Source organism: Thermobia domestica, chromosome 15 (assembly GCF_964235325.1).
Source record: "Thermobia domestica chromosome 15, izTheDome1.hap1.1, whole genome shotgun sequence".
Lineage (NCBI taxonomy): Eukaryota > Metazoa > Arthropoda > Insecta > Zygentoma > Lepismatidae > Thermobia > Thermobia domestica.
Window position 1 is genome coordinate 80,211,594 of NC_137468.1, and position 288,358 is coordinate 80,499,951.

Consider the following 288,358-nt stretch of genomic DNA (forward strand, 5'->3'; position numbering starts at 1 on the left):
TCTTTATACTAAAGAATACAATAATTAAGGCAAGTGAATGATGATGAGAGAATTTGTAGAATGAAATGTGTGAGGAAACGAGAGTACCCTGAGAAAACCCACGAACATGATGTTGCCCACACAAACTTATTTGCACGGGGATTGAACCAGGGACCCCAAGCACCAGAGATAAGTGCTTTAGCACTGAGCCGCTGTGGCCCTCTGTTGTGATATTTTAAAAAAACTGTCAAACTATCAATTTCTGTATGACTGTCAATAGCATTTGACCAATTCTTGCCGAATTGAAAATTATCTATAAATCATATGTTGCTCCCACTATTGAGTATTGTTCTCCTCTCTGGTCTATGTCCTGCCCTACTCATTTAAAAAATTAAATTCCGTAATCAATTTCTTTTTAGCCATTGTATCCTACCGAGTACCTCACCTCTGAACACTTCCAAAAAATAACGTTTTAAAATTCCTCAATATCAAACCTCCCTTAGTGAGAAACAAAATTTCTGACCTGATATTTTTGCAAAAAATCGTAAATGGCCACATATCATATAAACAGTTGTTAAGTCAGATCAATTTTTGCGTACCCACTAGAACAACACGGTCTAGTGATCTCTTTTACACTCGAGCGGTGAGAGTTAATATTGTCCAAAGGTCCCTTATAAACAAAATTATCAGTACCTATAATTAGTTACCAGAAACCGTAGACGTTTTTTCAAGTGACTATACTTTCAGATCATCTATAAATAAGCTATTTTTGTAATGTCGCTGTTGTCTTGTACCATCTTGACCTCAAATTGTTATTAAATTGTTATCAAATTGTTAAAATATTTCAGAGTAAAGTGGCCTAGTGCTGTATCTGAAACCTGATATAAATAAATAAATAAATGATGCCACGCTATTTACAAAAACGAAAAAAGAAAAAGAAAGAAAGAAAAGAAAAGAAAAGGGAAAGGTAAGGTTAGCGCAACCAGCAACAATGTTTCTTCGGTGTCTTCCCACTTGCGACAGTCCTATTAGCGACAGGAACTGTTAACTGTCCTATGAGCGACCGATTCGATCTGTTAACTGCCCTATGAGTCACCGATTCGTTCATACTAAGATAATGGAAGAAGATAAGGTTCACTCTTCTTTAACTTGTTAGGTTCTAAATTACATTAGTATAAAACAAAATGTACTATGAAAAATGTCGCTCTACCTTAATTTAGTACGTGAGAATACTCCCATTACATTAACAATCTTTTATACGTTTTTCCTAGTATTATATTTTTGAATTAATTTCTATGAATACATTAACTCTATCAAGGGGAAAACTAACAAAATATTTAGAGTAGCTCCGCCTTTGTCTATGATTCTAATATAATTAAAAATTTCATGTTAAAATTATACGGAGCATAAGTTTAGATTGAATATGTTTATGGCATAAGAAAGAAATTAAAAAGAAGTAGGGGCGCCCGAAGAAAATTTTCTAGGGATGGGCATCTCCATGGTTGCTGTATCACGTCGGTATATCTGGAATTTAATCATACGTTACGTATACATTTTTGTGAGCCAGGGAGGCGACCCCTGCCTTCCCATCGGGCGCCCATGGAAAAAAGGTGTTCACCATTTGAGGATATCAAAGAAATCTAAAATACACGATGTGTTCGAAGAAATTATTACACAAGTTACAAACCTCTCGCAAGACTTAACAGTTCGTCTAGTTATAAGGGATTATTTCAGATTGCTACACGACAAGCTTTTATGTATAAGTTAACAAGGGAGGAAGACAAATTAATTAGTTTACGTTTTAGAAGCTTACAATAGGGGGGTGAGGTAGTTGAAAGAGTTTGTTTACCTTTTGGGTTGTTTAGAGTGAACTGCATTGTAATTGGTGGGATTGGTTGAGAATAGCCAATCAGATGTAAGGGATCTCAAAAGCTGTCTTTTATCATCGACATTTTTTTTTCATTTTATTCATAGAGTATTAGAAAGTCTAAAAGGTAGATAGTTGGCGTAATTGTTACACGTTTAAGTTTTTCAAAATAAAATATATTACTGTGCTTAGTGAGTAATTAGATTTGAATCAAATTAAGTACAGAAAACAGAGCTTTTGAAGAAAGGGGATATTACAACTGGATTTCCAATAATTACATAGAAATATACTTTTCATGGAAATATCTCTGTTGCCTCTTTAAGTTATTTGATATGTTTTATGTCAAATCTAACTCAAAATTAAAATAAGTTTTATTTGCACTCGCAGTAGAGGAAAAATACGTTGACGAACAGTATCATTGGCACGTACATATTTCATACCAAGATTGTTCGGGCGCTAATAACGCCAGAGGTAAACATATTTTACGAGATGGAATCATATAATCTTCCATCATCTCAATGTAAATGAATAGGTCGCTCATAGGACAGATAACAGTTCCTGTCGCTAATAGGACTGTCGCTTCTGGGACTAATACGTTTCTTCCAGGCATACTTCCAGGAACTTGGTCCCCTCCGGCCGAACACAAATAAACCTGATCCCAATAAAAAAGATAAATCACATTTCACTCTTGTGCAGGGCACTCCTTCACCAACTAATGCAAATATCTTTTTTTTTATCCCACGCTTCCCTGAAAAAAATATTCGAAGAAAGCATCACCAGCATTAAAGCTATAGCTACCTAGAAAGTAAGTTTAAATAGTAGTAATCCTGGCCTTGAACAAAGTACTATCCGATATTTCCTTGATAACACGGAGCAAATAATTAAGTTTGAATATCGAAATTCGATTACGATTCTTGACATTTTGACAATGTGCTGCTTGTTATTTTAAGTACTTTCTCAACTTTACAAGAATTTATAGCGAAATAGGTTCAGAAACTAACTATTTTTTCACGCGATCCTGATATTACTCGTAACAAAAGAATTAATAAACCACGAGATATAATGTTTCTTTCTTCGTATATTATTCCAAACCTCAGTTTGTGCAAATATTTAAATCTAATAATAATCCTATTTCACCATTAATGCTTACATACTAAGTCAAATAGCAAATCGTTGTACAGCTTTTTTTTTTTTTTTGTGTGTGGTTGCTTCCCAGCCGTAAAAGTTCTGGTTCAATTCGAGGTACCTGTCATGTTGAATATTTTTCAACATTATATTATATCTCATCATGATGGGGTTATGTTTACGAACACTTACCTGAAAAGTACAATAGATGTAAGCCCAAAAGAGATCATAACTAAGACCAGAATTGAAAATTATACCCATTTACAGGAAATACACTCATAAATTTATATTAACTTACTAAAGCATTTCTCAATCTCAGTGTTGGGAGTACTATCAAACCTTCCTAGATAAATGTCAACTTAAGGTATATTGCCATAAAATATTATGTAACACTCAATACTTGTCGTTTAAATAATTTATTTCACAAACAACTCAATCGTTTTACTATGTTTGTAAGCAGTATATGCATCATTATTAGGAGAATTGACATAATTGACGCAATCTGCTACTTAATAGTGTATATTTTTCATAGACACTACATATTGAACATAGTAGAAACTCACTTTCAAGACTGCTTCGTGTGGATGTTTCCATATTGCAGGCTATTAATTAAACATTTATTTATGAAATATGAGGCGTTTTTCAGAAATTCGAAACAAATTCTCCCTCAAGAGTAAACTACCCGTTGTGGATCTCTTCAGGAAAAATTAGTTATGTCATATTGTCCGGTATTAATAAACCATTTATTTATCAATTACGAACAAAATTAACTGACTCGTGTTTGCGAAAATATCTCGAAAAAACTCACAGGCAAGAGTAAACCAACCTTTTTGTATTTTTACCACAGAAATAACTTATGCCTGATAATAAAAGTGGTAATGAAATATTGATGTACGAGCAGAATCGTTAGAGTCATTTTCGATAATATCGCGTTTGTCTTTTTATTTTCATCTATCAGTGAACTTCCTTTATTTTGGGCGGTAGGAAGAAACTTCGAAAACCTTCCCTTGGAAATCTGATAAAAGTATTAAGTTTAGAAACGTATCACTCGAATTTAAAGAAAATTATCCGATGTTGAGTTTGCCCTTACTGCTATTCAATTGATTTGTATGTATATATGGAAACCCTCAAGTTCGGGTGGATTTTACCCTCATGTCACATACCCGACAGCAAGAACGAAGAAAAAAGTCATTAAGCGAACATTTTTTTTAATACAGTAAATTACTAAAGACTACATTTAAAGAAAACATGAAAATAAACAGTGATAAATTGGCAATAATCGAAAACCAGAGTAGAACTGAATTTAACCTGACCCCGCATGCTAACACCGGGTGGCGGTAATTTTGTCACCGGAAAATTCGTCACGGTAATTTCGTAACCGGTAATTTTGTCACCAAAATATTACCATATAGGTAATTTCGTTACCGAAAATAAAGTCACGATAATTTCATCACCAGTGTCTTTTAGAACATAATACAAGTACAATGAATGAACTAGAAAAAAATTTTTTTGAAATTGTTTTCTTTAATCTTCAATTGAAACTGCAGCATAATCAAAATAGATTATTATTATTATTATTAAATAAAGAGTTACATATTTTAGATATCGTATTTGAGACAAGACATAAAAGTTTCCAGTAATTCTATCACAGAAATATTGTCATATAGGAAATTTTGTCACGGTTATTTCTTCACCTTTGTTGAATTAAATAGAGACAAAGCAAACGATCAAACAGCTTACGTTATTTTAATAAAACTTAGAAAACAATTCAGTTGGTGTTGAACTCTGCAAAATTGAAGTTTCTGGTACTCGACGCAAGAACAAGCACCAGTAGAAGAAAATAATGTCTCTTGAGCAAATGTTAAAAGCACAGGCAACATGGGGCACTAATGGATTCACTATTCACTATTTACAAATATTAAATTTCTCGAATATCAAAATTTCAGAACAGAAAATAGCAAACAAATATGGGAAGATACGCCAATCTGTTAATTTTCCCGCAGAATAGACGAAAATTTTCATCGTTCTAGTACCGTTCTCTGAGCCCAACTCTTGGACCTTCCAAGTTAACAGAGTCATTTGAAAAGAGTGGCCTTTTTTTTTTTTTTTTTTTTTAGGAGCTATTAAAAGAATTATATTATATTTCAACTCTGAGTAAACATTGGCAAATTGTTATTGGATATATGTTAAGAGAATAAATTTCTATAAAGGAAAAAAACGTATAAATATTTCTGGATGTTTCCTTTAAATATAGCCTTATGAAGCTATTAAAAAGTGAAACATGGATGGTGAACGCCAACTTTTCAATTAAAAAAAAAAAGTGTATGTTATTTGAGGTGAGACTTCCTTTACTAGGTATACGCCCTAATGTAGACCAAGACACAAAATTCATATGAAGAACTGTTTCGTGCGGTGGTGCAACAGTGCAGTGAATTTAGTGAATATCCGGACCTGTAACTAAGGTAATGGATTTTAATATATCGTAAATCCTGGCTGTAAATGCAGCTTTTGGAGATTCAACTCGTTTATAGCGTTACTTTTTTCACCTGACTCAGTCAACATGGAGGAAGGTCCGAGAGCTTGGACTCTTAGAACGGTACAAGAGCAATGAAAATTTTCGTCTATTTTGCGAGAAAATAAACAGATTTGCATTTCTTCCAATAGCAGATGTGCATCGATTAATACAAGTGAATTCGGAGGAAGAGCTGGAACTTCTGGACTATTTTGATAGCACTTACGTGTCAAACACGTATCGCCGTGTTAAAGCTCGGGGTTCGCGTAATGTGTCCCGTCTATATCCCCCAGACAATTGGAATGTTCACCAAGCTACCTTTAACAGCAATTCTAGGATAAATAATATTTGTGAATTGTGGAACTAGAAGTTTCATCTAGTAGGAATGCCCCATGCAACTATTTGGAAGCTTATTCATGAAATTCAACAAGTTGAAGCAACGGTTTCAGCTGTGCTTCATCAAGATGCTGTAGGCAATCACCTAAACAGCAAACTAGAAGAGTGTTTCAGATTTTTCAAAACGGCTCTAGTCTTTGTGCTTAACGTATAACACTGAAACTAAATGTTTGAAAAAAAAAATTCTTGTTGTTTCCTATAATGTTATGAATAGTAGAAAATGAACATGTAAACCATTTATTGCATTAATACAAGTTATATTTTGTTTGCTAATTTTCTGTTCTGAAATTTTAATATTGCCGAAACTTGTATAATTTGTAAATAGTGATATATAAATCCATTACTGGTCCATTTTGCCTGTGCTTTTAACATTTGCTGAAACTGACATTATGTTATTTTACTGCTGTTTGTTCTTGCTTCGAGTATCCGAAACTGATTTTCCAGAGTCGAACACCAACTGAATTGTTTTCCAACTTTGATTAAGATAATCGCAGCTGTTTCGGTCGTTTACTTTGTCTCTACTTAGTTCAACAAAGGTGAAAAAATGACCATGACAAAATTTCCTGCATGCTAATATTTTGGTGACAAAATTACAAGTGACGAAACTACTATGTCGAAATTTCCGGTCACGAAATAACCTGCATGCTAATATTTTGGTGACAAAATTACCGGTGACGAAAATTCCGGTGATGAAATTACCTAAGTCCGCTATCACCCAACCTTTCAATAAATAAATATTTAAATATTTTTTAACAACTAGATAAAAACTAAATGGCAAGATAAACTTTGAAATAAAAAAAGGAAGGTGGAAGCAGCCGGGAGGATCCCTTCAACTTACAAAAGCCAATGTAGCAAGGATCAAACTATTTCTAAAGAATGGGGCTGAAGATAGTTGTATAAGTCTTGTTTTTCCTTTCTGGTCTATTTTTGAGCTGTGGATAAGGTAGTAAAAATTGGCATCCCGTGAGGGGATAATTTATTCTATTTGTTACTACTATATTCTTCGTTAATTTTGTAAGAAAGAAAAAAAAAAACGAAAGCTGCAACCATTAATAAATCATATTTAATTTAAATTGAATTTATCATTCAGTAGACCACCTTTTAACGACCAAAGTCAACAGTCTAAAACATTGTATAACAATAAAATCAATCAATTATTCAACTATCGGAACACTCCTTTACTCCCTTATTCTTTGTAAACTGCAGTTCCAAACAATAGGCTTATTTCGGAAGGTAAGAGGAAACCACACATCTAGCTCGTTCAGATTGTATTAAATCATCATTGTGTCTGTTTAGAAATTTAAATGTTTACAATCTACATCGTAAAAAATTGAATATAACTTTTTCCCTGCCCTGTGTCCTCCTCCTTCGAAGTACGATTTATATAAATATTTAGTGATATTTAGTGACCTTTCTTTAAAGAGATGCAAATCATGACAGAGCCTTCCATGTATATCTATAGCTGTCTCATGTATATTAAAGAAAACTTGGAAAATATCAATACCCAAAATAAAATTCATTGCTATAACACAAGACACGGAGACGACCTCGATACACCATATTTCAGGTTAAGTAAAACACAAAAGAGTTATAAATACACTGCGATGAAGATGTATAATCTTCTACCTACAGAAATTCGTGGTATGTGTAATAGAAACTTTGAGAAACACTGTAAATCTTGGCTCGTTGAAACAGCTGTGTATAGCGTTTTAGAATTTAAGAATGAATTAAAAAATAAAAAGTGACTAGTTACGTACCTATATATTCAATGTATATATTTTGTATACTCTCTTGACGTTATCTATTGCAACAAATGTTGTTTAACGACAATAAAAATATTCTATTCTATTCTATTCAGATCATCAAGTACAATGGTCTAAGATTGTACCAAAAATAGGCCAAATGGATTGAGCTGCTTGGACGTAATATAGATAAATGTGAATTTTTAATCTTCTTCGGCCTGGCTCCCTGTCTGTTTCTTCTATGCTTTCTTTTTATTTTTTTTTTACTTAACAACACAATGTTTATAGCACCTGCACTTAAAACCATGGCCTTAGATAGATTCATCTTGTTCAAGCAACTTGAGTAAACTGGAAAATGACCATGTGCTCAAACAACAGGCAAGAGGAAGAGCGAAAAATGACAGCTTCTTTTTCTTCTTTTACGCGCCTATTTTTACGCTAGGTGGGCCAACTTACGGACCGAAATGTACGACATCATTTTACGGACCTAAAATACGCGCTGAAAATACGCTAGTGTATGTTGACCTTTATATTCTTGGGGTGGTTAATTGAATACAGAAAACTACTCTTTATCTGTTACGGTATGGCGAACAACGTTAAAAACGGGAAATGGTTGATTTCTGCCACTTCCGGTTTGAAGAGAGGATTAAAAGAGAAAATGGTACCTATTCTTAAAACACTAAATCGATTCCGATAAACCGCTTCTCGTTATGTCTTATCGTTTGTACTCTATGTAGATCAATACTGAAATAAAAGTGTTTCGGTATAGTACATTGAGTTCTTATCCTCCCCTAACAGTATTATTTCGTATGATTGTGAATACAAATCTTTATGTTAACTGTTTCTATCAGGAACTATGGTCTCCATAAATTGCTGCCAGACACTTCGTGAAATTATTTTATATCTGGTGGTAATTATACAAATCTCTTTGATACTAAGGTGACCGGTTACCATATGCGTAAGTCCACATATCAAAGAAAGTCAGAAAGTGGCAACCAGATTATAAATAAGTAACTCATGCATTCAGGAACGTCAATGAAACAATTATTATAATCTTTGGCTCTACCGACCTAAATATTATGAATTATTTTGTATTCGGCTAGTGGAAATTTATAAGTAGCTAATTCATAGAAGATTTAATCATTTATTTTAATGAGATTGAACATTCCTGTAGGTAGGGATGTTTGCATACATTTTGCGTATCAATACCTCTCTTTAATCATGCCCTTCACAAGATTAATCTTGTTCATTCCAAAATATTACTTAATAATTGACTCTTTTTATAGTAGGAGCCAGAGTAATTCTTCTACGTGGAAATTTTTCCCAGCTAACTTGCTTCTCCGAAAACAAATTCCACTGCAAATCTCGGTGTTTACAAAAATTAATATCATGTTCATAAACTTGGCAAGCGAACCCCTCGAGTTCGTCAAGTGTTTCATCAGTGATATCTCACTTGTTCCTAGAGGTATCATTGCCTGGAAGATTTCTTCTCTGGCATTAATAAGGGGCTTTAAATAGGAATACGTTCCCTTTCTATTGAAAATTCCAACTGAATGGCAACCTGAAAGAGGGTGAAAAGCTGCTAGTGCAGCTATTTTCATGGTATCTAATGATATAAAAATGTCAGAGATTGAAGCAGTCATTATTGAGTTGGGTACAAAAAAAAAAAAAAAAAACGCTGGCAGCTTTGGGTAACTTCTCACAGCAAGTACTAGTAGTACATTAGTGCCTTCTAAAAAAAGAAAAAAAGTATGCTGCTAAGACATTGCAAGTTACAGTGAGTAGCAACAACATTCCTTTTCTTCAAACAAAGAAATTCATCAAAATTCCAGATGAATAATTTTTTCGATCAGATGATTAGTCATTTCGTCTTTAGTTTTGGTGTGGGAAAGCAATCTTTCCATAATCACGTTGGAAATGAGAATGTTATCCATGACTTTATACTGAGTTGGAATATTACCCTCTATCCTCTTTACTTTCTAATTGTCGATGATGAGGTCATATTCCTAATATTGTGTTAAATTTTCGAAGAAAATGCATCTGTCAGGTTCTGCCAAATCTGTAATATGTCTTTTGATTTATGCAGAGCTTGAAAGTCTGCCTTGTCATTAACTATAACAACCGAAAAAGTATTTCTAGCAGCTGAATTCATCATGGATATCAACTTCACAAGTTGACTATCGGTTGTTGATGTAAGTGGCCTAGATGAGTGTGCCTTAAATTTTTTTATGAGCTTATTCTTTTGCTGACAAAGGAGCATGGGTTCCGTCTTCGGAGAACAATGACCGTGGTACAGAAGAAAATTTTACATCTCGAGCAACTTTCCTATATCCAGCTGACACTGAGATGGGCCTATATTTATAATAAGCATACAAGCGAAGAGTGACCTATCTGCACTCAACTCTTTAACGCTTCCTTTCAGACTTAGTTTTCAGTTTATTCTTTCGAGTTAAACACAAATGTACGATTTATTCTTCTTAACAGGTTCCCATAAGTTGTTTGTACCACTTTCGGAGATAAATCTGTCTGCTTTAAACTCGTTCTACTATTCAACGCCAAGATTGTGACCCCGAGATACATATTTTTTTACACCATGAAAAGTGCTTTTGTTGCAATGCTTATATGTTGAGAGCCTTCGCGCGAAAATGGTCTCCAATGCGTTCAAGTTCCGCATGTAATTTCTATATTGCAATGTTCTCCCTGTACGCTATATTTGGTGAATCGTATCGAAAATTTGATAGTGGCTCTTGTTCTGATGGAATTCTCGAAATTTTTGATATTGTTACAGGTATGCGATCTAGTATTATTGTAGTTAAAGAAGCACCACTCAAGCATATTGCAGGATTATTGTAATACCTACAAGTCCTACCCTTACTTCCAGAGCTCTATTTTGATGTTCTCAAGTTTCGGTCTGCTCCAAGAACACTGTACATCGAACACTATTTCCGTACAACCCAGTTTCCTTTGTTAAACTCCCTCCATTATAAAGGATCTGAAACTCTAAGTGCTCATTTGAGCAAGAGAGGAGAAAAGGTGCTTGGCTGAATAGTTATGAAAGTTCAATGCAGAAAAATACGAAAGCATTGCTTCCATCGCTGCATTGTGTTCTATCCAATTACTGCAGAGAATTGATTTTATAAAATTCAGCAAATATCCCATTGTCATATACTCACGAAGCATATGAAATGTTGGGTTTGATTTCTTAACAAAATCAAATTCTTCTATTTTGACTTTCAGCTTGTACTCTTCAATAATACGGATGAGTTTTTCAATGTGATTTTTTTGTGATTTATTTTGTTCCATGTCATCTAACTTTTGCAAAACTATTCTACTTTGATAAAATATTGTGTATACTTTGTTTGAAACTTTTCCACAATACCAGTGCTTCGGATTAAAATCAATTTATGAATGAAAGGTTTATTTATCTCCCTAATGTAAACTGGAATACCCACTCCCCGATTTTAAAGTAAGTTAAATGTTAACATTTATTGGGGGGGGGGGGAGGAGGAAGGATTTTGATACAATATTGTGCATATTTTTTAAAGTTTCACAAACACTTTTTCAATTGAGTTTACAAGCAATCGAGGACTGACAGAGTGAAACCTCCACCTATCTGGTTTCTAAAATGTGCTTCGCGATAGGTTTCGTAAAAATATTCCATTTTGATAGAATATGGAATAGATATCCATATTATTGAGACTTACACACAATCTGAACTATTTGGAGTTGAAGCCAGTGAAGGATAAGGATTCACTCGCTCCCGATCCCTCCTGATAACATATGTTAAGAAAATCAGTAGATTTTAGTATAATATGCCTAAAGTTCCCCCCCCCTCCCTAAGGTTCCCAATTCCCACTCTACTGCTCGGAGTTAGAATACGTCAATAAGGCCTGCCATACACTATAGGATAGATTCTAGGAAATCTCCTATGATTTTTTTAGAGTCAAAATCTCAACGTGCATGGCATCAGATCGCATGTCATTTCCTGTGTTCTGAACGATCCTATGAGATTTCTCTTGTTTAGAGCACGCTCTATTTCGGAAAGAAAATTCGTAAGATTTCGATTTAAGCGACATCAGGTGAGACAAAGTGAAAACAAATTTTTGTTTTCTCCATACTTGTCCACAATCCGCAGTGATTAAGAGGGAATCATGATCATGTTAACACTATTCCCACATTACCAATTGCTTTTCAACTGCGCCGCACTGCACTATAGATCAACATCTTGCAACGTCATTCGGTCAGACAAGAAAAATCTTCAAGTGTATGGTACAAAAGAGTAGGATTTAATACAGTCATAATATTTTTTCTAAGATATTTCCTAGGATTTATCTCATTGAGTATAGCAGGCCTAATATGGAAGTGAATCTCTCTTCAATTTCAAACAAAATATGTACCGTGGAAACTTCCCTATTTTTGTTATACTCATGCAGTTTGTGGTTGAAATTAGTAAAAGAAGAAGAATCGCTTGCTTCTGGAATCAACAAGATCACTAAGTGATAATTAAGGAAATTATTAAACAGACTACAACACCATATTTCCCATAATACGAAATCCGATATGGAAAATATTATGTTTTAGTCTGTTGCAATATTTTTTTTTTTTAGTTAGACCTATCAATTAAACAATCTACCGTCTTCCTTTAATCTTATTGGATCAAAAGATCCCATATATTTCAGGCAAAAAATTTCTTGTAGGCCTTATATCTGAAGAACTACATATAGTGTAGCCAAACAAAAACTTAGTATGATGTGCTTATTCCGCAAAAAAAAAAAAAAAAAAAAAAAAAAAAAAAAGAAAACTGGATTTAGGGTACGTTCAAAAATTTTGTGGCCCCTGATCCAAAAAATCCAATATATTTCATTCAATCAAAAAATTTTGTACACATTATATCTGGAGAACTACATATAGCGTAGCCAAACCGAAATTATCACTTAACTCAGTATGATGTGCTTATTCCGTATAAAATATGAAAACTCGATTTAGGGTCCGTTCAAAAATTCTGTGGCCCCTGATCCAAAAAAAAATCTAATATATTCATTCAAACAAAAAATTTTGTACACCTTATATCTAGAGAACTACATATAGTGTAGCCAAACCGAAATTATCACTTAATTCAGTATGATGCGCTTATTCCGTAAAAAATATGAAAACTCAATTTAGGGTCCGTTCAAAAATTGTGTGGCCCCTGATCCAAAAAAATCCAATATATTTCATTCAATCAAAAAATTTTCTGTACGCCTTATAAGTTATCTGGAGAACTACATATACACAGAGAAAAATCCGTTCTCCGGACAGCGGTATATTATACAATTATACGGTATCCTCTTGCTTACTATAGAAATCAGTACGGAGCATACGTTATCCGTATGCTACATAGGCACTGCCCTTAGGTGTTACATCATGCCGTTGCAGGATGTCTGACATCTAACAGTTTTCCGTATATCACATGCATATACTTATGTTACCTTTGTCAGCTATATGTTATATACGTCTATTTGTATGTGAGATCCTGACTGCCTACATTGCTTCATACGGAAAGTACGTATAGATGGAACACTTATACAGAAAGTATTAGGGGAAGGTCGTCTGGTATCGGACACTGTAGCTTTTTTCAGTTTGTCATTCTGAAAAATAGCTTTATCAAATTACTTAATGCACAAAATGATACCTTGGTATCTTACACACAACGTGTTAAAGGTGATTTGAAAGATAAAAACTAATAATATATATTTTTGTAAAAAAAAATCAAAGGTAATACAAATTAGCATTCTTAAAAAGTGGAGGGTGGTATCGGACAAACATAAAACTATAGAGAATTGGTCTTTTGAGGTAATTTAATAACAGAGCAAATTGCAAATATTAGCTGTTTACTTACAGGAGTTCTTACACAAAAAATAGAGTTTTATTATGCTTTGAAATACAGCCTAAAATAAGAATAAAAAAGAGATTTTAATATTCTTAGTCTCATCAAGAGTTGTTATTTTTTATTCTGACACAAATCACAATGATAAAACAGACTGCCTTCAAAATTTTCACATTGTTCATGGACCAAGTCTACACATATTGCGCTGTATCCAATCATCAAAAGACTCCCCGCAGATTATAATGTTTAGTTTTTCAGCAAGTTTGTAAACTAGTTTTAAAAAATTATGGTATTCTTAGTGGCATTAGACTAGTTAACTATACTAAACCTTTACATGATTGTATAGTATTTCTTCTTGGTCATGTTCTACTAAATGTGTCTTTGTTATCCGAGCAGCGAGGCTTAGCTGTTACCTCTTTCCCTTCCGACAGTTTTCGACACGATCTCCTAATGTACTCTAAGGAATACCATATCTAGCACTAGCCGCACGTGCTTCTTTGGAAATAACTTTGTCCATGACCAACTTTATACTTTCTTCATCGCAATTGCCACGTATTTTCCCCATGGTTTTCTGAAAAAGTTAGAAGCCAATAAAAAGCGTCAAGTTTACTTACCAGTGTTTTGTCCGATACCACCCGATTCCCTTTTTTCCGATACCAGACGAACGACTTGCAACTTATGAATGGCTATCTACCAGCTTGTAACAACACGAAGGCAACTATACGCCTAAATTATAATATACACACCCTAATAAATGCTATGATTGCAATAATATATCAATACATTTACTTTGTGACAAGTTGCAGGCACACAAATCTATCTCCATGCACCTGATTACTCGCAAAAATTCAAAAACTTTGAAGCACGAGATACACCGTTCATCGCACAAATCCACTATGGCGTGGGCTTGGCTAGTTCATTTCGATCAATTCACTGTATGCTTGACATGTGCCGTCTTAAGCAGGAAATAACGAAAATTGCTTTTGTCCGATACCACCCGCTGTCCGATACCAGACGACTTTCCCCTATAAAACATGCGTTTTCAGTTATACGTCTGCTGTACGTTAAGTCCAAAAACTACAGGAATTACGCATGAAACCTATCTTTTTAAGTACGCCACCTACATTTTTTTCTCAGTGTAGTGTAGCCAAACCGAAACTATCACCTAACTCATTATATGCTAATTTCGCAAAAGATACGAAAACTTGATTTAGGACCCGTTCAAAAATTTTGTGGCCCCTGATCCAATAACTAATTATTGGCCAAGATCACAATCTGTTGATGCATTTTTTGGACATTTCCTAAAATTCTTGGCCAAGATCGCAATCTTTTGATCCATTTTTTGGATCATTCCTAAAATTTTTGTTTTTCATTTGTTTATACATTTATGTAGACTTCTTCCAAAAGATAATTTCCCAACATTTCCTACTTGTTTCGGATGATTAAATCACAATAAGACAACCCAAACTGCTAGTTGGAGGTATTCGTATTATTTTGATATCAAGCACAGGTTTTGTAGTTTTGTACACGTAAATTCACTTTCCGACTGTTTATATGAAAGAAGTAACTCATTCATCATCTCTTAGGCCATGAGTACAGATACTATAAGTAGAAAGATGAAATTTGAAGAAATAACTCGTTTTGTTATGAAAGCAAGAAATGAGGAAAGATTTCTTTAAATACATGTACTAAAAAGTTTTTTTTTTTTTTTTTTTTTTTTGCCAAGTGTATATCACGAATCCGTGAAGTTAGGAAGATTAAACTCGGCGTAGATATAAACTTGCCATTAAAAATAACTAAACACGTTTATCAGCTTTCTTGAAAATTTCCCTCATAGATGGGGAAAGCAAGACAATTTCTACAGTACTAAAATTTCCCACTCTGTACAGTGGCGGATCTAGAAGGTAAAAACTGGAGGGGGAGCAGCCAGAACCCAGACTATGATACGTATGTCAGAAGTGTACTATAAACTTTAATAGACTTAAATTATTTTTGCCACTCAAAAAACTGGGGAGTCTAGCCCCCCGACCAAGCCTAGAAACGCCACTGACTATTTATTCAGAAACTATTGAAAGTAAGGATTCGCTTAAGTTGGCGTGAAATTCCATGTGAAAAATATTAAGTAAAAATAATGGAGTAGTGCTTCAGTGTTGTTCCAAAATTCCACTTTTAAGGGAGGAGAAGGACCGAATTTCTATATTAGTAGTGGGAAAAAATTCCCATTACTAATTCACTAATTCCCACTAATTCCCACTACTAATTCCCACTACTATATATATATATATATATATATATATATATATATATATATATATATATATATATATATGGGATACGTCTTTCTTTTAAGGTGAGAAATATTTATAATTAATTTCTTTTTCTTGACATTAAAATTAACGTTCTTTATCTCACCATCACGCACCAATTACTGAACCGTCCGAAATGAATTTTTGGCCTAGATAATATCCTAGAGCCCAGTTTTTATCAAGTTACTTTCATTATAATGAGTACTCCAAGATCAGAGGAGTAACTAAAGCCTCGATATAGAAGTATAATATTGATTAATATAGTAGTACCGTATGTAAGAAAGAAAAGAAGGTTAAAGGTTTGCGGCAAACATATCACAAAAATCATTCATTTGTTCAAAATTCTCCCCCTTTGTTTCATATTTGGTAATTCTACGTTGATGGTCTACTAAACCGTTTAGTCATGTATGGCTTCATGCTAACATTGCTGAAATATGTCAGTTCCCGTGCAAGATTTAGCTTTCCTTGTCTGTATAATATGTTCAAAAAACGCATCACTTTCGTAGCACAGATTTGAAATTTGGATCTCGGTTCATTTGTTTCTTATCCTCCAAAAGTAAAGTAATTTTCAGAACCAAGATGCCATTGTATGTTGTCACTCATATTACCATAATTTGACAATCATTTTTATTAACGTTTCGAATTGTTTGCGCTTCTCTATGACCGAATTTAAATAGTCACTCTGAGGCCCTATCCACGGGTGTCTAGGGGACCACCTCCACTAAATTTTTATTAGGCCCCCTAAAATTTTCACAATAAGCTTGCAAATGAACTATAATATGGTTGGATCGGACTCGCCTACTTTTTGGGCTGGCTACCGACCTGGTTAGTCTGTGGCGATTTGTGTGAAAAGAAATCGTGTTTAGGCTTCCTATTATCTCAGGCATGAAACTAGACGAATGCACAGATATATTTCCTATGACGTATGTACTACAAAGTGCTAAACACAAGCATTTTAAAACGTATTTTTGAACACAATTAGTACTTAGGTTGATCTTGTTTTTTATTAATTCACTTCGATTGAAATGCATGTTCTACGGGGAGAAGACAGTTAAAAATTTTCGCAATAAACATTACAATAAGAAGCAACTTGAGAAGTCTTACAATTTTCCAGACAAAATAGAAACACAAAAGTTCGTGAGAAAAAATCAATATAATTCGTTGATGCTCCGTATATTAGTATTTGTAAACATTTAGGTTATATTAATTGTTTATTCTTTTCCCCTACCACCCCACTTATTTCATCTTCAAAATATCTAACAAAATATATTTACAGTCTTCACCACAGAATAAACATGGCAATTCGCCTATTCATATAATACATGTAATAGTCAAAAGATGTCACCACCTTACACCTTTAAGGAAACGGAACATTGAAATGTTTCTTGAATTGGGGAACAGATGGCACTAAACGTCTGACTAAAGCTGTGAATATATTGTCCAGCAAAATAGCCGAGAAAATATGACTTATGCATCTTGCATATTGCAATTTACAATCTTTCCCGGCGATTATTATATTTTATATTTTAATAGTTAACAATAAATAAAAGAATGTTGAGTATGCATACGTATATAATACAAGACGTACTGTTTTGATTGACGTTACTTTTGTTAATGTCGATTGTCTATGAATTTGTTCAAAACAAAAAAAAAGTAACAGTGTCAAGTGTATATCCCGTAAAGGACTATTGTTTCAAAGATGTTATATTTGTCTCGATTGATTTTGAAACCGGAAATGATGTTGATTTTAATAGAGAGCTACGGACAGGGATCGAAATGTATCCTCGGGAACCTTAATTGATAGGAGAAAACTATTTCTCGCTGTATATTAGTTTTTCTTCTACGGTTATCACCATAAAATTTGGAAGTGGAAGTCAGTTCCGGCTTTAATAGAAAGATTACATTAGAGATGGAATATATTCTTTGGATACTTCATCGATTGTAGAAAACCACTTTTCGCTATCTATTACCGTTTTGGTTCTATAGTGATCAACGTAAACGCTGGAAATTGCTTTTTTTTTTTTTTTTACCACTTCTCATTTTGGTGCCAAATCTATCGACGAACTTCTTTTGGCCGTCCACATCCTGGCCAGGCCCGGACTGGCCCAGGTGGCTAGGCATCGATCGCCGCCCAGACAGGGGCCAAATGAAAATTTTAAAAAAGGGAGGAGTTCAGAAGGAAGAGAAAGAAATGGAGGACACGTATGCGAAAAATAAATTGTTGTGAACAGTCACGGCGGAAATTTGCATGCAACAAGCCCCGAGCGTTTCATTAAAATTTTGTTGCGAGAGCCATGCCAGCTTCAGAGTCATGTCAGTGCAAGTAAAAATAATAGTGAAATTTAACACTCTTCCTATCGCGGAATATAAAAGGGAGTCCAAAGTATAGTGACCTGACAATAGAATTCTTGGACCAGAAAAAAATAACAATTTGAAACTCAACAGAAAGAGATCTGAGATCACTTGCAAGATTTATATGATTTTATATATACATATATATATATATATATATATATATATATATATATATATATATAATATCATGACATCGAACCGTCGCCTCTGTAACAAGATCCCATGGTTTTGCAATTGTTGAGTCATCATCAGTTTTTGTTTTCAGCTTTCAATAGTTGCCAATTTTATCATCAATAAGCCGAGCCGCGGTCAATTATTTAAAGTATGTGTTACTGTGGGATAGTGTATTTCCTTATCGTGTCGTTTCGAAAATTATCTCGGAAATGGGAGTCAGTATTATTGTAACGAGTGGATTATAAATTCGGACTTCTTGAATCTACAGCACTGATAAGTGAAAAATTATTAAATTCTTTGTACCTAGGTGTTTCTTTTAAATAAAACTGTATCTGCTGTTGAATCCAGTATCTGTCGTTGTATATTCATATACTACAATTGCAAATACAGTAAGAACTGGATACACATAAATTTGGAATAAAATAACTTAAATCAAAATGAAAATACATTACACCAATTTCTGGTAGCAATATTAAGATTTACTATTGATAATTTCTTTCCTGATCTTTTATCACGTTGCAACCATAGGAAATAATTCCTTTACGACCATCGTGTAGGCCTATATATGCACATGATTTGCGTAAGTACACATAATCTGGGTACTTGACATAGTTCGTGGACCACAAATGCTTACTGATATAAATTTCCTTATGAGAAGATTTTGTCATGCTTGTTCCGGAAGATATTTCGGGCTACGTGCAATGGGTGTTCCTTTGAAGCTTATTTTACCCCTTGTTCACAAATACCGAAACCGTCAGTGCTAACTTTAAATTAATTTGTCCGAAGTTCTTTATTAACAAATTACAAATTTCAGCAATTTCAGCAAATGAAAAAAATAAAAGTGTGCTAATTATTACTGTAAATATTATTCTCATAAATATTGTCACATAACATATACCTTGATTTTATATTATCATCTTTATAGTATAATGTACGATGTGGCTACTAAAGAATAATGTGCTTTATCTAAGATGATGGTATGCTTTTATCGTGGGAAAACAGTGGGCAGTTGGGGTAATGGTGGTTGGGAGGATTGAGAATTCGGAGCCAACACAATATGTCAGCCGTCGGGGCCAACTAGTAGCCAGTCCGGCCCTGATCCTGGCTAAATTTGGTGGTGATCCATCGAGTAGTTCTTGAGTTTTTCGGCCTCCTGGACGGACGAGCATACGGACAGAGTAAATGTATAAAAGGAGATTTGGTAAATCAAGTAATCGTATTGTAACTACTGTACAATTGTTAGATACGGTACTCTTAAAAGGGGAGTTGTTAAATGAGTCAATGTTAAATAATCTATTACCACAACATGAGAAAGCTAGGAATCTACTATCTACGTTCCATAAATGTAAAGTTTTGCCTTAGAGCGAACTCACTACTGCAAAACATAAAACACATTGATAATTGCCGATTGTTTTATTATACGATTTTCGTATCCCTGATAGAGTGATTCAATTACCAAAAGAGATCATATCAAACAAACAAGAATACACATTAACTAGAGTAGAAATTCATCCATCAAGAGAACATACATGGGAGTCCAGAGCATAACATCTAACATCTTATTTGTACAGATTCATAGCGCGGGCGTCGTTGGTGGAGGGGGAAGGGGTCGGGGGCGCGTCCTTCCAGATTTTAGTCAAAAGTATTTAAAGCAACTAAGACAACTTTGTATATATAACTTTTGTCGGAAAGAGTATTTTTATTTTGATTCATCCGACCTCCAGGTTTAAAAGCTAATGACACCAGTGCCCATAGTGACCTAAAATCCTAATCAGAATATGTGCAACTTTCTTTGGCACTTTGAGCTAAGTACAAATATTCTGTAACACTTTGTGCCAGTTTCAATTCCCAACAACAATTATATTTTTCCGGTCACTTCTAATGGAAACGAAGTTATTCTAGTAGTCCATCTAATGCATAAGGGGTAATTTGGATAAGGGCATATCTACCTATTTCCGGTAAAATGAGATATACATATTTTCTGCAAGTTTGAGCATGCCCGTATGTGTCTAGGTGGTGTTAAGGTAATATCTCTGCTCCGTAGCGAACGCCTGTCTCCAAAAATAGTGTGTGAATACGTTGGTTAATTGGATAAGGGCGTTTGGTTTTCTGCTCTCCTGAAAAATTCAAGAATTGCTAGTTACGCCTTTATCCAAATTTACCCCTATTAAGGTAGCCCGACCCACAAGTACAGACATATTATTAAAAACAAATATATCAAGCAGGGGTGGCATTTGGGAGAGCAAGGGGCATTTACCCAGGCCCTGAGTTTGAAAATACATTTATTTTAATCAATTGTAAGGCATTTACTAATATATCTGAAACTATATTATCTATATATATATTCTATATCTATATCTATATCTATATCTATATCTATATCTATCTATCTATCTATCTATCTATCTATCTATATATATATATATATATATATATATATATATATATATATATATATATATATATATATATATATATCTGAAACTCATATGTCGATGAAGAACCTTGCCTCCTCTCTCTTCGAAGCAAAACCTGAAATGAATGAGTTTAAAGGAGCGCTAACATCTAATAGATGGTAGCACGTTTCTCCTATCTTTCTTATGTATTTTGTATGGGGCGAAAGTTTCATTATTGGAAGCGCGCTTCCCCATTTTTCCAATGTATTTTGTATGTCGTGACATTATTCAAAATAAGTCAACCAAATTCAAGATATCAATTTATATAACTTTACTCGAATACAAATTCAATCACTAATCAGAAAATAATAGATGCATGCAGGGCCGTCGCGTGGGTTGTAAGCGCCCGGGGCGAGAATTCCCAGGCACCCCCCTCAGCGTTTTATGAAAAACAACTAGAGTTTATCCTGTACTCCTAGATTTAAATATGGAATGTAAGATCATAATGTAAGATAAAAGAAGTTGGTATTATGTCAATTTTTAAAATTGAATGGCTTTTGTTGTTAAAATATAAAAGTTAATGAAAACATAATTTTGAATTATTGAAATCGAGTGCTACTCTTGTTTATTTTGAACTTGATACACATCAACATAATAATAGCATAGAATATACAAATAACGATATACTATTAAATTCCAAGATAGAAAAAAAACTCTTCTTACAGTGAGTTGGAGAGAGTTTCAGTTGAATTATCCTAGCCTTACCGGTAATTTTCAAGTTCAATACTCTATCGGGAGTCCCTCAAGGATCTAATCTAGGTCCCCTGTTGTTTCTTCTTGTTATTAATGATATTCCTCTGTGTATTAAAACTTCTCAAGTTCTTTTCGCAGACAATCTCAAATTATACTCCAAAGTAAGTTTAATTGATGACTGCGTGAAATTTCAACAGGATTTAGAGAGAGTTCAAATGTGGTGTTATAAGAATAAATTAGTCCTGACTGTGCCAAAGATTAAATGTGTATCTTTCACTAGGAAAGAAAATCCAATTATCTTTACCTATACAATAAGCGTAATAAGTGGCACTTCCTTGTCTATCTCAAATACTTTCAAAGATCTTGGAGTTATATTTGGTAGCAAGTTAGCCTTTGCTCAATACGTTGACGCAATAACGAGTGGTGTCTTCCTGTTTCGCCTTTTCCTGTTTTGCCTTACACAAGTTTTCCAGCTTTTTCTGCCCCCTGGCATCTTTACCAACATAACAAGATCAAACTTTGATTTAAGGCGTAACAGGAATTCCTGTTTTGCCTTTTCCTGTTTCGCCTTACAGTTTGAAGGGAAATTTCATATATACGGGTATTTTAAGGGGATAATTCATTCAACAAAATTATTAAAACGAAAATGTTCTTAAAGTTACAAAAGGCGGGTTATGATTGGTATACACAGTATACGAAGCTGCAGCTATTGATTCAGCGAGATTAGTTTCAAGGAAGGATGTTACTAACAACATGAAAAATCAAACACAGCTGAACTTCACCGAGTGCAGTACAAAATCCAAGGGAAAAAATCATATGGGCATCCTAATAATATGTTACTTTGACAGTTAAATAATATCATAGTTACTTTTCACAGTTCCTGGATTTTGTCGCCACCCCGTGTTCACCTCACAAAATTGTTATGAATGTATATTATCTTAAGCTTACAGAAGACAGGCCGTAATTGGTCCAACCACTATAGAAAGCTTCATAATGTTATATGCAGCTGTTAAGGTCCTGTAATTAATGCACAACCACGAATAAACAACTAAAAAGCATATAAAGAAAATGCGTGCACTCTAGTAATTTTTAACAATAGTTACAACAGTTTTATTTTCGATTTCTTCTTTTTTAAATATTCACAATATTGAAGTTTCTCAACTTACACTTTTACGTATTTGAGGAAAGAAAATCTGTTCCATTACTAGTAAAATTAACCTAATACAAAGATATTTGTTATTTTCCCAATTTTTTTTCAATTGTTTAGGAAAGAAACCGAAAGAAAACTGTTTTTTACCAACGGGTGCAACATTTCCGGAAATTTGAAACGCTCTAAAAATGGATAAAAAAAAATCAATGGTTGTGGTCGCAGATTTTGTACTACACCTTTCTCTCAGTACAAGAAGAAGATTTAATCAATCCTAGCTGGTGTAGCCAATTTTGAAACGACCTGTTTTGGCTCTCGTTTCTATGGAAATGGATCTTTGGCTTAAAGGAGCCAATTTTGTAACAGTCTTTCCCAGGAATGAGAAAATCTCAAAAACAAATCGAAAATCCTAGATGGTATTGCCAATTTTGAAACGTCCTATTTTAGGGCCATAAAATAAATGAAAACATACCAAGCAAAATCTTAGATTGGATTGAGAAAGAAAAAAAAATAAATTCAACGTATTTTAGATTTAGTAGCTTGACTGACTTAAAACAATATTAAAAATCAAAATGAAAATTTATAATGATTTCTAATTCACACGCGGAACAAGAATTTAACATTTATCACAGGTTCTTGCTGTAGCGGTAGACCCTCAATGAGATTTTAGTCGATGTGCAATCTAGCACATGTTCGACACAAACTTAAAACGCACCTTAATACTATCAAATAATCTAGATGTTTAATATGAATTTCTGGAATGGAATTATAAATTCAAAAATGGAGATTATCATTTATTGATTCGAAGAAAGAAGATTAAAAGAAAGAAAAAAAATCGAATTACAATTTGCAAAGGTTATGGATTTCAGAATCTATTAGCTTTTAAATATCTTAACTTTGTATTGTTTCAGTTTTCACATTTTATGACTACATAGATTTCAGTAACCACGTTAGTATTGTAACAAAATTTACATATTCATAGCTTTCCAGTACAAGGAAGAAAAGGAAAAAAAACTATAAACAGATACATGATACATTACATTATTAATAGCGTCTTCTGGCAGGTCAAACATCTCAACATAAGTTAATATTTTAGATCAAACATATCAATATAAGTTACTATATTTTAGTGAGACAATATTCATGCGATGTTTGGCTACTACTATTTCATATTATTAGGCATTGATCCATTTATGATTCATTTAAACTCAGGAGAGTACAAATTAATAATTAGAAATAATATAGCATAAAATGTTCCTTGCACGTGCCCATACGTCTACTACATCATCATTCCACTTTGGGAATCGTTTCATAACTCAAACATGTGTAGCATATTATAATACTGGCTCCTATGCCATGGGTCACATTTTACAAACACTACATTGATTATCTCTATTAATGAATATGTACTATATACAAATGAAGATGAAATAAATACAAAAAAAATGTTTAGTACCCTCCTTATCATACTATTAGTATTTCATTTAATTATATGGATCAATTGATACATCACATTACTCAGAAGAGACAAAACGACAAGTTATTTCACCATACCGAAGCTAACCTAAACTTTCGAATTAAGTCATTGAATTAAGCCAGTAAAATTTTCGTACTGGAAGCTAATTCTATAGTCGTACTAATGCATAATAGAAATTTTGATAATAATATTAGCGGATTAGCGATAATATTACGATAAGACTAGTAGATGCGTAACGCAACAAAAAGCACTATTCACACATGATTGTCATATTACTTGAGTACCAATGAAGTAAAATTTTAGCAATTAATATCGTCCAATATTCCAGAGTTTAAAACGCAACTGGTACCATGTATTAGGGTAGTTCAGTTCGGAATAATTCCCACTAAAGGAAGAAGGTAAACTTTAACGTTACCTGTTATGAGTTGTGTAGCAAGTCCAGACTGTCCTAGATCCTACCTCTCCGTGCAAACGCAGGGGCCGGCTCCAGAATGCCTCTGCCAACAACACAACAAACCTACCAGATTCTTCCACGTTTATGGCGAAGAGATCATGGTAATAATGACGCTTCGTCGTTCCAAATCAGGTTATCAATAATTTAGATAGGACTTCAGGAAATTTCTTTTGTCTAATTTATCATAGGTTAGTCCAAATAAGAAATTTTATACACGTTGGTCCTAAACTGCCAATTTAGGCTTTCAAATTTCGAGTTTTCCTGAAGTTCCTACGGCGTCATTAATCTCACTTCCACACGTTATGGCAGAGCGTCATGCATTACCTGGCAACTACATAACCCAGGCTACACCGTATTTCTCTTATTATAATAACTAACATTTTATCATAATTAATTTCCTAAATGTTAAAACTCAATGAAGTATTTATATATATAATATATTTAACTACACAAATGATTACTCAAGCTAAAAATAAAGTATTTATGTATATTACCTAGTTTCTCCGTTCCATCAAGTGTTGATGATCCAATAGACGCCCCCCACCTCTTCAGAGCGTAAAAGCTGTACGTGCCATGTTTATTTTTCTACCCAGCATGGAACGCGCAAGCAATAAATAAACATCGATTATCGATGGTTGATTATGTAATCATCACAAAATACAAACATACCAACGACCGACTCAACTTACTAACATCACGGGGTAAGATTTAGAGAATAAAGAATCTTTCTGTTATTATGGCAATATAAACACGTAATAGACTTTACTTAGAACATTTAGAATGATTTTATACGATGTCAACAATCCTTTGTGTTTGATATTAGTTATATGTGAATGTAGTGTACAGTTGTAGAATAACCCTGCGGTGACTTGTATTAATAGAAAACAATTCAATAACTAACGTTAATCACTAACACGTAAAAACAAATAAAACATGTATTTGAACTAATGGCAAGACTATACTAAATGGGGTCCACTTAACAAAACAACGGTAAAACAATAACAATGTAAAGTACCGGTAAAACAGTAACAATGTAAAGTACCGGTAAAAGGGTACGTTACAAATTTTATAACACTAATAACAATAGCCTACAGAAATACTTTAAAATACAAAGGAAAAGAAAAAAAGTTGAAACTACTTTAATTGCATTGCCCATATATAAAAATTCATTATAAATTTTTGTTACTATAATGAGTCTGTACAATATATTTAGTGTGTCTTATTAAAATGTTCATTTTCTTAAGGTAACAGTATGGAGGCTGTGATTGGTTCAGTCAGTATTTGGAAGGCAATCATTTAACGAGATTAGTTTCAGGAGAGAATATTACTAGGAACATAAACAATCAGAGGGAGGGAGTTTACTTCACGAAACTATCATTAAAATGTACACTTCGTAAAATTACAAAAGGCGGATTCTGATTGGTCCGATCAGAATGGAAAGCCAATCATTTATCGAAATTTGTTTCAACAGAGATCTATTATAATACGGCCTATATGTCAATTTTTCTTGGTTTCTTGTTGACTTTGACAGTGTCTAGTAGTGGTTATGAGAAGTCTCACGACTGATAGATGGCGTTATGTCTGTGTCATTTGTAAGCAGTAAACGGGGTGGAAAGCTCCTCTCTTACGATAATTATTTGTATCGCATTAACTATAAACGAAACACGAAGACTTACTGGAAATGCAACGAGGGTTGTAAAGCCACTGTAGTGTTACTTGAAGATGAAGTAGAAACTGTGTCTGGTATGCATAATCATGAACCTCAAACTGCACATATCGAAGCGAGGACAGTAGTGGACAAGATGAAGAAAAGGTCTGCTGAGGAACCAATAACACCCATCACAAAAATATATAGGTATGTTCTGATATTTTTATATATTAATTGTATGAAAAATGGAATAATTACAGTGCACATTCTATTCATGAGTGCCATTAGAGGGGCACGGGTGGGACATGTCCCACCAATAATTTTCTATGTCACGTCTAAAAGTGTCAACTGATGGTATTTTACCGGTAGGGCCAGAAATATTACTGCGGGTTTTGACCATCTTTCTCAAAAACGACTCAGGCGATTTTGTCCATATTTCATAAACTATTATTTGATAAATTACTCTAAAATATGGCATAAGTTACTCACATTGAAAATATACTCCCTAAGGGGTTTGTTTACTTCCGGACTAAATTTTCTTCAAATGAAGTTATCCACAAATACATTATTTTATTCTTATTTCCCAAATAAATGTTTAATATATCCAGCCTAACACGATTTACTTTAAGAAATTGTAGCGAGAAAGTTTAGTGCTGTGTTCCGTACCCTTTAATTTCAGACCATATCGTTCTTAGAGTGTTGCTTTTCCTCGTATTACCATCAAATATTTTCAACGTCTTTTTCTATTTGGGGGGTCTAGGAGAGATATCGCCCAACCCTTCTGGGTTCATCCCTGTGCACTTGCTTTTGCATGCTTATGAATTACATTTTTTTTTTTACTGCAAGAGTTACAACAAATAATTAAATTTCTTCTATCAAATTGAATCGAATCAAACCATAGTGTGCGATAAAAAAAAAACTTGTGCATGTGAAATGAAGCATGCCCTATCTAATATTTAAAAGCTGACAACGCAAGTGGTTCTATTTAACGTATGCAAACCGCTTCTTAATTTATATTATACAAATGATTGTATTTTATCTGATTTATTTATTTATTAACTTTGCGTTACAGAGAAGAACTTGCTCAGGGAAATTTGGACATAGATACTGCTTCCGTTTTCCCAACTGTTGATGGTGTAAAGGCTGGTCTGTACAACATGAGGGCTTCAGCTCGTCCAGCATTGCCGCAAACAATGAGCGAAGTAAATTTGGAAGGAGTTTGGAGCAAGACTGTGGATGGAAGGCAACTTCTAATGGTTGATGAGGGATTTGGACACAATCGTATTTTGGTAAGCATTCAACTGAAATACAAGAGCTTGAAGAAGTAATATGTGTTGGAGAGATATTACATTATTGCTAACTTGTTAATAATGGGGTACTTTTTTGAGGTATGCGACATTTAAAATTTAAAGAACAACCTTCAGTATAATTTTAAGCTTTAATCAAATTACAGCATTGTTTTTTTTTTTTAAATCAGAGACTACGTCAACAAGAAAAATAATTTGTAAAATGTTGCAGCCATTTGAATGTTTTTTTTAAATTTAAATTTATCTTCTAATGTTTTCATACGGGGAAATTTCCATCACATATTTTTATTTTTTTATGTATTTAAATATGATCGCACACTCTCGAACCAATGAATATTTTATATTGTTTAGACCATACTATAAGACAAGTAAGTCTATATACCGTTTTCTTTCTTTTCTTTCTTTCTATTCTGAAAAACTCAGACTCAGTTTTCAAGGAACTGCACTGTTTTCACATTGGGGATTAAGTAACTCAAGTTATTATTATTATTATTATTATTATTATTATTATTATTATTATTATTATTATTATTATTATTATTATTATTATTATTACGGTTTCAGCCATTTGGAAATTATTTTAAAAAATATCAGTTTCTCAACTGTGAATTACTATCCGTGACTTAGCTTTTTTTTTCAGTGTGATTCCACCCTCCCAGATAATGCATTTTGTTTTTCAGAATATACTATGACGCAAATAATGAATGTCGAAATTCCTGTTGGTATTGGATTTTACTGTCGGTTTGGTATCTTCGATTTTAACAATTATTATTGGCACCATAGTTATCTACAAAAAAGTTCGTTATTCAGGGAGTGAATCATCAGCCTGAAAAAGATCAGTAAGTTACGGATAGTCTTCCATAGAACAGTTTCCGAACGACTGAAACATTAAAAAAAAAAAAAAAAAAAAAAAAAAAAAAAAAAAAGTAGTTAAGTTACAGAACATCCAATATGAAAAGAGTGTAGTTTCTTGAAATATCAAATTTTGATTTTTAGACGGATAGGACCATTTTAGCACTCCAGTGAACTACTGAACTGAAATAAAAATGGCGCCATCTTGAATTTCGAATATTATCTACATCATCAAGTGGTCTACTAAACGGCCAGGAATACATAAATAAGCGTGTATAGATGCTGAGGAATCAATTTTAAAAAACGTATTTGAACAGTTAACTCCATGGGCCTCATTAAAAAAGTGTGCTTTGTTTCTCAATTTTCTTCATACTAATGTGGCAAAAAGAAAGAACGAAAATGACATCTTGAATTCTTAACATTAGCTATTTGACTCAGAGTGGTGTAAACGGCATAAAATTCATTGGTTTGGGAGTGTGCAATCATATCAAAAAAATTATGTAGGTGATGGGGAAATCTCCTATAAAACAGGATTAGAAGACTGAATTTAAATCAATAATATTCAAATGGCTGCAACATTTTTAAAAGATCATTATTCTTGTTGCGTTACAGGACCCCTGATAAGAAAATGCTATAATTTGATAACTTAAAAGTTGATTTTCGCAATTGGGGCGCCTTGTCAATACTCTTTAATGATTTTTGTGAAACTTGTGAATACTGTTTCAGAAGTTATCAGCAACTACTGCAAGTGTGGTGGCAAACAAAACATTGTTTAAATATTTAAAATAATTTAGATGCTGTTTATTTGATTATGAAAAGTTTATTGTATTTCGTTGGTAGGAAAGCTCTTAACTGTTGAGTACTGAATTACATTATCTTACGTGATATTAAGAGAATTGTAGTAAGTTGAATGCCTTGTTTGCATTGCAGGTGTTTGGTACAGTGGAGAACCTTGAGATGTTGTGTCGCTGTGATAAAATAACAATGGACGGGACATTCAAGATCGTTCCTAGGCTATTTTCTCAACTGTATACTTTACATGGAAAGCATCTTGGACAGTCGTTCCCGCTTATATTCTGTTTGCTTCCCAGTAAAGAAGAGGCTGTTTATGTTAGACTATTGCAAATCCTGAAGGAGCAAGCTCAGAAGAATGCTTTACAGCTGTTTCCCAATGCAACCATCAGAGTCTGTTTCTTCCATTTTGCTCAAGCTTTGTGGAGGAAAGTACAAACTTTGGGTTTATCGACCGTGTATCGGAAGAATTCTGAGCTGAGGAAACGGATTCGAAAAGCAGCAGCGCTACTACTAGTGCCAATTTCTCAGTTAGACGTTGTGTTTCTGCAGCTACAAGAGGATGCTATGAACCTTCCAAAGGAACAAGAGTTTCTCGATTACCTGGTGGACACTTGGTTAGATGATAATAATGCTGTCTTCCCGCCGTAAGTGCAAGTATTTAAGTTCTTCTAGTTGATTTTAATTAGATTTTAGATATTTTGTCACCTATTGTTCATTTGAATTGTATATGAAGAAGTAGTTATATGGTTTTTGATTATATTTATGGTTATACTTAATTGTTATTTGCTGAATCTTTAGATTTTCTTACGGAGTATAACACGCTTGAATAACACTTTAGAAATTTCTTGATCTGCCAATTGATTTTTGGTGCAGAGTAGAATAAAACAGGACTTTATTATTTCATTCATTCATTCATTTTATTATATTTCCCTATTTATGTCCGTTTTTATTTTTGCAGCATATTATGGAACCACTTCGATAATGACGAGGAACGGACAACAAACCATGCAGAAGGATGGAACTCCAAGCTGCAGAGGGCTGAGTCAAGGGACCATCTGGACATATTTTCTTTTGTAAATCTTCTGAAACAAGAACAACGTGAAAATGAGTCGCAAATGCGTCTACTTGAAGTTGGGAATGTTACGAAGAAGAAGCTTAAATGGAAGCGTTTGAATAGGAAGATTCAAGTATTAAAGACAAGGCTACAAAAAGGTGAAATTGATACCATATCATATGTAAATGCAATGTCACATTATGTTCATTTAGAATCATAAGCTTTCAGGTGTTTGGACATTTGTGATAATAATGTGCAGTGTAAATTAGATTTATTTATATATATCATTCTGAAAATATACTGAGTATCTTCTAGTTTGCTTTCTTCGTTTGTAGAAATTCCCAACGTGAGCAGAAAATTCCCCTTTGAGAAATTTTGCTCGTGTTGCACCATACATTAAGGCGAAACAGGAATTCCTGTTTCGCCTTAAGATAAGATGTTTATCAACATATTTTCTAATACGGCTTAAGGATGTAAGGCGAAACAGGAAAAGGCGAAACAGGGAGGAATCATAACGAGTAGTGCATATATAAACAGTTTAATTTATAAGATGGATAGGATTTCTACAAAAAATCAACATTTATAGGATTATATTTTTCGTATATGAGGTCAAAATTAGAATACTGTTGTACTGTTTGGAAACCAAATGTCACTAAATACTCTGATGCAATAGAAAATATACAGTTTAATTTTTTTTAAATGATTGCATACAAGAAAACCGTCCTATGAAGTCCCATATGAAGACTAAGTAACAAATTTGTTTTCAGACATTAGAAAAAAGCAGATGGGTGTTTGAGCCGTTGTTCTTACACAAATTATTAAACGGTAAAATTGACTGTCCAAAATGTTTCAGAAGTATTATTACGTGTCCCAATAGATAAGACTAGAACAGCAAACACTGGGATATTCTATTGTAGATACGGAAGAACTAACATATTACGTAAGTCTTCTCTCTGGAAAATGTGTGCTTCATTTAACGAAATGATCAGATTTTATGTAGTAGATGTATTTAGTACAGGGTTGATATGTTTAAAACAAAATGTTTAAAACAAGTGTTTAAAACATGTTTAAAACGAGGGCTGTTGTTTTATTCAGTTTGTTTTAAACGTTTTAAACAAATTGTTTTAAACGTGTTTTTTTTCGATGCTGGTTGGACATGTTTAAAACAACTAAAATATCAGATTGAAGAAGCTAATTTAATTTTCTAACAAACAACCCATCCTCCGCAGGGTTTGTGCATGGAGTAAATCACAAGTTATATTCTTATTATAACAGCAATTACTGAACGAAATTCTGCACATCAGTGTGCTTATAACTAAACCAACAGAAGTTCAAGTGAAGTATTTGAACATTTCATGAGATATACACCATTGAAAAGCTTATAGACCACAACTTCCAACGAGACAATATGCGTCAAATTCCCGCCGTATTCGTAGAAAAAGAACAGACATAAAAAATCATTAAAAATATGAAAATATTGACTTTGCGGGGCCCTGGCAACCCTTGCAGTTACCTGCGCTGACAAAATGATGCTAATGTGTAGGCCACATACTCGTGACAATAATATAAGAAATGGTAGCCATTGCTGCCATTGCGTAATGAATTCGTTTTATGTAGGAAATATTTTTTAAAAAAAATATGCGCAGAAAAACATTCATTGAATTAGACATTCTCTCCCCTCCCCCACTATAGTACCACGTCCATATGCAAATCATTTTTGCTGCACACATCATGTATACGAACAAGAATTATGCTTCTAGACCACTTCAGTGAAATATATCTTGTGTTATACGGGACCGTCCCGAAAATAAATGTAAATTAACCAAATTTGACCCCCTCTTCCTCTATAAACAACAAGTACACATACAGGTTACTATCATGTAGGGGACTACTTCATTGCTTCACATACCAATTTTTATGGATGTACCACACAGAGGGGAAGAATACCCGCCAAAACCTGATGAAAAAAAATTGATGAAAAAAAAATTCATCCTCCCTCTCTCGGCCGTACATACGTACCCCGTATATACATAAAATGCAAGTGACGGAAAGCTTTATCTCTCAAAAATACTTTGGTACCAAATCACCTTTCTAGCTTAATTAAGGACTGAGCTATTGATGTTTGTTGTAAAAATAAATGTAATTTACGTCAAAAAACTGAAACTCCAAAAACTGGCTAACTTTGTCCCCTCCCTGCTCCCCATAATAAGCAAGAAGTACAAATCAGGGTTGGCAAAAACCATGGTTTTTATTGAAAAACCAAAAAAAAAACGTTTTTTTTGTTTAAACCAGGTTCTTTTGGTTTAAATAATTTGCTCTATATATTCATATCATATATGGACAGAAATAAGTTTGTTTCGCCTTGATGTTATTATGCAACTACCGGGTTATGCTGGAAGGGATCACATAAGCTTAAAGCGGAATAAAAATCGTTTCTCGAGTTACATCCGAGAGAAATTGTCCTCCATTTGAACTCGGAACCAGGACTAATTGGCCACAAATGCGATACGTCTGCCGACTCACTCACGAAGGAATCCTGATAAAAATACGTTGTACTGATCTTTACATGCTTCTTAATATAACTGTCAAGAGTCATTTCAGAAGGACAAAAAGATAAACAGTTGCACAAGTGAAAGCATTATACAGAATTACATATGGACAATTTCAAAGTACTACGGAGTACAGAAGAACTAATTTAGTTCGAGTTAGTTAACAGCAACTTTTATTGGTCCAAATTAAAGAAATACAACGACTTAATTTGCATATTAGTAAGAAAAGTGAATAAAGATACGAATTATTTGAGTCCACTTTGGCTCAGACTCATTTATACATAAATAAATACCAAAGAGACTTCTCATTTCACTAAATGTCTCTCGTGGGGTCTGACCCCCCTCCCCCCACACAAAAAGTACGGCATTTCGATGTATTTTATCAATAGTAAACATTAAAACGAAACAATAATTAGAATTTTTCTTTGATTGCAATTAAATAAAAACAATAATAACAACTACAAAAAATCACAAAACAAACATTTGCAGTATAATCTTTTTGAGTAATGAATGGGGAATTTAGGTCTGAATATAATACGAATAATATACGGGAGTGAAACGTGATAACCCACAAACGTGTGTTCATCAAGATTTTACAAACACTTACACTTTTAGGAACATTTTTCGTTTTTTGGTTTAAACCAGCCAACCCTGGTACAAAAACACGATATTACCATGTAGTAACCTACTTCATTGCTTCATGTAACAATTTTTATGAATCTATCCCCCAAGAGGGGGAACGGCCCCCAAAAAACTGTTGAAAACAAAAAAAAAAAAAAACACGATATTTACCCTCCTCCCACATACATAAAATGCACACCAGGAAAGTTGCATCTTTGAGGAATAAATTAGTACCAAAACCATCTTCCAGCCTTAATTTGAGGTTTAAGACTGAGCCATTGAGGTTTAAAGCCCTGACACAGCAGTTGCGTCAATGGGCGTTTAAAGATTAAGAATGCAGACGACCAGTAGAATATAACACAAAGAAACTAAACTACATATTCTGTGAACGGAGATCGGGAAAATCCCGATTTTTTCTCCGGAATTGAACATTTGGGCGGATCGAGATTAGGAAGTTCCCGAAATTTGATATAGCGGTTGAATATAGATGGCAAGCAGTACCTAAGAGTGTAAAAATGTAATATATATGCTTATGTAGATTATTGTTTTAAACAAAATAAACGTTTTAAACATGTTTTTTTCTTGTTTAAAACAAAGTACTTTGTTTTAAACGTTAAAAACGTTTTAAACAAAAAAAACATGTTTTAAACATAAAAAACGTTTTTTATGATTTTTTAAAAAAAAACATGTTTTTTTTCAACCCTGATTTAGTATGTCCGAAAACAAATCCAAAATAATTATCAGGCAATAACTTCTGCATAATTAAACGACATATATTTGTGTATGTATAATAATGTATGTTAGATAATTATATACACGACAATAACTGGCCATTAAACCTGTTGTGTTGTCCTTATGAAATAAATAAATAATTTTTACTTAGCAGTAGCTTTATCATTATTAAAATGTGTGACTAACATTAATTTTCTAAAAAAAAAAAAAAATCATTTACCAACATAATCTGAATTCCTTAACTTTTGTTGATTTGTCGTTCCGGCGCCCTCCCTGGTCGCGGCGCCCGGGGTGATTGCCCCGGTCGCACCGCCCACGCGACGGCCATGGGTGCATTTTTTAAAATTTTCTTTTTTTCTTTGTTGGGGGCATGATTGGAAGCACACTTTCCCTATTCTTCCAATGCATTTTGTATGGGGTGACATTATTCAAAATAAGTCAATCAAATTCAAGAGATCAATACCATTCAAACTTTGCCCTAATACAAATTAAATCACTAATCAGATAATGATAGGTACAGTTTTTAGATTTTTATTTCTTTTCTTTGTTGCAAAAATTTTATTTTTGGAAGCACATTTCTGAAGAGTAAAATTAACTGCATTCTACATAAAATAAAATAAAATAATATAATTAAAAAATACACAAATTATTCCCTGATTAACGATTCAAAATGTTTTGGGGGCAAAGATTAGATTAATTTGAAAATCGTCTCACCATACAATATACATTGTAAATATAGCTACGTACAATGTTTCTATCTATTGGCGATAGGCGAGTCTTTACCTCACTTTGGAAAGCCTCATTATTGGTCTAAACTAGTGCTGTTAACATTATTCGATTTATTTCTTCTGGTGTTCAAATATTTGTTTCAATATTCGAATAACGAATTTTGTTCGAATATTCGAAAAATCCATTATGCGAATTTTAACATTAGTCAAAACTAACGGGGATAGTTAAGCGGTTTTGACGGGCGCCTCCCGGAGGATAACCCTGTTCCCCAGACATGATGTATTTTAATGTAAGTCAAGAAATATAAAATTATCTTTTTCGGAGCACAAAAACTAGATGCCTTCTAAAAAAGTATCTGCCCCTCCGCTTCGCTGCCCTTCCCCCCTACGAAAAAAGTAAATCTTTTGTCGTCAGTGATCTGAGGTGTTCAGTTGGTGGTCGTAATATGGTTGCTATCTTGCCAAAGCAAAATATAGTCACGGAAAAGAAATGTACCCCCGGCATGAAATGAACATAGGCTGTACACCTCAATCTTGATTGAGTAATCTCACATTTCTCATGAGTAAATTCTATTTGCACAGACTAACAAACTCAACAACCCTCATCAAACGTATGGACACATTTTCAGAGATTATTTTGTGCCCTGTATATATTCGTATTATTATTATTATTATTATTATTATTAATAATAATAATAATAATAATAATAATAATAATAAGAATAAGAATAAGAAGAAGAAGAAGAAGAAGAAATTGAGAAACTCCATGGTATAAAAATGGTTGAAAGTCTTTGCACTTTTCTATCGAGCGGGATATTGGGTAAGAAGGAACGGTATCATGAAGGACGTGCTAGAGGGTATGGTGGCAGGAAAGAGAGGAAGAGGACTAAAATTGATGGACAATATCAAAATAAGAAACTCGTACGTGTAGACGAAGAGGTTAGCAGAAGACCGTGGAGCATGGAAGCTTCTCAGTTGTGGCAAGTGACCTGCCAATAATGGCAGAATACCTATGATGATGATGATGATGAATCCTTGACCAGGAAGGTGGAGTACGAAGAAGTAATAGACAAGTTTGCGAAGGCAAAGTACAAGGAAAAAATTGAGTTTTTGAAAACGTTATACAGTACTAAAAGACTAGAAATAAATTCTATGCGTATTGCATATAAATTATGTTTAGAGTTCTAATATGCGGAAATGCGAAAATAATTAAAATATTACAAAATTTGTAAGGATGTTATAACGATATCTTGTACTTTCTGTGAAATTTTAAATACCTTTCCTTACATTTCTGGGTATTGTGTGATTTTAAAATGTGCACTAACCAGTTAGAAGAAGAAGAAGAAAAATATGAAAAAGATATAGAATAAAAAATTGATTTTAAGATTATTATTGACATGTAAAGATGATGAGTTGATCAGTTTTTGTTCAAGTTGTTACGTGCAATAATAAACGATAATATTTTAAAAAAAAACGTGTACCGGTAATGTTACCGAACCTAATTACATAAAAAACAGAAACCGTGGTAAGACAGACAAGTACAGATTCGCTAGGAGATACGACATCTCGCCACCAGTAAAACGAATGAGAACTGAACCTAATTTTACCGGTAAGATAACCGAACCTAACCTTACAAGTAACAGTAATAGTAATCGCGTAACCGAACCTAATCTTGGTAGCAACAGTTATAGTAATCGTACACTTAAGAAGCATGTACTTATTAGATCTAATTTCGTTCGAATTGGATTTCGTAGAAATTTCATAGATGGTATAAATTCTCAAAGTAAGAAACAAAGAACTGTAGATGTAAATAACGCGGAAGATTGTATTCCGATTTATGACTTTCAATGCAATTTAAACGAGTTCATTGGTCATGTAACTTAAGCTAATGTGTGGCGTCCGAAACAATATATTCAATTGATTTTTGTTTTACTTCACTGTGAGTGTGATTATGATTTCGTTTATTGTTTGCATTTTTATATAAATTCTGTACACTCATGATTACGATAAGATCTTGTCTTTTGTTCAGAGTGTAACTTTAATTTTTGTTCTGATATTAATTGTCATGTTTTATCTTGCATATTATTGATATATATTTTTTTGAAAACATATGTACTTGATCCTTTTTCGTTCAAAGAACAACCACATGAATATCATAAACACATCTTTTTCAAAACCTTCTTCATTATGCCAAAGTAAATGATTATTAACTTGTAACAACATTTTAATGGACCCGAAAAGGCCTTAAAATTAAATAACTTGTAAATCAAATTTTGTATGTGCCTTATCGTCATTGAAATGTATAAATAAATGAAGTCAATGATAAAATTTAAAATAAATATGATAATAATATTGTTATAAAAATAAGTATTTTATATATATATATATATATATATATATATATATATATATGAATTGTAATTTTCATATATACGAGGTGCATTCGAAAACTCGAGTGATTAATATGTATTACCTAACGATCCAGGATTCTTTTCTTTGAATTGTAAACCCAATAAAACAAAGTCCCATAGTTCGGGCGACATGATATAACGATATCTTGTATTTTCTGTGAAATTTTAAATATCTTTCCTTATATTTCCGGGCAATGTGTGATTTTAAAATGTGCACTAACCAGTTAGAAGAGGAAGAAAAATATGAAAAAGAAATAGAATTAAAAAAAATGATTCTCAGATTATTATTGACATGTTGTAAAGATGATGAGTTGATCAGTTTTTGTTTAAGGTTGGAGTAAAGGGACGAGTTTTACCGATAGATGTCACTACAGTCTTCGTTTTTCTCTCATGTATTTTTTACCTTTCACAAAAGATCACGATTTCTCTTACAAATTTTTAGAGAAGAAACTCCATAACCTATCGAAGACAACAATTCGTGTCGATTTTTTTTAGAATTTTCTTCATTGTTGAAACAGTTATATTGTTAAAGATTTGGATATTTATTTCAACAATCAAGCCATTTAAACAATTATGAAAATTTTAAATAAAAAATCGGCACGGATTGTTACCTTCGATAGGTTATGAAGTTCCTTCTCCAAAATTCTGAAGTCTCTAGGTTGAAATTTGTAAGAGAAATCGTGAATTTTCGTGAAAGGTAATAAATACATGAGAGAGATACGAAAACTGTAGTGACACCTATCGGCAACACTTGTCCCTTTAAACCGACCTTAAGTTGTTACGTGCAATAATAAACGATAATATCTAGATGCAGTGTGTAAATTGCTTTATGATGGTTTTTCGTAGCCTTGTAGTCGCTATATAAATGTATATGAACTGTGGGATTTCGACGCAGGATCGTCGTTATAATGTCAATTGCCACTTATAGAAACTAAAAGACCAGGAAGGGAAGCATAGAAGTTTGTCAGGAGCTTGTATGCCTCTAGTTATGCTCCTGTGTATAGAATGCATATTTTGTATTAATTGTTTGACTGAAAGCACCTAACACCCAAATATTGCTATGGGGGTTCAAACAAGAAAAAATGTGAAGGTCTTAAATTGAGATTATAGAATGGATGCATTTAAAACCACCAAACGACTCTAAAACCTACTTCTCGGATACTGCTTTCAGCACTCCATTACTTAAATATTTTAGCCCGTAACATATTTTACGGACAGTTACCAGCTTATAGCTTAAGGTAAGGTTCTTAAGATATTTAATATTTACAGTATTTACTGCTTCGATGTTTTAGCTTTCTTCTCCATCGTTGTAACTAACTAATTGGAGTTCTTTTTTTTTTTTTTTTTTTTAATCCTGGAACATTCATACATCTGTCTGTTTTACGATTCCTATATGCTGGTAATCTTCAGAAAATAGTAGAAAGTTCGACATCTTAGTCCACCATAATAATAATAATAACAACAATGGGTTTACCCATTTCGTCGTCCACCATCTTGAATAACAAATAACATGATTGTCATCTTAACAAACAGTGCCGCCAGTTGATTAATAAGAATGTTTGTAAATACCGCATATTAAAATAAAGATAGAAACCTTTGAAACGTTGCGGTAACCCACTGGTAGAGCGCTTATCTCTGGTGTATATTGCTCCTGGTTGTCCCGCTCGTTCCAAGTTATCCTTGTGGTGGACAAATAGCGTCTGTGTGTAAGATTTCTCAAGGGAGTCCCATTTCTTCTCACTTTCTTCATTGCACCATTTCATTGATAATCATCATAATCACAATCCACTGAAGGTAATTCCGGTTTTACCATGGACATCCGGGCAGTTAATACATTTGGCTTATTTCAATAGTAAATTATCTTCATTCCGATGAAGATATATTTAAAATAAGCCAACTGCAAAAAAAAAAAAAAAAAAAAAAAAAAAAAAAAAAAAAAAAACTTCAAAGGAGAACTTTTCTTCAAACTTAATTGAACTAATAACATTTATAATGAAATTTAAACCGTGTAGTTAAAGTGAAAACAGATAGTGCTTTAATTTTATTCAGTAATTTCTATTTATTTTAATTTTTACTTATTTTTTTTCCATATTAATTTCTACTTATTTTATATTTTTGAATGTTAGTATTTTGACTGATATTGACTCATCTGTTGCACAATATTATTTTTCATTCAGGAATTAAGATAAATAAAATCTGGCAAATGAATACCTTCTTGTATAATCTATAGAAACTTTATTATATCAACCAACACGTCGATGTCCAATTACAGTATTGAACTCCATTCATCTTGACTCTGAAAATGACTACATCTATAATAATTAATACTGATATGATGAAAGTGGTTAAGAAAAAAGAGAAGCAGGAGAAAGACACAAATGAAGAAAAGGAAGGAGTAGTGTATGAAGTAAAGTGTAAAAGTTGTAATATGATATACATTGGAGAAATAGGGAAAAACTTTAAAGAAAGAGTAAAACAACATAAGAAAGATGTGCGGCTTAAAAAAAAGAGAATAACGCTATATAAATTTACAAACATGTTAAAGAAGAAATGGAGCATGACATAGATTGGGAAGAAGCATAAGGTTTAGAAAAAAGAGAATAGAACAATAATAAGAAAATGGAGGGAAGAGCGGAGGATTAAGAAAGGAAGAGGTGAAAAATTATTGAACTGTACAAATGGACTTCAAATACATGAATTATGGGATATATTGTTATAAAGAATTGAAGGATAAAAGTCAGGGATATGAGAAACTATTAAGAGAAGCAATAGAAATAAAATTATATGATAGAACATTGAATAGAGAGAAATTTTAAATTAACTTATATTTAGTCGAGTCAAAATACGGTTTGACCTGGGCAAAATTGCAACCTTTAGTTTTACACCTGTATTTTGTTTAGGTACCTCACCTGATAAAAATATCCAAAATCCGACAAAATCAGACCACGGGAACACCCCCCAAAAACGGTTTTCAAAATGGCGGACCATAGTTTTTCGAAAATATCGTAGACCTTTACGTTGACGGCTCTAGTAGCCTTCTTAATTGACACAGAGACATGAATGATACCTCGTTGGAACGCTCATAGACCACAAATTGCAACGAAGTGACTTACCCATCATGCCCAACCCGTAGAAGAAGAAGAAGAAGAAAGTCGATTTTTGTTTTTTAATTAATATTTCTTGGACCCTGGCAACACTGTACGTCCTCATACGCCGGCAGAAAAATTCCTACGCGTAGACCAGACATTGGTAACAACAATATAAAAAATGAAGGACGTAGGCTCAACAGTAAGGGAGATAAAAATTCGGAACCGCGGACAAAGGAGGGTCACTCTGTATATTTTTTTACTGTGGTCTAACTTCTGTTTCTTAGATCTAGCATCCTCCCTAATTGTCACAGAGACATGAAGCATACCGCGTTGGAAAGCTTATGTAACTCCCTTGCCAACGACGTATCGTTTGTGCCCTCTGTGCCCAACTTGTAGAAAAAGAAGAAAAAGAAACATTGAAAAAATTGGGAAAATCTATACTTTTACCTTTCTTGGGCTCTGGACAACCCTAATAATCGTTCTACGCATGAAAAAATCTTGTTTCTTTCTTTAAATCAAAGGTCGCTTTAATATAAGTACTATACATAAAACAAAAATATTCTTAAGCAAAAGAATGGGAATAACGAAAGACTTTGGGAGGCAAATTACACATCTACATCGTCATTGCATCCGCTAACACTGTCCTCACCATATTCATTTAAACAGTATAAACATTCAGTTTCTTGGTATACACCACAAGCAATAGCAAATAGAAGGTCATACCATAATACAGTATACAAGACAATTCGTTTTACAGAAACATAACACCTATATATAAAGCAAAAATATTCTAAAGCAAAAGAATGGGAAGACGAAATACTTTAGGAGGCAAATTACACATCTACATCGTCATCGCCTACGCTAACACTGTCCTCACCATATTCATTTAAACAGTTAAAACATTCAGTTTCTTGGCACACACCACAAGCAATAGTACATGGAAGGGCATGCTTTCTGCAAGTACAATACGTTCTTGTACACCCGGTAGCACAGTTGCAATGAACAATGGTGAGCAAATTTTATACCCATCAAACATATTTACGTTGATGTGCCATATTTACGAACCGTATACTCAGCAAATGATGCAGCGATATTGTCGTACTTACTGCCTTTACACCATGGTAGTCTATGTAACAGAGATCCTCTGTCTAAGACATACAGAATATTGTCTGGCTCCGTTTCCTCAAACTGTGCGGTCTGCTGCTTGCTGAACTCTAGTATCGCAAGGGCCAGTGGGGCTTTGTCTGCCTTACGCATCATGCTGGGTGACTCAAATAAAGCTGGTGGGTAGGCACATAATTCATGCGCTAAGGTCTCCTCTAAAGATGTGCTGCCTCCATTAGCGACAACTCACAGTTTTTGAAACAAAAGATTCGAATCGACGGAGATACCGCTGCTGATTTTAACACTACTCGGGGATGCTAGAGTTTTGACTTTATCTGCACGTTTCCACTTCACAGTGAACAGGTCTTTGCCAGATAGTTTCTCCGCAAGCTCTTCTCCAACTGAAAATAAATTGTGGACTTGACCGAGGAATCCGCTGTGACGCCAGTGGCAATGTTTCTCAACGATTTGTCTCCGTCAAATGGTGAAATGGGCTGCAGTCCTGCAAGAATGCGACGTGTGTTACTGATATCACGTGACACTCTTGACGTTTAGGCTTCTTTATGTTGTTCGCTAGTGACATTGCTGTGTGAATAAGAGTTTGCATTGTCAGATTGTACTCGGAGCATGCTGGCATTGAGAGCACCCACAAAGATCGTTGCATCTCCGACATTCCACTCCCAAGGGTTAGACCTCCAGTGGATTTTAGCGATCTCATCAGAACCTACTCTATGACTAGATCAGAGGACAACCCAGCCCAATAACGGTTGCTTCTTCTAATAACTCCGAACCCATTTTGAAAGCTTTCGTGAACTGTTGGATTAACCGATGGCAGCGTTAACATTGTTTGCAGGTACAAGCACGTCGACTTCAAATAATTGAAGTGTCCTGCTGCAGCGAATTGGAAATGCACTCTGCTATAGCATCAAGGAGATCCTCCTAGCTTCCTGTTCGGTCTGCTGCCACAAGTTTCCTTGCTGTAGTCAACATGCGCTTTATATTTGCTGGCAAGATTATTCAGGTACACTGAAGTGGAATAGATTCATGACATATCAGATGGATGGAGGTCAATAATCGGTAAGCAGAGAACTGTGGATTTCCCTGAATGATGAAGAGATGGATTTGCGTGAATGGCCTGCATCATTCCTGACCACTTTGGTGTGTGTCACGGAAAGTGCCAGGAAAATTTCCATAAAATATCCAGGGAGCTTTCGTTCGGTGGTGCTGTTACCAGTTCACAGTTGACCTTTTCAAGAATAGCCCTGGCTTCAGTGTATGCGTGAATGGGAACACTGGCAAGGAACTTCACATCAGCATCAGAGACGGGCTTCCGAAGAATGGTTAGACTGGTAGTAGTGGATGTACTAATGGCCGCCAACATTTTCATACCATGGAATGTGCTTAAACCACTCAACGTTTGGAGATTATGGTCTACATTATCCGCTGCAAAGAGGAGAGTTTGGTCTGCTGACATTTCGATCACACGATTACCAAATGTATTTGCAGCACAGCGTTCAAACCGCTGCACTTCCGCGTATGAAGAGCAAAATCCCAGGTGATGCAGCGTGTCAATCAGATGTTTCGATCGATAGTGGTGGTGCAGCTGCAAAGCAACATCTAACTGCAGAGGGGTTAATATAGCTCTTGGTCTGGCTGCTTGCATCAAACACTGGCCAATCGATGCTATTTTGGTTTCATTGTCCTTTCCGGCAAAAAGTGTGGCACAGAATTGTTTAAGGCTAGGTGGAATGTACTGAAGGGATTCCTGAATGGTCAAGTCGCTGGGTGAAGGATATGTGTCACTTCCAGTTTGTAGTTTGGATTTTATGTCGCTTTTGATCAGTCGAGCTGCGGTTTCTATTATTCTATTTTTTCCTTTTCTTCATCATACTCTCGTGGTAAATCACGATATGCCCGTAGAACTGCCGAATGTGATTGGCAGTTTCTCGAAGTGTAATGAAGTCGTATTTTCTACTGTCACTAGAAATTATAATTTTTTCACCGAAGTACTCGATTAGTTGACGCTTCATGTGCCGTCTGTCATATGCAATGTGGTCAGTCCCTATAAAAAATGTGCCCATTTTTGTAACAGCTTCTCCCACAGTTAGTTGCTCATCATCGTGCTCTTCCAAATAAGAGATGCGCTGAGATGCTCGGATTCTCTCATCATTTGTAGGTCGGCCAGCCCGGATTTTTTTTTTTTTTTTTTTTACGCTGACTGATTGTCGGTGCAATATTGTTGAGGAATTGCTTTACCTGTTCGAAAGTTGATACTACATGATCTGTGATAGACACAATCTCCTGCATGAAGATCAGATGAGAAGTATTAAATTCGACCTCGGACAGTTTGTGACCCGGTATCGTTTCGTTCATTGCAACACTTTAAAATGCTGTGTGGCATGCTTGTGTTTTCACTCGCACATTTTCTGATTTCAACACGTGAGGTTACCAAATAAGACAGACGTTCCGCAAAACAGGCAGTCACTGTTGCTGTTGAAGGACTCATCCGACGAGCGAGTAACTCGTTTTTGAATCGGCGATGACGTTTTTCTTTTTAGGGCAATCGCAATATCTTTTTTATCAATGTAACGTTTGCGACAAGAGACATGAACCACCGTACTTGTAGCGGCGAGAATGTTACTACCGCGAACCTTACTGGCATTGTTCACTCCTTCAGCTCCCTTTTCTTGAAGTGTGATGAGGTTACCGTCAGGATCTAGGCTTCTGCAGATGATACACAAACGTGTAAGGGAATCAGTCATGGTTCTTCAGTGCCTAGGCTTCATGCAAGACTCTGATATGTAGAAAAGCTTATGGAACCCCATTTCCAACGACGTATCGTTTGTGCACCCTATACCCAACGATTATCAGGGTTGCCAGAGCCCAAAAAAGGTAAAAGTATAGATTTTCCCAATTTTTTCAATGTTTCTTCTTCTTCTTTTTCTACAGGTTGGGCACAGAGGGCACAAACGATACGTCGTTGGCAAGGGAGTTACATAAGCTTTCCAACGTGGTATGCTTCATGTCTCTGTGACAATTAGGGAGGATGCTAGATCTAAGAAACAGAAGTTAGACCACAGTAAAAAAATATACAGAGTGACCCTCCTTTGTCCGCGGTTCCGAATTTTTATCTCCCTTACTGTTGAACCTACGTTCTTCATTTTTTATATTATTGTTACCAATGTCTGGTCTACGCGTGGGAATTTTTCTGCCGGCGTATGAGGACGTACAGTGTTGCCAGGGTCCAAGAAATATCAATTAAAAACAAAAAAATCGATTTTCTTCTTCTTCTTCTTCTACGGGTTGGGCATGATGGGTAAAAAAGTCACTTCGTTGGAATTTGTGGTTTATGAGCGTTCCAACAAGGTATCATTCACGCCTTTGTGTCAATTAAGAAGGCTACTAGAGCCGCCAACGTAAAAGTCTACGATTTTTTCAAAAAACCATGGTCCGCCATTTTGAAACCGTTTTTGGGGGTGTTACCGTGGTCCGATTTTGTCGGATTTTGAATATGTTATTCAGTAGTAATTCCTGAATCGACAACTGTTTATAAAGCTTGTGTTGCAATTTTGCCCAGGTTGAGGGTAAAATTGTTGTAGATTTCCTGGATTAATTAAGAATAATTCATTAAAATAATAATAATAGGAGAGAAAAGTGAAAATAATAATGATTAAGAAAACAGTTATATTAAAAATGTAAAAGGAAACAATAATTTATAACAATGCCTGATTGTTTCAAATTAAAATCTAAAACGTAACAATTAGAATTATAAAATAATAATAATTTAATGTTAGCAAGATATCTCTTCCAAGTAACGCATGATGAAGATAACGTTAAGTTATTGAAACTAGCTAAAACTCGACTCGACTCGAAACTCGATTCGAATTGGACTTGAGTTTCGAGTCGAGTCAAAGGTAATTTTCTCAAGTCGAGTTCCGAGTCGAGTCACTGTTTTTCACTGTTCTCTTCACTGTTCTCTTTACTTTTACTTTCGAGCGACTATGGTGATTGTGAAAAAATATGAAATTCGTGATTTTTAAAGGATTTACACTTTTCATGGCCTTCACCGAATACCGAATAAGTTAATTTTTCGATGTCTGTTCGGTCATTCGTTCTGATGTACACTCGCCTAGAGAGCCATACCGTTCAACGTAGGGATGGTACCGAGACCGAGACTAGTCTCGGTCTCGTCTCGGTCTCGTCTCGAATTATCGAGACGAGACCGAGACCGAGACGGGCTTTTATATATCGAGACGAGACCGAGACCGAGACGGATTTTATATAACCGAGACGAGACCGAGACAGGCCTCTATAAATCGAGACGAGACCGAGACGAGACTTAGGTCAGTCTCGAAAGTCTCGGTCTCGTCTCGAATATTGAAAAAATTAAAATTGTCTTCACTCAAAATTTCTTTCGTCGCAGTGTTAGATAATATGGGAACGGTTGACTGATGTACAGGCCTGTATTTAGGGGGTGCCTATCAGGCTCAAGCCCCTCCCGAAATAAATTTGTGACTATTTTTCGCACTGCACGTACAGCACAAATGTTTCTTACCCGTTTCTCAAACCTCTCCCGAAACAAAATCCACTGCTGATGTAGCCTTCTCTGTCCGTCTGTCTGTCTGTCTCTCTCTCTATCTATCTATCTATATCTATCTATCTATCTATCTATCTATCTATCTATATATATATATATATATATATATATATATATATATATATATATATATATCAACAACGTTTGGGAGGTGATTCCTGACACCAAGATAAGACAAAAAGTATAGACCAACCTGGGTGCACAAATGCTTACTTTTGGAATTATAGGCTGCCGGAAACATGAAAAAATGAACTTTAATGGTCCCTAGCTCCAATACTATAGGATCTACGGTAGTCGGATCAAGACTTTACTTAGGAACTATTATGTGACCTATCCAGAAATACATGTTTCAGAATCCTGCGGTACTCACGCAACAATTTTCAAAAAAAGGAGTTTGGCTAAGGGTATATAATTTTAAGTACTCACCAACTACCTCTGTAAAAGCAGTTGCAGAAGTACCGCAAGATACTGATACATGGATATTTGGATAGAGCACATACTAGTTCTTAGTTGAAGTCTTGACCCGACTACGGTAGATCCCATAGTATTGGAGCTATGCTGTAGCATAGCTAGAATGTTTTTCAAGGGGGCCAGTGAAGGGACCACGAAAATTTTGAGGGGGACATCTTCAATGAATGGAAAAACTTGATTCATATACTCACAAAACTTGTAAGGTTCAATCACAAGCTAAAATGTACTGAATAATTTAAAAATCATTGAATATGCATATCTTATTCTATCCATTAGGCCTATCCTATCCAAAAGCACTATTTAAAAAAAAAAGGCAGAAATACGATAACTACTTATTTTTTAGTAGTCGTTAAGAAAATCAAAGCGAACTAGGAAACAAGTCTGTTTATCATATTTATACAGTGGAACATTACTTCTGAAAGTTGAATGGAAACTGTAAACAACAAGCTGTTCGCAGAACATGCCGCGACATCCTTTGTGAGTAAACCTAGTGCTCGTGATTGCTGCCGAACATGAGCAAGGGTTAGGTGACTACTCCACTTAGACGTGACGGCGGAGGTTGACTGCTATAATAGAATTGGACATAAGGCGAAGCTCAAGGTTATAGGCAGTAGTCATCTCAAATTTTACCAGTTCGAAACATTCCTTCTTGCACACATGAGACCAGTTTGCCTGATGGAATGATGGAAGTGAATAAATATCACAAGTTCCAGATTTGTTTTAATACCGCATAATAATATAAATAGTTATTTATATTATTATGTAGATAAACTGTAATAATAATAATAATAATAATAATAATAATAATAATAATTATTATTATTATTATTATTATTATTATTATTATTATTAGTAGTAGTAGTAGTAGTAGTAGTAGTAGTAGTAGTAGTAGTAGTAGTAGTAGTAGTAGTAGTAGTAGTAGTAATAGTAGTAGTAGTAGTAGTAGTAGTAGTAGTACCAAATTATTTAATGATTACTATGCATTTGTTCTATGTCACCATAGTCAATGAGAATTAACAACTTACTGTACGAATTGTAATAGGTAATGTACGAACACTTCTTTCGTCCAACGCAAGTGTAATGGTTTACTAAAGTGTATGCTATTTGTAAGTAAGTGTCTCATATTTTAGTATAAATTTCAGCATTGAAGCAAATGAGAATGCCGACTGATTTTGCTTTTCTTTCTGGCTCTTTGTCGAAAACAAAAGAGATAAGTACGTCAATAAGATACAAGGGTTAAAAGGTAGTTCAGGTGGTGAGATCAATGCATGCATCCTACAGATTTCGGTGAATTAGATCTTGCTGTACTACGAACATAAACTAGTAGAGCTATTTTACTCGAAACGCAGAGCAGTGGTTCAGTGGTAGAGCGTCCACCTTTGGTCCGATCACAGCTCGCGTCAAATGAACTTTGTGGTGGACAAACACCGCGTGCGTGGGTTTTCTTGGGGTTCTCCCGTTTCCTCTCACTTTCTTCATTCCACCATTTCATTCATCTTTCGTCGTCACCGTCACCATTAGCCTAGTTGGCATATCCGTGGGACGTAATTCTTGATTTCATTTCATTTCGGAACGCACACTATTGCAACATACGGTATTCTGCAGTTGATAACTCTGTTGTGGAGAGATGTTTTGGTAGTAGTTTCACTTGTGGCTACGACTCACTTAGCGTTTGTAAACCTGTAGCTATATCACTGTGTGGGAGGCACTAGGGGGCCAAGATTTTGAGCAAGGGGGCCTGGCCTCCCTGACCTTCCCTTGGCTCCGCCACTGGAGCTGTGGAACATTAAAATTCATTTTTTTCATGTTTTTGGCAGCGTGTAACTCCGAAAGGAAGCATTTTGTCTTATCTTGGTGTCAGGAATCACCTCCCAATCGTCGGTGTTATTATATATATATATATATATATATATATATATATATATATATATATATATACAGGCGTCAATTGTAATACTGGGTGCAACACCCTTATTTCATGTGGCTACGTACGTCAGTAAGTGAGAGCATCAATTACTCCTGTGAGAACAGTAAGCATCACTCTCACTTACTGACTATGTCGCCATAGAAATGAGGGTGTTTCACCCAATATTAAGACTGACACCACTGTCTTGTCATAGTGTTCCCAACAAAAAGCATATTATCCTCATTTTATCCCAAAATCTGGACTTGGGTTTTTTCTTCAGTGTATATGCAATTATTCAAAGACTTACAGTTAGTAATACGCATTGTGTTGATTTTTGGGTTAACTTGTTTTAGTTTAACGTCCCACGGTTATGCTAGGGCGGCTAAAGGAGACGTGGAGCTACTGATTATAGTGGAACCACTTTGGTCGTTCAACTGTACCCACACCGGGAATCGAACTTGGAACCACGCGAATTGTAGTTAAGCGTGCTGGTTACGGCTCTGCTGTAGTCTGCTTACGTCTCTGCGTGACATCATTGAAATGAGAGCAAAACATAAATTAAATTAAATAAAAATAAATAAATATACTTCACATAAACTACTGCGAAGAGTAGTACGAAGAGTAAAACAAGATATTTGAAAAAGGAAACAAATTATTGCTTTGTCCTACTTAGATGAGTAACAATAACTCTATGGATTCCCAAAGCTGATTTCGTCGCCACCGAGGGTCGACATTTTCCCTAGCGTACAAAGAGATAGATCTGCAGTATTCATGACAATTTATTTAAATTATAGCACTAAATTCTTCAATTTCTTACGTATTATCCTTTCCATATTTCTCAGAGTAGAAATTTTGTAAGCCTGACTGGGTTTTTCGACGCTCTTATAGGTGAGGACCCCGGGACACTGTCTCAGTTGCTCCTGCCTAGTTACGGCTATGCATAGTAATGCATTACGACCTTACGATCTCGTATAAGAAACAGAATGTACTTAAATTGAGACGCGAACTATGCGAAATATCGGACTTTGAATCTAACTTGTTTGTTGATTTCAACCCAAGACCACACATAACAAAGGTGGGTGTCTTAGCTCCCACTACAAGGTTCAGGAAGTCCGTGTTATAAAGTGTAAATTAAATACGTATATATGAAACGCTAATAAAGCATTTGATCAATTAGAAACAAAATATATTGTAGTAATAATTTACCCTATTTGTTAAGATCATGAAAGTTATATTCTGTTTTTGAAATGACAGTCAAAGCAGAATGTATTGGACAATAAATGAGGTATTGTAAAATTTCAATTTCGGTCCGATTTAATACTTTCGAGCTGCTATGTGTTGTGTTATCCGTTAGGAGGTATTGATCAATTCTGATTCAAAGGAAGAAAATAAACTACTGTATAGTACTGGAGTTAATTTAATAGAGTTTAATTGTATAGGCAGTAGTGAGGCTATTTGAGACAAAGTCTATTGCTAGAAAGTGAAGTATGGGTTACTATTAGGGTTTTATTCCAGATATGATATACCAACAGACAATGGCGGCGGTTAGGGGGCAAAGGGGGGCAGTTGCCCCCCACTTTTTTGAAATTACCCATTAATGTATATAGTTTCATTTGGAAATATAAAGTTTTGTATGTATTATTGGTTCATAGAATAAAAATGGTGCCATAAAATATTTGTCGTTCCATGAGTACGTATTGGTTGTCTTCCCGTGGAATTAAGAAAGCTACAGGAATTGCGTTTGAACTGCTACTAAAAATGGACCAAAAATTAACCTATTGGAGCGCCACAATTAGAGCGTACAGTAGAGCGTCGATTATCCGAAGTAATTGGGGGACATGGGTGTTCGGAAACTGGTTTGTTCGGATAATCGAACTGTACTGTACTGTACTGCACTGTACTGGACTGTACTTCTACAGCCAGTGCCAAACCGACAGAAGTGTGCTGATTGTTGAAACACAGCGACTGGCGGCTTGGCCGGTCAGCAGCGCCTTATGAAAGCCCCATTAGAAGCAATGTTCCGCCAGCGGTGGCTCAGTGCGGCGACTACTGTGGGAAACTTGGTTTGGAAGTGAGGGGGATGATGGACGGTAGGGTGGGAGAGTAACAGGTGCGAGCGAGTACACAGTTCGGTTAAGCGGTCGTTCGGTTGACCGACGTTCGGATAATCGACGCTCTACTGTTCTTTAATTTCTTCTTGCAAGTTCTCGATATGTTAGTCAGCTGCTCTGGAACTAATTGAGATAACATTTCGCAAGAAAAGAAGTCCTTCACAAGTTATTCTTTAATTGCACAAAAATCGACAGTTCCTAAAATGTATTTTCTTCTTTCTAATAATAAGGAATATTTTGATTTGATTTTTTTAGTTTAACATCCTGTTCAGCAGCGAAGTTATGTGAGATGTGGACTTAATTATCAACGTGGAGTCCGAACCACGTGAGCTCCCCCGGGGAATCGAACCCGGGTCTCCCACGTCAAAGGCGTTTACGCTAACCGCTTAGCCACGGAGGAGCTCAGTAAGGAATATTAATTTTGCAGTATAATATAGGAGTTTAGGGGTGTGCATATACAGATTTGTATATACAATTCAATTTATTAAATTTAGCATAATTCTAGATTTTAGGATTATTTTGTATAACTGAAAAGTGGAGTCACTAAGTATTGCTGAGTTTTGATATATTCCAAGAAAGTGAAAACTGTACTTAATGGCAGCGAACATGTTTCGGGAAGGTGCAAAAGTATTTCTTTAAATGTCGTAGCATATGCTTGTAGTATTCACTGTCATTCTAAGAGTAATAACATATATAATAGCATGCGTGGAATTAAAAATAAGTTGTTCATTAATTTCCAGTTTCAATATAACTTTTGCAAAACAAGCCCCATTATTCATTACTATGATTATTTGATTAATATTATCCTTTCTGTTTATTTGTTTTGCAAATTTATTAAATATGCCTCTAATCTGATCACACAATTTTCCACACAGATATTCATGAGCAAGGAATCAAATCTCTTCTTACACCTTCGTTGTTTAAGAGTACAAAGAGCTAGTGTCTACTTGCGTTTCTCTTGTCAATTTACTTAATAAAATATGACATACGATATACGGTATTTTAACTGAAAAAGATAGTATCCTATTAGTTATACAACCTTTCGTTAAACAAAGTGTTAAAAGTAACCAGGAAAACTAACATTGATATCAAATATTCAGATCATGTCTTCCCCCCCCCCCACACACACACTTTTAACGTCCAACCTCCGCCACTGCCCACAGATGACTGAACCTGGAACACACGCATGGAAAGCATTAGCGCTAGCAAATTAGCTATGAAGAGGTACAGCATACCATAATAGTAAAGAATGAAAGCAAAAAATAAGAAGCGGAAACGACAGACTGTACGATAATAATACTTTCACAATTTTAATTTCACACTATTTATTTCGAGACTTTCGAGACGAGACCGAGATTTGGTCCTCGAGACCGAGACCGAGATCGAGACAAGCATCTATTGACCGAGACGAGACCGAGACCGAGACGGCGATTTTTGACTCGAGACGAGACCGAGACCGAGACTGCTATTTATCAACCGAGACGAGACCGAGACTGTACAAAGTCTCGTCTCGTCTCGTCTCGATACCATCCCTAGTTCAACGTATCTGCACCAAATTGCAAACATGACTTTTTAAATGAGATTCTCCTGGGAGATTTTCGAATTTTCTTCCTAACAACAAAAATGAAGAGCTCAATTCCAAAAGAGCCTAAGTCAAAAAAGTAGGTTTTTCAGGAGACGATATTTTGTGTGCGTTTCCATCATTCAATTTCCGTAAAAGAAAAGTAATCTATGTAAAAGAAACTTGTAATTGCCTACGTTTCGTAAGATAACATATATAGCAAGAGTTTTATAAGTGTTTGTAGGCATGAGTCAGAAAATAACTTCTGAGAATACAGTTGACTAAGGATATTTTGGAAAACAGGCGCAGTTTTCTTTTGCCTACAATTAATTTGATTTATGCAGTTTTGGCATGAAACCCTGTTTAATATATGAAGATGCTGAAAAGGAACTTAATAGAACCAATATCTCAAATTGACAAAAATTGACTTAGGCTCTTTTGGAATCCACTTCTTCAAATGTTTGCTGAAATGTAAAACCGAAAAATTGCTATTTCCTCGGAAACGGCTCTAACAATATGTCCGTGAACCTGGCCCCACCCACATCAGCACTAATTTTAAAACATACGTCAAAAATTAGTGCCCAATTAGTGCTGACGACCTGTACTGTTAAAAAAAATTGTGCCGTTACACAGACTTCAAAAAACAAAAAAGATTCTGGGTGGGGCTAGGTTCACGCTACCCCACTCACTCAACCGATTGAGATGACACCTATACCAAAAGTTAGTGTTAAATTAGTGCTGTCGATACCGCATAAAAAGAAAATTAGTGCCATTATCAGAAGGCCATAATATATTGGAAAATGTTCAATGGCGGCATCATCAAAGAAAACAAAAGATCCCTCATTTTATGATAAGATATATAGCGCTAACCTTCTTTCTATGCAGTATCGACAGCACTAATTTAGCACTAATTTTTGGCATAGTTTTCAAAATTAGTGCTGTTACACAAACGTAAAAAAACCAAGAATATGTGGGTGGGGCTAGCGTGAACCTGGCCCCACCCACTCAACCGATTGAGATGAAACCTATGCACAATGTTAGTGTTAAATTAGTGCTGTTGATACCGCATAAAAAGAAAATTAGTGCCATTATCAGTAGGCCAAATATATTCGAAAATCTAATATGGCGGCATCATCAAAGAAAACAATCGATCCTCATTTTTATCATACCACATAGCACTAATTTTATTTCTATGCGGTATCGTTAGCTCTAATTTAATACTAATTTTTGTCATAGTTTTCAAAATTAGTGCTGTTACACAAACGCCAAAAAACCAAGAATATGTGGGTGGGGCTAGCGCGAACCTGGCCCCACCCACTCAACCGATTGAGATGAAACCTATGCACAATGTTAGTGTTGAATTAGTGCTGTCGATACCGCATAAAAAGAAAATTAGTGCCATTATCAGTAGGCCAAATATATTCGAAAATCTAATATGGCGGCATCATCAAAGAAAATAATCGATCCTCATTTTTATCATACTATACATAGCACGAATTTTCTTTCTATGCGGTATCGTTAGCACTAATTTAGCACTAATTTTTAGCATAGTTTTCAAAATTAGTGCTGTTACACAAACGTCAAAAAACCAAGAATATGTGGGTGGGGCTAGCGTGAACCTGGCCCCACCCACTCAACCGATTGAAATGAAACCAATGCACAATGTTAGTGTTAAATTAGTGCTGTCGATACCGCATAAAAAGAAAATTAGTGCCATTATCAGTAGGCCAAATATATTTGAAGATCTAATATGGCGGCATCATCAAAGAAAACAATCGATCCTCATTTTTATCATACTATACATAGCACTAATTTTATTTCTATGCGGTATCGTTAGCACTAATTTTTGGCATAGTTTTCAATATTAGTGCTGTTACACAAACGTCAAAAAACCAAGAATATGTGGGTGGGGCTAGCGTGAACCTGGCCCCACCCACTCCACCGATTGAGATGAAACCTATGCACAATGTTAGTGTTAAATTAGTGCTGTCGATACCGCATAAAAAGAAAATTAGTGCCATTATCAGTAGGCCAAATATATTCGAAAATCTAATATGGCGGCATCATCAAAGAAAACAATCGATCCTCATTTTTATCATACTATACATAGCACTAATTTTCTTTCTATGCGGTATCGTCAGCACTAACGTAGCACTAATTTTTGGCATAATTTTCAAAATTAGTGCTGTTTCACAAACGACAAAAACGGCACTAATATTTTCGTTAATTCTGCCAAGTTAACGCTGTTTTCAAAGGTTTAGTATTTACTTGTTTTACCTACATTAATAAATCAGGAACTGTAGGTTTTTGTTCATTAAGAAGCACTAGCGATGCACTAACAATTGCGCTAGAATGGGTTATCAGTGCTTTTTATTTTGGTGGAAATTTAACGCAATGAAAACTTCCCAATGAATTTCCTATGGAGTTTCGTGACATGTAATTAGCCTTATCTACATCAATAATTAAGCATTTACGAAACTATGTGTGTTTTCTAGAAGCACAAACGATGCATGAACGAATGAAACTTACTTTCTGTTAGTGCTTAAAATGGGAGCCAAATTCACGCCGGTCCCAAATGTTTTTCTACTTGTAGAGCCTACACTAATGGAGCGCTAACATTAGTTGTCGGTGCACTAGGAAACACTAACGAATGACACTAAGTTTTTCATTAGTATTTGAAATTTCAGGTGCAGCGTCAAATTGGCGCCACAAAGGGTTTTTATTTGTAGCTCCTATAGTAATAAAGCATTAACGATAGGCGTTAATGCACTAAGAATCATTAACGATGCACTAGCGATTGACACTAAATTTATCGTTAGTGCGTGATGTGGCGGTTATGTTCAGGGACGTCGTTAGTTCTTCTTAATGAAGGTGTTAGAAGGAAAATACTTTCGTGGGACAATTTCTCGTTGCTACAGATACTTCAACCACTAACGGAAAAATTAGAACCATTCCTTAGCGCATCGTTAGTGCTTCTTAATGCACCAACACGTAACGTTAGTGCTTCATTAGTATAGGTGCAACAAGGAAAATACTTTGGGAAATAGTATGAACTTAGGCCCTACTATAAGCACTTATGAAAAAATTAGTGCGATTCGTTAATGCATCGTTAGTGCTTCTAGAAAAGTTTCGTTAGTGTTTATAAGAAATTTATGAGGAATTTCTCAGTATATCAAAGTTCCACCACATTTAAAAGCACTCATGACCTCTTCTAGTGCAATCGTTAGTGCAGTGTTAGTGCTTGTTAGTGTACCAACCCCTAACGTTAGTGCTTCATTAGTGTAGGTGCTAAAACTAAAATATATTTGGAAGTTGGCTTGAACTTTCCCCACTTCAAGAACTAACGAGAAAGTTAGTGCCATTCATTAGTTCTAGAAAACACTAACAGCTTATATACAATTTGATATTTCTGTAGTTTGTCCCCACCGAAAGCCTTGAAGAAATACCAAAATATGGTAGCAATGACGTTAGTGCTTAGTGCGTTTAAGTATTCTAACAATGCACAAACGATTTGTCATTAAGCCCATGTTTCTACGTCAATTTGTATAGATTTGGATATTTCTGAAGTTGCCCTCACCAAAAATCTTGAATAAATCCCAATATGTGGTAGCACTAACGTTATTGCTTAGTGCGTTTAAGTGCACTTTCCATTAACTAACGATGTGCGACGTTTGGTATAATTTGGGAGAGGTGGGGGACCAACTTCAAGCACGTCTATACATAGTAATATTTTTATTTCTATGCGACGTGTTTGAAGTTGTCCTCTCCCTACATCTACCAAATTACAACAAACGTCGTACATTGTTAGTGCATCGTTAGTACACGTTAGTGCAATCACAATTTACGAGATATTGAAGATTTTTTGTAGGAGCTAACTTCATATGTAGTTATTCTCCCCACTAAAGATGGATTAGTGATTGCCGTTAACCCCATGTTTCTACGTCCATTTGTACGGATTTTGATATTTCTGAAGGAGCCCCATCACCAAAAGTATTCAATAAATCACAAAATATGATGGCACTAACGTTAGTGCTTAGTGCGTTTAACTGCACTAACGATGCACTAACGACTGCCGTTAACTCCATGTTTCTACATAAATTTGTATGGAATCTGTTATTTCTGAAGTTCGCCCCTCACCAAAAATCTTCAATTACTCGTAAACTCAGATAGCACTACTCTTTGTGCTTAGTGCGTTTAAGTGCACTAACAATGCACTAACAATGTGTGACATTTGGTGTAATTTGGAAGAGATGGGAGCCAACTACAAGCACGTTTATACATAGCACTAATATTCTTTCTATGCGACGTGTCTGAAGTTTGGCTCCCACCTTCCAAATTACAACAAACGTCGCAATTGTTAATGCATCATTATCCACTCAACGCACTAAGCACTAACGTTAATGATATCAGAGTTTACGAGTTATTGAAGATTTTTGGTGGGGGCCAACTTCAAAAATATCAAATTCCATATAAATTGACGTAGAAATTTGGGGTTAATGGCAATCCTTAGTGCATCGTTAGTGCGCGTAAACGCATTAAGCACTAACGTTAGTGGTATCAGAGTTTACGAGTTATTGGAGATTTTTGGTTGGGGGCCAACTCCAGAAATATCCATATCTATACAAGTTGATGTAGAAACATGGGGTTAACGCCAATCGTTATAGCATTGTTAGTGCATTTAAACGTACTAAGCATTAACGTTAGCGCTACCGTATATTGTGATTTATTGAAGATTTTTATTGAAGTTCTAACTTCAGAAACATCAAATTCCATACAAGCTGTTAGTGTTTAATGGAAGCACTATCGATATACTAATGAATATCACTAATTTTTTCGGGGGGGAGTTCAAGTAAACCTCGAAAGATATTTTACTTTTAGCACCTACACGAATGAAGCACTAGCGTTAGTGGTCGCTGCACTAAGAAGTACTAATGATGCACTTACGATTACACTAGAGGAGATCATTAGTGCTTTTTAATTTGGCGGAAATTTGACGCAATGAAAAATTCAACATACATTTCTTATCTGTGTTTCCTGACATGTAATTGGACATAAATACACTGACAGTGAAGCACTAACGAAATTGTTAGTGTTTCATACAACCACTAAAGATGCACTAAGGAATGGTACTAATATTTTCGTTAGTACTTGAAGTGGGGGCGCCAAGTTCACTCACGGCCTATACTAACGAAACACTAACATTAGGTGTTGGTGCACAAAGAAGAACTAAAAATGCATTAACTATTTCCTTGGAAGAGATTATTAGTGCATATGAATTTGGCGGGAATCTATGCAATGAAAAATTCACCATACATTTCTTATGTGAATTTCGTGACATGTAATTGGCCATAACGAAACTAATAGTCCAACATTATTGCAAGTGTTAGTTTTTTGAAGCACTAACAATGTATTAACGAATGCCTCATTTTTTAGTTAGTACTTGAAGTGGAACAACTAACTTCACACTAACGTTCAAACCTATTTTATTTGTAGCACCTATACTAATAAAGCATTAACTTCAGTTGTTGGTGCACTACGAAGCACTAACGAATCACTAACAATTGCTCTATTAGAGGTAATTAGTGCCTTCGAATGTGATAGGATTTGGATCAATAAAATATCCCCATGTATTTCATATGGGAGATTCATGACATATAACTCACCATCTCCAGATAAGCAATAAAGGAAACATTAGAGCGGTTTTAGCAGTTTGTGTAATAGCACAGATTTTGTAAACTATGCCAAAAATAAGTGCTGACGATACAGCATAGAAATACAATTAGTGCTATGTATAGTATGATAAAAATGAAGATCGATTATTTTCTTTGATGATGCCGCCATATTAGATTTTCGAATATATTTGGCCTACCGATAATGGCACTAATTTTCTTTTTATGCGGTATCGACAGCACTAATTTAACACTAACATTGTGCATAGGTTTCATCTCAATCGGTTGAGTGGGTGGGGCCAAGTTCACGCTAGCCCCACCCACATATTCTTGGTTTTTTGACGTTTGTGTAAAAGCACTAATTTTGAGAACTATGCCAAAAATTAGTGCTAAATTAGTGCTAACGATACCGCATAGAAATAAAATTAGTGCTATGTATAGTATGATAAAAATGAGGATCGATTGTTTTCTTTGATGATGCCGCCATATTAGATTTTCGAATATATTTGGCCTACTGATAATGGCACTAATTTTCTTTTTATGCGGTATCGACAGCACTAATTTAACACTAACATTGTGCATAGGTTTCATCTCAATCGGTGGAGTGGGTGGGGCCAGGTTCACGCTAGCCCCACCCACATATTCTTGGTTTTTTGACGTTTGTATAACAGCACTAATTTTGAAAACTATGCCAAAAATTAGTGCTAAATTAGTGCTGTCGATACTGCATAGAAAGAAGGTTAGTGCTATATATCTTATCATAAAAATGAGGATCGATTATTTTCTTTGATGATGCCGCCACATTAGATTTTCGAATATATTTGGCCTAATGATAATTGCACTAATTTTCTTTTTATGCGGTATCGACAGCACTAATTTAACACTAACATTGTGCATAGGTTTCATCTCAATCGGTTGAGTGGGTGGGGCCAGGTTCACGGTAGCCCCACCCACATATACTTGGTTTTTTCACGTTTGTGTAACAGTACTAATTTTGAAAACTATGCTAAAAATTAGTGCTAAATTAGTGCTAACGATACCGCATAGAAAGAAAATTCGTGCTATGTATAGTATGATAAAAATGAGGATCGTTTTTTTCTTTGATGATGCCGCCATATTAGATTTTCGAATATATTTGGCCTACTGATAATGGCACTAATTTTCTTTTTATGCGGTATCGACAGCAGTAATTTAACACTAACATTGAGCATAGGTTTCATCTCAATCGGTTGAGTAGGTGGGGCCAGGTTCACGCTAGCCCCACCCACATATTCTTGGTTTTTTGACGTTTGTGTAACAGCACTAATTTTGAAAACTATGACAAAAATTAGTGCTAAATTAGTGCTAACGGTACCGCATAGAAATAAAATTCGTGGTATGTATAGTATGATAAAAATGAGGATCGATTGTTTTCTTTGATGATGCCGCCATATTAGATTTTCGAATATATTTGTCCTACTGATAATGGCACTAATGTTCTTTTTATGCGGTATCGACAGCACTAATTTAACACTAACATTGTGCATTGGTTTCATCTCAATCGGTTGAGTGGGTGGGGCCAGGTTCACGCTAGCCCCACCCACATATTCTTGGTTTTTTGACGTTTGTGTAACACCACTAATGTTGAAAACTATGCCAAAAATTAGTGCTAAATTAGTGCTGTCGATACTGCATAGAAAGAAGGTTAGTGCTATATATCTTATCATAAAAATGAGGGATCTTTTGTTTTCTTTGATGATGCCGCCATTGAACATTTTCCAATATATTTTGGCCTTCTGATAATAGCACTAATTTTCTTTATATGCGGTATCGACAGCACTAATTTAACACTAACATTGTGCATAGGTTTCATCTCAATCGGTTGAGTGGGTGGGGCCAGGTTCACGCTAGCCCCACCCACATATTCTTGGTTTTTTGACGGTTGTGTAACAGCACTAATTTTGAAAACTATGCCAAAAATTAGTGCTGAGTTAGTGCTATCGATACTGCATAGAAAGAAGGTTAGTGCTATATATCTTATCATAAAAATGGGGGATCTTTTGTTTTCTTTGATGATGCCGCCATTGAACATTTTCCAATATGTTTTGGCCTTCTGATAATAGCACTAATTTTCTTTTTATGCGGTATCGACAGCACTAATTTAACACTAACTTTTGGTATAGGTTTCATCTCAATCGGTTGAGTGGGTGGGGCTAGCGTGAACCTAGCCCCACCCAGATTCTTTTTTGTTTTTTGAAGTCTGTGTAACGGCACAAATTTTTTTTAACATTACAGGTCGTCAGCACTAATTGGGCACTAATTTTTGGCATATGTTTTAAAATTAGTGCCGATGTGGGTGGGGCCAGGTTCACGGACATTCTAACAATTTTATTTTCCATAAGTCAATATTTTATTAAAATCTTATAATATAACCGTTTGAGAAAAATCCGAAAGTGGTACTTTACCTTTGGGATGATGTTTTTGTTGAACGATTTTCTTGGAAACGATTCAGGCAATGTTATTCATAATTCATAAATAAATGTTTACTTAACAAACCTACAATACAACATAAATAACTTTCCATTTAGAAATCCAAAAGGGGTAGTTTATTCTTGAGGGTGAGGTTTTCCCGGATGATTTCATAAAGAACGACTCGGGAAATTTTGATCATACGATAAATAAATGTTTTATTAACAAACCCACAATTATGGTATAATTTATTTTTCACTAAAAAGTTTGCAAGGGTTAGTTTTTACTCTTAGGGTGAGTTTTTCACAGATGATTTTCTCAAATATGGCTCAGGATATTTTGTTCATATTTAATAAATAAATAAATAAATGTACTCTTAATAAATTTAAATATGACAAATCATTTATCAACTTTTTTTAAAAAAATCATCAGGAGTAATTTCCTTGTGTGGATGAGTTTTCTTCGATACAATTGTCTTCTGAAATTACAATTTTGTTCATATTCCCTTAGTAAATGTTTCCATAATAAGTACTGCATCGTATGATTTAATTTTTTTTAAAAAAAAGTGAAAGCGAGAAAATTTAGTGTGGTGGTCCGTATCTGTTATATAAAGGCAAAGTGAAATAAATGAACTTCCTGAAACATTTTTTTTTTTTTTATGAATAGTTTATTCACACATTTCATACAATCTGTGAATCTAATTTTGTACAGCGTCAGAACCAATGTTTCAGCTGTAAATGTTATTAAAATAATTATATGTATGTAGTCTATGCAAGGAGAGTCATTAATGCTTTTACATTTTGAAACAAGTCTTTCGGTTCGATTTTAGAATATAAAAGTTCGGTTCCCTGGAAAATGTGATGCTCCCTCCCAGGGAAAACTTTTTGGGTACACGCCTGGATACAGTAATACAAAGATGGATATTATACCCAATTAGAATATTATCGAATACTTCAACTTAATGTGAGAAAAAAAACGAGGGACACAAGATGATGATGCTAAGGGAGCCAGAAATATTTTCCTGAATTCCTGCTTTATTAATATCACATGTCTTTGTAGTGTAATGATGGAAGTCCGCGCAGTTTATACTGTAAATGCACTATGTGTTTCTAAAGTTCTCGAAATCCAGAGCTCCTTCGTGGCTAAGCGGTTAGCGTACGCACCTTTGGCGTGAGAGACCTGGGTTCGATTCCCGGCAGGAGTTTATATGGTTTGGATTCCATGTAAAACTGTAGGTCCACGTCTCATATAGCCTCGCTGGTAAAAGGAAGCTAAATTAAACAATCAAATCTTGCATAAGGATGAGCATTTAGAGAAGATATTGAAAATATTTACGAACAACTGATAGGCACATGTTAACACGACGACACATATTGGAGGCCATTTTGTGTTGTGTTGTGACTGGAATGTCGCTTACTGCACTGGTTGTATTCTTCTGCAGGTAGTGGATTGTACTTGGATTGCTTGTGTATACTATGCTCTTAAGATAGTCCTACAAATAAAAGTCTAGCGGACTTAAGTCTGGCGAGCAAGGCGCCCACAAGATTTTAGATATTAATTGACCCCGAAGAAATGTCTGAGCATCTCCATTGATTCACTGGATATATGTCTCGTTGCTCCATCTTTTTGAAGCCAACAGCAACGTTCGTCTTTCTCAAGCAACGTTACAAATTAAGTAATGATGTCACTATACTTCTGAATCAACAAACATGTTTTTAAAAAAATGATTCACAATTCTTCTCCTTGAAATTGCTAACCATTAGTGGCGTATTTAAGGGGGGTTTCGGGCTTAAGCCCCCTTTCCCCCGAAATAGTATTTACTAAATAAAAGTAAATGAAATATCTTGCACAATTTTCACATTTCCAGGAACAAAGTTAGCCAAGCCCCTCCCGAAACAAAATCGTAAATACGCCACTGCTAACCATACTCCCATTTTCTCAGAATGAATTGGAACTTCATACAGTGCATGAGGATTTTCTGTACCCCATATTCGAGTATTCTGACTATTCACGTATCGACATAAAAGGGAAAAGAAATCGTTCAGTTTAACATCCTACAAATACGGGCTAATTGAGAAGAATGATTAAGGCAAGTGAATTATGATTGAACATTTGGTAGAATGAGAATGTGGGAAGAAACGGGACTACTCCGAGAAAACCAGACACAATGTTGTCTACCATAAATTTACTTGGCCGGGGGTCGAACGAGGGACCCAAGCACCAGAGGTAAACGTTCTACCACCGAGCCACTGTATCCCCAAAACATAAATGGAACCAACCCAAATCACTGAAAAGTGTTTTGTCCAGTTTGTTGATCACATTGTACTGCGTGAATCTGTTGAAGCACTGACAATAATTTATTCATTTCTGGAAATCCAATTAGCGCAGTTCTTGAACTAACTCTATATGCTCGGAAATTCAGGCATTTTGCAGCCCAATGACAACATGACAAAAATTTTCCTACCTCTTGTGAAAACCTCTTTACAGACTTCCTAGCGGAGTTCTGCTTTTTTTTTTTTTTTAACCAAGATCCACAAGAAAGTTTTGTATCAAAATTGATGGTCGTTTGCTGCTAGCTTACCTGCATCGTTTCCTGTTTCGTGAAACCATAAAATTAAACCATACACTATAGTTTTCGCAGGTGAAGGAGCGTTGGAATATTCTTTATGAAAGATCTCTATACAGGATCCGTATCAGTGGCACACAGAGAAAATTCATCAAGAGGTTGCTCACACACAAGCATTATATATATATATATAGTGGCGGATCCAAGGGGGCTATAGGGGCTACAGCCCCCTTGACGCTCAGGTATACACTGAGTTTCAATCCTGTTTTGCACTGATACAACGGCAAAATATGGTTTAGCCCTTCCCTTTATCATATGATGGATCCGCCCATATATATATATATATATATATATATATATATATATATATATATATATATATATATATATATATATATATATATATATATATATATATATATATATATATATATATATATATGGATTGAAAAATCCGGAGTGCCAGGTCACCATGGCAACTAGGAATACGAATCTGGCGCCTAGCTAATTTAAAACCAAGCCATGTACGCCTATCTATCAAATTGGTCACCAGGTTGGAATTTTCGATCGCCAGGTCGCCATTGGTGACTGAATATCTCAGTTTGGCGATAGACATTTGCCTAAATTATATCTTGCAACCAAACTCTATTATCTTGTTGCTAGATTCGGACTTCAGGTTTCGTCGCTTGCCAGTAATATAAAGCAAAGCAGTATATAGAAATGATTAATACCGGTCTGAAAAGATCAGAAATGTGGTGTTCAAAGCGAATAACTGATTATGTACAGGGCCAAATGATGATGTACGGTAACTACGCCATCTATTAAGATTAAATTGATACTAACTAACTAACTAACTCTATGGCCTATGGAACCCGGAGGTTCAATGCCGCGTTCACAAAAGCTCTCCACTGACTTCTATCCTTAGCTAACTGCATCCAGTTTCTACTTTGTATTCCAATCTCTGCGAGATCCATCTTAATATTCTCCTCCCATCTGCGCCTAGGTCTTCCTAATGGTCGTTTTCCGATTGGTCTTCCAGTCACGACTTTGAAAGCGTTTCTACTTTCTTCCATTCTAGCTACATGACCCGCCCACCTAAGCCTCCTAGACTTGACGACCCTAACAATGTTGGGTAAACCATATAAATTATGTAGTTCCTCGTTATGAAGTTTCCGCCATTCCCCATTCCCGTTCCTCTTGGGTCCGAATATTCGTCTCAGGATCTTGTTCTCAAATACTTTCAGTCTATGTTCTTCCTTCAGAGTAAGTGACCATGTTTCGCAGCCATACAGAACAACAGGCATAATTATCGTTTTGTATATTTTAAGCTTCAAATTCCTCGACAGAATTCGCGACGACAAGAGATTTTGAACCGAATAGTAACACAAATTCCCTGCTTTTAGTCGACATTTAATTTCTTCGTGAATATGATGTTTCTCTGTTAATATTGATCCTAGATATTTGAAACTATCCACTTTATCAAAAGTATTATTTAATATTTTAACGCATCCATAATTTGCTGTATTCCGATCCCGACGCACTTCCATGTATCTAGTTTTCTCTGCATTTACTTCTAAACCCATGTCCCTGCAGGCGTTTAATAAGATCTCTGCATTTCTTTCTATTCTCCTATCATCCCCTATTAAATTTACATCATCAGCATATGCCATAACCTGGTGAATACCGTTCAACTCTAGGCCCTGGTTGCTATCTTTGATTTTCCTTATAGCGTATTCCAGAACGAAGTTAAATAATAATGGCGACAACGCATCTCCTTGTTTCAGGCCATTTTCGACGTGAAAGCTCGTGGACAAAAATTTTCCTACCCGTACTTTACTTTGGGATTCATTTAAACATATCTTAATTAATCTAATTAGCTTTCTCGGTATTCCAAGTTCTGTAAGAACGTTGTATAATGTTTCTCTCCTAACCGAGTCGTACGCCTTTCTAAAATCAATAAATAGTTGATGTACCGGGGTATTGTATTCCCACTTTTTTTCGAGTATTTGGCGAATGGTAAATATTTGGTCGATAGTTGATCGATTTCGTCTAAATCCGCACTGATAATCTCCAATAATTTCATCTGCGTATGGGGTCAGTCTTGCTAACAGAATATTTGAAAGGATTTTATAGGATGTTGACAGAAGAGAAATACCTCGATAATTATTACAGTCAGTTTTGTCGCCCTTCTTGTGAATTGGAACAATGATTGATTCTTTCCACTCTTGTGGCAATTCTTCCTTGTTCCAGATAAGGAGAATGAGTTTGTGAATCTTGTTCCACAATTTTTCGCCTCCAGCTAAAATTAACTCAGCCGAAATTTCATCTACACCCGAGATTTGTTTTTCTTTAGTTTCTTTATAGCGGTTTCCACTTCTATTCGGTTGGGTTCTGGAATATACGGTTCTGCGGTGTGTATCACCTTTTCTTCACGCACAGTAGTTTTTGGTTGCGTGTTAAGCAAATCGTCAAAGAAATCTTTCCATCTATTTAAGATGCTATCCGTATCAGTGAGAACTGTACCGTCAGATTTCTTTAATATATAAGCACGAGGTTGATAGCCTTTCTTAAATTCGTTGATTCCCTTATACATGTCCCGGATGTTTTTATTTTTACTATTATCTTCAAGTTCCTTAATTTTAGCTTTCAGAAAGTCGCGTTTCTTTGTTCTAAAAGTTTTGGAAGTTTCCCGCCTGATATCTGCGAAATTTTGTGTAGTTATTTCATTCGGATTTTGTAGCCAGCGTGATTTTGCCTGTTTTCTCTTCTCTGCTAGTTTAATGCATTCCTGGTCGAACCATGGTTTGTTCCTACGTATTTCCGCGTGTCCCAATTTTTCTTTTGCTGAAATTTTAGTGCTATCTCTAATTTCAATCCAGGTATCCTCAACACTAGTGCACTCCGAATCTTCTAAAGCCGAGAATCTATTCGAAACTTCAATCTGGTATTTCTCTCTTACCTGGCTCTCTTCTAATTTCTTTAAATTGAATCTCTCCGTTTTCGGACAATGAATATTACCTTTATTCAACGATAACCTCTCTCGTATTATCGCTGCTACCAGGTAGTGGTCAGTGTCACAATCAGCCCCTCTAAACGACCGGACATCAATTATGCTAGATTGCCTTCTTCTATCTACTAAAACGTGATCAATTTGTGTGTTTTTCCGTCTGGTGATGTCCAAGTGTATTTATGAACGTCGCGATGTGGGAATTTTGTACTCTTCACGATTAGGTTTTTGGATGTTGCAAAGTTCACGAGTCTAACACCGTTGTCATTACTTTCCTTATGCAGACTTTCGTTCCCTATAATCGGTTTGAAAATATCCTCTCGTCCTACCTTCGCATTGAAATCCCCTAATAGAATTTTCATGTGGTATCGCGGGAGTTGGTCAAATATCCGTTCCACTTCTTCGTAAAAACTGTCTTTTATATCGTCATCCTTATCTTCAGTTGGGGCATGTACATTTAAAACAATAATATCACACCACCGTCCCTTAAGAGTAATAAAAGAAAGTCTATCAGTAACAAATTCAATCCGTTTAATTGCTGGTAATATACGTTTATGAACGAAAAACCCTGTTCCTAACTGGTGATTTTTATTTCCTTCCCCGTAAAAGAACGTAAAATTTCCGGAATTCTCAGATCGATTTCCTTCCCACCTAACTTCCTGAACTCCTACTACGTCCATCCTGTATTTCTCTAACTCACTCGTTACGGATTTTAACGCGCCTGCCCTATAAAGACTCCTAATATTCCATGTTCCAAATCTCATGTCCATTTTCTTTTGCTGAGGTCGTGCCAAGTTATCAGTCCTTGTCCGAGGCTTTTGTGAATATTTCTGAACAAGTTCTTTTTTTTTTTTTTTTACAGGATGAGGTTGTTAGCCCTACCCAAACCCCCAAGCTGGAGGACCACTCCTAGTCGGCTGTCCGCGACTGCTTATTCAGTATATTCGCAGCTAACCTCTATATCTAGAGGCCTTCTCCTCGATCCGCAACCTGAGGACGCGCCATGCCGTGGTGACAGGAACCCACGTTACACGGTTAAATTGATACTGGGGGATGTATTAATCAAGTATTTTTTTTCATTATGACACTTCAGGGTGATTCAGAAAGTAATGCCTCTAAGCCCACTACTTGAACAATAGGTCTAGTACTGCAAACATTCTGAACTGTTTATCACTAATGCATTGGTATTTAAGTTATAGAATATCACTTGTTTCACCTTCCTATCTCTTCTCGTTTCAGAGTAATGAAATAATCCATGGCATCCAGTGGTAACGTCCGGTTGAAACAGCGCGCTGTCATTGAATTTCTGACTGTGGAAGGTTGTGCACCGAGAAACATTCATCGCCGGCGACGAGTCGTGGATACACTATTACGACCCGGAAACGAAGAATCACTTGATGAAGTATCGCCACAACTGAAGCCACACTCTGAAGTATCAAAGTTGTCCTATCTACTGACAAAGTACTGTTGACATTTTGCCTCCTCCTGCCTATAGTCCGGATCTTGCGCACTGCGACTTTTAGCTCTTCCCAAAACTTAAAGATCATCTTAAGGGCTAATGCTATAGTTGTGACACGTAAGTGCAAGCAGCAGTTCAGCAATGATACCAGCATTTGTAGCTGACATTGCAATCTTTCCACTGATACCTTTATCGGTGCTATCTACGAGGGCCGGCTGATAAGTTCACGGCCCGACTCCCGAATGTACTACCCTGATATAATTGATGTCATGTGAAATGTTGATCTTTTATATGTTTAAGTATCAAATTTCACGATTCTACCATGAAGTTTTTTATTTTACAGGTAATTGAATGAACCATGGCGGAGCCAGATGTCAAATTCACCAAAGAGAAGTTATGAGGTGTAATGAAGTTTTTCTTCCTGCAACAGAAGTCGCCCAAGAAAATCTATGGTTGCATGCTAAACACATTGGATGGACAGTGCCCTTCATACTCTACTGTGAGAAATGGTGTGCGAACTTCAAGCGTGGTGAATTTTCAACAGATGATGGTGACAGGTGTGGCAGGCCAGTGTCAGTGTCAACTCCGGAAAAAAGTGGACCAAATTCATGACCTGATTTTGAGCAACAGACGAATTTCGCTTCAGGAGATAGCTGACAAAGTGCACATATCCAAAGAACGTGTTGGGTCAATAATCCATGATCAGTTGGACATGCGCAAGCTTTCTGCGAAATGGATTTCGAAATTTTTGAACGCGGATCAGAAACGCGAACGTGTGAGATCATCGCGGGTAATTTTACTGTATTTTACGAACTCCAAGGACGATTTTTTAATCGGCTAGTTACTCAGGATGAAACGTGGTTGCATTACTTTGATCCGGAAACCAAATAGCAGCCATACGAGTGGCGCCACTCAGGATCTCCAAGGCCCAAAAAAATCAAAGCACAAAAGTCCGCAGGGAAGGTGCTTGCCTCAATATTCTGGGATAAGGATTGTGTTTTGCTCTCAGACTACCTTCCAAAGGGCCAAACCATAACTGCAGAGTATTACTGCAGTCTGTTGGCTAAGGTAAAGGACGCTATTAAAGAAAAGCGCCGGGGAAAGTTGACACGAGGTGTCTTGTTCTTGCAGGACAATGCTCCCGTCCACAAGGCTGGAAGAACAATTGATTTTCTGAGGGACCTAGGGTTTCAGTGCATTGACCACTCACCTTACTCGCCAGATCTTGATTATTGTCTGTTTCCAAAACTCAAAACAGAACTGAAAGGACAGAAATTTCAGTGATGAAGAGGTGATAACAGCTACGGAACAGTTTTTTTTTTTTTGCATACCTTGAGAAATCTTTTTTTTTAGAGGGGTTGGAGAAGTTGCAGCATCGAAGCGCCAAGTATGTTGACCTTCGAGGGGACTATGTTGAATAGCCTCACACTTTCATGCCTGCAGCTCAAGTCCTTCTGGGTCGGGCCGAGAACTTATCAGCCCACCCTCATATCAAACGCAAATAAAGGTATCACTTTGGAGGCACTACTTTCTGAATCACCCTCGTATCAGGTATGGTTAATGAGATATAGCCAAAACTTATGATTTAACTGTTAAACTTTAACTTAAATATAAAATTGTCCAAATACAAGACATGTATATCGATCGATCAATAGGTCACATCAATCTCAACAAAATAACATGTTGGAGAGTGAATTGTCATGGGCGTAATAAAAGTTGTTTTCGAGAAAAACGAATTTCTTTAACGTTAAAAAATGTAGACCTATGTCATTCATTACCAATGTGGTGCAGTTGATGAATTTATATTCAGCTGGAATAGATTACCTACAGGGTGGTCCGGAAGTGGGCGTGCTCCCCCCTTTAGTTTCAACAGTATAGTGTTAGTTATGGTATTGTGCTGCCAAAATGTCTTGAGCCGTGGCAAAAATGCGAACTAAAGCTCACACCCCCACACACCCACGCGTTGAGTCAATAAGGGTTCAGCTGTTGCTAAGCGAGAGAAAGCGAGTGGAATTCCTACAGCCGATAGCAGCGCTTGCAACGGAAGACTAGGGATCAAGTCAATGTGGCATATCTTTAGTATGTCTGTACACAGTTACCTTGAAGTCTTAAGAGTCATAAACATCTGTATGATCAACATCCATGTCGTAACACAGCTGAATTCTGCGCCAAGTCCTTGCAGATGTTTTGAGGAGATACTCCGGAGTCACGAGGGTGAAGGCGTGTTCCATAGCTGCTCGTAATTCCTGAGTTGTGTAATATCGAGTGTTTCTTACTTGTTGGTTTTGAAACCCCAGAGAGCATTGTCTGGTGTCGTCAGATCGGGACTTCTTGGAGGCCAGGCAAAGGGAGTTGGTGAAGATGCACAACCTCTTCCAATCCAGCGGCCAGGAAACGTCTGCGAGAACTTGGCGCAGAATTCAGCTGTGTTACGACATGGATGTGATCATACCAATGTTTATGACTCTTAAGACTTCAAGGTAACTGTGTACAGACATTCTACCATAACTAATACTATAGTGTTGAAATAAAAAGGAGGTACGCCCACTTCCGGACCACACTGTATTTCTTTGTGTACGGTATATAAACTGTTAAGTAGCTATTGTTTGATTTCTCGGAACAGTGAGATATACAGTGACTCAAAAAAGTATTCGTTCAATCCCAGGTTTTGTATAATTTCAATGGTACTATTCACATCAAGGATATAAATTGGGTGATAAAATTACGTCTGTAACAAAAAATAAAAACAAAATAATTCTAAAATTGTAGGTGGAAAAAGTATATTAATACAGTTTTCTATTCAAGAAAATAATAGTAATAACATTACTTTTCAATGAATTAATACGTTCTAGGATTCCTTTTAGCAGGTATAATTGCCTGAAGTCTTGTGTGAATGGTAACGACTAAGTTCGATGTATTTTCAGGTGAAATATTGTCACATTCTTCCAATAAACCATTTTACAGAACTGCAATGTTTCAAAACCCTGTATCTTGTTTTTTGGTCAAAAACTTCCCATAAATGCTCTACAGGATTGATGTCTGGTCACTACGTGTGTGTATAGAACTTATTTGGGTACATTATTATTATCCACATTCTAGTATTATATGTGATATATTTTGGATCCTTATCGTGCAAAAGTACGAAATCATTGTTGGGAACATTTATGCAGTTTTTTTCCCCCGAAGATTGCTATTTAAAATGTTGATCTAGTTCCTTTGGTTCATCGTTCTTTCTACAAAACACAAATTCCAGACACCAACAGCATTCATTGACCGCCAAACAAGCATAGATCATCCAGCATGTTTCACTATGGGAGTACGATTTTTGGAATCGATCTCGAAAGTTCTCTAAATTCTTCGCAATTTTTCTCCCATTTGACCCAAACAAGTTGTACTTAATTCTCGTCGATGAAAATAGCTTTGTTTCAAATGCCGAAGGGCTTATTTGCGCCCTACAGAGAGAATTCTAGGCGCTTCTTGCGATTACTGTTGATCCTGCAAGTTTTGTTTCTTAAAATACGGCAATATATTATGCTGTTTTCAACGCATTCCTCACTGTAGCCAATGATACCTTTACTCTTCGTTCCTGTAGCTGTAGTTCATTTGCAATCTGAGGGGCACTTATCGTTGGATTAATTTTAATAGTATGCACTATTATGTGCTTGTATCTATTTGATAGTTCTTCACATTCGTTTTTAATTGACTTCGTACCGCTGAATGTATCTAATATCAACTGCACCATTGAGGGAAGTCGTTCCATGATTTTAGATATCTTAGACACTGATTTAATCTAATTGTGAACCCTTATATATATATATATATATATATATATATATATATTGATGTTTGTGGTGAACGGAGACCGAGAAATAGGTTGATACATACTTCTGTCATCACACTAACATTGGCAGTTATCTTTACTACGAACAAAACTAGATGTACGAATACTTTTTCGACGGGAGTAAGACGTAAAATCAACAAACTACACTGAATAGCTGGCGCAACTGACGAACTAATGGTACCAGACAGTGTAGACGTAAATCATAGGGTTCATATATGTAACATATATAACCTTAATTTACTCGTTAAGCAATCGTGAACAGGCATTAATTCTTTTTAAAAAATAGTAACTTTGTGAATACATTTCGAATCACTGTATATTACTTGTGATAACAACGAAATAAAAATAGGAAAAATATTTCATAAATAAATGATAACTATATACGTATATTTTTCATACAAAATACGCTTTATTTATCAGAAAAAAAGTGACAAAATCTCATAATGTGTAGACAATAGAGTACTTACAAATCACCGGGGCGCTTGGCTACAATTTGTTTTGTTTTTTTAATTTTATTTTTAAAGTAAGATATTTCATATTATTTTTTTAAAACTAAAATTTGCAAGACATTGAGATGTATATAACTTAATGTTTACGCATTAACCAATACAAATGATGATGACAGCTTACATATGGTGTGTAACAATTCTCTCAAAGAATACCGAAAAAAATATCACATGCATAATATACATACTAACATGTGTATATGTGTGTATATATACGTGTATTTATATATACTACAATTGACCTTACAAAACATAAAGCAGGGAGAAACTCATTCATACATTGTTTCACTTATTTTTAATAAGGCACGTATGTGTTATAATCTAACACCATTATAATCAAACCATTTCCTGTTTAAAGATGTTATTTATTGACACACAATGTATGTGTGTGTGTCCATTTTTCTGTTTAAAAAAACTTACTGATGCAAGTTGTTTTATTTTTTTATTTAGTTATAATTTTAAATTTTTTTACCCGGTGTACGTACAAGTAATAATGTGACATGAAAGAAAAAGAAAGTCGAGTGCTATTTTTCTAATAGAAAGATAGAAACTTAACATCTACAGATAATATCGTCACACCCTGCCTAATGAATTAAACAGCTATATACAAAATAATACTTGTTTTTTATTTATTATTATTATCCAAAAATTTCTAAAACAAGTTCCACCCTAAAGACTGACTTTCCTATTTGAAATTTCAGAGGTTAAAAAAAATGTTTAGAAAAATATATAGGTTATTTGTTTTCACATTTTTTTTTACATACAATTGCGTAAGCATAGTGCTATTTGTCTAGAAAAAAACTATACTCAGAATTCTTTTATATGAATAGTTATGTATAAAAAGATTTTAAGGCACATTTCTGTATTTTTTCCTAATACAAAGAGTTTCAAGAGGCCTAATCACTGCGAAATTAAAATACAGCTAATTTTACAGTAATTGTGTGATATCTTCAAATAGATAAAAGATAATCGAAATGTGGAACAAGAGCTCGCTAGACAATATTATTTTGCATGAGCTACCGTTATCACGAGTCACTTAGTAGCTTTCCGTTTTCAGCCATTTAGAAACACGAAAATAAGTGCCGATTTTCTAAATGGCTGGAAATCGATAGCAGATGAGTTGTGATAACGGTATAACATGTAAAATAATATTGTCTAGCGAGCTCTTGTTCCAGTTTTTGATTATGTTTTACCTATTTGAAGATATCAAATAATTACTGTAAAATTAACTGTATTTTAATTTCGTCGTGTTGAGGTGTCTCAAGGTTTCAAAATTTGTTCGACACCTTGCACTTTTCTTTAGAAGAGATTTTTTTCAATGTATATCAATTACAATTTATTTTAAACTATTGTAATATGTGAAATAAGCAAGTGAATTTTGTTTCACATTGTTTCCAAACTGTGAGCTTCCAAAAATGATAAGAGGTGGGGTATAGCCTATTCTTGGGTTGCTGAATTCCAACTATTTTCCCTAATTATGTAAGAATACGTATATTGGTTTTCAAGAATGTTAAATTTTCGATGACCAAAATCAATTTATAATGTATTTTTATGTGTAACGTTTTTGACTTCAGAACATAGTATTATTCGAGTCAAATATATTGTAGCTATCCAGAAAGCCACTCACGTTTCGCAGGGTACTGCTAGGGGTAGGAACAAACGCCACTATTTTATGCAGAAACTTCTGCCCATTTAGTACACATCCAACTATGGACATGTACAGTTCGTATTGCTCCTGCTCTATTCATAACATGAGAGGTCCGATTGGAAATCCCGCCAGTTGTGAAGACAGTTAAACGATCTTTGTTGGCAAGAAACAATACGCAGATTGACATTCGTCGTACATTACATTACTTACTAATATTTGTGACTGGGACCTAGGTCTGCATCTTTGAGACAAAATCTCAATTAATGTTGGGAAAGAAAGCAGAAGATACATACTGGAATATTGTGAGGGTCTCGAACAAATTTCTACTTTTTTCTGCAGTTCTACAGCAAAAAATTTTGAGGGCCAGCAGCTAAAATTAAACATATAATAACAATAATAAAAATCGACTAAGTTACCCTACAAATAGTTTTTCCTCTTTCTTGTACCAATATTCTAATATACTAAAAAAAATACTCCTTGTCTATATAATGTAGTGTACTATACTTTTTTTGGACGGTCAAATAACAACTACGTCGAAGATAAAGTCTTTTAATATTTTTTCCCGAAAGCAATAAGAAACAAGGGTGGTTCACCAAATCGAAGAAAAATCACATTTCATGCATTCTGAAACAAAATACATTATCATCAAAATATACAATAGTAAGGAACTATATTAATACTATTATACTACAAATGAAGGAAGATGACATTGAGAAAACAATTAACAAATAAAATTGATGCATACACATAAAATGACTTTGGTTTCAGTCCATATTTTTTTAGTTGAGAGTTTTTTTGTTATTATTATTATCAATAATAATAATAATATTACCTGATGTGTACTTAAGGCGCTTTATTCGTGAAATACAAAAAAGAGCATAATATTTAACATTATTATTATTATTATACATATAATACTGTTCTATCTAGGTATTTTAAAAAATTAGTTTAACCAGCGTGATTATTACTATTGTTATTATTATGAACAGATTACTTTTCACTTTAAAATTATGAATTGAAATATATTTATTTTCTTCGGCATTAATTTTTATCGATTTTTCGTGTCATTTTAGTTTACTTACAATACCTTGTATAGCACATTTTTCAGAATTCAGAAGTAGTGAAAAATATACTCATTTTTCCACATATACGATAACTAATTTACAACCAAGTGCAAAGTTCAATGACATTTTCGAAGACCACATGAATTGTGCAGGATAAATTAAAGGCTACAGCTGTTGCAATGATTCTTACAGTAATTAAATTTTTATCAAAACATTACATAGCTTTACAAATACCATGTTATTTGCTTTAAAATTGTAATATTAACATTTCATAGTAAACCAAATTCCTGATAGTAACGTGGAAAACTTCTATTATTTGTAACTTTAATGAATACTTATTTTGTTCAAAATTACATTCCACAGTTCTACAATAATGTTTTCTTACAAATACAAGTATTACTTCACTTCTTTACACGTGTCACATAGTTCTTCAGTACTAAGTCTATTATTATTATATTAATTCCATCTAAAATAGGAAAAGTCAAATATGAACTTCGCCTGATATTGGTATACTTGGCATAATATTGCAAGTTTACTTTGCAAAATATTGCAAACACGTATCCAACAAATAAATCTATTTCAATTCATAGTTTAAAAGAATAAAATAAAAATACCATTATTAATAACATTTTTAAAAAATCTTCGTTCGAATAACGTTAGGTAATTTATACTTTGACAGTATGAGATAAATTTGCACTTTGATTTAAGTACAAATGCAAACAAAAGTTTATTTTCCTTGAGACCAACTAGTTCTGAACCTTCATGCATAGTAGCATAAATAAAGATTTAACTAAATATTTTGTCTTGTTATGTTATATAATCCTAACAGCACATCAGATTTACATACAAAAAACTAGGATTATTGAAACGAAGATATCAAGTTGAACTAAATTTTTAGACAGCGCAAGAAATATCACTTTTACAAAGGATAATGAGAAAGTGAGATTTGTAATTTACTTTATAGAAACTATTATCAAACAACTTTATTCATGTAGAATTTTCTTTTACCTTATCCAAACATAAAAATATATGTTAGGGTGATGTAAACTATACACAAAAAGACGTCTTAAATACAGATTTATTTTCTTTAATATCAAGTTTCTGGATATCAGTGTTACTTAACATTAACTTTATAATGTATACAAGTCGTTAATACATACTTGCAAACAAAAAAGTAATAATAATAATAATAATAATAATCAAAGAAACAAATACTATACATGTTGAATAATTTACATTATATACTACTGCAGTAATGATATTTCGATTTAACTTTTTTCTTTTAATAACGTACTTTTTTTTTTACAAGTTTTACACGTTTATGGGAAAATGTTTGTCTCGATCATAAAGATCTTTTTTAAAAGTTGTTAAAAAACAATTCGGACAAAACAAATAAACAAAGACTAATTTAATTAAGGATTTTGATAGCTTGGAGAGAATTATGTTGGAATGCGATGTCATTAACATTCTTTCTTCGACTATTATTTTAAATGTGCTGTTGGAAAAGTGACAACACATTCCACATTAGACATCAAAATGACATCAAAGTACAGTAAGTTCATCATATAATATTGTGTTATATTCTACAAATTGTAAACTGGCTTTAAAACAAAAGTAATGATTTTGTTATGGAGTGGTATTATATAGGCTAATAAATCAATCAACACGGCCAGAGATTTATATCAATCCCGAAAATTTCTAGTCCCTGTCGAATTTTGGCGAATTCGAACAAACACATGCTAATGAACATGTGATTCGCCGGAATATAGTATCGTACACATCTGTACAAAAATTTTCACAACTGTAGTGAATAAGCTCAGTTTTCATGTTAATTTTTCGACTAAATTTAGCGTTGATTCCATATTTAAATTAAGCATATTTATTAACATCCACTAAAAATTTCAGTTAATTTATACATCATTAACAAAATGTAAAGTAGAAACTAAAAACTATACGACAGTGAACTTACGAGTTTGCATGCAATATAAACTGTTACATGAAAAAGATGTAAACCGTAATCATTAGCTTTTAGAACAACTACGTTGGTTATACATCAGACCGTGCTAAAAAATACTCACTATCCTCTTCTTCCCAATTCTCTCCAAGCTAACAATCATAGATGGAATATTGTTTGTATAAGTCAGTGTATAACAAACATATCTCCACTATTATTTGCTTTTTTGTTTTTCGTTAGAAGGTATTGTTTTTAGTATTTACGTAAAAGCTTGATTTCATAGTTAGTTTAGGCTTCAAGTCACAAACTTGACGTTATTATTTTCATTTTATTTATTTATTTTTTTTAAAATTATTATTATGCATGAGATACTTGTCCTAAACTATTTCAACAGCTAGCATACCATCCATAACTGGAGAACGGTTGTGCTCGGCCGGGTGAAACGAACCCGGAGTGGCTAAAGGTGACAGCGGGCAAAGCATTAGTAGCTGGTGATCGTGGGAGAGAACCGCTCCAGACTTCCTCGGTGCTTGAAGCGGTAGCTGCAGCCATGGGCTGAGTGCTGTAATTGTTCATATTTGTAGAGTTGTGTGTTCCTGGTGACGATAGGGACGTGGTTGTAACACTCGGCATCTGAAATGAAAGGAAATTATTTTATTTATAAATGAGTTAAATGATTTGTTAAAAAAAAAAAAAGCTATACTTCTTCCTGTTTCTGAAACTTCATGCTCTGGAAATATTGTACTCGATGTGAACATATCGCTATTGTAACAGAAAATCCATGCAAATGTTGGGAACCTTCTACAAATTTACAGAAATTTACATATTACAGGGCCTTGACTTCTTTTGTAGAGAAATACTGTTAACCTATTATAGTCAATGGGCTATCCTGCACATCTTTCCAAGCTAGAAACTGTTCAACTTGTTTTTATCTATTGTTTGTCACAATGTTCCAGAGTTATGTTCCAGAAAATCCATGCAAATGTTGGGAACCTTCTACAAATTTACAGAAATTTACATATTACAGGGCTTTGACTTCTTTTGTAGTGAAATACTGTTAACCTATTATAGTCAATGGGCTATCCTGCACATCTTTCCAAGCTAGAAACTGTTCTCAACTTGTTTTTATCTATTGTTTGTCACAATGTTCCAGAGTTATGTAGATGAAGTAACGAAACTATCATGAAAAGAATATAGCGTCGTACAGAATTTGTCGAAAACAATCTGATATTTTGTTTCTACTGTGCATAAAATAGTCACTGGAAAATTACATTCTCACTGTCTGTTTGTCACTTAATTTCAGAGTATGTATTCAAACAACACGAAATACGATTCTATTCCATGTTCCGAAATCTAGATTTGCAATACTCCCTAGGACGCTTATGTAACGGGTCCTATTGGATTCAACAGATCTCACATAGATATCTTCAACCCTGATAACTAATTTTCCAGTTCGCATTACGCAAAATAAAGTTGCAAATATTGTTGTGCAAATAACTGTTATTGCTTCTTTTAAATTCCGTTGTTATTTTTTGTTATTACTGTTAAAACATTTTCATCTTGAAATTGATTTATATTCACTGTGACTGTTTTTACGTATTTCAGTGTAAAAAAATGGGCAACATGATGTATATGAATGAATAAAATTGGAAAGGATTCCTCTATCTGGATATTTACGAAATCAGGCACCACTGGAATTGTCGTATCTTATAAACTACCAAGCGAATGAAAATACTAAATTTTACCTGTATTGACCACTTTTGTAAAAAAAAAAAAAAAATGGAATGAAAATACTTGGATTTGTAAATATGATGTACCAGTAAACAGAACCTTCGCATATTTCGGAATAAAATTCAATATTTCTAATAGATTTTTCTGTACCTTGTGGATAAAATTTATGGTTTTAGGTATTTATTATTATTATTATTATTATTATTATTATTATTATTATTATTATTATTATTATTATTATTATTATTATTATTATAGAAGGAAAGTACTCTGTTAAGGATATTTTTCTCTCCATGACTTTAACACAAACGCACATACACAAAGCACATATCTACCTTAAATAAGTTCGGGATCATTCACGATATTTGTTTACTAATATGCAAATGATATTTTTGATGTTCTATTACTACAAAATGTTGTATATGGAGGAGTTGGTTTACTCTAAAATGTCATATAAACAGCATCTGAAATGAATTACATAAATTTAGTAAGTCTTCATCTGAAAGACAACTCATTCATATAAGAAATGGAAGCGCAACAAATTATGAAGTGATATAGGCCTACAAAGTTTAATTTTTATATATTTAATTTACAGGAACTTCGGGTAATAATACCGGTAATTATTATAAATAACGCTAGGCGAACAACTGTACTTATTTGTGTCCTCCTTGTTGGTCTAGTTGCTATCGCGGGTTCCTTTGGTTCACGTGGCCCTTAGTCCGATTCCTGGTGGGGCATGTGGTTTACTTGATGTACTAGTAAATGTCGTTTGTTTGTTTTATTGGACCACGGAAATAAATAATAAGTAAAGTTTACTGCCATGTTACTTTTTCATATACAGTAGTTTTGTTCGCTTCATTTTAGGTAGTTAAAAATGCATATTTTTTCGTTATTTTTAATTTTGAAAAATTCGAACCTTTTTTCGAGTCCCCCTTGAACTTCGAATTAAAAGCAGCCTGATGTATATGAATTAATAGCATTGTCAAGAGTTTTCGTATCGTGTATACATTTGAGCACCCTATAATTATGATGTCAAACTAGGAACTTTGGTTTATAAGAAAAGATTTGGAAAAGGTTATTAATGTGTTTAACGGTCATTAATCTATTATTAAGCTATTATTAACAGTTATTAACCTATATATTATTAACGGTTATTAAGCTATTATTAACTGTTATTAACCTATATATTATTAACGGTTATTAATCTATTATTAACGGCTATTAATCTATCTATTACTAACGATCGTTAATCTTTCTATTAACGGTTATTAATCTAGCATTTTATAGATACTACCTGTCTTACTTCCTACAATTTTGATATTCTTCATTGTACCCACATAGCACACGACGTCCTTAGGGCGTCCCATTTTGATCCCAATTATCCCATATAATTCCCGGGATTATCAGAACAATTAATTGACTTCACATAGACGTCCTAAGGAATTTCCACGTAGGAGGTTCACGGGACATCCCAGATCGGACAGGAGATCCCAGGAAAATCCCACGCCGGACCTATCTAGAACCACATTATCCCACGATTTACCAGTGGATATCCCCTTTGAGGTCCCGTTGAATATTCCGTTTACCGGGATACTAGCGGACATTTGGATATCCCACGGAGGTCCTATGGATGTCCCGGAAGTAAAATTGGATAATCCCGGGATGTTCCGTGTGCTATATGGGTATTTAAGCTATTTACTAAAATCCAAAAATAGCTGGTGAGCCTAACGAAGAATCTTCAAATAGCAATTGCTAGTTACAACTGGCTAATAATAGTAATAGGCTACATAATTGAAACCTAAATAATGGAATATACAACAAGTATAGTAGCTAGACAGTGATAACTATGTTCGCGAATTCAAAACGTTTGCGACACTAAAGGAAATGAAAGAATTGCTCTCCGAAAAAAGTAAAAAAAAAAAAAAAAGTGAATTTTGTCAAGGATAGGCTATTCTTGGAGGGAGAAGAAACCCGTGACCTGATAGTCCCTTCTAAATTCCCACGTAGTCACATCTATTTATTTATTATCAACACAACAGGCCATTGCCCAATTACAGCATTGACAATTACATAATTACGTATTCGTAACTCTTGAAAACGGCATTTCTAAATTTCTTAGGCGACATATCGCTTATATCCGATTCAGTGTTATTTACAGGCATTCTATTATACAAAGCTGTTGATCTCCAGATTGGTGACTTCATCAATATATTAGTTTTTGATTTTTTTATTTTTTATTTATTTATTTATTTATTTATTTTATTTTACAGTAATAGAGACCAGTGTTTTTACGTGATTTTAATGAAGGAACATGGATATACAATGGAGAGTCAAGATAGTCCAAAATAATTTGAGTTATTTTCTGAATGAATAATAAATCAATCATATGATGTCTTTGTTCTAGTGTTAGAAGACGAAAGTTCTCAAGGATGGTTTTACAGCTGTCGTAAGTAGGATAAATGTGTTTCTTTGTAGGTTAGACATTTCAAAAATTTTGTCTGCATTCTTTCTAATTGCTTACGATTTTTTTAAAAAAAAAAATTGAGACGGATTCCAAACAGTAGACGTACTCCAACTTCGAATGAACATATGCAGCTTCTAAAATGTTGAACAGTTCTTAAATTCTGTTTCCTGTTCTAATTACGAATATTAATAGCTTGAATGCTTCGCTTGTTATATTTGCAATGTGACTGTCAAAAGTTAACTTGGCATTAAACGTAACACCAAGATCTAAATATCGTAAACTTTCCACTAGTGTAAAATTCAATACAAAATGGTAATTAGTATAACTATAAAGACAAGATGATATCGTTTATCAGTTTTATAATAAATACCTACACAATTAACATCTGAATTTTAAAAATATACAACAAATGTTTGTAGACAGAGATAACTATATTCGCGAATTCAAAACGTTTGTAAGACTAGAGGAAATGCAAGAATAGCTCTTCAAAAACAATGGGGGAAGAAAGAAAACAAAAAGTGAATTTTGTCAACGATAGGTTATTGTTGGAGGGAGAAGGAACACATGACTTGATAGTCCCTCCTAAATTCCCACATGGTAACATCTAAGTACCAGGAAACTTTTACACTAATGTAAAATTCTACACAAACTGGTGGTTAGTATAACTACAAGTATAAGATGATACCGTTTATCAGCTTAATAATAAAATATCTACACAATTATATAACATTTAAATTTCGGAAATATACAACAAATGTAGCTATAGACAGCGATAACTAGATTTATATTCGAGAATTTAAAACGTTTATAACACTAAAGGAAATGCTCTTAAAAAAAAAAGTGAATTTGTCAACAATAAGGTATTCTTGGAAGGTGAAAGAACACGTGACCTGATAATACCTCCTAAATTTATACCTGGTCACATTTAAATATCGGAAACTCTTAGACTAGTGTAAAATTCTATACAAGCTGATGATTAGTACAACTACAAAGACAAGATAATATAATAGCTTAATAATAAAATATCTACACAAGTAACATCTGATTTTTGGAAATATACAACAAATGTTGCTAAGACAGCGATAACTATATTCGCCAATTCAAAACGTTTGTAACACTAGAGGAAATGTAAGAATTCCTCTCCGATTATTAAAAAAAAAAAAATCAACTGCATTCTCAATATAGAGTAATAAAAACCTTCCAATGTGACCATATAACTCACGGCAGACCCACTTATCGTTTTATAAGTTTTGTTCCAGAGCTCTTGTAAATAAAAGTGGGCACAACCATCAATTAGTTTCTTTTTTCAAAGGACAAAATTAACCAATAGCACTTTGGCTTAAGCTCGCAAAAATAACAATGGTGCGTTTATAATTTGAGCAGACATTACATTTTACCTTGCAAGGCGCCCCTTTACCATGGTTAAGTCCTATTGTTTCACAGGGTGCAATATCAGTAATAAAAATGAAGAATAAATTAAAAGAGAGAGTACGAAGGGATTTTTTTGAAAAAAAATAGAAAAAGAAAGAAAGCGCAAGGGATTTTTTTCTTTAATATTGTTTCGCTGCTGAGTTTTTTTGATTGCCGAAATCACAGGATGCGATTCGACAATGAGAGGTAGATGGTTTTAATGGCAATTCCATGGCATTACAGCAATTAAGGTACAGCATGCAAGAACTTAGTCATCTAGGATTGGCTGATTAGCAATCAGGGCGGCAACTGTGGAGGCTGCAAATCTGTAGTGTTTGTCACGTTCCAAGCGTTTGACGACTCATTACAACGCTGAAAGTTCGCGTTCTTTTGCCAAAGTATACACACACACACATTTACTCATATACAAAACACACATATATATATGTACGAGTATATGTGAGTGTGTGAAAGCTCAAAAAGTGGGGGAGACAAAAAAAAGCCATTTCAAACACATATTTCCTACCATGAGGCAGTCGTCAAGTAAAGAAGACATCTATATACAAGTAGACCCATACATAAAAGTGAAATACGCGGTTAAGGTAACTGAATTTGGTAAGGGTCAGACGTCATTACAATGCAAATATTTAGAAATTTAAACATGTAATTAACTAAAGGTTTTGCGCTTGGATTTTCGAAAGTGGAAGGTGATTTGTGTTTGTCTTTTGAAAGATACATTACAATTTCTTGTAATAATTTGCCCTCATTATAATCTTCTTCGCATCCTATGTACCGAAATAAGTGGTTTTGGAATGCGAGGTTCCAAATCCGATTACCGGTTCCAATATAAAATTTTAAATATTGAAACACCACTAAGATACTTTAAGCTCACTGAACTAATAAGCAGCCTAACAACAAAGTTTAATAATAATAATAATAATAATAATAATAATAATAATAATAATAATAATAATAATAATAATAATAATAATAATAATAATAATAATAATAATAATGAGCCGTGGTGGCTCAATGGTTAAGCGTTCATCTCTGGTGCATGGGGTCCATGGTTCGATCCCAGCTCGCGCAAAGTGGGCTTTGTGGAGGAAAAGCAACGTGTGCGTGGGTTTTCTCGGGGTTCTTCCCTTTCCTCCTACTTTCCTCATTCCACCATTTCATTCATTTCTCATCATCACCGTCTCCTTTAGCCTAACCGGCATAAGCATGGCACGTAAAACTAAAAGATATAATTTTATTTTAATAATAATAACAATAACAATACGTGTGTGTGTGTGTGCTGCAGGGCAGGGACATCTGAAGATTTTTTCCCAAGTAGAGAGGAGGAGATCGATACGAGCACATGAAACTTCATGTAAAATTCACACACAATGTATAACTAGTCAGCATAGAATACTATATAGTTTTGCCCACGAGACGAGGCGAGACTAGAAATAAGGCTTTCCCGTCTTGTTTCGTTTTGCTCTTTCAGAAGTACAATCTCGTCTTGATTCTCAAATAAATCTTTCTCATCTCGTCTTGATTTTCAAATAATTCTTTCTCATCTCGCCTTGATTTTCAAATAATTCTTTCTCATCTCTCCTTGATATTCAAATAATTCTTTCTCATCTCGCCTTGATTTTCAAATATTTTTTTCTCTTCTCGCCTTGATTTTCAAATAATTCTTCCTCCTCTGGTCCTGATTTTCAAATAATTCTTTCTCATCTCGTACTGATTTTCAAATAATTCTTTCTCATCTCGCCTTGATTCTTAAATAATTCTTTCTCATCTATTCTTGATATTCAAATAATTCTTTCTCATCTCACCTTGATTTTCAAATAATTCTTTCTCATCTGGTCCTGATTTTCAAATAACTCTTTCTCATCTCGTACTGATTTTCAAATAATTCCTTCTCATAGAGCCTTGAGTTTCAAATAATTCTTTCTCATCTCGTCTTGATTCTCAAATAATTCTTTCTAATCTCGCCTTGATTTTCAAATAATTCTTTCTCATCTCGTCTTGATATTCAAATAATTTTCTCTAATCTCGTCTTGATTTTGAAATAATTCTCTCTCATCTCGTCTTGATTTTCAAATAATTCTTTCTAATCTCGCCTTGATTTTTAAATAATTCTTTTTCCTCTCGTACTGATTTTCAAATAATTCTTTCTCATCTCGCCTTGATCTTCAAATTCTGTCTCATCTCGTTTTGATTTTCAAATAATTCTTTCTCATCTTGTCTTGATTTTCAAAAAATTCTTTCTCATATCGCCTTGATATTCAAATAATTCTTTCTAATCTCGCCTTGATTTTTAAATAATTCTTTCTCTTCTCGTCTTGATTTTCAAAAAATTCTTTCTCATATCGCCTTGATATTCAAATAATTCTTTCTCATCTCGTCTTGATTTTAAAATAATTATTTCTCATATCGCCTTGATTTGCAAACAATTCTTTCTCATCTCTCCTTGACATTCAAATAATTCTTTCTCATCTCATCTTGATTTTCAAATAATTCTTTCTCATCTCGCCTTGATTCTCAAATAATTCTTTCTCTCCTCGTCTTGATTTTCAAATGATTCTTTCTCATATCACCTTGATTTTCAAATAATTCTTTCTCTCCTCGTCTTGATTTTCAAATGATTCTTTCTCATATCACCTTGATTTTCAAATAAATCTTTCTCTTCTCGTCTTGATTTTCAAATAATTCTTTCTCATCTCGTCTTGATTTTCAACTAATTCTTTCTCATCTCGTCTTGATTAACAAATAATTCTCTCTTACCTCATCTTGATTCTGAAATAATTGTTTCTCTTTTCGTCTTGATTCTCGGAAAGCTTCTCTTGTTTCGTCTCGATTTTTTTTCTAATCTCGCTTTGTAAATATATGTAGAAAATGTATACCCTGATATTTTTTCCTGATCTCGTGGTCTCCGGTAGGGTTGCTTGCTACCTCCGATCAATCGAAAATATGAATTAAGAAAAGCTTACATTTAATTTCTTTATTATGTTCCTACAATCTATTTATCAATTTATAGTTTTTTAAATGTGAATCATGGTACACTAGAACAGTGTTTCAGATCTAAGACATGGGTGACCTAGTGTGTTCCACGAGACTCGAGAAACTTCTCGATTCGTCTCAAATGTAAAATTGTTCTTCTAGTCTCGTGCGCTATACTAATACTATAGAGCTATAAGCTAATATTTAATTTAAATATATATATATTAGTGGTGGGCACAAAAACCGGTTTTTCGGTTTTTAGAAAAACCGAATTCGGTTTTGAAAATTTTCAAAAAACCGGTTTCGGTTTTTCACCGAAACCGGTTATCGGTTTTCTCCAAAACCGGTTCGTTTTTTTACCTGCTCCGATTTCGGTTTTCTTCAAAACCGATTCCGTTTTTTTTCTCCAAAATTTGTTCTATTTCTGACCAGAATGGTGTTTCGTTGTTCTCCGGAAACCGAATCCATTTCCACAGAAATAGTTTTATTTGTTTTCGAAAAGTTTTCACCGAAACCAGTTTCGGTGAAAAACGAACCGGTTTTGGAGAAAACCGAAACCGGTTTCGGTGAAAAACCGAACCGGTTTTAGAGAAAACCGAAATGTCGGTTTTTCGGTTTTCATAGAAACCGGTTTTGCCCATCCCTAATATATATATATATATATATATATATATATATATATATATTGCATAGTATTTGAGTAAACAAATTTTATGTCTTGAACCTGTGTTTCTATTCGAAGATTTGCCTCTCGTCCCATTTTGTGGTCAACACTAGTTCAAATCCCAGTGGGGATGCTTGCTAACTCCGATCAATCGAAAATGTGAATTGAAAAAGCTTGAATACATTTTAGTGTTCTTGATTTGTGAAAACACTGTAAACTTTTTAATGCTTTGACATCTGAATCAAGTATTAACTACACTTAAAAATGTGAAAATACTAAGAAGTGATACGAATTACTATCTCTCACTTTTGCTTTGTCCATGAGACGAGTAGTATTGTCTACAAGATGATACGAGACGAAAAATAAGGTTTCATGGGTTCGTCTCGACTCTCGACAAGCTCGTCTCATCTCATCCTGTAAAGCTACAAGATGTACAATCCGCAGCAAAAAACCTGCAACATGAGCATGTGAGTTTATTGTGAAACTACGCCTAGCAGCGCGGGGATTCAACATAACGTCTAACTGGCACGAATCACGTCGGGAAAAACCTCGGCATTCTCCCCTGCACTTATTTTGGAGCAAAAGACTTCGTCATTTCACAATAAATTTACATGCTCATGTTGCAGGTTTTTTGCTCCGGACTGTACCAATTTCATGCCATGAATATTTCTTAATTTCATCTAGAAATTATTAGAATTCTTTCGCATCACGAGAGGTCCACGAGGGGTGTGATACAACAGAATTTAAACCGTATCTCTTATTGGAGTATTATTGTATAATGAGTTGTGTATTTTCAAACTTTGTTAAATTTGTTCATTATATTCACAAATCACTTTATTTTTTATTAGTTTTTAAATGTGAATCAAGTAACTGTAAAAAAACAGTGTTTGAGATCTAAGACATGGGGGAACTAGTGTTACTCACGAAATTAGTGAAATTTCTCGTGTCGTGAGCAACATTAGAGAAGAGACAGAGTTTTCATGTCGAGAAATTCCGAAACGAGACTTCAATTCGAGGACATTTATCGAGACAGGACAGCCTAAACTTTTGCCTAGTAGGCAACTCTTAATTATTTATGTAATAGTCCTACTAAATCTATCTTGTTTTAAGTAAGTATGATTCATTTATTTTTTTAATTGTATTTATTTATTTATTTATTGTATTTAGAGATCAGATAAGACACACTTAAATACGTCGCAGACAGCTACTACGCAAAAGGAAAATTAGTGGGAATTGAGTTGATTGAGTTGATTTTGAGTTTAACGTCCCTTTTCAGCAGCGAGGCTATATGAGACGTGGACCTGCTGATTAACGTGGAATCCGAACCACATGAGCTCCCGCCCGCCGGGAATCGAACCCGGGCCTCCCACGCCGAAAATTAGTGGGAAAGTAGAATGAAGTTTTAGTATTAATTAAATACTTGTACTTCCCTAATGTTATGCAGATTTTACTGAAAAAGTGGCCCTCTTTCTGAAAGGAATGTTCGGCAAATATATTTACACACAGAAAATATAAAATTATTTTTTTATATAAAGAAATGTGTATGAATTTATTTTCTTTAAATATTTAAACATAATTTCAAAATTTAGCTAATATTGGTTTTAAGTCAAGGAAATCCAAGCCCTATTTCCCATTTATAAATACATTTTAAACAAAGAGATCAGAATATTAAATAAAAAGTAAGTTTACTTTATTCGTCGATTGAGAAAAAAACATTTAGAAATCTAAGAAAATGAATACTTTTCTTCTAGTTTTATCACTCGTAAACGACTTTTAACACTTTTAACAGTGGAAGTAAATTTAGAGATATACCACTACTCCACGAGTTATTTTTATCAAACGGTGTTAAGTTCCTATACACTTTCTTTATTTATTTAGTCTATTAAGTTGTTATGTTTTCTGTTTCCTTAGAAATGAACTGGAATTTTAATTATGTTATTTTACTCATTGTTTCTTCAAGCCTAATTAAATATTCTGTTGTTTTTTTTTAAATGTACTTTTATTATATATAAATTATATATTGCTTTTCTTGTAAATCTATTTGTTTATATTTGATTAAGATCACGCAAGTGAAACTTAATAATATTGTAATTGTAGTACGTCCCGTACGTCTGTTATTCCTCGTAATAGTCTAACTCTTGAACGAAAGTAATATTGTAATCTTAGTACGTCGGTTACATACTTCTCACGATAACTCTTGAACGGAAATAATTTTGTAATGTTAGTACGTCCGTTACTTCTCACGATAACTCTTGACGGAAGTAATATTTTAATGTTAGTATGTCCACGTCCGTTACTCCTCACGATAACTGCTGAACGGAAGTAATGTTGTAATGTTAGTACGTCCGTTATTCCTCACCATAGATCTTGAACGGAAGTAATATTGTAATGTTAGTATGTCCGTTACTTTTCACGATAACTCTTGAACGGAAGTAATATTGTAACGTTAATATTTCCGTTACTCCTCACGATAACTCTCGAACGGAAATAATAATGTAATGTTAGTACGTCCGTTACTCCTCACGATAACTCTTGAACGGAAGTAATAATTAAATGTTAGTACGTCCATGATCCGTTACTCCTCATAATTTTGAACGGAAATAATATCGTAATGTTAGTCCTTCCGTAGGTCCGTAACTACTCAGGACAACTCTTGAACTGAATCAAATGTCTCAATTCTTTTCTTGACAATAGAAGCGATTACCTGCATCGAATTTGTTATTGCAGTCAATCCGTTAAAATATCTTAACGGATAACAGTGACTTAGTGCACACGATAACTCTTGATCGAACGCAAACATTTTAAATTCTGATTTTTGCAATAGATAGAGCAATATCTCGGTGGAGTTCGTTAATGAAATAAATCTTTTAACATCTTAACGGGTAGCGATGACTTGTGTTCCTCCGTTATTTCTCACGATAACTTTTACGCTTCGCTCCAACCATGGTGGCGCTTCGCGGCTGGTCTGTTGACCTCACTCATGTGTACGGGAGCGCCGTCGTATGCTCTCGGCCCAGACGCTGATTTTCCATGGCATGGCACTGGGAAGCAATACCAATTTATTTCAAAGAAAACAAAATAATAATTCTCCATATAAAACAATGGGATAAAAGAACCACAGATGGCACAGGTATGCAACACAGTTGATAATGTATTCTAGTAAATAAAATAGTTTTAAAATTTTAGCTTTTACCAATCACGAAAATAATCATTTAAGAATATTCTGACAAAATAATTTTCTTTACTTAATTATTCTAAAGTAGAACACTAAAGAACGAGAATTTAAGACACCTAGAGAGCAACAGATACCTATGGCTATTAAATGCTATGTGCAGTTTACATATTGCTTGGTTGTTTGCTCCTCAGCACTTCTACACCAAATTACAAGTCCTGGAACGTCATGCTCTGCGCACCGCTTATTTCTTACCGGCAAATACTCCTACTAGGGAGGTCTATCGGCACACCACCATACCCACGCTCTTAAGGCTGTTGCTACCTCTTCGCTGAGTCGAGTTTTCCCCTATCTAATAACATTGGAACTTTTTTCGTGTTTTTCTCAGCAAGCAATGAACAAATCCTTACAAAAATTTGCATGGAGTCAGGTCGATAATAAAGAATCCGTTATATGAGCTTATAATTTTACTAAAAGCCTCCAATTAAGTTATCCATTCCCCCCTTTTTTTCATGTGAAGATTTGCAACAACGCATTGACGACACTGCGTTCTCTCTTCTAGCAGGTTGCGGCGAGTAACTGGGGGTTACTTTGAAGTTTCAACATTGTCCACAGCTGTGAGGGGACCCTTTTCAACAATGATATATTTATGGCATTTCAGTGAGAAGGCGTTGGAGTACGTTTTCTTTGCTGAAAGCAGAAAAAAATAAACACAGCGAGAACAGATCCATTCTTCTTTACATTAGCTTTTCCCCCCGTCAAGTATAGACAGTTATAAGTAATTAGAAGCAAATTGTCTCTATTGAATAAAGATACTTTTAATGTATACGAAAGCGAATGTCACTTTATCACTATTATTATTATTATTATTATTATTATTATTATTATTATTATTATTATTATTATTATTATTATTATTAATATTATTATTACATTTTTCAAAACATGAAGAGACATACCTTTCTTGACTCCAGTGCCCATTTTATCTATATATGAGGTATTTATAATAAACTTCTATACTGCTAAAAGAAAAGCTACTTTTATAGTGACGTATTATTTGTATTTTATTTATTATATTTCAATTTAAAATAAAGTATATCGTTTATAACAACGAATAGTGCTCAAAACAGCACCTATTACCAGTCAACTATAGATTTAGATCAAACATAATAATGGACAACAACACCAATATATATTGTATACATTTAGACCCTATTGGATCAAAAGATGCAATCTATTTCACACAAAAATTTTCTTGTAGGCCTTATATCTCGAGAACTACATATAGCGTACCCAAACTATGACTTAACTTAGTATGATGTGCTTATTGCGTAAAAAATACAAAAACTCGATTTAAGGACCGTTTAAAAATTTTGTGGGCCCTGATCCACAAAATTCAATATATTACATTCAATCAAAAATTTTTTTGTACGCCCCATATTTTGACAATTACAAAGTGTGTGGCCAAACCAAAACTAACAATTTACTCAGCATGATGTGCTTATTCCGTAAAAAAAAAAAAAAAAAAAAAAAAAAAAAAAAAAAAAAAAAAATCAGCTGCCATTCAAAAAATCTGTGGGCCCTGATCCAAAAAAATCAATATATATTTCACCCATTCAAACATTTTCTTGTACGTCCCATATTTTGAGAACTACATATAGTATAGCCAAACCAAAAAGTAACAACTTAGCCCGCATGATGTGCTTATTCCGTAAAAAATACGAAAACTCGATTTAGGGCCCATTCAAAAATTTTGTGAACCCTGATCCAAAAAATTCGATATATTTCATACAATCAAACATTTTCTTGTAGCCTTATATCTGGAGAACTACAGGTAGTGTAGCCAAACCCTAACTAACAATTTACTCAGTATGATGTGCTAATTCCGTAGAAAATACGAAAACTCGATTTAGGAACCGTTGCTAACTTTTGTGGCCCCTGATCCAAAAACTAATTATTTGGCAAGATCGAAATCTTTTTATGCATTTTTGGATCATTTTTAAAATTCTTAGCCAAGATCGCTATCTTTTGATCCATTTTTTGGATTATTCCTAAAATTCTTGTTTTTATATATTTTTTTATATTTATATATAAGGTGATACAAAGAAAATTTAGGGAATCAATTGATCTGATTGAAGATTTGTTTAAATCTATTTTATAGAATCTTTTAGATTTGTTAACTATATTCCTGTTAACTGCAGATTTTTTAAAAAAGATCTCTTTTTAATCTACATTTGTATTCTTTCTTTACTCACTCATGAAGTATATCTATAACTTTTGTCAATTTTTAAAGTTGCTTCTGAGATAAGTTTCGAGAATTGTCCGCAAAATTTCGTTAACATCTTATTTGAACTAACGTAACACTGTAATCTCACTTTAATTTACCATAGTATATTTTCTTTCTTTTTCTTCTTTTTTTTGCGTGAAAGTAACATTTGAAACCGAATTATTTCTTTAAAATTTATACATGAAATGAAAATTGTTTTTTAAAAAAACTATGACATACTCATTGTATAAATAAATGTGAAATATTAGTGTTTGTTTGATTTATTTCCATTGATTGAAGTCAATACTTCGAGTATAGCTTTGACCACTTATCAACAAAATTAAAAAGTCATAGACCAGTATAATTTAAGCAAGTTACTTACTTGATTTGAGACATAATTTTGGAGGGGAAGAGTAGAAATTTTACTGATAACATTTTTTTTTATTTAACTTTTCCTGTATTTATGTTTAGCGTGGCCTTGTGAATTTTGTTTACTTTTTTTTCAATGTAGAAACTTACTTAGGGATTTTGGAGTATGCTTATAGATATTTAAATTGTGAATAGTGCTTCAGTGATATTTAGCATTTTGATTATACTGCTTGTTTATTATTTTTTAATAACTTCATTTACATAATGTTGTGGCTTGATGTAACGAAGTATTCCATCACATATTTTTATACTCATACGGTAATGCTTTAGTTTAATATGTATGACAATGACAAATTGGTGTACCTCAACAACAAAAAAAACCCTATATTTTAAAATGAAGCATGAAAAAATAATGCATAAAATTAAAATTATTCTGTTAATATGTGTTGTACTATATATATATATGTTGTAGCTATAGATGAAATTTCGCGTTCACCATCTGGAAAATAAATATTTCTTATTTAGAATGCGTAAGTTACAAGGTTATTATTAGCAGGTAACACTAATAAGTCCCTATTCCCTGTTACCAAGAAATAAGTCCCTATTCATATTTCGTAAAGTAATAACCAAGAAAAGACGTTACCAAGAAAATGACGTTTGTATCTACATTAACACTACATATTTCATTATGTATAGATGTTTTTCTGTTTAGTAAAAGAATCCCTGATATTACACTTAACTTTTCCTACAAATGTGCTCTGTTAGAAGGGTAATGTATGGTCAGTTCTTCAGTTTCCCAGTTGCCTCACGATACTGAAACAACACCGAAAAATCTGTCATCATTAGGAATAGAATTCGACAGCATTCACGCTAAGAACACATTTGTGTAACAAAAAAGTTTATTTCTAAATTTCCTTCGTATGTGGTAAAAATGAAATTATTATTATTTAGCATAAACATTCTATACTACTATTCACAGTTTCAAATACATATACAGAGGCCGGTAGCCAGCCCAAAAATGTAGGGGGGCGGCTGAAGTTAGGGGAGCCCGATCCAACCATATCATAGTTTATCACCATATTATATTTCATTTGCAAGCCTACCGTGAAAAGTTTAGGGAGGCCAGCGAAAATTTAGGGAGGCAAACCCCTAGATCCTCCTGAATACGGGTCTGCATATACATATATATAATTATTCCAAAATGCTATCTCCACTGGTTTACCTGTTTCCGTGAGGTTACAAAAGTCAAAGAGCGCTGGTGTTTTTAATGTGAAAACCCCACTGGTGTCGGCAGCGCGGCCAAGTCTCTGGTCAAGGAAACACCGGCAAGGAGGAACCGATGTGGTGACCACAAATTTTAACTAACTTACTAGTGCCAAGCCGCACTGATATTCCTTGCTCGTTACAATCTCTTGTGCCAAGAATTTCCTATAATAATAATATTAATAATAATAATAATAATAATAATAATAATAATAATAATAATAATAATAATAATAATTATTATTATTATTATTATTATTATTATTATTATTATTATTATTATTATTATTATTATTATTATTATTATTATTATTATTATTATTATTATTATTATTATTTCACACAGGAAATTTGAAAATAAAATGAAATCTGTAAGTTTTACGTCCCACAGTTATGCCGGTTAGGCTAAAGGAGATAGTGATAATAAGTAATGAATGAAATGGTGGAATGAAGAAAGTGGGAGAAAACAGGAAAACCCCGAGAAAACCCATGCACACGATGTTTGTCCACCACAAAGTTCACTTAGCGCGAGCTGGGATCAAACCAAGGACCCCATGCAACTGAGATGAACGCTCTACCACTGAGCCACCGCGGCCCCCACACAGGAAATTTATCTGCTATCACAATCGTCTGCTAATTTATATTTGTATAACCAATCACCAGGTATAAGACTGAAATACATGAGACGCAAGAGGCATCTTGCTATGTTTGAAAGTAACCACAAGAACTCCGAATGAGACTAGACGAATATACTAAAAGCAATAGGTTTAGCAAAGAAAATAAAGAGCGCCCCCTCCTTCTCAGTGCCATAAATCTGTCCTCGAAAAGGACGAGAGGGCTAGAAAATTTCATTCCACAGATGTGATATGGACAGAGTTTAAAAACCTGTTTTAAATGGCTAGCCCGAATTTCCCTCACGCTGCTAATACAAACAGGGAGAAGCAGAGATCGCACTGTTGCAAATCTTCACATGAAAAAAAGGGGGGAATGAATAACTTAATTGGAGGCTTTTAGTAAAATTATAAGCTCATATAACGAATTCTTTATTATCGACCTGACTCTATGCAAAGTTTTATAAGGATTTGTTCATTGCTTGCTGAGAAAAACACGAAAAAAGTTCCAATGTTATTAGATAGGGGAAAACTCGACTCAGCGAAGAGGTAGCAACAGCCTTAAAACATCTCTATCGTCTCCGCACTCGCTATATACAGAGCCGTATCGCTGAGGCCCATCCAATTCTTGGTGCACTGCTCGATCAAACTCCTGCACGACCACTACATGCCTATCCACCAGTTGACCATCTACTTGCACTACATGAGCTTGACCAGGCCACGCCAACCTATAACCCACGTTGTCGCATCTATCAAACCCATCAGCATATCTATCGTCCATAATCTCTTCTACCCTGCACTTCTTGTACTGCATCTAAAGATATAATCATGATCATACATCACCACCGTCAATAACTTCCTGTATCCCACCTATAAACAGGCACCTCTAACACTTCAGTTTTTCTCTGGCCCCGGAGAAGGCGTTACCTTCTGTGGCCCGCCCAGTTTCGACTGGGAATGAAATTGCAGTTAAAAAAAAAAATACAGAAACAACTTACTTTTATACTCATTACAAGCACGACACGAGTCTAATATTGTCTCGGTTGTCGAAAAGTTTTTGTCGTATTGTTTTGTTTGAGGGTTTTATGCCTTGATTTTTTCTTAACTTCATCTTAGAAGGTATCAGAATTCTTAAATGCTGTTATATCCACGAACGGTGCGATATGAGAACATTTAAACCATATTTATTGTTGGAGTATATTGCATAATTACTTGCATATCTTTAAACGTTGATAAAGGTTCTTCATTGTGTTTAAAAAATCACTTTATCAATTTCTAGATTTTATACACTACTATGAATCAAGTAACACTAAAACAGTGTTTGAGACCTAAGAATTGTCTCGAAAATGAGACAAGAATTGTTGTATTTCTCGTCTCGTCTCGAATATAAAAGGTACTTTTCATCTCAATTCTCGTTACCTTTTCAATCAGTGGCAACACCCGAGTGGTCCTGGATATTTAGCTTCGGATCTCAAGGCGAAACCCATTAGGGATTAGAGGCTCTCTGAAGAGCGTTCTCGAAGTGACTGTGTTCGTACGATTTAGGATTTAGGAATTAGATTTCTGGGCTTTCGGCATCTAGGGCCATTAAGTCCATCACATATGAGGAATGACGTCCCTCGACGATCACACTATCCGAGAAAAGAGAAGGAAGAAAAGATTGGGGAAGGAAGGAAGAAAAGATTGGGGCAGGAAGGAAGAAAGCGGCCTGAGACCTATATTTCAGGTACCAACCCAGCATTTGCCTAGTATGAATGAGGAAAACCTCACTCAGAGTGGCTTGCCTGAAAAAGGTTTTTACACTTTTTCGAGCGAGTGCCCCCACCGGGATTCGAACCTGGGACCGCTTTCACCAAAAGACGAGAGCATTAGCAACTAGGGTCTATGCTACGCGGGGCCACGTGACTGTTTTCGTGTAAAGTTGTATTCAATTACGTAAAATACTGTATACAGTTACTAAGAAAAACATGGAGGCAATAATCCGGAAGAATTTAATAAAGAGCAATGGGAAGAAGTAGAAAACTCTATTTTTGTTGCGATGAATCCCTGGTTCGATTCCAGACCAGATGGACATCGTGTCCATAAGTTTTGTCGGAACTACCGACATACTCATTCCACCAAATCTTTCAAAATCAATTACTCTCATTAATCAATCGCTTCCTTTAGGGATTAACCAGGGACTTTAAAATTACAAATTTAATTTGATCTTATTCCTGATCCAAAGCAAGAATACTCGCACACTTTTCCCTGATCGATTACAGTACAATACTGCATATTATCTCATAATTATTCAGTAAAATTCAAGAAAGTCCTCATAGACGCGGGATGGCACCTTAAAGTCAACGACTAAGCTGAAAAAGATTTGTTCCCCAAGAAGGTAAAAGCAGTTCATATTTGCTTTGAAGTGCCAGACCACTATTTTATTCGTTTGATTAATTTGACAAGGTTACGCCACAACGTTGGCTCTCTCACCAGGCGTAGTGAGCTTTCAGATCAATAAGCCTTAATGTAATCCTCGAGGTAATATCAATCAAAAAGAACCGTCTTTTCTCTCTTGCACCCGACAGCATGAGAGAAAAGAAAAAGAAAATGTTGATTGTTATACAACCATCTATTCTAAAGCGCGCCATAGACGCACGCACTTGCATTACCAACATGTATGAAAGGTTTCTTTCATCATGCATCTTGAAAGAATTTTTTGCCCACACACGTACCAACGTGCTGTCCAACATACTGAAAGTAGTTGGAGAAATGTGGAGGACGAGGAAACGCGTGCTTTTTCTTTCTGCAACTGCACGACCTTGGCATGCGACGGAGGAGAGACTCACGTGATTTCTTCCGCTGTCGTGATTGGCGGATCTAAATATAAAACAGCCACCTTGCATGAACGAGCCCATACACGGTAAACATGCACGCAGAACAGCAAAAACATCAAACATGTTTTCAGAAGATTTTGAAAACTTTTAACATGAATGAACGAGGCCATACACGATCAACTTGCCTGTGGTTTTATCATTTTTCATACAAGTCGGGCTGTTTCTTCAGGCATGTGTTTACGTGTATGGGCTGCTTAATACCGTACATTGATATGGCTGTACCATTAATCAAATGCGTAATTAAATCATCAATACGGAATAAGTTTCCTGGTTTTATGAAGTTTACACAGAATTTTTTTTCATATGTTTTGTTTCTAATCATATAGAAGAGCTTTAAAACGAGTTGCTGAATCAAAATAATAGTTTAATTAATTTGCATACTATTCTTAAATGTATTTACTACAATGTTTTTATTAGGTCATTTTTCTGCTTTCCTGTTAGGTCTAAGGTCTAACCAAAGCTCCGAAACTTTATTTTCATACGGAAATACAATGACAATACAGTTTCACCTAATTTTCACTCTAACTTATTATTTCACTGTAAAATTACTCGGCTTAATTTTAAAATTAAAATTAAATACAGTGGAGCTCGGACTATCTGACCCCCTCTCCTCCCGACTAAACGAGTTACGAATTAACTGAGGAGTCCCAGAAAAAGAAAAGAAATGTCGAAGCGAACGGCTCGCGTTGTAGAGTCCAGCAGAAATCGAGACGACCCAGTAATTCATATAGACTAAATTAACAAAAATGAGTACACAAAAGTTCAAAAGAAATTGTGAAGTCTCTTAACACCCAACCCCGAGATCACTAGCATAACACTAACACGCGCGACAATCGAGCCGCTCTCACTGTCGTATTCGGAAAATCTAGCCATTCCTATAGTTTTTCTCCCCTATAAAACTTTATACCCGCGTGCGTAGTAATGGAACAGTTCCTCAACCATGTGTGCTATTGCCAATAATCAACTTCAGAACTATTTTATGATGTAACTAGCTGAAATGCCCGTTCTTCGCACGGGGAGAATAGGTTTATGGGAAATATTTCAATACTCTTGCACCTTATAATATTTATATCAATGAAAGTATAAATGACAAAAATACAGAAGATACTCTACTTATGATATCAAAATACCCTACTCCTACGAATATGCCTCTAATCAAATTGACATGATTAAAAAAAAAAAAGCTTGAAGTGTTTACTAACGATCTTTCAAAAATCATTTCAATTTGGTCAGAAGTTTACCTGACCCTGAAAATTAAGAATTCGACACAAATCTCAATCATTTCCGACATTTTATTTTCACCCTCCTCCCCCTACTCCACCCTCTGTAGATAGAGATGAACTTCGACTTAAACTGCATTGTGAGCGTCGTTGTTCATCTCAGCGACCCCGAAAATTAAGGATTCGACACTAATATCGGTCATTTTCAATTATTTTTACATGTCACAATTTAGTCCTCCGCCCCCAGGATGCAAATGGTGGCTTAACTTGAAGTTAAATGGCATCTGGAGTGTCACTCTTTCTCTAAGCGACCTCGAAAATTATGGATTCGACATAAATATCGACTGTTTCTGATCATTTTTATGCCTGTCCTTTGAACTTCCTCCTAGGAAAGTTCAGGGGGGGGGGGTCTTCGCACCTCTGGGGGCTGAACTTGGACGTCTGCATTAGGATTACCACTAAAGAACTTCGCGACATTTATGTCGGTCGTTTTCAATATTTTTACATCTCACCATTTCATCTCCCCCTCTGGGTGCTATTAGGGGCTTATATCGGACTTGGCATCTAGAATATCACATACTCTTAATAGTGACATAGTTCAAACAGTGACACATACACTCTTAACAGTAACATTACTATTTAATAATGACGCACCTACTCTTAACAGTGACACATATAGTTCTAACAGTGATACATACAGTCCTAACAGGGCAAAATTATTCCTAACTGTGATGCAAATACTCTAACAGTGTCACACGTACCCCTAACAGTGACGTACAAATCATTTTAATTGACGTACGTATTACTTGTAAAATAGAATAAAATATAACAATTAATGCAAGGAATTTTTTTGAAAGTACTTTTAACTTTTTGTGACATCTCTGAAACTACAGAAGACCTAAACCGATCAACTTGATATTGTTACGCTTTTAGTATGACAATAATCGCATCACGATAACGAAATCGCATCAGTTAGAAAAAAAGAAAATGGCCGATAAAGAAAAGAAGAGAATGTGGAAAATATAATATGTAAAAGTCAGGATATTGGATCGCCACCCAATAAACAAACAAAAGGAAATAATATCCCAAGTGGGCAATGAAGAAAAACAAGTGGATAATAACATGAAAAAGAAAAAGAATTGCAGAAGCATGACATTCTTAAAAATTTTTTTAAAAAAAAGCCACCACAAATGGAACACCCACTTCCGGTTTTCGGTGATAGTCAATGGATTGTTCCGTCACGGTTTGTAAGTCGACAAATAGAAGAGGAGATTGCGGTGACGAAGCAATACCTCCATTTTCAGGACACGCCCTTTTTATATACCTATACATCGGATAATAAAAGAAAGACAGAGAGACAGAGATGTATATTACAGCCGCATCAAACGTAAATGAGATCTATTATGTAAAGACCTAATTTACCTCTCACTTTAGAAATACAAAAACTGGGCAAAGAAATTATTATTAAAGAAAAAATTAAAAGGTATGGATTGCCCCGCACTCACTTGTTCATTACTTATAGAATTCTGGACACAGTCAAGTGCTTCCCTTCCCATTAAACTACTTCTTCTTGACGTCTCTTATAAATGAGTTGATTTTGAGTTTAACGTCCCTTTCAACAGCGAGGCTATATGAGACGGAACTTACCGTACTGATTCTTGTGGAATCCGAACTACATGAGCTCCCGCAGGGAATTCTCTTACAAATAAGTTAACCACAATAAGAGCGGTCACCAGAGTGAAATTAAAACACTGCTAATTTTACAGTAATTATGTGATATCTTGAAATAGATAAAAGATAATCGAAATATGGAACAAGAGCTCGCTAGACACAATATTATTTTACATGAGATAGTACTGTTATCACGAATCACTGATCTGCTTTTGATTTTCAATCATTTAGAAAATCGGCATTTATTTTCGCATTTATAAATACCTGCAAACGGAAAGCTACTAGGTAACACATGGTATCTCATGCTAAATAATATTGTCTAGCGCGCTCTTGTTCCACATTTCGATAGTCTTTTATCTATTTGAATATATCACATAATTACTGTAAAATTAGCGGTATTTTAATATCGCAGTGATTAGACCTCACAATACACGTAAAAGTATATTCCTTAATACATGGGTTCTTAACAAGTGTATCGCACACTACCGTATCGGGTGTACAGAAATTTTGGAATTTAAAAATCATAAAGAACTTAATAATTATACTTAAAATCATTTTTGAGACAGATCAGTCAACGCCTCCAGTAGCAGTAACAATGTTCAGCACTAAACAATGCGATCCCAAATTCGCGCATATTCAAATTCAGTTATCTATATATAGTGTTATGGTTGAAAAGTTTTATCAGCTACCACAAGGTGGCACCATGGGTATTAACAACAACACGCCTAGACGCCATTAAGATGTGTATTGAGCTTAAGCTGTGTGCTTGCATTACTGTTTGTGTATTCCTTGCCGAGCACGTTGTTTTCCCAAAAGCAAAGAGTTTTCATTGTTAAACATTGTTTTGTCAATGGATATTCTTATGCACGTGCTGCAGACGAATTTTGTAGGAAATATCCTGATGTGGCAGTGTGTAACAATTCAAACATTACGAGATTAATCGCCCGTTTTTACAGAATGCAGATCTGTTACAGACAAGATGACAGAACAAAACCAGGAGACCGACCATTTTGATTGATGCTGAACTAACTGAGGTTAAAATGTGATGTAGTGTTCACCCTCAAAAAAACCTGAGAAGACTATCAGCGCACTCTCAGATTTCATACAGAAGTGCTAAGAAAGCGATGAAGATATTATACTTTTGTGTATGGTACTTGTACCGATTATGGCTCGGGTCCCTAATATGGCCCGCCCACCATATCTCTGCAGATTTACGTTGGTGCTACTAGATGACAATATAAAATATGTCCTCATGACAAGCGTAAACATATTTGCGCAACTCAGAGGACATAGTTTATATTGTCATCTAGTAGCACCAACGTAAATCTGCAAAGATATGGTGGGTGGGCCATATTAGGGACCCGGGCCATAATCGGTACAAGTACTATATATCATGTTCGCAGTGTTCAGAAATTAAAGGAACCGGATAAAAATAAGCGCGTATTGTACTGTACACGATTTTACTCATTTGTTACAGTAAGCACTGTTGTGTACCAAGATATCACTATACAGTTCATTGTGCTTCTTGACGAGGATAAACATGATTGCTGGTTTCAGCAGGACAGTGCAACATCACACATCTAACGACACCATCTATTTCTTGCGCGAGTTTATATATATATAAAGGATTATGACTCCCACGTTCATCCAATTTGACGTCCCCTGATTTCTTCCTGTAGGGTTATCTCAAAGTTAAGATCTATAACAACAGGCTATACATACTGGAGGAACTCAAGGTGAATATAACAAATGAGGTTAACATTAGCGTATATGTTTCCCACAAAGTGGCCTGAAACATAGTAAAAAGAGTTCGTCCTTACTGAACGGGGCCGTTATTTTGGGCATATGCTGCGAAAATATACACTAACAAGAGTTCATATATTGTGAAAATATACATGTGTAGTGAAAAATATATCAAATAATGTTAAGTAGTATTACTTAAAATCCATTTAATGACTTGCAACAATTGTAAGAATAGTTTTATGTTTTAATAAAATGCTAACGAACATTTTCGAAACAGATCTCCTTTCTGGTATTGTAGTTAGCGCGTGCTGCATTTTTGATGCACGTAGTTTTAGGTTCGATTCCCATTGGGAGAAAGTTAAAAATTTGAACGCAATACGATGATTTCGATTTCACCCTAACGTAGGTCCACGTCTTATATCCCAAGACTCTGACAAGGACGCTAAACTTTAAGAACGAAATTTTTGAAACATTTTACATTAGTGATTTTACAATACAATGTAGTGTAAACACACACACAGAGGCGACAAACTTCCCGTAATCATCTCATTTCTTGTCACTCTCGCGAAATACACAATAGTGGTAGAGTTGCCAACACAAAATTTGAACTTTCCGTAGTTTTTTTCTCTTGGATATTAGACACACAAAACCGCAAATGTCTTTAAAAATAGAAAGAAAGAAAGAAAAGTGTTCTACAAAGGCTACTTTATAGAGGGAGCTCAGAAGGTAATTTCAAATAAACGTCAACAAGCAGAAAGCGATGTTTCTGGCACTTACAAATCTAGCTTTAATTTAAACTAGACTGGCAACCCTGTGATAGACAGTGCGAACGTCTTTTGTGGGGTGCTCCACAGCGAATGTTTGGCTCTTCATTTCGGACGCGACTGGTACTCCTGCCCTTCTATAGGTTGATGCAAAGAATATAGATTCAACACAGAGATAATGTTCAAGATTCCACTAGACGCTGGGTGATTTGTCTACTTACATGGAAATAGATTGTAGAAAAGTATCGTTTTAACGTTAAAAAAAAAAAAAAATAAAAATAAAATAAAATAAAAACTGGGGAAAATTTTAAGTTAGGAAAAGACCTAATCTTGATACATATAAAATTCTACAGAGTACATGCTGTCTACCCTGTCTCCCCTCAAGCCTCGCCACTGGCTATAACAAAATATTTTATTAAAAGAACATGCGGCATGTCATTGCATTTATGTGATTGTCTACCTGTTTCGTGATAAACTTAGTAAAATGTAACCAATTTCTCTCAAACTTGACGTGTACTTACTTTCCTGGAAGCCTATTGTCTAAAGTTGAAACTAGTCAAGAATAATATAATAAAAGACGAAGTAAATTTGAAATGAATCGTTCGTGTATCCATGTTGGTGTGTAATTCCCATGTTTTCGTGTTAGTATTCATTGTTTCCGAACATCCTGTACAAATACGAGCTATTGAACTGGACTCAAAATTATAAATAAATACGGAGAAAAAATGGTCTAGCGTCCCAGACAGATTTAGTTGGATACGGAATTGTGAGGGAAAACCCTTGAGGGAGGGCCCATGAAACTAAGAAATAGAACAGCAAATCCTGGTCAAAATTGCTTGTATCCAGGGGTAAAACTGTGGGAGAACGCGGGACACGCCGTCTCTCCACCTCCAAAGAATATGTACGGCGTCCCCCCAAGTTCCTAAGAAATTACAATGGGCAAAGATAGGCAGGGGACGGCGTGACGTCATGCCGCTACCTACCGTCCCCCCACCTTTTCAGATCCACGTTTACTCCTGCTTGTATCACAACACAAAAAGCATTTTATTTTATTTTATTTTTAAATAACAACTAAACAAAATAAATGGAGCACTTACCTGTGATGATATGAGCGGTGCAGTCGGATAAGTACTAGAGATGGAGTTGCTAAGAGATGGATAAGAGGATCCAGAGACATTCCGAGAATCTGGAGGGATGCCTTGCATAGCCGACATTGCTGAAGTCACTTGCGATGAGTACAAAGCGGAATGATCCGTAACTGAAATAAAAGAAGAATAAATCATGTAGATGTGTATTTCGTAAGAAATATATGGAACACTAAACAATAAAGACATAGAAAAAATAATAATTTTCAAATAGGTCTATAGGCATATATACAGTATTTCAATGGTTACTCGAGGCTTCTACAAATATCTAGCAAGTACTTGGTCTGTACCTAAGAGCGCCGATTTCTCTGTAAATTGGGGGGGGGGGGCATTCAAATGCAGAAGGTATATATATGAGGATTTTAAGACAAATTGCATTCAAATTATGCCAAATATTGTATATTCAATAATTACAATAGGGGGCACATGAGCTTTGCCCCCCCCCCGGATCGGCGCTCTTGTCTGTACCACAAACAAGGAATATACAAACAAAATTCTAACAAAAAGTTTAAATGACAGGGCGTTACGAGTGGGACGCAGAGAAAGAAGGACTGGCAGGCGCACAAGAATTTTCGTAAACGTAAAGAAATCTCTAGAGTCACGTATAAGATGCAAAAGTGTTCTAGCATGCTCTTGAACTAGACTAGATAAAACGAGTTAGATATTTTCGATATACAGTACAATAGTAGTTTATCAACTTAATACAATATATTTATAACATTTTCCTGGTTTTTCCTTTAGAGTTGCCATTCTAAAGCTGCTTAGGCAGATAAGCAGCAGACTTAATTTCTCCACCGTTTGTGACGTCAAGAGAAATAGTAATAACAGAGTCAATTTTCTCCGACGTTTCCCGATAGAAAGTTAGAATTTCAAGGAATAATATAGTGTTTGTGTAGTTTTCGTTTATGCATTATACTTCGTAAACTATAGGGTCTAAAATACCAAGAAACAATCACCATTCGAGGTAGATCAATGTGGTCCACGAGTCTTGTAAACATGGGCCGAAGGTTCCACATGGGACTATAACGATATTTCGATATATTGAACGTTCGATAGCAGTAGCGTTCGCAGGAATTTGTTTCGGGGTGGGGTCCAAATTTAATATGAGCGAATTTTATATTAAAATTTCTAAAATTGACCCTAAATTTAGGCTCAATTTACACAAAAGTCGAAATTTCGAGGGGTTCTGGACCCCAGAACCCACCCCCTGCGTACGTCCCTGTTCAATTGATATTTTTAAATATCATCGATATTTTACATCACTATTTTTGATATTTCAAAACTCGATACTTTTGATATCTTGATATTTCAACATTTTTTAATATTTCGGTATTCGACATATTTCACATCGACGATATTTGATATTTTACGAAATTTCAACATTTTTCGATATTTGATAGTTTTTTTTTTAATATTTTGATCAAGTTCCGATATTTAATCGATATCCACATGCAGATATCGAGTGATCATTTGATACTTGCAAGAGATGGTGTGGTCAGTACTACGCCGTAGCCCGCTTTACTCCTAGACTATGATGACATTTGACAGAGTTTTGTGAATTTCCTTCCAGATCATTTACATGTATTTTTTATTATTCTCTCTCTTCATTTTACGTTATTTTTGCTTTATTTTATATCCTATGTAGTAGGCAACCTAGATTTTTGCTTTATAGTGTACAACAATGTTTTTTTTAATATTTTTTATATATAATTTATAGTAGGTTTGGATCAGAACTCATATATATTTACTTTCAACTCAAGAAAGGTATCTTTTTACATGCTCTTAGCATAATTTCGAATTTTTATTTCTTTATTTTCACTGGTTTTTAGCCAAAAATTCTAACTGGTTCATGTTTATATAACCATAATTTAAAATATGTAGTTATTTGATAAGAATTAATTATTTTCACAAAAAAAATAGTAGCAAGAATAATAATTACAAACACATTTTGTTAATAACAGGACATGATAGGTACACTAGTGATAAATAATTCTGCTTTGTCACGTTTGTGGAGTGCTTTCAGTTGTCAGCTTCTGTTATGTTAACTTTTTGTTATTATTGTTATTTTACCGAATTCCTCTAATTTCTATTTTCATTTTTTTAAAACCTGTACAAAACAGTAGTTTACAGGCTAAGTGAACCCCTGAGTCACACTACTGGACGAAGGTAAAGCGAGTGAATAAATCCCATTCCTACTGTAATCGAACCTAGGACGGTTGATAGGTAGACGCATTACCGCTACGCCACCTCTCGGCTCTGTAACATAGGAAGCAAACAACTAACGATCACGCAATTAGTACAAAGTACCCACGCTTCGTTAAATTTCTAATTGTGCTTTTTATACTGATGTGAGGATACTGAATCTAATGGAACTATTAAAGCATGTTTCTCGATTTAAAGCATATTTACTGTGAAAAAATAAAAATTTAAGTTTTAAATTTTATTGTATTACTTAAAAAGCTTATAGAACCCCTATCATAATTTGTTTATTTATTAAGCTTACTTTATCATTTAAAGCCTGTTTCAACCATTGAAAGTGTGTTTCAAAAAGATTAGAAATGATAAAAAAAAAAGAAAAGAAAAAAATGAATCAAAAGATTGATATCTTGGCCAACAATTAGTTTTTGGATCAGGGGCCACAAAATTTTTGAGTGGCCCCTAAATCGAGTTTTCGTATTTTCTACGGAATAAGCACATCATACTGAGTTACGTGATAGTTTGGGTTTGGCTACACTGTGTGTAGTCTAAGGCGTACAAGAAGATTTTTAATTGAATGAAATAGGCTATATTGGATCTTGGATCATGGGCCACAAATTTTTGAACGGCCCCTAAATCGAGTTTTCGTATTTTCTACGGAATAAGCACATCATACTAAGTTAAGTGATAGTTTGGATTTGGCTACACTGTATGTAGATCTAAGGCGTACACGAAAATTTTTAATTGAAATATAATGTAGCTTTTGAACCGACAAACAAAATTTAAGTTTTAAAGTTGATTGTATTACTTTAAAAGCTTATATCATAATTTATTTATTTATTAAGCTTAATTTATCATTTAAAGTCTATTTCAACTTTGAAAGTATGTTTCAGAAATAAATAAATAAACCGTAGTTTACATTCTGAATGTTACCACTTGGCCTCTAAAATTGAAGATTCCAATATTAAATAACTTACATTAGATAATTTACACTTATGTGAAACGTCATACGAAATAAACAGCCTTAGTTGTACGACAAATTTATTTGTTCGTTCTTTCTGTTGTATACCGGTTGGCTTGTCTGTGTATAATATGTGTGTTGACTAATTGTTCTCTGCAGCGAGTGTTTCATTCATTCAAAGCTTTTGCCTATGCTACCGCACTTAATTAACAACCAGCGTACATTCTTAACATGCCTTCATTACATTATAAAAGGTTATATCAAGTTAATTCAATAACTCAATGTCAAAACATATCATTTCTTACACATGAAAGAACAACAAAAAAGGACGAAAAAAAAGAGTGAAGGATTCTTAAGAAAAGAAAGAGGGAGCAGAAAGGATAAAGAAAAAACAAGCAGAAAATAAGCTCTCTCAACCATTTGAAGTATACGGTGAAGAAAAATGAATCATAGACAGTGTTGCCAAAATAGGGCGCTGAAAAAATTTTCCAAATAGCACTCGTGAAGAAAATGACCAAAGATTGGTAATCACGCTTTTGTTATGAACATGCAGGTAACTATACCACAGAAAAATCTATTCTTGATTTCTTCCTAAAGCTCCCGTAATATTCTGGGAGTATTCTATAATACGTACCCCGTAGACCTAATTCATAAAAAGTTCTTAAACATTTTCAACTGCTATTCAGGAAATGCGTTAGAAATGGAAAAGTATAAGCCAATTGAGAAACTATTTGCGGTAAGTAGCAGTGAAATTCTGAGAATTGCGTATGAGACGGATTATTTTTTTTTTTTCTCAGCTTCTCGAAATTGTTCTGAACATTGATTCTGGACATCTGAAATATAAAACTGAAGAGTACCCGCTTAAACTTAATGCTGACCAATCTAATTTTGGTTGCTTGCTATGTGGCTGGAACTCTGATGATGTGCATACTATATATTGATCAACCAGAGTCGTTCAAGAGGTGTATTGCCGCAACAGTGGCGTACGCAAAAGGGAGGTTTCGGAACATCTGCAATTATATGAACTTGGAAGTCTGAAACGCCCTTTAATGAGCTTTGCGTACGCCACTACATCACAAAATAAACGAGTTAACGACTCCAATTTGGACACTTTGAGGTTGGGCTGATGGTTCACCGCAAATGAGTCGAAAAGAGTTTAGTCCAGTTCAAGTCATCTCCTTATAGCTCAATGCGTCAGAATTGACTTTTTTTTTTTTTTTTGTTTGTTTTGTTTTGTTTAGAGAAGATGAAGTGTCATATGCAAAACTTCAACCAGTCGATATTTTGTAATGTCAAGGATAGAGGAGTGAATTCCATGCACCACTCAAATTGACACGCTAGAAGTTAAGTGATTCGACGGCTAGCCATTGGCTCATCCTAGTAAACCGAGCCAAACTTGACTTAAGGCATTAACACATGACTCAAGTCGATTTGACTACTAATCTCTCAGTGAGTTATTAATATTCGTTATGTCGACTCTTAATAGCTCTTTCTTCTCTTCTTTCATATTGTTCCGAGAACAATAGTTACCCTTGCAGTTTTGGTTTCGACTGCCTGAATTAGAGTTTAGCACCGAGGCTATATGAGACTTGGATTTACAGCTTAACGTGAGATCTAAATCGAACCTGGGTCTCCCACACCGAGCATTGGATTCAATTCACCGAAAAGGTTCCAAATAGTAAAGTTTGTCTTGCAGCCTAAAATCTTTTATGTTCAATTTATCGAGCTACATGAAAGCTATAAAATATTTGAGCTTTCGTGGAGACGAATGGCTAGCGCGTGTAGTTCCAGGTGCAAATCCCAGTAGGAGCACAAAATTGTTTTTTGATCAGACATCACAAAGTAACTGTGAGCTAATTAATTTTAGACATTGAGGAATTCTCTTCTACAAATCAACGCATTACCATCCTAAATATCGTAAGTTGACCAAATACCTTATGAGTTGGGAGAAATTATGTTTAAATTAGTTTACAACTTCCTGCATTGAGTGCTAAATTAGCTAAAATAGGCAACACTGCTTGAAAGAAAGGGGAACCAGAAATTGAAAGAGAGGGGCGGAAATCATTGTTCGGGATATAAACATAATAAAAAAAAAGAAAACAAGGAATGAAGGGGAAGGCGTAGTACAGGTGCAGATGTCATGTTTCGCTTCATTACAGCGCTTCTTTCTACACTTTGGATGTATCTTCCAAAAAGAGAATAAGAATACACAGGATAGGGCCCCTTTTATCTGTTGGATATTCTCTTCTTCTTTGCCGCCCTGAGAGACTTTTCTGCCCTCCGGGTATTATATCCTGGTAGTAGCTGGCTGCCTTTTGATTACTTCTATATTTCTTTTTTTATTTTCTTTCTAAATCGGTGATTAAGTTTATAGGAGTGGTGGGAGGGGGGGTTTATTGTCTGGAGACGGCTGAGATCTTTGGTAGGGGTCCAACCAAAGCCATCAGGACAGCGTGGATGGATGCTTGACCATGCTATTGAGAACAACCAAAGAAGCGAACATCTTGCCTGGATTACCAAATGTTATTGGCAGACGACAAAGATATATATATGTATATATATACATAAACAGTAAGGAAGAAAAGACATCAGCTCAAAGTATACTGTATGTACTGGAACCGTGTGAATTTTGCACTTCTTTAGTGCAGGGAAATTCCCTTTACGATGCCTACTGCAGCGATGTAATAATGCTTCTCGAACAAAAAGGACTAGCCATTGTCTATGTCAAGGATAGCTTCTGGAATTTCTGGAATGCCATAGCAGCAAATTCCATTCCTTCTTTTTTTATTATTATTATTCTATTATCAAATACCTATCTGGATAGTCAAGGCGAAAACAAAATATTTAGAGTGGGAGAAGTAAGATGAAAAAAAATAATCAACCATATTTTTACAAGCCCAAACACCACTGCTTGCTACCTGTCAACTTACGGGAAGGAATTCAATTTTAAGTCGTCGGAGAAATATGTTACTTATAATTGAAGTTTAAAGCATGTTTCCTTTCCCAGCACACAGAACACGTACTGAAATTACAAAATAATATTCATAGAATGTCCCAAAGATACGCATACGTTATGAAATGTATATTGGGACGACTGAATGAAGTGTATTCTTTTATACACTGTACTTACTTCCAGTTTAGTTTACTTTGTAATATTACTTTGTATTAAGAATCTGACGATTTGTCTTCAGACTCTTGGATCTTCCTCACTTTACCCAAAACTTTTAAGGAATTTGTTCTATCAGAACCTCCTTTATATATACAATTTCTGTTTCTGTGTCCTTTAGGGAGGCACAAAATTGCAAGAATTAGTTGAAGGATCAGCATTAATTTTGGCCAGGAAGTAGGACAAAAGAAATAAATCGAGGCCACTGATGGACATGATTTATCCAGTTGATCCCAAGATAAACCCCGTGACAATCAAAAATCAGTTCCCCATGTATTCGTATGGGCAGGGGTAAAAGTGAGTGTTACACCTATAAAAGTTGTTAGTGATGGATGCTGCATTATGCACTTTAGCCGCTCTAAAAGCTCCTTCTGAGCCACAATTGAGCACACAGCTCCTACTGAGCACTTAGCTTTTCTAAAACTCCTTTTGAGCCACAACTGAGCACACAGCTCCTACTGAGCACTTAGCTCCTTTAAAAGCTCCTCCTGAGCCCAACTGAGCACACAGCTTACTTTAATATGAGCACAAAGCCCCAAATGAGCACACAACTCGAACATCTACATAGGATGTATGATTCTTCAGATACCACCTTTGGCTATATTCAATCGAACTAAACTTTACTGATGCACCTATTCTCGCATGATCTTATCTGGGATAGGCCTAACAGTGAGGGAGAACACAGCGACACCGTTCCCCCACTTTCAGAAATGTCTATAGCGTCCCTCCAGTTCCTAAAAATTACAATGGGCAAAGACAGACACGGGGAACGGCAGAGGCGAATCTAGAAGGTTAAAACTGGCGAGGCAGCCAGAATCCATACTATGATAAGTATATCATTAGATTACGAGAAACTTCCAAAAAATATATTTAAAAAAATAGTTTTGTCACTGCAAAATTGAGGGAACCTATGCCTCCTCGGCCCCGAGCTAGATCCGCCACTGAAGAACGGCATGACATCATGCGTCTCTCTACCTTTTCAGATCCACTTTTACCCCTGCCTATGGGAGTAATTATTGGTAACATTCTTGATTGATAGACTACCCGCAGTACTGTTAAGATTAGCGACTTAGTATACTATTCAGGATACAAAATACTAATCTGTTGGTAGAATGCAACGCTAAAATGAAACTAAATGACTTTCAACTCGATAGATCTAAAGAATTATTTTCTATTTTTAAATATTCATTCATCTCAAAGTATACTTCAATTAATTTGAGGTAAAATGCTATATTTAAATCTAAGCTTGGTAAAATTTAGATTGTAAAGGAGTTTAGTTTACATTGTGGCGCTGCTACATGTTTTAAAGCAAATAAGTTAAAAACAATAGGTAATTATAAAAGTTTAACAAGAATTTTAGGAATGATCCGAAAAAATGGATCGAAAGATTGCGATCTTGGCCAAGAATTTTAGGAATGATCCAAAAAATGGATCGAAAGATTGCGATCTTGGCCAAGAATTTTAGGAATGATCCGAAAATATGGATCGAAAGATTGCGATCTTGACCAAGAATTTTAGGAATGATCCGAAAAAATGGATCGAAAGATTGCAATCTTGGCCAAGAATTTTAGGAATGATCCGAAAGAATGGATCGAAAGATTGCGAACTTGGTCAATAATTACTTTTTGAATCAGGGACCACAACATTTTTGAATGGCAGCTAACTTGAGTTTCCGTATTTTTTACGTAAGGACAATAATGCAAAGTTAGGTGATAGTTTAGGTTTGGCTACACTGTATGTAGTTCTCCAAATACAAGGCGTACACGAAAAATTTTTGATTAAAATATAATGGATTTTTTGATCCAAAAAGTGAGCCAGATAGGATGATATTAAAGTAATAATTGTTCGTGTTTTTTTTTTTTTGGGGGGGGGGTACAAAATCTAGTACAAAATCTGAATTAACATCACAATCATTGGTCATTCAAATTATTGTATTATATGGGAGTCTTGAAAGAAGGTATAAGTTTATGTAATAATAAAATTAAATGTTGCATGGCGTCTTACAAAATTTCTGTGTCTTCTATTGTCTAGAGTCATATACATAAAAAAAAAAAAAAAAATGGGGAGGGGGAATCAGAGGAACATATTGAGGCTCTTAATTGTAGTGTGCAAGTAGCCTCCCTTTACGACCAGGGAATATATTTGCCCATTTCTTTAAAAACTATCCTAAAATTGTATTGGATCAATTCAATTTATGAATGGTGGGTGCAGTAAAACATACAGGAACTACCTAAATGAGCATGATTATATATTTATATAAATATAAACTGGTCTATAGATGCTTTGTAATCAGTCCCTGCTTTTGTATAATCTTTACCAGCAACTTATTTAAGTATTCGTGAGGTACATAGGAAAACACTACTATTGCCATATAGAAACATTATAATTGCTAACACTATACAGAGGAATAAAAAGTTAAAAAATATCATAGGTAGAAATGTTTATGCTTGTTTGTATATAGTTTGTTTGTTTGTTTTAATCCCTTATTGACTGCAGGGACATATTTGTTCCAGATTTTAACTAGGTAGCCGGTAACTTGTGATTACGCGACCTTTGAAAAACACTTGTCATAACCTAACATCTAAAAACGTATTTTTCTCCTTGCCTACTATTCTTATGGTCCTAAAAAGGACTAATTGCTCAATTTTTGTTTACACATGGTACTGCCAAACTGCTAATCTTATTGCCCAAATTTATCCTTTCAGTTCAATTCATTAATTTCCAGTTATCCATTCACCCTTTTAAAGCATAAAATTTCTACTCTACTCTACTAGTTAATGCCCTTCTAGCTGCGCTTGGCACAGTAATATAGGATTAAAACTTGCCTTTCGTCAAGATGGTCAAACACTACTAGACTAGAGCTGTGGAAAATCGATATCGAAAATTATTCGATATTTCGAATATCGGAAAAAATGTGTCAAATATTTTTAAAAACATCGAAACAGTGAAAAATATCAAAATATGAAATAATAAAATATTGAAATATCGAAAAAAATGTTCATCAAAATATTTTTTAAAAAATCCAAGTATCAAATATTTTTTTAAAAAATATTGGAACAACAAAAAACATTGAATATCTAAAAAAAATTGAATTGAATACGTAAAAGAATTTAGTCTTACCTTGTGAGGTGGAGGCAAATGGTGGATCGGGAATACCCTGTGGAATCATATAGGAGCCCGAACTTGTTGGGTATGACATTGAAAGTCCCATCGTGCCATAACTCCCAGAGCTGCTTGCCAACTGTTTCCGTAGTCTGGCTCTTCGGTTGCTAAACCACACCTGTAATAATAATAATAATAATAATAATAATAATAATAATAATAATAATAATAATAATAATAATAATAATAATAATAATAATAATAATAATAATAATAATAATAAGAAGAAGAAGAAGAAGAAGAAGAAGAAGAAGAAGAATGCGAGTCATGTACTTTTCTGTGTACTTAAGTGTATCGTATAAACTTTATGTATCACTTTCTCAAAAGTTTGGTAATTGGATTTGATACCTTTGTGCTCTCAACGCCTCATTAAAAATGTACGGAATTCCATAAATAAAGATGAAATTATGTTTAAAAGCATTTAATGCCCATTGCTATTTTCATTATATTAACTGATAAGAGCGGTCATATTCCACGTAAACCTCAAGCTTTGATACCGACTGTCGTGGATAACCAATGATGGCGCCCGACTGATAGAAGAAAGAATGATTGAATCATTTTGATTTGATTTTTAGTTTAGCATCCCTTTCAGCAGCGAGGTTATATGAGACACGGACCTACAGCTTAACGTGGAAATCCGAACCACATGAGCTGCAGCCGCGAATCGAACCCGGATCTTCCACCTCTGGTTGAATTACAATTTACAGAAGCTGCTTTTCATACGACATTTCGTAATAACTGAAACTGGATTGGGAAAAATAATAGTAATAAAAGAATATCCTATCAGCCACCCCTCTCCGGTGATCTAGTGGATGGAATGCGTATTTCTGGTACACGAGGTCCCGGGTTCAATTTCCGGTGGGAGAACATTGAACACTACGCTGGTTCAGATTCCACCTTAAACTGGAGGCCTACGCTTCTCACAATCTCGCTGTTGAAAAGAGACAGTAAACTTCAAACAAACAACAACAATTTCCTATCAATTTAATTATGGAGAAATAACAAAATCTGCTGTATTTTTATATCTTTCATCTTTGAGATATATCCTCTGAGAGAGAAGTTTGAATTCAACACTGCAAGATTTCTTGTTCTTTCTGAATTGTATATTATACCTATAACATATTTCAGTGCTTACGATATAAATTAACAACTTTTAGTTTATTTTCTACTATGCTTCAGTTTTTCGTAGTTCCTTGGCGTCGTCTTTAAGGATAAAATCGTGTCCGCAGTTTTATTTTCAGGTCTCTACATTTACCATCTTCTTTCATTTACTAATTTATTACGGGTCTTCTCTACTCTTCGAAGTGATGCCTCCTACTTAATGTTTATTCGTTAGGGGATACTTTGAAACTTCTTTTTCACAGAAATCCTTTCATGCAATGTTTAATTAACCTTAAGCGTTTGCTGAAATACAAGTATTTAATTATCTAAACACATAGTAAACTATTTAATAAACTACGTTTCTTTAAATATTTATTATTAGCCAAACCTTGTTTGAAATATTTAATTGGTTAAAAGTTTCTGAGACAATAAAACATTTTGTGAAAGATTTAATTAGCTGAATGTTTTTGTAAAAAAATTATAATTAGTTAATCATATTGTGAATTATTTAATTACTTAATAATTTTGTGAAATACTTAATTAACTAAACGTTTTGAGAAATATTTAATTAGCTAAGCATGTCTTAAAACATTTCATTACCTAAAAGTTTTGTGAAATATTTAGTTAGCTAAATATTTAGTGAAATATTTAATTATTTATATATTTTGTGATATTTAATTATCTAAACGACTTGTGAAAAATGCTTAACTAAACCTTCTGTGTAACATTTAATTAGCTGATTGTGAAATGTTTAATTAGTTAATCATGTCTTAAAACATTTCATTACCTACAGATTTGTTAAATATCTATAATTAGCTGAAAGTTTTGTTAAACATTCAATTAAACGTTTTGTGAAACATTTAATTAGCTAAACGTTTAGTCAGAAGATTTAATTAGTTAAATGTTTTCTAAGTGAAGGTTTAAATGTTTGTATGTTAGTAAATATTTAAACTTCTGTATGTTAGTGAACATTTTTACGAAATCTTTCCTTCTACGTATATGGTAAAAATGTTTTGAATTCTGAGCAGTAATTCAGGACGGATCAATTTATTTCTTATTTTTTTTCTAAATTAGTAACTTTTATAAGAATTTCAAGAAAGCTGTAAATATTAGTAAATGAAAAAGAAAAAAAAAACAATTTAGCATTAAACCGTTAAAGGCAAAGGAACCCAATTTACCTGTATTCTAGCTTCCGTGAGTTTGGTTCTCTGGGCTAGTTCTTCCCTCGTGTAGATATCGGGATACTGTGTTCGTTCGAAAGCTTTCTCGAGTTCGTCAAGCTGCTGTGCGGTGAAAGTCGTTCTGCTCCGTCTCTGCTTGCGTTTCAGCGGAATGCCCGGCTCTGACTCACAATCCGAGCCTTCACTGTTCTTTCCTGAAACAAAATTTAAAAAAAATAAATAAATAAAAAGCCTTACTAAAACGCTCTGACAAAACGTCTTTTAGGTATAACTTCATTGTACTTATGTGTATCACCTACTACAAATTAATAATCAAATTTGAAAGATGGCATAGCTAATATACTTCCGCACAGTAGCTTCCCATCTCCAACCTTTAATGTGTTTGGTATTCTACATTGAACTGTAATGTTTCTCGTACGTCGATTAGAACCTATAACATGTCACTCCCACACACTTGTTTGCCCAAAATTAAGCCTCTTTTAAATCCATCCTTTTTGCTCCGTATCCTTCTTCATTTTTTAAAAAACTCTTTCGTTGTTCAAATTCACGGTCGATCGCATAATTTACAGAAGCAACAGGAAGAAAATACATATGGATTTAGAAAAGATCTTTGGGAGCCGCGATGGCTCAATGATGAGCAGGGTCCTTGGTTCGACTCCAGCTCCCACCAAGTGGCGCTTTGTAAAGGACGAACATCTTGTACGTGGAATTTCTGGTGATTTTCAAGTTTCTTCCCACTTTTGGCAACCCATCATTTCATTCATTTTCATAATCATTTCTATTCGCTTGAGAGCATAATCATGAGAGGAACTTAAAAAAAAAATCTTAATGGGATTTATTCTTTTACTTTCGTAATGGTTGCAGTTATCTTATGATTTGTCCTTTTTCACTATTATGGAAAAATATGAAGTCATAAAAGGGGATGCCCCAAGCTGCATACTGAAGCAACTTTCCATTCGCATACCAACATTCGCGTAGTGGAACTGAGAGAAATTAGACAATATCTCAAGATAATCAGTCTTGGGATTTCCATCTAAGATCTTCCAATTACGAAGTGAAAACACTAATCGTTCCTTTGTGTCCTCACAGGGCCGTGCCGTGAAAAATCAGAGCCCGGGGCGAGAGTATACGACCGCGCCCCCATACATATATTCCAAGTATTTTTCCCTACCTTTTTCCGCTTTTTCCCGAATTCTTCGCCCCCCTTCGGCGCTCGGGGCCATCGCTTCCCCCCACGGTACGGCCCTGTTCCCTCATTCAGTTTCACGGTAAAATGTTTTCGTTTGCACTCACTTGGGACATCTGAGTATTGGTCGTTTTTTTTGTTGTTGTTGTTGTTTAGCTGCTCTTTCAAAACCGAGGCTATATGAGACATAAGTAAATCAACAGCTTAACTGGGATCCAAACCACATGAACTCAAAAAGAGAATCGAACCTAGATATTCTGCGCCAAAAGCACGTATACTCAGCTAACTAGCCATACAGCCAAGAGTTAAGTCGTTGGATTATTGGTGTTTCAAAGAAATAGAACATAAGCTCAAAAACCCAGTGGCGGTTCAAGAGGAGGAAAACTGGGGGTAGGGGCAGCTCCCAACGTTGCATATTATATGCTGTCTACTGTCCAATTGTCTTTCTTTCCTCTTTTGCCTTCCCACCAGGGGAAAGGGGAAATTCCCTTCACTTTTTTATCCCCCTCACATATTAGACTTTTTATCTGTGGGAATAGTATAAGGGAGGGAACATTGTTTCATAATGAAAGTCTATTTTACATCTATTATTTTTGTACCGAAGTCTAGCGCCCTAAATATCAGGCTACAGAGAAGCTCATCCGTGCATGGAATTTATGGAATTTACAGAGGGAAACTTATAGTTAACTGCCAAATTTACTCTGGATAAAATGACTTGATTGGATTTTACACTACATAAAACGGCATTAAGAGTCCATCCATCTACACACACACACACACACACACACACACACACACACACACACACATACACACACACACACACGCACAAACACACACTTAAAAATCTATAAATACGAATCCATAAATATGACACTGATATATTGGTATAATTCAACACCAATTTAGACCTAAATAGGATGATTTTTAAGAAAAAAAAAACAAAGATTTTCTATTTTTTATTTGTAGGTTGGACTAGAATTTCCTATATTATTTTTATAGTAAGTCAGACAACGATCAGCATTCTGTCGTTTCCGGTATAAGCTACTGGTGGTGTAATTTCGAAATAACACCGCATTGCCTATAAGCAATAAATTAAACTTTTAGACGATGTGATCTCTTTGTTTTCAACGTTGTTGATAGTAAAGACTTCTAAAAGGTTTTTAAAATTAAAAAAAAAATACTGTGTTACATAACCAAAAACAAGAAAATAACTACTTGAAACTTGTTCTAAGAAATTTAAAAAAATCGTTTAAAACTCAACAAAATGCAGTTTCTAACATATACTGTGACTCCTTCCTCCACCCCATGTTTATAGAAGGAGCTTATCATGGTACACTTACGATATTGTGTATCTGATATCTGTGAATTACTTCCATTTTTAATTATAGCTATTTTGGGAAACGGTACTCAAAAGTGCACAATCTGTTGTGAAGAAGAAGAAGAAGAAGAATGTAGAATATATGTTGAGATAGACAGATATTTATATAATGATAGTTACAGTTTCGTGTTGCTATGACAACAGAAAGTTTTTCATGGAGATTTGAGAATAAAAGTAAGTTGTCCTGTATATAATTTTAATGTCTGATAATAGATGGTTCTTGCAAAATATATATATAAAACTAAATGTGCTAATGGTGTGTTATTTATTTTAATCTTCGAAGTGGGTAATATAAAATATAACGAAAATCTCGTTATACACTTCATTTCATGTTCAAGAATCGATAACATTAAATTTCTTGCAAAATAAATATTAATTATACTAAATGTTTCAAGACAATTGAAAATATTAATCTTCACTGTAAAAAAAAGAGGGGGGGCATGAACAACAAAGAAATGAACGATTGATGGACAAATTGGAGTTTTATGTTTATTCTCAGAACCGAGGCTATACGAGAAGAGGGATCTACTGATTAAAGTGAAACTGAGCCACTACTTGGGGTTTGTATATGAGGCAGTGGCATTCAAGCTCATCGCTTCAAAATGCACTCGATTTCTACAATATATCTTAGTACGGTAATCGTTTACTTTTTCATAATATCATGTTGAAGGAGAGTTGAACGAGAAACTCTGCAACCCGTACCTTGCATACGTCACTCACCAGGAATCAAACTTAGGACCACGATAACCAGAACGTGTAAATCACAAGGTCGATACATTTCCATTTTACTTTTTTTCAGAATCATTTTTTTTTTTCGAGTATTTGTCCCTTGTTAATTCATAGCTTTGTGGTTGCAAATAGAATGATAATTATGATACTTATATCTAGAGAGAAGGATAAGTGTTATAAAGTACAATAAGAAAAACAGCTTTTCTATTTAGAATGTAAGCAGACCGCCTTCTTCTTATACTCTGAAAACATTTGAAACGTAGAACACCATAGTAAAGGGAAGTGGTTTTAAAAGAATATATATATATATATATATATATATATATATATATATATATATATATATATATATATATATATATATATATATATATATATATATATATATATATATATATATATTTAAAAAAAGTAAGAACCCTTTTTTTTTCTGTGTGTGTGTGATGCTAAGACCGTCCATCAGAACGAAAGCTGGTGGTCGGATGGCCGCTGCATTCCACACAGTCACGTGAGTGCGAAATAACAGGCTTAAAGCGGCGAGACCGTTTAACACTCAGGCGGGGAGTTGATTAAAAGTCGGTCTTGACTTCATAACATTATTGAAAGGGAGCTCTTGCTTAATGAATGGGTTAAGGGACTTCGAAAAACAGTTTAGTCAAGACGTTAAAAAGAGCTTTTATTTTTGTTGTTGTTGGTGGTGGTGGTTAGTTGCTTGCTTGCTTACAACCAAACATATTAAAATGATTGGTTAGTTGGCAACACAAGATAAAAGGATGAAAACACGGGTGGTTTCATAATACAACTGTATTTTGTAACCGTCTATATTATCCAAACTATTCATTTTTCTCTTTCTTTTCTTTATTTTTTTAAAATCATTTAGCACGCTCACAAAGAATTTGCAAAAAAGGATGATGATAAGCTAATTGTAAAACCTTATCTGAAAAATGAAGAAGTACTTTAATACAAAAAGAAATGCTTTTTTTTTTTTTTATCTATGTAATAATTAGATGTCAGACAACCTCATTTGAAAATAAAAGTGACCTGCGGCGGAACTGACAAAATTACAGGCTTTTAAAACAAATCAAAACAAATAAATATTACAATTTTTGGCTCTATATTGTGGCGTTGGAGGCTGCGGGTGAAGGGCAGGGTAAATTCTCTCTTTCCTTTCCTACCTAGAAAACAATATGAAATATGTAGTATGTTAAACATATATTGATTGATTCGTCAGAACACCTACTTTCGTCACAAAAAAAAAAAAAAAACTACCCTAGTGCAGGGCTAGAAATTGTGGTTGGTTTTTTAAAAAGAAAAAGTAAAAAGAAAAATAGTGAATGTTTGATTTTGTTAGTGTTCAGATCTCCAATCCATGACAAGGAAGCACAATGGCTCGGTGGCAGAGCACTTACCTCTGGTGCGTGGGTCCCTGGTTCGATCCGACCAAGTAAGTTTGTGGTGGACATGATCGTTCTCGTGGGTTTTCTTGGGAAAGACTCTACTCCCGCTTTCTCATTCCACCAATTCTTCCAACATCATTCACTTGCTTTAATTATCGTCTTATTTAGTACAACAGGTATAATCGTGGGACGTTAAACTCAAAGATTTCATTTATTTTTCCAATTCATAACAACTATTGCATATAGTATGTAAAATTACTTCTTTTAAAAAATCATAGTGGTGGCCTATTGTCTTGAAATCAAATTTAGACCAGTTTAAAACTAAGATCTGAACTACATAAACAGTGTTAACGCGGACTTAGCAACCTCGAAATGTGGGCGTCATTTTTCGAACTATACAGTGTTGAATACATAGTGAAAGCCTCTTTTCAATAGCTTAAAATCGACTCATTTTCAATTTTATATTTTGTCATTTACAACAATCACTTTTATAGCACTATATTAAATTTTATACGCTACTTATTGTTTCCAAGTTTCAAAAAATACTTTTGTATGCAATAACTGCGATGCTAATCGCATAATGTGCATTTGTCACTATAGGTCTATTAATATTTCCTCCCTCTTCTAGTAAATTGTGGAGCTTCCCATAACCCGTATTCTTGGCTAAGTCACTGGATATTTCTAAAATTCTTCTATTTCGTATACGTACGTACTACCAACGCCAAATTGTTAACGCGTCCAGACGCGTTACATATTCTCAACGCTTGGTTAGCGCGTCCTCGTTCAGCGTTAAAAACGTTCGTATACAGTTCATCCAATTGGTATCGCAATGACCCGTATTATCCGGTGTTAACGCCGAGCTTTTAGCGTCCGTACAGTCCAGGCCTGATTGAAACCCGAAATGATGGACAATTACAATGAAGCATTATAACGCGTTAAGATTGCGATCGTACAAGGCTGATAACATGTGTTCTTATCCCGCTCAGGGTAAGAATGTTATTTATCGCCCTTTCACCATCAATTTCATCGTCCTAATTATTCATTTCTTATCGTTTTCCTTTAGCCTAAATCGTGGAATGTAAAACCCCAAAATAGAATAAATGATAGGCAAGTTTGCATCTTCGGCACTTACGGATGCTAAATAACATGATAGGAAAAAAAAAACTTACACCTGGTACTGTACCAGGTATTTTAGCATCTTTTCTAATTTTAATTTTTTTTTAATCAAAAAAGAAAGAAAAAGGATATAGAGAAAGAGATCTCATACTGCTTGCCAAAGTGATCTTAGGCAAAGAAACCGCGTCCATTGATATATCAAAGAGTCCTTCCTAAGCATGCAGACACAAAGCGACACATCAAAGAACTTCAAAGAACGGAAATATCTGTTACTTTTACTACTACTACTCTTGTAACTTAGTCTGTGTGTGTGACAAAAAAAAGTAACAAAATTCTACTTGTTGGACTTAAAAAAAAAAAATCAACTAAAGTCCATCATACTTGCAGAGGAATGTTTAATGTTTTCTGCGATCATGAACGTGAAAAAGAAGGTAAAATAAAAAAAAGAAAAAGAAAGAAAATAAGTATGGAAGAATACCAAAGATAGGCTTAGGCTTATGACCGAGAAGAATCTTCCATTGACTTTGCAAATAGACAAGACATTTTGGTGATACAGGAATAGAAGGGGCAGGTCTGAAGCAATTGAGAGGGTCAAAAGGATGTGTCATGGTGAATCAGTACGCCACATTACCTTTCCGTACTTCGATGATCACAGGGAAGCACTTTAAAATAAAATACATCACAAGTCTTCTTGACATATCCTGACAAACTAGCACATACCCATTCTGTAATATATATAAACATATATACGGCACTATGGTAGGCAAATACCAAATATTTCCAAGGACCGTGTATACTGAAATACTTATGCGACCTAACATACAGAATGGTACCTTTGTATGGGTGATCGCACGCTGTATTGTATATTTGCAGTTAAGCTTACAAACCCTTTGCCTTTTATATACCGTTGTGTTTCATTTAAACGTCACGTCTAGTTGTTCCTAATTCCTTCCTTCTCTTCCTCTCTCTCTCTTTGTTTCTCTCTTCCTTTTTTCTCAACTGTTTTCATTTGCTCTGTTTCAGCCTTGGCTGTCGGCAAACTTAAAAAGGCCCCCTTTTCTCAACATGGAAATGTGACACGTGTGTAATGGTAGTCGTATTCCTGGTGCAAATGACCGATTGTTTGCGACGTGATTGTGAGTATATATATACTGTGGCTATGTGTTTATATATTTATGAAGTAAAGTGTAATCCACTTCATGATTGATTGTTTTGGAGTTTTGGAAGTTTACATAATCGTCATGTCATGTTGCTTCTGCCAAGACTCTGACTGACATATGAAAAGTTCGAACGGCAGCAATCAGTTTGATAGCATGAATTTTATTTTATCACTATTTTTTTTACATGCGAAAAAAGAAAATTAATCATAGACACTAATTTGTAATTCAATAAATTCTTTTTTTTTTAATTTAATATTTATGTACGTCATACCAGGAAATCAGAGGAAATAGCAGTAGTACTGTATTCACAATAGGTGCCTGAACTCGATGAAGTTGCATCCAGGAGATCGTAAGTCTCGTTCACTTGACCTCAACATTACAAAGTGAGCGTGAGGTCGAGTTCCAAATCATGACGAGAGTGTGAGGTTGAGTAAACTAAGATATTGAAATAATGATGTGAAGGTGAGGTTGATTGAGCGTGATGTCAATTTAGTGATGTGATGTCAAGGGCGCACCCACGCGCGGGATCCAACAGTTCCGGATTACAAAAAAAAACGTAACTCGACATACTTTCTTAATAAAACTGCAGTTGCTAAAGAGAGAAATTAATGATCTTTTTTCCTGAGTGTACAGATAGCAGAACTTAATTATTTATATAGTCTTTTCGGATATAGAATAACAGCGGTTCAATGTTATATAGACGTATATTTCGTAGTATTGGACTCCCACAAACTCTGAAGCCCTGTCAACAAAAGTTTCTGAGTCCGCGCCTCGATTAAGTGATCTTGAAACTGAAATGATGTTGTTAGCGTGATTGATCTTTGGTTGATGTAAGTGTAACGTTATATAAATGTGTCATGTTAGTGTGAAATTGAGGGGGTGTGGTGGCTCAGTGGTAGAGGTGCTTGGAGTCCCTGGTTCGATCCCAGCTCTCACCGTGTGGATTTTCTGGTGGACAAACACCATGCTCGTGGGTTTTCTCGGGGTTCTCCAGTTTCCTCCCACTTTCTTCATCCCACCATTTCATTCATCTTTCATCATCATCGTCTCCTTTAGCCTAACCGGCATAACCGTGGAACGTAAAGCAAAGATTTAATTTCATTTCATAGTGTGAGGTTGAGTAAGATTAGGCCAAAGTGGGTACCTCTGCTAATAACAAGTAAAAAAAAAAAAAAAAAAACCTTTCGGGGTAGGCTATGTAGGCTCAAGTTCTACTGTATGTGTAAAGGTAAAGACTTTAGACTTCACTCAGGTAGGGAAGTAGTGAACTTTACTTCCAGGTTGTTCCAGGTATCCATTTCAAAGACTGGGTGAGCCTCAGACCCCCGAGAGTCGAAGAGAAAAAACGCCTCCACTGGGGATTGAACCGGGAAATTCCTCAAGTGCGCTTTATAATCTACTACCGACAATTACATTTGTTTAGCTTTCACCGGTGGCCAAGTGGCTAGCCTTTGATGCAGGGGATTTCTCATATTCAACTTCCAGTAGGAAATAGCCTACTTGAAAAATTTGAACGTATTACAGTAGTTTGGATTCGATACTAAACTGTAGATCCACTTTCTTATAGTCTCGGTGCTGAACATAGACGCTGAATTCCAAACCAATTCATATAAACCATATTTTTTTACTTAATTCCCAAATAGCGGAATGCGGGCCATTCCCAAATATTGTGGCTTAGAATAGATACAGGTGATGAGGAATACAAATTATTCATTTCAATAAGAGATATATGAATGTGGACGACATGAAATTTGCTTCACTGCAGTTTAAAGTCCTTTTTTAAGTAGCAAGGCTATGTGAGACGCAACCTGGTGCTTAAAATATTTGTACTCGAATGTCCTAGTTGAGTTTGCATTCAAGTACTTCACAGACAATCGAACGCGAAAGGGACAGAATCTAGAAGTTCACATAGGTACTCACAGGCAAAGGTAACAGCACAAAGCACATCATTGAAATCTTGCGAGGAGCCGAGAATTATTCAATTGAAGTATTTTGAAACCCACTTAGAACTTTTTTTTTTAAATATGTATTTTACGTTAAGTTATTCGAATTTAATACCTTATTTCCCTTTCCAGATTTTACTTCTTTTACAGAAACTTAATGGTAGAGCGCTGACTTCTTGTGCGAAGGGTCCCTGGTTCGATAACAGATCATATAAGATTATGGTGGACAAAATCGTTTCTGAGAGTTTTTCTCGTGGCTCTTCCTGTTCCTCCCATACTCTCATTCCACCTATTCTTTCACAGTCATTCACTGTCATTAATTATCTGTCCCTTTTAGCTTAAAAGCAGGAGTTGAAAATGAGGCGGAACGCAGGAGAACGCGATTCCCTCACTTTCAACAGTGTCCCTCCACTTCCTAAAAAAATACAATGGGCAATAATAGGCACGAGGGACGGCATAACGTCATCCGTCCTCCTACCTTTTCACATCCACTTGTACCCATGTCTAAAGGACAAAAGCATGGAACGTTCAATGACCAAATTTCATTTCAATTTATTTGTACGAATTACACTGTTTTTATTTATTTATTTATTTTACAAGTTTCAAACGTATTTTCTCTTAAGTCTCTTCCTCTGTCATTCCTTCTCACCCCCCCCCCCCCGTTCTTGCGTACACTAACAAATGTAGAATAACTATAAAGGAAAAAGACCGTATAGAAACACAAAGAAATAGGGCGAAAGAGAAGGGAAGAGAGTGTGAAAGCTGAACGGTGGGATGTTCCATAAGGAATACTATGAAATGAAGACACTAACATACAAATGTCATATGTACCTACACACAGATAGATACCTGTCACCTTTTATCCCTTCTCGACTATGTTATCTTTTGGGACTGTCTCCATTTGCTGTCAAACTATGATCTATATTTATATATAACAGTAGAAGTAAAGCGTTGCAGTTCCCAGGTGTATCTCTTCCTTGTAAGATGCGTCACACACACACATATTACTGTATATCTACTTATATATGAATGTTGTATATAAATAACAAGGTATATGGAATTATGTATTGTTGACGTGTTATAAATATTGCATTATTTATAGCAAGCCATAAACGTAGGCGGTGACTTGTAATATTTTTTATTGCTTTTTTTCTTTTCTTACTGATTACACAGACAACATGTTGAAAGTTCGATTTTTTTTTTCCTTATGAAGCTTGAGTTTGTTAGAGATATGTTCTTCGGGAGGTGCTGCTGTCGTTAATATAGTTATTCAAATAATATATTCAAAATATTTTGTTCTTCAAACAATAACTAAATAACTACTTTATTCGTAGAAATAAATTGTTAGAACAATTGTCAATCATGTAGCCCTCCCCACTGGTGTACAGGCTCCGGCGACAATAGCACGGTTTCCCGGTGGGAGAGCCTTTAAAATTTTAATTGTCCTCAATATTTGTATTTTCGTGTCCCTGTCCTTCAGTGGCGTGTCGTGGGGAGGGCGAGCTCGGTAAGGCCCCGGGCGCCGAAGGCATATATATAATGGAAGGAAAAATGTAATAAAAAGTGCTCAAAATAAAGGAAAAGCAGAGTTTATTTCTGGTCTGTCGACCTCACTCATATGTACGGGGGCACCATCCTATCATCTCGTCCCGGGTGCAGATTTACCACGCCATGGCACTGCTGTCCTTTAAAAAATAACGGAAAAAAGTAAAATGAAACAAAAAAGTAGTGATAATTAGGATAATTAAGTTACTGGAGGGACGTTCGGTAGAACAATTAACTTAAAAATAAAAAGCAGTCTCGGGTGTTCGGCTTCGGATCATGAGTTCGAGTTCCTCTGAAGGCCATAAGTTTTAACTACTCTCGAAGTTTCTGTGTTTTTATCACTGTCATTTTGTATTATGTAGAAGGAAGATGAATTGGAAGACCAAGGAGGTTGAGACTACTTTAAAGAAGAAAGAATATATTTTCATCCATCTTGATTTTGGAACTATTATTCTACTTAAATAATTAATACTTTTCTGACCAGAGTATGTACTTAATTATTAAAATTAAAATAAGTCGTAACAGTTTCAATAACGTTAAATATATATAAATACATAAGTATATACAGGGTGTTTCAAAACAACACCGACAATGTTTGGGAGGTGATTCCTGACACCAAGGTAAGACCAACCTGGAGCCAATAAAACAATAGACCAATACAAATCTGTCATCTCGGAGTTATAGACTGCCGAAAACATGAAAAAAAAAAGAACTTTAAAGGCCCCTAGCTTAAAATTTAGTGAAGGACATTCTGAATATATCAATATTTGGCTCAACCACACAAAGTTTGTTGTAGAGCTCACACATGTTGCAAATAGGTGAGCTGTTCATCATATTTGTTCTTAATGTTCAACAGTGAAATAAGCCAGCTTTTGGACGTCTTCTAACGTTGAGAACTTTAAATTTCAGAAATTCGAGTAATTGCAACAGTTTAAAATTTTATATAGAAGGCAGAGGAACCGAACTTTTCTTCTGCTGTCGAGAGATACAATGTTCAGCTGTTTTTTTATTATTATTATTATTATTATTATTATTATTATTATTATTATTATTATTATTATTATTATTATTATTATTGGGTTCTTGTTATCTACAGAGTTCCGTACACACCCCATCCAACCAAAAGTTTTCATAAAACTCAAAAACTACACTCATCCATATAATTTTCCTAAACTCGATGAGACATAGCCTACTAACTGGTATATGTCTCATTTTTCAACATTTTATTTCGTTAAACACTATAATTAATATTGTAGATTAAAAAAATCATTACGAATGAATTTATATCAATACTTAGTAATTATCCCATTAGATAAACTAATTTACGGAAACAATGATAAATACAAATTTGACAAGAAATAAACATAGCCTTTTGGCAAAAACATATTTGTAATGAGCATTCATCTAAAAAAAAAAAAAAAAAAAAAAAAAGCATATCACACATAAAAGGACTAATTTCTGGCATTTCAAAATGGTGCCAAACAGAATGACTTTTTTCTTTCTCTCTCTTTTTTTATGAGTTGTTCAATTATACGGTATAAATTAGTAAGTACCAGACTTCTGGTTGTTTCGATCCCTGCGGCGCTCTAAACTAGAGAATTAAAAGCCTCATAAAACATTAAAAAAGGAGCCTCTCTCTCTTGGTAACGCCATTTTGGCGTCTTAAGGGAACATCCTTCTTTTTCCTATATTTAAAACTCCATACAAATGACTTCTACAAATTTGGCGTCTGTCTCCCCGCCTAACAGCTATATAATATTTTTTTTATATGAAATTATATTCTTTTTCTTCTTTCAAGAGAAATGAACAGGACTTGTAATTATAATTATTTTTAATTATTTTGCAAAAAATAATAAAACTTACCTGGTAATATTAAAGAAAAATACTACAGGGTGTCGAATTTACAATATAACCCGGAGTTTGGGATAGTAGAACTTTTGAACCTGAAGTGATACACAAATAATGGTAATACCAAAATGAAACCAAGCCATGATTGAAGTACATTAGAAACCACACAGTGTTGCCGGATGTAACGGAAGGTGTAAAGCATTTTTTTTTTTTTTTTTTTTTTTTTTTTTTTTTTTTTTGTTTTGCAACACACGTAAATTGATTCATAACTCATACATATGGATCTTCTGACGTTAATTTTCAGTTTAAGTTGGAGTAGCTTGGAAACTATTGAACAGAAAAAAGAATTTTTCATTTCCACCAATAACTAATCGGGTAAGGCTTCTGTAAGGGAGAACTAGGGAAATCTTAGATCCCTTTTGTAATTTGTAAAAGAAAAAAAAATGCATCTTCGGTTACATCTGGCAACACTGTGTGGTTTGTAGTGTACCTCAATCGTTACTTCTTAGTTTAAAAATATATGCATGAACAAAGCTTCACTTTGGTATAACCATTATTTGTGTATCGCTTCAGGTTCAAAAGTTTTACTATCCCAAACTCCGGGTTGCATTGTATATTGGACACCTTGTATTATTTTGCAAATAGCAATAAAAAGTATATCTGCAAAAATATGGGAAAAAAGAAAGCTTTGTTTTATACTTTTGTACTTCTATACTTTTGAAGTTCCATACACCGTATTAAATATGACCTCTTCTACTTATTCACGTAATATAATGGTGATTGTTGCTTATTCAATTCTTTACATAGATATTATTCATTTACTACAGAGATAAAACGTAAAGATATCCAGACCCCAATTTACGCATAGGTCAGAGGTGCCCGAGACGGCAGTAGTAAATTTCGAGCGGTGCATATTATTAAACCAGTTGAAAATGCTCCAAGAGCATTGCCAGAACGAACTTAAAAAGAATTATTTTTTTCTTATTAACTTCTACAGTCATTATACCAATTGCTCTACGCACTTTTATTATTGTACTTATTAAACGGTTCTTGTAATATCTATTCATTTATAATTTCCTTCAGTAGGCCTACTAATTTCCCCCCCACATGTTTTGTTTAAGAGTTCTGTTAAAACGTTCTACGATATGTTCGTTTACGAAGACATATGTTCAAAATGGAGGGCTCAAAATTGAAAAATTAGCAAAATATCCTCTCTCTATGACTTGCGGTTCCCGAGATATGTCTCCTTAAATCTCCCGAAATTGGAACTTTCTTGGCCAATATCTCGGAAACGGTAAGTCATAGAGAGACGATATTGGTGTTGACCTAAGAGGATTGTAAACATTTTAGTACCAAATATTAACCGGTGGCTATTGGCCAAACCAGTGGTCAATTGGCCAGGTGACACCGGTTAATATTTAGTACCAAACTGTTTACCATCCTGTTAGATATTGATCAACACCAGTATGATGTCTTTATGACTTACGGTTCCCGAGATTGTAACATTTTTGGTCAATATCTTGAGAACGGTAAGAGTAACACGAAAAATTCGATTACTTTTTTCAGGTAGTTTTTGATGCTCTATCGAATGAAGGACTCAAAATTGAAAAAAATTGCAAATAACAGACACACACACAAAGACCTAGATAATTCAGTAATGATTACTGTAAGCAGGGTCGTGCCGTGGGGGAAGCGAGCGGGGCGTCGGCCCGGGCGCCGAAGTAAGGGGGCGAAAAATTCGGGAGAAAAAAGGAAAAAGATAGGAAAAATTGCTTGGAATATACGTATGGGGGCGCCGTCGTATACTCTTCATCCGGGCGCTGATTTTCTACGGCACGGCCCTGACTGTAAGCACTTTGAAACTTGAGATTGAAGTATGATATGTGGTTACGAGGGAGAAATTTAAGGATTTTGAATCTATACTGCAGACGATGTTTCTGCCACAACACTGAAGAGTCTTGTCGCTCGACGTCACTGACACTAGAAGCAGCTGAAACTATTATTCACTGCCTGCCTGCGTAATGCATGCATGTTCCGTGCTGCTGGTGGCAATTTTATTTCGAAATAGGGCAACAACCGTAACTTGAGCATTAATATTTGTTGTGACGAACTAAATTCGAGATAGTGATGATACTAAACATGAAAGTTTTTCTGTTTATTTTTAGCTCAAGGGCCAAACAATGTTCCTAAGTTTCTGACACAAAAAGTTTCCCTTTTATCAAATTTTCCCCTACTTTGTTGTGTGTCCAATTCCTATGGCTAAGGTTGCCATAATTTTTTGATCCAAAATACGGACAAGCCTTAAAATGACGACCCATCAAAGATACGGTGCCCAAACACAGAACAGATATTTTGAAATTTCTGAAATAAAAATCACCTTTTTTTTAGGTTATCACACAATTGTTTACTGTAATTCTTAAAACACTATCGGAAACTAATATGTTTTATAATGTTTTCATTAACACGAATACAATAAATCATGCCATTAGATTACGTATATCAAATCTAACCAAAAGAACCCTGGAATGGAAAAATTAGATACTTTTTTAAAAACATAACATACTTCATTAATAGTAACTCAATATAAGTTATAGGAATGAAAACAGAATTTATTGATTCCCGACTCGAAAATTTTCGGGCAGCTCCAAAAAATGTCAAATATGGACATGTTCATATTTCATGTTTTGTACGATACGGACATAGACACGGACCCAAAAATATACACAGTCCGTACAAAATACGGACATATGGTAATCCTACCTATGGCAGAAGTAATGTGATAAGAATAATTAAGCTATATTGAAAGGAAGTGCCAACCACATTTGTTTTATTCATTTGCTTTTTTGCTTTTATTGGTTTTACTCTCTCTCCTTCACTTTTTAAAACAGAAAAACACAAATACACCCAGCCATAATGGGTACAAATTATGCTACTTTGGACACACACACACACACACAAACTATAGCTATTGTATTGGTTTATTTCTGAAGAACAAATTTAAGCATTTTATAATGGTCAATCAGTTAGCACGAGAATTTTCCTGAATTTTTACATTTTATAGAATAATTCCCTTTTTGCTAAATTTACCTATGAAACGGCCTATCCGGTTTGCAATAATTCCCTGACTGTGTCACGTGATCAGATCAAAAGTCACCTTGCGTACCAAATCAAGTCACCTTGCGTACCAAATCAAGTCTGGAGATTCCAAATCAAAATGTGAGATATTTCAAGCACGTAACCTCCGAGTGGAACGCGCTGGGTAATTCGCAGAAGATGCATATACTTTATCATAATTATTGATTTTACTAAAACAACTTAACTTTCTGACAGTGTTCTATCCACATTTACCTTACGTGCTATACATTGTTTTTAAGGCCTTCACCATGTTTTTGCAATAAGCAATCTTCTTATTATATAGTTGTTGAGATATGTGGACGATTTCATTTTTCTTTATTGATTTTCCATTGACTTTATGTTTCGTTATTTTTTACTATGTTCCATCCATTACAGGAAAATTTTGCTTTTGGAATGTAGAATCTACATAGGTTCTTCTCTATTTAAGCTGAATTTCAGCCATCTCAGTCTTTTGATTTTTGAGATAAGTGGACGAATCATTTGTTTTCCATTGATTTTCCTTTGACATTATTATTATTATTAATTATTATTAATTATTATTATTATTATTATTATATTTTATCCATTTTAAAACAATTTGCTTTCGGAATATAGAATCTACATAGGCTCTTCTCTATTTAAGCTGAATTTCAGCCATCTCCGTCTTTTGGTTTTTGAGGTAAGTGGACGAATTGTCTTCCATTGATTTTCCTTTGACATACATAGGCTCTTCTCTATTTAAGCTGAATTTCAGCCATCTCCGTCTTTTGGTTTTTGATATAAGTGGACGAATTATTTGTTTTCCATTGATTTTCCTTTGACATTATTATTATTATTATATTTTATCCATTTTAAAACAATTTGCTTTTGGAATATAGAATCTACACAGGCTCTTCTATATTTAAGCTGAGTTTCAGCCATCTCCGTCTTTTGGTTTTTGAGATAAGTGGACGAATTATTTGTTTTTCATTGATTTTCCTTTGACATTATTATTATTATTATTATTATTATTATTATTATTATTATTATTATTATTATTATTATTATTATTATTATTATTATTATTATTATATTTTATCCATTTTAGGACAATTTGCTTTCGGAATATAGAATCTACATAATCTCTTCTAGATTTGAGCTGAATTTCAGCTATCTCTCGCAAAGTCTGTTCATATCAATGGCAATCGGATGGGCCCTTTACATAGATTAGGGAAATTCCCCTCAAACTACGAGCACTGGGGCCAAAGCCAGTTTTAGATTTGAGCATTAATATTTGATAACCGTAAGTTGATTGGTGAGCAAACTAATAAATAAATTAATTAAATGTAAACAGTGAGTTTTTAATTAAGCACGGTTTTACACTATAGTGTAAACTGGCCAAAAGCTCCGGTGCAACAACTAGTAAAATATTAAAAAACAGAAATTTTAGTTTTATTAGTTTTATTTTTATCTCCTTATACTAGTTTTACCTCTTTAATATTTTATATATATATATCTATATATCTATATCTATATCTATATCTATCTATCTATCTATCTATATATATATATATATATATATATATATATATATATATATATATATATATATATATATACATGTATGTATGTATGTATGTATGTAATGCGAACTTTTTAACTGTTTTTATATTGAAAGAAAGGAAAACCATAGTGAAAATACAGGTAAAAGAATCGTGTGTAAAGTTCATGTTAGACTAATTTTATGCAAATGAGCATTCTGCATGAAGAATTATGTAAAAAAAAAAAAAAAAAAAAAAAAAAAAGGCGTAACCTGAAGGTATAAGAAAGAACCGAAGTGCTGCTAGTTGTGTGTCGTCCCGTGGCTCTCTAAAAGTATATATAAGTTTAGAAAAAGGAGAGGGAGGGGGGAAAGAAGTTACAAAAGCAAAAATTAAAATAAAAAAGTAAGGTCGGCGTTCTTTGAAATGTGGGTGGCCAGTTTTTCGATGAAAATAATTTAATCTGACAACAGCAACACAAGAACGAAAAACCAGATTTGCCACAACCTCTTCCTTCTTTTTAGACATCTTCTTCCTCTAGGGGTGGTTTTCCAACAGTGTTGCCAGGTTGGCTCCAATTTCCATCTTCTTCCATTTATGTTGCATAAGCAAATGAAACTCACTTTTTTTCTCGTTCTTTCAGAAACATTTATTTATAGACTTATATGTATTTGTGGTAGTGTGTGTGTGTGTTTCTGTAGAGTACAAGAAGGGGGGCAAATGTGTAACAAAAGAAAATTATACCTGTAGTATCTTTGCAAATGAATGAACACACCACGCGGAGGTTCTGTAACTTTTTTTTTTTTTTAATGACTTCTTGACCATGTTATCACTTTACACGTAACATTCTACAAATTATGGAAATTAAGGTAAATGTATAAAGACTAAAACTAAAATCAACAGATGGCAGCACGTATCCCCTATCTTTCCAAAGTACTTCGTAAGGAGTGACAATTTTCAAAATACAAAATATGGGCATTTAAAGTTTGTCCCAAGAAAAGTTGAATATACACGTATAATATATAATGATCATATAATAATCCTTCATTTGTGTATAAATGTATATTGTTTCTTCCATTTTGTGGTGGACAAAGACTACGTGCATGGGCTTTCTCGGGGTTCTCTCATTTTCATGATTCTACCATTAGCATCTATTTCATCATCACAGTCTTCTTTAGCCTCAGTGCAAAATTATGGACGTTGAACTAAAAAAAAAAAAGTCTATTATACTTATCGGTTCACCAGTGACGGATCTAGAAGGTGAAAACTGAAGGACAGCCAGAACCAAGACTCTGATAGGTACACCATGAATTTAGTATAAACTTTCAAAAGTATATCAATAATAGTTTCAATTATTTTTCTCATTCAAAAAACTTGGATCCCTAGGCCCCCGGCCCCGAGCTAGATAAGCCATTGCGCTTCACAATTTTTTAATTATTTAAAAATATCACTCAATTATAGGTACGGATGTGCGATATTCAGAAATGTCGAAAATAAATACGAATAAAAATATCGAGGCTCGATCGATATATCGAAATATCAAAATCGAAATAGTAAAAATAAGCATTTGCTTTGGGCAGATTTTTTTTTTTATTTCAGCTATACTTATGGAATGACCAGTATTCAGACGAAATATTGAAATATTGAAAGTCGAATATTAATATATCGAAAAATGTTCAAATATTAGAAGTCATCGAATACTGAATAATCGATAAATTATGAAAAGTCAAAAGATATTGAAATATTGGATACTGAGATATGGATAAATTGTTCGGTAATACGTTAAGATTGATATTTCGATGTTATTTCAAATACTAATCCATCTATCCATATGCTGAAATATAGAAAATCCCTTATTATATGTACTGATCACTGGAGCTAACAGCAAAATCTCATATTTTTAAGTATATCTGGTGATATTTCACAACATGTGGAGAAAGAATGTCATACATCAAATATCATCAATATTCGGTAATCGTCTTAAAGATAGTTTAACTAGCAATGTTTTTAAACAGTCGTTAGCCTATAAGCTATAAGAGACGTTGGCAAAATAGCCATTACGTTAACGAGGTATTAACAATATGTTGGATTTTAAATTGCAGGAAAAAACTGAGGTCAAATACGAAGCCTATTTTATTTCATCATAACATATACTATTGTAACTGAATTGAAACGAAATGAAACCTTTCAGTTTAACATTATACTCTTTAGGCGAAGGAAAACAATGATTACGGCAAGTGAATGATGATGGAAGAATTTTGGTAAAATGAGAGGAAACGGGAGTACCTCGAGAAAACGACGGACAGGATGTTGTCCACCAAAAACTTACTTGGTCGGGAATCGAACTAGAAACCCTATGCGCCAGAGATGAGCTCTACCACAGAGCCACCGTGCCTACTATTGTAATTGTACAATAATGTAATTGCACAATGTTCCTTCAACTATAAAGTGCATTAGTTGACAAAATGTTATGTTCAAGTGCGAGATTAACGTTGATCACGAGAAATTTCTCGTCTTGTCTCAGAAACGATACAAGAAGAGAAATTCGATAAGTCTCATGGACAACACTAGTTCATCCAAGTTTTAGATTTCAAACACTGTTGGAGCTCACACGTGGCTAAGCGGTTAGTGTGAGACGTAGGTCCACGTCTCATATAGCCTCGCTGCTGAAATATATGTTAAAATCAAAATCAATTCAAGACTCAAAACACTGTTGTTGTGTTTCATGATTCGTAGTATCAAAACAATAAATTGATAAAGTGATCATACGTACACAATGAAGAGCATTTATCAAACTTTCAAAGATACGCAAGTTGTTGCACAATATACTGCAATAATAAATATGGTCTAAATGTAGCTATATCACACCTTCCGTTGACCTCTCGTAACGCTGAAAGATTCTATAAGGAGATGTAGAAAAAAACAGGGCATAGGTTTTGTACAAAAATTTACAAAGGAGACTCAAAAATTTTTTCGAGAAACGAGACGGGGAAAAATTCTTTGAGAATCGAGACGAGACGATGCTTCCACAAAATTTATACGAGACAAGTTGAGAGAAATCTTATTTTTCGTGTCGGCCCGTCTCGTGGTCAACACTAGACCTATGTATGATTCATAGTTGACATATTGACTCTCGTCATAATTATAGACATTCGGGCCGAAGTTGAACACAGTTATCCTTTAGGCAAATGATAGCTCCATGGCTATACACTAACTCAGTGATTCCCAACTGGTATGTCGCGACACACCGGTATGTCACGTAGTTCTATAAGGTGTGTCGCGAAATTGTAGAATTTAAAAATCATGAAGGATTTAATAATTACTTTAAATTAATTCTGAGACAGACTGTACCAATCAACGTCTCCAGTGGTAGCAAAAATGCTCAGTGCCACATATACGGCTATTATCTGGTAACATATATTCTACTATTATCTGGGAACATATAGACTACTATTTTATGGGAACATGTAGGCTACTATTTTATGTTAACATGTAGGCTACTATTTTATGGGAACATATAGTCTACTGTTTTACGGGAACATATAGGCTACTACTTTATGGAAACATATAGGCTACTATTTTATGGGAACATGTAGCCTACTATTTTATGGGAACGTGTAGGCTACTATTTTATGAGAACATATAGGCTATTATTTTATGAGAACATATAGGCTATTATTTTATGGGAAAATATAGGCATACACTGTTATATTATGGGAACATATAGGGAGTTTGTTTAATAAAAAAAATCAAACATGTGTGTGGGAATGACGTGGGTGTTCAGTAAAGTGTGTCGTCAGTCAAAAAAGGGTGGGAGCACTCCACCAACTAAAGTACTCGGCATGGTCGTAAAATTCAGCTCTCTTGAAGGCGGGATAATTTGATGGAAAACAGTCTGTAATGTGAGGGTGGATGTTGCATGATAGTTTCTGTACTCTACAGCTGTACCAGATTCAAATCCCGGTCGTTTCTTGAAGTCCATATTAATATAAGGTTACATTCTTCATAACCTTTAGGTTCATAAGAACGTAAAACAACTCAACTAATTATTCTCAAGGAACAGGAAGGGACTGGTTCATTTGGCTGCCCAGTGCCGTGCCGTCGAAAATCAACGCCCGGGGCGAGAGTATACGACGACGCCCCTTTATTCGTTTTTTTCCTCTCCATTTTTCTTTTCTTCTTTTTCTTTTTCCTCCCGAATTTTCGCGTCCCTTTACTTCGGCGTCCGGGGCCGTTGCTCCACTCGCACGCATCCCCCTACGCCATTGCACTGCTACCCAGTAATTGCCAGTGAAGGGCTACACTATTGAATGGGCAAACATAATAGAGACAAAAATGGAAATTTCTAAATAGACCAAACTTTGCCAGACCTCTCCTGTAAAGGACAGTACATCTTTTCATGTATTCCGTTGCAACTTTTTAGTTCTCTCCCCCCCCCCCTCTCTCTCTCTCTCTCTCTCTCTCTCTCTCTATATATATATATATATATATATATATATATATATATATATATATATATATAGTTTTTATTCAAAAATTTGCTATAAAAATACCCACCTGGCAGCTGGCGTAAAACTAAAGTTATCAATTATGTGCAAATTATCATTGCTTCTCATTAATTAATCTAAAATACACCTGTTGCAGTCATTTTACGACAATAGTGTTGCCAGGAGCCGCGTTTCTGCTCTCCCCCCCCCCCAAAAAAAACATTTTACGGACTTGCATTAAATAGACTTTTTGCATGGCAACACTGCATCAACTCTGTCACATATTCGCAAAAATGGATAAATGTTTATGCCTACTGCACATATACACAGGGATTCACCTGCAGGAAACCAGTTTTCTGCAACTCAATATTTATTTTCTGCATTTTGTACATTTTTTTTTTTATTTTACACTTTCGGTACTTTCTTTTGTCACTACATAAAAATGTTACAAATTTCAACATTGGCCTTGATCTTAAAAATATCTACATGGAACACGCTTACCTTTGTTTCAAATCTCATGTCTTTATCGTTCTCGATTCAAAAGATATACTCTCATCATCACCGTCTCCTTTAGACTAACCGGCATAGCCGTGGGACGTAAAACTCAAAGATTTCATTTCATTTTTCAAAAGATATACTCAATCAAACTTTAGGTTGCGCAACTTTACGAACACACTGTGTATATAATTATTTTGTGCTTGCATAAATGAAATGGAAGATTAATGAATGTGAATGACTAGCAAACAAGAATTTTAGGAATGATTCAAAAAAATGGATCAAAAGATTGCGATCTTCGCCAATAATTTGTTTTTTGGATCAGGGGGCAGAAAATTTTTGAACGACCCCTAAATCGAGTTTTCGTATTTTCTACAGAATAAGCACATCATAACTTAGTTAAGTGATAGTTTGGGTTTGGCTACACTATATGTATGTAGTTCCCCAGGTATAAGGCCTACAAGAAGACTTTTTATTGAAATATATTGGATTTTTTTGACCCAAAACTGAGTAAATGACAATCTGATAGAAAACAGGGAAATCTCGAAAAACAGACCACTACTAATTCACTTAGTCTAGGATTGAAGCAGGAGCCTACCGCACCAAAGGTGAGCGCGCTATCACTGAGTCACTGTGCTTTCCAACATGTCTCTGAGGTGTATATTTAGTTTGTATGGAGATCTCTGGTATTTTGTTAAAATACGCCATGCTCCATACTATCAAATAAATCTAATTTAAAGGAAACTGTTATATAAAAGAGGCTAGTTTTTTTTAAGATAACCATTTTTTCTTTCTACAAAATATACATTATTATTATTATTATTATTTTATAATTTTGAAAACATGCTAGACGGCGTGGCCCCAGAATGCTTATGTTACAGTGATGTGGCAACATGGCGCGTTGCAGGCGGCACTGGTGTTCTTTGCTAAAGTGTGGGTAATGCCCAGGTAGAGAAACAGCGTAATCACTAGGTCGAAGCCGACTCCACACCTTCCTTTTAATTTCCGTTCTTCATTCTCCTCCCCTTCAAACTCCATTATTATTATCATTATTATTTTTTTTCTCCTGGAGAATAGATCTTTTGGAATGGGGATATAAAAGAAGATACAGGAGAAGGGGTTGAAAAATAAAACTGGTAGAATGGGTTAAAAATGATCTTCCTTATAGACAACAAGAATTTTGTTTTTCTTTCTAAGGATAAAAGGTTTGCACAGAATCCTATACCGATACAACACCTTTATTTTACCAAGTGAAAATGATGAAGATGAACGACTAGGATTTTTTCCTTTGTAATCGGGAATTCTCAGTTCGAAACCTCCTACCGAACAATTCTGAGGCTTTGTCCTTAGTTTTACCAGGTGAATATTTTTTATGATATCTTGAAATATTGACCCTCTGACGGAATGGCCCATCACATTCTGGCATATGTGCCCCTATCACTTTATGAGATGTGAAGTTTACTGGGGAATTAGGAATTCGATTTCTGGGCTTTCGATATGTGAGGCCATGCTAGATTGTCACGTATGAGGGATGATGTTCCTTGGCGATTACACTATCCGCGGAAAGGGAAAGAAGAATGCGGATTGGGACCTGTATGTTAGGTACTATCCCGGCAATTGCATGGTGTGAATGAGTAAAACCTGACTCAGGGTGATTGGCCTGAAAAAGCTTTTACACTTTTTCGACCGAGTGTCCCCACTGGGAATCGAACCCAGGACCGCTCGCACTAAAAACATGAGCGTTATCGACTACACTACGCAAGGCCACAGAAAACTTACTCAAAAATTGTTGTGGAACTCGTCTCGTCTCGGAGAAATTTGTTTTTAATGGAAGAGCTCTGTCTCATGGACAACCCTGCTCACTTGAGGGGTATTGATGGCTCAGTGTAAGAGTATTTATCTCTAATTAGAGAGAGATACATCGTTCGATTGCAGGCCTCGGAGTTTGTGAAGAACATCATGCCCGAGGTTCTCCCGTTTCTTCCTACTTTCTCATTCTTTGAATTCCTTTCATAAATAATTAACTTATATTAATCATTTATCTCTTTTATGTTATAGGGCATAACCTTGGGACGCAAGAACTGGAAGAATTTTATTGTTCTCCTACTGACTTGCTAGACTAATCAGTGTTACTAGGGTTGCCCCCAAGACAACACGGAACAGAATTTTCCCGACGTCATAACAGTCGAGATAGAAAGCTATTCCAAGAGAAACCCACACATTTCAAAATCAGATCTAATTTTCACAATACCTTTTCTAGACGAGACAGATGACCTCAAGTGTGGGATACGGACAAAATCTCGCGGCCGAAACATCGCCGCCCATAATCTCGCCGGCCAAAATCTCGCCGGGCCAAAACCTCGCCGCCAAAACCTCGTGGGTCCTGAGATCAAGCCAACGCTCAAGAATTATTTAAACTTCAACACTCCCTTACGAGGAGCATTTTGCAACATACTTTCTTATGGTACAAGGAGAAGATTTGTACCAAAACGTAAAGGTTCTATGCTTAGTAGTTTTTTTAGATCTGGAGAATGGCAAAATTCATTCAAGGCCTTCCATTCCATTCCTCCTTAGGGCATGCATTTCGCAAAATATTGTCTTATCTGGAGCTTGTGCCCTTGTGGAGCAAGAAGATTTATAAAAAATGTCAAGTTTCAAAACCTAATAAGTTTTGTAAATCTGGCGATAGAACATTCTACATTGAAGAAATCGTCGTGAAGAGGTTTTATCCTCACAACATTTCTTCCCAGGCGACACTACGTCTCGCTTAATTTAGACCAGGCGAGATTCTGTGTCGCGAGATCATTACAACGAGGTTTTGGTCAGGCGAGATTTTTGGTATGGCGATATTTTGGGGCGCGAGGTTTTGGCAAGGCGAGGTTTTGGCCCGGCGAGATTTTGGCCCGCGAGGTTTTGGCCAGGCGGGGTTTTGGCCTGGCGAGATTTTGTCCCGCGAGGTTTTGGGCGGCGAGGTTTTAGCCCGGCGAGGTTTCGTCCCGGCGAAATTTTGGGCCGCGAGGTTTTGGCCAGGCGAGGTTTTGTACCCAAACACCCAAGAGAAACCCACACATTTCAAAATCAGATCTAATTTTCACAATACCTTTTCTAGACGAGACAGATGACCTCAAGTGTTGCAAAGACAGTTCTGCAAACAACTATCTTTTGTAGGCTAAAATTAGTAATATCTCGTATATACTGTTGTTACTAACTGTACCAACTTATTATACTTTACAGCAGTGATTCCCAGCCTTTAATGATTGATAGACACACTCTATAGCACACTTATTAGACTTTTTATTAATAGTAATATAAATTACAACACCATAAGAATATAAATGGTGGGATTCAAGTTTAGCATCCCATTCAACACCACGGCTATATGAAACGCGGACCTGCAGCTGAATGTGGGATCTGAACCATATACGCGTCCTACTAAAATCGAATCCAGGTCTCGGAGCCGCGAGGTCTCAGTGGTAGAGCGTTCACCTCTGGTGCATGGGGTCCAGGGTTCAAACCCTGCTCCCAACAAGTGAACTTTCAGGTGGACAAACACCGTATGCGTGGGTTTCCTCGGGGTTCTCCCGTTTTCTCCCACTTTCTTCATTCCATCATTTCATTCATTGTTCATCATCACCGTCTCCTTTAGCCTAACCGGCATAATCATGGGATGTAAAACTCAAAAATTTCATTTTTTCGAACCCGGGTCTCATGCGCCGAAGACCATAAACTCCTATAGTCACGAGGGAGCTCAATATTATGTAGTACTTAGTTATCCGCAGTTAGAACTGAACACTATTGTGGCGTTGACTGATAACCTACAATTTGTCTCAAAAAACAACAACTATGGCTAAGAGCGATATATATATATTTTTCACCGCCGTAAAAAATCGTTTTTCTTCTGCATTTTCTCGAAAACTACTCATGAGTGTTTACCCTCAAACGCGTCATTTTATTCAGCTCAATGTGATTGCTCAATTGGTATATGTCTTATCTCTAACAATATTATATATGACTGACTGGCTCTATGGCCTATGGGGCCCTGAGGTTCAATGCCACGTTCACAAAAGCTCTCTACTGACTTCTATCCTTAGCTAACTGCATCCAGTTTCTACTCTGTATTCCAATCTCTGCGAGATCCATCTTAATATTGTTCTCCCATCTGCGCCTAGGTCTTCCTAATGGTCGTTTTCCGATTGGTCTTCCAGTCAAGACTTTGAAAGCGTTTCTACTTTCTTCCATTCTAGCTACATGACCTGCCCACCTAAGCCTCCTAGACTTGACGACCCTAGCAATGTTGGGTAAACCGTATAAATTATGTAGTTCCTCGTTATGAAGTTACCGCCATTCCCCATTCCCGTTCCTCTTGGGTCCGAATATTCGTCTCAGGATCTTGTTCTCAAATACTTTCAGTCTATGTTCTTCCCTCAGAGAAAGCGGCCATGTTTCGCAGCCATACAGAACAAGAGGTATGATTATCGTTTTGTATATTTTAAGCTTCAAATTCCTCGACAGAATTCGCGACGACAAGAGATTTTGAACCGAATAGTAACACGAATTCCCTGCTTTTAGTCGACATTTAATTTCTTCGTGAATATGATTTTCTTCTGTTAATATTGATCCTAGATATTTGAAACTATCCACTTTATCAAAAATATTATATATATAAATAAAAAAATAAAGTTTTGAGAACTAATGTTAATTTTTAGAAATATTTCATTTTCATATTTATTTTATATTATTATTCATATTTATTCAATATACAGTATATATGTCATTAACCAAACTGTGTACTTCCTTGTGTCATAATGAAAATCTTGATGACATAATACTTCAGTATCAAATTTGTCTCAATAGGTGGCGTAGTTATAGTAAAATATCGATTTATAGTTAGTTTTCTTTAAATTCGTTTTCTTTCCCATTATAGGCTAAAAATGAAAAAAAAATATTAATCTTAATATCCCAGTGAATTTTTTGTTTTTATTCGTAGAGCAACTAAGTACCACAAAATTTTTATTCATACTCCGGACAATTTATTTACACTTAAATCCTTTTCATCAATAGATGCTGCTCAAGCAATTCAATAGCCCACCTACAAATATATCAAAACTTTTCATCTATTTTTATCTATCTTCTATTTTTTTCTTTCTTTTTTTTTTATGAAACCCTCTCAACCTCCTTTGGATTCTTCTAAGTTTGTTTTATGATTGCATGTAAAATTTCTTTTGTAATATGCGCGCAGAAAGAAAAAAAAAAGAATATATACGTTCGTGACTTTACAGATCTGTGTTAATTTGTCACCGTTGTGTGAAAAATCCCTTAAGTAAATACATTCTAGATTGCATGTTTCGCGTTGTTCCCTAGAGGATAGTGGTTAGGGTTGGTTCATGTGACTTACTTTAAAGTAATTTTATTTTTAAAATTTTATAATAGTTGTTTCGCATATCTACTAACTACTACTCCCTGTACAAAGCGATTCTTTCCCTTTCTGTGATATTTTTTTTCTTTCTTAACCTATAAAGAGAGGTGGTAGTATGCTGCCTTGCGGGTCTCCTTAGTAAGACCTTGCAGGTAGCCTGAATCCATAGCACCTTCATTCATTTTACATTTTTTTCTGTGTTTCTTTCAACAAAGAAAAAATGACTGTTTTTATTTTGTTTCACGCCTGATGTTCTACCGGCTGTCATTTCTCGCTAAATAATAGCTTCTGCTACTATAGGGCTAACTTTCTTTTTTTTAGTAATTTACTTTTTTCGACATAGAAGATCAACTCTGAACACCCTACTCTCAATTAAATTCTTTGAATATCTGTTATTTGGAATAACATTTTCATAACTGAAGCATTTATTATTCGAATATTCTCCTTTTCATCACTGGAATATTCGTTATTAAGAATAATCTCACTTCCATTACTAAAATATTCGTTATTTTGAAAAAATATCCTTCCCGTTGCTGAAATATACGTTATTGAGTGATCTCTTCATTACCGAATTGTTTATTATTTGAATAATCTCCACTGTATATTTGTGGGGGGAGGGGAAGTGTCCAGATCCCCAGATCCCATTTTCTCCGTAAGTCCCTGGCTACCTTTTCACTTTCTTTTATTCATTGCAGAATATTCTTTTACACACGCCATAAGTCCAAAACGTTAAATTTTGATTTAATTTATTCTTGTGTTCACGTTTTATCAGGGAATTGAAAGAAAACGTCTATACATGAAATAACTCAGATTTTTCCGGCATAATTGTCTATTTCACGTTACCTGTATGTTAAACATTAATAAACATACTTTATCGTGTGTATCACCAACTGTAAGGAACAATTAAACTGAATATTAACTTGTTTTATTACAGCACAGTGAAAACTGCCCAGTATTCAAGCCCTTTAATCAGGGCTGTTGATTTAAAATTGTTATTAAAAACAAAATTAAAAACTATCATTAAATATTATCTCATAATAGTTATGCCACATAGTACATATAATTTATTTATATATGTTATAAGATGCTACTTCGACATAACAATTATTAACACCGCCATGATATTTCTCTAGCTACACCACTGCTGGACCGCTTTATATTTAAAACGGTTCGCAGAAAAAATTACAAGATACAAGCAGGGCCGGATTCAAGATTGTCTGAGGAAGGGGGGGGTTGCACCAACAACTACCAGTAGATTTTAATTAAATTTGATTTTTTTAAATGCCTTTAGGCATCTGCGATGTGAATGAGGAATTCCTTTGGAAATGCTGTGTGTAGAAAAAAAAATGCTCTCGATGATTTCTTTTCCTTCAACCTTCAGAAAATTGACAAACTATTGATTTTGCAAAACTCTGCTAATTTCTCACTTTAGGTAGTGTAGATTTACAACGAAGGGGGGTGGGGGTGCACGTGCGCCTTTGCACCCCCCCCTAAATCCGGCCCTGGATACAAGCTACCTGCATCCAAATATAATTTTAAAAGGTGCACATAAGTAATAGTAAATATTACTAGAAATATGTCTGAAAATTTTCACTCTCAAAAGACATTTTCGATTCTTAGTACGAAGAATTAGCATTTATAATGTATACCTATTTCTTCTTTTTTTTACTTGATTCGTAAGATTAATTGAACACCTAAAAAGACATTTTGATTTCCATCATATACAAAAATTCGCCAGGAGGAACATATGGGAAAATCAAATTAATCTTTTGCGCACTAAGGTGTAATTTTCAAACAAAACAAAAAAAAACTATCAGTTACTTCATGTTTTTTTTTATCTATTTATTACTGTGGTTTTCTTTCTTTCTTTTTTTAATAAACGAATGTTCTTCAGATCTGGAAGCAATTTTTTGACATCTGAAAACAAGTTTTTGTACATGATACTCCTTCCTATAATCAAATGCGCCATCTCAACGCCTTCCTGTCTTCCTTATCGTAGTTTATTCTTTTCGCGCTTTTTTTTTTAAAAAAAAAATCTTCTCCCTTTCTTCCTTGAGAATTATCTTTTGTTTTTGTTTTTCTAATTCCATATACAATTTAACATATATCTAGATAGATATATACACACAACAAATAATCCAGTGCTTATGTCTACAAGAGTTTCCTTGCATGTTGGTGGTCCACCATATTCATATATACCGTATAAAAATGTACAAACAAGAAACAAGCCGAAATGCTCCTTTGGAAAAGATTACTAGTAGCGCCTCGCCACGTCGGTGTTTGGGAATTACAGGTTGTTATTCACCCATTAAGAGTCCCGATTATCACTTTCACACATTCCTTATAGCAAACAGAGTAGAATGGGCCTAAAAGGAAAAGGCGTGGCAGTCTTTCTTCTTTTTGTACTGTTTTGTTTATCTAAAAAAAAATAATAATAAATGAAATGAAGGCAATTAATTTCTATCGGGTGCATAATTATAGAATGACAAATGGACCACCACAAGCATCAGATAGAGGAGTATGAAGACGGTAATATTTTCACTTTAAAATGTGGTTTGGATGGTCAGATAGTATATTTGGAGCACTTACTATGTGATTTGTAAAGAGAACAAGGTGTAAGTTACATACAGGATATATATATATATATATATATATATATATATATATATATATATATATATATATATATATATATATATATATATATATATGTGTGTGTGTGTGTGTAAGTGTAATAAAATATGAAAAGAATATAAGAAAAATAAAAATTACCCCTTATTTTTCTTTTTAAATAACGAATAAATACGTAATAGATAAATATACCAAATGATAGCATAGTGAACATCAAGATAAATCCGTACGCGCCTTTGGCGTGGGAAACCCGGGTTAGATTCCCGGCGGGAGCTCATGTGGTTCGGATTCCACGTTAATCAGTAGGTCCACGTCTCATATAAGTACCCTCGCTGCTGAAAGGGACGCTAAACTAAAATCAACTCAACTCAACTCAAGATAAATTGTCAGAGTCTGGCTGTTCAGTATATTTAATAAGACGGAGTGTATAGTTCAGTGTGTATATGCTGCGTCAGCGAAATTTTATTATGCAAATGTGAATATAACAGTTGGAAACAATGATTAAATCTAATAATATATACCGGTATTTATTAGGAAAGCTCTAATCCAACCAAAGTGTAGTTAATACATACTAATGTACATAATAAACCTTACACACACTCTGAAGTGGACAATTTACATGGGAATCATTGACCCTTTGCGTCTCTTTATCGAAAGGGACTCGACATTTGATTTTGTTCATAACAGTCCGATGTCGCATCACGCTCGACATGGCTTTTGCGGTTGATTTCGTCCAATGTCGAATGTTGGTTGATTTGTTTTAGTACATCCAGGGCGCAATCTTTAAGCCATGATTTTCACTGCTGTTTCAATGGATGGCGTCAACATAGCAGTTTTAACTTGGAAATCCTATCATTATGTAGAAAACGATGTACATAATTTGAAAATAAATTCAGACTAGTTCAGAAAAAACATAGAAAATATAAAAGGACTGCAAAATGTTAACAGTAGTAACCATTGAAATGTTTGGAAAGGATCCAGGCAACACAGATAAATATGAATACGTACACCACATATCATTTATATATGTGTGGTGTACGAATAAGAGTAGGTTATATATGCGTAAATCCTGTAGTTTTTGGACTTAACGTACGATCTGTAGGTAACATCCTGCAACATACATGTAACTGAAAACGTGTGTTTTATAATACTTTACGTATAAGTGTTCTATCTATAGGTACTTTCCGCATGAGAAAAAAGAAATGTGTATAGGCGGTGAAGATCTCATTTACAGATGGACGTACGTATATGTCCGGAATACAGTCAGACATCCTGCAGGGGCACGATGCAACAACAGCAGGAAAAAGGCAATACGCATGTAGCATATGAATAACTTATGCTCCGTATAGTTTTCCGTAGTAAATTTATGGATTCCGTATATTTGTACAATATACCGCTGTCCGGATAACCGGTTTTCTCCGTGTATGCGAGTTTGAGGTGGACATAATTATGTCCGTGCATCTTCTCAGAGTTCTCCCGTTTCCTCACACATTCTGATACTACCATTTTTAAAATCAAAATTCACTTTCACAATTCATTCGTCACCTTTAGCCTAAAGGGCAGAAACATGTCAGGTAAAACTAAGAAAAATGGATAGAAATGAAATAATATTTAATTTAATCCATGTTAAAAGTTACTATTTGGCCCCGGCAATATAGCTGGAAATTTAGGTTAGCCAACCATACACACAAGTGCCTTGAAAAGTTATTACCAACAAAAATTCCTAAGATACAGGATTTCTTATCTGTATTATGTTAGAAAAATAATGTAATTATTTAAGAGAGATTTATTCACTTCATTTGTTATTAAATTAGATGTTTTTTCAGGGGAAGGGAACTATGAAGGAAAAGGTGTACCTCGGGCAAGTCCAAGTATAAACTCATCATAACTTAAAAAGAAAGAAAGAAAGAAAGAAAAAGATAAGGTTGACAGCCCCGTTGTTTCACCCGACATCGTGTCACCACACTGCACTGCACTGAAGTAAAAAAGCCTATTTTGTGATCATTTTCCACACTAAAATTTCACTAACATATGCTGGATCATTTTTCCGCGACTAAGCAAGTTATTAAAATGACAACACTTTTATGAGAATTGTGTACTGTGTAATTTTGAGTATGTGCAGCACGATGAAAAAATTACGAGTAAAGTGTGATGAAAGAATGAAAAATAAAAATAAAAAAAAACAAGCGCATTTAATTTCAAGTTATAAAACAGAAATGATGTACGCAAATTTCAAGGTTAATATTTTATTCTTAATGTGCGGTTCTTTTTATTTTAAAAAAAAAATATTAAAGGAAAAGGAGGGGGTACATACAATTGTGAAATTATCCATTGAGAAACATGAGTTAGGTAATGTAGAGTTGCAATTACATGTATTCTTCCAGAAGAATAATTAATGAGAATGTTTAATTGTTAATTATTTATTTTACTTCTCACAAATTTGACCTGCAGAGTAAACAAACGGTTATGATGAAATGACCTAAGTGCAGTGATTACGTAGAAAACGCGGAATGAGCACTTAAAACTAAACACACACACACACACACACACATATATATATATATATATATATATATATATATATATATATATATATATATATATATATATATATATGTCTTTACCCCCTAAGAAGTGATATTGAATTAATACACCTTGGCATCCAAAAAAAGGTATATGATATCCGGAGTTCATATGTCGGGTGTTCTAAAAGAAAATGACGCCCACAGACTATTCTACAAGTCAAAACAAAGCAAAAAACACATTTGTACAACTTTCGGGTTCTCATCTGGAGACATGAATCACACTATGCGGCAAACTCGTAGATAAAGAACCGTAGCGTTGAACTAGCAATCGTTATATCGATTCTTTCCGATGACAGTTAAAGTCGATAGTCGATGACGCTAGCTCCACGTATTAGCATAACAATCGATGTAATTGCTTGATGGATTCGTACAGCAATGCCAATAGTTGCATGTTAATCTGCGACGTTGCCACATAGTGAAACTTTTTGGTTCCTCATAGCTGCTTTGTTTTTACTTGAAAAATGGCACTTGCTTTCGCCATTTTTAGAACCCGATATATATATATATATATATATATATATATATATATATATATGTAAAATGTGTGTGTGTGTGTCACATATCAGTAGATAAATCAACATATTAAAATACAATCCATACACTTACTACCTTAAATTTTAAATGTACGTTTTGGCCCGTTTTTCGGAACACATTAGAACAATATATAAACAGTATGCTTCCGAGAAACGTGTAAACATGGCAACAGGTTTTCGAGAAGCACCTCTGTAAACATCCTATAGACATAAGAAATTTTCTGCAGATAAACTAGTATATTTGCCAAATGCGGAAACACATTGTCTTTCATTGATTTTTAAGCAATTGGATGAGTTCGATTAATTGTTTTTAAAAAAAAGAGTTTGGATTACCAAAATTCCTTTATAAGCCTATATTTATTCGTATGTATGTTAGTGTGGAAAACAAAAAACAAACAAAAGAATCTGCTTGATGGATTAACATCAATTTTGGCCACAATGTAGAGCAGCGTTTCCCAACCTTTTTTAACTTGCGGCACACTACAGGTGTAACTTTAATTCTTGCGGCACACTCATATAGATATTATTATTATTATTATTATTATTATTATTATTATTATTATTATTATTATATTATTTATTATTATTATTATTTGTAAATATAAAATACAGTGGTATTTTTCTCTGTGATTACTTAACTCCTCACAGAGAAGAAAGCTCGATCACTAGTCTTCCCCCGTGATAAATCATTATGCATATTTTCCATTCTAATTTAAACTTGACAACAATTGCAATGAAATATAGGACTCAGGTTTCTAAAAATACAATTCCTTTTTCAAAAACTGTATCCAACCTTTCACAAAGAAGGAAGATCACTAAATAATGAACGAACAAACAAATTTCTTACTTTTAAAACACAAATATAGGTAATTTGTATGCACGTTTGCTTTGTCGAAAGAATTGAATGATATTTTAAAATTTCAAGTTACGAAATTGGCTGCAACAATAAAAGAAGCAATAATAGTCATAACAATGATAAATTTTTTCAACATTAAAAATGTACAGAAAAGTAAGTCAGTATGAAACTTAAAATTGTAGATTCACAGTAGAGGTTCATAGCAATGTGAAATACAAATATAGATTTTTCCCTGTCTAGCAATTTGATTGCTATAGAATTAATAATTTTGTTTCAATTTCCTCGCGGCACACCAGCGGCCCACTCGCGGCTCACCAGTTGGGAAACGCTGATGTAGAGGAACAAAAGTAACGAATTCATTTAATTGATGAGGGTAATATTTAAACCGAAGTAGTAGACACAGACCATTTTAATGTTCATCACTATAGTGCCAAAATGGTGATAGTTATCAAGAATCAGTTTCTTCCCATCGATTACCCACCTCAAAGACAATTTCGTCTCCATTAAACCGGAAGTGATATACTTCTCCTAAATTTTCTGTCCCATAATTGATTTATATAGAGCAAAATTATAAGAGATAGCAAGAATCATTCTTTCTAGCATTCTAAGAATATAATTAACTCTATATTTAAACCATTTCCGGTTTTAACGGTCAGCGTCATATAGTAGAAACGGTAATTTAAAACAAGAATCGGGTTTCTGCCATCATTTAAGCATCCCATGAATATAATCCATTTCCACTCTACTCTTTCTATTAAAACCGGAAGTGGTAGTGAAAGCGCGTTTTCGTGGTATAGAAGGAAGTCATTTGCCCATTAAATCGGCGTTTAAAGTGTTTTGTCACGGACTCATACGAGACGTTTAGTTGTTCGAAAAGCTCTCGAATAGTCATTCGCTTGTTTGAACAAATCGTGCTACTTTTTGTTTGTACGTTTTCATCTATTTTTGACGTCGAAGGACGTCTCGATTGTTGTTCGTTTTCAATCAACAATCGAGATTGTCGGTTTTGAATCGCTCATACCACTTGTAAACAGTCTTCAACGCCGCTGCTTCATCACCATACGCTGATTTTGATATTTCGTGAGCTTCTTTGGCATTTTTTTCCAGGTTAGAACAAAACAATGTTGACGCGACAGACACGTTTAACACGTCCTCACTCTTCTGCCTTTGGAAATCAACTTACATGTCAGAACTTGTTCAAACACGACACTAACTGTATCAAAGGTTTTGGCTACCGGGCTTACTAAAGCTTGTGACAAACATCTTGGCATTTCAGCTAAACGAATAAAACGCAAGCTCTGACGCGACGTTGCTCAGTGCTAAGGGGTGTGGCTATGGGTAAGCAGACGAACAATAGCGCGATCAGGTGGCAGAAGATAGACGTGGATGTGTACAAAATAAACGTGGCAATACCGCTGAAATTTCATTTGCTAGCAGCATTTAATGGGAACTGGGAGCACCGCCATCAAATGCCAAGATGTTTGTCACGCCGTTTAGTTGAAATGGATACAGCATCGATAGATGGCACTGTTCAACTACATTCACGGTACTTTTTGATCAGACCTTGTATACATTTATGCGTGACTATATTTCTTTCTACGTATAGTTACCGAGGTTAGATGATCTTAATTTCTTGGGTGGTAGAAGCCACTTGGATTCCCTACAGAAACCTCCCATGAAGCAATCTAAGCAACTAGAAACATGAAAAATTACAAGAAAAATAAAGAAGAAGAAAGGAAAAGAGAAGCAGACTTCCTTGTTTCTTTGTCGTGTAATTCATTAATCGTCAAATGCATGTGTGAGTTACCCAAACGATTATTCAGAGACAAAGCCAGGCTTGTCTGCAGCAGTTTTCAGGTTCGTTTGTTGAGAGCCCTTAAAAAAAACAGAAAGAAAAAAACTTGGCATCCGCAAATGGCAACGAAGATTTTGTTTTTGTTTTTTGTAGATCGGGAAAAGGGGAGGAGATTTTTAAAGCAACAAATAGCGGCGAACAGGGTGAAAATGAGTCGGGCCACCACATATAAAGGAATGACTTCGTCTATTTGTTCTACGAATTTACCGATGAAAATTTTTTTGTTAGTGATACGATTAAGAAACTAGCAAAATAAAAATAAATAAATAAAAAAAAAAGCTAAGAATCGCGCAAGGGTGGAACAGTGTTGCTAATATCATGATATTTATTGAATATTAAATGAAATGAAATGTTTTAAATTTTACGTCGCACGGTTATGCCGGTTAGGCTGAAGGACACGGTCATGATGAGAAATGAATGAAATGATGGAATGAAGAAAGTGGGAGGAAACGAGAGAACCCCGAGTAAACCCACGCACACGGTGTTTGTCCACCACAAAGTTCACTTGGCGCGAGCTGGGATCGAACCAAGGACCCCATGCAGCAGAAGTGAACGCTCTACCACTGATCCCCTGAAGTAATATGATAAACTTCAATTGGGTGTCCGTACAAGCTAAAGTAAGTATGTGATTTATGATTATTATTTCTTCCATGCGTACTTCGTGAGAGAACTCTTTCCCCTCCTCCGAGTTGTCCCGCTCGTTTCTTCCCGAGAGCTTTTGAACTTACATCACTCTTGTTCAAGTAATACCCTTTAGCAAATACTGTCCCAATGCAAACACATTTTGATGTTATCTCTCAGACACATTTGGGTACCCATGAGTAACAAAAGCTGATTTAAAAAAAATCCCATGAACGATATACACTTACGGTTTGAACAAAAACTGGAACATTTGAAGTTTTCACCAATTTTTAGGGAGACAGATTATGTAAATCCAGGATTGTCCCGGCTAAACTGGTATATTTGTGAGCTTCAGTTTGAGTTGAGTTGAGTTGATTTTAGTTTAGTGTCCCTTTCAGCAGCGAGGCTATATGAGACGTGGACCTACTGATTAACGTGGAATCCGAACCACATGAGCTCCCGCCGGGAAGAGCTTCAGTTTGAGAAGTCAGTGAAATAAAATTATAAACATTCCAGTTCATTTCAAATAAAACAGAAAAGTAAGTCCCCGTATATAATACTCCGAAATTAATGAGCAAGAAATTAAAGGATGTGCAGATATTAAACATCATCTTTGATCTAATATGACATAGAGCTAACTAGAGCTACGAATTTCAGATGCTGCACCTTAATTTCTTTTAATTTTTAATAATTAATTAATTACTATTGTTATTGTTGTTGTTACTAAAATAACCAAACTAACATGTCTTGCAAAGCAAATATTAAATAAACACTTTTTCTTGAATGAAGGCACCTTTTGCACTTCTCAAAATTTATTTTGACACTTTTTTCATATTTTATTTCTATCTTACATAATCCAAAAAAATCTACAATATTATGCAAACCGCAAAACATATCAAGTTGTAGGGTTGCATAAACATCCAGGCGAAATCTGTATATATTCACTTAATATACGAGCCGAATATTTTGATTGAACAAATGAGTAATAATTAAACAAGAAACAGCTGAATGCATGCGGCATCACCCTTAGTTTTGCTTCAGTGTAATTCCGTTAGGTGAAGGATATTGAATAGGAAACAAAGGGAAGTGTCATGAAACTGACAAAATCAGTGCTATTACCAATCGGTATTGTTGAGTTCTTTTCTACATAAACATATTTATTTAATGATCAGAGATGCAGCCTAGACGAAAATAGAATTTAAAAACAAATTGAAGTGTTCTCTATTTTAACATTTTTCTGGACTTGTAACTTTGCGTTGTGGAAGTTGTTTTAGGCACTTTTTAATACATCAGTGAATTTTGAGCCTTTATATATGATTTATATACCTACTTCTGGTACTGTTTTCAAATTTTAAAAAAATCGCGCCTTTTTGAGTATCTTTTTCTAAACAAAATTGTCGCATTTTTTTCCAAATCTTTCTTTCTAAATTTTCTACCTCTATTCATAACTTATCAAAATACAGAAACAAACTTTAATGTGTAATATAAATAAATTTAGTCATCTTACCCCCAATTATTAACAACTTATAATTCCTTCAATTTGGAGTGAGAGACCCGGATTTTCTTCCCGGTGAGGGCTCATGTTGTTTCGGATTTCACGTTAAGAGGCTCCATTACTGCGAAATTAAAATACTGCTAATTTTACAGTAATTACGTAATATCTTCAAATAGATAAAAGATCATCGAAATATGGAACAAGAGCGCACTAGACAATATTATTTTGCATGAGGTATCGTTATCTCGAGTCACCTAGTAGCTTTCCGTTTGCAGCCATACAGAAACGCGAAAATAAATGCCGATTTTCTAAATGGCTAGAAATCGAAAGCAGACAAGTGAATCGTGATAACGGTATCTCATGTAAAATAATATTGTCTAGGGAGCTCTTGTTCCACTTTTCGATTAACTTTTATCCATTTGAAGACATCACATAATTACTGCAAAATTAGCGGTATTTTAATTTCGCCGTGATGGGCCTTTTAAGCTGTAGGTTCATGTCATATAACCTTACCACTGAACGGAACGCTATAATCAAACCCGAGTAACTCCTTCAACAATACCTTATCTGCGGTAATTTTGTTAAAAAAATCTGGAACGTATTCGTAAACATTTCAATTAGTATTTGAGTAAATAGTAGGAAGTATGTGCGGCACCGTTAGGAAAATGACAAACAACACTTTGGTAGTTAACTAACAGTTATATTTGCTATAAGTATACCCAGTGCCAAATAAATCACTATTTCTTCTAACAAAATAAAGATTGCCCACTATCATTGGCAACGAAGGACGTACTATCTAGCGCCACAAAGTTTGTTTTTTTCTTCTTTTCGATTTACTAGAAAACTATACATGAGATTTTACCCTCACGTGCGTTATTTTGTTCAGCTTGATCTGAGCTATCTATTGATATATGTCACATATTTGGACACTATCTTAGCTAAACATACGTTAAAATGTAAGCACTTATATATGTATATCTAAGATCAATGCTAACAGACCAAAACCATATTCACGAAGAAATTTTATGTCGACTGAAAGCAAGGAACAAAATCTTTTGTCTTCGTGAATTCTGTCGAGAAATTTGAGACTTAATCATACTTATTGTGCTATATGGTTGAGAAACATGATCGCTTACTCTGAAGGAAGAACGCAGACTGAAAGTATTTCGAGAATAAAATCCCGAGACGAATATTCGGACCCAAGAGGAACGGCAATCGGGAATGGCGGGAAAACTTCATAATGAGAAATTGCATAATTTATACCGTTTACCAAACATTGTTAAGGTCATCAAATCTAGGAGGCTCCGGTGGGCAGATCATGTAGCCAGAACGGAAAAAAAAAGTAGGGACGCTTTCAGAGTTTTAACTGAGAATCCAATCGGGAAACAACCATTAGGAAGACCTAGGCGCAGATGGGAGGACAATATTAAGATGGATCTTCGCAAATATAAGAACGCACAGTAGAAACTGGATCCAGTTTGCTAAGGATACAAGTCAATTGAGAGCTTTTTGTGAACGCGCATTGAACCTCCAGGTGTATAGGTCACAAAGCTAGTTAGTTAGTTAAAATTTAAGAGTAAATTACATTAATCATTCATTCTATGTACTGTTGTCTTTTAGCATTATATTGAAGAGGCACCTCAATGAATGACATGGTTCTCGTATAGCACAATTTTTATGTTTACAAATTTCTCCATTTTTTTTTTGGAAAACTACGCATGAGATTTTATGCGCATGTATAGCATTTTGTTCAGCTTAACAAGATTTATCGATTGGTATTTGTTTCATCTTTGGATATATTTTTCGTTAACCACCAATAATATTGTAGAACATTTCAAGATGAGCAATTTTCCCTGAACTTCTTTTATGGGCGGGTTGGCAATACTAGAACTAAGAACTGTCGGCTAAGTTTTTGACTTGCATCAACCTGAACGACCTCAGTTTTTTTTCTCCCCCATTCCCTTTGGAACGTTGTTTCTCAACCAAAAACAACAGATGTCATGTCCGTATGTATACTTTCCTCCCCTCCATCAACTAGATATACACGCACGCGGTATGTGCGGTGGAACAAAAACTATATAGAATGGTAAAGTACCGTAATACCATGAGCAAGCAAACCTTTCCAGCCGAAAAGGATAAGGTGTCCAAATCTATTGCAGACATTCCAGAAGCAAAAATTCTTTTCTGTTTTTAAGTGGGGTGCTTGTTGTGTAGTTTATCAGCTGGTTCTGATGTATTGTTGGATGTGTGCCCAGACAAACTATACACCACGGAATGGGAAGAAGACAGTTTTCATTTGGTGACAGATAGCTCCTTCAACATGTCTTCTTGAGTCGTCCGACAGGCCTATTTTATTTCACCACAAAACATACTAAACACTTCCTTTTTCTCCCCACTCAGTAAGCAGTTGACTTTTCAAATGTTCATATGATGTTTTAATAAGAACCGGAAAGAAATGTTTACGTTTATTTTGACACTGTCATCACAAACTCTTGCTACTAATTTTTCGGTAATATAATGTTTCAGTGGCGACTCGTGCATGATCTGGAAAATTAGTCACGATATGAAATAGGCTACCGTTATCACAGTAAAATATCGCTGTAACGAACGCTTGAACAACAAAATGTTCACAATTGTAAAATTATTTGCACGCGTCTTCCCTTTTTCCTGTTCAATGTACGTTAATATATATACATTTCATTTTAATGAATTACGAACTCTCAGGATACTGAATGAAAATTTCGTCTTTTTGTTTGTATTTAACTTTATTTTTTTAAATATATAAAATATATTGAAATTCATCATTTTATAATATAAATGTTGTTCTTATTACATTATTTTATTATTCAGATGATATAGACCATTTCTCGTATATGTACACTCATGTCCAAAATTATTGTGGCATATCTAACTGTCTTCTTGTAAGAATATAACTTGATGATGACTTTGCAGGGTACTTTTAATACTTTTACTAAGTGTAGAATCGAAAAATGTATATTTGTGTTAAATTTCATAGGAAAAGAATTATAAATACGAAATATGAGTAAAATAAAATGTTACTAAGTGGACAAGAAAATTTTATTTTCGTTTTATTGTTCTTATGTACTGCTCTTTTGACATGAAATTTGCCACATACATGTCTTTGCTGATTGTACACGTACTAACATTATAAGAAATACCGGGCGAATTTGTTATCAAATTATATTCCTACTACAACATATTTATAGACATGCAACAATAATTTTGGACATGAGTGTACATGAACGGTTAAAGCAAGATAGCGAGTTGTTAGTTACAATTAGCGTTACTACTTTATATGTGGGTCGTTCAATATATATATATGTTTCCCTAAGCTGGAAAACATTTATTTTTTAAAAATACTATACATACATGTGTATGTAAGTCCTTCTTTACCTCTCCACATAATTCCCATTGAAATTCAGGCATTTTCTTGCCGTTGCTCCAATTTACCCACAGCTTTTTGCAAACAATCAAAGCTATGGCTATTTAGCACTCTCTTCACATTCTGCTTTACTTCTTCGTCTTGTTTCAAAACGTTCACCTTGCAATGCTGACTTTAACACTGGAAAAAGATGAAAGTAACTCGGCGCTAAATTGAGACTGTATGGAGAGTGGGGGTAGGCGTTATTGTCAAGAAGTAGAGACCAGGTTGGTTGAATTAGTCCTAAAAGCGACAGTCTTATTAGCGACAGGAACTGTTATCTGTCCAATGAGCGACCGATTCATTACAATAAGATTATGGAAGATGATAAGATTTCCTTTTGTAAAATATGTTTGCCTCTGGCGTTATTAGTGTCCGAAGAACCTTTCTAAGAAAAATGTACGTATCAGTGATACTGTTCGTCAAATATATTTACCCTCAACTGTAAGTGCAAATAAAGCTTATCTTAATTTTGAGTTAGATTTGACATAAAACATATCAAATAACTTAGCGAGACAACAGAGTTATTTCCATGAAAAGTGCATTCCTATGTAATTAAATATTAAAATCCAATTGTAATATCCCCTTTCTTCGAAAGCTCTGCTTTCTGTACTTAATTTAATTCATATCTAATTACTCACTAAGGAAAGCAATATATTTCCTTTTGGAAAAGTTAAACGTATAAGAGTTTCGCAAACTATCTACTTTTTTGACTTTCTAAGACTCTATGAATAAAATACGAAAAATATTTCAATAATAAAATACAGCATTTGAGATCCCTTACATCTGATTAGCTATTCCGAATCAACGCCATTCTTAATATGAACGAATCGGTGACCCACAGGCCAGTTAACAGATCGAATCGGTCGCTCATAGGACAGTTAACAGTTCCTGTCGCACATAAGATTGTCGCAACTAGGACGACACCGGTTGCTTAAGTCGAATTACGTTTCCCTAAAAAAGAGTTCAAGTTCGACATAAGCGACCTGGTCTCCATGAAGCGGAATGTAAAGAATTCGCAGAAAGTTTGGACAAATCGATGCAACAGTGAGACAAATGCCTGAATCTCAATGGGGATTAGGTGGAGAGGTGAGGAAGAACCCGCCTTTACATGTATGTATAGCATACAAATGAACCTTAAGAAATAAATATTTTACAGCTTAGGGAAATTTATATTTATTTATTATTTATTTATTTATTTGCCATCAACACAACAGGCATAAGCCCAATTATAGTGTTGGTGTATTACATAATACATTTACAATAGTTTTCTTAAACATAGAGTTCATATTGCAGATGTCAATTTCTTTGTGTTTGATACATATTTTGTTATAAGTAGAACACATTCTCCAAATTGGTGATTTCAATAATACGTTGGTCCTTGCTTTTTTGCAATAAAACAGACCAGAGTTATTAGCACGAGTTTTAAGTGTTGGGACATGAAAATTTAATGTTGATATGAGATCTGTACAATTAAATTCGTTTTGTACTATTTTATGGAGAAAAATCAAATCTGTCACATTTCGCCTTTGTTCAAGTGTAGGGATACAGAAGTTGTCTATTAATGTTAGATAATTTTCATAATATGGATAGATTCCAGTTGTCTTGTACGTCAAGTATTTGATAAATTTAGATTGGACCTTTTCCAGTTGGTGTCTGTATTGCTGTTGTGATGGGTTCCAAATCACAGCAGCATATTCCAGTTTTGATCGCACATAGGCATAATACATTTTTGTTAGTGTAGTACTATTGTTAAATTCCTTTCCAATTCTAATTATGAACCCTAACATCTTGAAAGATTCGTTAACTATGTTCTCTATATGGTTATTAAATGTCAGTTTCGTATCAAATATAACTCCAAGATCTCTGACTGAATTTAATCTATTTAGTAAGATCTGATTCATTGAGTAATCAAACTCTATTTGACTTTTGTTTCTGGTAAACGATAAAATGTTACATTTGTTTATGTTTACATTAAGTTTGTTAAGAGAACACCAATTAGCAATATTTTCCATGTCACGTTGTAAATCGAGACAGTCATGGATGGTTTTTATCCTACCATATATTTTGAGGTCAAGTTCGTGAGTCATATATTGAATGACCCACGTATAAGCTTTGTACACCCTCCAATGCGAGAAATAAGGAATTAAGTCGTAGCCAAGCAAAATAAATTCTCTCTTATTATAAAATATTAAAATAAACTTCAATTATTAAGGATTTGATTTCATTATGCATAATATGCTCATTGTAACGTAATATTACCCATTAAGAATGGTATAAGCACGTACCTTTATTTGAAACAAACAGTTACACAATTAGTGGATTAATAAATGCTGCAAGACTATACTTTATGTTGCTACACTTACACGCTGTTATTGTTTTATTATGCATTTCACATTTTTTGTTTGTAAATTCATGTTGAAGTAATGTAGACATAACAATAGGTGAGTTGTTGAAAGCTAACTTATTTCATTACAACAAAATAATTTCGAAACTCTCCAAAATTTCATTATACTGATGTTTCTACTATGTACGTATTTAAATCAATACTTACCTATCAGTGGTATCAGTGGTAAAATCAGTGATAAAATTTTATGTTAATACAATGCCTGTGATTTTGCTTCAATATTCTGAATTCACGATGGAATCCAAAACAATGGATGATACTTAATCAAACTTTTTTTGGGAACATTTCTCTTAAAAAGTAACGTAACAAATTATAAATATTTGAACAAAACTACACTGAGAAAGAAAACATATGTGGCGTATGTAAAAACGTGGTTGCATGTGTAAATTCTATAGTTTTTGTACTTAACGTACAGCAAACGTATAACTGAAAAAATATATTTTATGCGTATTTTCTGTATGTGTTCTGAATAAACGTATTTTCCGTACGAACGAAAGAACTGTATATAGGCGGTCAGGATTTCACATACAGATAGACGTATGTAACATATAGCTGATGTATGTAATATACGGAAGATTGTTAGATGTCATACATCTTGCAATGGCATGATGTAACATCTACACGGGAAGAGCATGTAGCATATGGATAATGTATACTCCGTACTGATTTCCGTAATAAATATAAGGATTCCGTATACTTGTACAATATACACCGCTGTCCGAATAATGGATTTTTCTCAATGTAATTGCTCTAATTTGCAAGCGTCATTCTCCAAGGTTTAATTTTTTACTTTCAGATCGCAAACCAACATATCCACTCATCAATACTTGTAAATTTTAAACTCAATGGTAAAAACAATATTTTTTTTCTCAAATCATAAGATGAAGATTATACGAGAACCCGGGTTTGATTAACAATCCAGTCAACCATGAGATTCGATGCTTTTAGAATTCTACTAAATTCAGTGTTTTCTGAATGTCTTCGATAATATTGTACGATTATTTGGATTTTTGAAACAAAAATAATTGATCCCAACAGTAAAGCCTCCGCAGCATACGGCAAAAAAAAAAAAAAAAAAGTATATTTTAAAAACTATAATAAAACATTAATTTGTGCCAGAACAGAGGGACAATATAATGGCGTATTCTTTTGAAGTAACTTGATACAGAAACAGCGTAAACTTTATGAAAAAAAAAACTTGGTCAAGGGTCATCAGGTCAATATTGTGACCCTTTACTAATATGCTCCGTATCGCTTAATATACCGTTCCAAATTTGTGTTCGTTTATGACCACTCCGACATATTAACCCCCGCTCTATAATTCTAATATGCAGAATTATACGGATTTATATCCATGTCGAAGTTAACGCTAAACACTATACCTTTTCCTTTCTCAGCTCAGCTCTGTTCCAGGTATAAATATATATAGTTTTGTAAAAATTCTTTCAAAGATTATGGTAGTAGTGGTATCATTACGACAAAGGAAAAAAACACTTTTAGAAAATGGAGAAGTGTACGAATTAAAACCTTTGTGAAGTTTTTATTTATTTGTTTCGCACACTAAGTTCACCGCAACGCATATCCGGATAACAAAGTCTCCAAAGTAAAGGGTCACTAACCAGTAAGATTTTAGAACGATCCACTGTTCTCTTCTGTGTACATTTTAAATTCCTTTCAAAATAACAACAAAAAATATTAATAAAATACTAACATCGTAACACCTTTTTTATTACTTGCCTCCTACACGGTCCCTTGTATATTTTTTCGTTAACTTTCGCTTTATTTTAAATATGCATTTTCTCTCTTTCCTTTTTTTTTAACTCTAGAACAGCCTTTCTTTGGTATTTCATCCGGTCATTTTTGGCGAAACAAAGCTACCCGACACAAGGTTTTAAAAGCCCAACGAAATCCATACATGAAGCAGTAGCAATGGACCCTGCAGAATACCAACATAAAAATGGCGGTGCTTGTGTGTGTCGGTGGTTTTAATGCTCAGTAAGGGACGTGCGAATTCACAATAATTAGACGTTACACTAGTCGCATTAAAATGACCAACTTGGTCTATGTTATTTGGGAAAGCAATTAGCTTACACTTAAAAAGATCAAATTATTATTAAGCGGCAAAGAACTGCCATTTGTAAAGCAAAAGCCTGTGATTAATTATCTTTTTTTATTTTGGTAAATCTGTAAATTTGACCTGTGCAAGTAGCACAGCTTAAGAGACCTAATCAATGTGAAATTAAAATACTGCGAATTTTACAGTAATTATGTGATACCTTCAAATAGATCAAAGATAATCGAAATGTGGAACAAGAGCGCGCTAGACAATACTATTTTGAATGAGGTACCGTCATCGCGAGTCGTTATCAGTTTGCAGCCATTTAAAAATGCGAAAATAAATGCCGATTTTTTAAATGGTCGAAAATCGAAAGCAGATAAGTGAGTCGTGATAATGGTATCACATGTACAATATTGTCTAGCGAGCTCTTGTTTCATTTTTCGACTATCTTATATTTATTTCAAGATATATCATAATTACTGTAAAATTAGCGGTATTTTAATTTCGCCGTGAAGGGCCTTCTTAAGCCTCTAAAGTTGTCTTTTACACTTGTACAAATAAAGTTTACCTGTTACAAGTCGTGTAGGCAAAACCTGTAAAGTTAGTATTAAATCACATACGTAAAAAAGTCTGTAAACTTGGATATTTCATACAAAATCATTAAGTTTAATTTGTAAGAAGTGTACGCTAGCCTGCAACTTGTAACGCTAGCCTGCAACAATTGTATAATAAAATCCTTAAAGTTGATTTCCCTAAACAAGTTGCGTAAGCAAAACCTTTATTATTGGCTTTTTATACACTTGTACAAATAAAATCAGAAAAGTTGCTCTGAATAAGTTATACAAATAAACTTTATATGGTTAACCTTTACAAGTTGTAAACTAATCGTGTAAGGGTATCATGTATAAAATGTGAAAGTAAATGTATGTAACATTGAGCTGTACAAATTGTAGAATACAAGTAAAACTTCTAAACTTTGAATTACTTGCACAAATATCTAAAATCTATCAAATTAGTAGGTACTTCTACAGTACAAGTTGTTTGTGGAGCATTATTAGTTGTATATACAAGGTCTGTATGATAAGTAATGAGACTCGCCGCGCCGCGGCGCGCGTGTCGCTGGAGCGGGTTTGTCGGTGATGGAGGATGTAGGGGGGGGGTCCGAGCAAAGCAACGCACCGCGCGTCAGTTGGCTCCGAGCCTTAGTGGAGCGCGGACAAGCCTTGGACAAAACCCTTGTGAACATTCTTGTCACGGCGGAAAATCAACAAACATGGAGGGTTCCATCGAACAGCGTTATGCGATCAAATTTTGCGTTCGCCTGGGGAAAACGGCTACTCAGACGCTTTCTCTCATCACGGAGGCCTACAAAGAGGAAGCCCTATCCAAAGCCCAGGTGTTTCGTTGGCACAGTGCGTTCCGGAACGGCCGGGAAAGCGTTGAGGATCTGGAGAGGGCTGGACGCCCGACAACAGTGACTACGGACGAAACTGTGGCAAAAGTGAGGGATCTCCTGAACTCAGACCGTCGATTATCGTTGAGATTGATTGCTGATGAACTCGATATGAACCACACAACAGTGCACAAGATTGTGACGGAACAATTGGGAATGAGAAAAATCTGTGCGAAACTGGTGCCGCGAGTGTTGACTGACGAACAAAAGCAACGACGTGTTGATTGTTGTCAGGAACTGTTGAACCTCATGAACAGTGACCCTAACTTTGAAGATGACGTCATAACAGGTGACGAGTCGTGGGTGTTCCAGTACGACCCTGAAACGAAACGTCAAAGCGCGGAGTGGCACACTCCTGCGTCCCCGCGCCCCAAGAAGGCCAGAATGTCGAAGTCAAAGGTGAAAACAATGTTGATTGTTTTTTTTGACAATGTGGGGGTGGTCCACAAGGAGTTTGTACCCCAAGGACAAGCCGTCAACGCCGCCTTCTACAAACAAGTCCTTGAGAGACTGCACAGGAGCGTCAAGCGGAAAAGACCGGCGATCGCTAGCCGGTGGAAGTTGCATCACGACAATGCCCCTGCCCACACCGCCTTCTTAGTGACCTCCTTTTTGACCCGGATTGGGGTGGAAGTCCTTCCACAACCACCCTACAGCCCAGATGTGAGCCCGGCCGACTTCTTCCTCTTCCCGAAGCTGAAGCCACGCTTGAAAGGAACCCGTTTTGCAGACGTCACAGCCATCCAAGCAGCCGTGACCACATTTCTAAAGGACATGCCGGCTGCTGACTTCCAGGGGGCGTTTGCAGCGTGGAAACATCGATTGCAGAAGTGCATCGACGCAAGAGGAGAGTACTTCGAAAGCTTTTAAGTCCCTGTACAGATCAGATCAATAAAACAATGTTTCCAGACCTGGTCTCATTACTTATCATACAAACCCTGTAAGCTTCATTATAATATCCTTATGGAAAAAAATATGGCAGCAATAATTCCGTTATAATATTCTAGTGGAAAAGTATTATGGCAATACCATCTCTACCATATTCTTGTAGAAGGTAATTATAGCAATACTATTTTCACTAAAATATTCCTGTGGAAGATAATTATGGTAATATTTCCATTATCATACTCGTGTGGAATAGAATTATGGTAAAACTATTTCCAATCGGGTAATATGGAAAAAATAATTATGACAATACTATGTCACCATAATATTCTTGTGGAAAATGATTATGGTATACTGTCTCCACTACGATATCTTCTGGAATATTATAATGTCAGAACTATCTCCACCATAATATTCTTGTGGAAGATGATTATGGCAATACTATTTTCACTATGATGTTCTTGTGGAATAGAATCATGCAAAACTATCTCCATGGAAGAGGATTGTGACAATACTATCTGCAGCATAATATTCTTATTGAAAGATGATATAGAAATACTGTCATTACTATGATATTCTTGTAGAAGACGATTATGAGAATAATACTGTATTTCCATTATAATATTCCTGTGGAAGTGGAATATGGCAATAATATTTTCACTAGAATATTCTTGTGGAAGACAATTATGGGAATACTGTCCCCATAACAATACTTAAAAAAAAAAAAACTTGTTATTCGGGCAGTAGATTAATTCCAGGTGGAAGCTTATGTGGTTTGGATTAAACATTCAATGTAAAAGCTAATCTTGTATAATCCTGATGCTAGATCTTAAACTCCAAATAAACCAAAAAATGGACAAATGTCCAATTCTTTGTTTTAAATGTGTATATTTTTATTTGAAGTACATGCAAGAACGTTTAACCAATAGAAATCTTGTTGTCACTTCTTCTTGTGCGGCACACAGTGGCAAAATGGAGCAAACCAAGAATATTATTATAGCTTCGCTGGCCACCAAGTATATATAAAAAGATCTTAATGTTATTATTACTTGCTGAAAAAATTCGTCAGTTCGTAACCAATAAGAAGCGTCGTTAGTAACAGTCTATGTTTGACTTGGTGATGGAACATCGCGACTGCAGGAGGTAATTAATACGAATATAACATATACATACATAATAAAACATACGTGGTTTATAAGACTATAGCTATGTGTTTGTTTGTTAAAGCGTGATCAGTTTTGTCAGAAAAAGCTTCTAGCCAATCAGAAAGTGTTTCCGGTGAGAATAGTAGTAATAGTAGTAAATTTTGCTTGCACGGACACCGAACCTTATCAACTCATAATACACCTACATACAACAAACCATGTTTATATGTTTTAAACGCGTTCTACATATACCAGCAATAATAATCCACAGAGAAGTTTTATACTTTACAGAAATCGTAAGTTAAATGATTTGCGATCAGTGTTTTATGGAGCATATAGGCTGCTCTAGTAGTCTTCATATGGCAAGCGTTTCTGATTTCTGCTTTGCAATAAACCACGGTAATACGTGAACCACTGCAGTAGTAATACATTTTTTAAATTTCTCCCTCTCTCTCTCTCTCTCTCTCTCTCTCTCTCTCTCTCTATATATATATATATATATATATATATATATATATATATATATTGAGCAGCAAGAACGCTATAACGTAGTTATTTTTCTATAAATGCAAGAAAAACATTAATATGTGCCTTACAATTTTTTTTTAAATTTTCTAAAGCAATGTTGCAATAATTATCAGAGCGAAGAAAAATATTTCTTTTATGTGATATATATTTTGTAAAATATTTTTCCAACAAAAAAGTCTGCAGAGCGTATACAAGAATGTAGAAATATAGTGTTTTATATTTATTTGTATACATATATATATATATTGATGGTATATTTTTATTATTTGTTTTTTAATTATATTAATTTTGTTTAAAATAAAAGGTACAGTACGTACATTACTTTTTTTTTTTTTTTTTGTCTTTCTTGTTTGGTAAATATTTTTGGCATTCATTCCAGATAGGGAGTAATTAGGAAGCTATCTGAATTAAGAGGGAGCAAACTTCACTCTGTAAAGTCATAAATAATGGTACTACGAGTATGTGCACCAACTGAATATGTGCCATCTGGCTTGTCAAAGTTAGGAAAGTGTTCCCAACCGATGTGGCGCGTAGTCCTATAAGGAGTGTCGCGAAATTTTAGAATATAAATTATGAATTATTTAATAATCAAGGAAAATGATTTTGGGATAAATTGTACGTCAACGCCTCCAGCGGCGGTAAAAATATTCACTATTTTATGGAAACTTAAAATACATTATTATTATTATTATTATTATTATTATTATTATTATTATTATTATTATTATTATTAAAAATCAAACAACTGTATTGCAATGTCTTGGGCAGAGATGGTGTTGGTCAATGGGCCGTGGGTCAACAGGACGTGACACACCACCCACCATAACCCACTCTGAGCCACCGATCCACCATGACCCACTGTGACCCACCAACCTACTCTGCTCACTGCATTTGTCAACAATGGTGAATTTGTCTACTTTTTACTTTTAAGCCCTCCATTTTTCTTCCTTTCTCAGGTCAGATCCACCGGTATTGTACACTGAGAAAATAAATTGTAGGTGTCGTACTTAAAAAGATAGCTTATATGCGTAATTCCTGTAGTTTTTGGACTTAACATACAGCAGACGTATAACTGAAAACGCATGTTTTATAATACTTTCTGTATAAGTGTTCCATCTATACTTACTTTCCGTATGAAACAATGTAAGCGGTCAGGATCTCACACACAAATGGACGTATATAACATATAACTCACGAAGGTAACATAAGTATATGCATGTGATATACGGAAAACTGTTGGATGTCAGACATCCTGCAACGACATTGTAACGGACCATATTGGCACATGGTCCTAACAGTATATTTTATGCTGTAATAAAAAATTAAATTTGTCAACTCCCGTGTTATCTGCCTATATGAAATCCAAAGAAAGTTTGAAATAGTTTGTTTATTTGATCGATTTCGTCGTTGTTTCAAAGATTATTTATATCTAGACGTTCAATTTGTTAGTAAGCTTGTAGATTCGGAATAATGAACTATGTAATAAAATTTAAATTTTCTATTTTAATATTGATCGAAATTATATAACAAAATAATTATACATTTTAATATTTTATCTATGGTCAATTTAATATACAAAACGTGTGCTTTCAATGAAAACTAAAGCCTTTATGAAATGTTCTGTAAGAAGAAGAAGAAAAGTAGTAGATACAGAAGGTACTAAAAAAAATAGATTGTTTGATGTATTAAGTTCCTGTCATGAAGATTGTTATTGATGCTTATTAATTGAAACTAGGTGAAAAAGAATACATAATATTATTACAGGAATAGTGTTAAATCATTTGGTGCATCTGCACTGTGAAATTTTATATTATAATATTTATATTTTACTGAAGGAGATATAAATATGAGTAACATGTACGAGTAGACAGTTAGGATCCCTAACAATAGTTTATCACCTGAATACGTCGTACTTCTCTGTCGTAGGTAAAAATAGGTACCGTAGCTGTGCTTGGCAGATGATAGCATATCTGGTCTATAGTGGTGAAGCGTAATGATGGTGGATGCGGCCGTATAGCATAGCTTAACGCTAATCGCAAATGCGTGTCAATCAGGATACTATAATAGTCACGGTGAAACTAAATATTCGAGGCAACGCTGCAATAGTTAGCCACATGGTGCCTATAGAGCCCTGTCTATTTCGTCTGTAGCGTATTGTTCTCTTTGAAGACTTCACGTCTGTGGCAAATAATTAATTGTAAGACCTGATTGAGACATGTATTATGAGGCGCTATAGTCATACGCACTTCATTCCCATCCATCATCCTAGTGTTCTTTTCTGTGATATTGATCAACTGTTAACTGCCATTTCAGCTATATCTAATAGTCATCAGTATTTCAGAAGACCATCCGAATAGTACCAATCACTTCCACATTGCTACGCACCACGACCAGGGGACTTGGCAGCGTACCTATCGATATCCAGGCCAACATAAATTCTAAATCTATTTGGAACCGTCTCGTGTTGCCTTGGTGATGTTAATAGTCGTGACCCGGCAATGTGAAGGGGCGGCTACAACATGATGTAACATCTAAGGTCAGTGCCTATGCAGCATACGGTTAACGTATGCTCCGTACTGATTTCTGTAGTATGCAAAGGGATTCCGTATATTTGTACAATATACCACTGTCCGGAGAACGGATTTTTCTCAGTGTGCGTGGATCATGAGTCAGAGTTGATGACGATGGGTTTAGGTGGGTTGTGGGGCAAAGTGTGTCACGGTGGGTCGTGGGTCCAGTGAGTCATGGATCACGGTGGGTGATGGGTCAAGTTTTCATTGACCCACGCCATCTCTGGTCGTGGGCGTTCAGTAAAGTATATGGTCAGCAAAAAGGTTGGAAACCGCTGTTTTAGTCTACTCATCACTTTCCAAGTATAACATAAATGTCTAAGTAACTGATACCGAGAATTTGTATTATGTGTTTGTTTTGATCTATGAGCAAAGATTTCACCAAAAATAATTTTGTAAGCTTATGAATTTTCCGACAAAATTTACATTAGTAGATGTGCTGCCATTTGTTTTTCAAGATTTGTTATTGATATATATTTCAACCCATAAAGATTTTTCAAAACAATAAAACGGGACAAGAACATTTTTGACACTGCGTTTGATTACTTTTGTTGATAATTTCCCGATCGTTTCTTTTCATTTAGGAAGTGGGTTGCCAAACGACCCATTGGTATTGTAAGAATACTAACGTTCTGTACTCGATATTTATAAAGCATATTATGTGATTGAATTTTGCCATAGCATTAAACAACATTTTGCATTTTATTTTTTTTTCTCGTATTTTTTTCATACGCGTCTACGGCAAATCTTAGGTCATAGTAAAAAATAAGTCTTACAGAATATACATTCAGATTTATCCAAAAAGCCTTGACTGGAACGATCTATTTACGTACGCCAACGACTATCTCTATTTATAATGGGTTTTAATCAGGGGTGACCGAAGAAAATTTTCTGGGGGGGGGTTAGGTGGGGCATCTACATAGTTGCTATATTACTTATGGTATTTCCGGTATTTAATATACGTGGTTTCCTATATTATGCATACATTTTCGTGAACCAGGGGGGCACGAGCCCCACCCTGCCCCCTCATTCAGGCGCCCGTGGTTTTAATTGAATTTGTTTATCATAAAAATTTAGAATTATAATACAGAAAATTCTTTGAAACATGTAAGTATGGGAAAACGTATTTCTTCAATAAAAAAAAAAATGAAAAATGAAAAACTGAAGTCCCACTATTAAATAAATCCTGTAGGCTAAAGGGAACGGATGGTTAATGAAAGTGAATTATTATGAAAGGAATTTGACGGAATGAGAGTGTGGGAGGAAAGGGAATGAACGAGGAAACCGACGAACATGCTCACATTCCTTGGATTGAACCAAGAACTCTTCGCACCAGAGATAAAAGTTTTACCACTGAACCCACATTGTCCCCACTCTTCACTTGTAGTTATTATAATATTCATATCACCAAGAAAATGTTCGTGTTGATTCATATAGTGTTTCCATCTAATACAGGAATGCCTGCTATTTATTGGGTTTATTTGGTTATTTTTAAAATTTAAAATTGGCAAATTTATGGTTCGTAAACATGAGTAATAAAAAAACGCGTTATTTAAAATAGCGTTATAATAGGTATTCCAGTATTTTAGTGTAGTTACTATTATATTTATAAGTATCTTCCCTTTTTGTCATTACAAGCGTTGGTATTATGTTTAGTTGGAATTAGAATGCCCCAAAAATACTTAAGAGTCTTCATCCCGGCGAAATTAAAATACCGCTAATTTTACAGTAAGTTAATTATGTGATATCTACAAATAGATAAAAGATAATCGAAATGTGGAACAAGAGCGCCCTAGGCAATATTATTTTACATGAGAAACCGTTATCACGACTCACTTATCTGCTTTCGATTTCGAGCCATTTTGAAAATCGGCATTTATTTTCGAGTTTCTAAACATCTGAAAACGGAAAGCCACTAGTTGACTTGTGATAACGGTACCTCACGCAAAATAATATTGTCTAGGGCGCTCTTGTTCCACATTTCAATTATCTTTTATCTATTTGAAGATATCACATAATTACTGTAAAATTAGCGGTATTTTAATTTCGCCGGGATGAAGACTCTTAAGAGACCTACAGTTTGGAAAATTAGAAGTAACAGATAGTTATTAAGGACAATACGTTTACACGTCGCTGTATGTATTAACATGTTCGGGTTATTCAGTATGAATAATCTACACACCCCTGTCAACAGCAGTAATCACAAGTTCATAGCACAGTATTTCCCAGCTCAAATACGTTGCTAAGTTTTCTTTTTTCCAACCAGAATGAATACTGTATAGCCCTACAAAGTTTGATGTACACTTAACTTTTCTTATATATGTTTCATTAAATCATGTTTCATGTATTCCAGAATGGTTCAACTGGATTTCTCATTCATAAAACATACAGTACCTTTCATCACTTCCGGTCAATAAACAACTTTGTAACGAGTTTACCTGATTTCACCATACATTTATTTTTTGAAAACCACGCTAGTACTGAAGATATTAAAATAGAACCAGGAAGCTGGCTTTTCCATATTTAAAAAAAGAAGTTTTCTGTTATCTATAGAGTTATTTATGTTAGAAATGTGGTATATTTGCTTTTTCTTCTATCTTTAGTTTACATTTTTTTTTAAGAAAATAGAGGGAAAAAATGCTTATTTCGCATAGGAATTTGCTTCACATTTCATCACATTTTCTTTTTTCTAGTTTAGGTTTTTGTTGTTATCTTCAATTTTTTTTACTTCTCTTCTCACTTTTTTTCCGGTTCATGAACAGATATTTCTATTTCTCGTTTCTTTCGTTCTGTTTTCGTTTTTGTCTGTGGAATATATATATATAAAGTTCGTTGTGGCTTTACTGATTGTGCAATAGTAGCTATATAGGAGAGTATCTACTGGTTTTGTTGTCATGATTTAAAATGGCTGTCCCGCTCTGTTAGATACAAATAATAAAAGCTCGATGATTGGTTGTTGCATGCAACAGTGATCACGGGTCTTGGCAACATTGTTGTTGTCATGGTAGTCAGGCAGGTGGGTCGAGATGGCTGATTGGTCCTTGTGAAAAGCAATATTATTCGTATATGCTTCACAAGAAATCATGTTGAACATACTATTCCCAACTAATTTATTATATAGGTTATGATTTTAAGAATATTCAACTAATATTTCGCTCTAAAATACGTGATATTATAGTTCATAATAGCCTAAACAAATTCATACATACATTGTGAAATTCTTCGGTAGAATTACAAACAATCACTGAAAAATCTGCTGTCAAAATATCCTCGTTAAATTGTCATGGAGTAGAACGTGGGAGTAGGAAAGGGTCCACATTTTACCGTAAGAATTTAAAATTTTGTAGACCTATAGAACTCGAAATTTTTTTGACTAAATGACATAAAAAAAAAATAAATCGACAATATTACTATTTTGGTGGAAAGCATTCTTCTATAACAAAATTTTATGTATTGAAAGCATCAAAATTACTAGGAAAATGTCCCCCACATTCAAGGGCGCCCATGTTGTGGTTTCCAAGGAGGGGGGCAACTGTAAGCGACGTTTCAAATATAGTTTCTAATTTTGCTGTAATTAATGTAAAAATTCTATTGGGTTTTCGATATTCTAAGTACAATTTCCTCTAGGGGGGCAAGCGCCCCACCTTGCCCCCCTGATGAACGCCCTTGCCCAAATTATTTTCATCCTTAATTTTAACGCCATTATGCCCGTTTTATTAAACGTAAATGACTTTCGATGAGTTTGAGATTCTGTTAAGATCTTCTGTGGTTGTCTTTAAATTGAATACATGAATACATATGTTTAAAGGGTAACTGAACTAGCATGTGTTAATCTATATTAAGTATGATCATATGAACACCTTTAAATAGAATAAAGTTTGCAATTAGGATTACGAACAATTGGACTTAGATTCTTATTACACTTACCATCATTGACTTTCTTATCATCTTCTCCGTCTCGTCCTCGTAATAATCGAGAGATGGCGCTGACCGATGGCGCATTGCTTCTATCACACAATCCATCTTTTATCAACCTAGTAAGAAAAAAAATAAGTTTGAACGAAATAATAAATTATGTTATAGCTGTTTAAATTATATATCTTTACTGAATATCACAAAATATTACATAATAGCTCCTACGTTCATAAAAATTTCAGTCGGTGAGGATTCCTTACAGGTAATAGAAGAACGGATACAGAATAAAATCTCTTCTAAATACTCGTACTTCACTGCTTGTATAAATATTTCTTTGATGTTTGCAAACCTTTGGATAAAAGGAAAGCACGTTATTGCTTATAAAATGTGGGTATGGAGAAAAATGAAGCTTTATCTGGACCAAATTAAAGCCAATGGGGAAGTGTTGTAAGTAGTGCAGGCAGAACAAAATTATAACGTAATTAAAAATAGTAAACCAAAGTACTAAGTTCAATAATTGACAAGCAACTGAATTTCAAGGAATATGATACAATGTCTGGTCTCATCTCCAAATTTTTCTAGTCTGTTTTGTAAGTTTATGTACGTACACGCGTCATGATAGGCCCGTGAACGGTGTGATACAACAACATTTAAACCATATTTGAATTGCTTTCTGTTGAAAAGGCGTATGTGCAATACAAAATAATGTCCGGAAATGACAAAAACTGTTTTCTTACGAGACGGTTTGGTTTATGAAAAAAAAAGAGAGAGAAAACTGCTTTATATGTATAACACGTTTCAAGAAACACGCGTCCTTTTACTACGGATTGTTACATCTACCTCTAAAACATTTATTTCTAAAAAAAAAAAAAAAGTTAAAATTGTGAAAAATGTTACTTACGCCCTTTTAACAGAAACTGATTCATTTATCATTGAAGTGTCTTGTAAATAATCACTTGTGTAATACGAGACGAGAATTATAATGCTTCTCCTAATTTACCGAATTCAATAAGATACTTCTCGTTTCATTTTAGAGAAGAGACTTTTTCCTTTCGTAAGTTTTGAACAATGAACAGAACAGTAGTTAAAATCTGCACGGATTATTCCCTGATCATTGCCGGCTACGATCTCTTAGCGCCTTCCCAAATAGCACAGGGACTAGTTCCTTTAGGGACCGCTGTGACGCTAGTTTCCTTCAGTAATATTGTGAAGTACCCAAAATTCAATCATATTGATAATTTATTTTGGTTATTGTAAAACAAAAAAGCAATAATCAAATTATTTGTTTTTAAAAAATGAAAACAGATAACGTACGCATCACACCACAGTTATAAAAAAATTTCCTACAAGGAAATAACAAAGCAAGGCATTTCATAAGGAGGGCTGAGCTAAGCTCTACGCTATACAACCAGGAAGCGTCCAAATCCCAAAAAAGGGTTGTGCTGGTTGAGTACGAAAAGTTGACTCGGAAGTTGAAATTAAAATCAGATAGTAAAAAATCATTAATTAAAAATCATCAAAGCTGAATTAACCAGTGAGTATTACATCTATTTATAATGTTGGATGGTCATAATGGTTGTTTATGTGCCATCAAAACTTAAGAAATTTTTATAATTAAAAGCATTTCGAGTCCTGATAGCTTGTGGTGTAATGTCAAAATAATAATAATAATAATAATAATAATAATTTTTTACCCTTAAAAAATCGTAAAATTCAATCTTAAGTTGTCTTAAGGCTGCAGACTACTAAATATTTTTGAAAAACTAGTAATTTTTCTTTTGCCCGTTTCTCGTAAGTGGAAAGAGGTAATGAAATGTAACTTACCACAATAATAGATAATGTTATTCTACACCTGAAAATACAAATCGGAAGAATTTTCAGTATTGCCATCCATAGAAATTACAGTGTGACCAGAATTTGAATTACTCAAAAATCTAGGTAAAGGCAGCGACTAGAAAAATTAATTCAACGGTAATTGATGACTTATCATGCTGTCTATCCTTCTTGTTTACTACTTTTTAAATAATGTTTCTATTTATTTTGTAATAACTTATTTATTTTGTAATAATTTATGTAAAGTTTATAAAATAAATAGAAATATTATTTAAAAAGTAGTAAACAAGAAGGATAGACAGCATGATAAGTCATCAATTACCGTTGAGTTTATTTTTCTAGTCGCTGCCTTTACCTAGATTTTTGAGTAATTCAAATTCTGGCCACACTGTTATTTCTATGGATGGCAACACTGAAAATTCTTTCGATCCATATTTTCGGGTGTAAAATAGCATTATCTATTATTGTGGTAAGTTACATTTTATTACCTCTTTCCACTTACGAAAAACGGGCAAAAGAAAAATTATTAGTTTTTCAAAAATATTCAGTAGTCTGCCCCCAATATACGATGCTACAAATTTCAGATAAGCTATGCTCTGCCCCAGACATAAAAGTTTCTGAAATATTAAGTTATTTCAATTTGAAATTTGAAGCACACGTTATGGTGGAGACGCCGAGTATTCGTTATTCTTTTTAGACATTGGGAGAAGGCTTACCTGGTTAATTTGGACTGCAGAAAAAGGCTATGATTGAGCACATGTTTGTGGTAAGATTTTTGGAGGTTTAGTGATTTTTATTATTATTATTTAATAAACAGGATGGGCAACTTGTAACCTTGTTTCCTATATCAGTATTGAGCCCCAATAGTTTGCAATTACAATATAATTTCACAAAATGACCCGCAACAATTTAAATGAAATGAAATCTTTCACTGGAAGGTCCCACGATTATCTATGCCCATGGCAAGTGAATAATGATGGAAGATTTGGTGGAATGACGAAGTGGGAGGAAATGGGAGTACCTTGAGAAAACCCACGGACACGATATTGTCCACCATCAACTTACTTGGCCGGGGAAAGAATCATATATCCAATGCACCAGAGATAAGCGCTCTAGTAAAGGTTTAAGAGGGATACATTGTTCGCTGGGAGGAAAGGATTATTAGTTGGTCAGTCAAGGAGTTCTGTTTTATTTTATGCTTTTCTAGAGAAAAAAAAAAGAAGTGGAGTCTTCCTTCATGCATTTCATTATGATAGATGGTGAGTTCATAGATTATGACTAGGGCTCGGAAGTTGAAGACCTAAATAAATTTCCTAAAAATGACCTATAAAAAGACCTAAATATCTTTAAGAAATAGGACCTAAAAACTGGAAAAAGAACGTAAAAATAAGACCTAATTTAATCAGAATTACATATTTAATAAATATAATACTCAAGAAATACAAGATTCTGGTAGATTAACGGTCTGACCTTCTCCCACAAACTAAAGTACAAACTAAAATAAGAAAATCTCCTCACCCTCACCCCCTTGCTGGACTACATTGTTACGCCTCCTTATCTGACTTGTCATTGTTGCAGATCTGGTCTCATCAGTCCAGTCCTTGAAGAATGTCTTATCTTTTGAATTTTCTTTACTAAAGAGAAAGATGTTTAAGTAGTGGTGGTGATTTGAGTTAATGGCCAGTAAATTTATTGTCGAAATATGAAGGACAAAAAAAAGACTTTAAAACCTATAAAAATCCTTTAAAAAGACCAATAAACAAAAAAGCGCCGAAAAAGGTAAAAAAAAAAAAAAAAAGAAATAAAATCCATCATTTTCTGGCCTACAATGACTCAAGATGAACATACGTTAAGCCTCGTCTTCGGGCACTCGTAAAAAAAAAAAAAAAAAAAAAAAAAAAAAAAAAATCCTCAACTTCCGGGCCTTATTTATGACTTTTCCACGGATTTTGCAAAATTTATCAGTATTGTTAGATGAGTATGGCAGACACCAAATGTTCCAATTTTACAGTTTTTTTTATATGAATTAAATAAATAAAATTGCAGTGATATAGTTATTGTAAAATCCAGCAAGTTTCTTTTTTTCTTCTCATATCATACAAACATGAGCTAAATTAAAATGTTTATTACACCTGTGCAATGTTTAGAAATATTTCACTATTTTTTTTTTAAATAAAAATTTTTCCATTCTTTAAAATACACCATTATAAATATGAACACCTAGGCTTACTACCTCTTTTTTTATAAACATATTAGAGCCTAACGTGTATTTGAAAAAATATATATAGAACTCACTCTCTCTCTCTCGAGCGCTGATGTGAACAAAAATTTCAAGAATGCTTATTGGCTGATGCTATTAACTACGTCAACGACAATAGATTTTTCATTTTTATATTATTATGTTTTATAATAACAGTAATATATACATTTATATAGGAGGTAACGACTTCTGGGAACACATTAAAGTGAAACGAGATGGCTCTTTTATAATTACAGGATGGCTTTTTAACATATTTTCTAATTGTTCTAGAAGCGAACAACTGTATCAGTAAATTATGAAAGTATATGTTGCTTTTAAATATATATATACTGTATATATAGCTATGTAAGAAGAACATTACGTATACATATTTTTAAGTCACCAGATTGCGTTCTATGGGAAATATTTGTTGATATTAGTGTTTTTTATTATTATTATTTCTTTCGTTCGTTCTTTTTCTCTTTCAACTTAAATCTTTAGTTCTTTTTCAGTTAACAACAATTTTAAATTTCATGTAGGAGTGTCCACTGGCGGGTTTTAGGGCAGTTTGTGGCCATGAGATTATTTGGGGAAATTTTTTTATTGATTTTTTAATCTTACATAGCAACGGTAAATTTTGGGGGAAAAACATATAGATTTAAAGGCGACAATGGTAAATTTGGGGGAAGAAAGATAGATTGGAGGTGACAGGTGACAATAGTAAATTTGAGTGAAGAAATATAGATTTGAGGGAACAATGGTAAATTTGGGAAAGAAAGATAGATTTGAGGGAACAATGGTAAGTTTGGGGAAGAAAGATAGATTTGAGGGAACAACAGTAAATTTGGGCCAAGAAAGATAGATTTGAGGGGACAATGGTAAATTTGGGGAAGAAAGATAGATTTGAGGGGACAACGGTAAGTTTGGGCCAAGAAAGATAGATTTGAGGGGACAATGGTAAATTTGAGGGACAATGATAAATTAGGGGAGAGAAAGATAAATTTGAAGCGACAATGGTAAACTTGGAGTAAGAAATATTTGAGGGAACAGTGGTAAATTTGGGGTAAAAAAGAAAGATATATTTGAGGGAACAATGATAAATTTGGGGAAGAAAGATACATTTGAGGGGAGAATGGCAAATTTCGGGGGATTACACTAAAACTCCTGGGGGAATGGATACCTCTTCCTGCTCTTATACAAACATGTATGAATACATATCTGTTTTCTTCGATATTTCCATTCTTCATGTGGTCACTTCAATTATTAAGAGACAAAAATAGCTTCGGTACAGAAAACCAGATGGAATAGTGTTGAGAAATTGATGTGCTTATAGCTTACCGACATCGTATTCAGTACAACGTCCGCCATTTTGGGCAGGCATAGCCTTTCGTTGTCTTACGTCCAAACGTTTCAGATTCAATATTAACTTCTTTTCAGATACGCTTAAACCAAAAATTCATACATATAAGTAGCAGATCTAGCCCTGGGCCAGGGGCCTAGCCCCCCCCTAATTTCTATCTTCTAGATCCGCCATATATACTTATATATCCAAATTTAATACATAAAGAGCAATCTACAACTTTTAACTATCACGTAAATTGTTCGGATAGTGTAAATAGATAAGTAATTAAAATTTGCGGGGGCAAAAAGATAATAAATAAAGTCATCCTTTTCAGCAAATTTTTATTATGAATCCCGAGCAAAACATTACATTCAATTGAAGTTTTACAGATTAACGGTTAACTTCAAATTAACAGGTTACTTTCATGTATTTTCGTATTTTATGTCCTAAAGAATAAATTAGTGATTTTTTCCTCGAAAATTTGACAAACTCCAAATTCCAATTTTGACCGTAAATAACTCATCCCCCCCCAAAAAAAACTCACGGACAGGATGTTGTCCATCACAAATTTATATGAACTGGATTGAACCAGAAACCCTCTTGCTTCAGAGGCGAGCGCTCTACCGCTGAGCCATTGCGCCCTCCTGTGATGGATTCATCCCTGTACATATCTCTTTTTCGGTATTGCATTGAGCACCTGAAAAGTTTTACCTTGTCATATCCACTTTCGTTGGAACAATGATTTCTTTTCTTTCCCTTATGCAATACTTTATTGGTCCCTTCGTCCGTTCTAACAACATTCCTTCTCTTTCTCTGTGAGCGTGCGTGTAGATAAACATATAAAGTGCACAATTCGTGACATAAAAGTGTTATAAAAATGAAAAGGAACTGGTTGTCCACGTGCGGGGTCCATCTTCTCCCATCCCATCGGATCACACTCACACACACTGATTCACGTATGCTGAGGATGAGCGCGTGAGGCAACCGGGTGGATAATATCTAGATAGCACACACACACACACACATATATACTCACAAACACGTAATTCCTTTTCAAATGTTCCCTCCTTCCCGAAGGCACCAAAAGAAAACATCGGTACCTTAACAGTCTGTAAATCATTTTTCTATTTGAAAGGCGGCCCCCATATAATTTATATTTGAAAACAAAAATCTCTTGCAGTAACCGTTTTATAACTCATGCCTTCAGTGTGTCAGTAGACAGGAAGGATACTTTTTTTTTTTTTTTTTTTTTAAGATCATTGTTATAAGATGATTGGGACCTTTCACTCGGTTTCACTTCTTGTTTTTGTATTAGACGAACCGGTTACGTGATTTGGTGATAAAATTAGGAACTGTTGTTTATACTAATCCATACACATGGAACTCTTTACTATATTTACTATTTTTAGCCCAAAGCTTATTGGTGTGATTTAAAGAAATCTTCACTAATATCTTCGTTATCTCATGCGAACATAGGTTTCACGCTTGGTTCCAAGGAGTGAACTAATAGTATAAAAAAAATGAATGAAAAAAGTTATCTTTTGGGATCTTCTAATTCTCTCCATGAGAAATAGGATACAAGAAAGAGATTTAACTACACCTCGACATTGAAAAAAAAATTGTGTTTTCCTATTTCGCAGAAAGTGGCTCGAACTGTTTTTTGCACGCTCAGAGTTGTCATGTTTGAAAGAACAGAAAAATAATTCAATGTGTGTGTTCCTGTTTCGCAAAATGAGAGGTGTTATTTTTCACATACGTTTGTGGAAAGCCTGTACTGAATCACAAGTACGCTGAATCACACATACAAATTGTAAGTAACAAACAAATTATTTTATAAATTTTGAGAATCAAGATGGCTGGTATTTCAGCATCCGTAAAGTGAAAGCCAATTTCTGTAAACTGAAAGGGTCGAAAAGATAGTGATGGATCTAAAATTTGTCCACGTCTATGGGGAAAATATTTTGGACATTTTTCCACTCCTGCTTATTGCAAAGCAAAAAGCAGTCAGTGTTACACACCGATGCTCCAGCAAATCAAGTAAAATGCTCACGATTGTTGCTTCCAGCTTCGTATGCAAGAATTTATGACTGACTTTGAACAAACTGCCATTAACGCTACAAGAGACACATTCCAGCAAGCAACATTACACATTTGTTTGTTTCATTTTACACAATCTATATGGATAAAGGTACAAGATGTATTGGCTCGACTTTACGAGGCTGTTACTGATATGAAGAAATAGGTTAGGATAGCACAGATGCATTTCCACTCGTTCATCTTGAAGACATTCCTGATGCATTTTCGTATATACAAGACGTACCCGACATCCCGGAGGCACAGGTTTTAGTAGACTATTTGGCGGACACCCATGTTGACGAATTGAATGCAACCTTCCACCCGTAAATACAGCAATATTTGAAAGTTTTATCTTTTATTGGATTGTTATTTGACTCCTTACGTTGTACGGGCGGTGGGCTGTAATACTGCTACTTAGAGCTTCTTTTAAGAGCTCTGGGATGGGTTTAATTTATATATAAAATTTAAAAAAAAAAACTTTCCTCTTCTGGGGGGGGGGGGAATCGCCCGGTCGCCCCCCTGGATCCGTCACTGTCTTAAGGGCATATCACGACAACCTCCAACATTCTACCAAAAAGAGAATTGATAGAAATTTACAACTTCTTCCGGAGTCTATACTGATTTCCGTAGAGCAAAAATACCAAGGGGTTTCGAGATGCAGTTATTTACAATCGATTCAACTTTCGAAGAGCAGGTTTCTGTCTCCTACTTTGGCCACCTATTCAATCCAGAATTGGTTCAAATCAGTATTTCTGGTTTCGACCTTTATCGCAATAGAACAAAATCAGTTAAGGCAAAGCAAGTAATAGCTTTCCCATAGTTTTGGAAGGCTACCATAGTTTCACACTGTGAAACGAAACTCACTTGTTTACTAAATAAAGGGAGAAGTTTGGTAAAACTTTATCAGAAAGTCCAAGAATTTCCATCGAATGGGTAACGTTATCGTTTTCGGATTAAGGAAAAGGCGACCGTTGGAAAACTGATTTCAGAGTGGGAAGGCATCTAGTCTAAATTTAGGGGACAAATTTTGGAAAACTCATTTCACCACGAAGCCTAAGAATTTCAGTCAAAAGAGGTAAATTTTACTCTTTTCTAGTATGAAAAAGTGTCTTGGACTTCGGGAAAAGCAGTTTTATAGATTTTCATACCTAAAACTGCAGGGTCAATTTCCAAAAATTTCCGGATAAGGACCGCATTAGGCTTTGTGATCTTTCATACTCGAAGTCCTCCGATTGTAGACTGTGAGTTAGAACACTTCCAACTGATTTTCAAAATCCGGCGCTTCTGCACCATAGTCTACTTTTATATTAGGTGTTTCAAAATTTGATCGCCATCACAGTGACGGTTAAGTGATTCCGATTCGTCACTACTTCGTGAATAAGGTAAACCAACAGAAAGAAGAAAGAAGAAAAAGAACTATTATTAAAGATAGAGAACTATTATGGAAAAAGATAGAGAAAAAAGAAAGGGCAGATAGTACAGACAATTGTTGAAAGTTTATGACTGCAATCTTCCATATTGGAAGGAGTATAACAAAAATAAATGTCGCAATGCCTCCCTTTCTACCTTTCATAAGGGGGTTGGTATAGGTGTTCTTCCGTCTGACCTGATCTCAACAGTCTTCCAACGCTTCAGATAAGGGATCGCTACTTGCTTATAAAAGAATGCGAGACACCCTTCCTACTCTTTTTATATTTCCTGTAGAAGGTCAGCGGTCCTCCTAATGACCCATAAATTAACTTATATCCCTTCCCCTTTCATCTTCTTTTTTTGTGTTTATAGTTTGGTAGATTTCTTTCCTGACTCGGCTTCTAGAAGAACTTATAGACAATAGGTAGTGATCTTGGTTTTAAACGGAAAACTCTTTAAGTAATCTAAATTAGTGAATACAGTTTATAGAAAATTCTATATGTGAAAATTTGCATAATTGGTATCAATTTATTATCATTAGTGTTTAACGAAAAAATAAAGTTTAAAAAGTGAGAGGCATGCCAACCGATACGTCTCGTTGAGCAAAATAAAATGATGTGAGTATGCATGCATAGGAGTAGGCCAATAAAATCGAAGAAAAAAAAATCCGGAAAAAATTCGGAATTTAGAAAATCCTGATTTCGGAAAATAAATTTTTTGGAATCCGGATTCCGAAAAATCATGCATAGTATTCGAGAGAATCAGTTAAGTAAAAGAAAGAAAAAAAAAGCTGTAAGATAAACACGCCACCTATTAAGGTTTTTATTGAGACACCATTGAGAGGCGGACAAGGTTTTTATTGAGAGGCGGGTTACCTCCTGGATGGTGAATACAGAAGTGTAGGCTAAGTTGAGAGAGGCCAGCATCGCAAGAATACTGCTGGACCACAGGTAAGTTTCTTTCAATTTTCAGAAATAAGGAGCCATGTCTCCGCTAAAAGTATCTTTGATATGCCAAGGAACGAACACAGAATCGAGATACGGAATGCAAGTTTTAAAAAACTTGAAAATAGAATAAGGTGGTGGAATAGGCCTACCACCTTACCAAAAATAAATATGAATTAAAGAATAATATAAATTTTCAACAAAAATATAACAAATTATAATATATATATTTCATTGTATTCTTGTTCGTAACGTATAATTATGTGCTATAATAATTATTTAAGTGTAATACGAGAGCTCCCTTGTGGCTAAGTGGTTAGCGAACGTACCTTTGGCGTGAGAGACCCGGGTTCGAATCCCGGCGAGAGCTCATGTGGTTCTGATTCACATAGCCTCGCTGCAGAAAGGGACTCTAAAATCAAACATTCAAACATCTAAGTGCAATACGGTGTGAATAGTATGACATACGCAGTACTCAAAGTGGACGAAGTAGGGGAGCAGTCCGAAGCTACAAGTGAAACAAATAGCTTTTAGTGTGGGTGGTCGCCCCTCTGCCCAATCAGTATATCCACCACTAATCAGATCCCACCAGGCTCGTATCCACATATCCAGCCCCCTATTTTTTTTACTGCCCCCACTAAAATTTTCACGATAGGCTTTCTAACTATAAATATGGTGATGAACTATAATATGGTTGGATCGCCTCCCCTAACTTCTACCGGGATCCCCTACATTTTTGGACTGGCTAGGGGCCTGGATGCCACTTTAAACTATAAATCTCGTCCTACATATTATTATTACAGCCCGGATTTATATGTAAAATGCATGCTTATATTAACATGCAAAAACGTATGGAAAGTTTTTTTTTTTTTCTTTCCGACAAACTTGTAAGAATTCGTTTGAGACGCATATGTTAGCACATATAAGTGCATATTGTGAATGAATTTCGATGTGCATGCATATTTCACAAATTTTGCAGGATATTGAATATTTCCGAATTTTATTGCAGCATACTAGCATATTTCAGAGTATATCACAAGAAAGTAGATTATATTTAAAGTGAACTGAATACCTTTGTAAATGCAGATGTAGATTAAAAAAAAAAAAAAAAATAGTTTATTGCTCATAATTCTAGGTAAATTCAGTTAAGTTTGCTTATTTGTGTTTTTCACATGCACCAGTGACTTCTGCTGATGTAGATAGGAACTTTTCGATCTACAAAACGTTTCTCACTTATAAACGCAGTGGGTTTACAGAAGAAAACCTAAGGAAGACGTTTATAGTTCATTGCAACAGAGGTCATTAAGGTATTGAAAGAAATTGAAATTTTATTTTCTTAATATGTATTTCAGTGCATATGTTAAAAATTTAATGCATGTTTTAGTGCATATTTTAGATATTTTTCGTGCATATTTGCTTGCATATTTCGGGGTTGGTTTGTGCATCGAAATCCGAGCTCTATAATTATTATTATTATCGTAATTATTGAATTTGTTATTTTTATTTTCTTACATAATCTAAAATTCATTATTCTTAGGTTTCCTTATTGCAATCTATAGACATTAAATTTACCAGCGGGAATTGATCTGTACGATGCAATATTGAAACATTAAAAAAAAAAAATCTTAGCAGGTGTTAAACTTTCTACGAAGCATTTATAAAGACATCTCTTCATGTGCTTACCTGAGGCGCCGGCGACTTAAAATAATAATAATAATAATAGTAATAAGACAATTAGGACTTAAGACACAAACATGTATGTAATGTGTAATATTGCGTGCAGTTCGGAACACACACGATGTCGTCACACAACTTCATGAAGCGTTTATCCTCATAAATATGTATATTTATGTGCTGTGTGTTGATTCAACATGTAAAAAAAAGTTAAGTTTTTAAAGGGGAAAAGCAGTGATCATATGTTCTCAATGTTGCATTTTAAAGTAAAATCAAAAATAACAAAAAACTGTGAGCACTTGCTAAATGCAATTGAAAAAAAATCACTTATTTAATCTATATTAATAATGTGTCGAAAATAATGCTTATTCACATAATACGACTCAATTTCCACATGTGAACTCTTAACTTATAGAAATAAGCAATTTATAATCATTACATAGTTTTTTAGAGATTAAAAATCTTCTGTATTATTAACGTTCAACAATAAATAAAGTTAATGGATGAGATATGTATCAATTGGTATATCTCATTTAGCTGAACAAAATGAAATGGATGAATGTGAATCCTCATGCGTGCTTTTTCAGAAAATCAAAAATTTTAGTACAGCTCAAAATGAGGAAACTGATTTCATTATCAAAAAACTGAGGAAGAATACTATCATCAAGATTTTATGCTTATGGCCAGAGCCGGATTTTCTGACGCTGGTGCACCAATAACTACCAAAATAACCAATCACACTGAAACTCTTCAAGGTGACATGAGACAATTCTTTATCCCTGACAACACTGATGCATAGAATGGAGGGAATATTTTAAAAGAGGGTAGCAAGTGTTACGCAGAAAAAAAAATGTTATTCTTTCCTCCTGGCATCTTTCTTCTTTCCAGTGACCCCGCGTAGCGTAGTCGCTACTGCCCTCTCCTTCGGTGCGAGCGGTCCCGGGTTCGATTCCCAGTGGGAACATTCGGTAGAGAAAGTGTAAAACGCTTTTTCAGGCCAGCCGACCTGAATGAGGTTTTCCTGGGTTTTTCTCATTCACACCAGGCAAATGCCGGGGTGGTACCTAACTTAAAGGTCCTAGGCCGCTTTCTTCCTTCCCTTTCCCCGGATAGTGTGCTCGCCGAGGGACGTCATCCCTCAAACGTGATTGGCTAAATAGCCTTAGATGCCGAAAGCCCAGAAATCTAAATTCTAATCCTTTCTTCTTCCCTACTTGAGAACTGTTAAATTGTTTTGCTTGGTGAATCTTTTTTACTTCGGCTTACAAAAAATCGACTAAAAATTATTGCTTTTGCTACATTCCACTTTCTTTTTTTAATCCCCAAACGGAAACATGACGGCAGAAAGTTTCGGAAAGTGTTGCTATTTTCACTGCCAGTTACTCATTTTAAATAGTATACATTTACAACAAACGGGGAGGGGGGTTCACGTGCACCAGTGCATCCACCCTAAATCCGGCCCTGGTTATGGCATAATACAAGACAACAACAGTGTGTGATTATTGAGATATTTCAAAATTATCACCAACTCTTAAAAAAATATATTTTCGAGTAACTGTAATATTGCCTAAAGACGATATACGTATATTAACCAATCAAGCTGAACAAACGAGATGTTTGAGGTAATTGTCATGAGTAGTTTTCGAGAAAGTAGAAAAAATTATTATTAACGCGCTATAACATACAAGGTCTGTCTGAAAATCACCCAATCTTTATTGTTTTTTTTTTAAAAAAAAAACTACAGGGCGTAGGTTAGCTACACTGAGCATGGTGGAAGCAGAATTTTATTATGTTTATTTTAGCCTGTAGTTCCATTAGTTTTACTTGCGTCTGCTGTCACAATCTAGTGGTTCTGCTTAAATGCTGTTGTGAGGCACTGTTTGTTGTCAGTAGGCGGAAAATTTTCCATAAAACGGCGGGAATGAGGGAAATTTTCTTCAAAATTGGATGAAAATGGGAAATTCTGAAATCCTCAACTTTTCTAGCACTTGTTTCAATTGTTCTTTTCTTCTTTCACAGACTATTTCTCTCTCATACAAACAAAAAGCATACAAACTCATCGATATGAAGGTTGAGGGATTTTGCATTCATCTAAACTAATTATTTTCAACCATCCGTGAGCTTAGCTATGACGGTTCAAGAAATCATTTTTGATTGGTGTCGCTAAGAGTTTAGTGACTCCTATTTTGTTGCTTTCCAGTATACAGGATTATCCTGAATAATTCATCGGATTTCAAAGCACTGTTTAATTACAAGTATACGATGTACAAAGACGGGTGAAATATGGAAAGATAGACACACTCACCAAATGTTAAAAGACTCGTGGTTTGCGTTCACGCTACATGGCAGGCCTGTGATGGCACACCACAAGATGGCGGCAATGCAGGAGAAGAGTTTTCGTTTGTTAGAATATGCGAAGTGTTAGTCAGTTTCAAGCGTTCAGCGTGCAATCATTGTAACACTTGCAAACGGTACGGTTTGAAGTGCAATCGCCGCCGCAAGACATTCCTCATTGTTTTCTGCAAACCCCAGTTCATGGTTTGCACGAACGGTTGATTTTTGTGGGCTACGCACAAAGTTCTATCTCACGTGCTCAACGATTTCTTCTCAGACACGCGGTCACTCCGTCGCTTTTCCCTTTACTCAGACAATCAGTATCACGAAAATGGCGAAATCAACGCAAAATGCTCTGGTGACCAGGTGCAGCTTTTCCGTACTTGTGTACGAATACGCGCTGAACGCTCGTAACCGATGAACAATTCGCATTATTCTAACACACTAAAACTTTTCTCCTGCAGTGCCGCCATCTTGTAGAATGCCATCACAGGTCTGCCATCTAGCGTGCACGCAAGGTAGGAAACAGTCTTTTTGAACTTAATGAGTGTATCTATTTTTTAATGTATTATCCATCTTTGTACGCCGAATACTTATCGTTAAACAGTGCTTTGAAACCCTATGAATCATTTAGGCTAACCCTATATATCAATTATTTTCCGGTCCGCGAGCATCGAAAGGTTAATCTGTTGATCTAAACAGGCATAGACAACAACCTCATGAAAAAAGAAACAAGATCCAAGCCGGAAAATACAAAAGAAAAGAGGGAAGGGAGAAATGAATGCTAAAATGGCCGTAGGTAAGCAATATAGCTTTGCTCCCTGTTCTCTTTCAAACATGAATGATGGGATTGTAGTTTCTGAAAAAAGTGGCCAAATAGTTATCTAGAGATTTATTTTGGGAAGCTCGCAAGTGTCTGTGCCACGTTTTAATGCAATAAATAAATAATACAGTTACTTTAATTCTCAGGAAATTTGGGACATAATCTAGAAATTTTATGGCTTCAGATGAGAAATTTGCTGTTACGAAAATGAAACAATTGTGTGATCTCGGCACGGGTCTAAAATGGTAAACACATGGGTATACGTGTACAACTCGAAAAAGAAAGCACAATCGACTCAATGGAAACATCAACTTGGCCAAAAGTCGGAAGGTGCGTAGCAAAATCAACGTAATGTTGATTGTGATCCTGGATTGCCGTTGCATTGTATACATAAGTATGTAAATGAAGGAAGGTACAGTTACAAGGACTTTGGACATCTACATGACGGACTTTGTCGAGAATGACCAAACTTATAGAAGTGATAGACCAGGAAAATACACTGGAATAATACCTTCAATCACGTGGTTCACGTGATTGTCTTTTTCGGTACTGCATAACATTCCGATACTTCGTCAATTTTCCTACTCTCCGGATATATAACCTTATGCGACTTTCTGGCTGTTCCCGAGAATCAAAAGGGACCTGAAAGGGACGCGCTTTTACACTTGAAAGAACGTCTAGCGCAACGCAACTGCTGCAATAACTGTACTTCCAAGGAGGGGTTCCAGGCCTGTCTCAAGCAGTGCAAAGACCACTAAACTTGGAAGAATATCTAGCCCAACGCAACGGCTGACCTAACATCACTTTCCTGGGAGGGGTTCCAGGCCTGTCTCGAGATAGTGTAAAGAAACTAAACTTGAAAGAACATCTAGCACTACCCAACAGCTGCCTTAACAGTACTTCCCGAGGAGGGGTTCCCGGTCTGTTTCGAGGGAGTAAAGACAATAAAGTTGAAAGAATATCTAGCGCAACGTAACTGCTGCAATAATGGCACTTCCGAAGAGGGGTTCTAGATCTCTCTCAAGCAATGTATAGACCACTAAATTTGGAAGAACATCTAGCAAAACGCAACGGCTGACCTAACACCACTTCCCGAGGCGTCAGATCAGTGTACGTCTGATGAGGATCTTGGCTAGAAGATCGAAAGTCACGTGTAAATGTGTTTTTATACTAAATAAGTACAGTCTTGTTCAGCAGTGTGTTTTTCTGATTTTATTCGCAAGACATATGACTATGATTGTGTGTCAGTTTGATCACATTCTGAGCCAGGTACGGTGTAGTGACATAGGACAGTAATTATACACAGATGTCTTTACCAAACGTCTCTGCAGAATTAAAGCAATTTTCATAAAAGTGAAATACTTTGCTGTCGATTCATAAAGCAAAACATTTCAGTTCATACTGTACAAGCATAAGAAACTCTACCAAAATCAAAAACTTACCTATCACGTATTTCCCAACTAAAAATGCCTGGATTTTCCTTCTTGTAGTCTTCTATTTTCTTCTCTACTTCTGGCGTAGCGACGCGAGGCTTACTTCCGCCGATGACCCCAGGGCGTATGCTGCCTGTCTCCTGATAACGATTCAGGATTTTCGACACGCAGCCATGGGAAACACGGAGTTGCCGCGAGATGACGCACGGTCTCACACCAGCAGCAGCTAATTCAACAATTTTCAATCGGACGTGGTTGGGAAGCGGTCGACCGTTGATGAACACTCCACCTAATTGGTTTACTCGACCCTGACCTGAAAAAGAAAAAGATAAGAAATTAGTTATGGTGCTATTATGCCATTTTACTAATAAGAAGCTAAATTAAGGTAGTATTAAATATTAAAAGAAAAAGTAAAAGAACGAAACTCATATTCGGAGCATTACAGAAGATGGTTCTCCAACCGCCTTCCCCACCCACACTTGCCAGAGACTGTGTGAACTATTATTCGTTCCACTGTACTTCTATATCACGACAAACAAAAGCACGTGTAACTAAAGCACGCTGATTGGCTGTTGGCCTACCAACCTTTGTATTCCTACGCAAAAAAAAAGAAGTTCGCCGCTTTTAATTATTGTACTTTTACTATGAAACAACCACACTAAACCTTACCATAAATGACAAAAGAATATAAAACAGATTATCTAACAATAGTACAATTGAGTATGCTTAATAAAATAATGGAAATATTAAGTTTAAACATATATAGTGATTATGGATCCAATTCAACTGTGTACGTGTGTTCTGTTGCGTTCCACATGACATAGGATCAAGAGTAAAAGTGAGGGAGAACGTGGGGCGACGCCTTACCCCACTTCCAAAAAATATGGCGTCCATCCACTTCGTTAAAAAAAAAATCAATGCGTAAAGTTAGACACGGGTGACGGCGTGATGTCATGCGTTGCCCCACCTTTTCAGATCAACTTTTACCCCTGCATACGATTGTCAAAATACACATGAAACATTTGCTCTTTCCCGTGCGAGAGTGGAAGTAATATATCAGTAATTAATCATATTTTTGAACAGCGGAAGGATATGTATATAATTGTTTGTATGCCCGTTAAGAGGTAAGGCTGAAAAGATAACGCTGTTAAAATATTCGTTAGTTCATTCGTAATTCGAATATATTTCAGTTATTCGAATATACGAATATTCTGTTTTAATATTCAAGCAATTATTCGAATAGTTATTCCTTATTCGACCAATTTTCCGAATAGCGAATGGTACTCGAATCACAAATATAGTTACTAACTGTCCATTATTCGTACAGTAAGTTACTAGAATTTTAACATCACTAATATTCGATCTGCATTAGAACAAGAAATAAATTTTCCTCAAACCAGTGACCGTTCTGCTGATTCAACTAAGATATAGGATACTTCTTTTGGTGTAACAATAAAAAAAAAATGTTACTGCTAGCAGAAGGGTTTAAAAAAATAGAAAATTACTGTTAGTTTAAATTCATATTTTCCTAATGGAAGTTTTGATTAGAAGAGAGATTCAATCACTACTTACTACCAATGGCTAGATATTGGCTATCATGGGTGCAGAATTGAGCAGCATTATAGTTAAGAGTCTTCATCCCGGCGAAATTAAAATACCGCTAATTTTACAGTATCTTCAAATAGATAAAAGATAATCGAAATGTGGAACAAGAGCGCCCTATTCAATATTATTTTACATGAGATACCGTTATCACGACTCACTTATCTGCTTTCGATTTCGAGCCATTTTGAAAATCGGCATTTATTTTCGCGTTTCTAAACAGCTGAAAACGGAAAGCCACTAGGTGACTTGTGATAACGGTACCTCACGCAAAATAATATTGTCTAGGGCGCTCTTGTTTCATATTTTAATTATATTTTATCTATTTGAAGATATCACATAATTACTGTAAAATTAGCGGTATTTTAATTTCGCCGGGATAAAGACTGTTAAGAGCTAAATCACATATTTTTTTCTAGATAATCAGCATTAGTGTTGCACACGAGACGAGACAAGTACATTTTTTTAAAATTCCAGTCGACACTAGAATCATGACAAGATGATAAATTTCATGAGTCTTGTGGGAAAGACTAGTTCGCTCCAAGTCTTACGTCTCAAACATTGTTCTAGTTTTACATGATTCACAGATTTATAAATTGATTCTATCAACTAGAGACCTGCACGGGCCGAATTTTTCGGCCCGAGCCCAATCCAGCCCGAACGTACCTAGGCCCGGCCCGATAAGTTTTTAAAATTCTTGGCCCAAGCCCGGCCCGGGCCCGATAAATTTTAAAAGTTTTTGGCCCGACCCGGGCCCGATAATCTTTTTAAAAAATTAGCTCGAGCCCCATCTTTCTCAAAATTTAGTACTAAATTTGACCTAACCCTCATCAACATTTTCTAAACTCTGGTTCACAACCTGACGCTTGCCTCCCGAATGGTACCATTGCCTCCTAGTATTTTGCCTGTCATCGAGAGAACAAAAACTCCATTCCCTGTAACAAAAATCTAACTTAATTGATTTTTAGCATAAAGTGAAGATGGCAATATTGTTTAGCGACAGGCAAAACATTCCCACCCCTTCTTGTTATATTTTGAGTTCAGTGAAGGTCAAGGTCAGAGCTTAATTTACCGCATAATGCCTGCTACCCTCTATAGTGAAAATGAAGCACAATGAAGAGCATTTCTTAACGTTTAAAGATAAACATGTTATTACATAACATACTTCAATAATAAGAATGGTTTAAATATTGCTATATCACAACCTTTTTGGATTTCTCATGACACAAAAGGATTCTGATTACTTCTAGATTAAATTAAGAAAACAGTCAGCCCCAAAATTTTGTACATAAATTTACAAAACAATGCAAGTAATTTCTTCAAGATTGATAAGAACAATGACTAGAGAAAAGTTCGATAAATATGCATACAGATCATTGTTATAAATTGTTTCTGTTATTTTCAACAAGAATATAACCAACAAGTTTGAGAAATATGCGTACAGAAGATTGTTATCAGTTGGTTTGGTTATTTTCAACAAAAATATAACCAACAAGTTTAATAAGTAGGCGTATAGAAGATAGTTAATACTTTATTTTGGTTATTTTCAACACAAATATATGCAACAAGTTGAAAAATATGCGTACAGAAGATTGTTATCAGTTAATTTTTGTTATTTTCAACGCAAATATAACAAACAAGTTGAGAAATATCTTATACAAAAGATTGTCATCAATTGGTTTTGATTATTTTTTAACACAAATATAACGAATAAGTTGATAAATACATATGTGTATGGAAGACTATCAGTTGGTTTTTGGATATTTTCAACATAAATATAAGCAACAAGTTGATAAATAAGTAAACAGAAGCTTATCAGTTGGTTATGGTTATCATCAACAGAAATGCAACCAACATTAGACTGAATTTTTATACCTTGTTGTCCTATAATCAGGAGTAAAAGTGAGGGGAACGCAGAAGGACGCCGTTACCCCACTTCCAAAAAAATATCTAAGGAGTTCTCCACTTCCTAAAAGATAGGCAAAGATAGGCAGGGGAACGGCCTATAATGGAAATGATGCAAGATAGTACTACTATCTTTATCACAGTGACTGTGTTCAATTATTATTAACTCTCGGTTACAGCTACTCTCAGTCATTTTCGTATAACATATTCATAATTTTGTTCTGTGCATTTTTGTTTCATGGTAAGAAGTGTACTATACTGATATTACTTGCGTGGAAAACTATTTTCTATACTACAATACTATAGTTACGGGCAGTAGCGTAGCCAGGATGTGTGTTTGGGGGGGGCCCAAGTGCTGTTATAGGTACATATAGAAAACTTACAAACAAAAAGATATATAAACATAAATATATATAAAAAATTACAAACATCAAAGTACCAAAGTACATTGTCGGACCTCTTTGGGGGGGGCCCGGCCCCTCCGGGCCCCCCCCTTCCCTACGCCACTGGTTACGGGATATAAAGCCCCTAAGTGTTATTCTCGTATTTTTCAATAAACTTCCGTAATTTTATACGTATTTTGATATGCGATTTATGTTCTATCTATCAACCATATTAGTAGCTACAGAATTCTAGAAAGGTACTACTATATTTGTTGTGTATAAGGCGCAAAGTTTCATTCATAATTGGCCTGTTGTTAGGATCACGTAATATCCCTTATAAGATTGTACTGTTAGGACATTCATCAGTTTTCGTTACTTCACACGATAGCTTTTGAACGAAAGCTAATTCTTGAATTCTACTTTTTCTTTTTCAGTAGACAGCTGCAGGGACGTACGTAGGGGTGGTCCCGGGGATCCGCCCCCACCCCCGGAAATCCTGACTTTTCTGTAAATTTAGTCTAAATTTAGGGATGATGTTTTTCCAAATTTTAACACAGTTTATCCTCATATTGAATTTAGAATCACCCAAAGGCTTTGGACCACTCCCAAAATAAGTTCCTGTGTACGTATCTCGACAGTTCGAGAGATTATCTCGTCCGAGTTTGTTAACACCGAAAATACATTAACACCTTCGCGGGTAACGATGACGTTAACCGTGGCTATCCATATACCGTTTTTATGACATAGCACTGATAGCTGAGAACGAAAAAGACTTGCAGGGAGCACTTTCAAACTTGAACGACCAACTGAAAAGAACATGCAAAATGAAGATAAATAAGAAGAAAACCAAAGTGATAAAGTGCACAAGAGCAGGACAGGAAGGGGCAAATGTAATGGCTAGAGGGAGAGAAAATCGAAGACAAGTCTAATATCCTCGGACGGAAAAAGTGAAAAAGACGTAAGTTCCAGAATAGCGCAGGCTAAGCAAGCATTCAATTGGAAAAAGAGGACTACTAACATCAAGAAATGCATCGCTGGACTTCGTAAACGATTTATTAAGACACTGGTATGGAACGTGGCGCTTTACGGATCAGAGACGTGTACATTGAGAAAAGCTGAAACATCCAAGCTGGAAGCATTTGAAATGTGGTGTTGGCGCAGAATGCTGCGCATATCATGGACCGAAAGGAAAAGAAACGAAGACGTACAAAAAGAAGCTAATGAAGGACGACAGATCATGAAGATAAGAGGAAAAAGAAGAAACAGCATGCTCGACCATCTTATTCGGCACTTCGATTGGATCATCGTGTTGATAGAGGGAAGGACAGAAGGAAAACCAGGGAGAGGAAGACCAAGGATAGAATATCTAGATGCAATTATGAAGAAGAGACCATATCAAAGCATAAAACTGCTCTTCCAAGAGAGAGGAAAGTTTTAAAATTTCCATGTTGTCCCTATGGTTGAGGTGAGAAAGAAGAACATTTCCTAGTTTCTATGCAACTAGGGATGCGCACGAGACGAATCGAGATAGGATTTTCCTGACAAAATTCGAGTCGAGACACGGCTCTTCCAATAGAGAAATATACATTTTCGAGTCGAGACATCACTTTTATAGCACATTTTCGAGACGAGACAGCCACAAATCTTATCTCGTGCGCATCCCTATATGCAACCTGCACAGTAGCAAAAATGTTGACTCCCTATATATAATAAAAGGATGCTATCATGTAATTCTCTTCATTGCCTTTTAGTAGAGGTTATGTCTTGATTCATTTATAATTCACCTCACATTAATTGTATACTTACGAGGAGTGATCCAGAAGTAATGATATTGAGTATGTAATACCAAGTTTTATGATTTAAAACTATATTCATTTTTCTACATACTCTCCTAAGAAGTCAATACTTTTAGTCCATTTTTTTTTCTAAACTTTGATTATTCTCAGAAGAAGAAAAAATCTTCGTCATAACCCTCTTAAAATGTTTCCAAAGCGGCCATCACGTCGCTATCATTTTCAAATTTCTTGCCCCCTGAGCTTCGCCTTTAGACGGGTCGAGAGGTAAAAGTCACTGGGGCTGGATCTGGAGAATAGACAGTGTGTTCAAGCATTTCAAAGCCTACTTCTCGGATAGCAGAAATCGCAACTTCAGCTTTGTGTGCAAGTGCGTTGTGATCTTCGGTTAACATTTGTGGTACCCAATGGACAGAGATATTTATTATGTACAGTTTGTTGGTAAAAACATGTTGAATATTGCCGTATGAGATCCGTGTGCAATCAGCTAAATGTCTATCTAGGTTTCTCTTCGGTCTGCCCACGTAATTCTTGGACTTATTCTCGGCGAGGGACGTCGAAAGGAAACGAGGTTTTCATGATATTCATCTTTCGTGGAAGTCCAAGGGAGGAGCAGAGTCCAGGAAGTGAGGGGCATTGGGGGCGAACCCCCCTGGCTCACCGAAATGTATTATATTTGTTAAGATTTTCTTAATACAAACAAAAAATGCCAAACGTAATATAGGAACTAGGGATTTGAGCCCCTAGAAAATTTTCTTTGGGCGCCCATGCCAGTCCTTCAGTGCTTCCAGCAAGTTATCGTGTATATCTTTCGTAGACTTTTTTTTTTTTTTTTTTCAAGCAAAGGTATTTGACAGCCCTTGCTTCGTTTTTCTCCATTTCCGTATAGTCACCTTGACTGCTCGTACGCAAAGGAATGAATCTCTCAGAAATTATATATAATCATTACTTTTGGCTCGCTCCTCGTAATAGTTACTTTATTAAATTTTTCACCACTCTATTAACATCGTCTTCAGCTTTGAATGGATTGTTATCTCTATAGCATGTAATGTATTTCAGACCTTTCGACGTGAAAGCCAGTGAACAAATATTTTTCTACTTAGATATTATAATTGGATTTCATTTATTTGGGGACATTTTAAAGGGTAGAGCCTATCAACAATATTTTATATAAGCTATTAAAATTTTGTATAATCTTAACTTTATTCAATGGGATAATCTATATATAGTGTTTGATATTCTCAATTATAATGTGTAATGCACAATTCACTTACTTATTATTATTATTATTTTTTTTTTTAATAAAATCTTTCTTGGACTAATGTCCATCTAACAAGAGGACTACAAGAGTCATGCCCCGAGGGTCGCTAGTGGCCCACAGATTCAAAAGGCCTTTACGGGTTCAGAAATAATCAAAGATGAGGAGCTGTATAAAGATTTTTTTTTCAATCCCGTTATAGCATTATGCCTTACATCGTCTATTTCAAGTTAACTGTACTCTAGGCTATGCAATAAAAGAAAAAGTGGCATCGACAGGGAAAACGTTTCCCATTTTGTGAAAAAGATCAAAACTGAAAGGCTGTGTGGAAGACACATGTGTTGTACTACAGTACAGTTAACTACAGCATGGTCGTCCTTTCGCTACTGTTTTCGACTCGTAGAATAATAACCGTTTTCAGCAGCAGACTATCCTATTGACACTTTCTCACTTTATACGACGAGAGAACTACTACCGTTGTACTGCAACAGTAGTCAATGGAAAGCTTTAAAATTATACGAAAACATCTTTTATAACAACAAATTTTTCAGTGGATCACAAATATGCTATATTTTATGCAATGGCGGATTTAGGCATCTTGTTTTCCTAGGACTTTATAGTCGGAGGCCTCTCGCAACATATGTTGCGCAGATATCAAATGCATTCCTTTCATAGTAATATAAAACTCTTAGAACAATTAATTAATTAGTTAACCATAGTTTTTAGGGAATTAACAAAACTTATAGCAATAAAAATGGGACATTGTTTTGTTTTACCACCTGACTGACCGTGTTCACTCGTCAGCTGTAGTGAGCAGACCGTCACGCAACGTTTTCTGTCGTGTTGAGTAATTATGAATTGTGAGGTCACTTTAACCAATTTTAGGTTTGTTATTTTAGAATAATAATGAAATGTACCAAACCAAACCAAACATTATAATAGTAATTTAGAAAAAAAGAATTGTTCGAAATGTTGATTTTTTTATGGTATATAAAATGGTAGCCATCTTTCGACGTCATCTTCAAAACAGTAAGTCAAAGGCCATCTTCTGAGTGATTCATATGTTTACAATTAATTGCATACTCTGTGCTATTTACTTATGTAAATACACTTTCTTTCTAGGGTCATCATAATCTTTTATTTTGAATTTCAAAATGGCCCATATGTAAGAAGTCCCTCCATATTTTTGGTATTCCAAACCAGGACACTTTGTAGAGAGTGAGGCTTTCCTTTCATCGATAGAGATAGCCTAGAAATAGCCTAGAGATAGCCTAGCTACCTAACCAACATAAGAACCATTTTTAGTTCTTGCTTATTGGATGTATCAGCAATGCTAGTTCGGAAAGTAACACACCAAGGACGTACCTCCCACCTACCCGGGAGTCCACGTGTCCACCGGTCCTGACTTCCCCTCCACAAAGAAAGAAAGAAAGAAAAAAAACTCCCTAACGTAATTTACATTTGTATAGTTTCTTAATAAAACTATACTTGTTCTGCAGAGAAGTGATTGATGTAGCATAAAGATTTTATCCTACATAGCAATACGCGTCCGTACGTCTTATATCTGTCCAGGAACATTAAGGCTGACAGTAGAAACTTTAAGGATAATGGACATATCCCCGGGATTTGTCCCTCTGTGCCCATTACAGAGCAATAATTAGATGCTCAAAATCAGTGTTTTTTTTAGGTATACTTCCGGAAATTGACCAATCGCCCTTGGAGATACGATAATTCAAATTGCGATTGCATACCCCTCTTGTGCAGGGCACGTCCTTTACCAAAATAGTTTTCCTATACAGCTTCCTCACATTATGATATTTGCCCTTCCAGAATAAAAAGTAAAAAAGAAAAATTGAAGAAAGCCTTCCCAGAAGTCGCTCAGTAATGACCCCACAAACAGGTCAGAGATGTCCCGCAAGAGTCTAGTTTCTGGCAGAAGCAGACATCTAATTTCAACAGGACTGGAAAAATTTCGACGTCCAGTGGGCAGACCGATATCCCGAATAGATATCCAAAGGACGCGTCGGAAGAATTAGAGTAATGCAAATTGAAAAGAAAAAAAATGTCAAGTTTGAAGTCACATTTTAAGAGATTGAACCAACGACCCTTCACATCAGAAGTGAAAGCTGCATCACTGTGTCCCCTTTGGATCATTTCATCATATAGAAGATAATAAGAAAAGGAGAAAATTTTGAGTACAATAAAGAAAAATATACTTTCACATGGCAAATAAACTCCCTTTATTCTCGAATGATAGTGAATTGTTATGTGGAGTACAGCTTCGATCTTCATTTGTCCAAAGAACACGATGGATGGGCTGTTATACTTTCCTCTCACAGAAGAGGAAAACAATTTTATAATGATTGGTTATTCTATATCTACCATTTTCAAAAGGGAAGTCTTTCCAAGAAGAGAGAGCATAACGATTACAATATCTTTACAATAAAGACAAAAGAGAAAGACTTTTTTGTTGTTATTTTATAATTGCTAAACTGAAATAGAAAATTGAGACAGACAGGATCAGAAGGAGAAAGTGAAAGATAAATGTGAGAAACTTCATACTTACGACCTGGCTACAGTTGCAAATGCTCCATAGATATAAATAATTGATGGCCAACCAGAGTACGTTTCATCCGCCGCGAATAAAAATGAAAAAGTGTATGATCTATTCCTTTTTTATATATATATACAGAGTGTCTCTAAAGCCCCTTGACATAGAGTACAACAGAGTTATTATACAACAGAGTTACAACAAAATGTAAGACGGGAATCTGTCTCCAAATATGACGTTTTCAATCTAAAGTGAAGGATTTTTTTTTTTTTAAATCGGATGAGCCATTTGGGCTGTATACACTCTTTATGTGCCCTGTGTGGCCCCGCGTAGCGTAATCGCTAACGATCTCGCCTTCGGTGCGAGCGGTCTCGGGTTCGATTCCCAGGGCCAGCCACCCTAAATGAGGTTTTTCTTGGTTTTCCTAATTCACACCAGGCAAAATGCCGGGATGGTACCTAACTTAGAGGTCCCAGGCCGCTTCCTTCCTTCCCTTTCCCCGGATAGTGTGTTTGCCGAAGGACGTCATCCCTCAAAACGTGACAGGCTAAATGGCCTTAGACGCCGAAAGCCCAGAAATCTAAATTCTAATCCTAATCTTTATCCGCCCGATGTTAAATGAAAATGCAACTTTGCCATGTGCCTGGACCCACAACATACGTGAATGAAGTTACTGTCTTTTACACTAACGTGTCGATGGCCAGTTCCCATTTCAAACATGCCCCAATTCACTATGCTCTTACGTTAGCGTAAAAGACAGTAACTTCATTCACTTATTTTGTGGATTCAGGAAAATGGCAATGTATTTTCGAAAAGTTGATAATAGACAGAAGAAACACATTATTATTATTATTATTATTATTATTATTATTATTATTATTATTATTATTATTATTATTATTATTATTATTATTATTATTATTATTATTATTGTTGTTGTTGTTGTTATTAAAAATTTAGAGTGATATTATTAGAGTGGTATTTGGGTTTCATAATACTGTATAAGGTAATCAAGATTGGCTTTTATCTTGAACTCTTTCATCATGAAGTTCATTCTACAAGATAAGGTCGCTGGTACCGACCCGACTTTAAAAGAATCACGGAGTTACTTTAAAATGCGCGTAGCTCAGATTCTAATTGGCCTAGATATATGAAACAAAAAGCTTGATACCCAGAGATTCAGGAGCTGTATTATTTAAACGAAAATACAGTGAAGTGAAGACGAAAATACCTTTCTGCCTCAGGTGTCGATAAACAGGGGCAGAAAATGGAACATGATTCCAAAATATGGCTTTTATTTGTCTGGGCCTGCAGTGTGTTCTTAAATGGCCACCACTGTCTACTTAAATTATGTACCATATGTATATATGTTAAGTTGAATTTAAAGGAACGCTAAAACAATAAATGGCAGTACGTTTCCATTATTTTTTCGATGTCCACATTTTTGCACCAATTCATTCAAATATCAAGAGATGCATTTAGAAACTTTACCCAAAAAAGAATTCAGCCAAAATCAAGAGATGCCTTTAGAAACTTTACCCAAAAAAGAACTCAGCCAAAATCAAGAGATGCCTTCAGAAACTTTACCCAAAAAAGAATTCAGCCAAAATCAAGAGATGCCTTCAGAAACTTTACCCAAAAAAGAATTCAGCCAAAATCAAGAGATGCATTTAGAAACTTTACCCAAAACAGAATTCAGCCAAAATCAAGAGATGCATTTAGAAACTTTACCCGAAAAAGAATTCAGCCAAAATCAAGAGATGCCTTCTGAAACTTTACCCAAAAAAGAACTCAGTCAAAATCAAGAGATGCCTTCAGAAACTTTACCCAAAAAAGAACTCAGCCAAAATCACGACATGCATTTAGAAACTTTACCCAAAAAAAGAATTCAGCCAAAATCAAGAGATGCCTTTAGTAACTTTACCCAAAAAAGAATTCAGCCAAAATCAAGAGATGCCTTTAGAAACTTTACCCAAAAAGAGGAATTCAGTCAAAATCAAGAGATGCACTTAGAAATTATACCCAAAAAGAGGAATTCAGCCAAAATCAAGAGATGCATTTAGAAACTTTACCCAGAAAGGAATTCAGTCAAAATCAAGAGATGCATTTAGAAACTTTACCCAGAAAGGAATTCAGTCAAAATGAAAAGATGCACTAAGAAATTATACCCCCCCAAAAAATTCAGCCAAAATCAAGAGATGCATTTAGAAACTTCACCCAAAAAGGAATTCAGTCAAAATTAAGAAATGAATTTAGAAACTCTGCTCAAAAAGGAATTGGATCAATGATAATCAGAGAATAATTCCTGCAGATTTTTGATATCTTGTTTCATTCATTGATGAGAAAGTTTCGTTAATGGGAGCATTGTTCTAAAGAGTAAATTAAATAGTCTCAACAATTAATAAAATAAAAATAATTAAAAATTGCAGTTGTTCTCTGAGTATATATATATATAGGAAATACAAAATGTTACTTCTGCACGTTGCAAAGAGTAACAATATTGTTTTTAATCCTTCTTTATTTGACATAAATGACAAGATAGAACTAAAATAAACATAAAAAACAATAACAAAAAGGGAAGCGTATATAAAAAAAAGTACAAGTAAAAGAAAAACAATAGAGGTACTGTAGAAAAAGAAAATGTAATATCGTTAAGAAGAAATTATGCTAATTGATTTGACCATATTCATGTGTGTTTTGGCTCCCAGTAATTTTGAAGAGAGACTTTTTGGTGTTATTTGACTGTAAGTAACTTATTTTTTTGTTCTTTTTTTTAATGTTAAGAGTGCCGCAAGAGCAGGAGTTTATTATTTTCATTATTATTATTAGTAGTAGTAGCAGTAAAAAAAGTATTCCTTTAAGCTTTGTATATGTATATGCAATAACTTCTCACCTGCAGAAAAAATAAATAAATAAAAATAGTTCGCCAACAAGGTTGATCCAACTACAAGAAATGAACGCAAACTGGGAACTGCATCCATCGCATAAATATGTGTACATGTCGATGGATAGTTTTGTACTATGCAAGAGAAAACTTGAGGTATAGGTATAGCTTTATTTGTGTCAGAGAGAAGCAAGCAGGTCCAGAAGAAATGAGTACCTTTTTTTTCTGCAGGAATCCAAGTGCAAAAGAAGGACCATTCTTAAAATGTCCTTTGCCGATCATTTGTTCAAGTTCTTTTTTTTCGGCTATGGACTCGATTTCTACTCCCCAACACATAAACACATGTAATATATATATATATATATATACACGCATATAAGGCTAAAAACGACCTTCCGTTTTTAAGCCAGCTCAGTGGGCAGCATCGACTTTTAATGAAAGATATAGCTATATTGCTGTTTATGGGAGCTCCATTTTCACTTTTAGTTGTCAATAAAACCAGCTCCTGTCCTCTCCGAACTTTTCCGCTTCTGTCTGTGTGTATACTATACGTTTTGTTCCTTGCACAGTAATTTCCAAAAGCCCCTCTCGAAGCATGTTTTGTCGCCCTCTTTTCAGCACAGTAGTACCTCTCATCCAAAACTGAATTAGACAATAGGAGTAAAAGGATATCCTGCTGTTTTATACCTTGTAACTACTTGTCATCATGATATTTATTAGCTTTCTTCTTTTTCCTTTTTATGTCCAATGACAAAATCCCGTTGCTCCTTTTTCTGTTCAAAAAGAAAAAAGAAAAAGAGCTCTTTCCCACGATCTGTTATAGTCAATTCCCAATTGCAGGAAGAAAGACAAATACAGTAGCAAAACAATTTGTTTCCTATGGTGTAATTTGCCATAAGTGTTTCGTATTTTTAAACCAATGACGTTCATTTTTCTTTAGATTAGCAGTGTAGTCTCAAACACTAATCACTCATATACGTACCATATCAAGTTACATTTAATTTGGACCAAAGAAGAAACTGGTTAGGTGCTATATATGGAGTAGTGAATTGTATAGTTCGGAGATTCGGAAATTACGAAAGTTAAAGAAAAAATATTTAGAGATTTTAAATGTAATGTTGGAGGAAAATGGATAAGATCAATGGACGGAAAGATTAACAGAGAAGGTGTTTCAAAACGGGTAGGAGAGAAGAGGATGCTTTTAACCAACATTCTTTGTACGAAGACCATTTGAATGGGACACACCTTGTTTATAGCACCATAGATGAGAAGATGGAAGGAAAGCGAGGAGTGGGAAGAAGACGAACGTAACTGATCAACATTGACAATTACAAGAGGAAACTGAAAATCGCGTAACATGGAAGAAACATTTCGAGGTTCTAACCTAAGAAGCTATATAAAATTCTATTAGTCCCAGGACCTGGCTAACAACTGTCAGAATATTTATAACAATAATAATTATTATAGTAACAATAAAATAATAATAATAAATTTATTCCTAATTCGTCTTTATTATAGTGTATTGAGTTCAAAATTTATCACAATTTATGCCGCTAAATTATAGTCATTCTGAAATTTGCTCCATTTTTTAAAAATCAAAACAACTATAGATGAAAACAGTTAACAAAGTCGACATTCGAAAATCTGTACCACTTTTTTATCAATCAAAACAATTATAGAACAAAAAAATCTAAATTTGTACCACTTTTGAAAACTGAAAACAACCTGAGATCAAAACAGTTAGCAACAGTTAGTTATTCTAAAATTTATGTCACTTTTTAAAATCAAAACATTTTTGAACAAAAAAAAATATTAAATATAAAATTTCGGCTACTGTTTAAAATCAAAACTTTGTAAGAAAAAATAGCAACAGTTAGTCATTTTAAAATTTCTGCCACTCTTTAAAATCAAAATATTTGTAGGAAAACAGCAACAGTTAGTCATTCTAAAATTTCTGCCGCTCTTTAAACTCAAAATATTTGTAGGAAAAACAACAGTCATTCTAAAATTTGTACTACTTTTTTAAAATCAAAACATTTGTATGAAAATATAGCAACAGTTAGTCATTCTAAAATTTCTAGCGCTTTTTAAAATCAAAATCATTTGTAGACAGAAACAGGAATAGTTAGTCATTCTGAAATTTAAAATTTTTTGGAAATCAATTAAAGCTGCAGCTTATGCACGCGAGAATATGTAATTACCTATTCAGAAACTAAACACCTTTCTGAAGAAAAACAATTACGAAACTTTGTAAAACAAATATGATGATAGACTTGTAGTCCATTCTTAACTTTCGTATATTATGAAAGTATTTTCAATTAGGCTACTGTTTGTGATATTTTACTTTATTACATTGCTTCCTTCTTTGCTCTTCTTCTTTTTTCTTCACCCACTCCTTCCTCTAATATTCCTTCTTGAACAAATTAGTTGGCGCATATTAATAAATGAAGCAATCGAAATTAATAACAACGAAGCCCATACAATTTGATTCATAACTCTTTTGTGCAGACACTGAATAGTCCTTCAGAGTCTGTTACCGCAGAGGAGTGTGTTGGGAAATTGAAAGCTTGTTTCTGGCCATGAAACAGCCACTTGCTCCACAAATGAAGCATTTAAAAACGGCACACACTGACGGAATGAGAAAATAAGAAAGTTAAAAGAAAAGAATAAAAACAACAAAGAATGAAAAAGAGCGGCAAAGACCGACCAAGTGACTTAACTGACCAGCTGTTTTCTCCCTCAACTGAACTGAACACCCGAGGACACCCTTGATGGGAAACTTTGACCCGTATTGACCCTCCCGAAGGCACAGTTCCAAGACCTGCCAGCAGAGCAGACTGAGTTCTTGTCTGCAAGTGCAAAAGGCTACGGCAACGTATTTGCTTGTGTAAACGAAACGTTTGGTCTTACTCAAATCTGTTATGTTGCTTCTTATATGCTGTGTACAAAAGTATACAGAAGTGCATCACACGAAGATTCTAAGCATTCAATGTGGTTCACCTTTTATTCCTCATGAAATGGCTTAACTTTATAGACATACGAAAAAACTGTACCTAACAGAATACGTAAATATATTAAGGTATCATGAAAAACACAGTAAAGAATATAATTTGATACATTTAATTGAAACAGATAATGATATTGAAGTGTATATATATTATGTAAAGATTTCAATTAGTGTTGCTTACGTGACGAGAACAGACAGAATTATAATGACAAAATATGAGACGAGACAGAACGTTTCCAATCTTTCATGGTAACTTTTCGACACGAGACAGTCCCAATTCTAGTCTCGTAAGTAGCACTAATTTCAATGCATAATGTTCTTGCTTCTCCTACAACTCTGAGTATGGGCTTGATTACAATGTTATTCTTTGAATCAATTTTCTCTTCACTGTCCTAAACTTTAAACTAATTTTTTCTCCACTGCTCTAAAATTGTAACTAATTTTCACTCCACTGCCCTATAATTTGAACTCATTTTCACTCCAGTGTCCTAAAATTTGAACCAATTTTCCCTCTCTTCACTTTCCTTAAATTTCAATGACGTACTTTCCATCGTAATCTTCACTTGTGGGCACCTTCTGCTTTGTATGAACTATTGTTTGTTTTGTTATCAATAAAAATTGAAGCTAATGTGTATCTGAGAAAAAAAAATACTCTGAGAAAACTTAAAGAGTATTGTGTCCATCTACTGCAAAAATTCTCACTGCGCGTCTGGGGTCTCTACCTACCACATACACTCATGACACATATATGTAATTTACAAAATAAAACTACCTGCTTGTGCACGATATTTCGATCGATCAATCTATATTTTTAAAATGTCGAAATCAAAGTAACACTGCTTAGTATATTGATAGCTCTAGTTTGAAGTCGATCTAATGTCTTGGCACACTGAAAATTAATGGTGAAATGAATTACTCATTTGCTTTCGAAAAGACCGAAGTTGAATACATATTTATTTCAACGCCATCATGAAAATATTATCGTGTCTCTATTTTAGACGATATGTCAAGCTAGTTAGCTTTTTAGTATTACTTAGTTCTTTGTATCAGTTATAAATTACACTCTTAAATACAGGGTGCAATCATTTGAGCCACCCTGTATGTGTGTGAATGGGTATGTATATACCGAATGACTTTTATAGGATTGATTGAGAGGAGAGCACGATGGTTCAGTGGTAGACAGCTCAATTTTTGGCACAATAAATCCCTGATTTAATCCCCTCCCCGGCGAGTTTGTAGTGAACAACATCGTGTGCATGGCTTTTCTCCGGGTTTTCCCAGTTTTCTCCCACATTCTAATTCCACCAATTATTTCATATTTCATTTTCATCCCATCTTCTTTAGCCTGATGGGCAGTATCATGGGACGAAAAACTAGAAACTAAACTTAATCTACTGTTACTGCTACCGCAATTTCTAGAAGAAATGTTAATAGATTATTAAGTAATATAGTACCCAACTTAAGACAAAATGTTAAATTGTAATAGCTGGTTTTGTAATTTTGAAATTTATTTGAATGAATACTGTCTTACGTAAGTAACAAATAACAATAGTATGGTACAATGATTAGTAACATTTTAGCATACGTAGAAATCTCTGATTTTTTACATGTTTTTTACCACTCAGTGCGCAATGGGCATACTTGAGCCCAGTGACATGTTATTTCCGCTGATGTATCACTCATAGCTCTGTATCATTCATCGATTGATAAAATTTAATTCAAGAAATAGGTTGAGTGCCGTTGGCAATGTCAATTGATTTCACTTTTTTATTCTGAATAAAGTACCTACGTAAAGTCAAGTTAAATAATTTTGTATGCAAGACATATATAATGGATAGATGATTTTACAATGATAATTTTTTGCTGCAATATTTATACCTAGTATCAGAATTTAAAAAATACCTTTAAAATAAGACTGGAGGCTTCAAAGCCATGAGAAGGGAAGGATGTCGCTTAAAAAAAAAAAAAAAAAGTTTCACCGCCATTACCAAATATAACTTTCTTGTTGCAAAACTCAAGCGGCACCATTTGTTATATACTGTATACAGCGTGTAACAGAAAGACACGACAAAACTTCTGGGGTGAATTCCTCACGGGAAGACGAGTAAAAAAGTTCATATGATCATATATCGGGAAATGTATCGTTACGGAGTTACGGCTACTAAGCCGCCTGACAGTGTGAAATAGTCACGTTCTGGACGCCCCCTATTTCCCTACTTATAAGCAGAGAGCCATGAGTGATACATCAGCGGAAAGAATATGAAACTGGGCTCAAGTGTGCCCATTGCGCAATGAGTGGTAAAAAAATATTTAAAAAATCAGAGATTTCTACGTATGCTAAAATGTTACTAATCATTGTACCATACTATTGTTATTTGTTGCTTACGTAAGACAATATTCAATAAAATAAATTTCAAAATTACAAAAGCAGCTATTACAATTTAACATTTTGTCTTAAGTTTGGTACTATATCACTTAATAATCTATTAAGATTCAAGAAATTGCGGTAGCAGTAATAATAGATTAAGTTTAGGTTAGGTTTTGGTTCGGCTAGCATTGCCTACGAGCGAAGAAATAAGTTTCATGTCTCGTCTTATAATTTTTTGCGGAAGTCTCATCTCGTCTCAACTCAAATTTCGAAGAATTCTTTCTCATCTGTCTCGATTCTCGGAAACTTATTCTCTTGTCTCGTGTTCTAAATTTATGTACAAATGTATTTTTTCCCTTTGATTTCATTTAGAAGGTATCAGAAATCTGTGTCACGAGAGGTCCACAAAGAGTATAATATAACAACATTCAAGCTATATTTATTATTGGATGATATGTGTAATTACTTGTGTATCTTTTGTCTCTATACGTGATCATGCATTTGTACAATACAATCATTTTATCAATTCATACTTCTTACACCATGAATGACATTAATACTATGTTTGAGGACTAAGACTTCGATGAACTAGTGTTCTCCATAAAGCTCGGTGTAAATTTCTAGTCTCGTCTCGATTCTAGTCGCGAAAACGAGACGAAAATTGTCATGGTTCTTGTCTCGTCTCAAACTTAAAAAATGTACTGTTTGTCTCGCTTAGAACACGTGAATCTATCCGAGACGAGAAATGGCTAGTCTCACAGACAACATTAGTTTCAACACATTCCTAAGAGAGCTAACATTAATTACATTCATAATAATGTATTCACTATATTTCTGATTTGTCTCCCTCCCCTGCTCCCTTACCTTGTTGAAGGTATTTGAAACAGGAAACTTAAAAACAACTTGTAAAAGTATATTCACACTGTTTACTAACATAATTCAGAAAGAACAAAAAAATCTGTGCCAGAAACTAACAGAATTAGGAAATCAGTATGTATATGTATATCTCTCTCAGAAAATGTTAGTAGGTACTACTACATTTTCAGTATGGTTAGTAGGCAATTAAAAATAAAATTTCAAAAATTAAAAAGAGAGAAACCGAAACTGACAGGAAATTATTCATATATATCAATGACAATAATGGGGGGGGGGGGTGAACTTTTTGAGAATTAATCCTATTGTATGAGTGTGTTCTGTGTGTGTCAGACGAAGATTTCCCAAGGTGTATATCTGCGTGGGGAGGAAGGGGAGAAAATAACACACTGTTTTCTACTCACTTGGCACATGCTGTTTGGCCAAGGGTTTCACTTTCATTTGTCACGCCGTTCGCCTTAGGATGACATATGAGCTACCTCCGCCACTAAATCTTTTTTTTTTTTTTAAGAATACGTTTCTTCATCATATTGTTATACAACTGAGCCTTCTTTCTCCTTTAACTTTTTTTTTTTTAATGGAAACAGTTGGCAAAGGACGGAAGCAACATAGAAAATGAACGGGGGAAGGAGGAACCTTGTGCGCATTAACCGTGAATTGAATACACAATGCTACCACCAAGTTCATAATTTACATTCAAGAACAGGATGGCAAATATAAGTTGGCAGATCAACTAATTAAGAAACACTATTATGTAGATGACAAAATAAATAAGAAAAGGAAACTATCATTATACACACACACACACACACATATACATATATATATATATATATAAAATACTATATATACACTATAGTATTTGTAACTAAGGTACTGTAAATATTTGCCACATTACTAATTTGAAAAATTAACTACTTCCTCTTGTCAAACAGAATTAACAGCGGTGTTAATATCGTAAAGGAAACAGTTTTACCTCTTTTTTTACAATGTAACAATTCTATTTTAGTAACAATTATGATTTTCAGTTAAGATAAATCGGCTAACACTATATAAGAATAAATAACTTTAATTTTTAAAAGTTTATCTGTGATAATGCTTTCTTAATAAAAAAAGAAAATTGTTCACACGTCTTCAAATTAGTTAATTAAGTCATAATAACTGACACAAACAGTCAATTATATTTATCTCCCAGCGTGCTTGAGTTAACATTTTTCTTAAGGCTCAGGAGATCAAAATAGTCATGAAGTGAAAAGTATTTATTTATTTTAACTCATTTCTTTTTTAAAATCAGAGAAATAAAGTAGTCCTGATTTTTAACAGATCCCAGCACGCTTTCCTTAACTTTTTTTTTTTCTCGCAAATGTATTCAAAATTAAGAGATGGGAGTTAGAAATTTGCTCAAGGTTAAACTGAATCGATATAGACCTAATCTATTACACTTGATTATCCATTACACATGTTTGATATTGTTTAAACTTTGTCCAAAGAAAAATTGAATCAATAAATTAGAATTCATTTTAACCTATTTCTCTCTTAAGATGAGAAAAACAGCTCTAATTTTAACAGATTGCAGCACATTTTCCTTATCTTTTTTGTCTCGCAAAGGTATCCAAAATTAAGAGATGGAGTTAGAAATTTGCTCAAAGTTAAACTGAATCAACGTAATCCATTATGCTTGTTTGGCATTTCCTTCACCCAACTGCGAGAGAATTATATTTATACTTTGTCCAAAGAAACACTGAATCAATAAATCAGAGAATTATTCAATACTTATTTGATATTTCGTTCAATCAAATTGCAAGAGATGGATGTTGAAATGTTGCTCAAAGATAGTTAAAGTGAATAAATAATCACAGAATTATGCATATACTTGTTTGGTGTTTTATTTAGTAAAATTCAAGAGATAGTTGTTTAAACTTTGTCAAAAGACAAGTTGAATCAATTCACGAGAATTATCCATGCACTTCTTTGATATTTTATTCGATCAAATTTAAGAGATGGATCTTATAAATTGAATTAATTATCAGAGAGTAATCCATGCCCTTTATTATTATCGTAATTATCCTATTACTTGTTAATTACTGGGAGAGCTTAATTAATGGAGGACACACCACTGAGGTACAAAATAAAATGTTCTCAACCATGTATGAAATAAAATGAAAATTTAATTATCCACTGACCGAAGTAATTTGTCCCTAGGCAATTTGTCTGCTCGTTCAATGGCATAATTTGCCGCCGCCCCTTCCTCCAGAAAGAGCAAATCTTAAAAGCCGTGATTTTAAGTATGCTACATCATAATGAACAACGAAAGAAAGGGAAAGAACAGTCACACTCAGGAAGGCCTAAACACTAAAAATACAATTTTTTTTAATAATAATCTATTATGTCAGTGAAAGATAAAACAAACACACCTCCTACAGAGGAAAGATGGTAATACTTTTTATAGAATTCAATATCAAGCTTCAATCTCAATACACCAGTTAGCAATTCCAGTGCAACTAACTCATTTTATCTTTATTTCTTGATTTTCCTTCTACATCTGTTGAAAATATGTTTTAAAAAAACTTGTTTCCACCTTCAACGATAAGGAACTTGTCTGTGACAAAGGCAAGACTAGGTTTCATATCAAAATTGTGATAACTAGCTAAATGTCACAGGTGTTAGCTACTATTCGAGAATTGGGTGACATAATTAACCCATTTGTAGGATGTTTTTAATGGAAAATTTTTATAATTTTTAGAGAAAAATCTTATGGAAATGTAATACAACAAGTGGAATGCCGCTCTCCGAATATTGAATCCTCGCTATATATTCAATATGCAGACAACGAGCATTCCATTTGTTGTATTACATTTTCATAAGATTTTTCTCTAAAAATTATTTTAAAAAATCAATTTTTTTTTTAAATCCTACAAATTGATTAATTATATCACCATTTGATAGTCTTGTTGAATAATCATGTGCTTTCTCATTTAATATTCTGTACAAACCACTCTTTGTTTCATTGTGGTAATAAACGCTTAACCTTTTCTGTGTCAAATCCTTGCAAAGTATTGTAGATTTCAATGCACTGAAAACACAAAGTTATAATGTTCTTTCGTCAAAGTAAGATGACGAATCGCTCTTGAACATTACTCATTCTCGGCTTATAATATTTCTTCAAAATCATACGTTTACTTTTTTAAAAAAAAAAAATCTATTGTAAAACACCGATAAAAACAAAGCCAGATGGTTTCAACTTCCGAACAACAAGCACGGTAACTTGTGCCTAATGAAATATGCCTAATAATTGTACCGTGCCCTATGCACGTTACACTAATTTAGTTATAAAACCACATGATATGCCAGGTAAAGAATTGAAATATTCTTACTCATTTCCTATATTTGTTAATAGTAAAAATCAGCGGCGTAGTGTGGGTTTTCTATTTAGGGAAATCGGTTATTCTTAATGCAGTATTTTGAATATTTAATATTTTAAGACATAGTTAACACTGTTTCGACTCGAAAATGTGACGCGAAAGTGAAATTTTGTCTCAAAAATGTATGTAGGCGTATGTTTATTGGAAGAGCTCTGCCTAATCTTGAGCTTCATCACAAAAGAATTTGTGTCGTCTCGTCTCGTGCAAAATGCATTATTTTGTTTACTCAGGGGAAGCAGCGCTTTCGCAGCTTCCATGGATCCTACGCCCCTGATATATATATTATTCTGTTTAAAGGGAATCGACGCTTCTATAGTTTCCATGCATATTACGTCCCTGATAAAATGTTAAATTATTTGTACTTTAGTTTCTATCTTTACAACCTATTTGGTTGTTTCCAATTAACATCTTTGTCCATCGCAAGAATATAAAGGACGTAGATTTATATTATTTTAATATAGGATTCGAGTAACAGCAATAGTGATTGAATATATGACCGATTAGGCGCACAGAAAGTGAGCTGATCACTTACTGTGCTTACTGGAAACGTACACATAGAATACGAACAAATTAACATAAACAAACGTTCTATATTCTTTAGAAAAGTAACATTTAAGTAAAACCTACTAGAAGAATGTTTTCTAACTTGTCACAAATTATTATTACGAATTTTGATTTATCTTTATTATATTAATTTTACTTATCTGCACTTCCGTATTTGAACTGCAATTTGAAAACTTATTTACGCTACTTAACTTAAAGAAATTACTTGAAAGTCATTTTCTTCCCTAAGGAAGCAAATTAAAGCTACGAGCCACTGGACGAAGCTTTCTTAAACTAAATCTTGTTATACTTGCAACTATGACTGAAATATTTAGTTATGAAATGTGAACAAAATTATCTATAATAAGCATTTCCGAAAAACTTCTTAGAAAAAAACTCACCCCGAAAAATAAACTAATATCCTGAATCTTTTCATGTGCGATGATTTACTCCATATTGTAAAATAGGCCATGAACAAAATCGGCGAAAAAGTTTTTTGAGAAAATTACCCCAAACGTAAACTACTTCTTGTGGATTTATTATGAAAAATAATTTATATTATATCGTATGGCTATTAACGAAATATTTATTTACTAAACGTAAAATAAATCGCCTGTCTTTTTTTTTTTTTTTTTTTTTTTTGGAGAAAATTTCCCTAAATAAACTCACCCGAAAGGTTAGAACTATTCCATGATGGTCTCTAGGCCAATGAACATACGTCAGGACGAAGGTACGGGCAAAAAGACACTTGAAAATAACTTTTTTTTAATATATAATTAATGTAGGGAGCCACAAAACGTACAAACATGGTGATTTTATTTATTTCTTTATTTTTAGGATCATCATACTTTCTTCTTTCTTCTCGTCGATCGAAAATACATAAATAAAAAAGAAAACAGAAAAAACGTAAGACTACCAAAGATCTTTAACTGTTCCAATGATTATTCATTATCCAAATGATTGTTACAATGATTATTCATTATCCAAATGATTGTTCATTATCAGAATAATTGTTCCAATGATTGTTCATTATCCGAATGATTGTTCCAATAATTATTCATTATCAAAATGATTATTCCAATGATTATTCATTATCCGAATGATTATTCCAATGATTATTCATTATCCAAATGATTGTTCCAATGATTATTCATTATCCGAATGATTGTTCCAATGATTATTCATTATCCGAATGATTGTTCCAATGATTATTCATTATCCGAATGATTGTTCCAATGATAATTCATTATCCGAATGATTATTCCAATGATTATTCATTATCCAAATGATTGTTCCAATGATTGTTCACCATCCGAATAATTCTTCCAATGATTATTCATTATCCGAATAACTGTTCCAATAATTATCCATTATCCGAATAATCATTCCAATGATTATTTATTACCCAAACAATTGTTCCGATGCTTATTCATTATCCGAATAATTGTTCCACGATTTATTCCTTATTCGAATAATTTTGAAATACAACGTAATTATTTGGCCAATTATTCGAATTAGTATTGCCCACGAGACAGCTCTTCCTATAGACAAATATACATTCCGGGAGGAGACAGCCCAAAGTCTCGTTTCGTGGGCAATGGTAATTTGAATAATAAATTTTATTTGAATATTCGGAGAATTCATTATTCCAATATTGAATTATTCAAATTGTAACAACACTAGGATCAATATTGTAGAGATATGGGTTACATGACGGAATCTTTTCTCCTTATTGGCAAGTCCCTTCAAAAATGATCCCTGGTCACTGCCCTCTCCAGAGCGTAGGACTATAATTTACGATTATGGTAACATGTTTACTTCGATGCACAAACACAGTGCTACAAACAAAAGATCAATATACTGTAGCATATACATTTTTGAAATCAGACCTTATACTCGGTTTGGTAGGTTTCAATACAAAAATATCCTAAATTTTATGAGCCTAGTATTGAAAATGGTGATCAGAAGTGAACGAACTTGTAACAATGTGATTTTGTCCCTGTTATCCGGTCAATAAACTGAAATATTAGGTTCTTTTTTGTATAAAACACCAGTAGTCGCGTCTGTTTTATATTTATTCTTGTTATATGACCGTATAGCGTCAGATTTTCCAGGGTAATGACCTGTGTAATAATCAGATAGCGTCCAATCATCTTTGGTGATGTTGACCTCTCTATCCTAGTAGCAGGTACTGGAGTTCTTTTATTACTATTGAGCATTTCTAAAGAAACTGTTATATTGCAGCCCTAAAGAAGTGTCACCAACCCTTGAATTGAGCTGGTAGTCGCTCCATCTGGTTATAACAATTGTTTGTTATGGTGGTTCAAAGACCTCGAAAACTATTTTTTTTTTTAATAGGCTTATAGCTAGCATATGAGGGGGACAAAAGTGTGCATATTGTATATGAAACGCGGAAAAATACAAAACTTTTGTATGTATGTATGTATCATTGGATAGCTTACTATAACATTCAAGTTCATTTTGTGGATGTATAGCTTTCAGGTTCATAACAATGCTATATTTACAAGAAAAAGGTCAATGAACACAATTCGTGAATGAGTGGAAGGCACAGCGTTATTAGTTATTTATTTTCTGATGAATTTATAGGTTAGCTCGTGCCATAAGAAATAACTTTCATGGAATTTTTTGGAAATAAACAAATCAATGTATCTTTGAACACTGATAGAGGTTTTTTGAGACAACTTCCACAGTCAACTAGACAATGCCAAAAACTTCGAAATGAAACTAAATTCTTTTATTTGAAGGCAATATATAGGTATTGAGATGTTCAAAGGGCATTAAATTTCGCTGTGTGCAACCACTAGCGAATAAAGGAATCCGAGTGTGTATACGTGCGAGCTTTCACACGCCCTACGCAAGCAGGGTTCTCCCAGAAAAGTTTGTCCGATGGGATGGAGGGAATCAAACATGAGATGGGACTGCACTGAGACACTATTTGCTGCACAAACGTGGCATGTAATAGCAATCTATTTTAACTCCAGGTGGGATGGGGATGGTTGTCCAACTCCAGCCGGGGGACAAAGACCCCCTGGAAGTATGCCTGGAAGAAGCACTATATACGCAAGTAGTCAAAATATTCACATGAAATCCATCTACCAGTAGAAAGAAATGACTGTGGGTATTATATCCTTTTATTGACTGTAGTAAATGCATATTGACATTCAACAAAGCTGGCAACCTCCGGGCATGAGGAGTGCCGGATTTTCGAGAATATTGGATATTGAATAATTATACTAGATATATTTAACAAAATCACAACACTTACACTCCCTTAAAGAAAGAAAATTAAAAACACTAAAATAAATAAAAACGCAAATGAAATTTTAATGTTTACGAATTAAATAAAACAGTTTACAGAATTTTAGTTCAAGTAATTAGGCTATATAGCACAAAATAAATAATATAAAAATGAGAATGAACGAACCGATATCCGTGTTATTAACAGCAAATGTAAGCAAGAACCAACAACTAATTATCAAGTACATGGCCATCAAGAAAACAGTGACAAGCGAATTTAAAAAACCCACTCCAAAATTCATGAGGAAATTTAAAGAAACTGGATTATTGATGGCCGGGTTTTTTAATTTCAACTTGTACTAGGTCAATAGCTGAAGAAGAAAGTATGCTTGTGGTACTTATTTTTATCATATCTGGAGTCTCGATTCATTATATCTTTCACTTAATGGTCTATGGATGTATGCAGAGAATAGTAAGCAGCAAGTCTGTAATGAAAGGCTAAAAAGACATGACGAGAAATGATTATTTAATGTACCATAATCTAAATTGAACCCGGGACTACAAGAAACAAATACAAGGATAGTACCAGACAACAAGGAAGGTATTGGTTGATTCAAGTTCATTGTCCATTTCAGTACTAAGGCTATGTGAGATGGAATGTACTGTACTACTTCAAGTGGGATACGAACCATGCTTAGATTTGTATTCACACACAGGGCAAATACTTTTGCTGAGAATCGTGCCCGGAACCACGCGCACGGGAAGCATGTAATTTACCTCAGACACTTCCCACGAAGATGCACGCCAGAGGAAGCACATAGTTTTCAGGATTTATAAATAAGGAGGAATCAAATAATAATAATATACAGTGTTAATGAAATAGAACGACAAACTATAGGAGATGATTCTTGACATCAAAATAAGAAGAAACGTTTATATGGACATAAGGAGTAAAAGCGCATAGTTTCGGAGTTAGGCTCGTCCTAAAGCTTGGAAGAATATATTGCAACACATGTTATCTGGAACACGAGAAACCATGGAGCTGGCCCATGATAACGTAAAGAAAACTACAAATACTTACTTATTCGTGTCTTCTACTACTCTTTGCTGTCGTAAAGCTCTCCAGATTTTCTTATCTGCCGTCATTTTCCTATCTTTCTTTGTTCCACACCAATCCTCGTGTCTCTAATATCTATTTAACAATCATGTTTCAGGCTTTCTTTGATCTAACTTTTGGCTGTCGTTCTTGGGGGGCTTCGTGCCCCCCATACTTGTTGTGGTACTTTTGTTCTTTAACAAACCATCTAATCTGGTTCCGTTTCACTGTTTCCTGTAGTGACTATGTGTTCAAGGATTGTCTAATTGCTAGATTTCTTATTCTATCCTTCCTGGTTTTCCTTATAATTCTTCTTATGTAACGCATTTCTATTGTTTGTATGGCTCATAGTTGTCTTCTGGTTAGGGAACAGTTTTCTCTGCTCTATGTAAGTGTTGGTATGTAACTTGTTTTGCATATGGTCAACTTTGTCTTTGTGGATATTCCGTTTTTCCCTAAGAAACCTCCTACTTATCGATTGGTATCATTTTCCTGCCTTCGTGGTTCTATTCTTTATGTCTTCTCGTCCTTGGTTGTTACGTTAACTCTTATGTCTTTAAAACTTTCGCCTTGTTCTAATGTTTCGCTATCTAGCTTTATTTTATGTTTGTATTTTTCCTGTTGATTACCAGGTTTTAGTCCCCTCCTTGATTATCACTGTATTTTTGTTTCTTTAGTTCTTCATTTAGTACATAATGTTAGATTGTTAAGTCTGTTTCTAATTTGGCTATTAGCAGTGGCGGATCTAGAAGATAAAAACTTGAGGGGGAGGCAGCCAGAACCCAGACTATGATACGTATATGATGAGTTTACTATGAACTTTAAAAAATATATAAATAATAGTTTCAATTACTTTCGGCACTTAAAAAACTGGGAGGCCTAGGTACCCCGGCCCCGACTAGATCCGCCACTAGCTATTAGTACAATGTTGTCGGCGTATATTAGTTCTGTTAGTTTCACTATTTTTTTTTATAGTATCCTACGTGAAACGGTTTGATTTTATTGTGGCACTCCTTGAAAACTTAATCTATTAGAATTATAAACAGGTACGGGGATAAGATATATCCTTGTTTCACTCCAGCCCTGATTTCAAACTCTTCCGATTCATGGTTGCTGGTCTTCATAACCTCCAACAAGTTTTGTACACGCTTTGAATTGCTTTTAGGAGACTTCGTTTAGGTTTCTCTATTTTTAGTACCTTCCACATCTTTCCATGGGATCCTATCGAATGCTTTTTGTAGATCCACAAAGAACAAGTATCCCCTTATGTTGAATTTTATAATTTTGATGGTGATTTCGTTGAAGATGAAGATAAGGTCTGAGACACGCTTGTATTTTTCTCAGTGTTGCTCTATTGTTTTTCTGAATTGACTCCCCAGGATTCTTCTGTAGATTTTCCCTGCTACGCTGAGTAGTGATGTGTCCCGATGATTTCTGTATTCCCGATTGTCTCCTATCTTAAAAAAATGGTATAGTTACTGAAATCTCTTCTACTTTTTGCTTCGATACTTCGTTCAGTGGGTTTACTGCATACTGCAGCAATGTGCAATGGATGCACAAGCGATTCCCCACAAAGCATAAGGAATTCTCAGACATGTTTGGATCCAAAGGTGGATCGGATTCAAAGTAGGTACCAGAAAAAAAAAAAGTCTTTACAGCAGTGAATACGAAATGTGTTGCCGCCAACTCAATGGTTCTTCGTGTTCAGAATAACACGTGTTGCGATGTACTCTATCAGGTTTTGAACGGCCCTAGCTCCGAAACTATGTACTTTTCCCCGCAGGTACACATTTTTTCTTCTTTTGGTGTGAGGAATTATCTCTTACAGTGTGTCGATCTAACCCATTAATACCCTGTACTATGGGAATCCACAGTGGATTCAGACAGCAAGTGGGATAAATAGTAGACACAATGGCTTTGTAAGGAAAGAGGAAATCATAATCAACAGATTCGAATGATTCTATGGACAATAATTTAATTAATTGTAGAATGATAGTTTTATCTTACTAAATTATGCTGTTCTCTCTTCATGTAACACTATAACCATACCCTGCACCATTCTAGAATATCATCAGGAATTCCGTAAATTCAACCATAGCGACTATGGGAATCGGAACACCAAGAAACATAAAGAAGAATTTACCAGGTGCCAAGACTCCTGAACAACGATTCAAGAAAAAAAAAAAAAAAAAAAAAGACCTGCAATAGTAGCAGCTCGACATTGAAACATGTGGGCATCCTGCTGACATGTTGAAACTCAATGGAATGCCTATGGATACCAGCCCGAAATTTCTATACAACAGACTCTCATAGTACAGGATATTAGCGAATCTCTAGTCGAAAAAATAATCAATAACAACATTGGAATCTGATGTTCAAAGCCACATATCATCAACTAAAATCCCATCCCTTATAATGCAGGGGTGTCCAACCCCCTAAAGAGTTTGGGGCACAAGCCTTCAAAATTTACATATTTCCCCCCAAATTTACTTCTCGCTCCCAAATTCAAATGGTTTGATTGAACCATTTTCAGTGAAAAATTAAGATCCATTCAAATAATCTCATGGACACAAACATGAGCTCTAAACTTTACTTGTGTACACCCCTTTGTAACGTTATAACGTGAAACTATTATATCGTGATGGAATACTCAATACACCCCATAATAAATTTAAAATTGACTTCTATTTAGTTATTCATTTTTTTTAAAAACTTCCTTGTATAATAACGATTCAATATCTTTCAATACTTTTTTTTTTATTCCTTATCTATAACATTTCATCGCAGCTATAACAGTATAAACACAGTTGGCCTGTAGAAGCAGTAATAAAAAAACACAAAAACAAATACATACGCTCACATTTCATGAACTTCTAATACAAAGTTATTGAAACAATCAAAAGCCGAGAATTTTTGTATAGAACATTTGAAGACAAACTACTCAGCACAAAGCAAAGAAGAAAAAGGAAACTTTATAAAAGCAATGATGTGAAAAAAGGAATAAATGTATATATATCAGAACTTTTTATTTTTTTTGAAACAAAACAGAAAAAAAAACTTATCGCCTATTGGAAAGAAAGAAAGAAAAAAATGAACATTATATAAATACAATGGATATTTTCGTTGGAAATGTTTAATTCCCATATAAATTTTTACACCTAAACCAATGTAAATATCTCAGTGACTTTTATACATAAAAGCTCAAGACGTTGGTGAGCTCTTTTCACATTTCTTTTTATTATCCAGATCGAAGTTAAATGTCTATCACAAGACTTATATATATGTATATATATTATACATGAATGTGTGTATAAAGATTGGACTGAGTGTGTGTGTCTTGTGAATGATACGAGTTTGAGGCAATAAAATTTCTATATGCTGTCAATATAAGACATTCCCAATATTGAAAATGTATTATAAATTTCATTTACCGAGGTATATATGTATTCTGTATATACGAGTCTTTTTAGAAAGCACAATAAATATTTTGCAAATATTAATTTCGAGTTTCTTAATGCGTAGGCTGAATTGCTTCTAAGATACTGCAGAGGTTTGAATCTATTATGAGAGGCTAGTATATCTCTATGTATTATCTGTTTAAATTATATTTAAATAATACCTTTAAAATTGAACAGTTGGCGAATGTTCTTTTGGTATGGGTAGTCCTGAGTTCATTTCCCTCTGAGATCAAAATTTTCGGTGCTGATCCGGCATCGTGAGACATTTGGGAAATTAAAATGACACATCTAGAAAGGCGCACGTAACAGACGTGAGAGCTGTTTTAATGAACATGCAACATTGAACTAAAAAGTCACGGATCAACCATACCCCTTTGAGCACCATCAACAGCAATAACTTCAGTTACTTATAGCCCTTTGTGCAGTGTAACGGCAGTAAGTTTAGTTAGCCAGTGCCCTTTGTGCACCAGATATTCATGGCCCTTCGTACGCTGCAACGACAGTACCTTTAATTACCGTAGCCTCTTTGTGCACTGTAGCGACGGTAAGTTTAGTTAGCTATTGCACTTTGTGCACTGTAATAACAGGAAGTATAGTTAGCCAGTGACCTTTGTATGCTGTAACGGGAGTAAGTTTAGTTAGCCATACCCATTGTAACGACAGTAGGTTTAGTTAACCACAGGCAACAAGCAAAAAAAGAAAAAAAAAGAAGTTAAGAGTCCTTCATGCACTGTAAGCAGTAAGTTTATTTAGCCATAGTTTTTCGTGCAGTCTAACAGCAGTAAGTATTGTTCATTATTTTTAGTCCTTGTAATTTAAAGTGCCACTATCAAATACTCCTCCACGTCACCAAGAACAATATTTAGTGTCCTCTCAAAATATTTGGTATCTTCGGGATGGAATTTAAAAAAAAAAATCGAAATTGTCAAAAATGTTTCAACAAAGGGCACGACGATTGTCATACCAGAAGTCATGGCCATTCATAAAATAGTAGAATTCCCTGATATATATATATATATATCTCCAGGCCTAAATCTAAAATTAAAAAAAAAAAAACTTTTTAGCAGCAGGACCTGCCGAAAGGCAGAATACTTGATAATAATAATAATAATAATAATAATAATAATAGCCTATATACTATGAATCATCCGTGTATTACGATACAATAAAACTCTTTGCGGCTATACACGCATTGCATTTGCGACAAACGAAGCTTTTCTGGAGTTAGTTGTTAGCGATCATAACCACCGATTATAAATGCACTTGCGTTCCCACTTTCTGAGAATATGATTCCAAACTTTTGATTTCAATCATTACCCACTCTATTCTTTTAAAAAGTTTCGCATGTGAAACAGAAGAAACTCTTTTTCGTGAAATTATATTTTCTGCGACGAAAAGATTCAACATTTGCAGAGCAAAATAAAATATTAAATACCAAATTCGTCGGATATTCATCTCGTTCTGAATTTTTTTGCTCTTTGGATTTGAATTTTCCTGGGAAACCAAGTCTATTTGCATTCTGACACTGATTTAGAACAAGAAGAATTTGAAAAAAGGGTAAACTGACGTCTAAAGTCCAATAAAGATGCTCTGAGGCTTGTTCAGAAACGAGATGCCCCTGTTCCTCCACGTCTGCAGCCATGTCGTATCTGTGGTCGACGAGGAAGACAACTTTTTTGCACTGTCGATACTGGCGAATTTCAAATACAGAAAGCATCCTGGATCCCAGAAGAAGAGGCTAATGTCAGTTCTTTAGATCCTGTTTTCACCTGCATCTTCCAGCAGTAGACTACTTCCTCCTTGCCAATCATCGCTGACCTATAAGAATGGGTGCGATCTCCTTGGGAAAACGATAATATGTAATTTCGAACAATTAAGACTGGTTAATTTAGCAAGCTTTAAGGAGTTAACCTATCATTACGGTACTACCATTTTCTAATACTTTCATTTGTTGGCGAAAAAGACGCTATAAATTTATTCAGAATTCAAGTATTTTGTAATAAAAATTCTACAATTTATTGTAATAACCTCCAAAGTAAGAAAAATTGGTGAAAAACAAAAATTTAAAAGCGTTATTTAACAAAGGGGGAAGGGGTTCGCCCTTGTGTTGCGACATGTAACAAGGATGCAGGGGATAAAAATTGGTCAAAAATAGCGTTACGTAGTAGGTGAACGGTCCCTAGGACTCAAATACTGAATGTTGTAAACACACTTTCTTAAATGTAAAATCCACTATAGGCAAAATAAAAGTGATATTTGAAGGTAGCCATAAAAAACCAAAAAATACAAAAAAATCTTTGAATCTTCTCACACAACTAAGAGCAATATGAGCCTATATTAAATAGACACTACTGCCATCTCCTGGCCAAATTATAGTCCTTAAATACAAACGTGTTAAGTATTTATTAATAGCCTGGAAGATAAGATTTGTTCTGTCTGTAAAGGTAGGCAGGGAAAGAAATCGTTCTGGGCTAAAACTACTCCGGAAGGTCGGTTGGCTGCTTTGCCTCCACACATCTGACATCTGGGACTGTATGTGTGTGTTTGTGTGTATGCGGTGGGGCTTTGCGTGTGTGTGCAAAAGTCGTGAAATTAGTCTCGCATACTTCTTGGAAATAATCGGCTAATCTTTTGGTCTCATCGCCTTGTTCTGTCCGCCTCCTGTTATAATGCACGTGTGCTATGGGATTTTTTGTTTTTTTGTTTTACTAAATGGGATTTACACAACTCATGCACTTACTAAGGTAAAATACGTTTTTTCTTCTTCTTTGATAGACCTATTTATATCAGATAGCTGTGTTTCCTCAACCGTAGCTGCCTGCACCTATCTTTGCTTTTGTTTTTCTTTATCTCAATCAGGAAGACTATAAAATGTTGACAAAATGATTTAAAGATACATAAGTACCCTTTCCTTCTCACTGTTTGTTATTATTTATCGCATTTTATGACTGCTAACAAAATTTAATAAAGGTTTCTTTACGAAACAACGTTTTATTATATAGAGTGCATTCCCATGCAACTGTTCGAATGATGTTCGGGGAGGGGGAATTAATGGAATTTTAACGTCATTTTTTATAAACAGGTTTAAGGACCACCGTGACTCAATGGTAGAGCGCTTACCTCTAGTGTGTGAGGTCTCTGGTTCGATTCGTGGTTAAGTAAGTTTTGTGATGTTCAACATCGTGTCCATTGGTTTTCCAGGGGCACTCCCGTACCCTTTCACATTCTCATTCCACCAATTCTTCTACTATCATTCACTTGCGTTAATCATCCCTTTCCCTTAGCTTAAAGGGCATAATCGTGCGAGGTTAAACTTCAGAGATGACAGGTGTTTAGTCGAATTTGTATCTGAAGCTAGAGACAGATTTCGGGATCAGGTGTGCGCAATAGATGGTGGCCAAAATTAATGCTGATAAAATCTACATTTTGGCAAAAAAAAAAAAAAAAATGCTGATCCATTAAGAGTCTTCCTCCCGGCGAAATTAAAATACCGCTAATTTTACAGTAATTATGTGATATCTTCAAATAGACAAAAGATAATTGAAATATGGAACAAGAGCGCCCTAGACAATATTATTTTGCGTGAGGTACCGTTATCACAAGTCACATAGCGGCTTTCCGTTTTCAGCTCTTTAGAAACGCGAAAATAAATGCCGATTTTCAAAATGGCTCGAAATCGAAAGCAGATAAGTGAGTCGTGATAACGGTTTCTTATGTAAAATAATATTGTCTAAGGCGCTCTTGTTCCACATTTCGATTATCTTTTATTTATTTGAAGACATCACATAATTACTGTAAAATTAGCGGTATTTTAATTTCGCCGGGATGAAGACTCTTAAGTAGTTCTTGATACTTTTTTTTTTCTCCCGGATGGATAAATGGATACCCGGACGAACAGGGTAAATACATTATAGGAGTTTTGACAAATCAATTTCTCCAAAAATAACGCATATAAACATAAATCCTTCAGGTTCTTCGTGGCTAAGTATCTAACGAGCGTGATTTCTACCCGTATTGTTCCGGATTTGATCTCCAGTGAGGCCACAAAGTTTTGGATATTATAATCGATTAGATCTCACTTTAAGTGATAGGTCTTGTCTCATGTACAGCTCTGGTGTTGAATAGTGACTTAACATAATAGTGCTCGTCGACAATAAGTATTGTGCACAAGATAAAGACTTCAGGTTTACTCGTCTGGGAAAGGGTAATGAAAATGCTGTCTCGTCTAGGAAAGTGCATCTATTTCCATCCGTTTCGTACTCTATTTCGTCTCGTCCCGTGGGCAACACCAATGGAAAAAAACAGTATTTTGTCGTTTTCAAGTGATACTGTCGGATGTGTTTTGCGAATACCATAACGCCTTTTAGAGCCGGAAACCTAGCTCCCTTGGAGGGGAGATAGTGTGTACGTTGTCAGCGACGCAACTAGACTAGTTGTCGCCCAGGGCAAAGAACTCGCCTTAGTGCCTCCCTCCCCCCTCCTTGACCAACCAAACCAAAACACTCCATGACTACACCCGATATTGGTATCACACAATAATTCTTCTATTCCTTTTTTTTTTTTTTTTTTTCAGTGTAAAAGCTTCATTTCAAAATTGCAGTAGACCCTGCAAAATTTAATTTTTGGTACAAGATAAAACACCAAACTAATTAGTATTTGACTGCCAAATAATCTGAGATTAGCATGCTTCACATATTCTTATAGTCTTATCATAAAAACTGCAAATCACAATGTTTTTGGAATTATATCAGGATGTGTAGAATGAATCAACAGTCTGTTGGTTTAGAATAGAATATTTAATTGTGACAATTTTTTAAATCGATTTTGGGTTCTAGAATAGGTACTATTTTCTCTTTTAGTCCTCTATTCAAATTGGAAATGGTAGAAATCAATCATTTCTGCTTTTAATATTGATCGCTATTGACCAAAAACGATAGATAATAGAGGTTATTTTTCTATAATCACTGTTCCAAGAATATATTCCATCTCCACTCTAATCTCTACTAGATTTCTACGTAAGTGATAGAAATCTACTGCTACCTCCGATTTCAATATTAATTGAGAAAATATTATCATCCCATAAAACGAAACTTCTTCACATGGTGTACCCATGATAGCCGATTTTTTATTTAGCATTTTCTTTATTGTTGAAATGGCTTGAATGTTGAAATGGATATCCAAACCTTTAACAATGTAACTGTTTCAACAATGAAGAAAGTTCTAAATAAAAAATCGGCACGGATTGTTCCCTTGCATAGATTATGAAGTTCCTTCTCTAAAAGTTTGAAGTCTCTATGTTGGAATTTGTAAGAGAAATTGTAAATTTTCGTGAAAGGTAAAAAATACATGTGAGAGATACGAAGACTATAGTGACATCTAGCGGCAATACTTGTCCCTTTACACCAACCTTAAAACAGTAAAAACTGTAAAAGTCACAATTGGGATGTGGAATGTGAGCTAGTAGTATTTTTGTTGGGCTGTAAAATTTTGTTGCTTATTTGCATCCCTGTATTATACCCTTCGTGGAATTCCCGTGATACGGAAGTATGCTGACAATTTCTAAATGAAATTAAGGAAAACTCAGGGCATGAATTTTGTACATAAATTTACAAAATGATACGAAAAAAAAAAATTTCGAGACGAAACATGCTTTTCTAGAATCGAGACAAGATGAGAAAGTAATCTTCCAGAATCAGGATGAAAAATTATTTCCACAAAATTCACGAGTCGAGACAAGACAAGCTTATAATATTCCTCGTCTGGCAGAAATATTATAAGCTTAAATTTACAAGCTTACCATCTATTTTTCTTTAAAGTGCTCGCTTGTCTTTAAGTTATTCAGGAAAATAGGGAAAGAAGAAAAGCGTTGAGAAGGACCTTAAATAGTTATTTTGTTGGATTCGTTTTGGTGTATCAATATTTCGCTTCATGTCTTATATGTGTTGATGTAGGGTATTTTCTAGTTCATTTGGCTGTTTCAGTTTATGTTATGTATATGGCATATATATATATATATATATATATATATATATATATATATATATATATATATATATATATATATATATATATATATATATAAATGTGTCTGTCTGTGTATATGTGTTTGTGTGCTTCCTTCCTGTGACAACGAAGAAGGGAAAGAAAACGGAAATCCCATCGAGAGTTTGATGATAAATGCACCAACACGAAGGCTGCTGAACCCATACATAATACTTTGTTTGGCCGGAGGTCCCTTTCTCTTCGACAATAGTACATCACAAGGAAGTAGGCTATATATGAGAAGTTGCAAGAAAGATACATAGGCTTACAATACGAATACACATTCGCCACCAAAATTGAGATTTTTTTTTCTAAACTTCGAAATGAATACAACTTTTCGAACCCATATTTCTGTTACTTAAAGAGGATATTCTTTTGAATTAAGTAAAGCTTAAATCGACTTACACATATCGAACTTCCCCCCCTTTTTTTTGACAAAATTCTATATTGTTGGCGTCAAAGAGGGACAAAATGTTCAAAGATAACTTAAGTTGATTTTGAGTGTAACGTCCCTTTCAGCAGCGAGGCCATATGAGACGGGATCTACTGATTAATGTGGAATCCGAACCACATGAGCTGGCGCCGGGAATCTGTTTAAAGATAAGTCATATAACATACATTTATGAAACGAGCCGAGAAAAGGGAATTACGAAAATTTAGAACGAACGTGAAGAACAAGTATTCTTCGAGAATCGAGACGAGACGACAATTCGACAAAAAATGTGTAAGACAAAATTTTCCGAAAATTTTATTTCTAGTTTCATGTTCAAAAATGAAAAATGAAATGAAATCTTTAAGTTTTATGTCCCATGGTTATGCCGGTTACGCTAAAGGAGACGGTGATGATGAGAGATGAGTGAAATGGTGGAATGAAGAAAGTGGTAGGAAACGGGAGAACCCCGAAAAAATACAAGTGCCAGTGTTCGATTTCTGGTGTGGTGCAGCATTTTTTTGATGATGACCACGCATTTTAAGGTCAGGTAACGACCTGTAAGTTCAAGTCTAAGAAGCCAGTATTGATCATATTGTACGTCATCCAAGTAAAAGCCTTTTGGCCAGCTACAATTTTTTTTTCGCGTATTGTAATGTCAGATTGTTTCCAGTTTAGTAGTACTACTAATAATAGTATTATTTCTATGTTTAAGTCTTATGTTTTGTTTAACCAGAGTTGAATTCATGTGTGGCGGGGGAAATTTATCAAAAGAAAACATTAATTAAGTAAATAATTAAGTAAATGCCGATTTCTATACATTAGTTCTTTTACAGGCGAACTGATAGTGCATTGCGGGCCAGGACAAAATAAGATTTTTTTTTTTTTTTAAGGCGACGCTTTGTCGAACGTGTGTAAATCATACATTTTCTGAACCTTTGTTCAATTCTTCATATCCTGCTTCTTGTTACACTCTGTCTATAGGCCAGTAAGACCTCGAACTACGAAAGTTTGAAAGTAACCCTATAAAACCTGCATTGTTCTTTAAAAAAAAAAAAAAAAAATCAACCCGATAGCAAATACGAGTACATTACCTTGCAACGTGTGTTCGATAACCAAAAGGTTAATGTTAAAGAAAATATTTCCACAGTTAAGAGTCAGGTCTAGATTTAGGTGTACTATAATGATCAGCTATACTTATCCTGTCCAGTTGTAGTCAATGGAGTTAAAAGAAAGAAAAGAAAGTACAAATTATATATACATTTTTCGTTGGTATTCGCGGGCTGAGATCCACATGTGAACCGAATCCAGCCCGCAGGCCGACATTAGCCATCACTGGTCTACAAGATAGTTATCTCAAAAATTCCTTGATACGAACTGTAGTTCTACTGAAAGTAAAAATTTGAAAACATTCATAGTTCCGGGGATAGTCCTATAATAATTTTTGTCTTTGGAAAAAAAAAGCTAAATTTAAGGCCTTCTTTTTCCTTATTATTATTTTTTTTTAAATTGAAGCACATAACAATCCAACCAAATTTAGAGACGAAACTGATATGTCGAAGTGTTATTTCGATTCTTTTCCCGAAGCACACCGAATTATGATTTTCGATTCCGTGAACGCACCAATATATTGAAGTGTAGCCCGGTTGTCTTCCTAGAGTACGCCAAAACGTTTATTTAGGTTATGGCAGAGGAACCCAAAACATTTTTGGTTACATTGCCATTGAAAATGGTAGTTTTCGTCACCGATGGTAAAGTTTTCATCATCGATGGTAGAGTTTTCGTCGCCGATGGTAGAGTTTTCGTCACCGATGGTAGAGTTTTCGTTACCGGCGGTAGAGTTTTCATCGCCGATGGTAGAGATTAAATGAGATTCCGATTCGAAGCTTAACGTGCTATCTGAATCACATGTACTCCCACTGAGAATGGAACCTGGGTCTCTAGCATCATAGTGGTATATACTAACCATATAGCCACAAGGGTGCTTTATCAAATTCCAGATAATTATGCATTATTATTATTATTATTATTATTATTATTATTATTATTATTATTATTATTATTATTATTATTATTATTATTAGGTCTATTATTATTATTATTATTATTATTATTATTATTATTATTATTGTTATTATTATTATTATTATTATTATTATTATTATTATTATTATTATTATTATTATTGAGTCTTAATATTCTTTCTATATTTTCTCCGATCTGCGCTCTAAAAAAATTCAAGTGAATTTCACTACATCCTTTTTGTGCCCATGTATTACATACAAAATTTACACCTGATTTTTTTAGACAGTCCTTCCCTTGCTTTGCCACACTTGTTTAAGCATAATACAGTAGTTCTATTTGTTGGCGAGAATTTGAAACTATATACTACGAATTAATCCTAGAAGCGACAGTCCTATTAGCGACAGGAACTGTTATCTGTTCTATGAGCGACCGATTCATTTACATTAAGATGATGGAAGATGATATGATTCCCTATCGTAAAATATGTTTGCCTCTGGCGTTTTTAGCATTAGAACTATGGAGACTGTTCCCCCAATAATCCGATTTGGAATTTGTTTTTTGGGAAGAAATGTGATGATTTGTGTCCGATTGCAACTTCATCTACATCACCTGATATAGAGGGTCTATAATATAGAACAGGTTCACTTTAGAAATCAAATTCATCTATCGTAATATGAGTCTCACCCCCCCTCCTTTCTTAGAATAAGCCTCAAATCTTCCCGCCTCCCAATGTTGAACACAACTCTGCTCCCCTGATCTTCCACAGCATTGTTTTCCAATTTCAAAAATATTTTGAACATCGCTTTAAAAAAAATTATGGGAACAGTGTTACCCGTCCCCCCACTGTTGAAGACAGATTTCTGTCGATGCGAGTGAAGAATAAATGTAAAACTATTCTACGGAATAAAATGTCCGTACACTGAAATGAATAATTTGTCTGACTACTGTCAAATTGCAGTCTTATTTTTATATTGCACGGCCAAAAAAGTCCCAAGGACACATTAGTTGAAAGACACGAACAGTTCCGAGGTGATTAGACTATGCTATTATATGGCAAGCAACTAACAACTTGAATATTTACTCTTAAAATTTAAAGTTAAAACCTAATGTTCATATTTTACATATATTACCGTTAAAATATATTTAAGTATTTATTTTAGTGTATATTTTGTTATCATTTAAATTGTTTCTATAAGTACTCGTATTCTAAAAGAATAGTCAAACCGTGTGTGTTTGGTGTGCGTGATGCCGGGTTCTATCACAGTGTGGCAGTCTTCCAGTATACTATTATGGAAAACGCTAAAACTGTTTGAATTAAAATTCAGGAAAATTATAGTACACAAAAGCTAGAAATAAAGACAATGAAAGTTTGTGCGCTGACTACACATCAACAAACTGAAAACAGTTTGGAGGCCTATAACTTTTCACGAACTGTATGTAGTAGCAGGAGTATTTAGCTTTCATAGAATTACTATTATTTCAATGGTATTTGTTGAGTACGCTGCTACAGATACACTACACTTAGTCTACAGATAAGCAATTAAAGTCATTTTACGTAAACTCTTGTCACAAATGACTGTAATTTAACAATTGTAGGATGACAGTAATCCGTTATAATTTTACTTATTTTTGTTCGTATTTGTTTATATTTCTAAATTTACAGCTGATTCTTTTTCTACAAGTTTATGAATGATTACAGTAATTAAACTAGAAATTTACATAGGATACGAAAGACAAACAGTCATAAGAAACTGAAGACATTCCAAAGTTTTTCTACGTATAACACTGAAGTGTCACGAAGTGCATAAAAACGATTCTCCATTTTTTTTAGTGTTTAATGTAAAAAAAAAATGTCCAAAGACGAGACATATACGGATCGATAGATCTCGTTAAGCTGAACAAAATGCTATGGAGTCAGAGATGCGCAGTTTTCGAGAAAATCACGAAAATGACTTTTTTTGTAAACCTAAAAAAAATGTTATACGAGAAGCACACTACCTATTAAGGTATAAATGACCCTGGAGTACACAGACAAAAATCCGTTCTCCGGACAGCGGTATATTGTACAAATATACGGTATATTCTTGCTTATTATAGAAATCAGTACGGAGCATACGCTATCCGTATGCTACATAGGCACTGCCCTTAAATGTTACATCATGCCGTTGTAGGATGTCCGACATCTAACAGTTTCCCTATATCACATGCATCTACTTATGTTACCTTCGTCAGCTATATGTTATATACCTCAATTTGTATGTGAGATCCTGACCGCCTATTTTGTTTCATACGGAAAGTCCGTACAGATCGAACACTTGTACAGAAAATGTTATAAAACATGCGTTTTCAGTTATACGTCTGCTGTACGTGAACTCCAAAAACTACAGGAATTACACATGTAACCTATCTTTTTAAGTACGCCACCTAGAATTTTTTTTCTCAGTGTATACACTATAATCAAGCTCTTCATTCTGATAGTAGGAAGATTATAGTACATTTTATGTGTAATGAGATGTATATTTTAAAAAAATATCATTAATTATTCAACCTTAATTACCGTTTCATCAAACTAATATCCAAACTAATAATCAATCATAAACGTGAATTGAAAACGTAAAATTAGATTCAAGAACACTAGCCTATTATAGAACTGAATTGGGTTGAATTTTCAGTTTAGCGTCCCCTGCCCTGCAGTGAGGCTATGTGAGACGTGAATCTACGAACTTAACATGGGATCCGAACCACAGGAGTACCCGTTAGGAATCGAACCCAGTTTTTTCACGCCAAAGACGCGTACGCTACCCACAGAGCCACGAGCAAGCTCAATAATTGAGTTATTTTGAGTTATTTTTCCTAATAATTTGATTGGGTTCTAACTTTCTAATTTCAACCACTCCTACTGTGAAAACAATTATATCTATACCTTCTGAAAAGTATCTAAAATGAAACTAAAATATAATAATAATAATAATAATAATAATAATAATAATAATAATAATAATAATAATAATAATAATAATAGAAACATGACTAAAATAGTAAAAGAAAAAAGCAAATTATTACACCTAATTATTATTTTTTCTTTTCTTTTTTTTTTTAATCTCACCTTCTGATACTCATAAAATGCTTATACTACAGAGGCATAATAATACTTCAACATTTGCATTATAATATTAAAAATAAAGTAAAAAATTTTAAATAACAATGTGATGTCTTTCAGATACGTTTTATTTAAATATACCAACCATATTTACTCAAAATCTCTTGTCGTCGCGAGTTCTGTCGAGGAATTTCAAGCTTAAAATATATAAAACAATACCTTGTCTGTTGTTCTGTATGGTTGCGAAACATGGTCGCTTACTCTGAGGGAAAAACCTAGACTGGAAGTACTTGAGAACAAGATTCTCAGACGAATATTCGGACCCAAGAGGAATGGGAATAGAGAATGGCGGAAACTTCATAACGAGGACCTACATAATTTATATGGTTTACTAAAGAATTTGTTAGAGTCATCAAGTCTAGAAGGCTCAGGTGGATAGGTCATGTAGCCAGGATGGAAGAAAGTAGGAACGCTTTCAAAGTCGTAACTGGAGGAGCAAGCGGAAAACGACCATTAGGAAGACCTAAGAGCAGATGGGAGAACAATATTAAGATGGATCTCCCAGAAATAGGAATACAAAGTAGAAACTGGATCCAGTTGGCAAAGGAGCTTTTGTGAACGCGGCATTGAAAGTCCGAGTTCCATAGGCTATAGAGTTAGTTAGTTATATTTACTCAAAAATGTGTTAAGATTAATCAAACATTTCGTAATTTCCATTATTTACATATTATGGATATCTAAGAAACCATTCTTACTTATTGGTGTAAGGTTTTCAAACTGTAAACCCGGAAAACTAATTTATAAATAATTTAGATTTATTTTGTCAACACAGCATTCACGGAAAGGTTATATAACTTACTATACAGAAAATAGTGTACATAATATGAAATGCTATGAAAATTGCTAATTCGGAGGATAATATTATCATCATTAATCGATCCTACCATCGAATCATCGATTCCACATTCTTAAGAGTGTTCCTTTTGAACTTTACTTCTTCAGCGCCGATGCTCTTTGAAGCATGAGTTGAAATAAATTCCGAACGGAAATCGAACTGGAATGTGTCACTCCAAAGGCTAGAACGCTAACCACTTAGAAATCTCAACATGTTTCGAATAAAATATAGCATCAAATGCGAATATTTGATTCTGTAGTTCACTGTACATTGTTAGTAATTATTGTCATACCAAAAATAAGTTAAAACATAGAAAGATATGATAGATCATAAAATGATAAATTAAATCGTAGTCAAATTTAAGTTAAATCATAGAAATATAAGCTAAATCATAGAAAGATATGCTAAATCATAAGAAGATAAATTAAATCAAAGTAATGGGATCATATTCTGCAAATGAAGTGTTGACAGCTACTCTTTTTTCTGGATACATATAGGCTCTCCGTGAAGCATTTTTCTTATTGAGAGAACGAGTCAAAAATACGAATACACATACGAATCGTAATTAATAATTTGCACTTAACAAAATTTAATTCATTAAAGCTCGTCAGCGTTGTTAAATGTATACGTTTGGTTATCACAATTAAAAACTAATTATTTGGTAGTTGTCAACATCTTTCTGTATTTTACGTGTGTGTACACATTGTCAGACTTTCCAGTAATATTACAAAGAAACATTGGCAGCTTTGTGTCATTAGATTACACATGAAGCGCTAACAGAACAATAAGCAAATATTTACTATAGTAATATGGACAGTATTCATCCGATTCTTAAACTTGCCGTCATGTATCAACGGTATCTACTTTGACATAATACCTCAAGTGTTAGTTGATAAAAGATATATTATCTCAGTGAAGACAGGAATCACTTATATATATATATATATATATATATATATATATATATATATATATATATATATATATATATATAGGCTTAATTATAGTCTACTGTATTTAGTACTCGGTTTAAATATAGTTACCAACCTTTTTTAAAAATTTCTCGATCGTTCTTTTGTGAATTTAGTAAGCTAATCTGTCAGCTTCCGTAAAAAAATACGATACGCAGTGATGACCAATTTTTAACGGATTGTGTGCCAGGAGAAACTAGGAGAGCCATTTTCCTTTCCGACTTCTCTGAGGCGAAGGTTCGGTGAAGGTGTGTACTTCCTACATTTTCCGAACTTCTGTTTCATTCTGTGTAGTCTCCTTTTTGTTTCATGTATCTACGCCAATTAGCTCATGAGCTACGAATGTTTGCAAATATCTCTTATGAAACTGCAGTTTTCTAAAAATCGGTCCGGCACCAATGACTCTAGCGTGCAGAATGGACTTAATACCCAAAAATTAAGAAAATATTTTCACAGTTAAAAGCAGAGGTAAAAGTGAGGAGGAATGTCGTTTTCCCATTTCCGAAATGTCTATGGCGTCCCTCCACTTCCTAAAAATTACAATGGGCAAAGATAGGCACGGGGGACGGCATGACGTCATGCGTTCGCTTATCTTTTTAGATTCAGTTTTACCCCTGGGTAAAAGTAAAGTCTCCATCCAAGTATGTACTGTACGTAGACCCCACATCTATTATCTATCTATTTATCTATATATGGCCAATTGCACTCTTCCTGTTTAAGTATGAAGTTTTTTTTTTTTTTTTTTTTTTTTTTTTTTTTAAGGAACAAATCATACATTTTTCATTTTTATTTGCGAGTAGGATGAAATATTTTCACGAGCCGCCATTTGGTCATCACTGATTTATAATAAACACTAAATATTGGCTTTAATTAACTGTAACATATTTGTGTTTGTATGAATTAGTCTGTGGTTTTATTTATTTATTTATTTATTTTTTAAAAAATACCAAGTTATTAAAATTACACAATGATGTAAATGAGAAGTATGTTATCACGTATGCATTCAGCATTTTGTGATTCTCATTGCTCGATCTAAAAAGCTATTTTAGTGTAAGAATTTTTAAAGTTAAAATTGGAGAGATCATTGGATTTATTTGATTTGATTTGATTTGAACTTTAACGTCCCCTTTACCAGCGAGTCTATATGAGACGGAAGAGATCATTGGAAAACATGATGTTATTCCATTGTTGTTACATTATGCAGCTATGCGTAATGTCTTAAGGATTACAAGTGACAATAAAATGAATATAATAATTATTGAACTCAAGATCAAATATAAAAATGAATTATTGCTTACTTTTTAATATAAAAGAACATTCCTCCTATTATATGTTGGTGTAAGTTTACAATGACCCTACGACAATAAATTTGTCAGTGTTGAGTTATAATTGTACTAAAGAAAACTTGAATCAATACTGTCATTAACATAAAAGTCATCACACACGTATTCATTTTCTAATGACAGTTCTTGTATTTTTTTCCCTCCTCTTTCTTTCTTTTGTGCCTCCTTAAGTTGGTGAAATAATGTGATTTCTTTGTTAGTTCTCAAATAAATTTTCTGTTAAAACTCACTTTTCTGCTTTCCACCAATTATACGTTGTACTTTTTACTTAATTTGTTAAAATTATACATTTCTTTTAATTTTAGCCTGACTCTATTTCCCGATGAGACACAAAGTGGAGTTGGAAATAATGGAACGATTATAACATTTAAGAATTATTAGTTTTAAATTTTTGTTTGTAGTTTCGAGTTTGTAGTCTCAATGTTATTGTATGTAAGTACTCCTTGATTCAGTATTAATTTATTAATTCTATCTTTCGACAAAACCACTTTAAAATTCTAATTTCCAATCAGTCACGTTTCTAAAATATTAAACCTTTAATTATGTTTCTAGACATCCTCCTCCTTTTTGAAATTTTATTTTAGAAGTATCGGACTTGTATAGGGTTACGCCTCTTTTGTAGTAATAGACGCAAAAGAAAGTATCATTCAAACATATATCCTACCGTAAAACGTATTTTCTATACATTATAACTTCAGAGCCAAGATGGAACAAATAATAAGGTCTATTTATATTACAGTTAACAGAAGTGTTTAATATATTTTGATACAGCTTAACTTCTAAGGGAATATCTGATCTTTTCCTGTAAAAACTTTCGAAAAACCTATTTTTCAATGCAAAATTTTGTTGAATCCGCAAAAATAAAATACTAATTGTAGATCGTAGCTATTTGTTGCCACAATCCTAAGACGTATAGGTCTATTTCATTCTATACGTTTCCCATCTAGTGGAGTACTAACAAGATATGCAAACTATTTAAAAAATAAGTATTTAATATATTACGATTTGTAATCATCCTTGATGAAATTCTGAACATGATACTGTTCTACTATAATCTATAATCAATTGTACAAATATATTAGCTATATCGCGTGTCCTCAGGATAGCAACGTTCTATTATAATATTCGAAATGAGTACAAAATTTAATGACCTTATGAAGTAGGCATAATAATAAAGTTACTTATTATTATTTGTTCGAAAACATATAGCGTTAACTAAACACAAAAATTGTGTATAATATTTACTTCGATATTATAATTTAGTTTTGGCAAAAGCGAGAATGTTTATTGCAATAGCGGAAGTATTGTCAAGCACAAGCACAAGCATGTGTTGACCAACTGGAAGATGCCGGCCACTTCCGAGCTGGGTTACGGTTACTTCTGGCTTGGAAGAGCCGCGACCGAGCTGTCCAGTTCGCGATGCCGAGATCTTACCGACCCCAAGAGTATGTCACCAGTTTCTTTGTAATTTTTCAAGTCTTCCAATATTCCTGTTACTGAACCAATACCACAGGAAATGATATAATAAATTATACTGTACGGTTAATTGTCTTTTTATCACATAAATAGTTTAACCATTAATAAGTATGCAAAATATTGTAACGAAAAACTAAAATGTCACTAACGGTGGATGGCGCTTTTACAGTAATGGTAAAAACGAGTAGGGTTTTGCATTCTGGAAATAATATTAGGTTTTTTACGATTCTTACATGTATTATGATGCTATTAGATTAAATTTTCAAAGACTTAGCTTAAAATAACAATTATTTCTAAAAAGTTGAAAGAGTACATTACCTTGAAAAGGGTATCCGGTAAAACAGGGCCGCATCATCCCGAAATTGGTCACTGTCATCTTGGAGTCAACAGAAGGCACTGTTGTGGTCTGCACTTTGGAACTTTGGATGAAAAAACCCGTCCAGAAACTAATAACAAAATCGCTCGCATGAACCTGTTTCCACAGCCGGTAACGTTATAGGCCTTGTGTACTATACAAGCAGCCTATATTGTTTTTCTTTCCTTAGGGTTCAGCATGAACTCACACCCTTTTGACAGGTTATAAGATAGGTAAGCTCACTCTGTTGCTATCTCTCTGCTGCAATACTGTTGTTCCCTCTCTCTTTCTCTCCCTCACTCCTTTTCTGACTGCTTCTCACACTACTTCAACAACTACTGCGACGAAAACGAAAACTGTTCCCGTCCGTTCCACTCCTCTATCCGCCGGGAAACGCCGCTTCTCACAAAACAATCGCCTATCGCAACGCGTCACCTTCAAACCACTAACCAGCTCGCAATCTCACGGTTTGTCCACCAAACTCCGCCTACTTAGCGCCTGAACGCTGCTGGGTATGACGAAATATTCATTCTCTGATTGGTTTACGTCCAGCTTCAAGTAGGCGTGGCTTTCAGTCATGCTAAGCAACGGATTGTTCAACGGATTTGCTCTCGAGATTTTCATCTTTTTCTTTCTCCCCCGCGCCCTGCCCTGCCCCGTCTCCAGCGGGTATTCCAGTCGTATAAATCTCCATCTGCTAAACAATATCGGAAATATTCTAAAAAGGGCTAGAAAAAGAGGAAAGAAAAAAGTTTTCGGTAATTGTTTATTTTTAAAGTGAAAACATTACATACAGACACGTCAATTTACATGTATTGGCCTAAAATTCTGAAGAATGTTTATTTAAAAAATGTACGCTATATAAAATTGCTTTTATTCAACCTTTGTTCTGTTGTACCAATTTTTTATTATGATTTGTTCCTTATTATGATTCATGACATAGTCTATATAGACTATTTAGTTTAAGAAAAATGATTTGACGTTTCGTGTTTTCTAACAGGAATGCCTTTCTATTGAATTTTATATATACTGTGTGTACGCAAAGTTATACGTGTTGCCTCACCTGTCAAATACAAGGTATTCACTACTTTTATTGCCTTTTTCTTTAGTTTTTTACTTTAAAAAATAAAATAATACAGTAATAAATATATAACTGGGAAGTTTAACTAGTATGGGGAAAATGTTCTCTTCATTTATATATATTTTTAGCAAATTTTTATTACTTTGTATAAACACACACTGCACTTAGAACGTTAGCTAACCATCGTTTACTTTCTTTCTCGCTAAAATTGACATTTGTTACAGATTTGGGTTCCACGTGCATTTTTGTTCTCAATAGGAATTAGAATTTTTTCGTGAACATGTTTGCGAAGTTTTAACTCCCAAATTTGATAGCCATTAATTCGTTGGCCAAAGGGTCTGTACACTATATTTTTTGATACTAACACTAAGCTTACCAGTGTCTACCCCTTCCCCTTCATTCTAATTAATGTTGAATAATACGTGTTGTCCCATGCATATTTTTTGTTTTAAATACCAATTAGGGAATTGTTTCCTTGAATCTTTCTCTAATTTAAAGCCACAATGAACCTTGATAGCCCATAGAGCTCGAAAATCAAAGATCTGTGCACCATAATAGTTTATATGTAGAAAATTATAACTAAGGTTATGAATGCTTACTGCCTTGCTAATTATTGTTTAATGCAGTGGGACATCGATAACTCGAAGCTGAAGGAAATAGACAAAAATTCGAGTTATCGAGTTTTTCGAGTAATTAAGATTCGAGTGGCAGCAACAAAATTTCGAAATATCGAGGTTCCGCGTTCCTCATTAAAAGTGACTACATAATCTCTATAACTCGAAATTTTATTCATTCAACCTCTATAACTCGAAATTGTGAAAGTTTCTTATATTAAATAAGATGACTAATAAAAAATAAAATACTGTACATGTATTATTTCGGATTAATAAAAAAATACGAAAACTCTAGGGCCCATTCAAAAATTTTGTGGCCCCTGATTCAGAAACTAAGATCGCAATCTTTTTTTAATCATTCCTAAAATTCTCATTTTTAAATAGAAATTGGGTCATGTGCATATCATTTTGGGGTAAATTTTCACTACAAACACATATTTTACGTTCTTTTGAATTTATCTATTAATCATTCAATAGTTATTTATTACCTTATAATATTTGTTTATTAACTTACAATTATCTTTCCAAACTTGCAAAGAAACTTGAGATCGCTTCGAGCACCATTCAATATTATTCAATTGAGCTAATTAAAAAAAAAAAAAATCGGAAGTCGAAAAATAAGAACCATCCTAATAAATATATTAGGCCTAAATACTATACTTCTTTTATAGGATAAACTAATATAGTTTCGACACGTATTTTGAAGAATTAGAAATCCCAGCGAAACCAAAACTTGGGTTTATGCCTGCAAGTACTCAGTAAATATAAACAGTATAGCACACAAAATTAATCATTGAAACCTACTGAATTAAAAAAGAAAAAATCTATCAGCACAACAGCCTATAGAAATAATTCAATTTTGAAAATCCAGGAGGGGGCAATTCCATTCACTTGCCTCACTTTGAGAGCGGCAAAAGTTCATTTCATAGACTTTTGTAATCTAATAAATAGCCTACTTTCCAAAATTTTATGTATTTGACAATTTTAGTTTCAATTTCAGTGAAATAGCCATAATCTTTTCACATATAACAATCAGCTTCTTCCAATCTCCTTTTTAAAAATTCTCTAATCAGGGCCGTCTCCACGGGGGTCTAGGGGTGACCGGGATCCCCTAAATTTTTGCTTGCCCCCGCCCTCTAAATATTTCACGATAGGCTTGTAAATGAATTAGACCTATAATATGGTGATTAACTATAATATGGTTGGATCGGACCCCCTGACTTCTAACGCCCCCCTACATTTTTTTCTCTAATAACGTTCCAAATAATTTTTCCATTTCCTTTTTAATTATATCCCTCTTCGCGGCTGGTCTAATGTCTAGTGCGCATGACTTTGGTGTACGATAACCGTGTTCGATTCTTCATGGTCAACGCATTACGGTGATTCGAATTAGGGTTGCCTTATCTTAATGCGCCGTGCAGAGCTTCCGAGTTTGAAATACAGTCTATGGATTTGTGGACCACCTGAATTAGATTTACAGGTTTAAATATTAAAATTACCTTTAATTGTACAATATTACATATTTTACTTAGTTTTTGTCAGTTATTCAGAACAATTATATATTTTTTATTATACTATAATATGTAAATATAGGTTTATTTCTTTCTTTGTCATAGTGTTACCCATGAGGCTTGATCTCGTCTCGTAAATTTTGTAAAAGTCTCGCCTCATCTCGACTCTCGCGAAATTCCTTTTTGTTTCGTCACAATTCGTGAAAAGCTTTTCTCACACAATTTTGAAAATTTATGTAGGGGTACAAAATTTATGTCCTGATTATGTTTTTTTTTTAATAATCCAGAAGTTAATCAGAGTGGTAGGGTGCGCGGTGGCTCAGTGGTAGAGCGTTCACCTCCGGTGCTTGGGGTCCCTGGTTCGATCCCACCTCATACCGTGTGGACTTTGTGGGGGACAAACACCGTGCTCGTGAGTTCTCTTGGGGTTCTCCCGTTTCCTTCCACTTTCTTTATTGCGCCATTTTTCATTTATTTCTCGTTATCAACGTCTCCTTTAGCCTAACCGGCATAACTGTGGGGCGTAAAACAAAGATTTCATTTCATTTTCAGAGTACTCTTTCGCTTCCTGAGAGGTCTACGAAAGGAGTGATACAATTGCATTTAAACCATATTTATTGTTGGAGTATGTTGTGTAATGTGTTCGGTACCTTTAAACGTTGATTAACGCTATTCATTAGTATGTTCATATAGTCACTTTATCTATTGATAATTTTTGATTCATGTAACACTAAAATAGATCTTAGACTTGAGTAAACTAGTATTGAGTAAACTAGTATCCTGATATTTCTCGTCTCGTTTGAAATTTAAAAATTTACTTCTCGTCTCGTCTTAAATTTAAAAAATAATTACTTCTCGTCTCGTCTCAAATTTAAAAATGTACTTCTCGTCTCATTTGAAATTTAAAAATTTACCTCTTGTCTCATTTGAAATTTAAAAATTTACTTCTCCTCTGGTTTTAAATTTAAAAATTTACTTTTCGTCTCATTTGAAATTTAAAAATTTACCTCTCGTCTCATTTGAAATTTAAAAATTTAAATCTCGTCTCATTTGAAATTAAAAATTTACTTCTCGTCTCATTTGAAATTTAAAAATTTACCTCTTGTCTCATTTGAAATTAAAAAAATTACTTCTCGTCTCATTTGAAATTTAAAAATTCACCTCTTGTCTCATTGGAAATTTAAAAATTTACTTCTCCCCTCGTTTTAAATTTAAAAATTAACCTCTCGTCTCATTTTAAATTTAAAAATTTACCTCTCGTCCCATTTGAAATTTAAAAATTTACTTCTCCTCTCGTTTTAAATTTAAAAATTTACTTCTCGTCTCATTTGAAATTTTAAAATTTACTTCTCGTCTCATTTCAAATTTAAAAATTTACCTCTCGTCTCATTTTAAATTTAAAAATTTACTTCTTGTCTCAATTCAAATTTAAAAATTTACCTCTCGACTCATTTGAAATTTAAAAATTTACTTCTCGTCTCATTTAAAATTTAAAAAATTTACTTCACGTCTCGTTTCAAATTTAAAAATTTACTTCTCGTCTTGTCTCAAATTTAAAAATTTACTTCTCGTCTAATTTGAAATTTAAAAATTTACTTCTCGTTTCGTTTCAAATTTAAAAAATTACTTCTCGTCTCGTCTCAAATTTAAAAATTTACTTCTCGTCTAATTTGAAATTTAAAATTTTACTTCTCGTTTCGTTTCAAATTTAAAAATTTACTTCTCGAGTCGTCTTAAATTTAAAAGAAATACTACTCATCTTGTTATAAATTTAAAAATTTACTTCTTTACTCTTTTTCGAAAAGACAGTCGAGTCGAGACGAGAAATTTCTCGTCTGATTGTGTAGCACGAACGCTGTTTTCATTAAATAACGATTTGACAGAGGAGGAGATGGAACTCAACACTTATTTCAAATGTAAGAAAAAAAGTGTGCCTTGAGTTCTCTGTTTTGAAATTATACTGTTAACAGTTAATAAGAAAGATAAAATAATAATTATAATAAATTATTTAGTGCATTTCTCGAGAAAGCAGGTGCAGCAAAACTGTTCTAAATAATGCAATATATTCTCGCTATACTAATCAGTAATATAGCCTACACGTCGAACGTGTGTTTGATGCATTGTAAGCTTTATAGCCAGATCATGGAATCTGAATGCCAACATAACTTACGATGGTCGATATTTAAAAAATGAAAATGAAATGAAATCTTTAAGTTTTACGTCCCACGGTTATGCAGGTTAGGCTAGAGACGGTGATAGATGAAAGATGAGTGAAATGGTGAAATGAAGAAAGTGGGAGAAAACGGGAGAACCCCGAGAAAACGCACGAGCACGGTGTTTGTCCACCACAAAGTCCACATTGCACGAGCTGAGATCGAACCAGGGACCCCAAGCACCGGAGGTGAACGCTCTACCACTGAGTCACCGCGCTCCTAGGTCGATATTTGAGTGTATGTTTTTATTTAGTCCTGCAGAATATAGGTAAGTTCGTTAATAGTATTGGTAATGGTAACAAGTATTAAGAATTACTAAATGTTAGAAGTATCACAAGTAACTGTGGTATTAACACTCAAAAAAAAAAAAAAAAAATCTTTAGTTTCAAATTTGTCTTCCAAACTACATAGGCCTGAATGTCGTTGGTCTCCGAGCTTACCTTTAGTTCAACTTGCCAATCCTAGCTCAAATTCTATCTTAAACTGTAGGTCCATGTCTCAGGTGATGAAAGGGGTTCTCAATTCTATTCCAACCAACCAATTTTTAATTATCTCCAGTATTGTATATATATATATATATATATATATATATATATATATATATATATATATATATATATATATATATATATATCCAAGTTTGTTTATACTATTTCCTCATTCTAATCTATGGTATCCTTCAACCCAGCTAATATTCATCTACGAATAGATTAAGTATCTAATGTCAACAATCTATCTGACATTAGATATTATATATTTCTGCTATTATCAGTTGATTTTATTTTATTTTATTTATTATTCATTCTGTAGACTACATTACATGTATTCATGCCATTACATTACATTACATGCCTATAGAGTCCTGCTAACTAGAATTCTAAACTGGAACGATGTTTTAAATCAGGGAATTCGATTAAATCAAAATTAAAATACTGATTAAGCATTAAAAAATATATATAGACTTCTGTTGCACACGGGAAGGTTTATTATTAAAATCCCCAGTATTATTCTTTCTCTAACACTAATTGTTTCCTAGATTAAAAGTTACTTGGGTCTGTGGTCCAATCTGAGCTCGTGCCAAATGGGTTTTGTGGTAGACAAACATCGAGATTTTTTTTTTTGGGGGGGGGGGATCTTCTGTTTCGTCCTACTTTCATCGTTGCACCATTTCATTCAGTCTCATCTTCACCACCTCCTTTAGCCTACAAATCTTAATCATGGGCAGGGCCGTGCCGTTGGAGGGGGGCGAGCGGGGCGACAGCCCCGGGCGCCGAAGTAAGGGGGCGAAAAATTCGGGAGAAAAAAGGAAAAAGATAGGAAAAAATTGCTGGGAATATATGTGTAGGGGCACCGTCGTATACTCTCGCCCCGAGCGCTGATTTTCCACGGCACGGCCCTGATCATGGGATATGAAATTGGATACTGATCCAGCACCGTAGTTTGTAAGACAATTGTGTTCAATTTTTGTTCTATAAGGGGTCTATATAAAATAACAAGAACAAGAAGATGAACGGGAACTTCAAAGTTTTATTTTTAACTTCTTATTTATTTATTTATTTATTTGCTTTTTGATATTAGTCATTGAATGAAGAGATTCAAGGCTTCATTAGGCTAATATACTCTACAAAAATATTGATATGTACTGTACAATCAACTGCAAAAGAATATACCAGCACAGTAAAGTTGGTTTCCAATAACCTTTGGATAAATTGCTGAAATAGAGTACAGTTTTCTTTGACAAGAGATTAAGTTTTACTTACTTAGCTTTATATGAGGGGATGATAGGAGAACACTAGAAATAAATGCAGAGATCTTATTAAATGCTTGCAGGGACATGGGTTTAGAAGTAAATGCAGAGAAAACTAAATACATGGAAATGCGTCGAGACCGTAATACGGCAAATTGTGGAGGCGTTAAAATATTAAATAATACTTTTGATAAAGTGGATACTTTCAAATATTTAGGATCAATATTAACAGACGAAAATCATATTCACGAAGAAGTTAAATGTCGACTAAAAGCAGGGAATTCGTGTTACTATTCGGTTCAAAATCTCTTGTCGTCGCGAATTCTGTCGAAGAATTTGAAGCTTAAAACATATAAAACGATAATCATGCCTGTTGTTCTGTATGGTTGCGAAACATGGTCACTTACTCTGAGGGAGAAACATAGACTGAAAGTATTTGAGAACAGGATCCTGAGAAGAATATTCGGACCCAAGCGGAACGAGAATGGGGAATGGCGGAAACTTCATAACGAGGAACTACATAGTTTATACGGTTTACCCAACATTGTTAGGGTCGTCAAGTCTAGGAGGCTTAGGTGGGCAGGTCATGTAGCTAGAATGGAAGAAAGTAGAAACGCTTTCAAAGTCTTGACTGGAAGACCCATAGGAAAACGACCATTAGGAAGACCTAGGCGCAGTTGGGAGGATAATATTAAGATGGATCTCGCAGAGATAGGAATACAAAGTAGAAACTGGATGGAATTAGCTAAGGATAGAAGTCAGTGGAGAGCTTTTGTGAACGCGGCACTGAACCTGCGGGTTCCATAGGCCATAGAGTCAGTTAGTTAGTTAGTTAGTTAGCTTTATATGAGAGAAATCCATACTTAAATTGGTCTTTTGTGTCCATAGATCTAGACTTTCAAACTATACTGTGCGTAAGCATCATCATCATTCTGCCATTATTGGTAGATCACTTGCTGCAACTGGGAAGCTCTAGAACGTTTCTCGTGATATAGTCCCTTTTAAGCCATTGCCCCAAGCAGTTTCTTCCCCCCCCCTTTCCAATTACATCTAAAATTGTTCTTTTCTCCTGTACTATTTCTAACACGTCCTCATTCGTTTTCTGCTCTACGTAGTTAATTCTTTCCATTCTTCCCCATACCCACAGTCGTATTCCATTGCTTTTGCGTGATGCTAATGTTTCTGCCTCATATAGTAGAATACTGTACATGGAACATTTTATGAGTCTTTTACTTAATCCTTTATTCAAGCGCCCAGAAAATGGACTTCTTCCTTCTAAAGGCTTCTTTTGCCATTCCTATCCTTGCCTTTATTTCACGTTCTCACTTCAAGTCATCACTTCTAATAATAATCAGGTATTGAAAACTAGTCACCTATTTTATTTTCTCCCCTGCGACTTATACTGCGTGAGTACAGGCAATCTTATAGCACGGTTATTGTCTATCTGTGTCTCGGAGAGCCCAAATGGTAAAATATAGTGAGAAGCGATTTCTGAGAAACGAATCAGTGTTCCAAGAACAGATTCCATCTCCTCTGTTAACCCTCTATTCAAAAATGAACTGGTATACAGTAAATGAATCATTTTTTGTTTTAACGTTTACCGTTATACAGCAAAAACGGTGATATTATAACGAGAAGGGGTTTGCTGTAATCGATTCACCGTTCCAAAAGTAGGATCCATCTCCCCCCTGTTATCTACCTGTATCTACTAAAACCGAAATTGGTAGAAATCTTGACGATCAATATTAATCTCAATCCAACCATTCAATATTAATATTGTTCTCGTATTCCTAATCTGTACATAGTCCTAATAGTTTGATTTGTTTTCCGTTGTGAATAAGAGTAGGGAGAGGATTAGAGGATTAGATTTCTGGGCTGTGAGCATCTGCGGCCATTTAGGATTTAGTCCGTTACGTAGGTCTATATGAGGGATGACGTCACTCGGCGAGCACACTTTATCCGATGAAAGGGAAGGAAGATAGCGCCCTGGGACCATTACGTTAGGTACCCTCCCGGTATTTGCCTGGTGTGAATGAGGGAATTCCAGGAAAAACCTCACTCAAGATGGCTGTTACACTTTTTCTACCGAGTGCCCCCACCGAGAATCGAACCCGGGACCGCTCACACCTAAGGCGAGAGCGTTAGCGACTACGTCATGCATTGTGAATAAGAGTGCAGGCATTTTCAAAGGAAGCAAGCGTCTAGTTTTCTTTAACAAGACTGTACATTGCATTATAGTAGTTCAAACGGAAACATAGAACATAGGTTTAGATTTAGATTTGCACACACACTAATTATTATTAGACTAATATGAAAGGGAAAATGAATTATTAAACATCCTTCTGCGATTAACAAAATCATGCTTTATGAATCTATCAATTAAACGTTAAGGAAAACATAAATCTGATAAATCAGGCTGTTGTTCTAGACAAATCAGAAACATCGCAAAGCACCTTGATGTAGATAACTGTTCCCTAGTTACAATAAATGGCTTCCCGGGGAGCCAGAATATTTATGATGGTAAACCACCTCTTATTACTCAAGTATTTTTGGTTACATCATATTTTCTTTGATAATATTAATAATAAATATGTAGTGTTAACTCAGAGATATCAAAGGTGAATGACAGTAGTTCAAGTTAATATCATAAAGCCATAGAACCCCGTATTATCTTTATAAGTTTTAATACGTTTTCCAATACTGCCACTATTACGAATAGTAGTTCTTCTTCTGTACTTAAATACAATCCTTAATAATGGAAAATAATATTAAATTAGAAGAGATTAACACCGATTGGTAACTACTACAAATGAAACAATTTTTTTGCCTATATTTATTAGCCATATGCATATTCGAAAGTATTTTTGAGGGTCAGGGTTTTTCCATTCTCGACCTGTACTCTTACAATGCTCTAACAATTAAATTATTAAATCATACCAACATTTATTTCGTAGATAACAGTAGCTAAGGGCTTGCCATCATGCTTTAGCATAGGTAAGTCTTCCTGTGTCTACAGATAGAAAACGCGACACTGCAAACCATCTAGCGTTCGAATGTATCATTCATTATCTGAAAATTTAAGGTTTTGACCGGGAAGGGATATTTTTAGACCTTTTTAAGGTACATTAATATATTCAAATAGAGCACTGATTTAGCATTTCCTGTTTTCCTTAAGAAACTTTCTCCGAGAGATAACTAGAGATGAACTTTCAACCACCTGAAGCAATTCCTTTTCAGAGGCTACCATTGGTCTAATTTCTCCGTACTCTCAGAAATTGAGACGATGAACTCTGGCTCTAAATAATTGATAATGTCTTCTAGGTTTAAGATTACATATACAAATCCCTGGTGCCTTTATTTTAATTTTGAGTTTTAGAGTAAGTTTTCTTTTTGGAAGGCATGAAAAACTACTTACTTTCCCCTGATTACACGGAAATAAAATTATATTGGATTTTCTAAGAGTCCTTTCAGATTATACAGCTTTTAGATATACCGGTATTTCGTGCGGTAGTCCGAGTATGTTTCTCATTGAAAATACAATTTGAAACCTGCCGGTACAAGTGTTCACGTTCACGTGAATAGGATCTCATATGGTTAGATTTTGTCTCATATGGTCCCGGTGTTGAAAACGGACACAAAACTCGAAACAATAAGACAAAGTAAAAGTAATTCAATATTATCTCACTTAACACTTTTCAAACTAAATAAGAACATTTAATGATTTACGTGTAAATATATCATTTACTATTTACCGAAGGCATTATAAAGTTCTGAGATAACAAACATAATAGTAACCACAGGTCCATAGCCAGCCTGATTTATTAGGCGGGGGAGGGGATTAATGAAGACAGAGGGGTTCAGTGACAAAGACATCAAAGAACACCATAAAATTGTATATTTATTTATTATTTACAGATTCTACATTTTATTTTTGACTTATAAAAACCGTAGATTTTTGTTTTATTTTTGTGTGCTTAATACAAGTTCCTTGCGAGATACTTAGTTTCACAATAATTACAATTCAGATATTTCTTTCTTATACATTAAAACAAAATTATATTACACGAATTTTAGTTTATAACAATACAAAACAGAAGTATATCCTGACCAGGATAGCAGTGCGGTTTTGAGAGGATGGCGCTGCTGTTGTGTTTACATCAGTTTCTTGGCAAGCGCGGTGAGACAGGGGAGCGGAGAGTTTCACTCTGCAGTGTATCTAACGGTTTTTAAAAGTTGCAGTTTAGATATTATACATAGCCTAATCTCTTTCCGCTTAATAAAGAACGCCGTAAGTTATGTGATTGTAGTGAACCATTCCTGCAGTAATGCAGATGTATTGTGAATAGTGATATATGAATGGAAATTACCAATTTAAGAACAACATAGCACAATTGACAATTCAGAGAACTTCTACCGTGTATTAAGCAGATTGTATAAATATGGATTACGTTTTATTCGATGTCATTATAAAACAGGAGCAACCTGTAAAACGCTGCTCTCGTTAGTTTGTTCGCAAGTTAATATGGAGTTATATTTTTTATTGATGATGTTTTTTTTTTTTTTTTGTTACTTAAGATGTTCTGCAAATAACTTCAATAACTTTTGAAACTGTTTAACTTGAGCCAAGGGCGGATCCAGGCTGAATGTTTGGGGGGTGATCGTTCGAAGTCAAATCAAGGTAAGAGTGTATTGCAAAAAAAAAAAAAAGTAATAAATAAATAAATAAAACAAATTTAGAAAAGGAGAAGTAGCTATTGTCTGCAATTTCTAGAACAGAAATGGCCAACTGCGATTTCGAAGGTAGACATTTTTTTGAGCAAGAACGCCAATGTAAGTAATTTCTTGCAATTTATTATTTGACTTCTGCAACGTAAAACAAAAAAGTAGGGCCTACCTATTTTAGGTTTTATTTTACATTTATAATACAAAGGTGAAAATTCTTAGGTATTATTTTTAAAATAAAAAAAATATCCTATTCTGGGGGGGGGCAATCGCCCCGATCGCCACCCCCCTGGATTTTCCCCTGACTTGAGCATATGTGTGAAGTGGTTTATCACAAACAAGACAAAAAGAACTGTGATAGATTGATTACTAGTAATCCAGTTAGAAACACTGCTGCTTGCATTTTAGTTCCAAAACCGGCCGCCCGCACTCGTTCGCTGGTCACGTAATACATGTTTTATTCAACGTTTGCATTATATTTTCTACCTTCCAAAATAAGCGAGACATTACAGTTTATTAATACTCACAACTAACGTTGTGGGCTATGATACTCTTTGGAAGTGCACCTGGTACCCTTGGATGCTTATCATGGTTGCAGATCAGGCGCGTATCCAAGAGGGGGCTATAGGGGCTATAGCCCCCCTTGACACTCAGGTATATACTGGATAAAATGGGATTCAATCCACCTTTATAGATACTGGATAAAGCGGCAACTATGGTTTAGCTCCTCCCTTGATCATTTCCTGGATCCGCCACTGGTTGCAGTAATAGGGTGCGGTTTGAAATTCTTGAAATCAGTAAAGGCAATGGAACATGTTTGATGCATCTAGCAGGAAACATAATTTTACACAGAAATGAGTAGAATTCGCAAAGTTAAATTTAATTTGGGAAACATCATTGCAAGAATTTCACTTGTTTTGAGTCAGTTTGAAAATTATCTTTAGCGTTATTTTTAGAAGGGCCTAAAAATTTAGAGGGAAGTGCCCCTCTAGACCCTTCCTGGTTACGAGCCTTAGTAATAATGTTTCAATGAAGTAAATCAGTAGCCTAACTCAAAAAAAAAAAAAAAAAAAAAAGAAAAAAATAACTCTTTCATTCATTTCTATGGATGGACGTAGAACCATAAAGTTAACCAAGAAAGTTCTTTCCCTTTTTCACCCACCACCTTCAAACATGGGCATGTCACCTAAGACGGACCCCGAAGATTAAAAATAGTCCCCAGCAGTATCGACGACCAGTAGCGTACGCAGGAATTTATTTGGGGGGGGGTCCAATCTCAATATGAGGGTAGTTTATATTAAAGTTCCTAAAATTTCCCCTGAAATTAGGCTAAATTAACACAAAAGTCGAAATTTCGGGGGGAAGGCGGCCCCCAGGACTTACTCGCTGCGTATGTCTCTGTCGACGACCTTCTACCAACTTTCTGGAAGGATATGGATTGCATCGCGGTAAAATTTGGTGGGCCGTGGAGCGAAGAAAGTATAAAGGGCATTTTGCACCTCTACTACGGATTTGAACTGACGTCCTCTAAGGTGATTGTCCAAAGAATGGAACAGGTGATAATCGGACGGTGCAATATCCGGGGAGTATGTTGGATGCAATAGTGTTTCCCATCCAAGGCGTAGAATGGTGTGTCGGGTCATTCTAGCCACGTGGGGCTTAGCGTTGTCCTATAACAGGAGGATCCCTTTGCGATTCAGAAGTGCTGGATCCAGAGTTATAGTTTTTCTTGAACACGGCTCAACTGCTAGTAGTACACAGTTGCATTGATGCTCTGACCAGCTGGTGGCAGTTCCCGCTGCACGATGCCGCGAGCAGTCCACCAAACACTCACGAGGACCTGCTTCTGGTGCAGTGCTGATTTCGGCTGTTTTGAAACCGGTTCATGGGATGATAACGGCGCCGTGGAGCTCCGTATTGAACCCACTTCTCATCACCCTGTCCAGAAATGGCTCCTTCGTCAGACGAGACAGCAAAGAAACACAGGTATCTGCCAGAAATCAAATCATGTGGGGCCCATCGACCTAACTTGTAGTGCTTCCCAAGTTAATGGAGGTGCTGCCGAATGGTTTCTCCACTCACACTGAATTGTAGTCCCAGTCCCTTATATGCCTGGCCACTGTTCGCCTCAATTGCTACTTGCAGATCTTAATTTTGTAGATGTGTTGGTCTTCAGGTACGTGGTGCGTCTTCGAGTGTTTCGTCACCATCCTTAAACTGTTAAACCACCGCTGTATTGCCCGCGTAGTCACGACACCCTCACCAAAGTCCTGGCATATCTTCCGTCCCGCTGCAGCTGCGTTTGACCCCAGTTTGAACTCGTACAGCATACACGCCCTTATCTATAACGCTCTGCGGAGGTCCCATGTTTACTCTGTCCTTACGCAAGTTCTCGGTATAAGTATAGTGCCACAACCACGTAGTATGTTGGATATGCCCACACCAACAGCTGACCTTCGCCTTATCTCCATTTGCATTTAATTCACGGTGTGAGGGCCAATTGAACACAGATCTCAATAAAAAGCGACAGAATTTTCTTGCTTATCTTTATGCATAGTTATTGTTTAGATTCCAATATAAAAGAAGTAAGAATTGTTCATGAGAATTTGATCTTCAAATTTTACTCCTGGAAAATTTTGGAGTTAGGTAACTTAGCATCCAAGTGGTCCAAATGTTTACTAATCCAGAATTTTGCAATAAATAAGACACTTAAATAATAAATAAAATTTGGGATAATAACTTTCCTCCCATTCCACCTCAAATGTTTTACTGAACATGCAGATACCAGCCAACTAATCAAAAGGGATAAACATGACCATTAAAGCAAGATTTCTGGAGTAGGGGTTAGATTAGATTAGGAAGAGCATGAACCTACGACCAAAATCCGTACGAGCAAAAACTGTGTGTGTTGATAAGAGGTACGACCAAAATCCTCTTATCAACACACACAGTTAAGAGGCCTCATCCTGACGAAATTAAGATACCGCTAATTTTACAGTAATTATGTGATATCTTCAAATAGATAAAAGACAATTGAAAAGTGGAACAAGACCTCACTAGACAATATTATTTTACATGAGATACCGTTATCACGACTCAGTTATCTGCTTTCGATTCGGAGCCATTTTATAAATCGGCATTTATTTTCGCATTTCTAAGCGGCTGAAAACAGAAAGCCACTAGGTGACTTGTGATAACGGTACTTCACGCGAAATAATATTGTCTAGGACGCTCTTATTCCACATTTCAATTATATTTTATCTATTTGAAGATATCACATAAGTACTGTAAAATTAGCAGTATTTTAATTTCGCAGGGATGAGGCCTCTTAAGTATCTTCCAGGCTGAAGTTAGTGACAACATAATTCTTAGAACTAACGTGGCGGATCTATCCCGGGGCCGGAGGGCTATGCCCCCCAGTTTTTGACTGACAAAAATAATTTAAGTTGTCATTTATGTATTTTTGAAAGTTTATTGTAAACTCATGATATATCTATCATAGTCTGGATTCTGATTGCTACCTCCCCACACAATATTCATTCATACATATTATATTCATTCATTCATTCATTACAAATTCATCTATATTTCATTACTAATTAAATCTGTTTCCTTGATTCTGGAGTCGATTTTTTTCCTTGATTCTAAAGTCGAATTTAAGTTCGTAGAAGTAGGTTTGTCGTAAATGTTGTACAACATTCTATAAATAAATTCTCAGGTCTGAATATAGATCAGAAGACAGAAATGTGTCATATTGCGTATATAACCAACAAAAAAGGCACATCGTAGAGTAAAGAGGAAACTAATAATGCACTTTCTTGTCAACGGAAACTTACAGTTTACTGACTTACTTTGTAATTTTACAATGCAGATGACGTGAAATTTCAATCTTTGTAGATGAGATCTAAAATTGTTAATTTTTCAATCATAATGGCTTGACAACAAAGTACTCCCCCAAAAGACATTCATTTCATTTATCTCCCCCAACAGGATGGGATAGCTGGCGCAGTGGACAAATGATTTCAAAATAACAACTCATTACTCTACAATTTTTTCTTAGAGGTCTGTAACCACCTGTTTTCTACCCTTCTACGTGTTGAGAACTCGTCTGGATAAAGTAAGTAAGTTTCATGGAAGCATTTGAATTTTTTTTTTTTTTTTTTATCCAGTCTGCTGTAGACATTATTTCGTAGTGCTGTAGAACTCTAGGCACTCATTTCAAAGTCAGTCATGGAATCGTTTCTGTCAGACAACAAAGTGAAGATGCACAGGATGATTAAGAGATGGTGCACCGTCTTCAGTAGACCTTACAACGATATGTTGTATTTTTAATTGTATTCTTTGGGTAAAATGTGTTATCTTTTCTATAAATATGCATTAGCCAGCTAGGTTATTAAGGAAATATATCTTGTTATAAATTAATGTATGTTTTGTTATAACCAAGATGACATATTTATAGGTTACTATAGGAACAGAAGCAAGGTTAGACATAATGTCAACTACCTTTTAAGGATCATAAAGTTTACAAAAAGAAGGTATACAATAAACGACATTTTGCATTATGTCAATTTAGTTTACTCATTGTGGCTCAATAAGATAATATAATGTTAGAATCAGGACTAAAACAAATAAAACCAAAATAACAAAAGTATATTGTTATATTATATGGTGCCGAAACGCCGAGAAACCTTGTGTATCGTTCAGAAGTGTTAGTATAAGGATCACAATTGGCCAAATATTAATTATACTATTCTAAGAAGTGGCACAAAAATAGATAGACGTGTCAAGATGAGTGATATCGAACACGAAGTGGTTGATAACAGTACAAGTGAGACGGCAACAAATCATACTGAAAGTATGGTTGATCTATTCAAACAACTATTACAACAAATGTCTCAAATGTCACGACAATTTGATGGAAAAATGAATCAACTTGATAGTAAGTTGGATCAACAGCACCAATTTAATACTAAGTTAGTTGGGATACAGCAGCAGTTGATCCAGATGAATCATCAAATGGATTCGAAGTTTGAGCAGCACGATAATAAAATGGAACAAATGTCACGGAGGTCCACCGAGATCCAGGATTCGATCGAAGCCATTGAACTGATCACGAATGAACATGCTAACCATGTTCGTGAGATAAACGGTGAAATCAATTTCCTTAAGGAAGTGTATATACGCATGAATGAAGAACGTGATGGTGGGCCCAGGAATGATGGTCATCCCGTTTTTATCAGAGAGGAAAATGTACACCCTCCTAGAAAGATTTTAGAAGAGAGTGACTCTTCAGACTACCATGAAGACAATACGGAGAGGGAAAGAAGATCCAAGTATTTATCACATAAAAGTAAAGGTGTGCCAGGTAGTCCTGTAAACTTTAAGTACCGCAAAACAGGTAAATCAATAAAATTTAGTGAGATCAAATCTTTAAAAAAATTCAGTGCTTTGCCAGAGGACATTCCGGCTAGAGTATTTCTTGAAAATTCGAAGACGAATGCGAATTAATGGGTGTGAGTGAGACTCAGTTTTTGCAAATTTTACCGCACATCTTATTGCCTCCATGCCTAACATGGTTTCAAGCTATTAGGAATAAGATTAATAAATATTCAGATTTTAAGGAGTCACTGTTGTCCAACTATGAAAACGATTTCATATTGGCCAATAGGGATGCTTTACTTCGTACAAGACCTTTTAATCCTAAGGTGCATAAAAAATATCACCGAATTTGTAATTTCAACCTATAACGAATTAACATATCTCAATCCTAATCATCCTGAGACCAGATAATCGCTTCAATACGTATTCTATTGCCCTTTAGATTACAGCAAATGTTAATATCAGCACAACGTATTAACTTGAATCATTTAATTATGCTTGTACAAAATTTCGAAAGTCAGTTTTTAAATAGTAACAGAGGGCAAGACAGAGGACAGGGTAGTTTTGGCCGTAGTCATATTAATTATGCCTCTGTTCACAATCTTAACGTACAACATGAAAATATTAATAATAACAATCATTCGAACAATAGAACAAATAGTAGAAATGCTACCGGTAATACGACGCAATCTAACCGTAGAAATGGTAATTGGAATTTCAGAAATAGTCGGAATCATAACAGAAATAATAATACTCCTGTGGCTTTTCAGAATCGATTCGTAGATGGCAGAAATTATGGTAATAGAGATCAAAGTGTGTCAACAACATTTAATAGACAACAAAGTACGCAAAACTGCGGGATACAATGCGATTTAATTGAAACTATGGATCATCGCCATGGATTTAGTCAAGATCTTCGTTCCTTCTGAAAATGTAAATGTGAACGACGTTTGATAGATGGTATGTAATCTCAATGGAGCAAACGAAGAATCTTATTTATATACAGTATATTCTAACTTATTGCGTTGTAATTTTTGTTATTTTATCTCCAAACTTATACTTAACCTAATAATTTATCTATGTATGTCGACTATATTTCCTAATGTTGAATTTTGTTTCTGCGTTCAATAATAATTTAATCGTAATATGTATTTCATTCGAATATATATCTGTGATATGATTATTTCTTATTTAAAATATTACAATGTAAGACATAATGAAAACAGAAATTATAAGAATAAATAGCATAATGACTTTAGGTATCAAACCAAAAGATAATTGAAATAATTTATAAAGTACATTTTATATCAAATTCTTCTTCTCAATGTGCCCAAATGATTTAAATTTGTTAATAAACATTTTATGGCCCTGAATGGACTTAATATAGATTTATAATTCGGAATTCCTTATCGACGTTATATTATAAAAATATAAATAGGTAAATGATTATAAGATTAATGTAAAATGAAGTATTAATAATGATATGTAAGTGAAATATGATGTATATGAGTAATTATGAAATGTGTTTTTTGTTTATATACGAGGAATGTCCGGAAAGTATTGATGATTAGTGTAAGAATCCTAACGGTCCAGGATTCTTTTCTTTTATTTGTAAAATAAATAAATAAAAGAAAGTCCATATGTTCGCGCGCCATAAATACAACGATATGTTGTATTTTTAATTGTATTCTTTGGGCAAAATGTGTGATCTTTTCTATAAATATGCACTAGCCAGCTAGGTTAAAAAGAAGAAGGAAAGGAAATATATCTTGTTATAAATCAATGTATGTTTTGTTGTTATCACCAAGACGACATATTTATAGGTTACTATGGGAACAGAAGCAAGGTTAGACATAATGTCAACTACCTTTTAAAAATCATAAAGTTTATAAAAAGAAGGTATACAATAAACGACATTTTGCATTATGTCAATTTAGTTTACTCATTGCTGCTCAATAAGATAATATAGGCATAATGTTAGAATCAGGACTAAAACAAATAAAACCAAAATATCAAAAGTATATTGTTATAATCTTCCACTCTAAACCTTGCGTTCTCTTTTTCAGAGCCTCAGACTTCCACTTTATTTTCTAAATATAGTTTTCGCTGGCGATGACATCAGCTCTTAGTTTTCTTTTCGATGTTTATGGACTTGGTTCAGTAAACACTGGAGAAAAAATCCAATTACTTTGTTGAGAGTCATTGGTTCCCGATTTTTTAAATTTTTTTTTACCTATAATATAATCAGTTGATTTGGTTGACATGTAGAATCGCTTAGAGGTCCTGCAGAGTCTGGATGTATAGTACTGAGTTGCGGTCTTGCAATATTGTTCTATTTGATTACTGGACAAAGGAGCATAGTTTCAGTCTTCGCAACTATTTCTTAGACTTTTGAATATTTAATATTGCAGTACAAAAGCGCGCCATCTGTGCTACACTAGATTGCATCATCTTACTCCACTTCTCGAAATGAATTTTTTTTTCAAAATATTTAACCAGTTGGTAGTAGTGGACAAAGTGCACACAACTAGAGAAGTACGTTGTACCAAATTTCCAGATATGTGCTTATAGTCTGCCTAAATGTTTTCACTGTGTCTATATATGAAAGCTAATGTGTGAACCAAACAATAGTAATAAATTTATTTCACTTACTAATTATGCTTTGACAACTTACAAGGTGTGATGTTGCTTTATTCTTTGCTTTCTGGTGAACACAAGCCATACTTCTTCTTCGGATGATAACTGCTCTTCAACTGTGAAATGTTTATGCCAACAGCCTAATACTTCTTTGATAATCACGTGATGCGTCATCTATCCTCCCACGCCATCTATACCCCTTTGCCCTACATTATAATTTTATATAGTAAGTGAACTAACTTCCTATTGTTCACATAGGAAGAATAGATATATGTAAAACTTATCAAGATCCTTCCGGCCTGAGATACGCATTTGAATGAAAATTTAATGATAAAAACCCTTACGGAATTTATTTTCGGAATAAATGTTGAACCTCACACCTCCCTTAGGATACGCCCTTTAATCTTCATATTATTGATATTAAAACTTCCCGTGATGTGATTACAAAAAAAAAAAAAAAAAAAAAAAAAGACCATTGCTTTCAATGTGGCGAAAAAATATGTAGAAATTGTTCCCTTCCCCGTCTTAATCCGGGAATTTTCAAAATTGCTGGGACAAGTGTTCACTTACTTTCAATGTGGTGTTTGTATCCCGAGTTTCATCTTAACTTGACGGGACTCGTAATGATACTAAATTTTTTCGCATAAATTTTAACCTCTCGTAGGTCTACCCTGCATAGAATAGGGCCTACATTTCAAAAGCCGTTTTCCAAGGATTCGATTCTACATAAGATCAATTTCATTTTTATAGATTAGATTTAAAAAACGCATATGGCCATGTTTTTATAATCACTCTTGTGTCAAAATGAATGTACCCCCAAATCCCTGATTAAATTTTGATTAACCCATATGAGAAAGGAAATGAAATTTTTGAGTTTTTTTTTAACGTGCCATGGTTATGCCGGCTAGGCTAAAGCAGACGGTGATGATGAGTAATGAATGAAATGGTGGAATGAAGAAAGTGGAAGGAAACAGGAGAGCCAAGGGAAAACCCACGCACACGGTGTTTGTCCACCACAAAGTTCACTTGGCGAAAACAGGGTTTAAACCCGGGACCCCATGCACCAGAGGTGAATGCTCTACCACTAAGCCAGCACAGCCCTATAATAACCCATATGAGGTGGTGTATTTAGTACGTATTTCAAGGAGTGTTTTTTTTAAATGTTAGTCTGTTGCCACAAAATGATAAACGAAATATGAATAAATGAAATTTATTTAAAAAATAAAATTTACATTTCTTCCTGATAGTAAATCTCCTTGGTTTATTATATCAAATAAATTTGACCACTTAAAAAAAAAAAAAACCTTGTGAGCTGTTGAGACAAGACCTGACTATATAAAGAAACCCAGTAATTGCATACATTATGCCGTTTGCCGTTTTTTTCCCTCTCAAGTGCGAATAGTCATCGAATAATAATAGTGTACATCTATCTTCTATTACAAAGTAGGCAAGGTTGTTATAAATTACCCTGGGCGCCTTCCAAAAAGAAGCCACGAAGCAAGCAAAATTTATTTATAAATGAAGATTAAAATTCTTCAGAGACATTCAAAATTAATTTCTATGTTTAAAGTTAACTAATTTAGATTTTGAATAGTTTTCGGATTTGCTTTAAACCAATGGAAAAGAAGGAATTTAAACTAAATGATTGTTTCGATTTTCTGTTTAATATTGAACGACTATGTTGAGTAAGCACTTATAAACTATGCCTACAATCTGTAAGATGCCATAGAATATTATCATATTGTGATATTCGATATTATTCAGCAAATAGTATTTTTTTTTATCAAGTTAATAATTTTAATTACCAGAAAGTTTGAACTATGTTTATACATGATTTTCAACTGCAATATTTCAAATAGTGTTTTCAAAGTGTATGTCTCTAATAATAAGAAATAATATATATATATATATATATATATATATATATATATATATATATATATATATATATATATATATATATATATATATATATATATATATATATATATATATATATATATTATTCCGACAAGAACAATTCAAATTCTGATATCAAAAATGAATAAAAATGTACATTATCATAGTATTTATAGTAGGAACATTTATAGCAATATAGTAATGTAACTTAAGAGTCCCCATCACGTCGAAATTAAAATACCGCTAATTTTACAGTAATTATGTGACATCTTCAAACAGATAAAAAAAAAATAGTCGAAAAATGAAAAAAGAGAGCCCTAGACAATACTATTTTACATGAGATACTGTTATCACGACTCACTTATCTGCTTTCGATTTCCAGCCATTTAAAAAATCGGCATTTATTTTCGCGTTTCTAAATGGCTGCAAACGGAAAGCTACTAGGTGACTCATGATAACGGTACCTCATGCAAAATAATATTTTCTAACGCGTTCCTGTTCCACATTTGGATTATCTATCTTTTATTTATTTGAACATATCAAATAATTACTGTAAAATTAGCTATATTTTAATTTCGCAGTGATTAGGCATCTTAAGAGTACCACAGATCCACTGCTAGACAAAGAAAAGCCTTGAATTGTATGCAGTGACGTCCGTAGTTTTTTTTTTTTTTTTTTTTTTTTTTTTTAATTTCTTCCGAGAAGCGAAGATTGGCACTTAAACGCGCACACACATTTTGACGCACGCTTGGACGAGGCCCGATATCTTTTGGTTCCCTGACTTGATTTCACCTTACGTTCATACTTACTTACCAATAAACGACTGAAAGTTTCTTGGTTCTATAAAGATCTCAGTTGGACAAAGGAAATGCACAATTGTTTGATTAATTCAGATTGTGGATAAGGGTACAGGCGTTTAAAAAGAAATATGGTGGGTGGCCAGTTTTTTTAAAAATAAGACTATACATAATATTGCAAGTAATGCTGGGGACACTCAGGTGCCGCAGGAAGTCTAACCATTTCGAAATGTTCTATCATGTATAACTACTATATTATGTTTGTTTGTGTGTGTGTGTGTGTGTGTGTGTGTGTGTCTGTATGAGTAAGCAAACTTTACATAATTTGATATATATATTTAGGAGAATTGAACCCATTCCGAATATAAAACGGTTTTTTGCGGTGCATGCAAGTAATCAGTTTTAAGTGTCAATACGTGATCTAAAAATTAGTTACTTATCCAAATGTTGATTTTTAAATTAATATCTTACCAGGACTGACAACCTATACAAGTTATCCTAATATATTTCGAAATTCGTAATTCGAAAGTCAATTGCTTCTCCTTGTTCTATCGGGGCCGCGGTGGCTTAGTGGTAGAGCGTTCACCTCTGGTGCTTGGGGTCCCGGGTTCGATCCCAGGCCCCGCCAAGTGAACTTTGTGGTGGACAAACACCGTGTGCGTGGGTTTTCTCGGGGTTCTCCCGTTTCCTCCCACTTTCTTCATTCCACCATTTCATTCATTACTCATCATCCCCGTCTCCTTTAGCCTAACCGGCATAACCCTGGGACTTAAAACTGAAAGATTTCATTTCATTTCATTTTTCCTTGTCCTATCATGCGAACGCTCATACTTGTATGCATGGGTACCAATCCTTAAGGGTGGAGAGGGGGATTCCCCCCAAAGTTTGAAGGGTTTTCCAAGATCTGAATAAATTTGATCGGATATTTACTTCGACATGTGGCAAGGGAACACACGTTCTTGACTTACCTCGCAATGTTATACAGAAATCAGCGCCGCTGCTTGTACAAGGATGTTATGTTATCTTTGTTTTCCTGATCTATCCAATATCACTTTCCTGAAGACTTTCAAAATGTTTCAACATAATCATTTGCCATACATTATGAAATAGTTGCCGAGCAGGTAAAGGCTAATGATTAGAATGTTTGCTTTCGAATCGGGAGGTAATAGTTTCAAAGTTGGTGGCTAGTAGGCATGGGCGCGAGACCAAACGAGACGAGAACTGAAACAAGTCTCGTCTCGTCTCGCAAAATCAAAAGCTGTTCTCGTCTCGCGTCTCGTCTCGTCTCGCAGACCTAAGTTCTCGTCTCGCGTCTCGCAAAATTTTGGAAGTCTCGTCTCGCGGTCTCGCGCGAGACTTCTCGCGTTGGTCTCGCGGTCTCGCAAATCAATACTGGAATAATGTAGTCTTCATTCGACCCTTTTAAAATAATGTATACTCAAAGTTTATATAGTTTTGTTTCATAGTTGCATTGTTACACAATGCTTATCCACTCATTCCGATTCACAATGCTTGATTTTACACCCCACATTCTCAGTATTAAAAATGCCAGTTTTCTGTAGTCTCTGTCTATGTGAAGTATGAATGAAATCGGCATGTTACATTTGAGTAATCTTACTTGCAAGATAAAAGCTTTCAAATAACTTGGTAAGAACGGTAACTCAAATAGCCGTATTTATAGTAAACATGCAGCGTTAGTAATATATATTTCACAACTTAAATGCACTTTCATCTAAACGTTTTCTTAACAATTGAGAGTTAAAGAGATTAATCTTTAATAACTACAAGAAAGACTACAATGAGCTTAAATAAAAATTTATTATTATTATTATTATTATTATTATTATTATTATTATTATTATTATTATTATTATTATTATTATTATTATTATTATTATTATTATTATTATTTAGTCTAACCTATTGTCACATGGAATTAAACAGTTACAATTTTCGATCTAACTCTGTTACAAGTAACACACGTTGGAGATACAGAAAGCAACACCTTGAACAACTTGGTTTTGGTGAGAGGATCCGTCTTGCAGCCAACCCAGAGGCTTTACATCACATTGGAACTAAACTTGTGTCTTTTTCCCTCATATATATATATATATAATGCATTGAAAATAGGAAGAAGAAAGTCAGAGTGTCAGAGACAGACAGAAACAGAGAGAGAGAGAGAGAGAAGATATGGTATCCTCTGACCGACGCCTCGAATTTCTGCACTGAAGGAAAAATCAAAGCGAGCCGTATATTTTTGAACTAGGATATTTTTACCGAGGGTGCAATAACAGAAGACCGGAAACCGCAGCCGCGAATATGCAATGTTACCTAAGTTCATTGTTTCCGTCTACAAAATTTTCCGAAAAGACAGCTTCCAAATATGTCCTCAATAAAGAAATTAAAAAAAAAAATGTATTGTACTGGTATTTGCTATCCTGCTTTTATGATTTGTCAAGATGTTGTCTCATCATCAGGAGGAGGGTGGATACTCAAGACAAAACGTGTCGTTTTTCCCCCTTTTTGCCTCCCCCTCTTCAAGAACTTTATGACCAAAGATCTTGGCTCACGACCCCAAAGAGAAAATAAAGAAAACAGTGTAGATAATGGAAGAATCTATTTTATTGCATTTTGGGAAAGTAGTGGGAAAGAAAAACTAACACAATCTTTATTTCTTGAATTTTTTGTCATGAGGAAATCTCCTAAAATAACTAGATTTTGATTAACCTTGTTAACTTAAACCTATCATGAAATCAGTAATTGTGACAACCTGACCAAACCATTTCAAGAAACAAGAACAGCTAACTAAGCAACTATCAGTGTTGCCGAAAAGTCACAACACTTACCCCGTTAACTAGATACTTTGAAACTTCCAAAATAACAGTAAAACATTTAAAAAATCAATACAAATTTCATAATACAAAGGAAAATTGTATTTTTTTTTTATTTCCACTAGTCGACATAATTTATAGTAAATGTTCAAATAAATGCTAGCCCAAAAGTTTAGAAATAAACTATTAGTTACTGACTTGCCTTCGTCTGCGATTGTCTCTACGATTTCAGGTGATGATGTTGTGTGGAAGGGATGTTTCGATGAGAACCATGCACTTCTAAGGTATCAATTTTGTAGAACATTAACATCTTTGGGGAGTTCATAATTATGACAGCATTGCTCCTTACTGCAAAGTACAGCACGAACGCACAATATTGATTTACCTTTTCTGGACCCATTCTGTTCGAGGGTTGGGGGCCGCGGTGGCTCAGTGGTAGAGCGTTCATCTCTGGTGCTTGGGGTCCCGGGTTCGATCCCAGCCCCCGCCAAGTGAACTTTGTGGTGGACAAACACCGTGTGCGTGGGTTTTCTCGGGGTTCTCCCGTTTCCTCCCACTTTCTTCATTCCACCATTTCATTCATCACTCATAATCACCGTCTCCTTTAGCCTAACCGGCATAACCGTGGGACGTAAAACTCAAAGATTTCATTTTTTTTCTGTTCGAGGGTTGGGGACGAGCAAGTTCAAACAAATTTTCTTTAAATTTGGCTTCACTCGAAATAAAAATATTTTATATCCACTCGAGAACTCGGTTCAAAAAAATCTCCAATTCGACTTGATATTTGCTCAAGTTTCGAGTAGTGTCGGGTCCAAACGAGTTTAATTCTATAGTATTAGTAGTTTTTATATTAACTAGTGATGCTCACGAGATGCGACAAGAGGAAAAATTAGTCTATCTTGAGATGTCGTTAATGTATTTTCTCGAAACAAATGTGAACTGTTTCTTGAATATCACCAGTTCTGGTCACGAGGCGAGACAGGTTTGATTTTGTCTCGCCCAGTCTCTATCTCTCTCCTCAAAAACAAGATTAAACAAAACAAAATACAGAAATTTAGCTGTTCGTTTAGGCAAATAGTAAACATTTTCACTTTCGTTATGACCAGGCCTGAATTCAATTCATTTTTGGTGTTTATTTAGCGTGGTAATGGCACAGGAGGAGTTATATAAAGAACTAGCAGCGTTCACCCCGCTTCGCTGCGGTCACCCCGGAACGCAATAAACTTTGTTACTTAGATAATTTTTACTTTTTCGCTTTCAAGTGATATGATAAAAACCATAGAAGATTGCACTAATGTTAACATTATATCGCCTGTCATTTATGTTAACCCGCCCCGCTTCGCTGCGGTCACCCCAACCCGCCCCGCTTCGCTGCGGTCATCCCGGAACGCAATAAACTTTGTTACTTAGATAATTTTTACTTTTTCGCTTTCAAGTGATTTATAGCGCCTGTCAGTTATGTTAACCCGCCGAGTCACAGGGTCATGCGGGTTGCATATAAATACGTTTATTTTTATACCTATGATGAACTAATAACAAAGGATTTGTACGTATGGACACCTGAATGGTCAATTATCTCAAGACACTGGTAATTGAAAATTAAAGTGATATGATAAAAACCATCTAGGGTCCACATCCTAACAACCCCCCAAAAATGAAAGAAATCGGTTCAGCCGTATTAGCGTGATGAGCGGACAAAGGATTTTTTGTACGTATTGACACCTGATTGGTCAATTATCTCAAGACACTGGTAATTGAAAATTAAAGTGATATGATAAAAACCATCTAGGGTCCAAATCCTAACAACCCCCCAAAAATGAAAGAAATCGGTTCAGCCGTATTAGCGTGATGAGCGGACAAAGGATTTTGTGCGTTCTCTTTTATATATATAGATAAACACGCGAAATCAGTGGACAATTTACTGAAGATATTTTCAGCGAAACAATTGTTGTTGTTCTCCTTTTGCGAAAGCTTCATCCTCAGCCATATAAGTGTGTACACGTTCAGCCGAATCTTTATCGAATTCATCATCTGAACCGTCTGAATTCTTGTCAGCTTGTCAGAATTTCTCTCGAAACTGTTTTCGTATTGAAAACATGAATGATAAGTTCCGAAGGCTTTTGGCAACAACAGATCCTTTCATTTCTTCTTTGGGCAAATCATTTCATAAGAAAATGAAGAATTTGTCACCTGAAGCTGTAAACCTTTTAATTATTTCCAACACGGAAGCTGACAAAATTTTAGACGACTCAAACGAAGGTGATGAAGGGAATAACTTTCAAGGAGATTCGGCTGAACATGTAGACAATACCTATAGAGTTATTCCATGTGGAAACGACAAATTATGCCAAAATTTTCGTGCGGTCGCATTCGAGATTTGAGTGTTTGTCTGAACACTTATCAATATGTGATAGGAAGGAAAATGGAATGGTTTGAAATGCACGCCATTCATATTGAAGATACGGCCATAGTTGAATCTTAAGTTATGTTCATTTTCTTGGAGCTATAACCGAAAATGAAAAAATAAATAAATAAATAAGTAAATTCAAAATTGCACTATAGATATGTGAACAGTCCTTTTTTTTTTTTTTACCACGTAGTAGTGACGCAAATACACATTTTGGGTTACGAAATATTTGGATCTTTTTAGTCCAAGTCGATGAATTAAACCAAAATTATATTTTCGGAAGAAATATTGAAAAATTTGTTGTGTCAAAGGGAACGTAATTTTGAGAGAGTAATAAGTATCATCTGTACTTTCTATAGAAAAAAAATCATCTTTTGTGTTTCTAATTCCTATTAGTGCTAGTGGTATAAAGTATATAGTGCATAGAGAACAGATGCTGAGCTAATAAATAAGAGGGAGAAGAACAATTGTTTAACTGAAAAATTAAAATGACTTCATTAAGTTATATTTTAATTAATAAATGACTGGTAGATTGACTCTGTCCTAGCTATTGAAGTAGACAAAGTACCTTTCCCTCTCGAATCTCAAACTTTTTCAGACGCAGTCCGCTATATGGATCCGCCATTTTGAATTTTAAAATTTTAATGTCAAATTAGTAAGTTTGTAATCAACAAAGTCAAATGCACCAATGTACCAAGTCCAGTTCGCCAATTTTACTTTTTCCAAATTTGGTCCTCCATTTTTTTATTTGATGTCAAATTGATAATTAACAAGATCAAAAGCCTCATTATAGCAATTTTTTGTCCATTTTTAGTGATTTTGAATTATGAGCACGTTTCAAGCATTTGATCCATAGTTTATCGATCTCTGTGCGTCGCCCTTTTGGACCGTCGCTCTCCTGGCTGTCGCTTTCTTTGTGCGTCGCCTTTTGACCCGTCGATCTCTTGACTAACGCTCTCCTGGTCGTCGCTTTTTTGCCATCACTGTCTTTGCTGGCGCTCTACTGTCGGTACACCCATGTTTATTACAAAACTCGATCTTTACATTATTAACTATCTTCTCTTCAATATGTATGATGGTACTTGCAAAAGAATACCATATCAATATCACAAATGCAAACTATGCGAGACCGCTGAAGTCTCGTCTCGCGTTCTCGTCTCGCAAAAGATATCAGGTCTCGTCTCGCGTTCTCGTCTCGCAAAATATTATAAGTCTCGTCTCGCGTTCTCGTCTCGTTTGCGAGACAAGACGAGACGAGACTTCTCGCGTTCTCGCGTCTCGCGCCCATGCCTAGTGGCTAGCCATTCTGACGGAGATGTTTTCATAATTCTCCCTGGCAAATGCGGATACATTACCTTTAAATACATATCTGGCGAACCTTCCTTCTCACTATAGGTAGTAGTGTCCTCAATCCTAATTATAAAAAGGTAAGTTATCAGTCTATATATCATGCTATCCTCGAATGCTATGCAACCTTCCTTAACAGATTTGGAATGTTGGTTGCATAAAGACAACGAGCACAAACTAAGAATTCCTTATATCAATTTTAAAATGTCTGTGTCCTAATAGAATAGAATAGTTCCTAATATGAAACAGTCACACCAATAGATGTCGGTACGTGCGCTGCCATTTGCCTGCCCGACGCTAATAGATGTTTTTACGTATAAGGAAGTCCTTGAATAATTGGATAAAAAAAAAAGCATGTCACACATTTTGGGGTGGTTAGTTAGCAAAGTCGTAAACAATTAGAGATTTTAATTAAGCACAATTTGACTTGGGCACAACAACTTGTTGCTAATACTTAAATATGAATTGACACCGTAGGTTTTAGATGAAAATTTGTTAGCTTAATAAGTAAATATTGAGTGATACATACACTGAGCGCTTCTTCAACTTTTGTGCATTTATTTAACTTCGGACTGTTCCTATGGCGATTGTTTATTGTTCCCTCCAAATACTTTTCACAGATGTTATTTCGAATATTTTCAAATCGTGTTCAACATTCATGCGCCATAAGAAATTAAACTATGCATTCCTAGGTTTTTACTTTAACTTTCGCTTGATGCTAAAATGTGTGACAACAAATTATTATTAACATTCACTAATTAAGTTTATTAAAATATTTTACCTTGTAAATATTTAACTACCTACGTATTACACAGTCATACACACACGCAGACAAAAAATATTTAAAAAAATAAATAAATAAAAATAAAGAAAAAGTTCTGTGTACCGGACCTCAGGGAAAGGATTTGACATATTTTGTTACAAAGAATCCAAGTTTCAAAACCCCACAACTACTGACCGTGTCACTTTTTTTATGGGCGAACAATTTGAGCGATTTTGGATAGGGAGGACACATGTTTTTTTGTCCATATAACAATCTTTTTTCCGTTAATCCGTTTAATCCGTTGTCTTGGGATGCTAAATCGTTTGCCAGAAACCGCTTCTTGCTGTTTGTTAATGTTCTCGTTCTATGGTGATAATTTTTTTTTTACTTTTTCTTCTATTTTTTTCTTTTTGAACTAGACTGGCGAGTTGGGAGGTGGATAATTGAGTCGAGAATCTACGGTACTGAAACTTAATTTTAATTATTTAAATATTAATATTAAGTATTTTTTCTACAACACACAGTAATTCAAGTTTCAGAAAGTAAGGAAGATTTACATTTATTTGAAGATAAATCAGTAATATCAAACTTTAAAAAGCTGTAGTTCATTCTGTTTCAAGGAAAGAGAAAAATGCTTTCTTATTTTAATCAATTAGCTAAACAAGAAAAAGAAAAAAGAAAAGAAAAGAAAGAAAAAAGATGGTACGTGTATTGAATATTGTGAAGCTTTTGAAAGGAAGAGGGAATAATATTTGATAGAGAAATACACACTTTTCTACGGATTTCTCGAACTCCCATATATAGAACTCAGTCTTATTCCTTACACTCAGAGAAGTTCGCTTTGCTCTTGCTGAAACGTTCTGCAAAGTTCACTTAATCAACTGGACGATACATAAATTGACGATTACAAAACAGCAGAAGTTCCTGAAATTTTGTTTGGGATGAGGAAAAGGAAATTTTTGTACAAAGGAAGGAATGAAAATAAGGTGATAAAAAATGGCTAAAAATAAGCTAGTAAGGAATAAAATGGTAGGGAGATATACAGTGGTGTCATGTAGCTGGTTCGTCCGAACCGGCTGTTAAAAGTATCTCTCCAATTCTAGATTCATGACTTACAATTAAAACTTTAACCCAAACATGAGTCTCTGAGATCCAGTGGTAAATTTTTAAAACACAATGGTGGCAACCCTGGTTGCTCGTAAATGTTTAAATTTATTTGGACCTTTTACTATAAAATACCTTAAATGCATTTCGAAGTAAATATAATACAAAATTGACTTATGGATCTCTGAGACCTTGTGTTTCTCATAACGTTTCTGAAACTCATGTTATGATTAAAGTAATAATAATAATAATAATAATAATAATAATAATAATAATAATAATAATAATAATAATAATAATAATAATAATAATAATAATAATAATAATAATAATAATTCTCTAGCACTATTTTTGAGGATCTATTATATAACTATATTCTTTTCCAGCCTATAAATAAAGAAATAATTAAGACACACTACATTTAAGACATAACACTTGAATCTATGTAAAGCATCTCATCAATGGAAAAACATAAGAAATCTGCCGATATTCTTCGTGTGTTTAGTTTCCTGTCAGAAATACCAATATGAAATGAGGCCACTGATGTTTTTGTGTTTTGACATAGTATAATAGTAATAGTAATATACAAATACATAACAAAGTATTGATTTAGTAATAGTATTAATACTAAGTCAACTTACTATACTAACCTTAGAACGGTTGGTCAAATGATATGAATTACATCACTAGAGGTACATACTCTTCTACTCATTTTTCGGCAACTATTCAATATACCTAGATAGATAAAATATATCTACCGGAAAAGATTGACGGTATAATCAATTACCGTGAGTTGTATGCAGTACAGACAGTGAAGTCCGTACGGATTTAGAGCAAAGAAAGAACGAGCGTTTTAATATACCCATTACTCTCTGTCGACACCCGCGTTGTGCGATAAAACGAACTTCAGCTAGCGTCGCTGCGTTATTACTGGCAGTTCCCTGTTTGTATGACGCAAAAAATGTGAATCAAGAACTTTCTAAATAAGATAATGACGAATGATACTGCTTCAAATTTTACTTTTGGATTGTAATATAATTTGTAAGTATTGAATTTCTGTTTTTTTCTTCCTTTTTAAAATGTTATTATTCATAGTTATAAATACTTAAATGTTACTATTAACAGGAGAGGAAAATTGATATCTCCCAACATGGTTTTGGTATCATATTTGAATTCAGTTAATAGGGATGCACACAAGACGAGTCGAGACAGGATTTTCCTGACAAAATTCGAGTCGAGACACAGCTCTTCCAATAGAAAAATATACAATTTTCGAGTCGAGACATTAATTTTACAGCACATTTTCGAAACGAGACGGCCACAAATCTTGTCTCGTGCGCAGTTAATCATAGAAACAGTTTACTTAATCCAGAATCTATAAATATTTTATAAAACACATGTTTCATTATTATGTGAAAATGTTCATATTATTATTATTATTATTATTATTATTATTATTATTATTATTATTATTATTATTATTATTATTATTATTATTATTATTATTATTACTATTATAGATTTCTTAAGAGTCTTCATCCCGGCGAAATTAAAATACCACTAATTTTACAGTAATTAAGTGATATCTTCAAATAGATAAAATATAATCGAAATGTGGAACAACAGCGCCCTAGACAATATTAGTTTACATGAGAAACCGTTATCACCATCTGCTTTCGATTTCGAGCCATTTTGAAAATCGGCATTTATTTTCGCGTTTCTAAACAGCTGAAAACGGAAAGCCACTAGGTGACTTGTGATAACGGTATCTCATGTAAAATAATATTGTCTAGGGCGCTCTTGTTCCATATTTCAATTATCTTTTATCTATTTGAAGATATCACATAATTACTGTAAAATTAGCGGTATTTTAATTTCGCCAGGATGAAGACTCTTAACAGGTTGCGTCCAATACTACAAGCCACTACCTCTATGTAGTATTGAACGGATATTATTTTATACCCGAAAAGACGATAAGTTTGTAAAATACATCCATCTATATTTTCAGAAAGAAAATGTAAAATCGAATTTTCATGCTACATCAATCATTTCCCAGTTAAACAAGTATAGTTTTGTTGAGAAAGCGTACAAATATGTGTTGAGTTAGGAAGTTTTCTGGGGGGGGGGAGTCCGGGCCTGATGAATCCCCCGTAGGTGTGCCGCTGATGTACAGCAATATTGAAACCGGAAGTACTAGTGTTTCTTTTTATCACTTATGGTTTTAGTAGAGAATTAAGCATGGAGATGAAATATATAATAGGGCGGATTGCAGAAACTGCTTTTAGATATCTATTAGCATTTTCATTGTATAGCAATTAATGTTTAAACCGGAGGCACTTGATTTTTCCTACTTCCGGTTTGAATAGCTGTTTAAGAGAAAAAGATCGTTGATACCTATTCTTAGAATGCTAAATTGATTTTAAAACAAGGATTTTAGGAATGATCCAAAAAATGCATCAAAGATTGCTATCTTGGCCAAGAAATAGTTTGTAGATCAGGAGGTCACAAAATTTTTGAGTGGCACCTAAATCGAGTTTTATTTTTCACGGAATAAGCACATCATACTGAGTTAATTGATGGTTTTGGTTTGGCTATGCTATATGTAGTTCTCCAGATATAAGGGCTTACAAGAAAATTTTTGATTGAAATATATTGGATCTTTTGATGCATTTTTCGATCAGGGGCTCTAAAATTTTAGAATAGCCCCTAAATCTCATCTTCGTATTTTTTACGGAATAAGCACATCATACTGAGTTAATTGATAGGTTGGGTCTGGCAACAGTTTATGTAGTTCTCCAGATATAAGGCTCAGAAGAAAATTTTTGATAGAAATATAATGTATCTTTTGACGTAAAATTTGATCAGGGGCTATAAAATTTTTGAATGGTCCCTAAATCTCTTTTTCGTATTTTTTTTTGCGGAATAAGCACATCATACTGAGTTAATTTATGGTTTTGGTTAGGCTATGCTATATGTAGTTCTCCTGATATAAGGTCTACAAGAAAATTTTTGATTGAAATATATTGAATGCATTTTTCGATCAGAGGCTCTAAAATTTTAGAATAGCCCCTAAATCACGTCTTCTTTTTTTTTTTTTTTTTTTTTTTTTTGCGGAATAAGCACACCATACTGAGTTAAGAGTCTTCATTCCGGCGAAATTAAAATACCGCTAATTTTACAGTAATTACGTGATATCTTTAAATAGATAAAAGATAATCGAAATATGGATCAAGAGCGCCCTAGACAATATTATTTTACATGAGAAACCGTTATCACCACTCACTTATCTGCTTTCGATTTCGAGCCATTTTGAAAATCGGCATTTATTTTCGCGTTTCTAAACAGCTGAAAACGGAAAGCCACTAGGTGATTTGTGATAACTGTACCTCACGCAAAATAATATTGTCTAGGGCGCTCTTGTTCCATATTTCAATTATCTTTTATCTATTTGAAGATATCACATAATTACTGTAAAATTAGCGGTATTTTAATTTTGCCGGGATGAAGACTCTTAAAAATCATATCAATAAAACAAATACAAGTTTCTAAATTTCAACTTTAATTTTAAGCAGAATTAAGTATAACGTATGCATTAAATATGAGTATCGTGATTGGTGAGTTCTTTCTATACTTTATTTATCTACGTCTGTAATTTTAGAACGTCTGACCAAATTTTGAGGTAATATTTTCGCCTGGTGGCAGGAACATGTCTAAATTACAGCAATGTGACCATGAATTTAATTTTAATTAACGTTCTTTAAAAAAAATAAACTCTTTATATACAATTTATTTTTGTTTTATAACTAAATATAAATAATTTATTATAAGCTTCCACTGAGTGGATATTATAATCTAGTCTTACAGATTGCTGTTTGATCTTCGACCACCTTGGCACTTTTAAGAAATTGTAGTTCCTTAATATTATTTTAATAATATCAACTTCTTTATTTAACAATTAGTTCTAAGATATGTTTTTTTTTTAAGTAGATAATTGCTTAATTCAACATCTGACGCCAGGAGCACACTCTCGGGGGTCCAAGGTGTTCGGAACCCTCAAAACTTCCTAACTCAACATATGTTTGTATACTTTCTCAATAAAATTATACTTCTTTAACAGGGAAATGATTGCTATAACATGAAAATTTGATCGTACACTGCATTTGTACTCTTTATCTTATAAAAACAAACTACTTCCATATTTTTTTTCCCTAAAAATATATAGGTGGAAGTATTTTACAATTACTTATCGTCTTTTGGTTCAATACTACATAGACGTAGTGGCTTGTAGTATTGGATCCCCTTCTCCCAAAGCTTTTATCCCTCCCAATAGAAATTACTGGGTGTGCGCCTGTCTGACACATTCTGTCATCCATTAGTGTTAAGAGTCTTCATCCCGGCGAAATTAAAATACCGCTAATTTTACAGTAATTATGTGATATCTTCAAATAGATAAAAGATAATTGAAATATGGAACAAGAGCGCCTTAGACAATATTATTTTGAGTGAGGTACCGTTATCAGAAGTTACCTAGCGGCTTTCCGTTTTCAGCTGTTTAGAAACGCGAAAATAAATGCCGATTTTCAAAATGGCTCGAAATCGAAAACAGATACGTGAGTCGTGATAATGGTTTCTCATGTAAACTAATTGTCTAGGGCGCTGTTGTTCCACATTGCGATTATCTTTTATCTATTTGAAGATGTCACATAATTACTGTAAAATTAGTGGTATTTTAATTTCGCCGGGATGAAGACTCTTAAGTGAAATTCTTCTCACCATTTTCAATGATTTTGTTCCATGATACCCTAATTTACACTCGTCTTCTGAAAACAGTATAGGCTAGCCAGTTTCATCCCCGAAAACAGTATAGGCTAGCCAGTTTCATCCCCATTTTAAAATTACATCTATTATTGTTATTTTCTTCCCTAATACTCCCAGCAACTTTTTTTTATTGAGTTTTATTTCCCCCACTTTCTTATGGATCAAATTTGTTTTATTCGTCTTCATATCTATAGGAATAACTAACACTTCTGACCAGAGTATATTATACACTTATTAAAAATAATATATTCAAACTTGGCACATATATACTAGACTAAAAATAAATCGATATGTTTTTTGTTTCTTCCGCAAAATAGGTTAAGGGGGCAAAGGCCCCTTTTCAAAAAAATGGTCCCCTTATTTAAAAGGGCCACTTTAAAGAAACGAAACTCCTCGATGTAAAGATGACTTCAAAGTAGGAAATACGGGTTTTGTCGTTTTTGCAGGGGCAGAAAAGGATTGCAGGGGCAATGACCCCTACGAAATGACAAAGGACCCCGCACAATCCTTACGGAAATTGGGTTTCGGTGGAATTGCTTAAAACATTGATATGTTGTAGATATGGTGTTCCTGAGAAAAAGTATCAATGGTCACAACCACCAATAATTGACGTTTGCCACTACAGGATCACTTGAAAACACACACATACAAACACAGAAGGTAACGTTATTCTGGATTTCGATGGAAACCGTGATATGTTGTAGATATTATGATCCTGAGAAAAAAATCTGAATTTGCACTACCATCCACCACTGACCGTTTGACCACTACAGGGCCACTTAAAAAAAAAAAAAAAAAGCTGAAGGTAACGGTATTCTGGATTTCGATGTAAATGAATGAAACTGGGCTATGCTCACTAAGACTTTTTCTCAGAATCACAATATCTACAACATATCACGGTTTCAGTCATTTTTTTTCCACCGAAATTCTGAATATCACTATCTTCGGCTGTTTTAAAAAAAAGTGGCCCTGTAGTGGCCAAACGGTCAGTGATTGGTAGTTGTGCTTATTGAGGCTTTTTCTCAGAATCAAAATATCTACAACATATCACACTTTCAGTCATTTTCATCGAAATCCAAAATAACACTATCTTCGGCTGCTTTCAAAAAAGTGGCCCTGTAGTGGCCAAATGGTCAGTGATTTGTCGTTGTGCCCATTGAAACGTTTTCCTTAGGAATTCATATCTGGAACATATCACGGTTTTAAGCAATTCCACCGAAATCTAATTTCCGTAAGTATTATGAGGGGTCCCTTGTCATTTCGAATTGGGCATTGCCCCTGCAATCCTTTTATCGCAAAAACGACAAAACCCGTATTTCCTACTTTGAAGTCATCTTTGCATCGACAGAGTTTCGTTTCTTTAAAGTGAACCTTTTAAATAAGGGGGCCATTTTTTGAAAAGGGACCTTTGCCCCCTTAACCTATTTTGCGGAAGAAACGAAAAAATACGTTTCGATTTATTTTTAGTCTAGTATATATGTGCCAAGCTTGAAGAAAATCGGATGAAGAGAAACCTTTGTGAAGCTATCTCCTTTACACTTTCACTTTTTGGACTTGACGGGTTTTCTCCCCAATGTCTTCAATTTTAGTTTTAATAAATAATTGTGGTGTATACTCTGGTCAGAAGTGTTAATTATTCCTTTAGTAAGTTCCAGAATCGTGATGGGCAAAGTTTCGTGTTTATATTTCAAAGACATTAGTTTTTGTCGATTTTCAAGTAATACCAACAATTCTGCTCCATACGATACGATAATCTAAGGTAAAACATCTGATGAGTTTGCTATCTTATTATTATTATTAGTCAATTAAATACCAGTTATTATTGTAAGGGAGGAGGGAGTCTCACGAGATTGTGCGAAAATATCATTTAAGTATAGTTAAGGAAATCTTAATGTAATGAGATAATGTATAGCATAATTACAAATGTTGAAATGAAATTGAAATGAAATCTTCAGTTTTACGTTCCAGGCTTATGGTGTGTAGCCTAAAGAAGACCCTGGCGAAGAGAATGAATAAAATGGTAGAATAAAGAGAGTGGAGGAAACGGAATCCACTCACACGGTCTTTTACAATTGATTACTAAGCTGCGCGATAACTGTGCCATCTACCAATATCGAACTGATCCTTGAGTCAAACTTTTCATTCATAATAACATGACAGAATGTTGTATAGTTAATGAGATATAACAACTTAACCTTCAAAAACTGTGATTAACTCTGAAACCTTAGCTCTTGTTTAAGTACTGCTAAATGGTATCAATTGGTAGATCAACTAAATAAATAAATAAATAAATAAATAATAATAATAAACGATTCGTCCCATTTCGCCTAACTTTATCAGCTGCCAACTGCAGACAAAAATTTTGTTAGGGATGCGCACGAGACAAGATTTCTGGCTGTCTCGTCTCGAAAATGTACTGTAAAAGTGATGTCTCGACTCGAAAAATGTATATTTCTCTATTGGAAGAGCCGTGTCTTGACTCGAATTTTTTCAGGAAAATCCTGTCTCGACTCGTCTCGTGCGCACCCCTAAATTTTGTTGTCCAGTTTAGGTGAAGTGGGAATTTCCTATTGGCCTAATGCTCATTTCGCCTATTGATAATACCAAGTGGGAAACTTCGTCTACATAGAAGTACTGACAGTGCTTCCAAGCAATTTTATACTATATCCTCACTCTTCATTTATATACTACTAGCAGCGTTCACCCCGCTTCGCTGCGGTCACCCCGGAACGCAATAAACCTTGTTAATTAGATAATTTTTACTTTTTCGCTTTCAAGTGATATGATAAAAACCATAGTAGATTCCAGTAAATGTTAACATTATATCGCCTGTCATTTATGTTAACCCGCCGAGTCACATGGTCATGCGGGTTGCATATAAATACGTTTATTTTTACCTATGATGAACTAATAACAAAGGATTTGTACGTATGGACACTTGAATGGTCAATTATCTCAAGACACTGGTAATTAAAAATTAAAGTGATATGATAAAAACCATCTAGGGTCCAAATCCTAATAACCCCCCAAAAATGAAAGAAATTGGTTCAGCCGTATTAGCGTGATGAGTTCACAAAGGATTTGTGCGTTCTCTTTTATATATATAGATATCGTTCTGTCCGCTTACCGTCAGGCATAACGGTAACTCTGAGCGGTTCAATTACAGATAAACTGTAACATTGTGAATTTAACAAATATCTCATTCTTTTACATACAAAATGTACGCTAATCACCCATATGCACATAGTATTACACTGCATGAACGTACTGGAATGAATCCGACTCTTGGTTAGTAATCTATCTCTCAATATATTGATCCTATCGTTGAGTTTCCAGTATTTCCTATTCTGCCGACCACAGTGATTTCCCGTTTCCAATACCTACATGATTTTTATCGTTTTCGGTATGTTCTATCTTCATTCATTTGTTGAAGGAAAGAGGAAATATTTGGTTGATGTCTTGAGAAACGTTTGTTCCATATATGATGCCATCCATCTACATTGTTCGTCATCCTCTGTTTGCCGCTCTCGAAGTAGTTCCATGCAGGGCCGGATTTAGGGGGTGTACATACACCCTCCCCCCCCCTTCGTTGTAAATATACACTACCTAGAGTGAGAACCTAGTAGTGAAATTAGCAATACTTTCCGAAATTTTCTGCTGTTATGTTTCGGTTTGGGCTTAAAACAAAGGGAAGTTTTGCAAAATCGATAGTTTAAGTCAATTTTCTAAAATTGAAAGAAAAGGATTCACCGAAAACAGACACGTAGCTATTTCCAGGGCATTTCCTCATTCACACCACAGATGCCTAAAGGCATTTAAAAAAATTCCAATTCAATTCAAATGTACTGGTAATTGTTGGTGCACCCCCTTTAAAAAATCCTGGATCTGACCCTGGTTCCATATTTCTTTCTAAAATAATAATAATTAAAAAAAAAACAATGCTTGCCTAAGATCAATATCTAAAGAGTAGCCAATTAGATTTCTAAAAATAAAGATTACGCATTATTCATAACATTTAGAAGTAACCAGGAGCTTGACACAAGTAATCAGGAAGCTTGTTTTCTTTATTAGTAGTTACGTACTGTATAATGAATTCCTGATTATGAAAAAAAAAAAATAACTTTATGAGATCACAATCAGGATGATATACTGTAGGAATTAAAATTAAGTACATTCTCTGATGTTTTCAAAGTGCCGGCCTTCAGCATTTACACATTCCTGCAGTCTAGGTTCTATACTCGAGTACATTTTGACACTGAGATTATTATTGTTATTAATTTCTTGGGACGCTTCTCTTATGATACACCTAAATAAGTCATGTCGTCAATAGTGTGTGGTTTCCTCGATAGTATTTTATCTTTGACAACACCCCAAAAGAAAAAGTCTATTGAGGTGAGGTCTGGTGATCATGCTGGCCATTGCCAAGCTAACACTTGGGTGATTTGTTGCCAAGAAATTCGCCCATTCTTACAACATAGTGCGGAGGAGTTTCATCTTGCTATAAATAGAAGTCGTCATTATCATGTTGTTGCTATAATTGTGGAAAAATAGTGTAACATAGCATGTTTTCTACATGTGGTGGATAACAGCTCTATTAAAAAAGATAGATCCAATGACCCCTTTATATGACAGGCTCACCAAAACGGTAACCCTAGGCTAATTCAATTGCAATTCAAGTGTTATATGGGGGGTTTTCTGAAGTACAGTTATGCGTATTACCACTGTCTGAAAGATTATAAATCTCTTCGTCTGACCAACTCACATTTAGAATGATGCCATCAGTTTGTATATCTGCATTCTACAGTATGTTATCTTGCAGAATTATAATTGGCGATCTGGATCATCCTATAACAATCCTTGAACTAATCTTGGCCGATACATTTGAAAACCTAAACGTTGAATCAGACGCCTCAAAAATCTACGGGAAATGTCCAATGAGAAGCTCTCTTCTTTGATTTTTTTTTTTTTTTTTTTTTTTTTGCTTTGGTTAAATGCCTGCGCAACTAAAATTGCATTTCCTGGATAGTAACCCTGATCGGTCGATTACTCTTTGGCGCATTAAAGATGGAGCCAATTTTATCAAATTTATTGCATAATCTGTAAATTGTTATTCTATTTGGTAGAGGTGTATCAAATTCTGCAGCCCACTTTTGTTAAACCTTTTCAGTATTACTTGATTATCTACTTCTATTGGCCGATAGTTCAATTATTACCGCCATGATTATCTGAAAAATAATAAATAACTTAATAATAAACTGTATACCTACTTTTGCACCCTCCTGTAGAGTATATACTGTTCTTATGATTTTTTTAAAATTATTCATCAGAAAAATGAAATGAAAATTCGAAAACATTTAGACATACAAATTATGCAACTTAGTTTTGTTTTCACCTGAATTATTCTCATGATTTTAATCGATATTAAGAATTCAACTCTTAAAAACTTTTTCTCTAATTTTACCTATTTACATTCTAGAAAAAAATAAGGCTGAGAAGCCATATATATATATATATCTTAGTGCATACGTAGATATTTCCATGACACTGAAATCGATGAAAAGCTGGTCAAAACATACAGTGTCATCGGGGCACCGTGTCATCTATGGAAGAAATAATGTATCAGTCTCGATTGTGTAGCTGCGTTCAGTGTTCGTAGTTTGAGGGAAATTTCCCTTATCTAGTGATTTTTCGTAGGTAAGTTTAGCAAAAAGGGAATTTCTCGATAAAACGCGAAAATCCAGGAAATTTTTGCCCTGATTGGTTAACCAATATAAAAGCTTAGATTTTTCTTTGTTTTTCAGAAATAAACCAATACAATAGCAATATTGTGCATAGGTGTCCAAACTCGCGAGCCCGACGCTCGTGAGCTCGGCAGTCACGCTCAACCGGGCTCGGGCTCAAAAATTGAGCGCGAGCCCAGTTAACAGAAGTGATCGCGAGCCCAGTTAAAAGAAATGAGCGCGAGTGCGAATGAGCTCGAGCCCAGTTCAGAGAAGTGATCGCAAGCCCGAGTGAGCGCGAGCCTAGTTGGGAGAAGTGATCGCGAGCCCAAGTGAGCGCGAGCCCAGTTAACAGAAGTGATTACGAGCCCAATTAAGAGAAATGAACACGAGTGTGAATGAGCTCGAGCCCAGTTCAGAGAAGTGATCGCGAGCCCGAGTGAGCGCGACCCCAATTGGGAGAAGTGATCGCGAGCTCAAATGAGCGCGAGCCCAGTTCAGGGAAATGAGCGCGAGCCCGAGTGAGTGCGAGCCCAGTCCAGAGAGATGAGCGCGAGCCCGAGTGAGTGTGAGTTCAGTTGAGAGAAGTGAGCGCGAGCCCAGCTGAAACAGGTGAGCGAGCCCAGTGGAAAATGGCCATCTCTGATACTGTGTGTGTGTGTGTTCAAGGTAGCATAATTTGTACTCATTGATTGCTCGGTATATTTGTGGGTATCCTTTTGTATTTAAAAAAGCGAAGAAAAAGTTTAAAACAAAGATAGAAGCAAAAACCAAATGAACGAAACAAATGTGATCGGAACTTCCTTCAAGATATGTAAATCAGGAGCGTCATTTCAGATTTTGCTTGGGGGGGGCAAGACCCCTTGATATAAGTAAAATTTCGTGTTTTTCACTGACTTACTATTATTTTATTGATAAAATCTATATACATCTCAAACTCAGGGAGGACAAATGCCCCTCCCTGCTCCCCCTAAATGACGCCCCTGATCTAAATTAATCTTATCACGTAACTTCTATCATAGGAATTGCACACTCAACAAACTAGGGAAAATTTTGTGTCAGTCGAGGGAAACTTACGAACACTGCTATTAATTAGTTGGAGGCAGTCATTCGAATCAGTTGCTGTGCGTTGAGTTTGGTTACTACATGAGAATGCTCCGCTCCACACGGCTGTTTTTTTTTTTTTTTTCAAGGCTACAGTTCTAAATCTCTTTGAAGCTTCAATCTTTCAACCATTTCTTCCTCTGACTTATTTTTTTCCTATAGGAATCAATATTAAAGTTGGAAGTGGTAGAAATCTTTCAATTGTATGATTTACATTTTATTGCGTGAATATATCAACAATCGGAATGGCCACCTCTTAATTCAAAGATTCACTCATGACTGATCGTTTTCTCTTCTGTGTAGACAGTTTGGACCGATGAGAACTTACGAACATCCAGACAGCACGCAGTCTCGATGATAAAAACAGACACTTCTGTCTTAATTCAGTACCAGCCGGTTGGTTTTCGCTTCATACGGTATGATGGTTTACTTGTAAGCATTCCTCAAAAACGTTGCTCACAATACGCAGAATTCTTTTTCACATTGTTGGCAAGGCGTAAGATTAATTTTCTCCTGTAACACAATCACTATGAAATCGCGTGGATAACTTTCGGTGTTCTGATAACGAAACTGTTTCGTAGTTTTGCATTGACACATCTATACGTAATTGCTTGAACATTTCCAGAATTACACACTCACGCATCCCCTCACACCCCCGTACACTCTTCGTCTATAGTGACTACAAACTTCCCCTTATTTCCCGCTTTGTACGCTGGTGGGACGTACAGGTTTCTGCAGTTGGTTTTCCGTTGCGCGGTGTGGATTCCTTTTAGTTTAGTGTATGAACATTCGCATTGAAGAGCACCTTGATACACAAAATAATGGATAGTTGGTTGGGACTCACAGTCGGGTGGCTATAGTACATTGAATCGGCGAATTCTCGGTCGTTCCTAATGTCTTAATTCCGCTCAACAAGGGTGGTGTAGCTTTATTGGGATGTTTCAAATGTGGCTTGATCTATCTTACACAGTCCGAAAGCAGTCACGTTTCATAGTCTTGTTGCACAGTGGCATTGACTGTGGAGCGTCCTAGGGTAAATTTGTGTTCCTGGTACCTTTTAACTATGTTGGAACAACTGAAGTATGCATCTGTAAGTCCTACAATTGCGACCTGCCAAAAATCTATCTATTTGTGGCACTGTTAGACTTCGCACAACCTGCCTACTCTGCTATCAGACACACCACACACTATTGCCTCAGTCGTGCAAGATTCATGTTTTTGTGCTGCCCCTGTGCCACACGTTATTATTAACGTTGGAAGCCTATCAGTTTCTATATTTACTAAATCATTCCTCCTTAGATTGAGGTGCATCATCCCCTGCCATTAGGGAAGACATATGTACCATTACACGTAAGACACCGCTTACTGAATCTCAGCACGTTGTCAATGTACACGATACTCCAGCTTACACTCATCAGTCTCGTTGGGGCTTGCACCCTTAATGGAGTTTGCGCTCGCTGCAGCTCGTTACGTTCAATTAGGCTCGTGCTTACTAATTTCATTAAGTCCCGAACTTCTCAGGCTTAAATTCTCTGTCTTCAACGTAACTCGTTTTTACATGAGCTAGGATTCACTACCTTCAATGGAGCTTGCACTCAATGTGGCTCATGCAATGTAAAAGTTAGGCTCCGCTTACTGGACTTCAACACTTTGTCAATATGAATAGGACTTGCGCTTGCCCTTACTGATCTCACTGGGGCTTGTGCTCACTTGAGCTCGGCCTTGGTATCCTTAATGGTGCTCGCGCTCGCTGTGGCTTGATCTTGCTATCCTTAATGGAGTTTGCACTTAAGAGGCCCCATCATGGCGAAAATAAAATACCGCTAATTTTACAGTAATTATGTGATATCTTCAAATAGATAAAAGATAATCGAAAAGTGAAACAAGAACTCACTAGACAATATTATTTTACACAAGATACTGTTATCACGACTTATCTGCTTTTGATTTCCAGTCATTTAGAAAATCGACATTTATTTTCGCGTTTTTAAATGGCTGCAAATGGAAAGCTACTAAATGACTCGTGATAACAGTACTTGATGCAAAATAATATTGTCTAGTGCGCTCTTGTTCCACATTTCGATTATCTTTTATCTATTTGAAGATATCACACAATTACTGAAAAATTAGCGGTATTTTAATTTCACAGTGATTAGGTCTCTTAAGATGGTTCGCTACATTCAAAAATAGGGACCACGCTCACTAATCTGGTTGGAGCTCGCTTTTAATTATTGAATCAGAGCCCAGTTGAGTGCGAGTCCCGGACTCTCGATCTTTGGGCTCGCAAGTTTGGGCATGTCTGGACCTTCCTGTGGCCGCCTGTTTACTCTACAAAATACTTATATTTGTACCATCCTCCCTAAGAAGCCAAACATGAGGTCAAGAACCCTCTATTTTCACTTTCCTTTCATTGTAATAAAAAAAAAAGAAAGAAAAAAGAAAGAGCACCTCCATCTCCATGAATACATTTCAAGTATTCACTCTCCTTCTCGTGTTGAGCATGTTGAAAATGCGGCAAAACTCCTCTCGAACAACAATCAGTGTCATAGAAGAAGTTGCTGGTGCGTGGCATAGCGGAAAATTATTATCTTCATGCAAGTCACTTCAATTGCACTGACATCAGAGAGAAAATGAAAGAACTTCTGTTTTTCTTTTCTTTTCTTTATATTTTTTTCTTATTTAGAATGTCTTTTGGGACAAGCATAAAGATGGGAGGTGTTGCTCCTGGAGATATTTTAGAAGGAAAAATGGCGCTGAAGGTGTAGAGAATAGATAATCATGATATCAGATATGGATACTCAACACTCGGAGATGATTCCATACTACTCACCACGAACTACGCAAGTAAGATACAAGATTTGTACTTGTTTCAAAGGAGATGGTTAGAGGTTAATTTATTGAGCATTTCAAGTTCATACTAGCAGTTGAAGAATGTTTCACATTAAGTGCATTACAGTATAAAACGCAACAAAATTTATTGATTCCAGAAGAACTTAATTTATTTAGTATTTCAAGTTCATACTAGCAATTGAAGAATGTTTCACATTAAGTGCATTACAGTATAAAACGCAACAAAATTTATTGATTCCAGAAGAACTTAATTTATTTAGCATTTCAAGTTCATACTAGCAATTGAAGAATGTTCCACATTAAGTGCATTACAGTATAAAACGCAACAAAATTTATTGATTCCAGAATAACTTAATTTATTCAGCATTTTAAGTTCAGATTCAGAATGTCTTTTAACATTATAGCGCACTACAGTATAAAACTCAACAAAATCTATTGATTCCAGTAGACTTAGTTTATTAACCATTTCAAGCTTATACTGACTATTGAGGACTTGAAATGAAAAATATTCGAAGAACATTTTTTTCGTACTTTCAGTTTTCCTATTAGTCGGTATCTATGTTCCATAGGGCTAACCAATTTGTTCAATTATTACAGCCCAAGTTCAACTCAAAATCTTATTTTTAATACAAAATAATTTCGACTGAATAGAACAACATCTCAAGTCAAAGGAAGGGATGTTATTCATTTCAGTTTAGCGATTTTGAACGTTTCTACATTCGGGTGAATCATATTGCTGCAATGTAAAACTTTAATGACTGAAAAAAAAAACTATAATTTATTCGTCTTACTTTAGTCTCAAATAACGATAAACTACTGTTAGTTGCCTCTCAGACATTTAATACTGGATTCTTTCACCTGCCTTTTTGAAGTCGATGCGTCAGTACTTTTTTTAGGTACATTTGTATACGTAATATCACGACAATACACAAATCACAACAAAATTATAACACAATATAATACTGTCATCTCAGGATTTAATTGGCTGAGGGTACGACTTTTCGCTATAAATAGAGTTTCCTGTTTATCATGAGTATACTCAGGGGTAAAAGTGGATCTGAAAAGGTAGTGGGACACATGACGTCACGCGTCCTCTGTGCCTATCTATGCCCATTGTAAATTTTTAGGAAGTAGAGGGACGGCATATATATTTTGGAAGTGGCGGAACGGCGTACCCCCAGCTAACTTTTACCCCTGAGTATACTAAAATGTAACCAAATATTCACACTTTTGGATGTAGCTATACTTAAGTACACAAAAATATTTCAAATCGAGGATCTGAATTGAATAACATTCTAAGTCCACAGATATACGCCTATACAGTCGTAGATATTTTTACGTTGATATATACGTATTTCACGCAGTTGGGAGCTTTAAGGAGGAACAACAAGGAATATAATTAAGAAGACAAATCACAAAATAGCATTTACAAACAAAGTTATTCCATATTATAACGGTTTTTGTTCATCCTGAAAAACTATTTCGGGGAACTTGGGATGTTTCTCAATTCAGCTCTTCAATTATAGATTTTTTTGTGTGACACTATAGTATAAAACTCAATAAAGAAAAAACATTATGATTCCAGAAGGACTAAACTTATTGAGCATTTCAAGTTCATACTCACAATTGTAGAGGAATGATGACTCAGTGGTAGAGCATTCATCTCTGGTGCGTAGGGTCCCTGGTTCGCGCCAAGTGGGATTTGTGGTATACAAACACAGTATCCGTAAGTTCTCTCGGGATTCTCCCTTTTCCCCCCACTTTATCCACTCCACCATTGTATTCATTTCTCATCATTACCGTCTCATTTAGCCTAGCCGGCGTAATAGTGGGACGTAAAATTTAAAGCTTTGAATTCCGTCAAATTAGTGTGGTAAGCGTTACAGCTATTTTCTGAAGCTACTTTCAGCTCTGTACAAGAGGTAAGTGTGTTTCTAGGGTGCTAGAATTTGGTGATAATTGCAGCCATACCATGACGCTGAGCTTTGTGGTATCTCCAATTCTAGCAGGCAACTAATGCTTCCATTCTGCAATGCATCTCACAGGCTAGATCATCTGCGCTGAAAAGGAACCTTTGTATCTATTACTTTATTATTATTATTATTATTATTATTATTATTATTATTATTATTATTATTATTATTATTATTATTATTATTATTATTATTATACCCCCAGAAGTATTGTTGTGGTACATAAAAGTATAAACAATGTTTTCCAATTTCCTTTGATTTTTCTTTATTACCACCACAGAGGTGTGATCATATTTCTGTTAGTACCAATGACGGTTCATGTTAATGTTAATGTTGCGACATTATGGTGGTGATAAGCGGTCTACAGCCAAAGTTTTTCAACTAAAACGTTGCTATCCGTCAAACATACTTTTGGATCTCTATAATATTGTAAAAAGCATTAAAATGTTCAAAAATTAGAAGACAATCAATTATAGAGTCACTAATTTATATGGCGTTGCAGCGAGCTTACAACGACCAGCTTCTGCAGCACAGAATAATGGAGCGAATGTCAAGTCTGCTTTCTCCTATCCCAGAAGTTAAAGGTCCTGGTCGTTGCAATGCTCGTGCAACGCAGTAGGCCTTCCTAGAAACAAAAGGCTTTCGCACTAGCTATTTTTTTTAAATACGTACCACTGTAAATCAGCAAATGGAATTCACTTAACATATTCATATTTTAAAGAGAGAAGAGTTGTAGACAGGTAACTGAGATGATGCTTAACCAATATAAAGAAGCATTTTCAGATGACGTCAGAGTCAGAAAACAGGAAGAAAAAACATGTATTAGACTAGCGTTTATGAGTTAATTATCCACTTATATAGGTAGTGTATGTTTCTTTAAGTTATTTGAAAGCCGAATATTGATAAGCCAGTATTTAGAATTATATCATAAGAACCGCTAAGATGGTTCCCTAAGTACGAATCTTTCTTCAAACAAACTCATATCAATTGTGGAAATGCGTTCAGACAATTTCAACAGAGAGCAATTTATTTATTTATTTCCTGCACAACCTTTGAAAGGAATATTAACGTGATAGGAGATCAAGTTGTTGATGGTCAGGACCAAGTACAACAAACAAAGAATCAAAAAGGACGGGAAAAAATGACGGAGCTGAATGGAATACAGAAACAAGAAATCTCTCTCTCTCTCTCTCTCTCTCTCTCTCTCTCTCTCTTTCTACATATATATGATTATGTAATTTGCAACACAATGCCCAGTTTCAGTTCCCAGAACAGCTCATTGAAGCAATATTGTTTGCACAAGATAAGCTTTCCCAATCTCGAATTTTCCTATCAAAGAAACGTGAATTAAATATGTTCAATGTAGTTTATCTTTTTCTTTTTTTTTTTCAAAATTTTATTTATTTTCATATGTCACTTAATGTTTGCGTCACAGTTACGTTAGTAAGATAATGAATCCAATTCCTACTTTCTGCATCCGACATTTTTTTTTTATTGCAACACCCGCCATCACAATTCACCAGCCGCCACTGGTTAGTATATATATATATATATATATATATATATATATATATATATATATATATATTAATGTATGCTTTCGGATAATGTACATATGTGATAGCAAAAGAACACCATAAAATTTGTAAGAAAAAAATAACTGCGTGTAAAATAAAATTCCGGTATCTGACTGTTTTAAGAAAAAAAAATAGGGAAATTTTAGCGACCTTACTTTAGTTGAAAGAAAATTGGAATAAGTACCGAAAAGCAATGACTATCTCGACTAAATCGTGACGTCTGACAACCTTATTTTACATGCATTCTTTATCCCAATTAAAGTGGAAACGATTATTGTGGTATTTTTCATGGCGACACTAACCATGATAATTGAGGCACCGGTACCGGTATTTCAGTTTATTGATTACTTTGTTGATAAATCGGTTGCATTTTACTGCTGTCTATTTTGTCTGGCTTCGTAGAAGGGATTTATCACTCTTTTTTCTATTTATTTATTTATTTATTTATTTTCTCAGGTATTCCACCATCACAACTATCCTCATTTTTCCAATTACGTATAAGACCTAGCATGTGAGTGCTAACATAATAAAAAAAAAGCTAATTTATGATATCCTTGTAAGTATACTAATAATAAACAAAAGAAGTACCGTAATTAAAACACACAATAGGTAGAATACATCTCCATAAAATTCGACTTTGTATGCATTTAGTGTTTAATCTTTTAAGAAAAGCTGTAGAAAAAGAAACAGAAACAGAAATTAATAATTTAGCTACCGAAAACCCATTGGCAACAACGAAAATATGACTTCAACAAATACGGCCATTTGTCATCTTGACTAAAAAAGCAAGCTAAAACTTCATTTGATGAAAGCAATTTCTGTTTCCTTTTTTAAAACAACACCTTCAATTGGATAGTTTGAGGTCTTTTGTTTTTGCGCAAATCACAATATTAAGTACATCCATTCCAAAAAGCGTATTGCTACACATAAAAGAGAGAAAACTCAAATAATTTCACTTTGTTCAAAAAAGAAATTAAGAAAGACCAGCCTTCTTGTTTTAATGTTTAAGTGAATCGAACAATAAAAACCACACCATTTCCTATTCTTTTTAACACAACAAGGTCTCTATAACCAAAGCATACTTTCGGCGTAGAATGGACAGTTAACCGCTACATTTTGTCCCTATAACGACTTCAAATTACTGAATAAAAGCAAACCATTTCATTAGGTTTTCTTCCTCTCCTTTTAAAGAAAGGATCTGAAACAATGCGGATTTGAGTTAACCAATATACTCTGCTAGTTAACACTAAAAGAGCGATAATGTTGGTAACTTTAACGAATGAAAAATACAGACTTATTTTCTCTTATTTCTTGTCTTTTTTTGCTTTCCTTTTCTAAAGTGGTCTTATTATGCTTGGATATCTGTAGCCGCGGCAACATGTATATTAAAAGCTTATTGTTGTATACAAAACAGGTGTTTTTTTAATTATCTGTTGTTAACTAAATGTCATTCGGATTTCATAGGTAGTAAGGTATTACAGTATTTTGATTGTTATTTAAACTGAAAAAAAAAATACATTTCTAACTAGTTGGAGAATGAAATAAAATGTCCTATTGATGTCAAAAATACAGCTAAGTGTAATTATTGTATCAAAATCTTAAAAAAAAAAAAAAAAATTATGTGCGTGTATGTTCATTAGTTTCTTCTTACATTTTTTGAAAATTTGTAAAATCTTTCAAGAGAAAACACAATTTTTCTCTGTTTTTTTTAATTCTAAGCAATTTTTTGCCTTTGAACAACTAGAAAACAATGACTATTGAAAGAAAAAAGAAACCAATCAAACATTTTAAACAAAAAATATTAATCCATTGTGTACTCTCCTGAATATCTATTACAGAAGTGAATATCTGCTGTAATTATATCCTAATATATATTTTTTTTAATAAGAGAATAATTGTTTTTAATTTTCTTTGTATCTTGTAAAGTAACTTCCATAACCAGTGTATCAGGCAGCCTCACTTTAGACTTAACAATATTTTTTTTACTAAACCCAAAAGGCCTATAAGCCTGAACTTCAAACAACACATTTTATTTTCACTATGAATCCTTTCATAATAAAATAAAATCAATTTTGGGACAGACTGTACCCAGTCACCGCCAATGACAATAGTAAGAATATTCAACATATGACCTAAGTGTATCGTGATATGGACATGCAGTAAAATATGTCGTAAGTACATAATAATAATAATAATAATAATAATAATAATAATAATAATAATAATAATAATAATAATAATAATAATATATTAAACAAAGAAAAGGTTGGGAGCCATTGTAGTAAAGAAACGAAAATTAAGATACGTCAGTCTGTTACTCAACCATCGAAATATTAGATGTATTGCACAGATCCTGAAGTTTTCTTTTGTAGAACCTCAAAGAAAATATAAAGTAGTTGGTTTCATAGCCAATTTCCCTTCCTATTTTTTTCAATTTTTTAAAAGTTTTTTTTATTTTCTAGTTTTTAGTGCGTTTTTATAAGTTGGTTATTTTTCTCTTAAAATGTTTTTATTTTGTGCTTTTTAGTGAGTTTTTGAAGACAGTTATTTTTCTTTTATTTAAGTCTTTTTTAGTTTTCCCCATTTTCTCGTTATCCCAGAGTTTAGTTAGATACCTAAACTAAAAATACGTAAAACACTAACTCTCTACAAAGTGGGACTCCTTACGAAACATACGTGAAGAAATATGCAATGATTAATTATCAAAATTATTGGAATATTTTAATTATAGGTAAGAAGAACCTTCTTTAAGAATAGCTCATTACATTACTGCATGCAAATATTACATAGTCTTAAAAAAAAAGTGTTACGTTTTTGCGTACAAGATGGCATTAGTGTGTCAAATCGTAGGGTATATTAGTCGCAGCGAGTCCGGTCTAACATTATTTGGTAGCTGATAGGTAAGACCATGGACGGAGTTAGGAATTGTCTGCTGAGGGCACAGTAAACACAAATAAGAATTGAAGGATGTTATAAGTGGCATTTTTATTTTTTCTCAAAAAGTTGGGGAACAATGTTCCCCCATGCCCTCAATACCTAAGCCTATGGTTAAGACTAATAGATGTGCAAAAAATACTGTAATTCTTAGAATCAGTTGTAAGGTGTTGCGCCGTGAAGACGTGAGAACTCTCCACAAAACCTCACTACTTTTTAAAAAAAAAAAAAATATTTCGATAAGAGCCCAAAATGCTGCATAGGCTCGTGAACAAATTGGTAACGGACGTGGGCAAGATACGTTTCGCTTTTGTTCTGGAAATTTCCTTTTCCAAGATGCTCCTCATAGAAGGCGACGAATCACTGAAAAAGTGGATGGTATTCTGGTAGAAAATGATCAAAACCAGCATGTAAGCAGTTACATCATTGCCAATGAAGTAATCATCCGTCACCAAAGAGTGTTTGTTAAACCATTTAGAGAAAGCTGTTAAAAATATTTTAAACCACCTGGTTATATGCAATCCACCTTCCTTCGTTGATTATCTGGTTACAGTATATTTTAGGATACGTTTTTCTCATTTAGTTTTACAGGACCTGTTTGATTTGTTTGAAAAAAAGAGGAAGTCGAAAAAGAGTTTTTTTTTTTAATGTAGTCGTTCAACATATCTGAACCTGAACCAAATTTTAAACTTAAGATTTCCATAAGATACATCATTAAAAAAAAAAAAAAATCTTCCTAGTTCTTACTCCTATAAATTAAGGTGGTATTTGAAGGACATTTTTTTTTTCAAATACCAGTGCAACAATTTTGTTTATTTTTCATAAATCAGTATTTCGTTAACAACTGTATAATACAACATAAGTCATTTTTATGATGAGTATCTAAAAGGAGTAGTTTACTCTTAAGGTGAGTTCTTTATGGATGATTTCTTAGTGAACAACGCATTTGATTTGTTCACGTTTCGCAAATATTTTTTAAACAACCCTACAATATGACGTAATTTTTCTTGAAAAAGAATTACATGAGGTAGTTTACTTTTGAGATGTGTTATATTTTTAAGGACAAAGTTTTCCAAAAAAAAAAAAAAAATCGTATTATAATGGTTTTGTTCATATTTTGTTCAAAATAAATTGGCTGCAATGAAATTGTGCACACTTTTCCAGTTTTATCAATTTTATCTGATAAGCCGTTGACAGGCTGCACCAAAATAATAATAATAATAATAATAATAATAATAATAATAATAATAATAATAATAATAATAATAATAATAATAATAATAATAAATAAACAAGCTATGTCAGATGGAATTTTTTTTTTTTACTTCTGTTATGTTTGTATACGTGTGTCACTTTATTGACAAAGTACAAGCTACAATAAATCTATAAGAAAAGAGCAGCGAAATACCCGGGCGAGAGGCCAAATAAAATTATTAGGACTGAGGTGTCTGATTTAGAAAATGTGGAGGAACTAACACATAAGAATATGAAGAGGTGTAGAGAAGCTATGTACTGTATTCAAAAAAAAAAAAAAAAACATCAGTTCCCCGAGAATTATTACAGAGGCTGTTGAGCAAATGATTGAAAGAGGAGATGAGTTCAATTATGATGAAGAAAAGTTTCTATTTGTGAATGAAGAAGCTAAGGTTATCGTCCTAACTTGTGCAAGTAACATTAGGTACGTACCTAGCAGTAGTGTCGTAGTGTAGTGAAATTTAGTGTTCAATATTGCTGGCTGCTTTTTGTTTTTCTATAAGCTTGACTATGATGAACAACTGAATAGTAGAAATTGTTACATTTATAGCATTAGTGTTAATAAATTTAGTGCAATTGAAGTAACATTTCTCCTCGCTTCACTTTTCATATTTATGTGTTAGACAAATGATGTTGAGGTTTACAGCGATGGTACCTTTACATATGCTTCTCGTCATTTTCATCAGCTGTATACTATTCACGCATACAAAAATGGATTTTATTTGCCTCTATGTTATGCGTTTTTGGCGGGGAAGGATAAGCAAACTTACAAAGCAATGTGAGAAATAAAAAAAAAAAAGTTTAGAACCTGGAATAAATTTGAAATCGATACATGTAGACTTTGAAATTGCAACTTATGAAGCTATCAGGGAGGTATTTCCAGAATAACATCATTGGATGTTGATTTCACTTGAGCCAATCTTGGTGGAGAAAGATCCAGGGCAACAAACACTTATATAGAGCCTACTTCAATCCGCAATTTGAGTTAGGTAGGTATCGTAACTGATTTTGCTTCATAAATTTCCTTTGTAGCCAATTAATCAAAACAGTGATATTGTTAAACTTTTAGTAAACAAAGTTGATTCCTTTGAGATGTCATTACTTTTAGTACCAGATAATAGACCAATCTAATAATAAATTGTCAATATTAGTTATAATTATCACCGGACTTGCTATATTTTAAATTTCGTTACAAGTCATATAATATCGAAACAGTAATATAATTGACGGTTTTAATTG

General features: G+C 34.6%; 2 protein-coding genes across 2 annotated transcripts; one reads left to right on the forward strand and one right to left on the reverse strand.

Annotated features, from left to right (window-relative positions):
• Positions 1 to 26,126: 26,126 nt before the first annotated feature.
• LOC145671540 (uncharacterized) lies at positions 26,127 to 30,425 on the forward strand. Its single transcript, XM_081740729.1, has 4 exons — positions 26,127 to 26,404; positions 27,270 to 27,486; positions 29,287 to 29,795; positions 30,110 to 30,425. Exons 1-4 carry the CDS (start codon positions 26,127 to 26,129, stop codon positions 30,423 to 30,425), a joined length of 1,320 nt encoding a protein of 439 aa, XP_081596855.1.
• Positions 30,426 to 72,328: 41,903 nt separating this feature from the next.
• LOC145671107 (protein gooseberry-neuro-like) lies at positions 72,329 to 234,290 on the reverse strand. The gene is made up of 7 exons (XM_081739888.1): positions 233,801 to 234,290; positions 186,809 to 187,112; positions 170,704 to 170,810; positions 114,372 to 114,568; positions 112,051 to 112,210; positions 102,560 to 102,720; positions 72,329 to 76,880 (listed from the first exon to the last, which is right to left on the reverse strand). The coding sequence occupies exons 1-7, from the start codon at positions 233,856 to 233,858 to the stop codon at positions 76,635 to 76,637; spliced, it is 1,233 nt and encodes a 410-aa protein (XP_081596014.1). The 5' UTR covers positions 233,859 to 234,290; the 3' UTR covers positions 72,329 to 76,634.
• Positions 234,291 to 288,358: the final 54,068 nt, after the last annotated feature.

Excerpts from the sequence above, each read along its gene's own strand:
- LOC145671540 (XM_081740729.1), top strand. The coding sequence starts at position 26,127 with ATGTCTGTGTCATTTGTAAGCAGTAAACGGGGTGGAAAGCTCCTCTCT. Across the intron at positions 27,487-29,286 it reads TTGGACACAATCGTATTTTG|GTGTTTGGTACAGTGGAGAA; the intron begins GTAAGCATTCAA and ends TTTGCATTGCAG. Across the intron at positions 29,796-30,109 it reads AATAATGCTGTCTTCCCGCC|CATATTATGGAACCACTTCG; the intron begins GTAAGTGCAAGT and ends TTATTTTTGCAG.
- LOC145671107 (XM_081739888.1), bottom strand. The coding sequence starts at position 233,858 with ATGACAGTGACCAATTTCGGGATGATGCGGCCCTGTTTTACCGGATAC. Across the intron at positions 170,811-186,808 it reads AGTTGGGAAATACGTGATAG|GTTGATAAAAGATGGATTGT; the intron begins GTAAGTTTTTGA and ends TTTTCTTACTAG. Across the intron at positions 76,881-102,559 it reads CACCGCTCATATCATCACAG|ATGCCGAGTGTTACAACCAC; the intron begins GTAAGTGCTCCA and ends CTTTCATTTCAG.